At 55.4% G+C, this 236,366-nt stretch overlaps 5 protein-coding genes across 27 annotated transcripts; 4 read left to right on the top strand and 1 right to left on the bottom strand.

Moving 5' to 3' along the window:
• Nucleotides 1-543: 543 nt before the first annotated feature.
• POU2F2 (POU class 2 homeobox 2) lies at nt 544-110,261 on the top strand. Of its 20 annotated transcripts, none has more exons than XM_045077230.1 (21): nt 544-1,124; nt 1,708-2,073; nt 3,911-4,033; nt 7,469-7,609; nt 51,178-51,238; nt 54,355-54,437; nt 83,556-83,621; nt 83,724-83,758; nt 83,901-83,957; nt 86,843-87,025; nt 87,262-87,546; nt 101,920-102,025; nt 102,118-102,209; nt 103,842-104,003; nt 104,275-104,416; nt 104,505-104,653; nt 104,733-104,909; nt 106,140-106,206; nt 107,367-107,568; nt 107,707-107,780; nt 108,034-110,261. In XM_045077230.1, the coding sequence occupies exons 1-21, from the start codon at nt 824-826 to the stop codon at nt 108,363-108,365; spliced, it is 3,204 nt and encodes a 1,067-aa protein (XP_044933165.1). In that variant the 5' UTR covers nt 544-823; the 3' UTR covers nt 108,366-110,261. The 20 variants fall into 20 exon arrangements, 19 of the variants coding, with proteins under 19 accessions (XP_044933165.1, XP_044933166.1, XP_044933169.1 ...); XM_045077231.1 differs by having other exon boundaries at nt 545-1,124; nt 103,890-104,003; XM_045077234.1 differs by having other exon boundaries at nt 567-1,090.
• A 6,985-nt stretch (nt 110,262-117,246) lies between these two features.
• On the bottom strand, nt 117,247-126,145 carry ZNF574 (zinc finger protein 574). Of its 2 annotated transcripts, none has more exons than XM_004767742.3 (2): nt 122,783-126,145; nt 117,247-120,221 (listed from the first exon to the last, which is right to left on the bottom strand). In XM_004767742.3, exon 2 carries the CDS (start codon nt 120,199-120,201, stop codon nt 117,511-117,513), a length of 2,691 nt encoding a protein of 896 aa, XP_004767799.1. In that variant the 5' UTR covers nt 120,202-120,221; nt 122,783-126,145; the 3' UTR covers nt 117,247-117,510. The 2 variants fall into 2 exon arrangements, with proteins under 2 accessions (XP_004767799.1, XP_044933164.1); XM_045077229.1 differs by lacking the exon at nt 122,783-126,145 and adding an exon at nt 122,623-122,773.
• A 979-nt stretch (nt 126,146-127,124) lies between these two features.
• On the top strand, nt 127,125-178,115 carry GRIK5 (glutamate ionotropic receptor kainate type subunit 5). Of its 3 annotated transcripts, none has more exons than XM_004767740.3 (20): nt 127,126-127,407; nt 130,807-130,935; nt 131,237-131,401; nt 133,668-133,765; nt 133,887-134,052; nt 135,116-135,294; nt 136,627-136,680; nt 136,781-136,942; nt 138,448-138,600; nt 138,984-139,088; nt 139,196-139,303; nt 145,702-145,905; nt 159,345-159,461; nt 159,675-159,784; nt 160,128-160,301; nt 170,427-170,592; nt 171,366-171,591; nt 173,385-173,513; nt 173,607-173,728; nt 177,114-178,115. In XM_004767740.3, the coding sequence occupies exons 2-20, from the start codon at nt 130,857-130,859 to the stop codon at nt 177,540-177,542; spliced, it is 2,946 nt and encodes a 981-aa protein (XP_004767797.1). In that variant the 5' UTR covers nt 127,126-127,407; nt 130,807-130,856; the 3' UTR covers nt 177,543-178,115. The 3 variants fall into 3 exon arrangements, with proteins under 3 accessions (XP_012919462.1, XP_004767797.1, XP_004767798.1); XM_004767741.3 differs by having other exon boundaries at nt 127,127-127,407; nt 159,348-159,461; XM_013064008.2 differs by lacking the exon at nt 136,627-136,680 and having other exon boundaries at nt 127,125-127,407.
• A 4,149-nt stretch (nt 178,116-182,264) lies between these two features.
• Nucleotides 182,265-202,236, top strand: ATP1A3 (ATPase Na+/K+ transporting subunit alpha 3). The gene is made up of 23 exons (XM_045077228.1): nt 182,265-182,381; nt 186,453-186,542; nt 186,681-186,740; nt 187,283-187,486; nt 188,670-188,783; nt 188,901-189,035; nt 189,828-189,945; nt 190,077-190,345; nt 192,005-192,203; nt 192,281-192,390; nt 192,478-192,612; nt 194,878-195,070; nt 195,400-195,575; nt 195,674-195,810; nt 196,068-196,218; nt 196,319-196,487; nt 198,876-199,030; nt 199,107-199,230; nt 199,922-200,067; nt 200,425-200,555; nt 200,968-201,069; nt 201,551-201,642; nt 201,844-202,236. Exons 1-23 carry the CDS (start codon nt 182,376-182,378, stop codon nt 201,870-201,872), a joined length of 3,045 nt encoding a protein of 1,014 aa, XP_044933163.1. The 5' UTR covers nt 182,265-182,375; the 3' UTR covers nt 201,873-202,236.
• Nucleotides 202,237-206,153: 3,917 nt separating this feature from the next.
• RABAC1 (Rab acceptor 1) lies at nt 206,154-209,080 on the top strand. Its single transcript, XM_004767734.3, has 5 exons — nt 206,154-206,329; nt 206,633-206,845; nt 207,120-207,217; nt 208,350-208,451; nt 208,547-209,080. The coding sequence occupies exons 1-5, from the start codon at nt 206,274-206,276 to the stop codon at nt 208,633-208,635; spliced, it is 558 nt and encodes a 185-aa protein (XP_004767791.1). The 5' UTR covers nt 206,154-206,273; the 3' UTR covers nt 208,636-209,080.
• Nucleotides 209,081-236,366: the final 27,286 nt, after the last annotated feature.

The following is a 236,366-nucleotide window of genomic DNA, read 5'->3' as shown; positions in this document are numbered from 1 at the left end:
GATAATTCCAGGGGTGGGAACCACTCCGGGGAGGGGACTTGTTTCAAGGTACATGTGAGCCTTGACTTAGAGTCACCTAAGTGTATGTGGGGGGTGGGGGGTGGGGGCTGGCTATAGTGCCCAAGGCCTCACCTCAGGGTAGCTGCTCAGACAGGCAACCTGGACTCTTCTCTTGATAGGGATCTACCCTCGCCAAAGTGCAACTTGTAGGTGCAGGTTAGAGACAGGGTATTAGGAAGCCCCTAACCTTGGAAGTCAGAGATTGGAAAGGGTTGTTGTGGGCGGGGGGGGGGGCAAGAGGAGGGTTGGGCTTGAGACAGGAAGAGGGTGTCTGACTGTAATAGGGGACCAGTCCGTGATGGATGCCATCAAGAAGTGAACAGTCAGGATGGAGGGGACTATTGCAATCGGGAGGAAGGTACTGGTTCCTAATATGAGATGGAGGAGATTTCTGGTCTTTATCAGGGGAATAACATCGGAGATGGGGGCTTCTGTTGGATGAAAGGAGATTCCAGTTGGGGTCATGAGATGGCACAGTTGTGACGTAGGTTCCTGGTCGTCATTAGGAGTAAGGGGCAGTCTGATGGAGCGGCCAAGTCCAGATCATAAGGGGTCCGGGAGCTATTTGAAGCCAGGACGGTCGCTATTGTGGTCCTTTGCCATGGGCAGCCGGGAGCAGTGGTAATGTGTGCGTCTAGATCGTGTTTAGGATGGGACTGTAGTCCATGAGATGAATAGTTCCAACAGGGCTTGACGTGGGGCAACAAGCACCCAGCGGCGTAAGTCACTTGCGGACAGGAACAACCCTGCAACCAGGAGTCAGATGCAACTCAAACGCGGAAACCAATCTCGCTTTGCGCAAGCGCGACACTGCCGGGCAGGACGCTACGGTTGGAGGCGGGCCCTGAGGGGTGGGGCTTGGAAGCTTCACTCTGCGCTTGCGCCTAAGGGGCGTGGCGGTCGCACCTGCGCGAGTTGGGGGAAGGAGGAGGGGCGAGGTGACGCAGGCGTAATAATAGAGAAGGTGCCAGAAAGATCCAAAACAAGTGGCTGCGGCCGTCGCCCGGGAGTCGTCAGACGCCAGAGTCCGGTGAGGATCCAGAGAGGCCTGAGGGCGGCTGGTGGTGGGTAGACGGAACCTCTTGGGTGTTGGGGGGAGAGCGGTACCGCCCTAACAGGGCAAGGGGGTCGGGATCGGACAGCTCCACCTGTGCGGGGCGATGGGCTGCTTTGGTCGGTTCCACTTGTGGGGAGCAGAGGGTTACTTTCGGACGCTACCATTGGGTTGGAGCCGCGGCGCTGATCGGACAGTACCACTGGACGAAGCCAAGGGGCACGTCCGGACAGTGCTGCCCAGAGTCAGAGAGCAGTTGGCAGGGTTCTCTGGGATGGGGCCCCACGCTTGTTCGGACCCAGTCCACTTGGTCGGGTCCGGAGGTTGGTTCGGGACATACCACCTGGGGAGGAGCGTTCGGGCTGGGCAGGCCCGACTGGTGGGAGGACGACCGGGGTCTGGCGTCTCGACCTGTTACTAGGGGACGTCGGGCGATACCATTCCTTTCTGGGGGAAGGGGAGCGGCAAAGAAGACTGGGGTGCGAAGGTGGCCCTGCAGGGCAGGACGGGGCGGGAGAGACGCGCCGGCGGGGACGGGGTCCGGGTCCTTGCGTCGCTGACCATTGTCCCCTCCCCCGCTGTGTGGGTTCTAGGCCCTGGTTCAGAGCTTGTGCTGCCCCCTCCCCCGGGTATGGCGCTGTCCGGGTTGACCCCAGCTCCGAGCTGGGAGGAGGACGAATGCCTGGACTACTACGGGATGCTGTCGCTTCACCGTATGTTCGAGGTGGTGGGCGGACAGCTGACCGAGTGCGAGCTGGAGCTGCTGGCCTTCCTGCTCGATGAGGCCCCCGGCGCGGCCGGCGGTCTGGCCCGCGCCCGAAGCGGCCTGGAGCTGCTGTTGGAGCTGGAGCGCCGCGGGCAGTGCGACGAGAGCAACCTTCGGCTGTTGGGGCAACTCCTGCGCGTGCTGGCTCGCCACGACCTGCTGCCACACCTGGCGCGCAAGAGGCGCCGTCCAGGTATGGTTGATTGGCAGGGTGACAGACTTCCGGTGGTGTGCCCTGGCTGCGCCTCCAGGGTGCTCGCTCCTACCCTTTGCTCAGACTATCAATGAGGAACACAGGCAGGGAGGAGGCATGGGTTTGGGAGAGGTGAGCTTGTGGAATTTGGCCACAGCAATGACGTTTGTGGCCACTGTTTATGGAGGGCTTATTTCTTGCTAAGCACAGTGGTAAGCCCTTTCTGTCGCCTTATATCCTCCCAGTAATCCCATGAGGAAGTCCTGTTCGTGTCCCTATCTTACAGGAGAAAGAACAGGGTTAAGAGAAGTTAAGCAGCTTGCCCACATGTAAGAACTGAATCCTGTGTGCTTGAGCACAGGAAGTACAAGGTGTTGGGACTGACAAAGTGTTTGTTCCATAAAGCTTATGTTTGGTGGGGGGACGCAGCCATTAAGGCAGATAGCTTATTTTTAGACATGGTTATAGAAAAGCAAAGTTAAGAGAATGCAGAGAATAGGGAGTGTTTCACAGTGAAGGGAGTCCCCTCCTGCCCCCCCAGATTGGGTAACCACTTAAAACCTCTCTGAGAAAGGGATGTTTATTTATTATTATTTTTAAAAGATCACAAGTAGGCAGAGAGGCAGGCAGAGAGAGAGAGGGAAGCAGGCTCCCTGCTGAGCAGGGAGCCCTATGCAGGGCTCCATCCCAGGACCCTGGGACCATGACCTGGGCCGAAGGCAGACACCAAACAACTGAGCCACCCAGGAGCCCCCCAAAAAGAATTTACTTACTTGACAGAGAGTGAGAGAAGGAGAGAAAGCACAAGCAGGGGGAGCAGCAGAGGGAGAGTGGGGAGCAGGCTCTCTGCTCAGCAGGGACTCAGTCCCAGGACCCTGAGATCATGACCTGAGCCGAAGGCAGAGGCTTAACCCACTGAGCCACCCAGGCGCCCTGGAGAAAGCAATGTTTAGGTGGCGGCTCTACCCCTGCTGTGTGGAGGAGAAAATGCCAGGCAGAGGGAAAGGGAAGCTTTCAAGCCCTGAGTCAGTACTGAGTTTGGTACCGTCAGAGACCAGTGTGGTAGGAGCAGGGGGTACTGACAGAGCAAGAGCAGAGAGGGAGGGAGGAAGCCACTTCACATAGGGGCTTGCAGGTGACACAGGTAGAAAGTGTGGGAGTCAGGATTCATACCTGACTGGCTCGGCTCTGAGATGATGCCCTGCATCCTGTGAGGGAAGTACTCCTGGAGGAGCAGTTCTGAGAAGGTGAGGAACCCAAGGGTTTAAGGGTCAGGAGTCCTGTTGTGCATAGGCCTGGAGCTATTGAGCTCTCAGCTGGGTCATTAGAGGTGAGGTGGTGAGTCACGGAGGGGGATCACGAACTTCCTTGGCCAGAGGAAGCCCATGGGCATTGGGTAACCAGGAGAAGGGCACCACTAGAGAAGAACTGACCGTGTTTTTGGAAAAAAGATACGTGGAGGATAGGCTGTGGAAGAGAGGATTTGGAGAGCCTGCTACTCCTTGGGGCCTCAAGGAGTGTTGGGGGCAGTTCGAGGTGGCGGGGGTGGGGGGCGACATTGCAGGGATCCTGACCATGACTCAGTTTACAGAATCCAGCCTTGGCCATTGGAGCTGCTGTAGACACGAGTTGGACAGCCCCAGGAGTTCCTGAGCCCCTTCTGTAGGCATATAGTGACCACTGGGCAGGAAGCGTTTGGGAGGGAGCTGCTGTCTGGGTTCCAAGCTCTGGGGAGCTCAGCACCTAGTGGGGCAGGAGTCCATCTCCAGGTGGGAATTGGAGGCTGGGCTGGGGAGGGGCTAGAGGCCCTGAATACTTTGTTTTTCATTTTGTGAAGTGTCTCCGGAACGCTACAACTATGGCACCTCCAGCTCTTCTTCCAAAAGGACCGAAGGCAGCCGCCGACGCCATCGCCAATCAAGTGGTACTTCAGACGCCCAGCAGGGTCAGTGGGAGACAGGTGAGCCTCTCACCTGGTGGGGTGGGCATGATGGCAGCGTGCCTTTTTCCTCCTGAACCCTGATGAACCTCTCCATCCCAGCCCGCCAAGGAAGGGACTCAAGGGGTCATTCTGTGTCCACATTGCATTGTGTGTGGTGTTTATCCTACAAAAGCATGTGTCCGGAAGCAATGTATGGAATTGTTTGTGGTAGTTTTATAGGGCATCTGAATGACATCACATGGTGGGCAGTCTTCACGTGGCTGGCTTTGCTGGACACATGTTCGAGATTTATTCATGTCAGGGATCTTTAATTCGTTTGTTTTAATTGCCCTGCCAATTCATTTAGGGCGTCTCCTCTTTCCTAGTTCTTAAATTATTCAAACATAATTTGAAACATACAGAGAAGCTGAAAAATGAGTGCAGTGAGCTTGTTCCTATTTTTCATCTCCATTCAGTAATTTTAACATTTTGCCACTTTTGCCTTATGTGTGTGTTTGTGTGTAAGGTGGATTTGTGGTTGAATGCTTTAGAATGAGTTGCAGCCATCAGGATACTTTATCCCTAAATCAGCAGGCATTTTCTGACAATGAGGAGATTCTCCTAGGTCATTTACAGACCATTATTATGTCTAAGAAAATAAATATTGATCCTCCGATATTCTAATGTTTCATTTTCATGTCTCCCACCGATGGTCTCTACTCTCGGGACCCACTCATAGTTGAGTTTCTGTGTGTGTGTCTGTGTGTGTGTGTGTTTGTTTTAAGATTTTATTTATTGATTAGAGAAAGAGCACAAGCAGGGGAAGCAGCAGGCAAAGGGAGAGGGAGAAGCAGGCTCCCCGCTGAGCAGGGATTCCCGATGCCAGGCTCCATCCCAGGACCCTGGGGTCATAACCTGAGCCAAAGGCAGACGCCTACCCCAGTGAGTTACCCAGGCGCCCCTGCATTAATTTATTTTGTCTTCTTAATCTCTTACTTGAGAAACCAGACTCCTTCCCTGCCCCAGATTTGTTTCTTTTCTTGCTATGACTTTGACTTACTGACTCTGTCTGCTTGTTTTGTAGAATGTCACAATTGTTTTAAAGTGTCCTATCATTTCCTCGTGGGGTGCTGGAGCTGGTATAGCTCCTGTGAAGTGGGGAGCCCCATCACCCTCACCCCAGGAGATAAGCACGGCAGCAGCCACTGGGCGTTGTTTCTGGTTCATGACTTGAAACTCGAAAACCCTGTAAATGTGTGGTCAGAGTAGTAGAGAGTGGTTTTCAGGACGGAGAATCGAGTGAAGTAAAGTAAGGTGCAGTAAAAAGTGGGTCAGGAGGCTCGATGAGATTCAGGTTACATGTTTTGGCAGGACTGTTCCTTAGTTGATGCTGTGGGCTTTACGTTGGAGCCCATCAGGAGGCTGACATTCTGGTTTTCTTGCTGTGAGTTGGCAGGTTTGAGCACTTGGTTAAGGTGGGGTCTGCCATGTTTGTCCTTTGTAAAGGGACATTTCCCCCTTTGACTTACAGTCTGTGGGGGGACACCTTGGCACGTCCTGATACCAGAAGCATCCCTGGTGGGTTTAGTAGGCATCGATGATCTCTGCTCAAACCAGTGCTGACACTGGTGTTAATAAAATGGTGGTTTTCTTACTCTTTTCCAGTGGTCTGTTAGCTGGCACTCTTTTGAGACTTTTCCTTTTTTCTCTCTTTTTTCTTGGGAGGAGGGGGAGCAGTGCTGTGGATTCCTGTATAATTGTTTATTTACTGTGTTAAAATCCATTAGTCATTTTTCCTGAGGTTCAAATTGATTAGCTCCTACTGTCTTTTTGATGGGGCTCCATCATTCTTTGGGCTTCCTGCTCTGGGGGACTGCAAGATTTTTGGACTCACCTGTCTTTTTTCTTCCCTAGCCCTGGAATCAGCTGTTACCAGAAGAAGCCTCATTTCTTCTAGAGGGACTGTCATTTAGAGACCTAGACCTGGGTGCTGAGTGTGTGTATTGTTTCTGGCCTCTTTTAGTGAACAGAGCTAGAAATTACTTTAAGAAAATTCATATTAGTATTTTGGGGCACCTGGGTGGCTCGGTCGGTTTAGTGTCCAACTCTTGATTTCGGCTCAGGTCATGATCTCAGTGTGTCCCATCTTTCTCATTTCATGACCTCAGATCAAGCCCCAGGTCCATCTCTGTGCTGGACGGGGTGCCTACTTGGGATGCTGTCTCTCCCTCTCCCCTTCTTGGCTCTTGCCTGCATACACACTCTATCCCCACCCCCAAACAAAAAAAATTTGTCTTATCGTTTTTGAAATTAACGTTATAAATATTTGTTTCTTGTACACTAAAAATTCTGGTTATTAATAGCTTTGAGATAGAAAATCTATTTGGTTCATTTTATGACAATCATAGCTTTGAAAGTACATCAGTGCCGCTGCTGACTGCCTCTCCTGAATGAAGCAGACCAGTTAGTTACTTGTGGTTCTTCCTGCCCTAGGAGTGTGTCCCACCAAGAGTTTACAGTCAGAACATTCTTCCAAGTTACTTGAAATAATTCTTCAGTTGGTGTTACCAGTTACATATGCAGCTAGGTTTGTTTCTGTTAATTTTATGGTTGGTGTTTTTGTCTATCTAATTTTTTGAGTATGTGAACCACTTTAATGACTCAGAAGTCAGGGGCGCCTGGGTGGCTCAGTGGGTTAAAGCCTCTGCCTTCGGCTCAGGTCATGATCTCAGGGTCTGGGATCGAGCCCCGCATCGGGCTCTCTACTCAGCGGGGAGCATGCTTCTCCCTCTCTCTCTGCCTGCCTCTCTGCCTACTTATGATCTTTTTCTGTCTATCAAATAAATAAAAATCTTTTAAAAAAAGAAAAAAGACTCAGAAGTCAAAACTAATAGAATCGGGAGAAGGATGTTCTCAGGAGGATTGTTTCTACTGGCCCCCAACCCCTAGTGAGTAGGTAACTAATTTCATTCATTTTCTGTTTGCCTATACAGTGTTTTGTCTTGGAAAAATAGCAAGTTTGTATGCTTATTTTCTTTTTCTTTTAAGGCAAGATGTAGTAAGTTGTAGACACTTGTTCTGTACCTCGCTTTTACTTTACTGAGGAGTCAGCACCCTGGTAATTAACCTAGTGTACTGCTCACCATATGTTTACATTGTGTTTGCATTGAGACAGGAACAATGCCGCAGTGGTCTGTCTGTTGTCATGCCTGTTTGCTGACGAGGTTGTGCAGGGCTTTCTTCAGGGTCAGACCTGGAAGTGGGGCTGCTGGATGGTGGGGTGTGCTCTTCTGGGTGAAGCTAGGTTCTACTTACTGCTCGTCTTATGGACCCAGCCACTGAGGCCCAGGAAGCAGAGGGGCTCACCCAGGGTCTCACAGCACGGAGACCAGCCTTGAGCCCTTGTGCAGGCCCTTGCCACCATGCTCTACCTGTTATCCTGATCCTCAGTGTGCCCCATCTTTCTCTCCTCAGGCTCCCCACCAACCAAGCGGCAGCGGCGGAGTCGGGGCAGGCCCAGTGGTGGTGCCAGGCGGCGGCGGAGAGGGACTGCCGCCGCCCCCCAGCAGCCACAGGAGACATCCAGACCTGCCTCAGAAGGCAAAGTGACCTGTGGTAGGTGTCTGTGGGCCGTGGTGAATGCATGGCCGGTGCTTGTGGCCGGCTGCTGATCCCAGGGCTGGCAGAGGCAGGCGCCTGTGCAGAGTGTGGCCCACCAGTGGGGAGGTGGTGGCTTCTGTTTGTCCTTTTCCTCTTGCATGTCTCCATCCTGCCTATTGTGGAAGGCTCACATGTGTGACCTCCTCCAGGAAGCATTTCCTCACGACCTCTTGCTCTCAATTTTATTTGTTTTTTTCAGTAACCATTTTTATAGGTTTACTTAGTCTGCAGTAGAACAATGCGCGTGTGAGAAATGAGGATCCTGGAGCCGGCTGCTAGGGTCACTTAGCCTTGGCGTTTAGCTAGGTTGTCTGACCTTGGGCGGGTGACTGAACCCTTCTGTGTAAAATGAGGCTGATAGGGTGCTCCCCAACTGGGCTCGTTGAGAGAGAAGATGAATTAACCCGGTAAAATATTCCCCCAGTGCCTGGCCGGGGGCCCACGCCACGTGCTCCGTACCGGTTTGTGTGTCTTGCTGTCACTGTGCATGCAGTGTGCTTGGGACAGGAATAGCAGTGAGGGCCCTTTGGTTGGGGAGGCGACCTTCTCATAGGGTGACAGATCAGTGAAACTGCAATTGGCTTTAGATAGTGCTGTGAGCAGAGGGTGGGGAGTGGGTGGAGGATCCTGGCAGGAGCCAAGCCACTGGGCCTGGCAGACCTTGGAGTGTGGGTTTTATTCCATACAGCAAGTGTTACAGTGGATTTTCAGCAGGGAGTGAGGTGATCTGATGCCTGTTTTCTTTTTTTGTTTTTGTTTTGTTTTGTTTTTAAAGATTTTATTTATTTATTTGACAGACAGAGATCACAAGTAGGCAGAGAAGCAGGCAGAGGAGAGAAAGAGGAGGAAGCAGGCTCCCGGCTGAGCAGAGAGCCCCATGCGGAGCTTGATCCCAGGACCCTGGGATCATGACCTGAGCGGAAGGCAGAGGCTTTAACCCACTGAGCCACCCAGGTGCCCCTGATACCTGTTTTCGATGGAACTCTGACTCCATCTGGAAAATCAGTTAGTGAATGATGACGTATAAAGTGCTTAGAAGCGGGCCAGGTACAGATAGGTATAGCATGTGCCGTGACAGGTACTTGTTGAAGTAAATTAAACAAAAAGGAAGCAGGGAATGGAGGGAAGAGGCTGGACAGCCCAAGCGGGAGAGGTGGAAGGTCTGGCCCAGAGACGTTCTGTTGGGGAGGGGAGGGTGCCAATAGGGCTGCCTGGGCCTGCGGGTGTGTTAGGCTAGGTGTCTTGTGGGCTCTGCTGTAGAGATTTGTGCTTGGGCCTTGCCTTTGAGAACTGTGGCCCTGAGGGGCATGGTTGGGCGTGGGCTCATCAGCCCACACGTCTCTGGTTCCCTCTCTTCCAAGTGTCCCATCCACTCCTCCGATGAGGCTGCGGAGACCTGTGCTGGGTGCTGCCAGGAGGAACAGACACTGGTGTCCTCTGACAACCCTCAGCTGGACAGTGTCCTCTGACAACCCTCTGCTGGATTCGGTGGCTGCCCCGGGGTGACTCTCTCCTGAGGCAGGCGGTCCTGAGCAGAAATACTGACCTGGCTGGGCAGCAGGGGGCCTGCTGAGCCAAGGTGGGGAGGGGACTTGTTGCCCCAGAGGCTCCAGGTCTCTTCAGGTGGGCTGGGCCATGGCGGGCCTTGGCGGGGATGTTGTTAACCCAGGGTGTGGCTGGGTCTTGCGGTGAGAACTGTGAGCAGGTCTGGCTGCTGACTCACTGGGCAGGGTGGGGCTGGAGGGAGGCCCTCCCTTGTAGGCTGCTGATGGTTCCCTCTGGAAGCTAGGATGCTTCACCTTTAATGAGGCTCAAGACCAGGGGTGGAAAGAGGCTCCTTCAGACTAGAGTGACCCGACTTCCTTGCCCCCATGTGTGTGTGACAACTGTGGGGCTTAACCCCTAGTCAACTGCCCTCCTGAGAGGGCCGGAACTGGACCAAACTCCGGGTTTCTTAAGGGGAAGGGTGTCTGGAGTAGCCGGGGTTTGGACACAGGGGCTCTGAGTTTCCACATCCCTTTTCAGGGCCATCCACTGGGCACTGTGCTGAGCGTGCTGTTTGCTCGGCCCTGAGTTTTCAAGACAGCCCTGAGGTAGGGGTGACAGCCCCCATCTGCAGAGTGGCAGGCTCCGATCATACTCCACGCGTATGCTCATACTCCACGCGTATTCTCAGAGCACTCACTATGTGCTGGGCACAGCAGGGGGGCGGCGCTTGTCCTCCCATTGGTTTTGATAGGAGGAGAAAGCCAAAAGAAACCAGATGGCGCCTGAGAAGAGAGGGCAGGGCAGGGGGGTAGGGAGTGATGGAAAATGCCATTTCAGGTGTATTTTCAAGATAGGGTGGTCTCAGAAGACCCCTTGGAAGAGACAGAGCGAGTGTGTGGATGCCTGGGGAAGAATGTTCTGGATCTGAGGATTGCAGGTGCTAAGGTCCAAGTAGGACTGAACCTGTGGTGGTGAAGGGCTGGTAAGGAAGCTGGCCAGGCTGGAGCCCGGGGAACAAGGGGGCTGCTGGGAGGTAAGTACAGGTTAGGTAGGGGAGCCCGTCCTGCAGGGCCGGGGGCCGGGGCTTTCACTGCCTTATGTGACAGAAAGCAGCCAGAGGATTTGAATGACAGGAGGAGCTTTGCTCTTTTCCCTGTTTTCTGTGGAGAAGGTACAGAGGCAGGCACACCAGCATGATGACCGCATCCCCCCTTCACTGCCCTCAGCCCTTGTCGGCTCGTGGGCAGTCCTCTTGGACCATCCACAGTGTTTTGCAGTCGTTTTCAGGAGTTTTGTTATTTGCTCTGTGGATTTTCTACTGTGTACTTCTAAAAGATCAGAATTCTCGAAAAATTACTGCCCCGAAAATGTCAAGTTTCTGTCAGATGTCTAGTCAGTCCTCTGATGTCCAGTTGTCTCAGAAGTGCTGGTTCTGTTTTTTTTAATTTAATTTATTTGAGAGAGAGTGCGAGCGTGTGCGTGCGGGGTTTAGGGGGCAGAGGAACACGCAGACCCTCCACTGAGCAGGGAGCCCGATGTGGGGCTCAGTCCAGGACCCTGGGATCATGATGTGAGCGCAAGTCTGGCACTCAACCGACTGAGCCGCTCAGGCGCCCTCATGCTGGCTTTCGGAAGTCTCTTCTGATTGCGGAGATCCCCCTACCATGTCCGTTCTCTCTCCCCCATCCCCTGAGCTCTGTGTTTGTTGGAGGTAGTTGTCCTGTTTCCTGAAGACTGGATTTTGCCAACTGCATCCTGCAGTGGAGTAGATCGATAGGGTCCCCTGTTGTCTGTGTTTCCTGGAAATCGGTGGTTGGCCTGGAGAGACTTGATCAGACTCTGGTGCGATGTTTTGTTCTCAAGCTCACTTCCCAGGTGGTGCTGTGGCCTTCCATCGGGAAGTGGGGAGTGAGTGGCTGCTTATCTTTCTCTGACGTTAGTGGCAGCGTCTCCTCGTTGCTTTGATCTGCTCGTTCCCGAAAACCTTACATTTGATATGACACGGTGTCCCTGGGGGAAGACTAAAGCAAGGTTGGGCACCAGTATTGTCCAGAGGAGGGGGGGTGCGGGCCCTGGAGTGGCAGTGGAGGGGTAGGGGTCTTTCCATTCGAGCACTCTGGCTGCCCTTCTCCCCCTTGTGTCTGTCCCTGTCCTTTCCTGAGCAGCCCCTGGGCATCCCTGCCCATTTCCCTCCGCATCTTATTCTGCGCTCGAGGAGAGAGGGATGAGGTTTGGGGTTGGGGGACAAGAGGATGCTGGGGCCCACCTGAGTGCAGGAGCAAGAGCAGCTTTCCTCAGTAGGAAGGTAGCACCACCCCCTCTGCCCTGGGGACAGGGAGCCTTGCTGCACAGCTGCCCAAGGGGAGAGGGACCATTGCTAAATGTTTGGCGTTCTTGGCCGGAGGAAGCAATTCAGCCGGCTCCAAGCCCAGGTCACACAGGGGCCAGAAGCTCTTTGCGCCTTGCTCCTCAAAGACACCCTGGACCAACCTGTCCACTTCTGTCCGTGTCTGCTGCATCTGTCCTGGCCCTTTGGCCTTCCCCGGCCCCTACCCTGGCTCTGTTCCTGCCGCCTCGCTGCCTCTGCAGTGCGGCCCAAGTCGTCTCGTCGTAAGTTCATGTCCTTCCCTAGGCCCTCGGAGGGCTCGTTTTGTACCAGGCACTGGCCTCTGCTCTGTACTCGCAGCCAGCTGTGTAATCCCCAAAGCGACCCCACGAGAGCCAGTGCAGGGGTGAGGCTTTACCAAGGAGGCCCCTGAGCTGCTGAGGTGTGTGTGTGCCTCGCGAGGCCCTGGACTCCCTGCCCCTCCGGGTTGGGTCCTGTCCCTCCAGTCATCCCCTGGTGCCCTTCTCCTCTGCATGGTCCATCCACCCTGGCCCCAGCCTCTGAACGCGTAGTTCATTTTTTGCTTCTGGACTTCGATGGGGGCCGTTCTCTCTCCTGGGAATGCTGCTCTTCCTTCTCCGCGTTTTTCTCTCTTGACCTACTTGTTCTTTACATTTTACTTCCAGTGTCATTTCCTAGAGAGGTTCCATCTGATTGTTGAAATCTAAATTACACCTCGCTCTCTCTCATTTTCTCTTGTGGCCCTCGGGATGTCTTTTAATGATAGCTTACCGTGTATCATTGTGCGAGAGGCCGCAACAGGACAGGGTAGTTCAGAGCTTGGGCTGTGGGGCCAGGCTCTGCCAGGCTGGAATTCCAGCTCTGCCATTTCCTGCCTCTCTGCCCTGGGGCAGGTGACTCATCCTCTGTGCCTCAGTTTCCCCATTTGCAAAAAGGAGGTAATAGCACTGCTTTTGAAGGTTACAGGGAGAATCAAAGGGTCAGTAAGTGACCTGTGTGCCAGTCTGCAGTAAATCCTCTGTGCGTGTCACCTGTTGCCCTTTTGGTCATTTGGGCGAGGACTAAAGGGGTGATGGCGCTTGGTGCCCCTGATCCTTGGCCAGGGGTGGTAAAACAGGTCTTCTCCTTTGCCTTTGTGGAGTCTCCTTGGCCCCTTTCTCTGAGTGCCACACTGTTGTGTTCCAGACCTGATGTTGGCCTCTGGTCTGGGGAGGGATTTCATTTGTCAGTGGGGATAAGGAAAATGCTGTGAGGATTCAGAGCCAGAGATCGGGAACGCCCTTGGGGAGGGCCTGGCCCATGGGAGACGTTCCCTAACTGGGGTTCTGTATCTTGCCAGCCCACTGGTGGTGGGGCATGTGTGTCACCCCACATTCCTGGGGCTTTGTAAATTGATTCATGGGATAAAAGAACAGATGGGACACACAGTAGTCCATCCTGGTTTTGCTTTCTTTCCACCCGCCGTGTTGGGGGCAGGATTTGAACAGTTTCTGCCACAGGTTGAGTACGGAGCTGTGCTGAGGAGAAGGGTGATGTGGGAGGGCTTCACTGGCTTGGGATGTGTGGTCCTGTGACCTGGGCCTTGGTGGGTGAGTGGGTCTGTTCTGCGCAGAGGTGGTGGACCAGTGATCGTGCGAGTGAGTAAGGCTTGTGATGGGGGCCCTGGCCTTGTGACTAGGTAGGGCAGGGGAGAACGCAGCTGGAACTGAAGGAGAAGGTAAGGGGGAGGTTCACTTGGGCCCAAGCGAGAGAGGACCAGGCCTGGGCAGGGGCCGTGGGGTAGAGAGGTGGGTGTCGAAATCACAGTTCCTGTTTTTGGGGGCCTCTTATGTCGTAGGACCCGGGGCAACTGCTTCATGAGTTGCTTTTTTGAATCCTCGTGACTGCACCATGCAGCAGGGACCTCTTGTTTGTCTGTTTATGTTTTTCAGATGGGGAAACTGAGGCTCAGAGAGGTGAGGTCACATGCCCAAGGCCCCAAAGCTAGAGAGTGGCAGAGCCGGGACTCGCCTCAAGGTCTGTCGGACTCCGCCACCTGGCTTTGTGCCTCTGCCACTAAGCTGCCCCGTGTGGCCTTGGACAGGTGCTGCTTCTCCCAGTCCCCTGCTCCCCGGCCCACACCAACTGAGGGTGTGGTCAGGCACTCGGGGGAGTCTAGGCTATAGGCCTGGCAGTCTCATGTGGTTCTTAAGATGGAGGGAATTGGGCCTGAGGGCCGTGGGAAGTCCTAGGCGCCAAGGCCAGGTGCGGTTCCCTGGGCTTTGAGCGGAGAGGATGAGGTTCCCTCACAGAAGGAGGAAGGGTAGGGGTGGGAGGAGGAAGTGGGTGGTGCTGAGAAGTCATCTGGGGGAGCAGAGACCTGCCTTCCACCTTGTGCCCTGCAGCTGACACCATGTGTGGAAGGCGCAGGGAGTTGGGCACATGGTAGTTCCCCTTCCAGAGCTTCAGTTTCCTCATCCATCAGATGGGTGGCATGTGGCCCGTACCCCGTGGGGCTGGTCCGGCGGAAGGCTGAGGGTGAAGCGTTTGGCACATCAGAGCTGTCGGCGGCGCCGTGCTTGGAGCACCCCTTGGGCACCGTTGGCAGTGCTAGTCACTTCTTTTCCATCCACTGTTTTCTTTCTAGTCCTTTCAACGGTCTTTTTGAGTTGGAATTCCCGGGTTCGTCAAGAGCCTGGGCTCAGAGAGGTGCTGACTTGTGCCAGGTTACACAGCGGCATCTAAAGGCTCTGGGTTGTACTCATCTTCACGGACCCGAAGCTGCCCTCTGGGGCATGAGCAGCCCAGTGACCTCTGTGGAGCACTGCCACACCGTGGCTGCGTGACCTTGGGCAAATCCCTTCTCTTCTCTTTGCCTCGGTTTGCTCACCTGTAAATTGGGGTGATTATAGAGCCTGTCTCATGGGGGTGTTCGTGGATTAAATGAGTTCCTGTGTGGGTGGTGCCTGTTGTCATTTCCAGCTCATACCTGACTCTCTCACAGCTGGGGTTGTGTGGAGAGGAGGTTCTGTTAGTAGCCTGAGTTACAAGTGGGGTTTTATTATTTTTAAAAAAATATTTTTATTTATTCATTTGACAGGCAGAGATCACAAGTAGGCAGAGAGGCAGGCAGAGAGAGAGGGGGAAGCAGGCTCCCCGCTGAGCAGAGAGCCCAATGCGGGGCTCGATCCCAGGATCCCGAGATCATGACCTGAGCCAAAGGCAGAGGCTTAACCCACAAGGGGGGCTTTAGTAATCCCACAGGGAGGTGATCTGCTAGAGGTCACATTTATAGGGACAGTCTAGGAAATCTTGGGTGCTGTGCCCTGCGCAGAGCTGCCCCCTCATTTGGGCAGATGGGGTCAGGGTCGTAAAGAACAGAAACTAAGCTCTGACTGGCCTGAGCAAAAAGGGAATGGATCGTAGCAGAGAATCATGCTCTTTCCTCCTGGTGGCCAAGTGCCCCCGGCAGCTCCAGGCTTTGGGCCCACCATCTTACCAGCCTCTGAGGAAAGAGGGTACCTGCTACCAGCAAAGCCATCCCCGTCCCAGCCTTGAGACCCCTGTGTGGCGCTCTCCTGTTGGGTATGGTGGCCCCACAGGAGTCTCACTGAGTGCAGGATAGGGCGAGGCCCGTTACTGCAAGGCAGGTCTTTCAGCCTGCACATTGGTTCTTTCACAAGTATCTGTCGAGTGTCTGCTGGGTGCCACAGGGCTACACCCGTGAATAAAATAGACAGTCTCTTCCTTCCGGGGGGCTCACAGGGGGCCCAGCCAGGGGTGACAGGTGAAAAACCTGACAGCATAAGGGAAACCTCCGAGGTTAGGTGGTAAGTGCCTTGGGAAGAAAGGGAGCAGGATCTGGGGGACTGGGAGGGTCGGGGGCTGGGGTCCCTGGTGGTGGTGAAGTTTTAAATGGGGAGCTTAGGGGAGATGTCATTGGGAAGGTGGCATTTGAAGGAATTGAGGGAGCAAGTGATACTGGGCCGGCCAGAGCATCCCCAGCGGGAGGAGAGGCAGGGCTGGGTAGAGCCTGCCTAGTGGGTGGGGGTGCAGCAAGGTGCTGCGGCTGGAGTGGAGAGAGGACAGCGCCGGGTCAGGAGGTAACAGAGGCCAGGCAGCAGGAGAGAAGCCATGGGAGGGCGTCTCCATACTTGGGTGTGGTTACCAGAAGGGGGAAGGATGTGGGCAGGGGCCGTGCAACCCATAGGGCAGTGGGAGGAGCCTGTGGGAGGAGGCTGGGGCAGGAGGAAGGAGTTGTGGGCTCCTGGTCCCACTGTGGTGTGCGTGCGCGTGCATGTGCATTTGCGTGTGTGTGTGTGTGTCTGTCTGTCTGTCTGTTGTGTTGGCCCCTCCCTGACCAGTCCCTCCTTCTCCACAGACATCCGGCTCAGGGTACGAGCAGAGTACTGTGAGCACGGGCCCGCCTTGGAGCAGGGTGTGGCCTCCCGGCGGCCGCAGGCACTGGCCCGGCAGCTGGACGTGTTTGGGCAGGCCACAGCCGTGCTGCGCTCCCGGGACCTGGGCTCCGTGGTGTGTGACATCAAGTTCTCTGAGCTCTCCTATCTGGACGCCTTCTGGGGCGACTACCTGAGTGGCGCCCTGCTGCAGGCCCTTCGGGGCGTGTTCCTGACTGAGGCCCTTCGCGAGGCCGTAGGCCGGGAGGCTGTCCGCCTGCTGGTCAGTGTGGACGAGGCCGACTATGAGGCTGGCCGGCGCCGCCTGCTGCTGATGGAGGAGGAGGGAGGACGGCGCCCGACTGAGGCCTCCTGATTCTGGACATGGCAGGACTGAACCCACCTCCTAGCCTCCGGGCCACTCTCTTCCCTGGAGGACATCCATCTCTGCCCCTAGAGGACTGTCAACTTCAGCAGCCCCGAGGACTGGGACAGATGGCCTGGCCCCTTGGCAGACTCTCCCACAGGATGTGGGCTCTGAGGCCTAAACCACTTCCACCTGAGTTTCCTTCCCAGCCTCCTCCCAACCCTACCCTCTGGTGTGTTCCCTCAGCTTCAGGAGGCCAGGGACTCAGGCATGCAGATCAGAACGGGCAGGAGGCATAGCTACACATTCACCAAAGGCCCCCTGCACACCGTGTCCTTGACTTCAGTGAACTGTGTGTGCACATGCACACTGCTCCCTCTGGAATCTTCCCTGGGCTCCTGCCCTGGCCTGCTCCACACATGTCTTTGGCCTAAGGGCTTCTCTCTCAGGATATCTGATTTTACTGTCCCCAAGCCTGGACCTCAGCCGCGCTGGGCACTGGGGCTAGGGTGCACACGGGGCCTGCTCCTCTTGCCCAGACATCTCTCTAGCCAGCTGGGGCTCAGCCTGACTTCCAGACACAGACCTGGATCTCCACATTCTCCTGCTCCCCACAGTTGGATGCAGACTTGAACAAGGACCTGCACCCGGAGTGTCACACGTGCATTGCAGTAGCATCAGACCAAGTGTGTCGTTGCCCATGGGGCCAGGATCAGAAACCAACTTCCTTCTCCAAAAGGGAAGGCAAAGGCTTGGGGCTGATGGGAAAGGCCTTTTACAAATGGCGCCAATAAAACTGCCCTAGATTGGGGCTTAGGGTGGGCATCAAGGCTCTCTAGGACTCTTTCTTTATGGGCTGGAGGAAGGAGCTAATGAGGACCTGGGCCCAGTTCCAGCCCTGGGGTTCCTGGCCCAGTTATCTGGCTAGAGGAAGGGCAGGATGCTGGAGCGTCATCAGCTGCTGCTACCCCAGGCCTGCTCTCCTCTCGGCCTCAGTTTCCTCATCTGTCAAAGGAATTAACTGCTTTGGGAGTCATAACCTGTCCCAACCCCACTGGCACATGCTTTGCTCTTGTTAGGTTCTTGGAAATACTAGTGTTTTTACTTTATTCACTGAGGTGCCAGCTATCTAGCCCAGCACTATAGCCCCAAGCTTTGGAAACCAAACGGGTCACAAGCCACAGTTCGCTGGCTGGAATCCCTCCCCAGATGGCTCCTCATGCCTTCTGGACAGTCACCTCTTAAATCTGGACCTGCATTCTTCCTCCTGGGGCCCAGCACTGCTTTCTGCTGCCTTGTGGCTACTGGAGGTTGTGGCCTCTTTCCCCGCCCCTTGTTTAAGGGCTTAGGAACTCAGGTTTCTTACACAATAACCAAGGTTTTCCTTCCTGTGGGGGAAGAGAATCAGGCTGGGGAATGGGGGTGGGTGGGAGGAGGTAGGCAGGGACTGCTGGCCTTTCCTGGGGGAAGAGGTACTTCTGCCCACACTTGGGAACCTGGACCGCTGGCCTGTGTTGGTGGGGAGGAACATTGTGGCAAGTCTAAGGGTTGAGACCTGTCCTGGAATGAAGACCTGGTCTAGCACCATACCCTTTCTGGGCAGGAGCTAGGGTCTGCTGGGCACCTCAAGATTTATTTAATGCTTAGCTTGTGCGAAGTAGGGATTCTGCCCCCATATTTGACAGGAAATGGGTTTCAGAGAGGGGAGGTGGCTTGCCTGGGGGATAGAGAAGCCCTGAGCTCAAGAGCCTCTCTCCCCGAGTGGATGCAGGTTGGGGAGGCGGGTGGGGGGGGTTTCCACGCCCCTTCTTCCCTCCAGTTGTGGGAACTGCCTTTGGTCTGGGCGGGAGTAGGTTTCCTTCTCAAGGTTTGGGGGATTTTTATACTTGGGGGCGGGAACTGCTGCTGGTTGTGGCTCTGCTGGCCAGCATTGCGGAGCTGGCCTCCTCACCCGGCTTTGAGGGGGGTCTTTCCGCTTCTGCACGAGGGTCCCTGCCCCCTTGTGGGGAGAGAGTCAGGCGCTGCCCACCCATCAGTTCCGGGGTGTGGGCCCCACCTATGGCCCACCCCTCCCCGTTCTCCGAAGCCCCGCCCGCCCCACCCTCTCCAGCCCGGCGTTCTCCTACCTCGCTGGTCAGCGCGTGCTAGACGTGGAGATGCCTAGCTGCGAGGCCACAGGAGCCCGCGCAGGCGCAGTGCGGGGCAGGTGCCGGCGGTGGCGGGAACATGGAGATGTGGGTCGCCTCCAGAGCGCCGTTGAGCGCGTCTGCGGTGGAGCTGGCCTGGACTTGCCAGAGACCGCGCGGTACCCCAGGGGGTGACCGACACACCACCGAGGCCAAGAAGTGGGTCACAGAAGGCCGTGAGGACAAGCTGGGGAGATCAAAGAGCTTCAGGAGTCAAGAAAGTCCGTGGGGCATGGCCTGGGCAGACCGCGGGCAGGCGAACTAGGGGCCTGTGAGAGCCCAGAGAAAGGCTTCACAGAGGAGAGGAGCCCGGAGCTGGCTCTTGAGGGATGAGTAGGAGTTCAACAGAATGACGGAGAGCGGCCTTACAGCAGAGAGGGCAGACCGGGGAAGGTCTTAGGAAAGGTGCCCAAACCGGGTGCAGGGAGAGGGACAGATCAGCAGAGTCAGAGGTAAGTGGCGGCGCCTAGTCAGCCCTCGTCTGCACAGTGGCCATGTGCTCCCGCGGGCTGGCCATGACGACAGCCACAGCACGGTTGCGCTAGAAGGTGGTAGTGTGAGGTGGGCTCACGAGGCCCCACGTGTGGGGGTCCCGGCTGTGCGCCTGTCCCGGGGCCTCCGCTGGGGCTCCGGCATTGCTCTGGCTGGGGCGCCGCTGGCTCCGCAGGCCCTGTGCTGGTGGGCGAGCCACGCCGGGCCACCGCGGGCCACAGCCCAGGGTGGGTAGTGACTGAATAAGCCGCAGAGGCCGGGGGAGCCCAGGGGACACTGATTGGAGGGTCCCAGGAAGGCCTCGTGGATCGGACCCCCATTCATTCTGTTCAAAATCAACACCACCACCCTACGTTTCAACTGTGAACTAGAACATTCTGAAAAGTAGGGACAACGGATATATGGTGTTAGTACGTTGTAAAACACATGTGCCTCCCACATTAAGAAACACCTTACCACACCCCAGAAGCCCCTCACCCCCCAGCCTGTCATGTGCTCCCTCCTGAACATCCCTACCCCCTCGCCATTTCTCCTAGCTGGGAACACTACCTTGCCTTTTACGTAATAATTCCTCTTTTTATTTTTTTTGCCCCGCAATGATGTAGATAATCTTCTCTCATCTTGCACTTGATATAAATGGAACCATACAATAAGTCTCCCGTTGTGTCTGTTTTCTTTTGCTCAGTGTTGTTTGTACGTTTCTTCCACATGTCCCTCAGTAGCTGACTCTCTGTTATAAACATCCCACAAGTACTTCATGCATGGCACTGTTGATGGACATTGAGGTTGTTTCCAGTGTGGGACCGTTACGAATAGTGTTGCTGCGAACATTGTAGTGCATGGTTTTTGGTGAACAAATGCTTACATTTCTGTTGGGATATACCCGCAAGTGGAACTGCTGGACCTGGGTATGTTCAGGTCTGGTAGATACTGCCTGTGTTAGTTTCCTATGGCTGGTGTAATAAATTAGCACAAATTTGATGCTTAATACAACAGAAATGTATTCTCTGTAGTTCTGGAAGTGAGAAGTCTAAAATTTTCACTGGGCCAGAATCAAGATGTCAGCAGACCCATACTCCTTCCAGAGGCTCTAGGGAAGAATTTGCTTTTTGCCTCTTCCAACTTTTGGTGGCTGCTAACATCCCTTGGCTTGTGGCCACATCCCTCCAGTCTCTGCTTCTGTGATCACATTGCCTCTTCTTCTCTCTATGTCACATCTCCCTCAACCTCCCTGTCATGAGGACACATGGGAAGGCACTTAGGGACCAACCGAATAATCAGGACAATCTCATCTCAAAATCCATACTTTAACCACATCTGCTGTCCTTTTGCCATCCGTGGTTACCTTCCTTCACAGATTCCAGGAATTAAGCCATAGACACCTTTTGGGGGACATTTTGCAGCCTACCACATTGCCAAACAACTTTTCTAAAGTGTTTGTACCAGGTTACTCTCCTTCCCACCCTGATGAGAGTTCTCTTTTCATCTTCTCTTTACATACTGTCATCAGCTTGGGATTGTCGGACACTTTAATTTTACCAGTCCAATGAACATGCGGTGTCCTTGTGGTTTATTTTTCTTCTCCCTGATTAATTTCTGCTCATTCTTGAATGCAGAATAGGAAGTCTTTGGGTGGATAAAATGGACAAGGATATTCCAGATAGGTGGAATAGAATGTATTCCATGAGATCTCAGGGAACATTTGTCTTTTTTTTTTTTTTTTAAGAGAAAGTGAGTGAGGAGTCGGGGCAAAGGGAAAGGAGAGCATGCCCAGTGTGGAGCCTGATGTAGGGCTTGATCCCGCCACCCTGAGATGAGGACTTGAGCTGAAATCAAGAGTCGGCTCAACCGACTGAGCCACCCAGGTGCCCCTCAGGGAACATTTGTTTTGAATTGAATAAGAGATCTTTTTTAAGGCACTAGGTTATTAAAAGAGAAGGCAGGGGGACCTGGGTAGCTTAGTTGAGCGACTCCCTTTGGCTCAGGTCATGATCGTGGAGTCCCAGGATCAAGTCCCGCATCAGCCTCCCTGCTCGGCAGGGAGTCTGCTTCTCCCTCTGACCCTCCCCCTTCTCATCATCTCTTTCTCTGTCTCTCATTCTCTCTCTCAAATAAATAAATAAAATATATATTTAAAAACATTTTATTTATTTATTTGAGAGAGAGAGAGCACAAGTAAGCAGAGCAGCAGGCAGAGGGAGAGAGAGAAGCAGGCTCTCTGGTAAGCAGGGAGCCTGATGCGGGGCTCGATCCCAGGACCCTGGAATCATGACCTGAGCTGAAGGCAGCTGCTTAACCAACTGAGCCACCCAGGCGCCCCTAAATGAAATATTTTTTAAAAAGAGAGAGAATGCAGAGAGAGAGAGGTGGGACAAAGTGAAACTTAAATAAGATGGTCCAATATGAGGCTCTGGCTGGGCAGGGAAGGGAGAGAAGCCAGGAGGGGTCTGGCCAACCAGCTCCGAACAGAGGGACCAGGGGAGTGGAGCTCTCCATGAGTTAATCTACAGGTGTGATGGCTGTGGGGTCCTAGGGGCCTGGAAGGCAGGTGCTGGGATCAGAGCATGAGACAGCACATTTCTAGCATGCAAAACAGTAATAGGTTGTGGTTAAAACCAGGGATTTTAAGTTTGGGCCTCAGAGTCCTGCACTAGCATGCTGGCCCTGCCACTTTACTAAATGTCACCCAGAACTGTGCTCCTTTCCTGACCCCCCAAGTCATTCAACAATCATTTGCCAAAGGATATTTCTGTTCTAGCTACTACAGGATGGGTCAGATCCAGTCCCTCCTTTGACAAGCTCTGGCTTAGTGGGGGACATGGTCACTGGGGGCATCTCAAAGGGACATGCAAGGAGCTGTGGAGGCTCAGAAGAGGCACACTGACTCTATTTTTGGCTTCATGGACCTCGGGCTTCCTAGAGGCTTATGTCTTCAGGTTCTCCCACCCTCTTTGTCACTTCCTTATTGACATCTGTTGACTCTGGTCACTTGCCCTCCTCATTCCTGAGGACTCTAGAACCTCCTCACAGACTGTATCTCTACCCCATGCCACGATCCTGCTGGAATACTTAACCTCCCTGGTTGGAGGGAGATTGTTGACTCAACCCTCCAATTATCTAGCCTCTTGGTCTCTTTCCACCTCATCTCTGCTGACCTTCATCCCGCTGTAACCATTCATTCCCGTGACCACACCTTGGATTTAGTCATTGCTTGGAAGTGCAGTGCACATAGCGAACATTTGCTGAGCATTCATACCACATGTCAGGCCTGGTGCCAAGTGGTTTACATGTGTTTACCCCTCACAAAACCTGCAAGGTTGGTATTAGTAGCCTCATTTTAAAGTGAGCATGCACACTAAGGAAGGTGAAGTCACTTCCCTGGCTGACGCATAGTAAAGTGGCAGAGCTAGAATGCTAACTCAGAATAGGGGCACCTGGCTTGCTCAGTTGGTTGAATACGTGACTCTTGATCTTGAGTTTGTATGTTCAAGCCCCACATTGGGTGTGGAGATTACTTAAAAACAAATAAAATATTTAAAACAAAACAAAAAAAGCCCTGGTTTTAATTATAACCTATTACTGTTTTGTGTGCTTGAAATCCAGCATCTTGTGCTCTGATCCCAGCACCTGCTTTCCAGGCCCTCAGGCCCCCACTGCCATCACACCTGTAGATTAATTTACAGAGAGCTCCACTGCCCTGGTCCCTCTGTTTAGGGCTAGTTGGTCAGACTCCTCCTGGCTTCTCTCTCTTCCCTGCCCAGCCAGAGCCTCATATTAGACTATATGATGTTTCTCGCTAGCTCTCTAATAGTCAGGATCCCAGCAGGAAACAGAGGGCATCACAACTGGGATTTTGAAGATAATTTAATGAAGGAATTATTTGCAGAGGTGTGGGCAGGGTTGAGGGAACCAACAAGGGAGGTGAAAGCAGCAGGAAGCTGTGACCACTCTTTGGTCTGCAGGGGTGGGGAAAGGAAATGGTACCACTGGAGCTCAGTGAGAGCCATGGGACATGCCTGAGAGGCGCTGAAGTTGTGAAAGATACAGCCATGGCCAGAACCACTGACACAGAGCTGGGATTAAGAGAAGAAATATCTAGGATGGTACTTTCTTCTCCCGCTCTAATATCCTGCTGGCGCCTTTGTGGAGGTCCCAGCTAGATGTCAGAGGGCAAAGGAGCCCAGGGGATGTTGTCCACCTGGGTAGAGAAGGGTGGAGAGTAGACCTGGAAGAGCAAAGGGAAAGTGACCAGCACACTCTTGATTGCTTTACGTGGAGACCTTCTGCCTCATCTCTCAGCATATCCCTAGCCTCGGTCCAGGTGCTTGTGACCGGTTCAGAGAAGGATGGTGGCAAAGTAGTTCTACTTCTTGGCCAGCTTCTCTCTGCCGCCGCTCTCCCACAAGTTTCCCCCAACACTACTCTTTCATGTTCAACAAATACAGTTATGGTGAATCAGTTGTGATTTCCTTCAGCTTCCTATTCAAACCTGTGAGTATCCACACCCGGATTTACTTCACCTCTCCAGGCTGTGTTCCAGGCCAGCCTCTCCTCCCATGCGTCCCCCAGCCCATCATGACTCCCAGAGCATCACTCTATCATTCTTCCCTTTTTGACAGTCCTTTCTTCTCTCTCTTCCCTCTTAGCCTAGAAATATGTCCAAGTTTCTACTGCCTTAAAAACTAACAAAGAGCCTCTACCTCCTTCTACCTCTAGTGCTTGTCCTTTTTCTCCTCCTCATTCCATCCAAAATTCTTGAAAGAATATGTATGAGTTAGGGTTCTTTGGCTGTAAGCAACAGAGACTGAATTGCAAGCATAAGCAAGAGAAAATTGATTAGAAGGAAATGACGGTGGCACACAAGATGGAGGGAGAGACTGAAGAGCCCCACTTCTAAAAAGAATTGAACCAGGGCAGTGGCAGGGATGGAGAGAGCAGGAAGGAATAACCGTTTCCTCAGGGCCCTGGCTGGCCGCATGAATCAGCTCTAAACAGGTTCCAGCGGCAGGTCACGTAAGCTCACGATTCAAATTCCAGGGAGAGCCTCTAATTGGTGCGGCTTGAGTCACATGGCCTCCCCTTGGCCTGTGGACAGCTGGGCATCCTGACGGACAGTCTTACGGAGTCGTATCTGGTAGGCCAAGGTGGTTACTCAGAGAAAAATCAGAGAGCTGTCACAGACGAGGGTGAAATGGCTGCTGGACAGGCAGAAACAATGGATGTCTGCAACGCAGAGCACTCCTGCTCACCAACCCCAGCTCTCCTCTCTCAACTGAGCCTCAACTCACTGAAACCACTTGCACTGAGCTTGTGGGTGACTTTCTCTTGCCAAATCCAAGGACATTTTCCAGTCTTTACCTGCAGTTTTTGACTCCATTGACCAGTACTCTCTCTTGAAAATCTTTCCTCCCTTGGCTTCTGGGTAACAGATCAATCTGCAAAACTTAGCATTTCAGGGGCGCCTGGGTGGCTCAGTGGGTTAATGCCTCTGCCTTAGGCTCAGGTCATGATCCCAGGGTCCTGGGATCGAGCCCCGTATCAGGCTCTCTGCTCAGCCGGGAGCCTGCTTCCTCCTCTCTCTCTGCCTGCCTCTCTGCCTCCTTGTGATCTCTGTCTGTCAAATAAATAAATAAAGTCTTAAAAAAACAAAAAACTTAGCATTTCAGAACGACATACGTTTATTATCTCATAATTTCTGCAAGCCCGGAATCCATGAGTGGCTTAGTGGGGGTTGTGATCTCGTATGAAGCTCGGGTTGTATGGGGGATATAGCATGCCATAGTTTCCCCAAGGTGGGTGATCCAACAGAGGGATCAGGGAAGGGAAGGAGAGAGAGAAAGAGAGAAGGGAAAAAGACGTGCAGGAATGAACAGAATTTGTGGTCTTTTTATAACCTAATCTTGGAAGTTACGCCCCATTACCTGTGCCATAGTCTGTCCATGAGAAGCGAGTCACTAGGCCCAGCCCACACTTATGGGGAGGGGATCACACAAGACAGGGTCCCTGGGTGCCTCTTAGAGGCTGCCTGCCACAGCTCCCATGACCTAGCGCATTCATGGTTCTTCTTCCTCCCTGACCGCTTCTTCTCTGGTCCACACAGGGACTCCTCTGCATAGCTTTGAAATGTGGGTCTTCCCCAGGCTCCTCTCTCAGCCTATAGTGCTTCTCATTCTGCATGGTCTTCCTGGGAGACGTTGTTCACCCATGTGATTTTAGCTATCACCAGTATACTGATGGTGTCCAGACCTTCAACCCAGAGTCTCTCCATGATACTGCATGTAAATATACCCTAATACTGACTTCAGAACCAGTATAGACTGCTGGATCCAGTGCGTGTCCCATGGGCACCTCAGACATCGGAGGTTTTGAAAAGAACGTCTTGGGAGAAGCTCTGGGCCTCCTCGTATTTTCTTTGTCTCAGTGAATGGCACCTCCATCCACCTGGTCATCCAGGGGAGAAACATGGCCATCACCCTTGATGCCACCCTCTCCCTCCCCCTCACATCCAAACATAAAGCCTTGCTGACTTGGTTTACCTCAAGGTTTTTCAAACTAGGCACCTGCTCTGCATTGCTAATAATAATGTCACAATATCAGCCTATAGCTTGTCTTGCTTGGGTTATTGCAACAGCTTCCTGTTTTATCTGGCCCCTACTGTTGCCCTCTCAGAAACATAGAGTTTCCCTTGATGAAAACCCTTGTGGCCTCTGAAATCAAAAGATACTTAATGATAGGGCCCCATCAGGCCCTTCCAGCAGTATCTTTCCATCACAGTTTATATGTTAGCAACTCCACTGCCCGCCGGCCTACAACCTGCTCTTCCTCACATGCATGCTTTTGTTTATTCTGTCCTCTCTGATTTTCTTTTCTTTTATTTTTTTTAAGGTTTTGTTTATTTATTTGGCAGAGATCACAAGTAGGCAGAGAGGCAGGCAGAGAGAGGGGGAAGCAGGCTCCCTGCTGAGCAGAGAGCCCGATGTGGGGCTCCCAGGACCCTGAGATCATGACCTGAGCTGAAGGCAGAGGCTTAACCCACTGAGCCACCCAGGCGCCCCTGTCCTCTCTGATTTCAGTGTTCCTCCAACGTCAGGAGAAGTTATATCTCAGGCTGGTGTTATGTCCCAGCACACAACATTGTTTTGGTTTCTGGATGTGCTTGTCTGTCCTACTGGACCATAAGCTCTTGAGTACGGGAACTGTATTCTCCCCCTCTTGGCATCCCTAGCACTTTCCATGGAGGTCACACTTTTATGGCTACTCCAGCTGTGTGAATTAAATGCATGGATGTATAAATAGGAGATTTCTGATAGCCTAGGATATATGAAACGCCTTTTTTTTTTTTTTAAGTAATCTGTACACCCAATGTGAGACTTGAACTCCAAACTCAAGAGTCAACATACTCTAATGACTGAGCCAGCCAGGCTCCCGCTATGAAATGGTTCTTGAAGTCGAATGGAAATTAGCCAGGGAGAAGAAAGGGGAAAGGATATTCCAGTTACAGAGAATTGGATGTGTAACTAGGAGGAAGTTGGAGGAAGCCAGCTCAAGGAAGTGGGGCTGGTCTGGTTTGGTTGGAGTATACAATGCGTAGTCGGTGCTGACTTGAGCCGGAGGGGAGCCAGATACTGGGAAGGGCCTGAAAAACTGACTAAGGAAGGTTTTGGCTTTCATTCTGTTGGCAACAGGGAGCCCTGAAAGAGTTTGAAGCAGGGAATGATTTCATCAAAGCCATGTTGTAGAAAGCTCGCCCCAGTGGCCAGTTGTGGAGGATGGACTAGAAAGGGCAGGACTGGAGGTTAGGAGGCTGGATGGGAGGCCCGTACATCAGGCTGAGCAGGAGGCATGGAGGTCTGAATGAGGACCTGGAGGTGGGGCGTCACTGGAAGAGAAGAGGGGACAGATTTGAGAAATAGGTTGAAACCTATGAAATTGCTGTTTTGTAAGAAAAAGCCCGTGTTGACTCTTGGCCATTTTTATATGGCCCATCTTAATATTAAGAAAGTAAATGAACTGGATGGGACTTTGAGTCTGACTTGGAGGTGAATGTGAGGCTGTTAAGGCTGGGGGCCATTTTTCTGACTTGATTGCTGGATCGGATGGAAGTGCCAGTATGGGAAGAGGAAACCCACGTCGGTGTGGGGGTGGGGCATAGTGGGGAAGACAGTGTGTTCAGGTTGAACATTTTGATTTGGAGATGCCTCTGAGACTTCTAGGAGGTGGCTGGATATCTGGGTCTGAAGCTTAGGCGAGAGGGATAAGATGGAGAAATATTTGGGTATATCAGCTTAGAGAAGGCAGTTGTGGGAGGGAAAATTTCACTCTGAGACAGCAGCTGAGACAGAGCAGGAGAACCAAGAGAGTGAGCTTTCTCAGATGCAAAGAGGATTTTTAAAAGACGGTTGGGCCCCTGTGCGGTCGACAAGACAAGTCACATAAGACCAAGACAAGTCACATAAGGCCGAGAAGCACCTGTTGGATTTAGCAAGAAGCAGGAAGGGGACAGTGATGGGAGCGGCCTTCATGGGCCCTGGAGGAGCAGAGACTAGGCCTGGCTTTGGGACTGTCCCTTTATTCTTAGTAATGCATGGCTCTAGCCACCAGGGGGCAGTGGCCACACGGAATCCAGGTTAGAGGGATTTACTGTGACCAGCAAACTGGTGGGGGTTGATGTGGGCTGTGGCTGGGATTAGGGGGTTGTCCCTTGTAGAGGCTATTTCCTAGGGGGAGGGATGTCCTGATGTGAAAGGAGTAGGGAAGAAGTTCTGGAAGGGCAGAGGAAGGAAGTTCTTTTTGTGAGGCAGACAGGGGCAGATTCACAATCCCCAGTTCTGTGTTGCAGTTTCCCTCTTGTGGGCCTGAGGGGCTGCAGGGTGGGGGGACTTATTCAACAAGGTACTCCCAGCAATCGTGGGGTTTGTATTATGGACCTCGCTTTTCTCTACTCTCATTAGTTCCATTTTGCATTCTGGCCTCAAGACATAATGAAATTTTGGGGTGCCTGGATGGCTCAGTCAGTGAAGCATGTGACGCTTGATTGCCAAACCTGAGTTCAAGCCCCACCTTGGGTACAGAGATTACTTAAAAATAAAATCTTAAAAAAAAAAAACATACTGAACTTTTTCTAGTTTTCACATGCTTCCATGTGAAAGTCCCTCCCCCAAGGAAATGTCTCAACTTTCACTGCTGTCCTTCAGGTCTTATCTCAGGCATCACCTCCTCCTGGAAGCCCTCTCTCACTGCCCCCTCTCCCTTCTCTTGGGTCCTGCAGAGTACTGAGTGTTTACTGAGTGTTCCCTATCTTGAGCCTTAACATTCTGCCTTATGGTTGCTTGTTTATTTACTTATTTTTGGTCAGCTTTATTGCAATATAATTTAAGTATAGCATTCACCAGTTCTGATTGTATGATAAGTCCCCCCCTTCCCACCCAACACACATACACACAGTTGTGTAACCACCACCACAATCATGATGCAAAACATGCCCATTACCCCATAAGTCCCCTCCTGCTCGCAGCACTTCCAACCACTGATCTGCTTTCTGGTTGCTATAGTTTTGTTTTTTTTTTTAAAGATTTTATTTATATATTTGACAGACAGAGATCACAAGTAGGCAGAGAGGCAGGCAGAGAGAGAGAGAGAGAGAGGAAAGCAGGCTCCCCGCTGAGCAGAGAGCCCGATGCGGGGCTCGATCCTAGGACCCCGGGACCATGACCCGAGCCGAAGGCAGAGGCTTTAACCCACTGAGCCACCCAGGTGCCCCTCTGGTTGCTATAGTTTTGCTTTGCATAGAATTTCATGTAAATGGGATCCTAAAGTATGTAGTCTTCTGTGTCCAGCTTCTCTCCCTTTGCTCTGGGGTTCCTCTGTGTTGCTTTCCCTCAGTAACTGCACATGTATTGTCTGTCTCCCCCCAGACCAGGTCTCTGTGAGGGCAGAGTTGTGCCTCAGTCCCCTTTGTGTCTTAAGCTCACAGCATAGTATTGGCACACACTAGCACTTGGTAGATGTTTTCTTTCTTTCTTTTTTTTAAGATTTTATTTATTTATTTGACAGAGAGATCACAAGTAGGCAGAGCAGCAGTCAGAGAGAGGGGGAAGCAGGCTCCCCACTGAACAGAGAGCCCGATGCCGGGCTTGACCCCAGGACCCCAGGATCATGACCTGAGCCGAAGACAGAGGCCTTAATGCACTGAGCCACCCAGGTGCCCCTGGTAGATGTTTTCTTAAATGGAACTGAATCAGATGTTCTGGGAGAGACCACCTGGGAGAGCCTCTGGACCTTGGATGTACGTAAGGCAGGGCTCATCTGCCAGGTGCCCGTGGCCTTCACGTTGCCCCCCAGCTCCTCTTCCACTTGCCCTGGCCATTTCTAGTCTAGAAGTCCTCACTCCTCTGCCCCCTTGCTAAGCTTCATGCCTCTACCTGGTCCTCTGTCCCCCTCTCCTGCTCAGCCCAGCTTTCTTCTGGCCTTAGTAAGTCTCCACCATTGAGCCCTGGTCTCCCTGAATCTGCCAGTCCCTCAGCTCTCCTCCCACCTCCTGCAGGACCCACCTCCTTCAGATGCCTCTATGCTGAGGCCTGGCGTGTTCTGTGGACTTTTTTCTCTGGGACTCAGGGGCCCCTCTCTCCTGAGCTTCTTTTTGGATGCTGGTGGCAGCAGGCTGTCCCATTCTGGGGAGCCACATTATGGTTTCTCTCCCCTTTTCTTCTCTGTTTCCTGCCATTCCCCTTCATACTCCACTCAGACCCCATCCCAAGGGAGGCCCTTGGGGGAATCTCTAAATTTTGTATGGACCAGAAAAACCTCCCTTTCTCTTATTTCTTTCCCTTGCCTCCCTGGACACACCTTCCTCCGTATTCTTCTTTCTCCAGCGGGACCCACTCACCTCCCGTTCTCCTTCTGCAAGCCTCCTCTGTCTCCCAACCCATTCTCCTCCTTCCTCACCTACCCTTTCCCACTGCTTCCGTCCTTAGATCCCCTTTCCTCCTGCCCTAGGCCCCATTCCAGTGCTGTGTCTTTTCCTCTTCCTGTCCACTTCCCTCCTCCTTTCCCCAGTGAGCTCCTCCCCCTCTGTGGGCCTCAGTTTCCCTTACCTTACCCCCTTTATCCTCAGGTTGTAAGGGAGATGCAAGACTGGGGACACAAACACAAAGATGTCCTCACATGCACACTCACATAGAGAGGTGGCCACAGATGGACAGACAGAAACATGGCATAAGGAAACGTGTGTGTCCATCCAGACGTGCATTCAGATGTACACACGCGATTAAGAGTAGCCATAACTTACAATCTATTTTTTAAGATTTTATTTATCTGAGAGGCACCTGGGTGGCTCAGTGGGTTAAGCCTCTGCCCTGGGCTCAGGATCATCTCAGGGTCCTGGGATCGAGCCCCACATCGGGCTCTCTTCTCAGCGGGGATCCTGCTTCCTCCTCTCTCTTTCTCTGCCTGCCTCTCTGCCTACTTGTGATTTCTCTCTTTGTCAAATAAATAAAATCTTTAAAAAATATATTTTATTTATTTGAGAGAAAGTGAGGAGAGAAAGAGCGAAAGAAGGTGCATGGGGAGGGGCAGAGGGAGAGGGAGAAGCAGACTCCCTGCTCCGCATGGGGCTCGATCCCAGGACCCCGGGATCATGACCTGAGCCAAAGGCAGAGGCTTTACCAACTGAGCCCCCCCAGGCCCCCTGATAGCTTACAATATACTGCACTTAGTATATACCAGCTACTGTTATTCATACACACGTTTCCGGAATGCGAATGGGTAGAAGGAGGAGGGAGCAAGAGCTAAGCGTGCAGGTCCCTGGCATGGGCGCTGCACAGCCAGCCCCAGACACCACCTCACTCGGACTGCGCGCCCAAACACTTCCCACAGGAATCCAATACTGCGGAAATCGGGGCTGCTTCAGAAGCGGGGGCATGCACGTTCTCCCTGTGTTGTGGGCCGCGTGCGTGTACATCTGTGTGTGTGCTTGGTGGCTGCCTCAAGCCTTGTGAGCTCTGGACTCAGGGCTGTGCATGGAGCCCTTGAGAGCAGTTAGGGCCCCTGTCCCCACAGCTTGCTCAAGGCTCCTTCTGGATCTGCCCGTGGTGTGTGAAGTCTTCCTCGGGGTGTCCTGGGTAATTAAACGGCGCCTTTCATACACTGGCCGCGGAGCACCCCCACTCTACATACTGTCCAGTGTGTGTCTGAGGAGGACTTGGCATGTACCTGGTAATAGTTTGGGATTGTGAACATTGGTACCTGCGTGTTCAGTGTGAACTCACCATATATGAAATTTTTAAAAAAGATTTGATTTATTTGACAAAGAGAGAGATCACAAATAGGCAGAGAGGCAGGCAGAGAGAGGGGAGGGAGAGCAGGATCCCTGCTGAGCAGAGAACCTGATGCAGGTCGATCCTAGGACCCTGAGATCATGACCTGAGCTGAAGGCAGAGGCTTAACCCACTGAGCCACCCAGGAGCCCCACCATATATGTAATTATTGCCTATTTGCTCCTTCATGCTCCCACCATGTGCGGGTTCTTTGAGTGCTGCTGGGGGTGAGCTAGAGAACGGGATCTCCTTGGCCCTGGTCCTGGCCCGGAGCTTCCCTTCTAACAGGCTTCGGGGTGCGTGTGCACAAGCAGTGGGCTGCTCCAGACTCTGTTGGGTACACTCACCACCTGCTCCCTGTTCCTTCTTGGTCCTTCCAGAGTCCTTCCAGGTTCCAATGTTGTCATGACACACACCTTTTTTGAGTCCCCTCCTTATTAGCGGGATCCTGTGCCTCTGTAGGCAAACAGCATGGGTACTGGGTATATTTACTTGTGTACTATGTGCTCTCTGGGGCTCCAGAACCTGCTCATGGGTGTCTGTCACATGCCCACCAGGGAGGTCCTCATATTACGGGTGTGCCTACTTTAGAGGCACGAGGCATAAGGGTACTTCCTGTGTTTATTTACATGGTGAGCGCAGTATGGGTCCCGGGCAGCTGCTTGTCATGTGGCTCCATGTCCCTAATGTTATGCCCTCTAGGTCCTGTGTGCCTGGTTTGTGTGCAGGCGTTTCCCATCCTGATTTGCGTTGTACAAAAGGGAGTGCGGGGCCCTGCTCTATGCAGGGGGCGGATGTTACTAAGGGGCTCCACCGCTCCATCATCATGTGCTGCCTCAGTCCCCCGTACCTACTTGGTATGCACACAGGATAGGTCTTTCTTGCATTGACCTGTGTTGTGCACACAGTGTGGGTCCCAAGAGGCTGCCGAATACAGGGGTTAGGAGGTAGTTGCGAGTTTGTTACGCACCGCACATGTCCCGTGTACTTACTTTGTACGCCCGCGGGGTAGGTGTTTCCTCTATTTATTTCTGTTCCGCGCTTGCAGCGTAGGTCCCTGGAGCCTTCTCTGTACATGTGGGCAGTCGGTGATTCTCGTGTTTCTCTCACACACATGTCACCAGGGTCCCGTGTGTGCCCACACAGTCTGCACGGGGCAGCAGCTGGGTGGGTAACAAAGCGTCGTTGGGCAGCCGCTCGGCCCACTGAGCTGAGACTCCACGATGCTCCTCCTCCTCCTTCCCCCAAATCCAGTCAGGTCTGGGTACCACTCACAGCCCCAGCCTCCTCCCTGCAGTGCAACTCAGCTCCCGGAGCTTCCCTTCTGACTTGGGGCAGGAGCCACTTGCCCTCCCCAGACCCGAGCCCACCTTCCCCCTCAGTCCCTCTTTCCTTCCTCTCCCTCTCAGCTTTACTCTGCCTGGTACAGGGGAAGTGCTCACTGAGCGGACACTGCCTTCTTCCCTCCCTTCCCCTTCTCAACTCCACTGTTCTCATTTTCCCCAGCTGCTCTCTCCCGCTGGTGCTCCCCTAGACCCACTTGTCACTCTCCTGGTCTCTGCTCTCCCCCCAGGCTGCCTCGGTCTACCTTCCCTAGGCTCTCTTTGTCCCCCTTCCTCTTCTTAGTTTCAATTTCTGATTCTTCATTTGTCTCTTGCTGTCTCCGTCTTGTATCTCCCCATGGATCTCTGTCCACCAGAAAGCCTCTTCTGGTGTCTCCATCTCACCATCTCTCTGTCTCTTTCAGTGTCTCCTACCCTGTCTCCTGCAGTCTCTGTCCCTGTCACTCGTGTTTCTCTGCTCAGCACTTTGACTCTCAAAATCTGTTTTTGCTGTCTCTCACTCTCTGTTTATCTTGGCCTCTGTGTCTCTCTTTGCACATTTCTTTCTTTCTTCTTTCTGTTTTTTAAGTTGTCTTTCAGAATTCCTGTTTCTCTGTGTTTCTGTCTACCTCTCACTCATCTGTCTCCTTGTCTGCCTCTGTCTCTCTGTCTCTCTCTCTGTGCCTTCTTCCCTGCTTCTGTCTCCATATCTTTTGGTCTCTGACTGTGTCTTTCTGGCTTTGCTCCCGCCCCACCAACAATGGCTCTTTCTTCATACTCCCTGATTCTGCATGTCTCTTTTATCTCCGCATCTATCTCTCTGTGCCTGTCTCTCTGTCTCTGTCTTCCTGTCTCTGTATCTCTCCCACTCTGTCTGAGTGTAGCTCTTTCTCCTATCTCTGATTCTTGTATATCTATGTCTCTTATCTCTGCATGTCTCTTTGAGTCTCTCTCTCTCTCTGTCTGTATCTGTATCTATAGATACAGACATAAAACTCTATTTCCTGTCTGTGTGTCTGCTCTGTGGCTGTCTTTCTGGTCCTTCATCTCTTTTCTCTGTGCATGGACCTCCTCTCCTTATCTCTTTGTCTCTGAGTGTCTCTGTGATTCTTAGTGCCTCTCTGCTTTAGTGCCTCTGTTAGCCATTCTCCACCTCCCTTTATCACTCCCTGCACTGAGCCTGTGTTTATGTTTCCGTGTATCTCTGATATCTCTCTGTCTCTTAGTCTCCCTGCTTCCATACCGCTGTCTCTCCTTTCTCCCTTTCCTCCCTGTCTCTGTGTCTCTAGTGTCTCTTTGAGGCCTCTCCCTGCCTTGAGTCTCTCCCTGCTCCCCAACCCTCTCTTTCTGTCCCTGGGTCTGTATGTTTCTGTTTATCTCTGTGTGTATCTCTGGGTCTCTGTCTCTGGACATCTCTTTGTCTCTATGAGTTTTTCCCTGCCTCTGTGTCCTCTGTGCTCCTGTCCCTCTCCCTTCCCTCTTTTCTCCCTGTCTCTGCACGTCTCTCTGTTTGTGGGTGTCTCTGTCCCTCAGGGTCTCTCTCTGCCTTTGAGTCCCCCCCCCATCCCCACCCTCTCCCTTTCCCCTCTGTCTCTTTCTGTGTCTCTGTGTCTCTTTGTGTCTCTGTGTATCTCGGTGCATCTCTGGGCTTCTCCTTGTCTCAGTGTCCCCCTCTACTCCCCGCCCATCTCCCCTCTCTCTGTCACTGCGTCTCTGTTTCAGCCTATCTCTGCATATCTCTGACTCGCTCCATCTCTGCGTGTCTCTGTGTCTCTGTGGGTCTCGGGCCTCTCCCTGCCTCCGTGTCCCCTGCGCTCCCCGCCCTCTCCCTCTCTCCCCCCTCGCTCTCTCGCTCGCGCTCTCTCTCTGAGCATCCTTGGGCCCGGGGTTGCCATGGGGACAAGGTGGGAGCCGGGGATGGCGCGCGCCTGGGCTCGCGCCGGCAGCTCAGGCGAGGAGCAGCGGCCAGAGCAGCGCCAGCAGCAGGCAGCGAGCGGGCGCGGGAGCGGGAGCGGGAGCGGGGGTAGCGTTGTCGGCGGCGGCTCCTCCTCGGCCATCCCCTCGGAGCCGTGCAGCTGACGCGCATGGCGAAGACAGCGGCGCCTACCGATGGGAGCAGCGGTAAGGCAAGGCGGCGCGGCGCAGCCGGGCGGGCGGGCGGCGGGCAGCCTCCTCCTCTCCCCAGCTCGCCTGCGCGCCCGCCCGCCCGCCCGCCCTCCCTTCCTCCCTCTCCCCTCGCAGCCCCTGCCCGCCCGCCCGCGCCGCGCTCGCCCTTCCATTTAAAAATCTTTAAAACTTTGCATATTAATATCTGCGCTTTGCATAATCTGACCCGCGCTTTATTGATTGCAAGAAGCTTAATGCAGCCGGCTCGGCCTATTGCAGAGAGCTCTCCGGGCGGGAGCCGGGCGGCCGCCGCGCGCTCCGCGCCGCGCTCGGGCTGCCGCCGCCGCCGCGGCCCCGGCCCTCTCGCCTCCCTCCTGGCGCCCGGCGTCGGGGCTTTGCCCCTGGCCGGATATTTTTATTATTTGGGGGCGAAAGGGGGGTGGCTTGCTGTCGGTGGCGGCGAGGGAACCGAAGGAGATGTGCGCGGTCGGTGGCGGTGGGGGAGGGACGGGAAGACATGGGGACGGAGAGGGGGTGCAGCGGGAGAGAAAAAGGGGAGAAGGGGCAAGCGGGACGGGGAAGGAGAGGCGTGGGGCGGGAGGCCGCGGAGAGGACAGAGCGCGGTGGCTGAGGACGGAGCCGAGAGGACGGAGCCGCAGAGGCAGCCGAGAGAAAGGAGGGAGGCGAGAGCCGCGCGGAGAGAAAGAGCCGACGGCCGGGAGCCGGCGACCGAGAGGCCAGGCGGTGGGCGCTTCGTCGCGGCCGCCCCCAGGCAAAAAATAAAGAGAAAGAGAAAAACAATAATACCAATAAAAAGCCGGTGAAAATAAAAACACCTCGCAGCCGGGGCCGTCGTACACAAAAAGGAGCGAGCGCAGAGAAGAGAGGAGAGGCGGCATCCGCTCCCGGCTGGCTCCGGCGCCCTGGGAGAGGCTCCCCGGGCTGGGCGGGATCCCCGTTTGTGACCCTGCATTTGGGGAAGGGGCGACTGTGGAGAAAATGAGGCGAGAGGGGGGTCAGGGCTGGTGGTGGTGCCGCCTGCTTTTTTTCCCCCCCTTTCCTGGGGGTGTGGGGGCCGGTTTAGTGTGATGATGGTGAGGATGTTGGCTGCTGATGCTGTCTGAAGCTCCCGGAGCAAGCAGGGTGCATGGGGGGGGGAGAGGTAAGAGGGCATGGGGGACCAGAACGGGGTGCGGATGGAAATGAGGGGCGAGAGAAAGACACGGGGTGCTCGGGACTGCCGGCAGGGTGGGAGGTGGGAGAGGGAGCAGCTGGGATGGGGCGCAGAGAGGCGGTGGCATTTCTGGTAGGAGGAGAGGTGGGAGCGGAGCTCCAAGGCCGGGGAGTGATGTTGGGGAGCTAGGGTGCACCCCTCAGCTCTCTGGGCAAACTCTGTAACTTGGGGAACCCCTCTGGTGGCCTCCTCCTGCCTCTATGCTCCCTTATCTTTTCTTCCTTTCCTGTCCTCTCTCGCCTGCTTTTCCTCCATCCCCTTGCTGGTTCTCTCTCTCCCTGTTTTCCAGTTTGTCTCTTCCTCCTCTCAATAAAAGCTTTCTCCTCCCCACTCAGTTTTTCTTTTTTTTCCCCTATCTTCTTCCTCTCCACCCCTTCCTTTCTTTTTCCTCTTTTTTCCCTCCCCCCTTCCCCTTTTCTTTCATTCGTCCTCCTGGCCACTCATTTTCCCTGTTTCCCTGTCCTTTCTATCCCCTCCCTCACTTTCATTTATTCATCACTTTGGTAGCATTGGCCTTGAGCAGGGTGCCAGGGAGAGGGGCTCTTTGCACAGACAAAATCCCCCGAGTTCCCACCTAACCCCTATTCCATACCCCCAAGTATTTCTACAGTCTTTTTTCCCTGCTGGGGGCCTGGGTCTGCCCTGGGGTTCTAGCGCCACCCCCTATTTCCTCTGGCTTCCTAGAGAAGTCCCGCTAGATGCTCACTGGGGCCATCAGAGGGGGAAGGGAATGCCTTAAGTGAGGGTTCAAGGCTGTGGACTCAGCCCCACTGAGAGAGAAGGGTGTGGACACAGAAGAAAATGACAAGGATGGCTAGTGGGAAGTGAAAAGGGGAGAAGATGGGGGGGGTCCATCCGAGAGGGTCCTTAGAGCTTCTGAGTCCCAGGTAAAAGGTCCTAAGAGAAAGCCTCTGGCCTGCTGACCACTCCCTGCTTTCTCCCTAGCTCCTGGGGCCTGCAGAGTTGGGGAGCAGGTCCTGGATGTAGAGAAAGACCCAATGAGCTGCCTAACTCTGTAGATTTTAGTCTCTTGCTGTCTCTTCTGGTGAATTTGGTGACTTTGCCCTCCTCCCCCAGGGTATGAGAATATAGCGTCATTGCGCAGGGTGGGGGGGCTGGTGTCCAGACTCAGACCATGCGGATGTGTGTGTGTGTGTGTGTGTGTGTGTGTGTGTGTGTATAGGCCCGTGTGGCCCATGTGTTTTGCAAGAGGTGTTCAGGATGGACTGACTGTGTGCAGGGCTCAGGAGCCTGGGCAGAGCGAGGAGCCAAAGGTGTGGAATCACATGTGTGTTCTGCAGGGGGCTGGGTACTGGGGGCCCCATTGTGGGAAGTACACGCATTTATCCTGGTTCTTCCCTTGTCTGGACGTTCAGGAGCCCCTCGCTAAGTGTGCACTTGGGAGGCTCTCGCTCGGTCTGTGCGTGGCAGCCATCCACGCGTGTGCAGCTCTGTGTGCCAAGCCTGGCATCGGCAGTGGGTTCGTCAGGGCGAACGTGCAGCGTGGTTGGAGTAGAGGTTCTGCGTTTGTGTACTAGGTCCAAACGTGGTGCGGGCACATGAGGATTTGTGTTAAATAAAGTCACATGTGAAAGCACTGTTGCCGCACAGAGCTATTATTATTGTTGTTATTACTGTTGTTTTTGTTAAGGTCTTGGTGGGCCCTGGGTCAGGGCGAGGGTGGGTTTATGGAGCAGGGTCTGGGTGCAGTGATGGAAGACTGCACACAGAGGTCATCGGCGTACTGGTGGGCTTGGCACGTTTGCACAGCAACCTTGAATCTGGGTTCAAGAAAACAAAACAAGAAAAGATGCCCCCTCCCTGAGTCAGCCAGGCCACAGAAACCTTTCCTGGCTCTTCCCTGGTAACAAAGCGTCCCATGTCAGGGGGGTGGCAGGCCGGGCAGGAGGGAAGCAGATCAGGGCTGCAGTCTGCATCTCTAGTCGCTGCTAACGCAGTTTTGTGTCTACTTCCTGATTTCTGGGTGATGCTGGACAGAGGCCCATTTGTGCCCATTGAGAGGTCCAGATCCCCATCCCCATTTCCCTTAAGCTACTGACCAACCCTCTGGCGAGTTGCAGTGTTGTTCTTGGGGGCCCTGGTTACCCTTACTTCCCCCTCTGTCAGTCTTTGCGGGGAAAATGGAGGGTGTCTGAGATAGGGACCGTTGTAGGGAAAGAACTTGGCCACTGTGTGTGTGTGTGTGTGTGTGTGAGTGCATGCCCATACCCATACTGTGTGTGTCATAGAGATTAGCCTATATATCCTAGACAGCATGCTGGACAGATCTTTTTTTCCAGCAGATCCATCAGTGGCCACCTCAGGCCACCTCCTTCTGGGCTCGTACACACTAGCTCTTTATATGTAGGGGTGACAGGCCAGAATCCCTTCTCCCACTAGTGTGACAGCAAGGGGCCTCAATCTCAGCCCCCCACTGGGTAGGGCTTGTCAGATCTCTGGCTCATAATCCTAATGTGGGGGGCGTGATGCAGTCCTGGGGCACAGATGGCCACACCAGGGGCTGCTTGGACGCTGATGGGGGAAAGGGAGCAGTTTCCATGTTTGATGTGAGCTGGTTAATTTCCAGGATTTGTTTTCAGCATTGAAATGCTTGAGAAACCTGGATATGGAGAATTGTTCGAGGAGAAAGTGAGTGTCAGGTCTCTTCAGCCTGGGCTCTGTTCTTTCTTCTAAATATGTATCATTCATCATTTTCCCCTTGGGCCCAATAGCTCCTGAGCTAATAATAATGATGATGATGATAAGCATCTTACACCCACCTAGCTCTAGAGAGCAGCCCTGGTGGTGCCCCTTTCACAGGTGAGAGTTTGAGGTCCATACCATCCTCCTGGTCTCTAAGCTATTGAGTCATGATAGCACTGAGGCCTTTGGACTCCTGCTACCAAGCTTGGTCTATCCTTAGAGGTCTGTCCCCTTCCCTTTAGTGTCCTTTCTCAGGCTTGGCTCCTTCCCTGCTTACTCCCTGCCCTCTGAGACGTCCATCTACAAACCTGTCTCCCAGGACCTGCCAGGTGGATGGATGACTTCCGTGACTCAGTGAGGGCTTCAAGGACCTGGGTCTCGCTTTGTATCTCGAAGGGAAAGTTGGCAACGGAGTGAGGTTAAGACCCATTCTGTTGGTGGCAGTTTGGGGCTGGGCCTGCTCAAAGACAGGGGTACAGATGAGCTTACCTGCCCCCCCAACACCTGCTGGTGAGCCCCAGGCTGTGTACAGCAGCCTTCCCGACACACATGGTGGCCTCACAAGGCAGACGCACTTCCGTCACTTGCCTACAGCCTTGCTTTCAGCAAAGGCTCGGAGCAGGCAGCTTTTCCAGCAACGACGGTCAGAAGGAGCCTGGAGGTGTTGCCCCCACATACTAGGTGCCCTCATTCGATGGGTATTTATTGAGCAGAGTGAGTCACTGAGAAAATGAAGTACAGTTCCCTGGGGTATTCAGGTGGTCACTCCTTCCCGGCAAACAATTATTGGACACCAACCACAGACTCTGGAGTGGATCCCGTCCCAACCTTAGACAAAATTCTAGTGCCTGGCGTGTGAGCCCGAGGGAGTTTCCAGGTCACTGGGAATCTGGACAAGGAGGGAGGTGTGGGTTTGGTCTCTGAGGATGCTCAGGCACGAAGGAAGTAGGAGAGCCAGGAGGGCAGAACGCTGGCGGAAGGGACCTGGGGAGGACACAGCCCAAGTTGGGGGTGTGGCCCGAAGAGCAGAGGTTTGCCCGAATGGCGCAGGGCCCTGTGTGGAGGCTTCGGGAAGCTTGGATGTAATCTGGCCGGCCATGAGGAGCTAGCACTAATGCGGTCACGTGCACACGTGTGTCTTGCGACAGTGTGCCTCGGACAACGTGGACTAGTATGTGAGCATGAGTGTGGCATCTGTGCACACACGCAGAGCCCTTTGCCCTGGCATCCATCCAGACACAGCCTCCCTGGCAGGGGAGGGAACCAACTTTAGCCCCTGTCCTTAGGATCTTATACTATCCAGGGCTGTGGCCACACATTTTGCACGGAAGAGCAGGCCGGGACCCTCCCCCACTGGGGTGCGGACTCATGTGGCATTCACGGACTTAATCCGCCGCAGTGAGGCTAGGGAGCAGCATCTGTCACTTTCACAAACACAGTGACGGGGTCTGGGAGAGACCTACTCCACTTGCTCCCAGGCGCTTGAGAACCAGACCCCTGTGCTGTGCTGCTCCCCGTGTCCAGGACGGCTGCTCCTGGCCCCCAGGCCAAGACTAGCCCTATACACCGAGTCGCTCCCTGCATTAAAGCACATATACCCGTGCACACACGCATGTACATACATGTGAAGCCCGGCCCCCGACATCCCAACGCCCCATATGCAAACCACACTCAGATACTCCTTGACTTTAAGCCCAGCTGCTGAGATCCTAACCCCTCACTCACACACTCACACACACACGCGCACACGCACGCATGCACGCACACACACTCCTTTTGACTTAAAGCACAGCTGTAGCTATCCCATCACCCATGCACATGCCTGCAAGCGGGCTCACACACACACACTCCAACACACAGCCTCCCGATCCACCAGAACCACCGTGGCCAGCGGTCATTGAAGAATGACAGCATGAGCCGTGTGCCGAGGGGGGGGTCGCGCCGAGGCATGGGCTGTGGGTCACACAACAGGGACCTCAGGCTCTCTTGAGGAGAGGGTCAGGGAGACCACCCTGGAAGGGCTCCATTGGTCTGGACGGTTCTGCCAGGTAAGGGAGATTCAACAAATTCAGGCCAGAGGCGGGAGTCAGCTAATGGCCGAGGCCGCTGATGGCCGCGATGGCTGGTCAGCGAGGAGGGGAGGCTCGACAATTGATGTGGTCGGGGCTGGACAAATGACGGCACATTTGGCTGGAGCTGGCGAGGGGGCCAGAGACCAGGCAGCCATTCTCGCCTCGGTGGGGAAAGGGCCAGGGCGGGCTGTGCCGCAGTAGGGTGGCTTTCCCAGCCTGACTTCGCCTTGCGTCCTGCCTGGCGTGTGGGTTTTGGGGTCTTTGTACATGTGTGCTCACTTGCTGGCTCGTGGATGTGTGTCTGTACACGCGCGTTTATCTGCGACGGTCAGGGCGCGTCTACCTCCGTGGGACTTTGCATCTCCGGGACTCATGGTGTGCGCCTGTGTGTGCGCCTCTGTGTGTACACCCACTCGCACGTGTACGTGCGCACCTGCAAAGTGTCCAGGCCCCTTTCTTGTTGGACCCTGTGCGCCTTTGTGTTCAAGGGCGCGTGCATTGGTTGAGTGTGTCGGGACCTCTCATTGTGCGATGCTCTGCAGTCTTGTGGGCTTGTATTTTTTGGCTTTGGGGTGAAGGGTAGGTGAGGAAGAAAGGCTGTGGGTCTGGCTCTGGGCTTCCAGCTATCTGTGCATCTGGTGGCTCACGAGGCCGTCTTTGTGCATCCGTTTGAGCCTCTCTCTGGGTCTGGGCGGGCGTGGGCTTGTGTGCTTGCCTGCTTCAGAGTTGGAATATCTGTGTCCATGACAGCGTCTCCCATTGAGCATGGCTGTGGGTGGGGTGGGCCAGATCAGGGTGAGGGGGGCATCTCCCTGAATCTCATCCTCCCTCTGGAGGTGATCACACACGACCCACCCTGGGCCTGGACTGGGACCCAGCAGCACGGCACAGTGCGGACCACCCCTACTCCTCCCTCTCCCCCCCCATGACCTTTGAGCACAGCAGCCCCAAATACATATTTATCAGAGGGGCTGTGGGGACCAGCCCCTCCCCCACCACTCCCCTCAGGGCCCAGCCTGCCTGGCTGCGGAGAAATTAACCTTGTGACACAGGAGCTCTCCAACACCCCGGCCCCCTCCCCATCCACACAGCACACATGAGCGTGGATGAGTGTGAGGGAGAGAGATAGAGGCAGCAGCTGCCAGGGGAAGAGAAACACACAGGTATTCAAACGTCCATGTCAACCCCGACACACACACACACAACACGCATACACACACATTCTCTCTCCAAACCACAGAGGCTACAGAAGTCTTGAATGGACACACACGCAAATTTTGAAGTCGCTGCACATGCAGACAGAGGCGGTGGTGCTGAGACGGCACATGCAGAGATCCTCAGACACGTGCTGGCCGTGTACACCTGTGGGTCCCAAGACTCCAGGTGTGGAGACCCTTGGCCAGAGATTCTCTTAGAAAACACATAGGTACTAAAGCCTGCAGATCCACGCAGAAATCTCTGCGTCTTTCTCTGGAGACACTGAAATGGACACGCTTGATTGGAAAAGGGGAGGCACACACATGCAGGTAGGAGAGCCCAGACGTCCATGCAGGCACGTATGTACCAAGACACCACAGGGCGAGACATACCCAAACACCAGGGTACCTCCCCTAGAGAGGGTTTGTTTTTTTTTTTCCAACATGAATACCAGAACATCCCAGCCCTCATGCCCATGGGTGCCTGTAGGCCATGTTCAGAAGTGCCACGGGGAAGACAGTCACGGTGAGTGGAAGGGTCGTGTTCTTCTGAGTTCTAGGAATAAACATCCCCCACTTTAGGCTCATCCCCTTCGAGCTAAATGAAAATGGGTAGAGGCTAAGGTCCAAAAATATTCATGGAGGGGATCCACTCATCACGTAGGAACTGAGCCTTCCATGAGCCAGTCCCTGTCTTAGGAGCTGGGAAACAATGATTTACAAGACAGACGTGGGCCTTGCTCTTCAAGAGCTCTAAGCCAACAGGATGGGCACTGATCGGACCTCAGTGTATAGTTAGTTATAAATGGTGATGACATCTGGGAAGGAAAGAAACAAGAGGCTATGGGAGGGGTCATGGGAGAGCCTGGTTTAGATTGGTGGGTCAGGGGGAACACCTCTGAGGAAGTGACATTTAAGCTGAGCTTTGGACACAACACACAGATTCTAAATGTACCCACGCATCCCTTCTGAAACTCTCCAAGACCATGCAGCGATAAACAATGCAGGACACAGATCCTGCCCCACGTCCCCACACACACTCCACTGTGCCTCATTCCTCCTCTAGAAAACTTCTCTGGTGGGAAATGGGCTCTGCCCTAGTGGTTAGGGCCCCAGATGTCTGGGCTCAGAGAGAGGTACAGAGAACGTGCTGGGGCCATGCTGAGTGGGAGGCCAAGCTGTCTGGGAGCGTCCAGAGGCTTTGCAGGAAGAGGTGACATGGTGAAGGGTGGGTAGGGTCTAGAGGAAAAGGGGAGGCAGAGGGCTTTCCAAATGGAGGCATTCCCTGGCACTAACACAGAGGCGTGAGCCAGCGTGGGGAGTGGCTGGATTAGCAGGGGTGTGCAGGAGGGGAGCGGTGACGAGGCTTGATATCACTAGGAAGGTCTGTAGGAAAGACTACAGGATGTGAGATGGGAACTAAGTCAGGGATCCCTTGGAGGAGCCTCTGCTGTGGGGGAGGGGTGGGAGAAGGATAACAAGACCTGGAGGGAGGGACCTCCGGCCCTTCCTAACCACTCTGGGATCCCTAGACAAGGACTGGCCAGGGAAGGGACACAGACATCTTCCCCTTGCTCCCAGCCCCATCTTTTGACCTCAGGGCAGAGTTGAATGGCCTACAACTTCTCCCACATGGAGATCAGAGATCGGCTGGGGGTTGGAGGTCAGGGGTTGCATTCCCCTTTAGTGACTGCCCAGAGGCTGCTGTTTTTTGAGGCTTCCTGTGGCCAGGCCTGAGCTGCATGCCAGGACACGTGGCTGAGCCAGACCCTTCCCTGCTCCAGGGGAGTCCCCAGTCCCCTGACAGAGCCCTGTCAGGAGACCACAGGTTTACTGAATGCTTCTTGAGCTTGTTCTTATAGAGTGAATGGGTTAGAAGGCCCCAAAGGGTATATGGCCAAAGGGTGAGGATGGAGCTTGGTCTTTGAAAATGAGACCAACCCTCACCTGCCACATCGAGAAAGCTTGGTGTCCCCTCTCCCCACTTGGAACATCTTCCTAGATGTTCCTAGCCTAGAAGTCCCATGCGAGCTGGTGCCCACCTGCCTATTCAATTTCCACTCCTTTCTTTTTTCTTTTTACCCCCCACATTATAATCATTCTTTTTCTTTATTTGCTCATTTATTTGAGAAAGCAAGAGTGAGAGAGGAAGAGAGAGCACAAGCGGGGGACAGGGGCAAAGGAAGAGGTGAGCAGGGAGCCTGACACAGGGCTTAATCCCAGGACCCTGAGATCATGACCTGAGCTGAAGGCAGATGTTTAACTGACTGAGCCACCCAGGCACCCATCTACTCCTTTCTTCTTGCCTCAGGGAGCTCAGGCCACTCTGGCCTTCTTGGTGTTCCTCAAACATACCAACACTGGTCCTGCCTCAAGGCCTTTGCACCTGCTATTTCCCTTGCCAGGAGAGCTCCGATTCCACACTTTATCTGGGCGGTTACTCAAAACCTGCCTTCCTGCCCAGGCCTTTCTTGACCTCTCAGTCCACAGAAGCATTCTCTTGTAATCTGCGCCTTCACCTGCTTTATTTTCCTTTTTAGCTCTTAGGGATGAATTCTTGTCTATTGTGTCTTCCCCCCACTAGAAGGTCAGTGCTGTGAGGGCGGGACTTTGTCTTGTTCGAAAGTGTATCCCCAGTCCTAGAATGGTGCCTAGCTCAGTGGATGCTTGTCGGAAGAGAAGGAGCAAGTCCCCTGTCATCCTAGTCGCCCCGTATTATGCATGGTAGAGGTGGACGTCTGCTGTGCTGGGGAGGGTGAAAGGGGCTCACCTTCCTGGGGCGGGGGTGGGGTAGGTACTGCCCCGGCCTGCCTGAACCCCAAAGCAGCCAGGCTCTAGACCTGCCCCCCTCCCCAGGGCCTGTACTCTCAACTCTCTCTCCCTCCCCATGTTCTGCACACCCCAGCCAACTCATCCTCATCTGCTCACCCCCACCCCCCAGCTGCTTCCCTTCTTCCTCTCCACCCAGCACTCACCCAGGGGCCCCACCTCATAGCCATGGGGGAGGGGACTCCAGACTGGGGGTGGGTGTCCACACACCCTGCTTCTAGCCCCATCCCGGCTGGGCCAGGCCGAGGGCAAATCACATCACACTTTTTAAGCCTCGACTTTCCTCCTCGGCAAAATAAGGTTTTTGTAGGGATGAAGAGTGAGTGAGCGCGTGTGATGATGGTACTAATAATAGCTGCTATTTATCGAGTACCTGCCAGGTGTTAGGCATTGTGCTAGGTGCTTTGAACTTTTTTTTCATTAGAAAAAACGGAGGGGAAAAAAAAAACCCTGAGCGTGGTGTGTCCCCAGAGTGTCAGGCCCCGTGCACTGTGCTGGGATTCACAAAGGTGAACAGAACCCAGTGTGCACACCCCCCCCAACACACACACATGCCCGAAGTGCCACACTGGTCAGGCAGTGGGGGCTTGTGCTCCTGGAACTCGGGCCTCTCGAAGCAGAAGCCCCCCCATGGATAATCCGGAGGCCACTGAGGCAGCAAGTCTCAGAAGCTCTCTTCTGTCTTCTCCAGCCCCAGCCATCCCTAATTCCCCTTTCCTAACCTAGTGGGAGCTCCCATTGTTCCGATCTGGACTGCAGGGCCTCGCATGGGGTCTGGCCTGGAACTGGCCACGAGAAATGCTTACTGAATGAATGAGTGAATGAACAAAGGAACGTATTTAGGCAGGTGCCTTCACTGAATTTTCTCACCCCAAGAGACGGTGCCAGGACACACCTTTTCCTTTCCCCTCCTCCCTCCCATCCCCTTCCACCCCCTGCACCCCGCTCTGCACATGTCAATTGTGGCTGGTGACCAGTGTCATTTCCACCACTCCCTTGCCCCCTGCTGAGTTGGATATAAGCCTGGTCTTGACTTCTCACACCAACATCGTGAGACAGATGTCATTATTACTGTTATTGTTGGAGGGAACCAAGGCTCAGAGAGGTGAAGTGACTTGCCTAGGGTCACAAAGCGAGGCAGGGCCCGAGCTCTTCTGCCGCATAGAAGACAATGGTCTCTTGAGAGCCCTCTGGTCTGCATGAACATTTGCTCTTTGGTTCCAGCTCCGTGACTTTGGGAAAGTTCTTTCCCCACTCTGGGCTGCAGCTTCGCCTCCAGCTCGCCCTCCTGTCTATAAGTCCTCGACTAGTTTCCTGAAGAGGGCACAGGGCACAGAATTTGGCTTGGGCCTACCCTGCCTTCTCTGATAGAGGAGAAAGTTAGAGGAACAAGTGCTTCTGTGCTCAGGAGGCTTTAGATTCATTCACCTTTCGGGGGATGCTGGACTCCGTTGGGCCTGGACACAGTGGGGACATAAGAACACCTGGCCAGGAGAAGGAAGAAGGCCAGAGAAACAGCGCTCACTATGAACACATCAAGCACCGGGCTTCAGTCCTGCCAATGCAGGGTTCATTAGCCCCACTTTTTTTTTTTTTTTTTAAGATTTTATTTATTTGACAGACCAAGATCACAAGTAGGCAGAGAGAAAGAGAGGAAAGCAGGCTCTCTCAGCAGAGTGCCTTATGCGGGCCTCGATCCCAGGACCCTGGGATTATGACCTGAGCCGAAGGCAGAGGCTTTAACCCACTGAGCCACCCAGGCACCACCCACCCCCACATTTAAAAAAATAAATCTTTTTCTTTTTTTTTTCTTTAAAGATTTAATTTAATTTATTTGTTTGAGAGAGAGAGAGATATCGAGAGAGGGAACGATCACAAGCAGGGGGAGTGGGAGAGGGAGAAGCAGGCTCCCCGCTGAGCAGGGAGACTGATGCCAGGCTCTATCTTAGGACCCTGGGACCACGACCTGAGCTGAAGGCAGACACTTAACCGACTGAGCCACCCAGGCACCCAACCCCACTTTTTGCAATTATAGATGTTAACTGGTGTGATACATGCTCATTGTAGAAAAAAGAGAAAATGCAGTTATTCAGAGAGTGGAAGGGAAAATCCACCATGATAATCAAGTCATAAGAGAAAAAATTAACTTCTCAGTGCCTGTCTTTCTGGATTGCTTTTTCCTCAAACAGGGGTATCCCTATGAGTTTACCCAAAGAACTTATTAAAATTCAGGTGCCTGGGCTCAAACTCAGAATTCTGACTTCTAAACCTTTTACTTTGGGGGAGGGGGAGAGCGTATGTGTATTTGTTTCATACAAATAAGATCGCAGGCGACATACCAGTTTATAACTTGCCTTTCTCTTCCTAACAATGGGCTATGAGCCTCAATCCCTTATCAGTGGATTTATTTTGAGCATGTTTTCTACAAGCCTGGGGTCCTCTGCCCTGTGGCAGCTGTATTGGGGTTTATTGTTCCAGTCCCCAATCACAGGACATCTGGGTTGTTTCCTGGCATTCCCTATTATAATTATCCCGTTAACAGGTGGGGACATCGAGGCTTGGAGAAATCCCTCCCATGGATGAAAAGCTAAGGCACCATCCAAGCAGAGCTGAGGGTGGCCTGGGTGCTGGGGATGGTTTTCAGCCTCACTCTGGGCGGGGCTGAGGGGCCCTGAGTGAAGGAAGACACTCCGATGGAAGCCCCCAGACAGAAGACATGGGAGCCGTCAGAGGGGAGGTGGTGGGGGCAGTTGGGGAGGAGACCACCCTCTTCCAAGCCCCTAGACCCAGCACGCTGCAGGCCTGAGCCCTGCCCTCTCGGGCTCCCCCCAGCCCTCGCACTGCCTCCCACCCTCAGCCCACTTGCTGTCTCCTCCATCTTTGCCAGCTTATCAATAGGTTAAGTGGTCAGGTCAGCGATATTGACCATTTGATTAGGACCTTGTCAGATCAATCCCTGGCTCATCTCATGGGCCTCCTCCCCTGCCCACATGCCCCCGCCCTGTTCCTCCACGCCAGGGAGCAGGTGGCGGCAGAAGCTTCTGCCCTCCCCTACGCAGCGCCCCAGGACCGGGAGCCCTTTTGCAAGTTCAGAGAAGGTGAGAGCCAGCCTTGGCCTTGCCACCTCCCATTGTGGTCCTGCCAGGACCAGAGCCCAGAGTGCCATCTCTGGTTCTGCCTCTGCCTTGCTTCTCCCACCCCGTGGGGGCCCCTCCAGGTCCTCGGTCTCAGTGCTTGGCTCCTGCACCCTCTCCTTACATCAAATTCTCTTGTCAGCCATCGCGAGATCTTGTTTGCTTTGTGCCCCGTGTCTCTCAGAGTCCAGGCAGATGGAGCTGCTCCTTCCTGGCTGTGTGACCTTGGGCAAGGCACTTCACCTCTCTGAACCTCCACCTCCTCGTGTGTTATCTTGGAGATGATCATCACCCAACGGGTTGTGAGGATTCTGTGAGATCACGTCCACAGAGCAGCTGAGCATGCCCGGCGGGCTGGCCTGTAGCTAGCACTCTGGGAACACCAGCCGTCCTCCCTGAGGGCCACCCAGCTGAGCCCATGCAGCTGCTGTGTTTGTGGGGGCCAGTGACCCTGCCCGTCAGTCCCTTGGTGGGAGTGTAGGTAGGACAGTGTGTGTGTGTGGGCCACACCCTGTACTGGGTGATGCTGGGGAGCCCCGAGGAGCCAGGCCCAAGCCTACCCTTCCAGAGCTCACGGCTTCCAGAGCTGTGGCAGCCCAGCTTGGCACCAGGACACACAAACTTTGATACTGTTTTTGAGGAGAGCTGGGCACTTTCTCTCCTTCTCTGGGCCAATAGCAGAACCCTCCCCTTCTCTGTGGCCTGGCTAGCTGCAAGCAATACAGGAGTCAGAGAATTCGGGATTCAAGGCCCAGTTCATCCGCAAGGCAGGCCAGCTGCTTCCCCTCCGGCCCCTCAGAGTCCCCATCTGTGAAATGGGGAGAAGGCATCCTTTAAAGGGCTTCTGCCGTCCTCCAGTCCCCAGGCACTGCTGGGCAGGTGGCTGCCAGCTCCCACAGAGCCATCCGCCTGCTGCATAGGGGAGATGATATTGACTGGGGAGAGAGGTCTGTCAGAGGACATATGGGGGCATGGGGGCTGGGAGATGAGATGAGGATGGGCCAGGGCTAGTGCTCCCCACAAGCCTTGGGGATTGCTGCCGAGGGTGGCAGTGTGTGGCGGGGAGAGCCGGCGTGGGGCGCTGCCCTGGGGAAGACCCCAGCCCTCAGGCACTGTCTGACTCGGGGCTCCTCAGAGGCCCAGGGATTCCCCCTCCCGCCCGCCATCACTTACACCAATATTGACGGTTAATGCCGTGTCGCCACCGTGTTCAACACTCAGCGCGGCTAATTGTTTTGACTGGGAATCGGCAAGGCGATTAAACGCCATCGATTTTGCCCTGCGCGCTGCATCGATTTTTAAATTTCCTATTGATCCCGGCCCTAAATCTCCTTAACCAAGACCTCACCGTGGAGATGACAGCCGCTGATTAGCTCTGGGCAGGGGTGGGGGGTGGGGGGGTTGCGGGGGAGCAGCTCTTGAATGGGGAGAAACTCCAGCTCCTCCCCCCACCCCAGCAGGGAACAGGGGTACTACTGGTCCCCTCCCAACCCTGAAGATGGAGGCCCCGGTAGAGTGAAGAGGAGTGAGGGGGTGTAGTGGGAAGGACCCCTTTTTTTATTCCTCCTTTGGGCTTTTCTCTGGTCTCTGCCTGTGACTCCCTCCACACCTCGCTGTCTGTCTATGTCTCCCCATTTGTTCTCTTCTCTTTCCTGTCCATCTCTCTGTCTGTCTATCCGTCCATAATCTGTCTACTGTCTCAGTCCATCTTTTTCTCTTTCTCTTCTGTCCTTCTCAACTCCTATCCAGCCTCCGCTAATTCTTTGTGTCCTTGGCTGGTCCTGGGCCTCAGTCTCCTCATCTGTGCCAACATATTTGCCACTAGATAGGAAAGTCATGTGCCAAACTTCTAGGTCTCTGGCCATCCTGCTGTCGCCCTGTGGTCTCCCCTCTTGGGAGACCACCCACAGGGCACCCAAGGTGTGAGACAGCTGTGGCCTCCCCAGCTTCGTTAGCTCCTTTCACAGGGGTGCTTGTCACTGTGAACTTATCAGTACCTTCCTGGTGTGAGGGTCTCCCTGACATCCTGTCTCCTCTGGGACGTCTCTCCCTAGCCTACCGTCCCTGCTCCTTCTCTGAGAGCCCAACAAACAGGGGCAAAGGTGATCTCTGTGTGGGATCCTTTTCCAGGAAGACCATATTCCCAGAAGTCAGGAAGCCAGGTTTCAGGAGGAGGCATACAGTCTTAACTCTAACCAGCTCCACAGGACCCCAGGGAAGTTAGATCTCCTCTGAGCCTCGTCTGCCGCATCTATAAAGTGGGGCTGATACCAGCTGTCACTCTGCCACCCTGCACGGGGAGGGACTCTCTGGGAACAGGTGTCCCCATGTCCTCCCTGTCCTCTCCATCTTCTGCACAGCACCCAGAGGGAGCTCCCTAAAGACGAAGTGGAGTGTGTCCCTCCGCCTAGCTGCTTGGCCCAGGGCCTGTGGGCTATGGTCCCTGCTGTCTCGTCTTTCCCACTTCCTCCTTGTTCCCTGGGCAGGCGGAGGCCTGACATGCTCTTCCTTTCTACCCTCTGCCTGACTAAAGTTTATTTGTCTGCTGGGCTTGGCTTGGGGGTGGCACCCTCCTTAGGTCTTCTGACCTCCTCTGAGAGTTCTGCAGCACCCTCTGCTCACCTCAATGTGTTGATGTTGGGTTCTTTATTTTGCTTCCCCCCACAAATCTGTCCTTGGGCAGACAGGGCAGGGGCCTTGTCCAATGTACCTCTGTACCCCCACACTTGGTCCAGAGCTCAGGTCAGACACACTTCAGTATCTGCTGATTAACCCAGCAAATAAACAAATGAACAAATATACAAGTCAGAAAAAATATCATCTTTTCTGGACATTTATCTTTATCTCCTTGCAGCACACAGGTACCCAATAATGAGTAACTCTTTCAGATGTCTTTCTCATCTGCTCCTCCCAGACGTCTCTTGAGATACAGAGTTTGTGAGTTAGTTAATCCCTCCATCCATCCACCCCTTCACTCACCCATCATTGACTTTGGAGCTCCCTGCGTTTTGCAGGGCCCTCTGCCAAGGGCTAATGCTGTAAGAGATAGTCCCTGCCCTTCAAGAAGACACTGTGAGACACAGTCCCTGCCCTCCACCTGACTGGAGAAACAGATGTTCAACAAGGCAGGCGGCAGGATGCCCATTTATGAGATGGGTACACTAAGGCTCAGAGCCCAGAAATGACCACTGAGGGCAACAAGCGGCTGGCACGTACTGAGTCCACATTTGCTGATCTGTGCCTCCTGATGGTGTGACAGGAGCAGAGACCCTCTTCTGGAAGACTGACTCATCCTGCCCGAGTAGATATGCTTCGCAGATCCCCTGGGAGGCTGACTCTCTTCTCCTCTCTTTCCAGGTTCTCAACTGGACCCGGTTGGTGGCCTGAATGTATTAGCTTCGCTGCGTTTGCCCAAGAGGTAAGGGCCACAGTCTCAGAGCTCTGCTTACTACTGCGCTCTGGGTCCTGTTCCCTCTCCAAAAACCCTGCTTTTCCATCCTCTTCCCGGGGCCGCACCCCAGGAGAGCTGCCCTCCCTTGCTCTACTCTGTCCTCCACAAGGTTAGTCGGCTTTGCCTCTTCAGCCTCTGTGTGCCCTGTGCCCTCTGGCCACACTGGTGGTTCTGGGTGCGGGTGACCGTGAGGGTTTCTACAGACAAGGTCATGCTCAGTTGGAGAGAGGCGGGTGACTTGGTGGCTCAGATCACGGGCCGGGGGCAGACACACCTGTGTCTGAACCGTTTTCCTTTCCCTTCTTCGCTCTGAGTGACTTGGGAGAGTTGGAGCCTCTGTTTTCCTCCTCCATGACGGGAACAATGACAGAACCTGCCTAAGCACCTCCCGAGGCTGGAAGGCTAGGGAGGCAGTTGGTAACAGCTCCAGAGCCAGATGGCACGAGCCCTGCCGTGTGCCAGGGGTGTGATCCTCAGTTTCCCCACCTATCAAAGGAGGGTGATAACAGCGCCCACCACACAGGATGGGAGGATGAAAGAAGGTGCTCCACGGCAGCATGTGCCTCCGGAAGCAGGAGCTTCACAGACAGCTGGAAGACTCCCCTGAGCCAGTGAGGATTGGTGAGCCCCCTCCTCGGAGGCCACTGAGACTCCTGAACGGAAGCAGGAGTTCTCCAGCTGCTCAGCTCAGAAGGAAATAGGGGCTCCGGGCATGGGCTCCGGTGTTTGCTGCACTCAGCTCGCTGAGCCCCTGGCAGTGAGGCTCTGAAAAGGGCTGCTCTGGGGCGGGGCCCCCACCCCCACTCTGTGATGCCACCTCTGGTCCTCCCAGAGCAGCTTAACCCACAGGCCTCAGGACTGTTCTAGTTCAGGACAGTTCTGGCTCCCCGGAGAAGGCATACTTCCTGTACTCAGATCCCTCCATTCCTCATGAGTTAGAACAGCAGCCCCAGATGGGTGTCAGGGAGTCTGCGGAGGCCTCTGGCTGCCCTCATAGGCATCCCGCCTGGGTATCCTCGCTGTAGCAGGGGTCCCTGACGCACTTTAAGACACAGATGGAAGTCGTAGCTCAGGCTTTACGGTCTGCTGCAGTGGGGACCGAGGTGGGCTACACAGTGCTTTGGGGTAGAAGCCTGCTTTTCGGCTCACTGTCTCCTGCAGAGATGCAGACGCCCCTTGCCAGGTTTTTCCAGTTTTCCGAAAGAAACCAGAAAGCCAGAATTTCGTGTGAAATCTCCCAATCTTTAAACTTCGGCTACTTAACAAAATTTCAAAAATGTCCTTGTGGTCCAAACCACAGAGTTTCGAGTAATCTTTGGCTCACAGATTTCTAGACGTGCAGGAATTAGTATAGACTTCCTCCCGGGAAAACACATCCCTACATCTCCCCAGTTGTATTGCTACTCCGGATCTCCACGGACTCCTGCTGCCCATCCATGGACCTGGTTCTGAATGGAACGAAATGGAAGGGTCTGAATACAAGCTCTGTGCCTTCTCTGGGGAGCCAGAATTGCAGCTTTCCCAGGAACACTCGCGTCCCATGATGCTCTTGACATTGAAAAGAGGGTCAAGGAGGGGCTGAGTCGGTAGAACACGTGACCCTTAATCTCAGGGTCATGAGTACAAGCCCCACATTGGCCATGGAGCCTACTTAGAATAAAATGAAAATAAAAACAAGAGGGTCAAGGAGCTTCCTGGTTGCAGAATTTGTTTGGGGGCTAGAGGCTGACTTTGAGGAACGCCCGAAAGTCCGGTTAAAATAAGAGGCTGTTAAAGGAATTACGTTTCAGAGTTGGTGGAGATTGCAGTCAAGCCTCTGGTATTAGCTCTTTGTTCAAACAGATATTTGTTAAGTATCCAAGGTCTCATGGACACATGCCTGACAGAATTGGTGACAGGTGCCAAGAGCTGTTGCATCCTCATAAGGAAACTGAGACTTACTGGGCCACCTCCATGCCAGGGCTTACCTAGTCTGGGCATTTGGCATTAATCCTCAGTGCAAACCTGTGAGGCGAATGGTAGCCCCCTGTTGCCAGAAAAGGAAACTGAGGCACAGAGAGGGGCAGCGGCCAAGTGGCCTCAGGCAAGTGAGCGGTAGAGGTAGATTTTGCGTTCAGGTCTGCCTGACCTGCGAGCCCTCTTTGACCTCACAGAACCCACCACAGTGACTGGAATCTCCTCAGGGTGGCCATTTCTGGGATCCTTGTTGCTTGGTTGGGCAGGTGGGGAGGGACATGCTTTGGGAATAACCCCTGAAATCTTACTAGGTACCAGCTCTGATAAATTTAGCAACGGTGGGGCTGGATAACACTGGGGCTACCTGTGTTTTTTTTTGATAGAACCTAGAGACAGATGTAATAACAGGAGATGTTTGGCTGATGGGAGTCTGTGAGTGGGCCCTGAAGGCTGCCACCAAAATATCTGTGGGGTTCACATGAAAGTTCGTGCCGCCCCTCCCCCCAGGGAGACATGTTTGTAGGAGGCCACGCTCTCTTAGGTATATAATTTTGTCACAAAACAACTACAACAAACATTGGCCCCACCCCCACTGTCCTTCCCTTAGAGCCGCACCTGGAAGATGAGTGTTTCTGCATGGGTGCCTGGAGGCGTCCTCAGTGCAGGGACCTCCTCCAGTCCTGGAGGTGCTGGTCATCCCCTGCGCCCACGGGGCTCCTTCCCCTCCCCTCTGCCTCCCTCAGTTCTCCATCTAAGGCTCCCTGACCACCCCCTCCCCACCACAAGCCTTCATTGGCCCCCATTCCTGCCCCTGAGTGCTGTTACCTCTGTTACCATATCTGATCATATATTGTGTGTGTAACTCCCCCCTCCCCTGGCCATAGGCTGTGGACACCCAGTCCCTGGCATAGTGCAAATGCTCAATAAGGATTTGCTGAAAGAATAAATAAGTGAGCACACGGACACATAAACCCACATCCATCCATTTATTCCTGCAGCCAACATTTTTTGGAGGTTTCTATTGTGCCAGGCCTTGTGACTCGGGGCAGGGGGCAGACCCCTCTAGCCTCTGAGGGGCCCCAGGCTGGTGGGCAGTTGGAATAAACACTACTACCCCAAACCCACAGGTCTGCCAGGCGCTGGGTCGGGAGAGAGCATCATGTGACTGACCTGCTCCGGGGCCTCAGGCAGTCTTTGAGAGGAGGAGGCGGTGAGTGGGCTCCTGAAGGGTTAGGAGAAGCTGAGGTGTAAGTTACTGTTCCAGTGGATGGATCAGTATTGGGGACCGTGGATTCTGGCCTGGCCAGCTACTGTCCATTGGGCATCTGAGGCCCTCCCAGTGCTGGGCAGGAAGCAGGTCTATCCGCACCTTGTCTCCTTCCATCCTTCCACAAAACGACATGGTGGCTTTGGGTGTGGATGAGGCCTTGGAGTCTCACAGGTGGCTCAGACACCAGCACTCAGGGGTGCCTGGGCCCCTCCCCCCGCACACCCTAAGGGGGAGTCTGGATTACCTCAGACACACCAGCTCAGCTGGGGGTGACAGGCTTCTCTTGCCGGGTCTAGTGAGGGGTCTTGAGAGAACCCAGGGCTGCTTAAGAGGCGGGGACATGGAGCCACAAGGTGGTTGCCTCCTCCTGGGGGTGACATTATGAGTACGGCAGCAGGATGCCCCAGGATCCGAAATGCAGGCCTGGGTGGCATTGCAGGTGTTCTGCAGACCAGAACCAAGAAGTCAGTAGGTGGGGTCGGGGGTTTCCTTGATGCCCCAGGCCCAGTTAGCCACTGTTCCGCTGTGGAGGGGCCTTGCCAGTTGCAGGAATTGGGTGGGTGCTGGGTGGGCAGGAAGGAAGTGCAGTATGGGGGCGGTTCCCTGGACATGGGCCGGCCCCACGGTGGGGGCGGGGCTCGTGGTCCTGAGGGCAGCAGTGAGCTCCTCAGCGGGTGTATGCCTTAGGCTTCGGCCTGTGTGCTTGTACAAGTGCGAGTGCGTACTGGTAGCATGCTCCTAGGTGTTACAAAATCACTTAATCCCTTTGGCTGCCTTTGCTGTCACTAGGTGGGTGGAGAGACCTGTCACCCACCCAGGACTGGGAGTGTCTGTCAGCCTCGGGGCGGGGCGAATGGTTGTGGAGGAGATGCAAATGGCCATTGACTGGAGGCAGCTTCAGGGACTGCTGGGTCCCAGGCATCCCAGGCCCCGAGCAAGTGAAGGCCCAAGTCCCCACTGTTCTGGCTGGCTTGGAGCCCCAGGGGCCGAGGGCAGGCACTCGGCTCTAACTCCAAATAGGGGGCTGGTAGACAGAGGGCGGTCCACAGTCTGACCCTATGTGGCTTTAGCAAAGTTCCTTGCAAGTCACCCCCTGGCATTGTCCAGCTTCTGGCTTCCTTCCTCTCGTCTTCCTCATCCTGGCGCTCCACCCTGTCCCCTTCTTTTTTCCTTTGCTTGATTTCATCCGGGTATCTGCTTCTCCATGGTGCCCCGCTCCCTCCTTATTCTGAGCTTGGGTCTCTTTCCAGTCTTGCGAGTAGGGTTTGTACAAGTCCACATCTAGCTTTTTGTCTCCAGAGAGAGCCACACAGAGATGTAGACCTGGCGGGGATGGCGGGGGCAGGGTGGGCGGTGAGGAAGAGAGAAGGAAAAACAGTGCTTGAGGAAAAAACAAGAAAGGAGGTGCCCCCCTCTTGCCCAGCCTCACACCCCAGGACAGCTTCTGAGAACTGGCATATGGCCATCTGCCCACCTCTGGGGGCATGTGTGGACAGGAGGGCCAGAGGGGTCACCTGAGAAAGGGAGAGAGAGACCGGGAGTCTCAGGGAGCACCCTGCAACAGAGACATGCCTGGAGAGGGGAGCAGCTGAGAAGAGCAGACCAAGAGACCAGGAAATAGCAAAAAGTCAGCTGGGAGAGCAGAGCAAGGGGCTCAGAGACAGTCAGAAAGAATGTGCAGATGAGGGCGCAAAAGTGAGCTGCCAGGGGTGAGGGCCCCTGGCCTGGGGGCACATCAGGGGGATAGTGGGAGGCACATCCTACACCTGGTGCCTGGGGCCCCACCTCTCACCAGGCCGAGAAGGGACAGAGTATAAGCAACTTGCACCCTTGCCAGGGTCCCTGGTGGCCCCTGGTGTGCATGTCTTGTAGGTGGGAGGAGAGACTGCAGGGACTGTAGGAGGGAGGTACTTCAGCACCACCACTGACCACCCCCTTCCCGCCCCGCCTTCTGACCAGGAGCCTAGTCTGCTCCTACCACTCCCTATCTGTCCATCCAGCCCCCTGCCTTGGCTCACAGGGGCTTGGAGGACCGTGGGCCCCTAGGGCTTGGGCACCCCTGATGGGTCCGGGCCGGGGTGGGGTGGTGCGCAGAGCCCGGGAAGAAAGCTGCAAGAGAGAGAGAGTGTGTGTGTGCATGTGTGAGTGTGTGTGTGTGTGTGTGTGAGAGAGAGAGAGAGAGAGAGAGAGAGAGCAGCACACACGCACGCAAAAGGAGAAACCAGTTTGCACTAGGCCTCCCTTAGCTCCTGTTTAGCGTCACGGCCTCAGTGTCTCCCGTGTTCCCAACTTGCCTCCACCTCCAGCTGCCCGGCTCTCGGTCTCTCCTCTCTGGGCAGCTGTCTCTGCCTTTTCTGTCTCACTCTCCCCGTCTGTTCCTCTCTCCTATGGCAATCTTTCTGTGTCCCTCTGTGCATCGCTCCTGTCCCCCCAGCCCTTCAGTCCTCTGCGTCTCTGGTCCCCATCCTTGCTTAAACAGCACGGTTCCATCTGTGCCTTGCCCGTGCTCTCTCTGTCTGTCTGGTCCCCGTGTCTGTGTGTCTCCCCACCGCCCCATCCGCCCTTCCTCTGCTCCTTTTCTCCTCTGTTGCCTCCTGTGTCTGGGTCTCTTCCAGTCTCTTTCATCCTCCGTCTCTCCCGTCCCCGTCTCTCTGGGTCTCTGGCTGTCCATCCCTGCCTCTGTGTGTGTGTCTCTCACTCCCCCTCCCTCCCCCCTTTTTTCTGTTTCTAACACCCACACTCACATCCTACCTCAGGAGTAATTGCTTTTGTCTGGGTTGGACTGGACTTGTGGTGGGGGGAAGGCGGGGGGAGCGCGTGGCGCTGGGGGGGTTGGGAGGGACGGAGGTCGCTTGGTGGAGTCGAGGTGGCATCCACCAGAGCAGGGGTTGCTGAGGAGCAGAGGTCCAATGCCCAAGTGGGGAGGGGGCGGGGGCCCTGGGCCTGTCCTGGCAGGGATCGAGGGCCTCCAGCAGGGAAGGGGAGGCAGCTGGCCCTCACATGTGGATTTGGAGGCGAGGTAGCTGTAGCGATAGATGGGCCAGCCAGCCGTCTCTGCTGCCTCGCCACCCTCCTCCACTTGGAGACCACCCCCAACACTGTCAGATGCACCGAGTCACCATGACACACACAGGACACACCAGAGCCTCCAGCCCACTCGTGGACAAACACCCGGCCCTCGGCACAGGGGCACACGTGGCATCACGTAGACACACAGAAAGCACACCGGGTCTCCGGCTCTCAGAAAGAAAGAGGCTCCCATCCCATGCGGAGGTGACCACACCTACCACCACCCACAGACACAGGCACAGGAGCCACACACACGTGGACACCTGGGGACTCGCTCCACGGTCCCCCCGCTCTCACAGAAACATCCCCGCTCAGACACACGCGGGCGGTGGCTCACACACGCAGATTTCCAGGAACGTCAGAACACACAACCAGCACGTTCCGTGGGCACAGGAGGTCACTGAGGGGCTCCTGGGAACACACGCACAGCCTCCCGAGGGTTTAGACAGTTTTGCGTACACGCATTCCGACCTTCGAGGATGCCCAGGGTTGGGGAAGCACACACATGTTCACAGAGCCCCGCGTCCACGGGTACACACCCACATACTCGTGGTCACACAGACATGTCTCAGTAGCTGAGACACGCGGGAACACACAGTCCTGGAGTTCCACAGCAGAGCTTCAGGACTCAAAGACACGAGGCCACCCAGGTTCATAGGAGATGCACGCACACCCTAGGCATACGGCAACTCGGACACTGCAGCGTGTCCCTGGAGCCTCCTGCTGGAAGCTTTACAACACCATCCCCCACCACCCCCACTACACACACACAGACACACATACACGTGCGGGCCAGGCCCTGGGGCGAGGCCAGGACAGTGTCTGCCCACAGAGACCCAAGGATGGGGCAGCCAGGGGCTCTGTGGTTGGGCAGCAGGCTGCCTGGGGTGGCCCCAGTGCTCTGGGCACCCACTCACCGTACCTTCCTCTGCACATCCCTGGGCCTTCCCCCGCTCCCCTCCAGGTACCCCTGTCCACCTCCCAAAGGCTCATCCCTCTCATACCCTCAAAGGGCCCCATCTCCCCGAGCTGCTCCCAACTGAGGGGATGCCTGCTTTCTTCCAGGGGGACTGTCCCTCAGTTTGTCCTACCCCCTTACCTTATCAGTGTGACCCCCATCCCCATCTGCTTCCCTGCCCACTCCCATACTCACCCCCTCTCCTGGCTGTCCAAACTCTCAGCCTCCCTAAACTCTCCTGCTGGGGGGGAGGTTGGCGGTGGGGGGGGGGGTGGCCCCTCAGAGGCCTGGGTAAGGGGGACATGGGGGGTGGGGGACCTGGGTGCGGCTCTGAGAAAGGGAAGGAAGGCAAGCAGGGAGAGAGGGAGAGGCAGAGGCAGAGGCAGGCAGCCAGCCAGCCGGCTTTATATCCCTGCCGTATTGATCTACCATGTCACAGCCCCGGTCGATAGCCAGCCGAGAAAGAGAGGGAGAGAAGGGAGGGGAGGTTTGGGGGAGGGCAGCGGGACCCCTATAGTCCTTGGCCCATCTGGGGCCTCCTTGGCAGGCTGTGGAGCCAGGTTCCAGCCAGCCCACCCCCCCAAAAAGAGGCCTGCCGAATCCTTCCGCACCTCCCCTTGGCTGCGGCCCTCTCCCTGGGAACCACCTTGTAGAAGGATTTAAGCACTAAGAATTTAAGCACTAATCTTTCTGCCTGGGGCAGCTCTTCCTCTCTTGTGGGCATGGGGTTTTGGGGGAGTGGAGGGGTAGGTGGGGGTGCTCAGAGGTGTTCACTGCCTTGCCCTCCACACTCGGGCTGGGCAGCTGGGAGGCTTTGAGGCAGTGTTGGGTTGGGCCAGGGATGGACAGGAATTTGAATCAACCTCCTTTGCTGTGTGTTGGTGGGCAGGAGAAAGAACCTCTCTGAATGTCCTCTTCCCCAGCCACTGATAGCTGGGCACTTAGGAAGGCCCCATCCATGTTGGTTTCCTGCCCTTTCTGACTTGAAGTTCCACCTCAGAGTTGTGTCAGGCCAGTGCTGGAAACACACCATGCCTAAAATTTCTTTCTCCTCACCCCCCTTCTTTCTCAGAAGAAAACTCAGCCTCTTCCCCTTCTCCCTCTTTCTTCTTTCCTCTTGGTAGAACTTTCTACGACCTGCCCCCAACCTACATCTCCTCAGAGCTGGGCAGTGAAGGGAGGGAAGTCTCCCTAGGTAGGACCAGAGAAAATGGAGAGGCTCCAGACAGCACTGAGAGCCCTGGGGCTGTGTGTCCATCCTCCATCCCTGTCCTGCCTCGATCTCCCCTCTCTGGGCCTGAGTCGTCCCTCCCCCCCACCCCATCTAACCCTGCCCAAGCTCAAGGGTGGCTCTGGCATCTGCAGGGATTCATACAGAAGGGAGGCAGGGCCATCCGGAGGGTGAGACCAAGGCCAGAAGGGTGTGGGCCTCCCCTCCCTCACCGGGGCTGCCTGGGTCCCAGGTGCTTCCCCCCAGCCCCCAACTCCCCGGGGCTCCAGTTCTTTGTCTGTCCAGATCCTCCTCCCCTCCCAGCCCAGCCCAGCCTCCCCCAGAGGTTGAGGAATCACCTTAGCCTTGACCCGAGGGGGAGGGCAGAGGAGGGGCAGGGAAGCCCCACCCCCACCTCCTGCCCGTGGCCATCCCCACAGTCCTTCTCCTCCCTGCTTCCCTGAGTACCGGGCTGCCCCCACCCAGCATCAGCCGCTGTTCCCTTTGTTAGGAAGGGGGAGGGGAGAGAGCTGAGCCGAGGGGACGTGGCCTGACCCCCGACCTCTCCCCTTCCCTCCTCCCATCTGGGTCCCCAGGGGCTCAGAGCCCCCTTGACGGACAGTTCTGACCATCAGCCAAATGGCTCTGGGAGTGAGCAGGGGGCCAGGTAGGGGGGAGGGGAGGAAGGCCCAGCTAGGGTCCTGCGCCCACCAGAGGGAGGGGTGTTTCAATGGGTGGAGGGGAGACCCTTTAGATGAATGGCAGGGGAGATAGGCACCCACGGAGGCAGGCTCTGGGGGGAGACTGATTGAACTGGGGGATGTGGAGGCAAAGTGGGGCTCAGCTCAGAGCCAACAGCTCTGGGTGCCCTGTGGGTAGGGGCCTGGCCTGGGCAGACACCCCACCCTGCCCCCACTCGGCCTTCGGCATCGGGAGTACAGCGAGTTTTTAAAAAAATTAAAAGAAAAAAATAACAGGAGCAGGAGAAGCTGGGGGAAAAATATATATAAGAAAAAATATAATAAGAACTAAGCGGTGGCTGCAGGAGAGAGAAAGGGCAGGAGGCGGGGAGGGGGTGCAGGGGGGAGGGCAGCTCGGGCCCTGGTCGCTGCGGAGGCCCGGCCGCCGGCCTCTGCGCCGAGCCCTCCGCGTCCCCCCTGCCGGCCCCCTCCAGCCCCGATCGATCCAGTTTCTTGGCAATAAAGCATTTTTATTGTCAGCTGCCCTGAATGCCAAATGTGAGCCTGGTCCTGCTCCCCCCTCAACCTGCTTCCTTACCACCCCTCCCCCAACCCTTCTCCACCCCTCCCCGCTGCCCCCCACTGCAGAACCAGCATCGTCCATCACCAAGACCCCCTCCTCTTCCTCCTCATCTGTGTCAGCCGCAGTCCAGTACATCCTGGATAATCCACCGGCCCCCTCCCCATCTAGGCTGCTGGGCTCCCCGCCTGAACCCCAAACCTGCTGGGGAGCAGAAAGGTGGGCTGTGGATGAGTTGTCTGGGGGGGCCGGGGACAGACAGGACAGTGTCAGGGGTGGGCAGGCAGGGAGATGATGGCCACAGGTTGAGGGAGGTGTGGACCGAAGTCAGGAGAGCAGCGCAGGGGATAAGAACAGGTGGGGAAAGGCAGACCCCAGCCCTGTGCTGGCTGGGCGCAGTCCTCCAGGGGCTGCGCCTCCCCCTCCCACATAGCACTTGGGCCCCTGGGGTGGGGAACAGGGGCTTGGACACCCCTCACACACGAGCCCCATTATGCGCGGGTGTCGGGGAAGCATTTTACAGATGGCCCCTAGAGCCCCACCCTGACTTGCTTTTGCTCCCCACTTTCTGTTTTCACTTCCTCTTTGTCTCTCTTTGCTTCTCTCTGTCTCTGTGTGACTCTGGCGGTCTCCGGGCATGCCAGCACCCCCATATCCTTGTCCGTTTTCCTTGCAGCGTTCCTGGTCGTTCTTACCCTGTGCCCTGTTTCTGGGCCCCACCATCTGCATTTCCCTCCCCTCTCTCCTACCCTGCCTGCCCCACGTCCCTCATCTCACTACCCATCTTCCTTGGTTTGTCCCCACCACCCTCTCTGTTCCCTCAAAGTGAAAATAAACAGAGGCCCAGGCCCTTGGAACGTCAGGTCAGCAGGAAGTACAGAGAGAAGATCTCACACCTCACTTCTCTTCTCCTGGGGGTGTCAGGGTCTGGAGTTAGACTGAGCTGGCACCTGCAGAGACAGAGCTGGAGAACTAGGGGTTGGGTCCCACAGATGTGCCATGGGGCTTTGCTCCTGTCATTGCCTGCCCTGCCCCTCAGCTTTTCCACTCCTGTGGGGATGGGCATGATTGGGGCCTTGAGAATCTGGAGTTCTCACGGACTCCCGGGGAGGCTGCGGGGCAGGGTCACGCTGACGACAGGCATGGTCACTTCTCCACCCAGATGTCCTGATCCATGCAGCCGACCTGCCCTCTCACCTTCTCCTGGCAGCTGGGAAGGGGAAGCGGGAGAAAAGCCCAGGATGCCAAGACTTCTCTTCTGGGTTGTGTGAACGAATCTGAGTTGTGCTTTAGGGAGCCGTGCAGGGCATGGGTTCGGGACCCCAGATTCCACTCCCATCGTCAGCTCCGAGGACCATGTCCCTTGTTCCAAGCTCAGTGTCTGCAGTATGCACGGGGTTCAAGAGGTATGTGTGGGGTGGGTAAGCAACCAAGGAAGGGAGGAGGGACCTGAGCAATGGCTGGGGGTGGGGAGTGGGAGGAGAAAGAGGGGGGCTGCGATGGAGCTGGGCTGGGGCCAGGGCTGGTGATGGAGCAGGGAAGAGCAGAGGGATTCAGACATCTCTAGGTTGCACTGACGGGAAGTTGACAGACAGAGATGCGAAATCAGAAATTGTGAGAAATTACTCCAAAAAAGAATCCTCCTCAGAAAGGGAGGATTCCAGGATGAAACCCAGTCTTCTTTCCAAGCTGCCGTCCTTCCTCTAGGGACTCAGTGACCCCGCAGGCAACAAATCCATATGTTGGTGCAGCATTCCCGACTCCTCCCCCTCAGGCCTCATGCTCCCTGGCTTGTGAAGGGGGGAAGAAGCTGTATATCTGTGACCCCTCTGGCAGGTGGGAAGAGGCAGTTTGTATTAGAAATGTGGTGCATAGACACACATACCGACTCACATGTCCCATGCTAGCTTGCACCTAAAACATCCCTTACTTTTCACTGTTGGGAAATGTTTTGTATGGTCTTCAGATGATAAATTTCTATTAGTAAAAGGCCCTCCGAGCAAGAAAAAGACCCCTGTGGGCTGTGTGTGTGTGTGTGTGGCCAGGGGCAGGGAGTGGCCTGAGCTGGGGCTGGGCTGGACCCTGGCATGGAGAGGAGGTTGGCAGGCGATTGAGATGTGTGAGATTCTGGTGGGGGCCCTGGAGACCTGGAAGGAGGGGAGGGGTGTGGAAGCAGGGAGGTGGAGAGAAGAGCCAGATTTGGAGTATCCCTTACTGGTGGCTATCTCTCCCCCTCCCCAGCTGGTTGGAGACGATCCCCCGATCCCCCCACCCCCGGACAGGGGCCACTCTTCAGAGTACAAGATGTGTCAAGGCTTTCCAATGCCCCCCTTAATGGCTGGGGGCAGACCTGGGAGTCCCCGATCTCTCTGGCTTCAGGGGCCCCTCCTTTGAGAGTTCCTCTCTGATGGGGCCTCTTTCCACGGCCTTCTCATCATTCCCCCAACCTGCCTCCAAGACTTCACTCATGTTGCTCCCTCGTGTCCAAGAATAACGTCCTACAGCTGCTCATAGCTCCTTACTTTGGGCTAAGGCTCTGGTGGCGGGCACACTCATCATTCCTGCTTTGCAGATGGGATAGTGAGGCTTAGGGAAGGGTCTAAGGTCACCAGCCAGGGAGTGGCAGAACTCAGGTGGGACAGCCATTCAGGCCCAAGCGACTCTGGTTGGCCCTTTCCACTGCAGAGCCCACTGCAAGAGGTCAAGTTCTGCGGGAGATGCACAGGAGACGAGACTGCCTCTGTGTGCTGGATTCAAATCCAAGCTCTTCCACGGACTTACTGAATGGGCAGGTGGTTTCCCTTCTTTTCTCCTCTGGGCCATAACCACCATCTCATAGAAGTCAGTGAACGAGGAAATGTAAAATGTCTGGCAGTTAAGGTTATTTGACAAATGGCCGTGCCCTTCTCTCTTGCTCTTCTCTGAATGTGGCCAGTCTAGGTCCCAGCTCTTTCAAACTTTTATATTTGAAGAACATCTTTTTTTTCCCCAAAGCACCGTCAATATTCATTGTCTGTTTGGAGCCTCCCCACTGCCCTAGAAGGGAGGAATTATGATCTGGATTTTATAGAACTGGAAACTGAGGCTCAGAAGACTCAAGTCCTCAAGACTCAGCTGCTTGTCCCCATAAAGGATCCATGTGACTGACTCTCAAGCCCTTTCTATGTGCTAGGCCCTGTGTTGGGCACCGGAGATAAAGCAGTGAACAAAACTGACACAGTCTACTTTCATGGAGCTGACAAACCAAAGTGGATGTGGATCTTTAAGCATAAATATCAATGAGATGCAAAATCAGAAATTGTGATAAATTACTCCAAAAAACAGACAATTATAGGGAGCCAGCAGAGACCAGGCAAGACATTTAAGCAGAGCCTTGAAAGAAGAATAGGACTTAACTAGACAAAGGATCTTCCAGGCAGAGGGAATAAATAGCGCATGCAAAGGGCCTGGGGTGCAAAAAGTTTGGTCTGAGGAACAAAAGGAGGCAGTGTGACTTGGAGTGCGGTGGGAAAAGGGGAGAGTGGTAGGGGAAGAGATGGGAGGTGTAGGCAGGAACCAGATCACACAGGACCTTGTGGCCTGGGTTAAGGGGTTTGGGTTCTAATGCAGGAAAGTCTCTAAAGTCTTAAGCAAGGGAGAGATGGCCTGATTAAGTTTTAGAAAGAATCTCTGGGGGTGCCAGGGCAAGAGGAGACTATGGGAGTCATGCATGGCAGCAGGAAGACCTGCAGGGAGGAAGCTGGAAGTGGTGCCAGGCTGTGTTTATAGAGGAATCCAAGGGTGCTTTGGGGACGGCGCTCATAACGAGGCTTCAAGTAGCGGAGCCGGTGATTCCAGGCCACACGGCTGGTCAGGCAGAGTGAGGGTCTGGCCCTGCACACACCCATGCCTTTCCTCTTACCAGGACAGAGGCTGCTTTTTCTCTAGGAGGCCAGGGGCAACTTCTGGGAGGTAAAATCCTGGGTTGCATATTTATAATGTTTTCTACACAAACCTCAAAGTGGCTGCTGTTTTTGGCACAGAGGAGAAGTTCACTGCTGGACAGAGGTCCTGCATGGAGGCGACCGAGAGGCCTTCCTTAGGCTACTTCACGGAAGAGGCGAGCTCTGAGCAAGCAGGTGCACGAGGCGAGTCGGTCTGTAGGTGTGTGCTCTCCTCACAGCTGGCCTTGCTGTGTGAGCTTGGAGAATGTACCAGGGCCCCCTGGACACTGTTCAGGGTGCACGCCAGTGTCGCTGTGACTCGGGGAGCCAACTGACATGGAAGCTCTTAGTGAATGGCTCCTATTGGCAGGAGGCCATAGCCGGGACAGGGACAGAGGCACGTGGATGTCTCAGACGTCATACCCAGGCCCAAGCCAATGGGAAGAGGTTGGCAAGGGCCTGGGGGGAGAATCCTGGGGAGAGGAAGAGCAGGTGGACGGCGACACGGACTTAAGAGTCCAGCTGCCTGGACATCGACCCTGGTTCCATCTGTGTCAGCCCAGGCAAATGATTCGACCTTGCAGAGCATCAGTCTCATCACCTGTAAAATGGGCTTGTTCATAATGGTTGTCTTATAGAACCACTCAGCAAGAATATTTAATGAGAAAATGCGTGGAAAATGTTTCTAACCAGTGGGTGCAGGGTGCCTCCTTTAATCGTCTGAAGCAGAGCTCTGGATTCCTTGTCCCTGAGCTCTTCTAGGAACTCATCCCATCTCAGTAAATGGTTGTCACACCAAAACCCTACACATGTCCCTTGATCCTTCACTTTCCTTCAAGTGTCCAGAGCTTACGGTTTGTTTCCACTGTGGCAGGGACTGTCCCATATGATGGTGGCCAACCTCATTCCATCAGGCTTAATGCCTCCAAAAAAAAATGTCTATGGGGCACCTCCTGCAGGCAGGGCCCTCTGTGATTGCTGTTCAGAGGCCACACAGTTCTGGGAGAGGCTCAGAGAGGTTGGGTGGCTTGCTTGAAGTCACACAGCAAGGAAGCAAGGACTCAGCAAGCTTCATAGCAGCTGAGAAAACCCTGGGACCACTTCTACTTTTTGAGCTTCCCAGTATGCTGAGAATAAAAGAACAGCAAAATGGACTTATCAGCTTGTGCTCTCAACAACAACAAAATGCCAAATAACTAACATTTGCCAGGTCATGTATTAAGCTATCTGATTTAGTAAAACAGGACTCTTAGTGTCCCCCAGGTGGTGTGGTCTGGCAGGGGCACCCAACTGTAAAGTCAAAAAAGGGAGTTCTTGTTCAATGAGACCCTTCGTGACTGGTATTGCTGGGCCAAGGGACACCCCTGCCCATGCCTCACTGAACGCCGCCACTGGGACCTGACCTTACCATCTATTATGGGACTCCAAAGTGGACACATTTTACGCTATGCTAGTTGCTTTGGCAGAAATGCAGGGGGCATGCCCCAGGGTAAGGCAAGCTGGGCTCTCAAATTGCCCTGCCCTGTCCTGGTCTGGGCAAGTCCCTGCCCACTGTGGCCCATCTCAGCCTGCTCCTCTGGAAAGAGGGGAAAGGAACAGCACCTGCTTTATTGGCTTACTGGGAAGATGCCAAGAAATGATGCAAGGAGAGCACGGAGCACATGCCTGCATGAGCAGGCGCTGGCTGGCTGTTCTTATGGCTCAGGGTAGCAGCGGACAGCCAGGGGGCCCGAGGCCTGGTGCTTTGAGAACCACTGAGGATGTGCTCAGTATCCTCAGCTCCTGGCACAGGGTCTGGCACCGTGGGCCCTACGTGAAGGTGTAGAGTTGAATTGCACAGAAGAGGCTTTGGGCCAGGCAGAGCAGAGCCTGGGGGCACCAGGGAGGACAGGGGAGATCATTGGAGGACCTGGCCTTTGATTTCTTCTCCACCCCCATCTGCTTCCTTGGGGGGCCAGCCAGGCACTCCCATGAGCTCCCTTTTGCATGTGTGGTGGTCAGTGTCCCTTAGCTTATTCTAAGTAAATAGCTTCCGAGTGCCTCTTACATAGCAGACGCTGGGGATATAGCGTGAACAAGTCAGGCAGGAGTAAGAGCGATTATTTTCATGGTTTCAATCTGAATGTTGAGTGGCAGGTTCACGTGAACACATTATTTAAAATGAATAAAATAAGCAAATAAATAATGGCAGGGGGTTTGCCCAGGCAACAATGGGAGTATGTAGTGAACTGAGGTTTATGATTAATGCAATTTTGGGCAGCAGAGGCTCTTTTAAAAAGCAAGATAAAACCGAGCAGGACAGACAGGCTCCCTGTCCTCCTGACATGGACATTCTGGTGTGGGGAAGCAGATTGTAAACAAGCACATAACCTGTGAAAACTTGAACGTTAGGCAGTGAGACATGCTGGAGAGGATAGAAAGGAGGAGAGGAAAGGCTCACATGAGGCGGGATGACCAAGACCTCTCTGTGTCGAGGACATGTAAGTGGAATCCAGGAATGAGTGAGGGAAGGTACCAGGGAACATCTGGGGAAAGGTGGCACCAGGCAGGGGGAGAACACAGGCAAAGATCCGGAGGCATGGCAGAGGCATGATGGGAGGTGATGTGGTAGAGGCAGCCTAGGGTTGGGTCACATGGCAGGGTTGAACAGTAACTGGTTAGGATAAGGAGTCTAGAAGCTGGCCTAGTTATCTGGTCAGCTCTCAGGCTTGGGCCCTTAGTACCCTGGACAGCGGCTCTTCCCTGGGAGCACTGGCAGGTATGGGGCGCACCCTACTGAACAAGGACTTGTGTGAATGTCTGCTTCTGTGCAGTGAATTAGGGCTGGGTGGGGAGCAGATGATACTACATCTATATGAGCTGGCCCTGCCCACAGGAAGCATGGTCATGTGGATGCGCCATAAATGTACAGCTTAATCAGTCTTTATTAACCGAATATCTGCGCAGTCACCACTTGTTCGGGATCAAGAGGGCCCCCAGCTTTCAGCAGCCTTCACCTCTATGTGGCCCTTCTCCAACAACACCCCCCACCTCTCCTAGAAGCAACCACTGTCCTCATTTGGGGAATAACAGTTTCTTCACTATTCCTTTGTAGTTAGCCACCATGTCTCATTTAATGTATTCTTAATTTTTAAAAAAGATTTTATTTATTTGGCAGACTTGCAGAGAAAGCACAAGTAGGCAGGGAGGCAGGCAGAGGGAGAGGGAGAAGCAGGATCTCCGCTGAGCAGGGAGCCCAATGTGGGGTTCGAACCCAGGACCCTGGGATTATGACCCAAGCCAAAGGCAGCCATTTAACTAACTGAGTGACCCAGGCACCCCTAATGTATTCTGATTTTAATTAAAAAAATGAATATAGTCAGATTATAAAGACCAAAACCATAACAGAAAAGGTTGAAAACCCTCTGCTTCCCCAGTCTGGTCCCCTCACCAAAGGTAGTTGTCAGTAGTCAGTGACCCTCAGACTTTTTTCTCTGCATTTGTGGCTACCTGTGCACCCACAGAAAATGTATGGCAATGTTTGTAGATGTTTAACGTAAATGATATTAAATTGTATAAGTCCTTCTGCAGCTTGCTTTCTCACTCAGCAGAGGCTTGGAGAACTTTCCGGGTCTACATCTAGGTCTTTCTCATTGTCTTTCACAACCACATGCCGAGGAGGAATATACTACAATTTACTCAGCCTCTGTCCTGTTGGTGGCGTCCGGGTTGTTGCTGATATTCCTCTTTCAAACCTTGATGTGACGAACACTTTATGAACTTGCTGAAGTCCTCGTGCATGGTTGCTAGTATTACATTTAAGATTGATGATGTTCCTGTCAGCCCATGATAGTGCCCCCATTTCACAGAGGTGGAGCCTGAGGCTCAGAGAGGTGAATTCACTTGCCCAGGGTCACACAGCAAGTGAATGGAGGAACCAGTTTGCAAATCCTCATACAGCTGACTCCTAAACCAGTGCTTATCTACACTCTACAGATAATTACAGTCTGCAGGGTGGGTGCCCTAATACAACAAACATTCCTGGAGCCCTGACTGCCTGCCTGAAGGCCCAGTGCTGGGCTCTGATGCCACAGTAACAGATCGGATCGGTCTCTGCCCTGCCCTCAAGCCCTGCTCTGTGTGGCGGCCTCAATGGGGAACAACTGCAATGCAGGGCTATTGGTACTAAAGCCCAGAATGCTGCCTGGGCATGGGAAGACGGGTCATTTACTATTCATCGGACCTCTGGTGGAGGGGTCAGGGAAGGGTTGTAGGGCGGGGGGAGATTTGAGCTGAGACTGACAAAGGAGGCAGGAAGGTCAGGCACATAGAGGAATCCAAAGTGTTGACCAGAGGAAGCAGGGGAGCTCTGGGAGCAAAATGGCTGCACAGGTCGGCAGAGATCCTGTGGACTTGGACTTCATTGTATTAGGGCACCCGCCCTGCAGACCGTAATTATCTGTACAGCGTAGATGAGCACTGGTTTATTTTTTTTTATTTTTTTTAAAGATTTTATTTATTTATTTGACAGACAGAGATCACTAGTAGGCAGAGAGGCAGGCAGAGAGAGAGAGAGAGAGAGAGAGAGAGAGGGAAGCAGGCTTCCTGCGGAGCAGAGAGCCCGATGCGGGGCTCGATCCCAGGACCCCGAGATCATGACCCGAGCCGAAGGCAGCAGCCCAAACCACTGAGCCACCCAGGCGCCCCAAGAGCACTGGTTTAGAAGTCAGCCAGCCTTGGACTTCATTCTGTGGGCTCTGGGAGCCCAGAAGGGTTTATTCATTCAGCAGAGAGGGCTGGAACACCTGCTGTGTGCCAGGTACTATTTTAGGGGCTGGGAACACCACAGTGGACAAGATAAAAAAAAAAAAAAAAAAAAGACACCTGCTTTCAGAGAGCTTCCATTTCAGAGGGGGAACCAGATAAGCTGCCAATAGTTGAATTCCAGAGAGCACTACAAGGAAAATGAAACCGGGTGATGGCGTGGAGAGTCTAAGGGAGGGCCTCTTGGAGGAGGCAGCCTTTGACAGGAGTTCTCAAGGACCAGAGGAATGTGAAGAGATGGGAACAGCATTCTGAGGGAGGGCTCAGCAAGGTCAAAGGCCCCGCGGTGAGGACAGACTTCCTCCATTGTGGCTGGTGTGTGGTGCTCTCCGTGGGGAAAGGTGAAGCCCTGCAGGGCCCAGGAGGCTGTGATGGTGCAGGGACTGAGTTTGTCCCAGAGGCCGATCAAGGTTACCGGAGAGCCTCTGAACCAAGGACGGTGGCCCTTGTGCTTCAGCCTTTGGACAGCTCCCTACCTGCTTGTGGGAGGCAGCCTCGAGCCAACAGTCTTGCTGGAAGAGTGGGAATTCTGGCCTGAATTGTTGCGGACAGCTAAGGACTGGGTGCGGACTCCCTGGCCAAGGGCGGTGCCTTGTCAGGGGAAGGCCCACAGCCAGGCACCTGGTGCTTTTGCTTCCTTGGAGGCCCTGGTGGGTGTGGATTGATAGATGCCAAGGGCCCTATTCTCAGAGGACCTACAATGGGAGAGACGCGTACAAGCCAGGAGGAGGAACAGTGAGCTCAGCATGGCAGTTTGGGCACAGGCTTTGGGGTCAGAGAGCCTGTGGGTGTGCCCCAGACTAGCTATGACCGTGGCCCTCACTCGCCCTCATTTCTTTAAAATGGGGATAACAAAAGTCCTTAATAAAAGGTGAGGAGTCAGTGGAGCCCTGAGTACCCACAGTCAGGTCCTCCTGAGTGTAGGTCTGCAATACAGGCCTCTCTCTCCCTGTGTTTATCCTATAGCTCGTGGATCCCTCAGACTGTCTTTTTTTTTTTTTTAAGATTTTATTTATTTATTTGAGAGAGAGACAGTGAGAGAGAACATGAGCGAGGAGGTCAGAGAGAGAAGCAGACTCCCCGTGGAGCTGGGAGCCCGATGCGGGACTCGATCGCGGGACTCCGGGATCATGACCTGAGCCGAAGGCAGTCGTCCAACCAACTGAGCCACCCAGGCGTCCCATCCCTCAGACTGTCTTGCCCATTCTTGTTTCATTCAAGTACATACTGTTAGAGCTGGAAGAAGCTCTAACTTCCTAGAGATGGGGAAACTGAGGCCCAGAGCAGGCAAGGGGCTGCCCTAGGTCACCAAATGGCGAGTTCAAGAATGGGGATCTGCTTGGTCTCATGACTTTTGTCTTCCCGAAGTCCTATCACAGTGCTTCTTGATCTCTTCTTACTTGAGGTGAACTCTTGGGAATTCTGGCAGGTTTTGGGGAAATGGTGTCACGGGCTTGAGGGTGGTACAGCGAGGAAAGCTGTGTCCATGTGAATTTATTAAGCATCTCCTGGCTTCCTGGTCCATAGAGCTTGCTGCTTCTGATACACCTCTTCCTGATCTTGCCCCCAGCACTGACCTGGGCATCTGCTTTCCTTCCCACTGTCCATCGGTAATGGTCTCAGTATTTACCCAGCCATGTGCCCCAGTCATCCACCTGCAGGCCCACTAGAGTCCTGTAGAATCTGGTGTGAAGGCAGACTCTCATGGCCCCAAACTCCCTGTCATCTCAGCCATTGTCCCAGTCTTCTCTGTGCTCATCCTGCCTCCAGATTTCACCCACCAGCCTGTCCTCACACCATGGATCTCTCTTACACGTACTGTCCAAGCTCAAAAGTCTTCTACCTGCAATGTCAAATCCAGCCTCAAGGCAACCCTGCCCAGATCTTTCTCATTCCAGCCTGAGGTCTCCCTTATCTTCAACCTTTCAAAGGCGGAAAAGGTACTTCTGCTTTCCTGGCTTCATTCTTGATTCGTCCCCCAACTCCCACCCCACCTCCAGCAAATCACACAATCCTATTGGGTCTACTCTGGAAATTGCTTCTAGGGACACCTGTTTGCGACACCACCACTGCCAGCATGCTGGTCCCAGCCATCATCCCCTCCATCTCACATGGACACCACCCATTTCCTCCCGGCTGACCTCCATCACACTCTGGCCCTTCAGTCTAGCCTCCCACAGCAGCCTGAGTCATCCACAGAAACATGTCACTTCTCTGCTGAAGACCCTCTGGGTGGCATCTCACTGTGCTTGCAGTAAAATCCAAAATGCTTGCCAGCCTGCAAGACCCTGGGGCCTGGCTCGGCTTCTCCACCTTGTCTCCTCTATCTGCCTTGACTGCCCTGTACCAAGCCATACGTGCTTCCCTTCCCACCTCTTCCGTTCCTGTTGTTGGCAGTGGGCTCCCCCACATTCTCTGCCTCTTGTAAATGCCACCTCTTCACAAGCCTTCTGTACCACACCAGCCTCTGTCTTCCATCAGATTCTCAGGCATGTTTCAGCCCAGCTCATCTCTAGGTCCTCAGCCTCCAGCCCAGGGTTTGGCACCAAGGGACTCGCAGGAAACACTTGAATTGAAGGACATGGAAGGGTTGACCTACCTTTAGCCAGGAGCTGATGAGTCAGAGGGAGTCGACTGCATTGTTGAAAATCAGGACTAAGGGCTGTGGGAGTGGGGTTGCGGGCCGTGAAGGGATTTGGTGTTCCTGGGTGGGCTTCCTGCTGTCCACTGGAGGATGGGGAACATTCTAAAGCTCGAAGGAGGCCCATGGTGTGGGAGAGAGAGAGCAAGCTATGCAGAGGACACGTCTGGGTTTGATTCCTGACTCTACCATTCACATGCTGTGTGACATGGGGCAAGTGACTTCACCTCTCTGAGCTCCAATTCATCAGTAAAATGGGGGATGATCATAGACCTTGCTTTCTCAGATTGTCGTGAGAACTAGAAATACTGTATTGGCTCAACTAACACGGAGCAGACTGTGTGGTGTTGGTGGTGGTGATGATGATGGTGAAGAAGAAATATATTTTTAAGTCCCTGGATGCTGGGTGCTCCGAAGCAGATCATGGGGTGGTTGCAGTTTGACCTTGACTTAGGGCCACTGGAGAAGCGTTTTGAGGGCAGGGCAGAGGGTGAAGCAGGTGTGTAAACAGGAAGTGAAGGCTCAAGCCCAGAAACTGGGCAGGTGAGGGAAAAGGTGGGCAAGCAGTCCCCAGGGCAGGCCAAGGCTAGGTTTGGTTTGAGAGTATCTAAGGCCCACAGGAGGATCGCCTTGCAGTAGGACTAGCCAGACCCCTCTCTGTCTCTGTGTCTGTCTGCCACTCCTCATTCTGTTTTCCAATATGTTTGGGTCCCTTAGCCAGTTTCCCTGACCCCCTCTCCCCTCCAGAGCCTTCTCAGTCTGTTCTCTTCTAAAGGCCCACAAGTTGAGAGGAAGAGGAAGGTTGGTATCGGTGAATCACCAGTTCTCCTACTGGGCCGCCTGTTGACTCAGTGTGGCCTGTATCCCTGTCTCCAGTCAAGCTGGGGGTTGAGGGGCCTCTCTGAGCTTGCACACACACAGCTCTACAGATGAGGAAGCACTTGCGGAGAAAGACCCCTTGAGTCCCCACGCAGAGCAGGGACATGTTGGGGGGGCTGAATGGAGAGGTTGCCAGAGACAGCGGGAATCCCGAAAGAAGTCAGGGAACCAAGCCAGAGAGGGTCCCCAGGGGCAACAGAGAGGAAGAGGCCATGGCTGGGGGCCCTGAGGGGTGAAGAATCCCACTCTGCTGTCCCCGGTGGGCTGGCTGCTCCCCCCCACCACTCCCCGCCGGGCCCCCGGGGGACCTCGCTCTAATAATGTATTTGATCGACTCGCCGGCCGCGTACAAGCGATTATTGTCTTGTCGGGAGTCAAACGTATCGATCCGGTGAGAAATATGAGCAGAGCAATGGGGCCCGCGTGTCAGTTACCAGCCCCGCTGGCCCTGGGGAGCCCCCTACGTCTCCTTTAATTACCGCTCAGCCCTGAGCCCAGCCTGGCCTCCCCTGTACTGCCTCCCTCCCAGGCTCCCCACACCTGAGAGGCCCCCCACTGCTCCCCAGCTCCCATGTCCTACCTGCCTTGCTCAACATGGCTTGAGGCCTCTTCTCTGGCTGAGAGGGCACTATCTGCCCTGCCTGGGCCTTCCATTCCTTGCTGCCAGGCCTTCCCCACCCAGAGGCCCCAAAGTCTGGCCCTCTGTTCTTTCCCAGCAGGCAGACACCTCAGACCCATTCTTCTTCCGCTCCCTGACTCCAGCTCAGGGACTCCGTCAGCCCTGGGAAGCAAGAGGTACGGGGTGATTTTATCCCTTGGGGGAGCACTTGAGGCCTTCCCTGCCTGGCTCCCCTCACTCAGCTACAGACCTGGGAGGGCAGTGCCAGAAATGGGTGGCACTTCCCTTCGTTCTCATCCTAAGGGACTGACACCCAGTCATGTCCAAAAGCAGGAACCTGACATGGTTGACATTGACTATGTCCATGGTGGATCACGATGGTGGCTTGGTAGGGTTCTGGCCCCCCCGTGATGTCCTTATGACCCTCATTTCCATGCCCCTCAAGATGTAAATCCTAAATCAGAACAGAGCCTACAGCATCAGGACAAGACTCCAGTACTCACGGCCACCAGCCAGACTGCCATTTGGAAGGCCCTCATGTACAGAAACCCTGCATCTGAAAGAGAGATGGGGTTGGGCCAGGAGGGGGGAGGTCTGAGTTGAAGCTGTGGTGGGTGGCTTGATGCTGTGTGGTCTCTGGATCTCCTGGGTGAAATAGCTGTTGGGATATGGGGTGCTGTGGAGTGTAGGTGGCTGGGAACTGTCCCCTCTGTGTGCAGATGTAAAAGCCCTTGGCCATCCCCAGTGAGTGGGTGGGCTGGCCTGCCTGCCTGGGTGTGTCTGGGTGCACTGGGTCCAGAAGGAAGGACACTCATGAAGTGAGCAGAGGCCTCACTTCATGCCTGTGTGTTCTGTCCTGCCCGAGTGTGCACGGGTGGGCACACATGCATGGCCAGGAGGTGTGCCTGGGCACACACGTGTGGATGTGCCCTTGTGCCCACGTGAGGGAGCAGAGGGGTTTCTGTACACAGGAGTCTCAGATGGTGGGTGGAGAAGGCTGGCATTGGACCCTGGGCTCCTAGACGAGGGTTCTCTTGTGTCTGCGTGTGCACACGTGTGTGTGAAGTGCTGGGGCCCATGTGTGTAAATGCTTGAGTGTATGTGTCTGTCTGGGTGAGTCCAGGAGTCTGTGTGCGCGCGTGTGGTTTGGGTGTCCCTCATTGTGGGCGCGGCGAGTCCTGCGGGACCTAGTGCGGGCGGGCAGGCTGTGTGGACGCGCCAGGTGGCCTTGCAGCCTCGACCGAGCGCGGGCAGGAGGAAGAAGGCAGAGGATTCCGCCGCGCCTTTGTCTACACCGCGGTGCACTGGGAGTCCTGCGCCTTTGTGTGACCCTCGCAGGTGTGCGCGCGGGGGCGGGGGGGGGGGTCGGGGAGGGGAGCGGAGGGAGGGGCTTCCTCCTCCGCAGCCGGCCCCGCCCTCCGGCTTATTGGCTGAGCGCTGCCGCCCTCTGGCGGGCACGGTGGGAAATGCTAGGCCGGGAGCGCAGTTCTGAGAATGGCCGGCAGGCAGACTGGGGACGCGGGGCTCCCCTCTCCCGAACCGGCTCCGCCGCCCGCATTTGCCCCCGGCAGACGTCTTGCCATTGTGGGTCAAGGCCCTGCCCCGTCGCCCTCACTGCCACCGCCCACGGGCACCGATTCCTCTTAATGGATGGATGCCACACCTGCAGACAGGTGCGCGGCTGGGTACCTCCCCCCTCACTGCCTTGCAGGACACCCAGCGCAAACGTCTCCCTGCGCTGTGCTTCTTGGCTTCATCGCTTCTTGGCTCTGGGCCCTCGGGAAGGCACCTCAACTCTATTGGCCCTCAGTCTTTTGGTCTGTAAAATGGCACAAATAGTGATCAGTATAAGAGATGGTGCCTGTCAAGCCTGGCGTTGGGAAAGCCCCCCCCAAAACTTCCAGCCAGTGTTTAGTGTTGTTGTTGTTGTTAGAGGCCCACCCTCTTTCCCAGGCCCACATGCCCTGTTCCAGATGTGTCGGCCTTTGTGGAGGCAGCTGGAGGGAGGGCTGGGGCAGCTGGGGCAGGAGTGTCCCAGACACTCAGTTGGAGGACTCAGCCTCTCCAGCCTGGGGACCCTGCGCCCCCACTTCCCCAACACACACATAATTTGGGGTCCGCAGCCTCCTGAGGTGGGCCTTTGGGCCAGAGTATTTTCCCTTTTGAAGGGGGCGGACCCTGTGGTTTCCTCCCTGGGTGACTTCCGGCTGAGAGGGCTTGGCCCCCAGAGAGGGCGGGGAGATGACACAGTTGTTCCCCCAGCCCTGCGGGGCGGGCAGCATGGTTCACTCCAGCATGGGGGCTCCAGGTAAGGGGCCTGGGGCCAGCGCCCGCTGCCTGCCCTGCCCTTCCTCCTTAGCTGTCTCCTCTTGTTTTCTTTTGCTCTGTACCTCACCAGCTCCCCCTTTCCCACCCTGGGTCCCCACCCTCAGCTCCTCTTTCCTCTTCCCTTCCACTCCAAACACCTGGGGGCTTCTGATCTCCCTCCTCATCTGTGCTACCATGTTCTGAGGGCTGGGGGGGGGGGGGCGGACGATGGAGCCCCGTGTTGGTAGCAGGCTCTTATATGGAGGATCAGTGAGTGGGCTTCTTGGTTGGGGGGTTGCTAAGGAGTGGGAACACTAAGTTGCAGGACTTTTCAGTGCGTGTGAGCTTCTGTGTGTGTGTAGGTGACTGGTAGTTCTGAGTCCTCCGAGTATGCCTGTAGTGTCTGTGCGTGCGGGGCTCTTGTGTGTGGCATTGTGGGCTCGCCTTGGCAATGATCTCTTGGCTCACTGCCTCACTTCATTTGTCTCCAATGTCACCTCCTCAGGGAGGCCTTCCCTGACCTCCTTGTCTCAAGGAGGTGGGCAGGAGGTGGGCAACCAGTCCAACCATTCTCAGTCCCCTTGCCCCTGCTTTGTCTTTCCTTTATGGCATTTATCACCACCTGGAAATTTATTATATGTCATCGGACCAAGTGGATGTTGGGTGCCAGGCACCATACAACATGATTTGTATTTGTTGGCTCATTTGATAAAATGTGTCTCTCTCTGCATGATGATAGTCATCTCCCAGCAGTGCTGATGGGACAGTTAAATGAGGTAATGTGTGTAGATGCTTAACACAGTGCCTGGAACACAGCAAGCGTCAGCACTGTGCGATTGTTTCGTTTGTGGCTGAACAGGCGTGCATGTCGGTGTGTGTCCCATTTGCGAGCATCTGCAGGATGAGTCCTGGTTTGGCATGTGCTATCCTCTCTGCACCTGTGTGTGTAGGCATCCCTGGGATCCTTCAACCACATATATTTATTGAGCAGTTCCATGCTGGGTGATGGAAATATAACTGAAAAAGGGAGCTTGGAGCCCGTCCTCCCGGAGTTCCCAGTTGGGACACACAGACCTGTTGGCTAGACAGCAGAGGAGTCAGGGCTGGGATGCTGGAGACACAGGGAGCCGTGGGAGCCCAGAAGACTGGCCTGGTTGAGCCAGTGGGGTGTCATAGAGGGCTTCCTGGAGGAGGGCTGAGATGTGAAGGATGAGTGGGTATGAGCAAGACAAAGGAGGTGAAGGAGGGGGTTGAGATGGAGGGAAGAGTACTTACAGGATAGCACATGGTTATTTATTGAGGTGACTGTGCAACTATGTATGTGTGTGCACACATACAGTGTAGACCCAGAGATCCGGGGCATTGCACACGCATGCCCTCTGCTCCACCCCAGACTCATGCCCATCTGAGGTTGAATGGGGGCCTCGTATGTGCTGGAAGTATTTATTTAGACCCCTGACTGGGGATTTCTCACAGAGCTGCCCTGCCCTGGAAGCCCACCTGACTTCCCTGCCTGGACGTGAATGAATACACTGCATGGTCTTGGGCAGATCACTTGTCCCACCTGGGCTTGAGCTCCACACCTGTGAACTGGGTTCAGGGGTCCACCCTGGCCATCTCCCAAGATGAGCTGATTCTGGATGTGTGAGTGTGCACTCGTGTGTGTGTGTGTGTCTGTCTGTCTGTGTCAGTCCGTGTGTCTGTCTGTGAGTGACTCTGAGTATGTATGCACATTTGTGTGTTTCCAAGTAACTGTGTGTGTGTGTGTATGCACACATGCGTGTGCGTGTCTCCGTGTGTACCTGTATGTGTGGCTCTGGGCATATGTGTGCGTCTATCTGAGCAACCAGAGTGCATGTGTGTATGCACGTCTGTCTGTCTGTCTGTGAGTGACTCAGGTGTGAGTGTGTGTGTTTGTCTGAGTGACCTCTGTGTGTGTGTGTGTGTACACATGCATGTCTGTTTGTATGTCTCTTTGTGACTCCAGGGTGCGATTCGGTGTATGTGGGCATATGTATGTGTTGTCTGTCTGAGTGACCTGGGTGTGTGAGTGTGTGTGTAAGTGCAGGTGTGCTTGCACATGTCTAGGTGTGTGTTTTGCATATGTACCCATGTCATTTTGTCTGGGTGTGTGTCTTCTCCTGCCTGGGCTCTGTGCGCACCTGTCCCTGTGTGTGTCTGCATGGTCTGTCCTCGTCTGGGCCCTGCCCAGCTGAGGCTATGGTGTGTGTGCGACGTAGCAGCTCTAGCCTCTTGTCGGCACAGCTGCAGGGGCCACCCTCTCTTGTTGTGTCTGCTGCCTCTCTCGCCATCCCTCCCTCCTGACAGCTCAGAAGTGTTCACTCCCTTGAGGCCACCCAGGGACAGATGTGGGGTGGTGGGGGTGTGAGGTGCTGCTCCTAGGGAGGCAAGGACCAGGCCAGCTGGGCCCACAGAGGTTCCTGGCAGCGTGAACCCTGCCCACAGGGGCTCCCAAGCCACAGCCTTGATTGAAGCCATCTCTGAAGGCAGGAGACCCAGGGGACAGGCCAAGAGGGGCCAAGAGGGGTGAGGGGCAGCCCTTGGGCCCTCTATATTTAGCCCCATTTTCGGTAAGTGCTAACGAGAAGCTGGCCGAAGTCTGCTAAAACCGGCTGGGGGAAATGCAGAGGAGAAGTGAAAGTCCGGGGAGGGAGGGGCTAAGGAGGGGTGGGGAGGGCGGAGGGGACCCAGAGTCCCAGGCCTGAGGCAGTGGGGCAAGCGAGTGTGACCCCAAGGGTGTGGGTAGCCCTGGGTGTGTCTGACTCCAGGATGGTGGGATTGAAGGGGCCTGGCAGAATTCTGCATTGCTTTTTCCTGCCTGGCCCTCTAAAGAGTTACATACTGCCTGGGATGGGAGAAGGGAGGGATGACTACAGTCACATGACCAAGCAGCCTTTCTGTGTGAACGAGGCCTTGAGATGAGCTTTGGAAGGCACCAGGGAACCGGACCATATTTGATGGCCTGGTGGGGGTGGGGGATTTTTCAAAGTCCAGATGTCCAGGTCTCCCCTTGTCCCTATGAAAGCAGAGAGTCTGGGTGGGAATAGGTGTCAGTGTTTCTCTAGAGTCAAGAGACCAGGGCCTGGGCCGACAGCCTGCAGGACGGATGCCTCAGCATGCCTCTTAAGGGGATTGTCAGTGCCCTCCAGTGTTAAGGCATCATTTGGCTTTGGGTCTGTGGTAGAAACGGAGTCTCCTCTTCATCCTTGGTGAGGATGATTCGATGAGTCCCTTTTCGTGGATTGTGGGAAGGAGGAAGAAAAGAAAGATGGGCTTGGGCAAAGGGCAACACTGGCCATTTTGCCGGCAGCCCAGCCAAATGCTGCAGGGTGCCTGGGCTGTATGCGAATCGGGGTGGGGGAAGAATTAGGGAGAACAAGGGAAACGGAGTGGTGGAGATTTCCTCTCATGCCACCTTTGCCTCCATGGCCACTATCCCTGCAGAGGTTACTTCAAAGGTTTAGGTTGGAGTTGCTTGGAGATTGGGGCTCAAGGTCAAGGTGGCAGGTGGCGGCAGGGAGAGAGGCTTGTCTGGGACAAGATTGGGTCCTGATCTGTCAGAGATTCTTGCACGCATTCATTCATTCCAAAGACACAGTCCCAGCCAAGACTGCTGGGCTCTTAGGAGATCATAGTCTGGGGCAAGGGGAGGCCATTGCCCAGCGGGTCAGAGTGTGTTAGGGAGGGGGAGGCAGGGGGTTTCCAGATAAGAAAGACACTAACCACTTGAGGAGTCAGGGAGGACCTCACAGAGGAGGTGATGTGTGAGCTGGGACCTTAAAGAGGAGCTGGAGTTTGCTAGTAGGGAAGAAAAGGTCACCAGCTAGGGGAAGAGAAAGATCAGGGCCTCGGGGGCACCCGTGTGCACTCGGCCCAGATGTCCTGGGCTGGGCAGTGTTGTGGACCCCAAGATGAGTCAGACCTGCCCTTAAGGGGATCCTGGTCTGACAGGGGAGATGGACTGGGGCCCAGATGGGTGCAGCCTCTAGGACAGTCACCAGGGGAGGAGGTGGAGGGAGCTACCACCATAAGGGACAGAGCCTGTGCTGGGGCCTGAAGGATGAGTAGGAGCTCGCCAGGTGGACAGAGTGGGGGCAGCCTTCCTGGTGGGGGGAGTAGCCCATACCGAGGCCTCAGGAAACATGTGTTAAATGGCAGAGAGACAGCAGGACAGAGGCAGGAACAGGTAGAGAGAGCCAACACTTAGCACCTACTCTTATGCCCTGGGGGTGCTGGGGAGCCAACAGTGAGTCAGAGCAGGTCTGGTGGGAGAGGATGGGGACACAGAAGGCCACAGGCCATCGGGCCTGTGGGCTCAGGGCTAGGACAGTGGGAGGGCACTGCCGTGGGAGGCTGTATTATTTTCCCAGGGCTGTCATCTTGAAGTGCTGTATGCTGGGTGGCTTAAACAACAGAAATTAACTTCCCCAAAATCTGGAAGCTAGAAGTCCAAGGTCAAGGTGGCAGTGGGTTGGTTCCTTCCGAGGCCTCTCTCCTTGGCTTGGGAGGACCGACTTCTCCCTGAGCCTTCATGCTGGCTTCTTTCCGTGTGTCTGTGTCCCAATTTCCTCCTCTTATGAGGACACTAGTCATATTGGATTAAGGCCCACCGTAATGGTCTCATTTAACTTGATTACCTCTTTGAAAACCCTATCTGGGTTTTTCTTGGGGAGACAGGGAGCTGTGGAAAGGTTCACAGCCAGGTTGTGGGGAGATCCTCCCTGGGGCCTGATGGACACTGGCTGGGAGGAGGGGCCAGGGAGGAGGTTGGAGCAGGAGTCTCAGAGATACTAGGAGGTCTGGGATGTAGGGCCACAGTAGCACCAGCCATCACTGCAAGCTGGACCAAGTTCTGGGACGTGTAGAGGCAGGATTAGGGTGGGGTCTCTCACCTGGGACCAGCACCTGGGGCCTCCTCTGTGTCTCTCAAGCTCATGAGCCACTCACCACCACCCACGGCCTAGAAGCAGGGCCTGAGCTCCCGTAGCATCCTGGGCACCCACACTGCCCTCACCAGCCTCTGCCTTAGTAGTGCTGTGTATCTTTTCTTTTCTTTTTTTAAAAATAAAGATATTTATTTATTTATGTGGCAGAGAGAGATCACAAGTAGGCAGAGAGGCAGGCAGAGAGAGAGAGAGGGAAGCAGGCTCCCTGCTGAGCAGAGAGCCCGATGCGGGGCTTGATCCCAGGACCCGGGGATCATGACCTGAGCCGAAGGCAGAGGCTTAACCCACTGAGCCACCCAGGCGCCCTTCTTTTAGCTTTTAATTTTCTTCTTTTTTTGGTGAAAACGTACTTATAGTAAAGTGCTTGAATTTTAAGGTGCAGCTTGATGCATTTTCCCTATGTATGGAACTACATAACCACCCAACAGATGACGGTACGGAACATTCCCAACCCCCTGCAGGCCTCCTCATGCCCATTCCCCATCAGCAAGCCCCAAATGGTACCCAGAGTCTGACCTTGGCCATCTGGTATCATCTTGCCTGTCTGTGAGCTTCCTGTAATTGGAATCCTACTGTCTGTCCGCTTTTGTGTCTGCTGTCTTTCCCTCGGTGTCGGGCCTGCCAGACTCAGGGGTGCATGTGATGCAGGAGTTTGGTCCTTTTCCTGTAGTGGGGCATTTCACTCCATGGACAAACCACATTGTATCCATCTGCTGAGAGGCCCTTGACTTGTTTCCGGTTTGGGGCCATTTGGAAGGGGCTGCTGTGTGCCTGCGGGCTCAGGGGGCCGGGTGTTTCTCTGTCTCAGGAGGTTGCCCGGGAGTGGATGTGCGGGGTCTTAGGGAGGGGGCACCTCTTCAGTTTTCCTGAATTGTGTTTGTATCGATTTACACTCCCACGAGCAGTATGTGACCTGGCTTTTTAATCAGTAATTTTAAACCCGAGCAGCGTTTCATGTCAAGTAACCCTCAGTTGCAAAATTCCTGGACATTTTTTCCCCCCAGTTGCTGAGAATGTCCTAGCTCTCGTTAGTGGACCTTCTTTAAATATCTTGGGCACGGAACACTCTTGGATCGGACACCCCCTTTGATAGGGCATCGTGGTTTAGGCAGGGATGTAGAGTGAGTGGTGGGGGAGACCTTTGGGTCAGAGTCAGGGTCACGAGTGAGGTCTGGGGCCACACTGGGAGTCAAGGTCAGATGAAGGGCTTGTACCACCTGGATGGGAGTTGGGATTCAGGGTGGGTAAGGGGACTGAGAATGGGTAGGGCAGAAGCCTAGGTTTGTGTGGGGTCTAGGACGAGAAAGGGTTGGATTTGAGATGGCATCAGTCAGGGTACACTCCAGTAGGGGTGACAGCTGGAAATGAGGCCGGCAGAAATCACAGCAGGGGTCCACTAGACCATAGCAGTCCTGATTAAAAGTGGGAACTCTGGAGTCATGAAGACTGGTGTCCAATTGGGGCACCTCTACTGTCATATCTCTACTATGCTCTCGGGCCCTCAGTTTCCTCCTCTGTAAAATGGGGGTCATATTAGCACCAACTGCTACTGTGAGCTCTGAATCGTACTTAATGCTGTGCTCAGCACTGGTAATTGCTTGCCTTCCCATTCTCAGCATCGGAGTGTTGTGAGGGCAGAGCATTGCTTTGTGTCCCCCGTGCCAGCTGGCTGTTTGCTCCCTCCCCTCGTGTCCTGGGTTTACGGGACGATTGTGTGGCACTGCGTTTGTATGCTGGGGTACCCGGGTTGGATCTGGGATGCAGTCAGGATTCAAGGCTGGAGTCCTGGGGAAGCCTAGGAGTAAGGCTGAGGACCTGGTCAGGGGCAGAGCTGGATAGTGTTGGAGTCGGGGTTCCGAGGTCCCGTGGGGCTGCCGGGCCTGTGTGCTGAACGTGAGAAGGGAGGCCAGGAGGCCAGGTGGGGGTCAGGTGTGGACAGGAACATTGTGGGCTGAGGGAGGGGCAGAGGGCGCCGAATCCCACGCAGAGTTCAGAAGACTCACTCCTTTGGGGATGCTACAGCCCTTCACACCCCCAGGCCCCACTCAGAGTGGAAAACATGTCTCATCCGAAACCTGGTGAGGCAGGACGGGTGTGCCTTGGGAGGAGGCCCAAGGCTGACTCGCTCCTGTGGAACATCACCCACATTCTCCCGGGCACCAAAGCCTTCCTGCGACCACCAGCCGCCTCCCACCCTGTCCCAGGGCCTCACGGGAGCTGGCCCTCCCTGTGCCACCTTCTGCAGGGGTGAAAAGGATCCCGTTCTTGTCCTGACAGAGGAGGGCAGAGGCCCAGTAAGGAGGGCATGTCTCCTGGAAAGAGGAATCTGCAAGGTGGCAAGGGGTGCGGGAGGTTTGGAGAGAGGCCGGTGAGGGTGCCCCTGGCTTCCCTCACCCCACTTATATCCCTCTTCTGTCCCCAGAAATAAGAATGTCTAAGCCCCTGGAGGCCGAGAAGCAAGGTCTGGACTCCCCGTCAGAGCACACAGGTGGGTGGGGAGGGGAGCAGGGAAGGCAGGGTGCCTGTGGGGTGGGGGAGCTGCAGGGCTGTGGGGGGCACAGGTGACAACTCACTTTCCCTCTCGTTGCAGACACTGAAAGAAATGGACCAGACACTAACCATCAGGTCAGGAGGGAGTAGATGAGCTGGAGGAGTGGGAAGGGGGAGAAAGGAACAGAGGGGGCCCCTGTGGGGGAGGGGCAGGGTGTCAGAGCTGAGCTGCTTCACCTCACTCTTCCGATTCCCCACCCCAATTTTTTCTTCCTAGAACCCCCAGAATAAAACCTCCCCGTTCTCCGTGTCCCCAACCGGCCCCAGCACCAAGGTAAGCAGCTATCCGAACAGCCACAGCAGAGGAAAGAGGAGGGTGTCCTGTGATGGGTTGGTGTCTGGGAGAGGGTCCCGCACACCTCTGTGGGCCCAGGGCCTGACGGGGGGACGACATGGAGCCCTGATACCTTGATGACAAGGCTCCTCCCGCCCCTTCTCACACTTGGGCTCCCGCCCCAGGCCTGTGACTCACCCAGGCTCCTTCCCCTTCCCTGGGGGGTGGGGGTGGCCAGGGAAATCCCCCCCAGAGCCCCAGGGCGATGAACAACAGGAAGCTGAGGGCCCCGCCCCCATCCCAACTTCCCTGACAGAGGCCTGCCCTACCCCCCAGCCCCCCAACACACACACTCAGGGGCCAGCCAATAGAGGGGGATAAGGACTGGGGGCAGACCCAGTAAGGATGTCTGAGGTTGATGGGGAAGCTGGAAGTGGCCAGACAGAACAAATCCCTAATCCAGATGGGACCCAGGCCTCCACGCTCCAGTCTGTCGAGGTTGAAGGCAGCATGGGCGGCAGGGACAGAGGGGTCCTTAGCAAGGCATGGGGTTGGGAGCCAGGAACTACTCTGTGACCTTGGGAAAATCACGGTCCTGCCCCGCCCCCTACTGCTGCTGGGCTGCTCAGTTTCCTCTTCTCTAACAGGGGGGGCTGTCAGATCCCATGGCCTCTGAGGTACCCTGAAGCATTTTAGCGGGTGGGTATCTTGTGCTGAGTGAGTTGGCTGGGGCCCAGGGGAGAAGGGCTCTGGCTCTGGCCTCCTTCTCTCTCATCTCAGGCGCAGTTCTGGCCTTAGCCCTTGGAGCGGAGCGCATACGCATTGCCCTGACCCTCTCCCTCCTCAGCTCTATCTTTGCAGCCTCTCCCAGCCCCACAGCAGCCTTGCTTCTGTGTGGGGAAACCAGGGGACCCTGGGAAAGAAGGGTTCTCGCTGCCCTTCCCTTGCCTGGACCCTGGTTCCTCGGGAAAGCCCGAGGCAGACCAAGGCAGAGAGGGCATTGACCTCTGACTCTGGGCCTCTGTCCACACCTCGTCCTGTTTGCCTCTGTTTTCCCCAACTACAGTGATTCATGTGCTCCCATCATGATTTCAGATACATCCACACACTGCCGTGTACAACTATGTACGTTACAATCGTGTTAATTGGCTTCAATTTTAAAAACATTTTATTATGGAAAATGTGAAGCTGGTACAAAAGGAGAAAAAAAGAGTCTCATGAAAGTAAGCCCCCAGGTACCCATCAGTCAGCTACAGCAATTCTCAGCTTATGAACTGGCTTGCTTTTTCAACAGCTCAAATAAATGTTTTTTAAATGGAAATTTCATGAATGGAAAACCAGAATCTCTTACCGTGGAAATAAATGCAATGATTTTTTTTTTTTTTTTTTAAGTAATCTCCACGCTCCACGTGGGGCTCGATCTCGTGACCCTGAGATCAAGTGTCAGTGCTGTACCAGCCAGGCAGCCTCCACACAATGATTATTAAAATGTACCCAGAGACTCCCGCCTGCTGATGGGTCTAAGCCTGAGGCCTTCCCTTCATTTGTTAGAAAGGGAGGTGAGCAGTGCTGGGGGTGAGGCGCTAGACCCAGCCCAGCCTCTAAGGGAGGCTTTCTCAAGAGAACCAGAAAGAAGGAGAGAAATCCGAAAGACTCACCATGTTGGTTGTTTTTATTTTGTTTTTGTTTTTTTTTTAACTTTTAATTGAAATGTGACAGTACAGAGATCCTCAGTAGATTTTCACAAACTGAACACCTATGTTGCCTGCACCAGGTTAAGAGGCAGAATACGGCCAGACTTCCGGAGGCCTCCGATTTCCCACCAGGGGATGCGGCATCCCTGGACCCTTCAGACTTCCTGACATTTGTCTCCATCCCCTGGGGCATGCCACTCATGCTCTGGGATCTGCTGGGTCACCTTGCACAAGTTGTTTGCCCTCTCTGGAACCCCTCTTGTAAAACAGAGCTGGGACATTGGGCTGAGGGATTAGGGATCGTTCTTCAGCCCAGCGTCCCCTCTGGGCTCGAGAGCGTGATTCTCCAAGCCTTGCCCACCCCACCCACACATGTCCTTTACCCGCTGACCTCTCAGGCAAGCCTACCGTGGCCTGGCCTTTCTGTCTAGGAGAGGAGGAAGACCATGACTGCTCTATGCCAGTCTGTCCTATGCGTTTGATGCAAGACGTGGCTACATAGTGTGCCAAGAGACAAGGCGGGGGGGCGAAAAGCGGGCAGCAGCTGGGCCACATCTTGCCTATGTAGGTGTTTGGCTGGTCCTGCCAGTGGATTTTGTTTTTTTTTTTTTTTTTTTTAGGTTGCTTCTGGGTTTTGCTTTAGATTTTGAAATGAGTGGTTGGTGAGAGCAGGGGGGCCGAGTAAGCTCCCCCCAGGAGGCCCACCTGCACCACCGGCCCACCCCTCCTCACCTGCCCGTGCCATCCGTTCACACTGTCTGCCTCTCTCCATACTTACTCGAATTCCAGATCCGTGTTCCAAGGGGGTGATTTTTTTTTTTTTTCATTCTTCCAATGAAGTCTCACTTCATTAATGGGAGATGCATCTCTGGCTAAAGCCTATGAGGGCTTGGTGGCTGGAACTCTACTCTTTGATGCCCCGAGCCCCCTGCTGGCACATTCCCCATTTTATAGATGGAGAAACCGACCCCCACCCCCCAGAGAGGAAAACTGCTCTCCAAAGGTGCCCCCTCCTGTTTGGTGCAGGGGGGTGTGCTAGCCCTACTGAATGATGAGCAGCCTGAGGCCAGAGGGGTGGCCTGAGATCACCGGCCAGTCAGCACAGGGCCCTGCCTCCATGCCTCAATACACCCCTCCTTTACCAGCCCGAGGCTGCTGTTACCACACACATGCCCTCTCTTTGGTTCACAGGTGGGCATTCTCTCTGGCCTCCACTTAACATTCTGGGGTCCCGGACCCTGCCTCTCTCCCCTCCAGATCAAGGCTGAAGACCCCAGTGGCGACTCAGCCCCAGCAGCACCCCCGCCCCCCCCGGCGGCTCAGCCACATCTGCCCCAGGCCCAACTCATGTTGACGGGCAGCCAGCTAGCCGGGGTAAGTACTTGGGGAAGGATGGGGAACGTGGGCCACCCATCTGTTACAGGACCCGTGGCAGGGGGTGTCCTACCAGGCCGCGGCCACGCTCTCATGCCTGCCTCCCGCCCTCCTCAGGCCTCCTGGAAGACTTGCCCCCTAACCTGCTTGGCTCAGGCACTAACCCCTCTCTGCCTTCTCTGCTCCTCCCGCCCCCCCTTCACCCCTCCTTTGGCCCTGCCACCCGTGCCCCACAGCTCACGGCGCTGATGCCAACTCAGCAGCAGCTCCTCCTGCAGCAAGCCCAGGCCCAGCTCCTGGCCGCCGCCGTGCAGCAATCCAGTGCCGCCGCCGCCGCCGCCGCTGCTGCCTCCTCCACCTCCTCCTCCTCTTCCTCCTCCTCCTCCTCCTCTGCCTCTTCCTCGACCTCACAGCCCCCAGCCTCCTCTGGGGGGGGCGACCTGCCACCACCACAGCCTGCCAGCCAGCCCCCTGGGACCCCGCAGCTCACCCTCTCCCAGCCCATCCAACTCACAGCACAGGTAAGGGCAGCCCTGGGGGGCAGGCGCCCTCCAGTGGAGGGCCCGCTGAAGCCCGGTGTGTAGGCGGCTGACCGGTCCATGTGGACGCTTCTGACCGCTGGTCACATGCCAGGCAGCTCCCAGCAACCCAAGGAAGCCTTTGGGGAAGCCGCCCCCCGCCCCCATGTCTCAGTGGGGTACAGCGAGGCTCGGGGGGAGGGCCTCCTCCATGTGGTGGTACCCCCGGCTGAGCGCTTTCTGTGTATCTCACCGAGGTCTCCCAGACACCTGGGAGGTTGGCCCATTATTCTCAGTTTATGGCTGAGGAAATGAGGAGTCACCTCCGTGGAATGGTGCCCATGTGGGCTCAGAAGGAAAGGCCGAGGCTCTGAGCCAGCGCCCTATAATGTGTGCTGAGGCATATCCAGTGAGAGATGCTCTTTCAGAAAAGAGGCCTGTGGCCGCTGGGTCAGGGAATGCCGCAGCTGCTCTGGCTATTCTGGACACTTCCAGCTACACTGAATCATGAGTCAGTAACTGTATTCGTTTCCCAGGGCTGCCGTGACACAGCCCCGCAAACTGGGTAGCTCTAGGGAGAATCTCTCTCTGCTTCCTCTAGCTTCTTCTAGCTTCTGGTAGTGCCGGAAATCCTTGGCATTCTTGTAGTTGGATCGCTCCAATCTCTGCCTCTTTGGTCATAAAGCCATCTTCTCTCTGTGCGTGTCTGTCTCTGCATTCACCTTTCCCCTTCTTAGTTAAGGACACCAGTCATTGCATTAGGGCCTACCCTAATGACCTCATTTAACTTGATTACATCTGCAAAGACCATGTTTCCAAATACAGTCATATTTATAGGCACCAGGGGTTAAGACTTCCAACAAATCTTTTTGGGAGACCCAATTCAACCCAAGATAGTGACCCACAAATTTCCTGTGAGGATAGGTGGTGGAACCGAGTAGGTAGAACAAAGCCTCCCGTCCTGATGGGCTGCTCTCTCCATCCACACTTATTACCTCCATCCACACCTATTACCCATTGGTGCTATCTGCCTGGGTTCTCTAAGCATTTCAATCTGTGGCCTGTGTTCCAGGGCAGTGAAGGTCCTGAGAAGTCCTGTAGCAAGGAGCCTTGTTTAACTTCCCTTCGCCCCGAGTTTCTCAAGATGACTGTTCTTTGGATCGCTTTTCTTTCTATCCACTGCCTTTCGTGGAACCCTGGGGGCCAGACACTGTCTACACAGAGAAGGTGTCCGGTGCCCACAAGGTTGTCCCTTGACAGAGTTCAGCTTCTGATGGGCCCATTCCACCACTGACCAGCACTTTCATTGAGACAGTCTTTAATGCTGAGCTGGTTTCTGCCTCCTTAGAGCTTCGTGCCTCTGGGCCTCGTTCTGCAGAGACTCATAGAGCAATCTGTGTCACTGCCCTGTGGCAGCTCTTCCAGACTCAGCCCCATGGTGCCTGGCTTGCCACGGCAACTGTAACTGGAGTCTGGCAAGTGCTGCCTTGGTAGCAGGTACTGTGCTAACTGTGACCTCCTTGAATCCACAAATACTCATCCCCGGCAAGGGCACCCCAAGGAACAGAGCAGCCTGGGAGTCCGGGGCTCAAACCACATGATCTGGGGCTGCTGCCTGTAGCCATCCTTTCCATCTCCCCCTCCCCACACCAGAGATCTCAGAAGCTGGTGAGGGGGGGTTCCTCTTAGCACACTCAGCTCTTCACAGAGCATCCCCAATACTCAGGGCTCCTCCCTCCCCCAGGCCTCAAGTGTCTGTGCCCTGGCTCCCGTTCTCCTGTCTGCCTGGAAGTCGGCTCCCTCCCTTTACCTGGATGGCTTCTCTTTAGCCTTTAAACTTCATCTTGGGAGTCCACACCTCCAGGAAGTCTTCCAAGACTTCACTCCCTCCAGCTGCTTTGATTTCCTGCCTCCTGCTTCCTCCAGAGGCCCCCAGCTCCTTTCCTTTGCTTCTGGCTCTAATCACCAGTACTGGGTCTGAATATGCCCAAGGAAGCATCTGTGGAAGGGACAAAGACTCCAGTGGGGGAAGAGGGACGGAGCAGCCCCGTGCAGGTCAGCCAGGCATCCTCCCTTGGGAGCGGCAGGCATTCCTTCTGTGCATACACTCCTAAAACCACCTCCTCCAAGCTCCCTGCCACCTACTGTCTGGCCTCCTCCAACCCCTTCCTCTCGCTCCTCTCTCCCCAGCCCCGATCTGCTGGGGTCTGCCTGATCTGCTTAGGTCGGCCTTCTGCAACTATGAAGCTGGGCCAAGTTTCTTTCCTGGGAGTTCTGTCACCCTGTGACCTCATTTCCATAACAGACAAATGTTTATCCCATAACAACAAGGGCTCTAGGCACCGTGCCAACCAGTTGCAGTGGGTACCACAGTCCTCCCCCCTTAGCTGTCCCCTGCAGCCCCCGCCCCCCCGTTGTCTTGCCGCTGGGCTTGACCACTTTTCTTCAGCCTGTGTCCCATGCCTGCCCATTCTGCTTCCTGTGCCCGCTCCGCTCTGTCCTGTGGTCATTTCACAGACACTTCCCGGCCTCCAGTGTGTCAGGCCCAGGCGGGAAGCTAAAGGCTTAGGAATGACTCAGACCCTTCCTTGCCCCCTCAGGGCTCCCAGTCTTCTAGGGAAACAGACCCACCAGCGAACCACTAAGAAATGTTTTACTTGAACAATACTAAGAAAGTAAAAAACACCCTTAGCCCTATCATTTTAAAATTACATGAAGTGCTAAGGGAAAGTCCCCCGTCTGTCCCCCAAATGCCAGCTTCCAGAGTAATGTCAATTCAGCCGTTTGGCAGGAACCTTCCCTGCATTTTCCCAGCTCATACAGAGAAAGGGACGATTATAACACACTTCTATAATTTGTGTGTCCAGCTCTCAGCACAATGCTTTCCACCAAGGGGGACACGTGGATGTTTACTGAATCAATGAGGGATGTTTTGCTGCAACTTTTCAATCAAGGGTAGGGAAGACATCTCTCCAGGGGGGTAATTCAGAATGTCTGGGGTAGGGGTAGGCATTGATTGAAAATTTACATTAACCGTTAAAACATTATCTTGTATTTGGAGAAGGAAAAAAATCCCTATTTTCATAACATGACTGTGGCAAATAAAGCTTAACAAAATCTTTTAGGCGGGCAGGACCTAGTGAGTACAGGTTTCCCAGAGAAACCCATTGGATGTGGTGGGAGTGTGAGAGAAGACAGGTGAACTGTGTCTGAGGGAATCAGAGGCGGCTTCCTGGAGGAGGTGGAATCTCGCCTGAGCAGGGACAAGTAGGAGTTTACCAGGTATATGAAGGGGAGAAAGCTGTTCCAGGCCTGGAGTGTAACGTAAGAGAGTGCAGTGTGCTTTGGGAGTGGGGGGTCGGGGGCCAGCAGTGGAAGACTGCGCAGGATGGGCGAGCAGGGGTGGCTGTGGGACGAAACACCATGCCAGGTGGCTGAAGAAGGAAAGGGGATATTTGGCTCAGATCACTGAAGAGGCCCAGCCTGCAACGTGGGGCCTGGCCCCAGGGGTCTGCCTCTGTTTTCATTCTGAGCCAGGCAAAATGGGCGCCTGCCCATTTCGACTTGCAGCCTCAGTGCCTAGAGAGATAAAAGAGCCAGCCAGGGTTGAATTAGTGTCCTCAACCCCTGTGGCAGTAGGGTCAGCCCACCTGGACTGTGTGACCTGAGAATGGGGGAGGGCAAGTCCCCAAGAGGAAGAGATGGATCCTGTTGCTCAGGGAAGGGGCAGTGGGTGCTGGGTCATCCAGACCTGGATACATGGGGTCAGTGTACCTTCGAGTCCAGGAGCCAGGCCAGGGTGTATCAGTCACCCCACAGCTGCGGGGTTGGGGTCTGCTGTTACTCACCTATCCTGGCATTTTTACACGAGGGAGTAGCAGGGGGTATAACACAGAATGTGCAGAAGGCGTTTTTGCTCCCTGTTGGGTGGGTTGCAGCTTGGCTGTGTTCTGCCCCAATCACTGGGTCGTCCTGGGCTCTGTGCGGCAGGGCCACCTCTGGGGGAGGGAGCACAGAGAAGAGTCCTTGCTCTATAGAGCCACACCTCTCTCAGAGGTGTGGGCCACCTCTGCCCACACCTTCGCCCCCCCCCCAAACTTCAGGGCTTCTTCTAGTGAAGTGACTAGAATAAATAGTTGCTTATTCATTTATCCAGGACTTCGGAGCACCTTGTACATGCCAGGTGCTCATTCATGGCCCTGAGGGAACAGCTATGAACGAGGTGGAGGTGGCTGCCCTTGAGGGCATTATGGTCTAGTGGGGAGACAGTAAACAAGTAAACAAATGAACAAAACAAGAATGTTTTAGAGTGGGTGTCCTGAAGAAAATGAAACAGGCTGGTGTCTTTGAGGGTGGTGGACAGGAGAAGTTTCACTGAGGAGGTGGCCTTTGAATGCTGAGGCCTGAATGAGTCAGTCACGAAGAAGTGAGGAAAAAGTAACAGCAAGTGCAAAGGTCCTGAGGTGGAAGGCAGCTTGACATCAGGGCATGGAGGAGAGTGGTTATGTCTGAAGTTGAGCAAGTGAGTGGGACACAAGTAAGAGGTGAGGGATCTTCTAGGCCAGATAAGTGGGTTTGGAACGTCTGCCAGGTGTGAGGGAAGCTGTAGAACCCAGCTCAAACAGGCAAGTGGCATGAGCCAACTGACTCTTTACAAAGCTCCCTCTAGTTGCCATGGGGAGAATGGACTGTGGGGGCCCAGAGTAGAAGTAAGGGGCCCAGTGAGAAATGCTGGCAGGCATCCAGGTGGGAGGTGAGTGTAATGGTGGGGGTCTGGGGTGCAATTTTGTGTAGATAGGGTAGATCAAGGATGACTCCTAGAATTTTGGCTTCAGCAACTGGAGGGTAGTGAGGTGATTTCCTGAGTTGGGGAAGACAGGGAGTGGGCACAGGGTATTTTGGAGGGCAGGAGTAGGGAACCAGGAGTTTCCCTTTAGACATGGCAGGGGATAAAGAGTGTATTCATCATCCAAGTGGAGACATCAAAGAGGCAGACGGGCATTTGAGGCTGGAGCTCAGTGGAGAGGCTGAGAGGGGGGAGGGGACTGACAGTTATGAGTTGTCAGGCAGAGGACAGGGCTCCTGCCCTTGAGAGCTTATGGTCGAGGGGGGTGACAGCAGGGGAGTGACAGGGGGTACAGAGGTAGCAGATGCTTGTGCTAGGGGAGTCTGTTGTGATTTCCCAAACACCTTGCAGATACTAATATTACTCAGGCCTCAGTACAATCCAGTAAAGAGTCAGACATTCTTATTCCCATTTTGTAGATGAGAACACCAAGGCCCCGAGAGAGCTATGACTCAGTGGTAATGACTACCATTTATGCAGGACCACTCGAGTGAACAGAGACCAGACTAAACATGCTACATGTGTTGTTCCATTTAATTCCTGTCCTAGCCCCAGGAGGTAAGAATTATTGTGGCATCACTGGAAGAAATGGAGGTGTAAATGGGGTAAGGGATGCCCACATTCCCCCACTGTGGGGAGGACAGCCGGGTGTCTGGCCGTCTCCAGGACACCGTGCACTGTCACCCTATAGAGCTGGGGAGGCCAAGGCCCAGAAGCGAGCTGGCTTCCCCGGAGTCACACAGGAAGAGGCAAGCAACAGAGCCTGGGCTCAGACCCCCAAGGCTCCAGCAGGCAGGGACCCTTGCGCTCCTCCGACTGGGCTCAGACCCCCAAGGCTCCAGCAGGCAGGGACCCTTGCGCTCCTCCGACTGCCCTCCCACCTATCTCCCTCCACACAGTTCTGGGCAAGTCCGGGTGCCGCTTCTCCCAGGTGGCTCTCAGGACAGGTGCTCCCTGCCTTCCTGGGCAGCCTTCTCCACCAACAGGGTGACCTGACATGGCTCAGAGGGTCAGGAAGCCCATCCTCATTCTGAACACAACTGATGACAGTGTCGTTTACATGGTCCTGCCCTTCTCGCTCTGGACTTAATTCTAAACTGTCCATATCTTGGAATGTGGTGTCCAGAACTGGCTAGAGATTGCCGTATCAGGGTTGGCCGGTGAGTGTTACGCAGACACCAGCTCAGTCTGTGTGGCTGCCGGAGCGTGTGTGGGGGCCTGCGGTTTGGGGGGTGGTGTCTGCTCTGTGCGCTGGAGTGAGGCGCTGCACCTGGACCCCGAGCGGCCGCAGCAGGGGCCAGGCCTCCTTTAGTTCCTTTTAAAGGCCTTTTTTCCACCCCACCCCCCACCCCCAGGTGGAGCCAAGCCCAGATGGGAAAATGGACATTTATACTCCGATTCACCCGTGTGTCATGTAAATTGAGCGTCAGTCTTTCTGCCCAGCTGTGGCCAAGATCCCAGTTGTGGCAAAGGACAGCCTGAAACACCACCAGTCAGTCCTAGGTTTTACTCATTCATTGGAAATTCATTGATGCCTGCTGGGTGCCCACTCTGGGGTGGGGGTGATCAGAATACAGCCATGAATGAGAACCTGAGAACCGGTCTCTTCTCTTCTCACCTTCCCTTGAGAGCTTATGGTCTTAAGTGGGGTGTGCTAAGCCCTCTGTGCTCATATTTCTCACAGGTCAGGAACAGAGCAGATGATCCACTAAATATCCTGGCCAGGGGACCTTCCCCAGTGTCTCCACTTCCTCTAACTTCCCCATCATCTTGACTTGGTCTTAACACGCCCCCAAGTGGCTTCAAATTGCTCATGGCCTGTAGATTATGGAGAAATGGGGCCTCCTACTGGTTAACCCCAGTCCTGAGCCAGCACAGCACCCAGAATCTTCTTTTTCTCATGCTGTAATTTCTTTAGTCATTTAGTGAACATCCAGCATGCCCCAGCACCTTTTGCTGGAATAAGGCAGACAAATCTGTGCCCTCCCAGAGCTGGCATCTCCCCATAGCAGAAAACTGCCATGAAGAAAGTAAAAGAGTATAATGTAATAGAGAGAGATTGAGGAAAGGAAGACTCCTGATCAGAGTGGGTAGCCAAGGGAGGCCTCTTTCCTCATTTTAGAGAGACTTGCATGATGGGATGGGTCCAGTTGTGTACAGATCAAGAAGAGGGAGGGCAACAGCATTTGCAAAGGCCCTGAGGTGGGGACCTTTCTGGGTTCAGTAATAGGAAGGAGACCAGTGTGACTGGCTCTGAGTCAGGGAATGAGAGTCCTTGTTGATGAGGAAGGCCAGGTCAGCCAGGGCCATGGCAAGGAGCTGAATTGTCTTACAAGTGTGATGAAAACCAGTGGAGGCTTTATGGTTAGATTAACATTTCAAAACAGGAACCCTCTGGAGGGGTCTGTGGATAGAATTCAGGGGGGTCCATGAACTTGGATGGGAAAAAATTATGTCTCAACTTTTACTATCCTCTAACTGAAAATGTTGCATTTCCTTCTATTATGAATATAGGGAACATTAGCATTAGTGGGACTCTGTTACCAATGGAATCACAGATAATTCTATATGATACACACAGACCTCAAAGTATTTTTACTCATCATTGCTTTGAAATTACAGTAGTCTTCAGATGTATTATTTGATCTTATTATATAACAGGCTAATAAAGAAACCCATAGATTATTACTCATAATTCAAGATGTTGGATGCTTTTTTTCATATATAGTTGATTTCATATGAAATCCTGCACATTTTACTTTATACATTTTTAACTATATATTTTTTAAAAGATTTTATTTATTTATTTGACAGACAGAGATCACAACGAGGCAGAGAGAGAGAAGGGAGACCGAGCCAAAGGCAGAGGCTTTAACCTACTGAGCCACCCAGGCATCCCTATACATTTTTTTTAAACTCTGAGAAGGGGGCAGTAAGTCTTGTCAGACATGGAGTAATTCTGAGCCCAGAAAAAAATTTAAAACTTTTTTTGTTAGGACTTGCAGATGTGTTGGATGGGGGAGAGGAAGGGATGGAGGGTATCAGGACTGACCTCTAAGTTTCTGGTCTGAGTGGCCGTGCATGGAGTGGGGTTGGGTTTTTCATTTGGACTTCTCCCTATGAGGCCCCCTGCAAACTGGGATGCATTTTCCCCATCCTTTTCCTCTCCCTGCTGATTCAGAAAGAAATCTGTGGACACTCCTCTTTTAGGCTTCTGGGGAGAAAGGTGAGTTTTCACTGAGAGTCACACTAGGGTAGAGACAGTAGTTAACAGATATTTTAATCAGCAAACTAGTCAGGAAAACACTGGTGATAAGTCTTTATTTCTGGCTTTATTCTTTGATTCAGCTCAGGGGGCATTTAATGGGGGCTGACCAGACTGTGTTGAGAGGTAGGGATATAAGAAGAGTAAAACCTGGCCTCTGCCTTCTAGAGTTACAGTAGAGCAGAGGAAAACTGTATATAAACAAATGCGTTGCATTGTGAGAAATGCATTGTAGAGGAGGGTGGGTTCAGTTTTGTGGGGCCTCATCTTTATACAATGTACAGATCCTTTTAGAGAAAAGGAAGACAAAATTATGAGACCAAAATTAGGTTTGGGGACCTGGAAGGGTCTCTTGTAATGGGGTGGGGGTCCTCAATTCCAGGCTTCACTCATATCAGACTAGGCCTCACATGGAAGGGATGCCACCCCGTGAGTGACCAGGAGGAGAGACTCAGAAGACAAGGCAGAATGGAGTGTTGGGACTTCAAACCCCTTAAGCTTTGTTTTAGATGAGCAGCTAGAAGGAAGAAGTGAGAAGTCAGGAGCAGCTGGGGACTCCGTCCACTTTCTGAGGCACAGAGAGGAAGCAGAAGCCTTTACCGTGGACAGAAAATAAGCAATTGGGAAACAGGGATGTCGGGCAGAAGCGAGTGTTCGGTTGGGTAGGGTGGGGTGGTACATCTTTATTTCTTTATTCGGGTTAGGTAAATGTTCAAAACTCAAGAGATATGGGAAGACTTACAGCACTGCTAGTTTCTGGAATAGTCTTCCAGGTATAGTCTATGCATACCCAGGAAATACATAGATATACTTAAAAAAGCAAAAACAAAAACAAGCGCCACAAACAGAAGCACCTCATACCCACTGTTGTGTCTCTTGAGCTCTTCACTCAACAGGACATCTTGGCGATTGTTCCATATCAGGACACGAAGAGTGTCCTTGCTCTTTTTGACGAATGTATAGTATTCCGCCAGAAAGATCCACTCTCCCTCATTTACCTGCTCCCCTGCTGTGTGGTCAGCTTACTTCCCCTCTTGCGGAACACTGCGCGCTGCTAGGAATGCCCTTCTAGGGAGGGCGTTTTGCACAAGTGTGAACGTATCTCTAAGACAAATTCCTAGAAACGAAATGGCTGAGTCAAAGGGTATAGGCCTTTGTCATTCATTTTTCGTTTTAAAAATTTTATTTTATGGGGTGCCTGGGTGGCTCAGGGGGTTAAGCCTCTGACTTTGGCTTGGGTCACGGTCCCAGGGTCCTGGGATCAAGCCCCATGTCGGACTCTCTGCTCGGCAGGGAGCCTGCTTCCTTCTCTCTGCCTGCCTCTCTGCCTACTTGTCAACTCTGTATGTCGGATGGATAAATAAAATCTTAAAAAAAAAAATTTTATTTTATTTAAATTCAGTCAATTAACATATAATGTATTACTGGTTTCAGAGGTAGAGGTCAGTGATTCATCAGTCTTATGTGGTACCCAGTTCTCATTACATCATGTGCCCTCCTTAATGTCTACCAGTTATTACCCCATCCTCCTCCCTCCTCCCCTCTAGCAACTCTCAGTTTCCTATGATGAAGAGTCTGTTATGCTTTGTCTCCCTCTCTGATTTCATCTTGTTTTATTTTTTCCTCTTTTCCCCTATGATCCTCTGTTTTGTTTCTTAAATTCCACATATGAGACCATATGATAATCGTCTTTCTCTGATCGACATAGCCCTAGCATAATACTCTCTGGTTCCATCCACGTCATTGCAAATGGCAAGATTTCATTTTTTTTAAGAGATTTTATTTACTTATGTGACAGAGAGAGATCACAAGTAGGCAGAGAGGCAGGCAGAGGGGGGGGGGGAAGCAGGCCCCCTGCTGAGCAGAGAACCCGATATGCAGCTCCATCCCAGGACCCTGAGATCATGACCTGAGCCAAAGGCAGGGGCTTAACCCACTGAGCCACCCAGGTGCCCCAATATTTCAGCTTTGATGACTGCACTATATCTATCTATATCTATATCTATATCTATATCTATATCTATATCTATACACCACATCTTCTTTATCTATTCATCTCTCGGTGGACATGTGGGCTCATTCCATAGTTTGGCTGTCTTGGGCATTGCTGCTATAAATATTGGGGTGCTGTGCCCCTTCAGATCACTACATTTTTATCTTTGGGGTAAATACCCAGTAGTGCAATTGCTGGGTTGTAGGGTAGCTCTATTTTCAAATTTTTTTTAAAGATTCTATTTATTTGACAGAGATCACAAGTAGGCAGAGAGGCGGGCAGCAAGAGCAGGGGAAATAGGTTCCCTGCCGAGCAGAGAGCCCAATGTGGGGCTCAATCCCAGGACCCTGAGACCATGACCTGAGCCATAGGCAGAGGCTCTAACCCACTGAGACACCTAGGTGCCCCTATTTTCAGATTTTTTGAGAAACCTCCATGCTGTTTTCTGGAGTGGCTGCACCAGCTTGCATTCCCACCAACAGTGTAGGAGGGTTCCCCTTCCTCCGCATCCTCGCCAACATTTGTTGTTTCCTGACTTGTTAATTTTAGTCATTCTCACTGGTGTGAGGTGGTATCTCATTGTGGTTTTGTTTTGTGTTTCCCTGATGCCAAGTGATACTGAGCAGCATTTCATGTGTCTGTTGTCCATTTATACATCTTCTTTGGAGAAATGTGTGTTCTTGTCTTCTGCCCTGCTTCTGACAGATGTTGCCAAATTATCTTCTCCCCAGTGATGTGCAAGAGTGTATGTTTCCCGATATGCCCCAACACAGCGTGTTCTGTACTGCTGTTATCTGCCCATCAGATAGGTAAAAATAGTATCTCTGTGCAGTTGTGGCTGTGTTTATCTTACTGTGAATGAGTCTGAATGTTTTTTCATTCAGAGCTGTTTGTATTTCCTTTGCTGGGCAGTCACCAGACCTGTGTTGGCCAGATTACTACTGGATTGTTCGTTTTTCTCTTATTGATCTGTAATGACTCTTTATATGTTAAAGAAATGAACACTTTGTTTCAACTTGCTTGTTTCCCCTCAGCTTGTTTACGTCCTAGGACATCAAATTGGTCTTTGGGATAATGATAGCATTGGGAAGAATTGAGGGGCATGTGTCATCCCCCTCAACTTCCCAGAAGGAAAAAGAATGTTACTCTAAGTAACATAACTTTCAACTGTATACATAAAAGTTGCTGGGTAAAAATCGTCAAGATTTTGTGACAGAGAGAGTGGGTCCATTCAACAAATATATGTGGAGCACTTACTGGGTACCAGATCCTATTCTAGATGCTGGGATTATAATAATGACCAGAACCATCAAGACTGCATACTTGTGGAGCTGACATACCAGTGAGGGAGATGCACTGTGAAAGGCTAAACAGAATGAGAGACACCTTGAGATAGCAATAAGTCTTAAAGAGAAGGTGAAGGGAAAATAACAAAGGGAGGGGTAGGGGTGACTGGGTGGCTCAGTTGTTGAGCATCTGCCTTCAGCTCAGGTCATGATCCCAGGGTCCTGGGATCGAGCCCCACATCGGGCTCCCTGCCCGGCGAGAAGCCTGCTTCTCCCTTTCCCACTCCCCCTGCTTTCGTTCCCTCTCTTGCTGTCCCTCTCCCTCTCTGTCAAATAAATTTTAAAAATAATATTTTAAAAAACAAAAGGAGGGGTGGTAGTGGCTGCTTTAGATTAGATGGTCAAGGAGAGCATCTCTGAAGAGGTGATTTTTTTTTTTCCCGAGAGAGAGCGTGAGTCCCTGAGGAGTGGGGATAGAGAGAGAGAGAGAGAATCTTTTTTAAAGGATTTATTTATTATTTATTTATTCTCTATTTTTAAAAAATGTTTTACTTATTTATTTGAGAGAAAGAGAGAGAGAGAGAACACAGAGAGAAAGAGGGAGAGAGAGAAGCAGACTCCCCACGGAGCAGGGAAGCCGATGTGGAGCTCGATCTCAGGACCTTGAGATTGTGACCTGAGCTGAAAGCAGATGCTTAACTGGCTGAGCCACCCATGCACTCCTATTCATTTATTTTAGAGAGAGAGAGAGTGAGAGCACAAGTGGAAGGCACAGGAGAGGGAGAGAATCTTAAGCAGGTTCCATGCCTAGCCTGACGCAGGTCTCAATTTCATGACTCTGAGATCATGACTTGAACTGAAATCAAGAGTTGGACACTTGGGGTGCCTATATGTCTCAGTTGTTGGGTGTCTGCCTTTGGCTCAGGTACTGGGATCAAGCCCCACATCTGGTTCCCTGCTCAGTGGGAAGCCTGCTTCTCCCACTCCCAGTACTTTTGTTCCCTCTCTCGCTGTGTCTCTCTGTCAAATAAATAAAAATTTTAAAAATTAAAAAAAAAAAGAGAGACACTTAACTGACTGAGCCACCCAGGGGCCCCTAAAGAGGTGATTTTATGTGAAGACCTGAGTGATAAGAAGGGATTAGGCAGGAGTATAAGAACTAGAACTGGTTTGGCTGAGGGAACAGCATGTGCAAAGGCCCTGAGGTAGGAGTTGAGGTCAGGAAGACTAGCACGGGCTTTGGTATAAAGGACATTAGAGACCAGGTGAGGAGTTTTGATTGTATTATTGTGACCACAAGAAGCCACTGGAGTGTGTGTGTGTGTGTGTGTGTGTGTGTGTGTGTTTTACTTTTTCTTTTGGAAATGTTCAAAGCTAAAAGTGGAGAGTATGATATAAGGAACCATACATGCCTTCACCCAGTTCAACAGATTCCAACCTTTTGCCAATCCTGTTTCCTTTATATCCCTCATTTTTTGGTAGAGAGGCTAGATTGTTCTTTTTTCTCTCCCTCTGTCCCTGCCTCATTTTCTTAAAAAAAAAAAAATCTTTCAGGGCACCTGGGTGGCTCATTCGTTAAGCATCTGCCTTTGGCTAAGGTCCCAGGGTTCTGGGATTGAGCCCCACATCCCTGCTGAACAGGGAACCCACTTCTCCCTCTCCAACTCCCCCTGTTTGTGTTCCTTCCCTTGCTGTCTCTCTCTGTCAAATAAATAAATAAAATATTTTTTAAAAAGATCTTTTCATTGAAGTTGTAACAAATACTGAAAAGTGCACCAATCATAAATATACAGACCAACGACCCTTGCAAATTGAGCGTACCCCTGTAACTGGCAGCCAGATCCAGAAGTGAATATGGCCAGCTCCCCAGGTGCCCTGTGATGCCTTCTTGCCTCTCCCTCCCCACATGCGAATGGAACCAGAGAGGACACTCTCTACCATGTCTAGCTCCTTCTATGTATCATGTCTGGGAAGTTTATTTTGCTGTGCGTCATTATAGGTTGTAGACTGCCCCTTCTCATTGCTGTAGTAGCCCACTGAATCAGTTTACTCACCCATTTCTATGCTTGATGGGTACCTGGGCTATCTTTGGGTTTGGGCTATTACAAATGGTTCTGCCGTGAACATTCGGGTACGTGTCTCTTGGTGAACACAAAAACGCACTGACAGTGGCTTACCCCCAGGCGTGGAACTGCTGGGTGGTGAAGCAGGCATACATTCAGCTTTAGTAAGTAGTGCTTCTACTTGTTTTCTAGGGCTGCTGTAATAAGCAGCCACCAGTGGCTGTCTCAAACAACAGAAATGTCTTCTTTCACAGTTCTGGAGGCTCTCCGTCCAAAGCCAGGGTGTTGGCAGGGTTGGGTATCTTCTCTCTGCTTTCTCTTCACAGCGCCTCCCCTCTGTACATTTCTGCCTCTGTGTCCAAATTCCCCCTTACTAAATGGGCACCCATCATATTGGATTGGGACCCCGTCTCCAAATAAGGTCACCCTCTGGGGTTCGGGTGGGGGCGGTGAGGATTCCTACATATTTTTTGAGGGCTGGACACAGTTTAAACCATAACAATGCCAAAGAGTTTTCCAAAGTGGTTGAACCAATTTACTGTGCTGGAGTATTTTAAAGCTAATTCCAGACTTGGTATCATTTGCCTCGAGTGTTTTAAGAGAAAGGAAGACTTGGTCTGATTTACATTTTTAAACGATCCTATTTGTTCTGCGGGAATGTAAGACAAGGCAAATATTTCTTTAAGAAAGAGCAGGTAAATCAAGAGTGAGCCCTCCTGGGATGGCCCAGATAGGATGCTCTGGTAGCCAGGGTTGGGAGAAACCTCCTGGGGGTGCTTCGCTCCAGGACATATGGGACACCATTCAGAGCCAGTGCTCTGTCCCTCCCTGCCCACCCTGTGGAGTCCCTCAAGGCTCAAGCAATGCAGAGGGAGCTGGGCCAGGACTCAGGCTGTCTTTCTATCTGTCCCCATTCCTGCCAGGACATACAGCAGCTCCTCCAGCTTCAGCAGCTGGTGCTTGTCCCCGGCCACCACCTCCAGCCACCTGCTCAGTTCCTGCTGCCACAGGCCCAGCAGAGTCAGCCAGGTAAGGTCCCACTCCAAAGGCCTCCCCTCCCCAGGATGCTTCCACAGAACTCTCCCCCCCCCTCACCCCGTGCAATCCCCTTGTCTCCCCAGGCCTGCTACCGACGCCAAATCTCTTCCAGCTACCTCAGCAAACCCAGGGAGCTCTTCTGACCTCCCAGCCCCGGGCCGGGCTGCCCACACAGGTGAGAATGTGTGCCAGGCTGGGTGAATGGGGGTGGGAGGGTGAGGGTCTCCTCTCCCTTTGACCCTTCTCATGACCACAGAAGCCAGGTCAGGAGTCAGAAGACCTGGGGACCAGCCTTGCTCTGCCACTGATTTGCTGTGGGACCTTAGACAGGCCGTGCTCCGTGTCTGGGTCAGCTTCTTCCTCTGTAGAAGGAGGGGAATCAGCCATGCCAGCAGCTCTTAACCCTTTCAGACACATGGACTCCTTTGAGAATCTGATGAATGATTTTGATCTGACCCCCACTGTCCCAAAATGCACACGTGCATAAGCACAAAACAACAACAACAACAAAAACTATAGATTGTGGCATGGCCTTTCTTTCAGTGTGCTGACTGGGTTCTAGGCTTTAATAATCTTTCATGATTCTTTATGGATTTTAGTGTTACCTCCTAGCCATTTTTTTTTAAGATTTTATTTATTCATTTGACAGAGAGAGATCACAAGTAGGCAGAGAGGCAGGCAGAGAGAGAGAGGGGAGAAAGCAGGCTCCCCGCTAAGCAGAGAGCCCAATGTGGGACTCGATCCCAGGAACCCGAGATCATGACCTGAGCCGAAGGCAGTGGCTTAACCCACTGAGCCACCCAGGTGCCCCAACCACTTTTTTTTTTTAAACAGCCCTTTCAAAAAATATGAACTATTTCAGAAAACCCCAAAAGTTTAGAGACTAATACAGGGCTGGGCTGAATTCTGAAACCCAAAATGCTTGGAAAACCAAGTTGTTTTTGTAATGTGAGACCAGAAGTCATCTGGCTGCAAAACCCACCTTGACCTATGGCAGGGAGTCTGATTTCCTTTTCTCCCTCCTGTGTGATATTTGTGCTTTGCTAAGAGCTGTTAATGTGTTCAGTGATGGGGCAATGCCTTGACCCTGATGGGGAGGGGGTCACATTATTTATATGTGCCTGTGTAGGCTTTCTAAAATCTGTAAAATTTCTGGGTTACAAAACACATCTGGCTCCAGCGTTTGGATAATGGATGGAGGACTTGTGTGACCAACGTGGTTGCACTTAACGCCTGTTTCAGATATTTTTAGGGAAATGAAGCAATCCAGAGAGAGTTGTTGCTTCTTTGTAAATCCCCCAGTCACCCTCCCCATCTACTTTTTAAAACATTTTCACTTTATTTGCCATCTTAAAGGGGGTTCCCCCATCCCTCAACCCCACTGGGTCGCAGAGCAGCCATGATTGTTTCCATTGTACAGAGGCCCAGGGAGATTCAGAAATCCGGTAACAGAGCCAGTTGTTGATTCCCTGCCTGAGAGAAGGATAAAACCATGGGCCCCAGCTCCAGGGAAGAAGCAGTTGGTTGAAAGGAGCTGGCTACTCCTTTTGGGAGTTTGCATGCTGGGAGGGAATGTGCTGAGAGAGCGTTGGGGCAGCGAGAGGTCCCTACAGAGAGCCGCAGAGTGTCTCCTCGGCGGGGACTGACAGTGAGAGCGCACCAGCCTCCTGGGGACCAGTGGAAGAGAGCCTGCAGGAAGAGGCGGGAGGGCAGGGAGGGAAGGAGGGAGGGGGAACTGTGCAGCCATCGCTGAGCCCCATCCTGGTCCTCGGTCCTGCACCCCACCCACCCCTGCCCACCCTACCAGGCCGTGACCCGCCCCACGCTGCCCGACCCGCACCTCTCACACCCGCAGCCCCCCAAATGCTTGGAGCCACCATCCCACCCCGAGGAGCCCAGTGACCTGGAGGAGCTGGAGCAGTTCGCCCGCACCTTCAAGCAACGCCGCATCAAACTGGGCTTCACACAGGTCTGGGGCCACCCGGCAGCGGGGCGGGGGGGGGGTGTTTGTGGGGGGAGGTGCGGTGGGCGTGAGGCTGAAGCGGCCTGGCCAGGTGGTGGGCGGGAGGCGGGCTTGCTCTCCCTGACACTTGGGCAGTAGGTGTGGTCAGGTAGTAGGGCGGGGCGATGCCGCAGCAGGCTGGTGGGCGGGGCAGGGGTGTGGCCAGCTTGTGCCGCGGTGAGCCCTAACCCGCAGGCCAGGCCCTGACCACTGCCCATTTCCCATCTCACTCGGCCAGGGTGACGTGGGCCTGGCCATGGGCAAGCTCTACGGCAACGACTTTAGCCAGACCACCATCTCCCGTTTCGAGGCCCTCAACCTGAGCTTCAAGAACATGTGCAAACTCAAGCCCCTTCTGGAAAAGTGGCTCAACGACGCAGGTGGGACTGGGTTGGGGCTCCCAGGGCACACGGCGGGTGCTGGGCCCAGGAGGCGCCCTCTCATGCCCCCGTTTCCGCCCGGGCACAGAGACTATGTCTGTGGACTCAAGCCTGCCCAGCCCCAACCAGCTGAGCAGCCCCAGCCTGGGCTTTGACGGGCTACCCGGCCGGAGACGCAAGAAGAGGACCAGCATCGAGACAAACGTCCGCTTCGCCTTAGAGAAGAGTTTTCTAGCGGTGAGGCCTTCTGTGCGGCCCTGAGGGTTGGGGTGGGGGGTCGGGGTGGACCTGGGGTTCACCAGCCCTCTGCCCGCAGAACCAGAAGCCTACCTCAGAGGAGATCCTGCTGATCGCAGAGCAGCTGCACATGGAGAAGGAAGTGATCCGCGTCTGGTTCTGCAACCGGCGCCAGAAGGAAAAACGCATCAACCCCTGCAGTGCAGCCCCCATGTTGCCCAGCCCGGGGAAACCGGCCAGCTACAGCCCCCATCTGGTACAAGGAGCCCCCGGGGGGTGGGGGGCATAGAGCTCTGGCAACACCCCGCCCCTGGGCAGGCGCATCTGTGAAGCACAGTCTACCTGCTTGTTCTCAGTGCCTGGCACAGGGGCAGGGAGACTGACTTTTAGGGACAGGCTGTCACATGGGTAGAGCACAGTCACCCAGGTACAGTTTCCAGGAAACTGTGGTCTTATGTGGGGCATACAAGCACCCATAGACACACACCATCAGAGCCAAAAAACAGGGCCCAGTTCTCACAGGGCATGGCCACACGGGGAGGGATCCCAGGTAAGGGATGGAGGTACCCCTCCCTCCACACACACAGCCACAGGCAGGGACAGCATTTTGTCCCTGGGTGTACATTCAGGCTCACCGCTGCACACAGACCCACTCAGGATCAGACACACTGGGACACCTTTTTATTGCATCTTATGTGGAAAGGGACTGTGACGTGACAGAGAGGAGCCCCCTGCCCCCCAGGTATGGAGGAAGAAGAGACCACCTGAGCTGAGTTCTAAAGGATGAGGGGGAGGTTGCCAGCCATTTGAAGACTGCTGTGCACAGAGGCCTAGAAGCCAGAGTGTGCTGACCACAACTGGAGGAACTCCAGCGCAATTTAATGTGGTTGGAGCAGGAATGTATATGAATGAGTGTGAAGGTAGGGGCTGGGCAGGGGCCAGACTCTCAAGTAACATGCTGAGGAGCTTGAATGTGAACACGGGCAGTGAGGAGCTAATGTGGACTTTTGAGCTGGGAAGGGACAGGGTCACATTAAGAATGAGGCTATTGGAGATGATAGAAGGACAAGACTGGAGGCAGGGAGGCCAAGGAGGCTGGTGGGTGGTCCCAGAAAATCAAGCAGTAGGACACCCCAACACTTTGATGCAGAGACACCCCTTATGATCATAACAGTCGCCCCCCCCCCACACACACACGCTTTAGACTTGCAGCTGGATGGTGTCAGAGGAAACACTGATGGTGTCAGTGGGGGAACACTCTTAACTGGGAATGCTTTCTTCCCACCTGTGGCTCAGGATCATATTGGGTAAATGTTAAGTTAGATAAGATGGAAAGAACCTAGCATAATATAAGCATAGCATTGTGCCCAGAGCCCCTTCTCCCCTCAGCCTGAGGTCAGATGAATGGGGGTTTTCCCCACAGGGAGCATCATGGGGGCTGCTGGGAAACAGTGGCCTCACCATGCCTTCTTTCGTCTCTCCCCAGGTCACACCCCAGGGGGGCGCCGGGACCTTGCCATTGTCCCAAGCTTCCAGCAGTCTGAGCACAACAGGTCAGGGCAGGCAAGAGCCCCCCGGTGAGGGGGCATTGGGAGGACCCAGTGCAGGCCTGGGGTTCTCTAGTGGCTCTGGGTGTCTGTGGGCCTCAAGGTTGAGCCTGGGGATGAGGAAGGCATGGGGCACGGACGGGAGAGGGCAGCCTCACCCCTCCCTGCCAGAGCAGCTCGGCTCTCCTCTGCTCTGTGATTTCCTATGAGAAAAGCACGGGCATTGTTAAAAGTTGATGTCCTCAGGTCTGTTCCTGCCTTTTATAAACTGTGAGCTCCAGAAGTGACTTTACCTCTCTGAGCCTCGGGTTTTATAAAACTATTGTGAATGTATACTACATACAGAAGCTTTATACATGAATATGTACATATAAGAGTGTGTGTCTGCGTACAGACCCACATACACACACATATATACTCTTTTGTACCCAAAGCCCTCCTTGCTCCCTTCCTGGGACAGGGCTTGTGTATATGAGAATAATATATGTAAGGATTTATAAGAATATATATATAAGAATAATAAAACTGGAGCCTGGCTGGCTCAGTCCGTGGAGTATGCGGCTCCGGATCTTAGCGTTGTGAGTTCGAGCACTACACTGAGCGTGGAGATTACTTAAATAAATAAGCTAGACAAAGAAAAAAAAAATCATCCTCACACCCATTTTATGAAGTCGGTCCTGTTATTAACCCCATTTTCCAAGTTAGGGAACTGAAGGCCAGAGAGGTGAAGGCATTCTCCCAAGGATACAGATGGGAGGGAAAGCTTGGAAATTGCTGCCCTTGGCTGTCTGGCTATGTGGCCCCAGCCGGCTCCGAGCCCGGTCCACCGTGGGGCGCACAGCTGCAACTGCGGGCCTGGCCCCTAGAGGGAGCCCCAGGGCGTAGTCCTCTGGGTCCCCGACGCCGAGGCTCTGGGAAGGGTTCGTGCTGGCTGAGCGCTCCCGGGCACCGGGCTCGGCTCGGTGGGTGGCGGCTCACACTGCGATTATTGCGATCGCTGTCACCGCGGCTGTGGGAAGAGCGGGCGGGAGGCCTAAATCTGTTCCTCCGGGGGAGAGGCTGCAGGGCGCGCGCCGGGCGGGAAGGCGAGCGGGGGTGGACCCCGAGCTCCCCGGTGGAGGACGAGTGGAAGCTGAAGCCTCCGTCTCTCTGTCTCTCTCTGGCAGTTACTACCTTATCCTCAGCTGTGGGGACGCTTCACCCCAGCCGGACAGCCGGAGGGGGTGGGGGCGGGGGCGGGGCCGCGCCCCCCCTCAATTCCATCCCCTCTGTCACTCCCCCACCCCCGGCCACCACCAACAGCACAAATCCCAGCCCTCAAGGCAGCCACTCGGCTATCGGCTTGTCGGGCCTGAACCCCAGCACGGGGTAAGTGGACAGCTGCGGTTTGGGAGGCTGTGGGGAGAGAAGCTGGCTGGCTGCTGCTTCCCGGGGTGGGAGCTGCGCCCCAGTTCTGCCGCCGGCGGGTCCCTGCCCCTGCTAACGCCTCTGCTTTGCCTCTTGCAGAAGCACAATGGTGGGGTTGAGCTCCGGGCTGAGTCCAGCCCTCATGAGCAACAACCCTTTGGCCACTATCCAAGGTGCGTTCTGCCTCATGTCACTCCCATCACCACCAGCCTGGCCCCTTGGGGCCTCGAGCCTCCCCCCATTGCTGCTCCAGCCATGCCATCCTGTCCCTGCTCACTGCATCGCTCGCCTCTTCATACCCATCTCACCTTTGGGGAAGGTGTGAGGGGTGCTGATGGGGGTCAGTGGGGCAGATGGGAAGACAGGGGGCACCATGGGAAGGATGTTGGAAGGCGCCCCAGCCCAGCCTCTCTCTCTCCCCACCAGCCCTGGCCTCTGGTGGAACCCTGCCCCTTACCAGCCTTGACGGCAGCGGGAACCTGGTGCTGGGGGCGGCTGGCGCGGCCCCGGGGAGCCCCGGCCTGGTGACCTCGCCGCTCTTCTTGAACCACGCTGGGCTGCCCCTGCTCAGCGCCTCGCCTGGCGTGGGCCTGGTCTCGGCAGCCGCTGCGGCCGTGGCGGCCTCCATCTCCAGCAAGTCTCCGGGCCTCTCCTCATCCTCCTCCTCATCCTCATCCTCGTCCTCCACTTGCAGTGAGGCGGCAGCACAGACCCCTGGAGGCCCTGGGGGGCCCGAGGCAGGGTCCAAGCCCGAGTGAGGATCCACCTTGCCTCCCCTCCTACTCCTCTGATCCCCACCTCATTCCCCCCGCCTGGGAAGAGGGCAAGGAGGTCAGCGGTGGTGGCGCAGAGGGTCCTTGGAGCTGGAGTGACAAGGGAGGAAAGACCAAAAGAAAACAAAAAACAAAAAACAAAAAAAACCCAACTAACCAAAAAAACAAAACAAAACAAAAGGAAGAAAGAAGGAAAGAAAGAAAATGAAAGAAACCAACCAACAAAAAGAAACCAAAAATAATCTCAACAGAAACCAGCTGCCCCAAAGGAACCAGAGGTGAAAAACAAACCAAAACCAAAAACAAAAAAAATGCCCCACAAAACCAAACCAAAAACCAGTTGCGAGCCAGACCTCAGTGTGCTCACCCTCACCGCTACGACACCAAATAAGAACCCCAGCCAGGGGCAGAGAAGCCTCGGCAGGGTGGACCTCTCGCCGAGCCCCTGGCTGGGGGGCCAACCCCCAATCTTGCCTCCCTTGGTGGGGGCCAGAGAAGGCAAAAGAGAATGTGCCAGCCTCCAGCCCCAGCCCCCAGCCCTGGGCCAGCGAAGACAGGGCACAGCCTGGGGCTGACGGGTTGGGCTCAGAACCACCTGCCAAATGTTCTTTTCCAGAAGGTGAAAGAGAAGGGGCCTAAACAACCTTACACCAAATATTCAGTAGCTTCATCCAAAGGATGTACAGAATTTTTAGCGTTGCGCTCAACAGAATGTGTCCCTACCATGTGTCCCCCTCTCCCTTGGTCCCCAGCTCTCCCCACCTGGGCAGGGGGTCTCGCTTTAACCTCCTCCCTCCCCCAGCCAGGGGAGAGCGCAGGGGCAGGCCTGGGATGATTTTTCACCCCTCATACCTCCCCCTTTTCCCTTTGAAGGGTGGGCTAGGCTGTTTTGTGAAGTTCTAGCTCTCACATGTGCCCCCTCAACCCCATCACTGTCCTCTGCTCTGGAATCCACCCACCGCCCCGGCCCAAGGGAAGGTGGACGTTTCGGGCAAGAGGGATGAGGTGAGGGCATTTGAGTTGTCTCTTTTCCCATCCTTGTCTGTCAGTTTCCCTGAAAAAAAAAAAAATTCATATTCCAGTGCCTATCCGTGGGATCCTTCACGTTCTTTGACATTGACCAGAAACCAAAAAGAGAACTCACCTCACTCTTCCCACCCTGTGCCCCTCTGATACTGGCAGATGCCTCTTCCTCCCCCCCCACACATGTATACACGCACGCACCCCAGTGGTGGGGTTCCTCAAGGTGGCATCCCCATCAGGGTCCATGTGGCGGGGACAGTGCCATGACCTGTGGTCCCCATCCAAGAGGGCGCTGTGGTGGCCACCACTCCCACGAGACCTCCCTCAAGTCTTGGCTGGACCCCATGTTTACCCAGCCCCGGACCCGTCTCAACGGACAGAGGAGAGACGCCGCTGGGAGCCACTTTGCCCTCCTGCTATGTGGAGGCCAACAAAGTTTTGAACCAAAAACAAAACACACACACAAAAAAACAAAAAAACCAAACAAACAATAAATTAAAACTAGAAAAAAAAAGAATTTATAGATATATATATATTTAAGGGAAAGAAGACGAGGACTTTTCAAGAATAAGAAGGAGCCGCGAGGTGGAGCCAAGCCCCTGCACCAGTGGTCCAGGCCCTTGGTTCCCAAGGCGGATGGAAGGACAGACGCTTCTTTCTCTTCACAAATACCTCATGGACCGTCGTCTTCGGGAAAGCCGGAGGGGGAGGCTGGGGCTGGGCCTGTCCCTCAGCCAGGGCAGATGGAAGCGGGCGGGCAGGGCTGGGAGGGGGGCTCAGGGACAGGGGTCAAGAGCCCCAAGCTCCCTGCCCCCCAATCCATTGAAAAAGCTTTAAAAAAAAAAAAAAGAAACAAGGAATAAGCAAGCAAAAAGAATGGACAAAGGAAAACGAACAAACTTTCGGGTGGTTTGATTCCTCCTCTGATTTCTTTCTCTGTTCTCTTCAGTCCGTTCTCTCTCTGCTTCTCTCTCTCCCTCATCCTTCACTCTTCTCTCGCCCCTCTCAGTCTCCTCTTTCTGTGTCTCTCCTCAAACCAAAGTGTTGCTGTGAAGGACGCGAGCCATTGAAATCAGAGGCCTGGACCCCGCTGGGCAGAGCAGCGGGGAGCCCAGAGCCCCGAGCCCCCAGCAGTGCCACTGGACACTCCAAGGAGAGGCGGCCGCTGCCCTGGGTCCCCCAAGTTCTCAGCGTCCTTTCTTTCTTGTCTCCTTTCTCCCACCCGGGAAACGAAACTGTTGGGCTGGGCCACGGAGACAGCAGAGACTCGGCTGTTTTGGGGGTCTCGGGGTGCCTTGTCTGGGCAGCAGTGGAACGGCTGCCCCTCCCGCCCTGGCACTGATGGGGCCTGGCATGCCGTTGAACCATCCTTGCCGGAATGTAAGCATCTCCGCTGAACCGACTCCCTGCCCTTACCCTACCTCTGAGTTTGTCCATGTTTATTTCCTGAAGAGAAGGGACTGGCGAGAGGGCCTGGGCCCCAGCCCAAGGGTGGAGAGGGGGCCAAGGGCTCCTGAACAGATAGGAAGGACATTTGAGCAGAGCAAAATGAAAGGAATTACGACCAAATACCCCTCCGAGAAGACAGGCAGCATGGAAGGCATGGTGGAGATGACTCAAAAACTATGATTCTAGACCAAAAAAAAAAACAAAAAACAAAAAACAAAACAAAAAAAAACACAAAAAACCCAAAAAACAAACAAACAAAAAAAACCACCAAAAAACCCCACAAAAAAACAAGAAAAAGAAAAAAAAAACAAAAACAAAAAAAAAAAACAAAAAAAAAGGAAAAAAGAAGAAAAAAAGGAAAGAAAGTCCAGGACTCACCACCACCCACTTCATCCTGCTTCCTCCCCATCAAGTCCGGCCACACGGGACCTCTCCCACACCCCCTACCCCCCAGTGTGGGGGGAGTGGGGCAGAGAGGAGAGGAGGAAGCAGGGGCAGGGATGGGGCCAATGCCCTGACATTGGTGGAGGGACCCCCGTGCAGCGGGGGGCGGGGGGTACCCTCCCCATCCAACCCCCATAACTGGGAAAAGAAAAACAAGAAAAAAAAAGAAAATTCCTGGGAGGGGAAAAATAACCAAATCCCAAGCTTTAACTACAGCTGTGAAACCAAATATTGGGAAGGGGGTGGGAGGGAGGGAGGGGCAAGTGTGCCCCAGGTCTCCTCCCTGGGCCCCCCTCCCCCGAGGACTCTAGATAAGGCACCAAATACCTCATAGAACTTTAATGTTATAAAAAGGAAACCAAATATCGTTGGCTGGGGGCCAGCCAGGGCAAGGGGCTGGGGGGCTTGGGGGGAGCCAGGGTTGGGAAGGTGATGGGGGAATTCATGCCCCCCACCCCGCTCTGCCCCTTCCACTCCAGTACCCCCTGTCTCGACTCCGGGAAACAAAACTATCTCATCGTTTTTATTTTGTGGTCTGTACAGAGCCTGTGTCCGTGTGTCTGTGTGAGCGAGAGAGTTGGGGGGCTGGGGGACTTTATGTGGGAGATGGGGAGGGAGACCCCAAGCTAGGCTCTGGGCTAGGTGAGATGTCTGAAGTGGGGGGCCAGCGGCCTGGGCTGGAAAGAGAGGAAGATGAGTGGATTGGAGGAAGGGGGAACCTTCTGAAATTCTCTTCTCCCCAACCCTGACCTCCTATTTGAGGGAGGGACAGAGAATGGGTCTACCCTAATGGTGGGCCTTTTGTGCCAAAAAAAAAAAAAAATGCCAGTAACTGAAACATCTCTCTGTTCTCTTCTGGGAGGGTGGGGGCTGGAATTGGGAGGGAGGGGGTGGGGGTATAAGTAGGGTTGGGTGGAGATGGGGAACCCAAGCCCTATAAGAGTTGGGGCTATGATCAGGAGGGGAGGGAAGGATATGAGTCTTGTTCTGTTCCCCCAACCCCCTTCCCGCCCCCAGCACATCTCTGCCCTGGGGAAGCCCAAGAGAGGGTCTCCAAGCCCCGAACCCTGGGCAGACAGGCTAAGGGATTAGCCTCTTAGGTGATGACCTGACTAATTTCCTTGCCCACCCAAATCCCAGGGTGCCTCTCTCTCCCTTTAGCCCAGGGTAGGGGGAACTGAGTGAGAGAGAGAGTGAGACCGACTGAGCAAGACTGAGACACGCGGGCCCCCACTGGCCTCCAAGTGGGAAAGGCAAGTGAGAGAGATAAAGGCCTCCAAGAGAAAAAAAAAAAAAACAAACCAAAGATTTAACCATTAAAAAGAAAAACCCACAGACAACTCCGCTACCTTTTTATACGTTGGAAAAAAAAGTGAAAAAAATTAAAAAAGAAAAATTTAAAAAAATACACAAAAACTCCAAGCCGCAGTTCCTTAATGCGGTTTGAACTTTGACCTCAGCAGTCTCCAAAGCAAGATGACGATGACAAAGGCGAAAAAGAAGAAAAAAAATAATGTATATTTTTAAGTATTTGTCCTTGAAATGTTAGCTCCTTGTTAAACAAACACAAAAAGGAGAGAAAAATCTAGAGAGAAGTGTTGCTGGGATGGAGACAACTATTTACTATGTCTGTGACCCCTCCCTTCTGCCTCCCTTTCCTCTCCTCTATCCCTGCTGCCCCTCCCCCAGCCTGTCCTCCAAGTCCAGGGGCTCAGTATTTGTTTATTTGCATATCTGCAGGGGGACGGGCTTCTCTGCGCGTGTAGAGAGGGCCTTTGGATCCTGGTGGGGTGGGAAAGGGGCAAGGAGTCTGGGGGAAAAGCAGGGGCCTGATCTTGGATCAACTCCTCTCTGCTAGCTCCTTTCTGGCCTCCTGTCCTTCCTGCTGCCACTGCCACCTCCCAAATCCAAGCTTGTGCTAGGGCAAGATGAGCACCCACCTTGTAAAGATCTTAGTGGCTCAGCCCTTTCTGGGGTGGGTGTCTCCCACCCATTCATTTAGATGATCAGGTTGGAATGGGGAGGGAGGAGGTGGCAAGTAGAGGGCAAGGGAGACCATGAAATGGTGTCTGGAAATTGAGTAGGCCTGGAGGAGACCTGCCTTTCATCTGTTCTCAGAAGTTAGCCCCACTTTCAGTTCTGTCTGACCCCTGTGTTGGTAGCCCCTCCCTGCCCATCCTGTACCCCTCCCTGTCTCTTCTCGTGGTAGCGGGTTAGCGTTTCACTGTTCTTAACTCCAATCTGCTTGTTCATTGTACAATGTGCTTCTTTTAAGGCCCCATTTTTGTAACTTGAGTGTGTCATTCATCTGAACAACATCAAAAAATAAAAAAGTAAAAACTGTACAGAGAGAAATGCTGCCTGCTCTCCTGTGTTCTCTCTGTTCTGGCAAGGGTGGTGGGTACGTGTGTGCTGTGGAGGGGGTTGGCTTTGCTTCTGTTCAAACAGTATATGTTCAGAAATGAGGCCTGAGCCATATTTTCACCCATCAGAACCAAGTCTCAGAATTTAGGATGAATTCAAAGTTCTGAATTCACATCTCAGTTCTGCCATTTTATAGCTGTGTGACTTTTGATAGCCGACCTTCAATGTCCTCATCCATAACATATGGGCGATACCAAACCTACCGGGTTGAAGAATTAAAGGAGATGACGAGGTAAGTGCTTAGAACAGATCTCTAGCAACACTGCCTTCGGTAAATGAGAACTATGGGAAAGCCGGGAAGCCAGTGAATCCTTCCCCACTTCCATGCCCAGAGGACTAACAAGACTCTTGAAAAACAGTTGACTTTGAAGTTGTCTGGTGGTACAAGGTACACTCTTTCTCAGAGTGACATGAACACTCATTCAAATTTTTGTGCCCAGCTTGACTAGGTCATTTGGCAAGAACAGTCGCTTTACAGGCCAGGCTATGGGCTGATCCCCATGACCTCACTACTGAAAATCAGAAATGCTGTCAACAACTAGGTTTTCTCACTGGCATCATGTCTCCTTGTCACTGTTCCACCCCTCTGATGTATGCTTGGCACACAGATGCTGGGATTCTGCAAATTCAACAGGAGTGGGTGGGAGAGATAGGAGAAAGGAAAAGAACAGAAGAGGGGTTGGATCACTGAGGTACGAAGTAGTGGCATTGCATCATTTTGGCAAGATTGAAAGAAAAAAAGCACCTTTTCTTCTCCTTATGCAGCTCCCATATCCAACTAAAAATAGGCACTGCAAGGCTCCTTAGAGGGATCAGCAAGTCACCTGCATCAGAAATGGTGTTTGTTTATTGATTGGAGGTGGGGTGGGGTGGGGAGAGAGGCAGGGACAATCTTAAGCAGATTCCACCCCCAGCCTGGAACTTGACCTGGGGCTCAATCCCATGACCCCAGCCTTCCCTATTTATTTTTAAATGTTTTATTTTTAAGTAATCTCTACACATGACATGGGGCTTAAACTCACAATGCCAAGATCAAGAGTTGCACACTCTACTGACTGAAAACAGCCGGTGCCCCAGAATTGGTGTTTAAATGCAGATTTCTAGGGGCACCTGGGTGGCTCAAGTTAGTTAAGCATCCAACTCTTGATTTCCGCTCAGGTCATGATCTCAGGGTCGTGGGACTGAGCCTCAAGTCAGGCTCTGCACTGGGTATGGAACCTGCTTGGGATTCTCACTCTTAAAAAAAAAAAAGGGGGCGCCTGGGTGGCTCAGGGGGTTAAAGCCTCTGCCTTCGGCTCAGGTCATGATCCCAGAGTCCTGGGATCAAGCCCCACATCGGGCTCTCTGCTCAGTGGGGAGCCTGCTTCCTCCTCTCTCTCTGCCTGCCTCTCTGCCTACTTGTGATCTCCTTCAAATAAATAAATAAAATCTTAAAAAAAAAAAAAAAGAATGGAGATTTCTGGATCTCATCTGGACACGTTTGCTGGATCTGACTCTCTGGGGGAATCAGCCTAACAAACATTAAAGTTCAGGGGCACCTGGGTGGCTCAGGGGGTTAAGCCTCTGCCTTCAGCTCAGGTCATGGTCTCAGGGTCCTGGGATGGAGCCCCACATCCAGCTCTCTGCTCTGCTTGGCAGGGAGCCTGCTTCCCCCTCTCTGCCGGTTTATGATCTCTCTCTCTGTGTCAAATAAGTAAGTAAAATCTTTAAAAAAAAAAAAAAAAGTTCAAGAGCCTTTTGCTGTCCAAACCCCAGCATCCAATAAGGGCTTGATTTGTGCCATCTCTTTTTTTAGGACAGTGGTTCAACTGAGGACCATCAAGTTTCAGCGGGGTGATGGTGAACAATGAGTCTTGTTCAGCAGTGTTTGCACACGTCAGCTTTTCTCAGGGTAAGTCTGAAGTTTTCATTAGAGGCTCTAAAAAGGAACCTCTTTTTGAACAGCTGAGGAAGAGAGCCGTTCTTCTCTTCTGAATCTGGGAGTCAACCAGCACCCTCAGCGCTCCCCCTTCCCCTATCCTCATCCCTTTTCTTTATTCAACCTGTCTGGTTTGGCAGGGACAGACCCTCCAATTGTTCTAAGCACTTACTTGATAGGACTTTTAGGACATTGCTGCTCTTCTTGGGAACAGGCAGTTTGAGAATGACTCTGCCTGGGGACCAAAGGGGATCCGGCATGCAGGGCTGAGGTGGCCTGAGGCCTTTCTGCAGGGTATGAGGTCGTTGAAAGCTGGCGTCCATGCTCCACACACTCTGCTGGAGAACAACTGCTCAACAGGTAACTGCTCTTCATGAGGGCAATCAGGTTATCCCAGAACCCTGAGATCATGACCTGAGCCAAAGGCAGAGGCTTAACCCACGGAGTCACCCAGGCGCCCCAGAGTGTAGTCAGGTTATCAAACAGGTGACTTGTTTTCTTTAATAATAAGGCTTAGTAAAGTTTCTGTTACAGGTTAGAAGACTTGGCTTTTATAGTCTGTGGCCTGGGTAAATCTCTCCTCTTTTGAGCCCTCACTTTTCACCTGACATAAGGAGAAACCAGTGTATGTCTCCGAGTCTGGGGCCCCGAGACCCCAGGACTAGCGACAGGGCCGAGAGTAAGAGAGTCTGAGTGGGCAGCTCTCAGGCCTCCCTTTCCCTGGTTTCAATACAAACAGCTTCTCTCCACCTCTCAATTATCAGGGTTCCAAATATGAATTTTCTCCAGCAGAAAGATTGGAGTGGGGAGTAACCTTAGTGAGGACTTTTTCTGGGGCTGAGGCCCTTAGAGACAACGCAAGCAGAGCAACTGAGCGTTCCCTCCAGTCGCCATCTTCTCGACTGCCCTCCCCCTCATATGTAGAAGGCAGCAGACTGCAGGGGAAGCATATGGGTGATTAAACCAGATGAAACCAGGCTTCAATTCAAGCTCTGTCCCATGTGGGTTGAATGACCATGGGCAAATCACCTCCCTGCTTCCCTCTTCAGACTCCTGTCCTGCAGGATGTTCTCTTCACAGAGGACTCTGACAACTGTTATAAAAACCTAGGAAAGTTCTTGAGACAAACTAGGCAAATACCACTCCAACCTGCCCTCTCCCAGTCTGTTGGCTAAGTCAATTCAGTTCCAGTCGGGTGTCAAGGTAGCTCTCCTTATGAGGCTGCCTCCCCCCAGAATCTTTTCTAACCACACCATTGGGTCTGTTCCCAGGAGCTACCCTCTTCTACTGCCCTGGAGATCACACCTTTCCCAGACCTACATTTGCGGGCAGAAGCGGTGAGAAAAAAACAGGTTTCCCCAAACTTGTTCTTGCAGCCAACGGAAACAGCTCCAGGTTTTTCTATGGGGCTATGGGGACCTCTAGTGGCAAGACAGCCACACTACTTCCCATGCCGCCCCAGGGTGAAGTCCCAGATCTCTCTGGGCCTCTTGGATTCAGTAAATGTCTACTAAACTACTCCTCCTAGCCACACAGTTCTGGATGTCGACAAAGCCATTAAGGCAGCTCCCAAATTCCCCCCACACAGCTGGGCCAGACAAAAACACATAAAATGTCCAATTCAGTCTTTATTTTTCACCTTGGGGCCACCAGCACTAACAGGTGGAAGGTGGGGGTGGGATGGGGCACCTTTTATGCATATGAAGGACCCCAGAGCGACCCCCTTGGAAAAGAGAATCCAGTTACAGAACTTACACGGCGGTTAGGAAAGGTGGAGGAAGGGGCACAGTATCTACAGAGACTTAAAGGGATGCTGGAGAAGTTCTTCGGCAACAGGGCCTGGTGCTGCTGAAGAGGGAAGTGGGGGCAGGGTCAGCCACTGATCTGGACCCCCTCAGCCTCAGCCAGAGGGTAGATCTCAATGGCCTCCACCAGGGGCAGTGCCTCCACGGCAGTCTCCATGACGGCCAGACCAACGGCGGCCTCGGCCTCAGCCAGCTGCTGCCGCACAGCTGCCTGATGCTGCTGCTGGTGGGTCTTGCGGTGCTTCCAGAGGTTGGAGAAGGAGCGGTAGCTCTTGCCACAGTCAGGGCAGGAGTAAGGCCGCTCCCCCGTGTGAATGCGGCGATGTTCTGCCAAGCGCATGGAGATGGCGAAGGCCTTGCCACACACTTCGCAGGCAAAGGGCCGCTCACCTGTGTGCAGGCGCCGGTGGTCCTTCAGGTGGGTACTCTGGCGGAAGGCCTTGCCGCAGTCCGGACACGGGTATGGCCGCTCACCTGTGTGGATGCGCCGGTGCACCTGCAGCGAGGTCTCTGTGCTGAACAGCTTCTTACACTCACTACACTCCAGGCCCCGGCGCCGGGCAGGGGCCGTGGGAGCTGCGGGGGCCGCACCCCCCAGGGTGGTCGGGGAGGTGACTGGTGTGCGAGTGGCCCGGGGGACCCGGGGGGCGGGGGGCTCCTTAGCCAGGACCTCGCCCGGCCCAGCAGCTGCATGGGCCGCCTCATGCGCCTGCAACCGGGCTGCCGAGCCCACTTTCTTGCCACAGGTGCCGCACTCGAAGCGCCGGGGGGCCTGGGCTGCAGCAGCGGCGCAGCGATGCTCACGGAGCCGCAGGGAGGAAGGGAAGGCGGCCCCACAGGATGGGCAGCGGTGGGGCTGGCGCCCGGCATGGGCCACGAGCTGGTGCACCTCCAGCAGCCGGCGCAGCAGGAAGGAGCGGGGGCACTCGCGACACTTGTAGGGGTACTCGCCCGTGTGGTGGTAGCGGTGCATGAGCAGGCGGTAGGGGCGATGAAAGCGCACCCCGCATTCCTGGCAGCGGTAGGGGAAGTGCTGGGCGTGCACCAGGCGATGCTGCCGCAGTGTGGAACTCTGCGTGAAGGCCTTGCCACAGTCCCCGCACCGGTAGGGCCGCTCCCCTGTGTGCGTGAGCCGGTGGCGGGCCAGGTTGGCAGGCGAGTTGAAGGGCTTGGAGCAGTCCGGACAGGGGAAGGGCCGCTCACCGGTGTGCGTGCGCAGGTGGTTACGCACGTGAGACTTCTTCTTAAACATCTTGCCACAGATGCCACACTTGTGGCGCCGCTCCAGCCGATGAACGAAACGTTGGTGCCGGGTCAGCTGCAAGGCCTTGCCGAACTCCCGGCTGCATAGGAGGCAGCGGTAAGTGCCTGGGGCAGTCGGCCCTTCTGAGCTCTCTTCAGTTGCGGGAGGCTCTGGCGCCTCGGACTCTCCAGTCTCTGCCGGAGCTGGCTCGGGGAACCCAATGACAGGCTCCTCTGGGGGGACTGGTGTGGTAGGCAAAGGGACGCCCCCTGCCCCATGTGTACGCCGGTGATACAGGAACTTGGTGAGGTTGACGAAGGTCTTTCCACACGGACATGAATGCAGAGGATTCGGGGTATGGGCTCGCCGGTGGGCCAGGAGCAGGGCCTCTGTGCCAAAGGCCAGGCCACAGTCCACACACAGAAAGTGAGACTCACTGCTGTGGTCTCCGAGGTGCTGGTCTAGACTGGAAGGGCTGGGGAAGACACGACTGCACAGAGGGCATTTAAAGACACCCTCCCGGTGACTCCGCAGATGCTGCTGTAGTTGGTGAGGAGAGAGAAAGAGCTGGTCACATGCGGAGCAGAGGAGCTCCTGGGTGGCTGTCCCGCCTGGCTCTCCGCTGTTGTTCCTCCGGGCCTTGCGCCCCCGGCGATCCCGCCCAATGGCTTCACCGTTGCGCAACTCATAACTGTGGTCAGAGGATGGCAGGGTGTCGGGCTGGGACACAGGCACCTCTGCAGGTGACGGAGTCAGGGTCTCCGGATGCACAGCAGGCTCCTCTGACTCAGGGACTGGGGCAGGGAAGTGGGTGGCCTGGTGCTCCAGGAAGTCGGCTGGAAGCTGGAAGAGCTGGGAGCACTCTGAGCACTTGTAGAGGAGGAGCTCCACCTCAGTGACCACCTCAGTGGTGGCAGCGGCAGCAGAAGGGACAGCTGCCCCTTCCCCACCCTCCTCTGCCTTGCGGTAGGAGTGCTCCACAGCCACACGGGCCTGGCCCACAGGCGGCCCCAGGACCACCGGGGACCCCAGGACCACTGGGGCTGGAGGCTTGGTGGGAGTGCCCCGGAGGTGCGTCTGCCGGTGGTTCAGCCAGAGCTCCTGGCTGGCAAAAAGAGCCTTGCAATCCACACACTCATAGTGGATGGTACTGGAGCTCAGCGTGGGGCCCTTGGGCGGCGGCTCCGCCGGCACTGCCTCTGGGGGAGCCATCATCTTCAGGTGCAGCTCCTGGTGCTCCAGGAGCTGGCTGGGGGACATCAGCAGCTGCCCACACTCCAGGCACTGGTACTGGCTCTCTTGCACCAGGGTCTGGTAGAGGCCCGTGCCTGAAGCTGCCTCCGCTGCCACTGTGACTCCGGGGTCAGCCACACCCACCAGCTCAAAGTGCTGCTGGGGCACATGGGAGTTCTGGTGCACGAGCACCTCCTCCAGGGACCCATACAGCTGGTTGCACTCGGAGCAGACATAGCGGTGCTCGATGTACAGGACTGTCTCCTCGGACTCCTCAGTCATGGCGGCAGCAAGGCCCTGGGCTGGGAGAAGAAAGAGGTGGGGACAAAGCCCAGCTCATCTGCTATTTCCTCGGTCCTTCTCAGGGACAATTCTTTCCCTTTAGCACTCCCCGCCACGACCTTGTCTGTATTTTTTACCCTCTAACTTCTTGCTTCCGTTTCCCACTCCCCTCTCTTCCTCTCCAGAACACACAAGACTACCAAGCACAGAACCTTCCCAGCAGTCCCTTCCCAGAATCTACCCAAGTCTCACCTCTGAATCAAAGTGCATCAAACTCCACCCACCAGATCCTTACAACCTGTCCCGCCCCTCACCTCCCATGCCTCTCAGCGGGTCCATAGCCATGACCATCACACAAGAACCTATGTCCTCTGTACTTGAGCTTCTTCCGCTGAATTCCTCTCCTTACCAACTCACTACCCCATTCCTGCTTCCCGGTGCTTGGGGGAGTCCTCAGGGGCCCTAACCGCTGCTACTTCCCAGCCTTGCTCCTCCTCTGCCCCCTCCCCCAGGTTTCTGACATCTTTTCCACCTGACAACTCAAACTGCCCCAAGGCCCCGCCACTTTGCGCACCCTCACATGGTGCAACCCCTCTCCTTTATGTATGCCTGTTTATACACTGCCTCTTCCTCTGCTCCCCAGACCCCTAACATCAAACCCGCCCTTCCATCAACCAACTTGTCTGTCTCATGTTGGCCTAAGCCATCGCTATACCTACACTTTTCCCTCCTTGACCACTTCCCCATGATACTCAGATCCCTCTTTAAAGTACTTACACCTCTCTACAAATCAAAGCCCCCTCCCACAGCCCTAACTATCCCATCCAGAATACCCAGCCCCACTTCACAAAACCCTAACCCTTTCTTGATACCTATCAACCAAACTCCTGTCTCAGACCCTCTACACATTAATTACTTCTTTACACCGAGAACTCACCTACAATACTAATACCCCCCGGGGTACCCAGATCTCCTCTTCTACCCCAACCACTACAGGGATGCCCTAGGTGCTTCTTCATATCAACCTCAGCCACTCTTCTTTACAAATGACTCAGTCTAACCCATTTCAGGGATGCCGAGATACGTAACCCCTCCTTTACAAATCCATGTGCCTAACCCATGCCAAAAACATCCTGATCCCCTTTCACATTATTAAAATACCTAAGCTCTTCTTCTTTGCAAAAAGACCCTTTCCCACCCTGGCCCATTCTGGGATGCCCAGATCCCCTCTTCATATCATCATAAACCCCTCTTCTTTGCAAAAAGACCCAACCCTGCTCGAACCTATTCCAGGGATGCTCAGACCCACTCTTCATAACTTAGTCTCTCTCCATTGCAAAAAAATACCAGCACATGCTACAACCCAATCCAGGGACATCCAGACAACCCTTCACAAAGGCTTAAAGTTTCACACATACCACCCCCACCCCACAAATTCCCTTTAGTAATATCCAGACCCTGCCTTCTTCTTAGCTGAACCCCTCTACCCTGCCCCCAAGCTAGACAAAGGATACCCAGACCCCTCTCATCAGTTTATTACCCTGGGGGATACCCAGAGCCCCCAACTTCTGGTCAGACTAACAGTTCATTCTCATTCCAGCGATACCAAGACCATCCCCCACTTAGCACAGAGACCTCTCCATGACCCTAACCTCCAGGGACACCAATTCCCACTCCTCACCTTGACCTAATTCCCTATACTTTTCAAACACATTACCTCTCCCCAACCTATCCTAGGGACACCCAGACACCCTTTTCACATAACCCTTTGCACAGACACCCCTCTCAACCCATTCCGACGGTACCTGCCCCCCGCCCCGCGAACTCTTCACATAATGTAACTCCATTCTCAATGCCCTGACCTGGGTTCAGCCCCAAATCCTCCCTCCAGGGACATTCATTTGCTAGTATCTTTCCACACCAAGCCCCTCTCACTGGTCGAATTCCTCCCAGGCATAACTAGGTTTATATCTTTACGTTAACTTAATTACTTCTTTCCTCACGCCCTAACCCCCCTCCCCGGACACTCAAACCCCCTCTAACCGTCCACCCCGCTTCGGTCCTAGACGGCCCCACCACCAGGCTTTGGCCCCGATACCCCCCGGAGCCTTGGAGCCTCTCCCCGGGGGCAGCTCTAACGCCTCCCTTCCCACCCGGGTCTCTCCCAGCCCCCAGCCCGGGGCCCCGCCCCTCCTCACTCAGCCCAGCACACACGACTCTACCCCCTTCCCCACCCGCTGCCCCGGCCCAGACCCCCGCCCGGCCGCCCGCGCGCCCCGCGGGCCGTTAGTGCCGCTCCGCCCTCCCCGCCCCGAGCGCGCCCCCTCCGGCCCTCAGTGCGCAGGCGGGGTGGTGTGGGGAGGCCGGGAGCGGGGGAGGGGGGTAGTCGGGCCAGCCTGCAGCGCGCCCGCCCGCACTCACCCGCCTCGGCCGTCTCGCACGCCCCGGGCCCAGGCCCGGGCCGCCGCTCCCCCCGCGCGGCCACCCTAGCGCTGCGCCCTCTCTAGCTCCCGCCGTCGCTTCTCGTCTGCTCCGCAGCCTCGCTCTCGCCCCCAATCGCCCTCAGCAACGCCCCGCCTACCTTCCTTCTCGGCCGCTCCGGGAACGGCCGAACGCGCCCAATCAGCGTCCGTCTGGCTCCGGCCGTTCGACCAATCAATGTTCACGTCTCTGACTCTTGGGCCAATAGTGTGGAGCGTCGGGATCTGCCGCAGCGCCCAACCAATCCTCCGGCGATGTCCCCACACCTGCCAGCCCCCAGGTTGATAGTGTCCGCCCCCTTAAGCCCAATGGAGGATGCTCCTCCTCTAGCTGCTCCTGGACTCTGCCTGACGCCTGGGGGCAGCGCAGTGACGTCAGGCGGCGGAGCGAAGCTGCGGGCGCCATCTTGGGGACGCAAGGTGGCGGTCGCGTCGGTTCGAGGGGAAGTTGGAGAAACTGAGGCACACGATACCCAGAGGGTGGGGGCGGGGGCACGGTGCGCAGGAACCCCCGAGGAGCGAAGCGAGAACGTGAAGCTCCCGTCAGCGCGAAGCGGGGAGGGGGAAACAGCAGCACCAAGAACGTGGAGGGAGTAAAAAGGGAAACTGAGGCTCCAGACCCCTTTTATTAGAAAGAGGAACGAAGGCAGCAAGAAGGAAGGGGAGAAGAACCGTGGGACTCTTGAGGAAGGGGAAAGGAGAAATATCAAAGGGGAAGCAACGCGCAAACGAGGAAAACCTAAAGAAAGGAGGAAATGGGAAATGGAGGGGATAAAGAAAAAGCAAGGACAGATGCACTGGAAGAAACGGGGAGTGTGGGGGGTAGAAGACCTGAAGGACAACTAGGGTGAGAACCTTCAGGAGGTGACCCTGTAGCAGATGGAATTCTGCTCTGCTGCCTTCCAAGGTGCCTGCATTCTAAGCTGACCCAGGGCGACTCGGACGGCAGAGTTTGTAGGTGTCCACGGGGCCCTGCCCATCCTTACTCATCTGCTGTTCGGGACGTGGGCAAGGGTGGTTACTTTTCCAGAGCTACTCTCTGACTGGGGAGATGCAGAGATTCCCTTGTTCTAATTAGCCGTCCCACATCCCTCCATTTCTCAAATGAGTAAACTGAGTCTCAGGGGAGGTGAATATTTCCCTTCCTGAAGCTAAAAGCTGCTGAGGGACCCCAAATACAGAGTAGGACCTAGGCCTGACTCTTTGGTTCTCAGCTTTGCTGTGTCCTTCAATTGGTTTCTCAGTGGGTGTCCTAACTTCCCACTATTTAAAAATCCCTAATACCAAGCCAGTGTAATTGAACTAGGCTGTCTGGATTGAAATCCTGACCTGGCCACTTCCTAGCTAACGTCTTGAACAAGTTAACTCCCCTGTGCCTCGGTTTCCTCATCTGTGAAATGAGGATTAATAGCCCGTGACATGGTTGTAAGGCACAGATCAAATGCTGTTGGGAATTATTTTTATTAGGACCTCAAGGAGCCTGGTGACAACAGCGAATGTGCTGAATGTGTTATGATGTGCCAAGCATTGTGCTTAGTACGATGTGATTTAACGGTTGAATCACCTCAACAACCCTACAGGGGAGGAGCTACTGTTCTCACTTTACAAAGAGACTGGGGCCCAGAGAAGTTAAGTAGCTTGCCCATCTTCAGGAGGAGACAGAGCCAGGGTTCCAACCCAGGAGTTGACTCCAGGGTCTAGGCTCTTGGCCCACAGGCTCTGCTGCCTGACTGGTGTATGTCCTATCCCTCGTGGTGTGTTGAATGATGAATGCAAGAAGTAGAGGAAAGAACTTGGTGGGAATGCATGAGCTCTAAAGCTGGTAATCTGGGTTTGCCCTCAGTGGAATCAACTGAGGCGGGAGCCAGACGACCTGGAAGCTAGACGCAGCCTTTGATAGGCTCCATGCACTTGGGCATGTTCTCACTCCTGCTGAAGCCCCCTTTTCCACCTGAAAACCCAAGGGTCCAGCATGGCATGTCAGGCTCCTTTCTGCTCAGACCTTCTGCTTGGAGTTCCCAGTTTAGCTCTGTTCCTTCCCTTCTGATGATACAGGAGTAAGCTGAGGCCTGGATCAGTCTTTGTGGAGGTGGTGGCATGGGCTAGATTTCTGGGGTAGGTTTATTTTAGAAAGGATAGGCATTCTTTGCTGGGGTCCCTGGATTAGCAAAGGCCTAGAGGCTGATAAGAGTCTGGGCTTTCAGCCTTAGCGTGAGGTGAGGGTGAGGGTTAGGAGACTGTAGTTGTTGCCCCTGTAGGGTGAGGAGGTATATGCAAAGCTGGTGGTCCTTCAGGGTCCATTGTATGTGTCAAACATATGTCAGGGATGCTCCATGTGGATGAGGGCTTTGTGTACGAGGCTGGTGTAAGGGTTGCCATGTGCTCTGTGTGTGTGTGTGTGTGTGTGTGTGTGTGAGAGAGAGAAAGGCATATGGTCACGTGGGCTGGGGGGCTGCACGTGAGTGTGTCATTGTCTCCTCCCCATCACGAGCATTGGGGGTGGTGGTGAGTCACGGGCTCAGCCTTCAGCGCCAACTGTCATGTTCCTTCCCCCCAAATTTCACCCCCCACCCAGCCATGCACCACCCACCCCCACTCCAAGATCTGTGTCACTGCTGCTGTCTTCCATCCCCCTGTCCTGCTCAGTTCCCTCTGAGAAGCTGCAGTGGGCTCCCTGGGAGGGAGTCTCCCACTTCTGCAGGCTCTGCCCTCCAGCTTCCTGCCCTCTCCCACTGCCTCTTTGCTCAGGTAGTGGCTTGAGAAGGAGGACCTCCTCAAGCCACCTGCTCATGTCTGTGGGGCCCAAGGATTTCTCTATGCATTATAGACAATCCCCATACTCCCCACCCATCCCTTCCTCTCAGGGCTATTTCTCCTTCAGGGGGCTTCTCCCTTATCTCCAGGGGCTGGTTGCTCCTGCCTTAGTGGACCTCTTGTGTCCACACATCCTTATTTTCATGGGTTCCTGGTATCTGTTCCCCCATCCCCATTTCTGTGACCTTTTCCCACTTTGCTTGGCCCACCTCCCTGTCTCTGTGATATGCATCCTTGTTCCCATTTCTGTGGTCTTTCTCCTATCCCCATGCACCATTCCCCATATCCGAGGAGTGCTTTCTGTTCCCATGGACCTCTCTCCATCTTCCTGGGGGTGCTCTCTGTGTCCACCAGCTGCCCTCGTCTCTGAGGTCCTTTGCTGTCTCTGGTCTGCTCCCATGTTTCCATGGGCTTTTCTGTCTTTTCTCCGGGCTTTTCCCTGCTCTTGTCCTTGTGAGGTTTATGGACCTTGGCTCACCTCTGTGAGTTTTGATGGTCTTGCTATGCCTTTCCATTTTTCTTTATCTCTGTAGCACCCTGCCCCACCCCCAGCCCCAGCCCCATGGCCTTTTCCTCAGGTCTCCCTGCTCTCATCTCCATGGGCTCCTGGGCAGGGCGGTGGCTTGGTGGTGGAGGGGGTGGCCCAGGGGTGGGCCCTCTGTCCAATGCAGCGCCTTCCCCTCATCAGCATTCTCCTCGCGGGGGGGCCCCCCAGCCCCGACCAATACAGGCTCCCCCTCCCCCCTGACTCCCCTCCCTCCTCTTTCTCCGCCTGCTGCCCTCCCTTCCTCCTGCCCGCCCTCCTCCCTGCCTCCCTCCCTCAGCCCCCCCCCCCCACCCCGCGCGCGCGCTCCAGGACCCAGCGCGGGCGGGCGGCGGGCAGCAGGCGGGCGGGCAGGCAGGCGCGGCCTCGGAGGGGAGAAGGAGAGGTGGCGGCAGTGGAGGTGGTGGTGGTGGTGGTGGTGGTGGTGGTGGTGTTGGCAGCAGCGGCGGTGGCGGCAGTGGAGGTGGCAGCGGTGGCCAGCAGCAGGGAGGCAGGCCCAGCTGAGGACCCAGAGCCGGTGGCTGCGCCTCGCAGGGGACCCGAAGTCCGTGGCCAGGCCCTCCCACTGAGGCCCTGCACCGGGCGCCCCCGGGACACCCCACCCTCCTCCGCCTTCCTCTTCCACCTGCTCCTCTCCATCCTTCCCTCCTTCCTCCTCTCCCTCCTCCCTACCCTTCCACCTTTCCTGCCCCCCTCTCTGCTCTGGGTCTTCCAGCACCCCATCATCTCCAGCCCCTCCACCCTTCTGCTTCTCCCCACCCCTAGCATGTTTTTCCCTTGGGGGCTGAGGGCTTGAGGACTCCAGGCCCTCGCCTCATCCAGGGCAGGGCCAAGGCTTTGGGGGGAGGGGGGAAGGGGTGGCCCCCTCCCCCCAATCCAGTCCTCCCCTCCCCCACTCCTCCTGATGGCCGGCTTCCTGGTCTCCAGCCAGTCCTCACCCCCTGTGGCCCCCCCAGGCCGGCCCGGCTAGGGGAGGGGGCGGGGGCCCTTTCCTGGGCCGGCTTCCCCCTCCCCCGGCTTTGCCTGTGCCCCCCTCCCTTCCGTTTTCACCTTCCTCTCCTCCTTTCCTCCCTCCTTCCCCTCCATTTGCTCCTTCCCCCTCTCCTCTCTCCCCTTCTCTCCTCCATTTTCTCCTTTCCCCTTCCTCCCTGCCCCGGCCCGCCCTCTCTGCTTCCACCTGTCCTTCCTCCTTGCTCCCGGGGAGCCCCGTTTTGGACTAGTTGGGGGCCACTCTCGGTGGCGGGGGAGGGGGCCCTGTGGACTGCCCTCTCCCCCCGCCCCAGCCACACCACCACCCAGCGCCAGAGCATCTCCCCGCTGTCTTTCTCGGGCCTCGAGGGAGCCCAGCCCTCCGTCCCACCAGGATCCGTGAGTGTCTGCGGGGCGGGGGTTGGGCTGGGGCCAGCCTGGGTCTTGGAAGGCTGGGCTCATGGCTGCCTGGTGGGGCCCCCACTTTCCCCTGCTCCTCCCTGAGTAGGGGCCTGCCTCGTGTCCCCCATCTCCCAACCGCCATTCCCCTCAGCCTCTTCTCACCGTTCTTCTGGGTGCATAGCTCAGCCTCACCCCCAGCCCCGAGCCTCTGGGGTCCTGAGGGGCTGCCTGGCTCTTACTTGTGGGCGCACTCCTTGTCCGGGACTCTCAGCCAGTCTCCGCCCCTGCTTTCTCCAGCCCTGGTCCCGTGGTGACCGGCTCTGCTCTCTCTCTCTTTCCATCTCTCTTCTTTCCTCCAAGGCTCGTCCTCTCCGCCTGCCATGGGCCTATCCCTATCCCATCCGCTCTCCGTCTCCTGGAATGTCTATGTTTTACAATCTCCATTTCGTGTTCTCTTGGGCTTCTCTCTGACTCTGTCCAACTTCTCTCTTCTTTGCTGTTAGCCTAACTCTTTCTTGGTGTCTCTCTGTTGATCTCTTGCTCTCTCTCTCAAAACTCCCCTGTCTCTTGTCTGGCTCTTCTGGTGGTGCCCACACCACCAGGTGTGGCTCTCTATCCACTTCTCTCCGTCCATTCTGTGCTCTGCCTGTGGCCTTGCTCCCCTGTCCTCCTCCTCTGCCTTTGCACTTGGAGGCTGTCTTCCTGTTCACTTTTCCGCCCTCTTCCCCCAAATTCACTCTTCTATCCTTAGCCACTCTGGGGTCCACTTTGCCTTTTCCTTGGTGGTCCTACCCCCTTCCCCGCTCATTTTTGTGTCCTGGGCTGGCCTTCGGTCCTCATCCCTCCCCATGCCTTGGGGTTTGTGGGCTCTGAGGATTGACCACCCCTCTTCCAGACCCCCTGGGTGGATGCACCTCAGTGTGAACCAGGCTCCCTTCCGTGGGCGCTTGCCCTGTCCCTGCCTATGCCTCTCCAGGTGACTTGCTTTTCCTCCCCACCTCATTTCCCTCCCTGGCCCTCACTGTCCCTCTTCTAGTTTGTGCCTGTCCCCCTGGTCCCTTCCTCTTTCCACCTGGCCCTCTTCCTTTTCAGAGTTTAGCGATTTTTCTCCTCCCTGTAATCCTTTGCACCTGTGGTCTGTTGTTTGGTTTAGCTTTTTTTTTTTTTTTTTTGCCCTCTTCCTCACCCCATTTGTTTCACCGATTTCCCTTCTCACCTTGGCCATGTCTCCTGCTTGCCCGCTTGTCTGTCTCCCTCCCCTGGCGGGGCCCTCACTCGGCTCCTTCTGCCCACTTGGCTGCTATGCTTCCACCTTTATTTGGCTTTGCCTGAGTGTCCGGGCCTGTGGGGCTCAGGCCTGTCTGCTTCCCTGCCTCACGCAGGCCATCTTGTCTCTGTTTCTGTTGGTGTCTCATTCCTAGGTAACATGTGTGTGTTCTTCTCTCTTACTTCCTTTTGGTCTGTCTTTCTGTCTGTGCCTTCACGTTAGGTCTTTGTCCATCCGCTCCCCTGCACTTTTTCTGCTCCCTGCCCCTGTCTGCCACCTGTGGGACCCTGCCCACCTGGCCCCAGGCTCTCCCTCGGGCTTCCCTCCCCTCCAGTGTCTGTTCCCCTATTTGCCCCCAGAAGCCCTTGGTGTCTCGGGATGACCCCCTTGGGCTCCTGTCTCTCTCTGAGCCCCACCCTCTACAGCCCTCCCCTGGAGACTTTTTTTCCTGGTCTCCAACTTGCCTTGCTCCTCCACCCTTGAAGCCTTCACCTCAGATCCAGATGACCATTTGCGGCCCCCAGTCTGTCCAAGATGCCCTTCCACCCACAGCCTGCCTTTTGCAGAGGCCCCGAGAGAGGGACCTGCTCAAGGTCAGGTGGGAGTCGGGGCACAGCAGGGACTGACGGCCTCCTGCTGCCCTGGCCTAGGTTTCCCTGGCTGCTGGGATGGTCTGAAGCATTGCTTGTTGTGCCTCCACACTCCACTGGCAGGTTTCTTTCTGCTCTCTCACCAGCTCAAGCCCCCCTTCTATGGGGATCAGGGAGGGGTGCAAGAAGACCCCTCCCTCCCCACCCCCCCACCCCCGGCTCACCTCATAGCACTCTGGGCCTCACAGTAACCCTCTACCCTGGATACCCAATATTCCTTCCATCAGGGTATGGCTCTTGGCCAGGAGAAGCTGTGCATCTAGCCCAACTCATCCCTTCCCTGGGTGGGGGTGGGGGTGGGCAGGTGCTCCTCAGAAGCCTGGGGCTTCCCTAGGGACTCCAACTGCATGGGGTTGGAGCTGTTATGGGGAGCAGAGATGCAGTGTCTCCCCCTCCTCCTCAACTCCCCAGAGCTGGCTTGGGGGTTGCAGCGCATCACCTGCTTTATCAGACAGCTTCCTACCTGCCTTCCTCACTCTTCCCTTCCAGCTGCTTCTGGTGGCATCTCAAGTGGGGTTGTGTTCTCTCTCCATTCTGTCTTCCTGTTCTATTCTGTGTCTCTCTGCTGCCTTGATTTCCCTCTCTGCTGCCTGTCCTGTGTTCCTCTCCCCATTCTGCCCTTTCTCCACCCCCATGGCTCCCTGCCTTCCTGCCTCTTCCCTAGGCCTGTCCTTACCTCCCAGAAACTCCGCTCTCTTCTCCATCTCTATCCCCCCTTTTCCTGTCTTCTGATCTTCTTGTTCTTGTATTTCTGCCTGTTTTTCTCTTTCCCCTTTTCTGAGTCTCTGTATTTTCTCTGCCTCAGCCTCTTTTCCTATTTTTGTCTCTCTGTTTCTCCCTTCTCTCTCTACTTTTTTTTTTTTTAGCCCTTGGCTGCCTTGGGTCCATCCATCTGCCTCCATCTGTGTGCCTCTGTGTGTGTCTCCATCTTTCGCCATCATTCCCTCTCTTTCCAAGTTTCCTTAACTCCCGGATACTCTCCCCTCCAGACCCCGGATGTCCAGGCCTCTCTCCCCGTGGGATTGTGGGAGCCAGGGACGTCAGGAAAGTGGCAAGTGAGGCCTGGGGTTGCCTAGCAACCACAGCATCCTCTCCAGCCAGTTTCTGTTGCTTAGTAACAGCTGCCTGCCCAGAGACACTGGGTGGGGGGGGCGGTGGCAATTCCTGGTTTTCTTTTGCAGTGGGGTTGGTCCTTGGAATTTGCTCTTACCTGAGATCCCTCCCATTTTGGTAGCTGTGAATGTCCTGCAGTGCCTGTCCCACTCAGCGCTGGGAGCTCTTCACTGATAGTGCTCTCAGAGCCTGAATTTCCTTCATAGCAATGCCCTCTGTATTGTCAGCTTCTGACAAGGGCAGGGCCCTTCAGAGCTCACCCACAATGTCCCGGGCTCTGTGGTCACCGCCCCGTCTCGAAGTCTTCCAAAGGGCTCTGAGGCCCCCCATGTCAGCAGTCTCCCCATGGGCGGGGGCTCCCTGCAGGTGGCAAGTGGGGGCCGCGGCAGCTGCGTCCCCATGAGGAGGGGAGGAAGATGCCGGCTGAGCTGCTGCTGCTGCTGATTGTTGCCTTCGCCAGCCCCAGCTGCCAGGTGCTCTCATCACTGCGCATGGGTGAGGCCCTACAGCCCCTGCCCCGCCCCCGCAGAGACCCTCCCTAGCAGGCCAGTCCCTCAGAACCCAGGAATCTGGGCTTTAGGTCTCAGCTTCCCTCAGCAACAAGGAACAGCAGTCCCCAGCTTCTTCCTCCTGGACCTAGCAGTCCAGAACCTCAGCTCTGTCCAACCCTAGATCCAGGAGCCTAGACCCCTATGTCTGCATCCCCACCCCCACCTCAGAGCCCAGGGGTGTAGGACCCCACCCTCTCCTTTCTCAGGACCCAGGAGTCTGGTCCCCAACCCCTGTGTCCCCTCAGCTGCAATCCTGGACGACCAGACAGTGTGTGGCCGCGGTGAGCGTCTGGCCCTGGCTCTGGCCCGGGAGCAGATCAACGGGATCATCGAGGTCCCAGCCAAGGCCCGGGTGGAAGTAGACATCTTTGAGCTTCAGCGGGACAGCCAGTACGAGACCACGGACACCAGTGAGCAGGGCCACAGGGGGCGTGGGGTGAGGCAGGGCAGGCTGGTAGCCCTCAGTCTGTTTCTCAGCTTGCTTGCTTGCTTTCTAGCTCCACCTGCTCCTTCCTTCCTTGTCTGCTCTGCCTTCCCCTTCCCAGAGATGGTGCTTCGGGGCATGAGGGGGTGGGGAGAGCGCCAGCCCCACCCCTACCCTATAGGAGCTGAAGACCTCATTTGAAAGATAAGCTGGCCAGGGACAAAGGCCCTAGAGCTGAGTAAGGATGGGCATGGCCACCGAGGCCAGGGGACCTCAGGGGCAGGGACAGCAAAAGGTCTGAGCTCTGAAAGTTGAGCAGGATATAGAAGGAGTGGGATTGCTCAAAGTATGCCCTGTAGCCACATAGTAGGGGTGCATAAGTATTTGCTGGATCCTAACAGATCAAGTGAATGTTAATAGGTATCTCTTGAACAGACATGCTGGCTTGGTATACCCTCAGGAGATGCTGTCTTCAGTGTGTTTTCGAGTGGCTGATTTCTTACAGGCCTTATCAGAGCCTTTGTTATATTCATGCATGTTTCAAATCAGTGAGAGGAAGAATGGGGTACAGTGTTTCTTGTACTTTTCCCGACTGGTGTGGCACAGAACACAAACTGGGAGAAGCTGGGATGGAGAGTAAGGAAGCAGATGGTGTTCCAGGCATATGCCTATACTCTGAAGCTGGAGCCGAGGAGGTGGGTATATGGAGCCAAGGAATAGGGTGTGGGGTTGCCCCGTCCCGACTACCTGGGCTTAGGACATGTTTGGAGGGATCGTGAGAGACTCTTGGGCTGAAGTGTAACGGAGCAATAGGAGGTGAGGCTGGGCTGTTGGGCAGGTCAGTTCAAGGAGGCCTACAGTGACAGGCTGAAAGGCGCCATCCTCACCTCTAGGCAGATGAGAGCCATTGATGAGTTTAGGCTAGGGACCTGGGCTTCTGGAAGGTGAATCTGGAGGCTAGATTTGGATGATTAGTGAGGAGACTGTTGCATGTGTGAGATGAGAGCCCTAAAGTAGGGCAGGGGAGGAGGGGGTCAAAGAGAAGGAAACAGATGTAAGAAAATATGAGGACAAAAAAGAGACAAGATTTGTTGACTAATTTGCCTATTGAGAGAAGGATTGAAGGCAAGGATTGTTCCAAGTATTTGCTTTGTGCATATGTGGCCTTACCAATATGGAAGGCACAGAAGAATCAAGTTTGGAAGAAGGTAAGGGATTTAGTTATGAGGCTTTTAGTTGGATGTGGCAGAAGCCCCACTCGAGCTGCTTTAAGGGAAAAAGGGAACTTATCAGCTCATGACACTAGAAGGCCTAGGGACTGATTTCAGGCATGGCTTGATCTAGGTACTGAAATGATATCCCAGGATTGTTTCAGGCATGATTAGATCCAGGTACTCCAATGATGTCCCAGGGTTGTTTCAGGCATGGCTTGATCCAGGAACTTTAATGATGTCCCAGGAATCTCTGTGTCTTTGTGGGCCCTAATTTCTTCTAAGTTGGTTTCATTTTCAGGAACACTTTCACTAATATCCCGGCCAAATAGCTCAAAGCTTCTATCTTACCAGGATAGCACACTTAGTCATAATTGTAGCAGAAACCTGGGGAAGGCTCTTGATGGCCTGGTTTGAGCCTGTCCCTATCTCTGCACTGATCACTGTGGCCAGGACAGCATGGTTCTGGTACTGGACTGGGTGCCGGCCAATCCTGGGAAACCTATGGTTCCCTGAGGAAAATTAGGGTTCTGCCATGGGAAGGGGCACCAGGCAGACAAAAGGAACAACTCCTACTTCCTAGTGTTGAGAAGTGTATGTATTTAAGGGGAAAGAAATCAGAAGAAAGAGAAGTGAGTGAATGCAAGAGAAGAACCATGTTTGGGATGTGGGGCAGAGAAGGGGCCTTGGCTGTGGGTTTGGGGTAGAGGGGCTGTGGGACATACCCCAGGTTGCAGCATGGTTAGAAAGGGGGAGTAAGAGAGAGGCTGGGGAAGCAGGCACCAGCTTTGCTGCCAGGAGGCCCCTGCTCTTTTCTCTTTGTCCTTCCGTTGTTTCTCTCTTGGTCTGACCCACTGCTCTTGCCATTTCTCCCCATCTCTCTATTTGTTCAATGCAGTGGGTGGGGTCAGGGATTGGGCCTCGGGGTCTGGGGTGGCCAAGGGGGATCGGGCTGCTCCAAGCATCAGAGGTGCTTCTGGGCCAGGTGAGGACGGAGAGGAGGGCCCCTGATCGCCATCTGTCTCTCCCCACCCCTTGCAGTGTGTCAGATCCTTCCCAAGGGAGTCGTGTCTGTCCTGGGGCCCTCCTCCAGCCCTGCATCTGCCTCCACCGTGAGCCATATCTGTGGGGAGAAGGAGGTAAGCCGAACGTGGGGCAGGGCAGGGGTGGGTCCCTGGGAGGCGAGGCTGGACGGGGGCAGGGGGCAACAGGACAGGCAGGGGGCAACAGGGCAGAAGCAAAGGCTCCTTCTTTGTCCAGATCCCCCACATCAAAGTGGGTCCTGAGGAGACGCCCCGCCTACAGTACCTGCGCTTCGCATCTGTCAGCCTGTACCCCAGTAATGAGGACGTCAGCCTGGCGGTCTCCCGCATCCTCAAGTCCTTCAACTACCCCTCGGCCAGCCTCATCTGCGCCAAGGCCGAGTGTGAGGGAGAGCTGGATGTTTTGTTTTTTATTCCCCCCAGTTCCCCTGCCCAAGAGCACTGGTTTCCCACACAGCACAAGCTCCCCTAGTCCCCTACCATCCTTCCCCTTCAGAGATCATCTGGTCCTCAGCTACTGATGGGCACCCACGTGCAAGACCCCTGCTAGGCCCTGGTGGGTGCACACTGGGTGTGGTCCCTGAGATCACTCCAGGGCCAGCAGGGGACCATGGCAGCCGAGCACCATCAGTGGTCCTGTGGGGTGCTGTTGGAGCACAGAGAAGGGAATCCCACCTGGGTCCAGAAGGCTCAGAGCCCGGGTCACGGAAAAAGGGGCCTCTGAGTGGGACCTGAAGGTTGGGGAGATGTTGGGGGTCAGGGAGAGGTAGGGTGTGTGGCCGGGCAGAGGCCAAGGGCCCAGGGGCGTGTGGCCCCTGTGAGAGGCTCGAGAAACCTCCCAGTGAGCCCATGCCCGTGTGTGGGAGCCATGAAGCAGCACGTACAGGAGCCACGATCACGTGGGGCCTTGTGTCAGTCTGGAAGGTTCCCACATGGGGCGGGGTAGTTTGCACAGGAGGAGGCACACCTTGGCTTCACTCGCTTGTGGCTGCCCTTTCAGGGATAGCCTTGGGGGCAGGTGTGGCTGTTGGAAGGGCTGAGAGAAGGCTGTGGTTCAGGTGCCCCCTTCCTCCACCCCTGCACGGTGGGCTCTGCCTTGTTCTGCAGGTGGAGCCTGGCATGTTGGGTGTGGGTGGGAGATAGCGGAAGCAGGGAGGCTGGGTTGCCATCAGGGTTCAGGTCTGAGCCCCAGGCAGGCTGGTGGTGGCTTGCATGACAGGAGTGGAATGTGGCTTGCACAAGCGAACTGTGAAATCCCTGTCACACATCCCAGAAGGCAGAAAGTAGGCAGGAGACCGTCGCCTGGAGGTTGAGCTCGGGGTCCCGGGGCCCAGTACCCCCAAGAGAGCCACCATGCTCTGGGCAGTGAAGCCCTCGTCCCCTTTCAGGCTCCCCTACACCGGGCACTTGCCGTGGACTCTGACCCGGGCCCTCTGGCTTCCCCAGGCCTGTTGCGGTTGGAGGAGCTGGTGCGTGGCTTCCTCATCTCCAAGGAGACGCTGTCGGTGAGGATGCTGGACGATAGCCGGGACCCCACACCGCTGCTCAAGGAGATCCGCGACGACAAGGTGTCCACCATCATCATTGATGCCAACGCGTCCATCTCCCACCTCATCCTCCGTAAGGTGGGTCCCCCCATCCCTGATTCCCTGCAGAGTTGGGGTAGAAACGTGGCATCACAGAGCAAGTCACCCCATGCCCACATGCCTCAGTGATCCCATGGGGCGTGGAGACCCACTTCCTAAACACAAATGATTAGCTTGCTGCTTCCTGGTTGCACCCCTCTTTGGGCCCTGGAGAGTCACCTCCCCTCTCTGCACACTGGCTGCCTCAGTGGATGGCTGCTGTGGAAGCTCCCTGTGATCTTCACTAAGTGCTTGTCCTGCCACGTAGGGGCCCTTGAATTTGGCTCCCACCCACCCTACTGGGTGGGTGTGATAATCATTTTGTAGCCAAAGGAGCTGGGGTTCTGGGGCGGGGGGAGGAAATGGGCTGGCTCAGGGGTACCCAGGCAGGGTATAGTGCTGGGACCTGCCCCCAGAGGCCCGCCTCATGCCCGCCAGTGGTGACCTATGTTCATTCATCACCCATTGCTTCCTTGCTCTTAATTCATTCTCCTAATCCAATCTGGATTATTTATTTTTCTCTAGTTTTTTTTTTTTTTTAAATTAAAACCATATGTTACTGCTGATCATAGCACACAGGAAGATGTGTGGACAGAATCCATAGGGCCTTCGAGGCAGGAAGGCTTAGAGAAAGGATTTCAGGCTTCGGAGGGAGGCAGGCAGGCCTGGGCTGGGGTCCCATAGCCGAGTGACCAGTGGTCACTTTGCTCTCGAGCCTGCACGTCCCCAGCCCTCAGGAGGACAGTACCTGCCACTCCGGCAATGCAGGCTGATGCCGTTTACTGTTCTAATGACCATAGCAGGGACAGGGTTCCCACACCCCTGGTAGGGAGAGGCCTTCTCATTTTGTTCTTCTTGAGGACTGTGAAGAAGGGGGGTGACTTACCTGGCCCGTGAGCAGGCTGAGCCCCACATGGGAGCAGCCCACACTCGACTTTGGGGCAGTGCGGGGAGAAGGCTAAGGTTCAGGGTACCCTCCCAGCCTGCCCCGTTTCTAAGGCATCCCTGTGCCTGCCTGTCTCCAGAAGGCAGTCTTATAAGTGCCCTAAAGAGAGGTGTGGGCATCCGAGGGTGCCCTTTTCTCCTCTGCGGAGACCTCCATCTCACCTGGGGCACCAGTCCACACAGTGCGACAGTAGGGACCGAGATCTCCCTCTGCCCCCACACGTCTTCTTCTCCCTGTCTCTGTCTCGGGGTGTCTCTTACTGCGTCTCCCACGGGTGTCTTCGCTATGCCTGTCTCTATATCTCTCTCCCTCTCTCGGCGTCTCCTCTGCTCGGCCCATGGCTCTTCATTTCTCCCACTGCGTCCGCACCGCCCTGTGTTCTCCAGGCCTCAGAGCTGGGAATGACCTCAGCGTTTTACAAGTACATCCTCACCACCATGGTGCGTACCCCATTGAGCTCCTCTGGTCCCCCGCCCCTCCCGTGGTGTCTGGCCTGCCCAAGGCCCGGCCCCAGTCCTCACGCCTTCCTCTGGGTCCCAGGACTTCCCCATCCTGCACCTGGACGGGATTGTGGAGGACACCTCCAACATCCTGGGCTTCTCCATGTTCAACACCTCACATCCCTTCTACCCGGAGTTTGTGCGCAGCCTCAACATGTCCTGGAGGGAGAACTGTGAAGCCAGCACCTACCCGGGTCCTGCGGTGAGCACTCGCCTTCCCCCCCAGGCACACAAACATCTATGTGGGTCCCTTCAGACCTCGAGCAGATGGTGCTCAGAACCCTCTGGCACCCCCACTCACTTTCTGAGTACATGCTATGAGCCCTCCCATGCCATCTCTCATGCTTCCCAGCCACACTGGCCTCTTCCAGGTGCCTGTGTGGCCCCAGCACATACCCACCCCAGGGCCTTTGCACTCGGTCCTCCTGCTACTTTGTACTTCCCCAGAGAACTAGCGACTTTCCCTCATTGCCAAGTCAGCACTCCAACGTTCCCTCAGTTATAAGACCTTCCTTGGTCCCCCATCTGAAAAAAAAAAAAAAACTGCCCAGTGTTTTAGCTCCCTTCCCTACTGAATTTTTCTCCCTAGCTCCTGTCCTTGCATATCTAATCACCACAGGGGTTGTTCTATATTTTGCTTAGGCATAGATGCAAGTAAATAGATTGTCCCAGGATGACAGGGGTTTCTTCTTTGTTCACCATTGTATTCCCAGCACCAAAATCAGTCTGGTTTAGGGTAGGCATCCAATAACACATGTTGAATAAATACAAGCATACCAAAGACGCATACCTATGTGTGTTTGTTCCCAGACACGTAGTTACCCGCCAAGGCCCCGAGACGCTGTTCCTGCATACACACACATATACATACACACACGGAGCCAGGCCATCGGACATCAGGGACCTACCTGGACAGAGGTGCATTTGTGTACACCTATCTCCACAACACAGCCGTTCAGACCCTCCCACCGACCCGGCAGAGACGCATTCTCTTGCACACACACACACACACACCACGGGTCGTCAGCCACAGCGCGGTGTCTGGTGGGTATCACTCACTGGGTGCCGGGCGGTATTGAGCCCGTGTGCACGTTATCCTGTTTGATCCCCATGCTAGAACGTGGTGGAGGCAGAGGACAATCATCCCCATTCTACAGGGAAGGAGACTGAGGTGGACATAGGAGAGTCAGGCCCCCAGCTCAGAGCTTTCCGCTGCACAGGCCCAGACTCCCTCCCATGCCTGCCTCCTAGATGCCACAGCCATGCTGTGTGTGGACAGACAGGCGTGTGTGTCCTACCTGCGTGTGTGAGCATCAGGCTGTGGCCCTCTTCCCGTGTCCGCATCAGCCATGTGGACACAAATGGCAGGACGTGCCCTCAGGCCCGCGGACATCTCCCTGTGGAGGTGACCCGGCTGGCCATCTAGGCCAACCCTCTTTGACTTCCCCTTTCCCCAAACAGACGCGTGGCTGCATGACTCGGGGAGAGAGGCTGCATGACTCCCCCAGACACACGGGCAGCATGCACTTTTTCCCCATAGCCATCTGATTCCCTGGGAAAGGCACCCCCGCCACCGCCCCGAGACCCGTCCTCACTGCCTGCCTGCCTGGTTCCACATTCCTAGAGGGACGGGCCTTGTCTGAGGCTGTGGGGTGCCCGGCTGAGCTGCCTCTCTGCCATCCTGCCCCCCCTCCGCCCTCCCTCCAGCTGTCGGCAGCCCTGATGTTTGACGCCGTGCATGTGGTGGTGAGCGCCGTCCGGGAGCTGAACCGCAGCCAGGAGATAGGCGTGAAGCCGCTGGCCTGTACGTCGGCCAACATTTGGCCCCACGGGACCAGCCTCATGAACTACCTGCGCATGGTGAGCCGGGAGCGGGGAGGGCCGAGGGAGCAGGGCCGCCCGCCTCAGGCTGGGACGCTCACTGTGTCCACCCTGTGGCCCCTCTGCCCTCTCCCCTGCTACCAACCCCACCCACCGCCTGCTTTCTCTGGGCCTCTTCCTCCTCCTTTCTGTGGTCTCTCCTCCTGGCCTTCCTCTGCCCGTCTGCGCCGCCCTCTCCCGGCTTCTTTGTCCCACCTTCTTTCTTTTGCTGGGAGTCGTCTTTCTCTTTTAACTGTGGTCTTCCCTGGTCCATCTCCCTCTCTTGTCTGTCTCTTCCTTCTCCATCTCCTCCCCTCTGGGCCTCTCCCGCTTGTACTTCCGGGCCCCTGCCACCCCCCTCTGCCCGCCTCCCGCCCTGCTAGGTAGAGTATGACGGGCTGACTGGGCGGGTCGAGTTCAACAGCAAAGGGCAGAGGACCAACTATACCCTGCGCATCCTTGAGAAGTCCCGGCAGGGCCACCGCGAGGTGAGCAGGCCAGGGGGACCTCCGGAGTCCCAGTGGGGTGGGGGCAGCCCAGGGGGCTGAGGCATCTTCAGGCCGGCCTCATGCTCACGGCAGCTTCTCTGCCCCAGATTGGGGTATGGTACTCTAACCGGACCCTGGCCATGAACGCCACCACCCTGGATATCAACCTGTCGCAGACGCTGGCCAACAAGACGCTGGTGGTCACAACCATTCTGGTGAGTGGCCCTCGGCAGGGACGGCCCTTTCCTGAGTGACGCCCCAACCCAGTCCCAGTGAGGGGGATGCCTTGGCTCAGGCGGCACGCGGACCAGCAGGGAGTGTGACCCATGCACCCAGCAACTCCTGACTGTGGCCAGGGTGTCCCCAGCTTTGTGGCCCCTGCAAGAGGGGAGGGCACAGGCTTTGGCAGCTGGCTGTCACATGGTGGGTGTCATGGGGAGTCCATGGGGCCACACAATGTGCGGCTGGGTGCCACCCCCCGTGTCCGGCCCAGAGTAGGCCCCCGAAAATCACCATTGCTGGCATGGTTATTTTGCCACACTGGCCGCGTGAGGGAGTTGACATGTAACAACTTCATGTCCGTCTTAAAGTTGTGGAAAGCAGGGCTCTAAGAGGCAAGGTGTCTTGCCAGCGGTCCCACAGCGAGGACATGGCAGAGCCAGGGCAGGGGTCATGTCCCTGAGGCTCCAGAGCCTGAGCTGAAGCCGTGGTGCTCTGCACCTGCAGTCCTTTGTACTTGAACTTGAGCACCAACTAGGGACATGGTCCAGGAACCCCTGTGCATGCTGTTCCTGTGGTCAGCAGACCAGAGACCAAGGGGCCTTTGTAGGTCAGCGAGTGTGCATGGAGTGCCCCACCCTGCACCATCCCCTGTGCCAGGCGCTGCTTTACAGACCTGTCAGCCATTCCAAGAGTCTTGTCTTACTTTCCTCATTTTGAAGGTGAGGAAACAGGTCACAAGGCGAATCCTGGTTGGAATCAGGGGATGTGCTCAGAGACTGTGGCCTCTCCCCCTGCACACTGCTGCCTCACACCAGACACAGCAGGCCACCAGGAGGTCAGGACAAGGGGTGACACACAGGCCCCAGTGAGCAGGAGGCAGCCCAGAGCTGCTGGGCCTGGAGGCTGGGGTGCCAGGCAGCCGTGCCCTGTAGAGCAGCCAAGTGCCTGGCATGCTGGCCTCCGCTGTCTGTGCAAGGCCCTCAGCGAGTGTGTAAGCTGCTCCCAGCTGCCAGGGCTGAGTTCAAGAGGGTTGCCACAGGTGCCACAGGATCCCAGCGGCCCCCTCAAGCCATGTGGCGCGGAGCTGTTCTCTCCGTCCCCAGGGAACTCCCAGTCTAATGAGGACCTCGTGTCCCTCTGGAGAAGGGCCAGTGAGCCTGCTGGGGAGGCCCAGATGGCCTGCAGACGGGAAGCCAGACGCCTCATAACAGCCTCCCCAGCGGGCCGGGCTGGGCTGGCTGGGAGAAGTCACGCCTCTGCGCCTGTGGCAGTATGGCCAGACCCAGAAGCTTCCAGGGGCCAAGAGAGCTGAGGTCCTTGGTGGGAAGCAGGGACAGAGGTCAGGGACAGGATGTCAGGGGAGTTGAGCCATGATCCTGGAGGCTTCATCCCCTCCTCATACCTGTCTCCCCTTTGCCCTAAAGCCCATAAGCCAGTGTGGTTCTCTTCCTGAGATTCATTGCTCTTTGGATGGATGGATGGATGGATGGATGGACTCATTCATTCCACTAAATTTACTGAAGCCGCTGTGCACCAGGCCTAACATAAATGCTGGATGTACGTGAATAGTCAGACACTCTGTGGTTTCCTTATTCTTGAGTGGCACTGGGAGAGGGGATGCCATTCTGATGCAGGAGATCGACCTGGACACAACCATTCCAACACAGGTAATGAGGGAACCCCTCCCCACCTAGAAAGGAGGGACTGACTCAGCTTTAGAAGAGTTCGAAGAGGCCTTCGCAAAGGAGGTAGCATTAGACAGGTTTTTAGAAGCTGTGTAGGAGTTGGGTGCATGGAGAAGGAAGGACTGGACATGCCGAGAAGCATGAGCTTTGAGAACAGGGGCTTAGGAGATGTTTGTCAGACCAGATGTGGAAGCAGTGGCTTTGTCTGCACAGCTGGACATACCCATTCGTTCGCTGATGTTTTCTGACATCAGAAAACTGGGCTGGGCCTGCGTTGGACATGGGGGGATTCTGGCGTAAGACTAACTGGGTGCCTGGGACAAGAGCCGGTCAGACTCTGCCTTTTTCCCCCCGCTCTATCCCTGGGGCCTAGAACAGTGCCTGGCACCTAGCAAGCACAGAGAGTGGTAAGTGCTGTGACGGGGGTGGCCCGCTGGCTGTGGGGCTGTTGGAGGGGGTCTCTGGAGGGTATACTTATCCTTTCCCTGAGCCCTTGGAGGGCGTTGAGCTGGAAGGGGCAGGGTCCTCTCTAGATGTGAGAAGAGCTCCGGAGAGGTGCTCCAGGTCGGGAAGTGAGGCCTGAGCTTGCTGGGGTTGTAGGAGGAGGGAGGGGAAGCTCATGTGGGTGTTGAGGCTGGCAGAGAGGCTGGGAGTGAGGATGCAGGGAGAGGCCCGAGATGGAGGAAGGGTGAGGCTGTCTCTGCGGTAGAGCTCACTGGTCTGGAGCCGAAAGGGTGGCTGGGCACAAGATTGACAGAGGCCCCACAAGGAAGCTAAGGTCCAAGAAGGCCCATGGAGGTAAGGCTGTGTGGGGCCTTCCCTCAACCTCCAGCCTTGCTCCTGCCTGTAAAGGTTTCTCAGAACGCTCCGTGGTCCCTATGATTGTTTTCCCCATGCTGGGATGTCTCATCCTCCTCTTGGGTGAACCTGTGGCTGGTTGGACGTCGCTCTCCTTTTGACTTTGCCCTCTGCCACTTCAGCTGGCCTAAACCTTCACCTGTAATATGGGTCTCCTGATCCTACCTCGAAGGGCTGTGGGAGGATCACATGAGGTAGAAAAGCCACCTGGCCTCCCAGCACTAAAGGCATACCTTCCCGAGCTCGCATCCCGGATAAACCAGAACCCACTGTGGCCGGCGTCTCAGTGCCCGGCCAGGCCCTCTGCTCCTGCCGTCCGGTCCTCCTGGCCCCCCCAAGCTTGGTACCCGGATGACGCCCAGACCAACCACATTGTGGTCCTCATTTGTATTTCCCTAACAAGGACGTCAACCACCTTTTCTACATTATTGGCCATTTGATACTCTTCTTTTGGAAATCCCCTGTTTGAGACTTTTTTTTTAATTAAACAAAAATTGGGACATGGGATCTTTTTACCGATTTAGGAGTTATTTATATATTCTGGATTTAACTTCTCACTGGATGTTTGTCCTGCAAATACCTTGTGCCTTGCTTCTGAACCCTCAGTCTTTCAATGAAAAGATTTCTAATTTTACTAAAGTCCATTTTATCTGTGATTTTTTTCCTTTTTGATTAATGCTTTTAGAATTTAAAAATCCTTTGCCTACCCCAAGGTCGCAAAGACAGACTTCTATTTGTTTTTGAAAAATTTAATCGTTTTACCTTTTACAGTGAGATCTACCATCTTCCTGATGTACCATGTGAGGTAGGGGGACAGGACACATTTATGTCATGGTTTTTGTTTTGTTTGAGATTTTATTTTTAATAATCTCTATGCCCAGTGTGGGACTTGAATTTATGACCCTGAGATCAAGAGTCACAGACTCTTCCGACTGAGCCAGCCAGGCGCTCCCCCAACCCCCGCCAAGCTCTGTTCTGTTGTCGGTTTGTCTGTCCTTGCACTAACACCACATTGTCTCAAATACCGTAGCTTTAAATTGAGTAGTAATACCCCAGAGGCTCAGTCCTCCAATTTCTTCTTTAGGATTGCTCTGACTCTTCCTGACCATCCACATTTCTATACACACTTAAATATCCTGCTTCAAATTTTAAAAATATTTTCATAATTAATATTAAAATTTTTAATTAAAAGAATTTATCACATTGGAGGAGGCACTGAAGTTAATACAAACCTACATAAAACAGATTTCAAAGAGCACATGGGGTGAGGAGTGGAAAGCTAGGCTCCTTCCGCTCCACGCACCCCCTTTTTTTCCTCGGAGACCACATCCTTCCAGAAACGTCAACGCACATACAATCTGTAGCTAGGTTTTTTTTTCCTTTTCCTCTTAATATATCCGATAGAACTTGTTATTTTAGGAGTTGCCTAGGAGTCTTCGATGACATCAATAATCTTTTTAACCTGTCCCAAATTAGGCAGTTTCAGTCTTTGTTCCCACTGGGAGCAGTGCTGCCATGCTGCCGTTGGGCGTACATTTTGTGTACAGATGCACAGCCATTTGTGGGATGGATTCTCAGAATCAGACTTAGCACCAGCCCACTGTCTGTCTGCGGCGCTTCCGCAGAAAACTGAAGGAGTCAGAAAACCCTGCGTGAGAGGCTCCGTCAGACCCTTGGTTCTGGTGGTCTGGGGCTCTGTGTTGAGTCCCACATCAGTGGTCTCTAATCTCAAGTTCTGTTCATAGGCCCCAGTCCCTATTTCTGCCTTTATAAGTTCAGACCCCAATGCTGAGGCCTTGATCCCAAACCCACAACACAGGTGTCTCAGCCTTGGGTCTGGAGATCAGCTGGGCCTTGGCGGAAGGACCGAGGACTTCACAGTGCAAAGCAACTGGGTTTGGAGGCCCAGCTTTGTCCCATCTCCCCTCCCCACTGCCCTGCTTCTGCTCTGTGGCCTCAGTTGAGACGCTGGGCCTCCCTGAGCTTCAGTTCCCTGCTCCATATGTCCAGAGAGCTTGGGGGACGGAGGAAGCCTTCCAGCTCCAGTGCTGGTGCCTGCCTAGAGAAGTCTTGATTTCTGATTCTCTAGCTTTGACACTGGGACCACGTCCCGGGTCTACCTGGCTTCTCCCACGTCCCCCTCGGATTCTGTCCACTTGGCTTCCGTCTAGCACAGGGCCTCAGAGGCCTCAGAGCTGAGTTTTGGAGTCAGCCTGGCTTGTCCATTTCAGCCACTTACAGCTCCACTTCTCGGGACCTTGGTGTCCTCATCTCTGAAACGGGGGTATTAATACCGACCTCCCACGCTGACGGAGTAGCTGTCACACAGCAAGCCTACAAGAAATTCTAGCTACTGATGCTATTATTAGCAGCATCTCACATTCCTACTCCCCGTTCCACAGTTTGGGTCTTGGAAAGGCGGCGTGGCGGAAAGAGAGCAGCACTGACTTCCCTCCGTCCCACTACCCCTCAGCTGTGGGGCTTGGAGTGGTCCGAGAACCCAGAGTCTATACTAGATTCGGCCTCATTGTGCCGGTAGCTGGGGAACAAATCCCCTCGCTGGACCTCCGTGAGCCTCAGTTTTCCACATGTGTAAATCGAGTCTGATAATGCCTCTGGTGTAAGGTCACTGCCAGGAGTTAAAGGGATCTGTTCGAGGCTGGGGGTGGGGGACTGGCACTTAGCTGGTACTCGGTATGCGGCCACCATCCTGGATATTCTTGCCAGAGCCCTCCCCGCTGTGTCCAAAGCCCTAACTTCCTTTGTTCCTCTGTCCAGAGAGACACTATACACATACCCTTTCAGACATAACTGTGTCAAGATTAAGATTCCCTTTGGTCGACATCATCTTCTTAATGCCTCATCTTACTAGCCTTTGGCACATTTTCTCTACTTTTATGCTCATTTGGTGCATGGGGGGGTGGTCAGTAAAGTTTACTGGAACCCCTCAGAAATAAGCTTCAGGGTAGCAAACCTGTGCAAAGTCTGAGGTGTTTGGTTAGCTTGCAAAGCATTGCCAGAATCGGTATTAGAATGTGAATTGCTGTTAACCTTTATAATCAGGACATTTTGCAAAACAGCCGAGGATTCCAGAATTCTTGACGTCAGGCCATCTGGCATCTCGGGCCTGCTTCCCTCACAGTGATGTCGGCTGGCTCTTGATCCTGGTGGGGCAGACCCTGTGATCCCTTGCTAGTTCATCAAGTTAGTTCAGGGGGTCGGTACTGATCGTGTGGACAAGAGGGGCACCTGGCTGGCTCGGTCAGTAGAATATGTGACTCTTGATCCCGGGGTTGTGAGTTCAAGCCCCGTGTTGGGTATATTGATATCTTAAAAAAGAAAAAAAAAGAAAAGTGAAGTGGAGCAGAAGGGAAAATAATCAGGGTCTGCTGCCTTTTGGTCCCTAAGGGTAAGGGCTCTTTTGAGGAACAAAGTCTATTTAAATACACATATGCGTGCGTAGGACTTGCGTTGCAAAGTAAAATGTATCTCTTACTATGATCATGGTCAGAAATTTGAAAGCCCCTCTTCCAGTTTGGCATAATCTCCTTCCAGTGTGATTCACTCTTGGGTTACTCGCCTCCCTGGTAAGCATTTGAGCATCAAGTTGGCCGGCAGAGCTGAACACCGCTCCCTGTGATCTGCAGGGAGGGGCGGCGTCCCGAGACAACAGCCGGCAGCTTCCAGGCCTAACCCCGCTTTGAGCATCTTCAGGCCAGGAACAGGTGCCCTGACTCTGTCCCTCTCGGAGGCAGATTCCTGATATGGCGGCCCCTGCCAGGGCTCCAGGCTCTTTAAGCAGTCCCTAGCTGCTCAGTCTCTGACCTCTCTTCTCTGCTGCTTCCCAGGAGAACCCATACGTCATGCGCCGGCCGAACTTCCAGGCCCTGTCTGGGAATGAGCGTTTCGAGGGCTTCTGTGTGGACATGCTGCGTGAGCTAGCTGAGCTCCTGCGCTTCCGTTACCGCCTGCGGCTGGTGGAGGATGGGCTGTACGGGGCGCCTGAGCCCAACGGCTCCTGGACAGGCATGGTCGGCGAGCTCATCAACCGGGTACGGCTGGGCCAGGTCTGGGCAAGGGGCTGTGGCCTGGGTGGGTGAGGGGAGGCCGGCCGGCAAGCAGCCAGTGGCGAATCCACCAGCCGGGCCTAGGACAGCAGGTACTCTGTGTTCCTCTGCCTGGTGAATGCCACGGGGCCAGCATGGCCAGGCAGAGGGTGGAGAGGCCTCATCTCCTGGGTCCTGCTTTGCCACATGCTCCCCTAGCATCCCTTGGCTCCACTGGTGCTCAGGCATTGTCTGGGTGAACGAAAAAGACACGGAGTTAGAATCAGACAGAGACTGTAGAGGTGGAAAGAGGCTTCTTGCCGGAGGGAGGCCTGGATGGGGAAGATAGGGACGGCGCCCTATGGCTGGTGCCCGCCACTTGGACCTGGCCTGTTGCAGATGCATCGAGGCTGCCTGTTGTACTCACAAGTCCACTCACTCAGAAAGTGTTTATTGAGCACTGTCTGTGTGCCTTGCACCATGCTGGGCCTAGGATAGAGTGGTGAGCACAGGGGATCCGGACCGTGCTCTCGAAAGGTTAGGTTGTCTTTAGGAAGCCGGAGAGCAAATGACCACGAGATAACCCTCAGGGCTGTGATGGGGGAGACTGCGAGGGGGGACCCAGAGGAGGCTCCTGACCCAGCTGGTCCAGGGAGGACTTCCCAGGAGAGGACACCCCAAACAGATTCCCAAAGGGTATGAAGGAGTCAGCAAAGTGAATGGGGTATGGGAGCAGGGGAATATGTTCAGAGCAGAGGAAATGGCATTTATAGAAGGGGAGTCAGGGTGAGACAGAGTGGGGTGCCCTGGAAGGGCCCTGAGTGTGGGTGGGATTTGGATGAAGGGGAGGAGGGAGAGAGGCAGGGGTGTGGGAGGTGGGAGGTGAGGGTGGTGTGGAAAACGTATTTTGGAATCAGACCAGTCTGGGTTTGAATGCTCAGGTGAGTTGTTTCTCTTTCCTTCACTTGTCTTTTTCCCTCCCTGGGATGGGGATAATGATGCCTCTCAGGTCTGTCCTGAGGGTTTCAGGGAATGAGGACAGCACCACCCATGCTGCTTGTCAGAGGCAGGAGATCTCAATGTGTAATCCCTCTTTTTATTCCAGGCAGGAGAAACCATGTGGGTGAGGGCCTGGAGCCAGGGCTGTGCCGGGGAGACATGCCGGCCCCAGCCAGCCAGGGAAGGTGTGCAGAGTAGGGACGGATGGCCATGAACAGTCAGGGAAGCCTGGACATTGGACTTGGCTGAGGGCATGAGGGATCCTCACCCTCATGTCTCTTCCAACCCAGAATTCAGTGCATCCAAGTCCTTAAATGTCACTGGGGTAGACTTGAGAAGGCCACTTTACGTGACAAGGGCATTTATTCCTTAGGGCACTGATTTTCAAGAGCTATTTTGACTGCAGAACCATCCCCCCCCCCAGTTGAAGGCACCCTCAGAAGCCGGGACAAAGCAGAATAGCTGTGGTGGGGGCAGGGCTGGGAGGGTGTCCCTGGGGTCCTGGTGGCTAGGCCCTCTCCCCCCCCCCCCCCCCCCAGCAGGCCCGAGGCACTGCCTTGCCGCTGCTGGCCTGTTTGGAAGCTTCTGTCCCGGGTGGGTTCTCGAAGGGCCCGCAGCCAGAATCCAAGAAGGCAGACAGCATGCAGAGCTGGCGGCCCAGCACCCCCACCCCCCGACTTCCATTTCTACATCCTGGTCCTCAGCCATGTGGGCTCAGAGCGTTCTTCAGGGTCCCCAGAAATAGGCAGGCGGCAGGAGAGTAGCCCCCAGCCCGAGTCCCTGTAGTTTCTTCATCAACAAATAAGTAGGTAATAGTCCTCTTTGCAGCTGCATGACCTTGGGGAAGCGCCTCAGGCCTGCCCTGCAGTAGGGGCGGGAGATTTGGAAGATTCCAAGTGGTGTCTGAGGGTGGTGTCTGGGGCTAGAACAGCACAGAGGCCCTGAGCTTTCCGGATGCGCGGGCTTGTCCTTGTGATCCTGAGCCCTGTTGGTATCTTGGCTCTGCTGCCTACTAGCTGTGTGACCTTCGGCGTGTTCCTTAACCTCTCTTCGATGTTTCTTCAACAGTAAAATTGGAGAGATAATGGTAACTAGTACACACCACGGTCTTGAGCGTGAAACGAGTTCTTCCCAGGGCTTAGAACAGGTGCCTGGCGGGTTGTGGGAGCTGCAAGCATGTACTCCACTCACGTTCTTATTAATGTTATTTTGACTGGCTCGGCCAGCACCCGCATACATTCGTGGTTCTGTGTGTTCTCCAGCCGGCTAGCATTCACTGAGGGCCTACTGTATACTAGGCGCTGTGCTACTCCCTGGGAGATACAATAGCCAGGCCTGGCCTTGCTCTAAACGAGCCTGGCTGTCAGCAGGGGGCTCATGGCTAGCCGCCAAAGGTCTCAAGCTGGCTTGTGAGGAAACAATCACTCGGGGTGGGGGTGGGGGTGGGGGTCAGGATGACCTGCAGGGAGGTAGGGGGATGACAAGGATGGAGACGGGGGAGGCTGAGAGTGCCAGGTCTTGGTGACGGCCTGGGGCGGGGAACTCTAGAGAAAGGACAGAGCCTCTCCGTTGCTCGGGCAGCTGGCTGATGGCGATGACATTTAGGGAGAGAACACTGGAGGAGGAGTGATCTGGGAGCGCGAAGGATGGGTGGGGCTTGGCCCTGCAGAGGCTCAGCTGCTGCCTGCCGAGGGATGGCCATGGACCATGGACACGGAGCTTTCTGCAGGTCCTGGCTGTGACCTCCTGGGTGGCTGCAGCAGCAGCTGCCTTTGTCATCACCACCCCCCATGCCAGAGGCTTTTCAAGTGTTACTTAAAGGACCTCCCACTGCTGCCCTGGGGCTCAGAGGCAGAGGGACTTGCCCCCCTCACCATGGGTCTACAGCCAGGGGGTCTGACCCAGGGCCTTTCCCAGACCCCCAGCAGGGACTCAGGGAGCCTGGGGTAGACAGGAGGATGCGTTCACCCCATGCCAGGGCCGTGCCCAAGCGTTTTGAACCATGTGAACGCCGCCCCACAAAGAGGGCCTGGTTTTAGCCCAGTTTTCTCTAATGGTGAGTGAGACACCAAGGCATCATGTCCAGGCCACACTGCTAGCGACCAGCAGAGCCAGGGCCGGCCCCATCAGGCTGGTCCAGAGCTGACGAGTGACTCCAGATGGAAGCCAGCCCAGGGCGCCAGAGTCTCCCCAGTCACCCCCCCAGTTCCCAGGCCAGTCTCTAATCATCATCCATTTAGTCCACCCAGTGGCCGCTGCAGGAATTGGCCTGCTCTCTGTCCTGTCTGTGTGACTTCAGGCTCCCGCCCCTCTCCCAGCCTCCTCACTGGCCTCTTGGCCTCACGACTTTCTCCATTATGCTGGGTCCTCCAGTAGGATCCTCTACATTGCAAGTCTGACCTGTCATTCATGGGCTGTCGCCAGAGTGCCTCCCCTCCACCCCTCACCTCCCCGCCCCCAGGATAAAAATCTGTGCCCTCCGGCCCTGCCCTCAAGGACAAAGCAGCTGTCTTGGGGTGTTCTGGGGAAGCAGACTCTGAGTGCAGATTAGCAGGCAGGAGGCCTCCTTGGAAACCAGCCCTGGGAGGGCAGGAAGAAGTGGGCCGGGCAGAGGAAGGAGCAGTGTTGCTATGTAGCTCTGATTGAGCCTCAGCTATCCCCCAGGCATCTCTGGGGCTGAGGTTGGGGGGGGGCAGGACTTTATATGCCCCCCAACCTGTGATTGGTGGGGGGCGTCCTTAGGGAGGCTCTTCTGCCCACCGAACTGAGAGCTGAGGGCCCTGAGCCACCAGCACGCTCGGCAGCCGGGGCCATCAGTGCCGGATCCCGAGGGAGAGTCTAAGCGGCCTGTGCCATGGTCTGATAGTCACTAGCTCATTCGGGATCAGGCAGGGCTGGCTTCAGCTGCCTGCATTACCATGTGGTCCCCACAGACCAGGTCCCCTCTCTGGACTGGGGGTCCCCTCTTGAAGTGGAGATGATATTACCTCCATCACAGAGCTTTGGGGCGAGGGGTAGGTGAGGGAGAGTACGAGGTCCTAGAGTGGAGCCTGTTTCACAGGGGACCTTGCGGGGTAAAGAGCTGGGATATTCTTTTCTTTTATTTTCTTTTTTGTTACGACTTTATTTATTTATTTGACAGAGATCACAAGTAGGCAAAGAGGCAGGCAGAGAGAGAGGAGGAAGCAGGCGCTCTGCTGAGCAGAGAGCCCGATGCGGGGCTCGTTCCCAGGACCCTGAGATCATGACCTGAGCTGAAGGCAGAGGCTTTAACCCACTGAGCCACCCAGGCGCCCCTGGGATGTTGTTTTCACTGTGTGTGAAGCCAGTGGGAGGGTTTAGGCAGGGAATGTGCCATGAGCTAATTGGCTTTCTCTCTTTTTTAATTGAGGTCAAGTTCATATAACATAAAACGAATCATTTTAAAGTGTATATCTCAGGGTCAGGCAGCCTATTCATGGTCACCTCTACCTCATGCTAAAAACATTTTCGTGAGCCCCAGAGAAATCCCCATACCCGTGCAGCAGTCAGCTCCCATTCCCCTATACCCCGGCCCCTGGCAACCACCAGACTCCTATCTGCCACCACCAGTCTCTCCATCTCCATGGATTTACTTATTCTAGGTATTTCTTATAAATGGCATCACCTGCTATGTGGCTGCTTTTACTTGGCATCACATGTCCATGTGGAAGCGTGGATCAGTTACCACCTTTTCTAGGGCTGAATAATGTTCCACGGTATGGAAGTATGACCTTGATTAATTTTTAATTCATTTAAAAGTGATTACTCTGGCTGCTCTCTTGAGAAATCACCGTAGTGAGGCAAAAGCAGAAACAGGATTCTCCGTTTAGAAGTCTGTCGGAAGGTCCAGGAGACAGAAGACAGGGGCTGATACTCTGGCGGTGGCTGTGTCAGAGGTGCTCAAGAGGGAGATAGGAATCAGGGGTGACTGCGGTGTGTGGCCTGAGCAGCTGGGTGGGTGGCAAGGCCAGCTCCCGCCCTGGGGAGGACGTGGGAGGTGCACTTTGGGGGGCTTGGGGAAAGAGGGGTTGTCTCTGGGCAGGGATTGCTTGAGGTGATGATCCAAAACTCCAGAGGAGAAATATGGATTTCATCGTGCAGCTGAGGATGAATTATTATTATTTTTTAAATATTTTTTTATTTATTTGACATACAGAGATCACAAGTAGGCAGAGAGGTGGGCAGAGAGGGGGACCCTGGGATCATGACCTGAGCCGAAGGCAGAGGCTTTAACCCACTGAGCCACCCAGGTGCCCCGAGGATGAATTATTTAACACATCCCCTATCTGGGTGGTTTCCTGTGTTTGCCAGTGTAGACACGGTCACCGTGCCCTGGGCCTGTGGATTGGCGGGCATGTTCCCGAAGGAGAAACTCCTAACCGCAAAAGCCCCGGGTCAGAGAACGTGAATGTTTTTTAAGCAGAGAGAGACTGCCACATGGACGCTCAGAAAGGTTCCACCAATTTATATTCCCACCAAAAGTGCACGAGAATGTCACATTTCCCACACTCTTGCCAACAAGAGGTATTATCAATCTTTAAACAAACAAACAAACAAACAAACAAACAAAAAAACACCTCTGCCCAAAGGCCAAAAATAAGAGCTTATCGTTCCCACCTAAATAGAACGTTACCTGGCTGTGGATACTCCTCCCCGAGCAGTCAGACTGTTATTCACGGACGCATGGTTTTGTACTTTGTTGTTTCCAGGCATTTTTTATTTGTTTGTGCCGTTATAAACAACCATAAGCAGACATCTTTGTGCACTAAAGCTTTGCCTGCGCTGTAGCTGATTGGACCGATTCTGCAGATAGAGTAACGAGGTCAAGGAGGAGGACCCTCTATGACTTTTGTTATACGGCCTCAAACAACTTTCCAGAAAACTTGCAGTGGGTCCTGTGCAGGCTCCTTCTCACACAGAAGGTTTTTGGTTGGCTTTTATTTATTTTTTTAAATTTTTAAAAATTTTATTTGTTTATTTGACAGAGAGAGAGATCACAAGTAGGCAGAGAGGCAGGCAGAGAGAGAGGAGGAAGCAGGCTCCCTGCTGAGCAGAGAGCCTGATGTGGGGCTCCATCCCAGGACCCTGACACCATGACCCAAGCCAAAGGCAGAGGCTTAACCCACTGAGCCACCCAGGCACCCCTTGGTTAGCTTTTAGAAATTGAGATACCTGTCCCCCGCCCCCCAGTCATTTTTACAGATGGCAGAGCACTTTGATTTTTTCTGTTCTGCCTAGTGGACCACAGTGGGCCTGGTCAGGTGATGGACAGAGTCTGAGTCCGAGTTCAGCTTGGAATGGCCCTGACAGGTCCACAGACCCACCCTGAGTTTTCCCATGTCCCACTTGTATACTTGGAAGAGACCTTCATGGCCCACAAATCAGGGCCCTTATGGTCAAAGAACCAAGCGGAAGCTCCTAGAATTGCCCCTCTTTCTCAGGATAGGAACCCCAAAGCAGTTCTACATCCTTTGGGGGAATCACAGAGATCGGTGCTGTCATGCACGGCTTGAAGGAAGCAGAGGTAATGACTTCATCCCTAGTCAGCTGGCCGGTTCGGCCCGTGCAGAAGGCAGATGGATTTTGGCCGATGACTGGGGATTATTGTCAACGGAGTCCAGGCGGTGACTCCAACTGCAGTTGCTGGCCCAAATGAAGTGTCTCTCCTGGAGCACGTCAACACAACCTTGGCAGCTGGCATGAGCTGTTGACCTGGCAGACGTGGTTCTCTCCAGCCTGCTTTCTGAGGTCTACCAGAAGCCTTCCGTCTCGCCTCGGGGTGACTTCCATTTCCTCGCCTTCCGTCGTCCTCTAGGCTGTGGAGGGCTTGATCTGGACAGTGTCACTGATCGGATCTTGTGAGCAGGAAGTCACATTTAAGGGGTTTGGCAATAAAGCCGCCCACTTTCCGCCGGTCAGGGTCCAAGTGGACATGAAAACAACACGAGCTACCAGAACGGAATCACATCAGCTACGTGGACAGAGCGCATTTGACACAAAGAACTGTTACCTAGAGGTCGAGTGGTTAAATACGGGACTGAAAGCGCAGAAAGCAAAGGAAGGGACCCTGGAGTAAGGGGTGCAGGAAACAGCCACCTTCCTGAGGCCTTGGGACGGGGAAAGAGCTGGAAAGGTGAAAACTCAGAAACCCAGACAAGAGGCCTCACGGAGCTGAAACTCAGGCGTCTGAGGAGGGGCCGCTGCGTGTGTGGTACCGGAGACGTGTGGTGGGGCTCAGGGATTTGGAAGTAAGTTGTGTGCCTGCTTCAGGCCACTTACCAAACTCCCCACATGGCTTTTCACTCTGAGGGAGGCCCGGAGCACACCAAGGCGCTGTGACAGATCACAGCCGATCTGCCTCCTGGGCCCGATGACCCAGCAGATCCTGGGATACACAGAGTGCAGGTGGCAAACAGAGACAGAGGCACCCGGGGGGTGACTCACGGCGCAGACCTCTGGGGTTTGAGAGCAGATGGTGCGGTCTTCTGAGGCTCACTGTTTTCCTGAGAAAATGCTCATTGCCGGGTCCTCCCGGAGACTGAGCAGTGAGGGCCGCTGTGGCCTGAGCGCTCCTGCAGCCTGGCTGTTGTCCTCTCTGTGTGAGTCAGGGTCCTGTCGGGAGACAAGGCATGCGGTATGTTTGAATGAAGAGCTGTTACCATTACCATGGTAACGAAGAGGGTAAAAGTTGAACTCCAACGCAGGGATCAGCGAACTTTTTCTGGAAAGGGCCTGATGTTGTTTTCGACCTTTGGGCCATACTGTCACCACGCTGCAACTTTGTTGTTGGATGGAAAACAGTCGTAGGTGATACCTAAACAAGAAGCCAAGAGTGTGTTCCAATAAAACTTTATTCACAAAATCGGGCACTGGACTTGGCCCGAGGGTCGTAGTTTCCACACTCTCACTCCCAGCTCTCACGGAGGTGGCAAGGCAGGAACTGAACTGGAGGCTTCCCTAGTTCTAAAGGAACAGAGAGAGGAGCAGAAACCACTGGAAACTGGCTTCTGGAAGCTGGGGGGCACGGGTTTCCCTGGGTGGGGTGGGGGTGGGACTCGGACTCGGTGAGGCCGGTTCTGCAAGTGCAGGGAAGCCACAAACTGGATTCATCTGCTGCCCCAGGACAAAGGCTGCAGCAGGGCAAGCCTTCACCTTCCTGCCGCCTTGCAGCGACCCGCTGGCACCCCCTACTGGCAGAATCTGACGGAGCTCGTGGCAAAGCAGAACCAGGGTTTGCACAGAGCTGGGGTAGAGTTTGGGGCCAGGGGAGACTCGCGAGCACGTTGGCTGACTTTTCGGGATTGAGACAGCCTCCCCGCCCCCTCGTTTCTGTTTGTTTGTTTTTTTAAAGATTTTATTTATTTATTTGACAGAGATCACAAGTAGGCAGAGGCAGGCAGAGAGAGGAGGAAGCCGGCTCCCACGGAGCAGAGAGCCCGATGGCAGGGCTCGATCCCAGGACCCTGGAAACATGACCTGTGCCCAAAGCAGAGGCTTTAACCCACTGAGCCACCCAGGTGCCCCTCCACCCCATCTTTTCTACAGATGGCTCAGCATTTGGATTTTTCCTGATTTCATTCCAGAGATTAGATGTCAGCGTCCCCTTGTGGAGGGAAATCTTCTGTAAGAAATAGGGGACTCCATTAGGAAATTTAGGGTGTGGAGGGGGAGGTGGAAGGAGAGTTCCAAAGGCTCTAAGAGGACCTTACCAGAGTTTGCAGGGTTTAAGGATGTGTTTGTCCTCTTCGGAACAAAGTCCAAATCTGACCACTTCTTTTCACCATTACCCAGCTGCCCCCCCTCCCAAGTACTTCCATGGACTTCATTTGGTCCCCAAGACCCCTGCTTTCACTCTTGCCCCTGTGGTGTGTTCTCATGGTGGCCAGATCATCTCACCCCCTACTCACACCTTGCGATGTGGTGTCCTGTGTTGTCCTGGGAGTAGAACCCAGCCGCCTTCCCTTCCTTCACGTTTGGCCCCCAGACCTCCCTGCAGCAGGGAGTGTGTCCAAACTAGCGTCTTCCAGCAATCTCGAGTCCTTTGCCCTGCTTTATTTTTCTTCATAGCGCTTGTTGCCACCCACCATTTCATGTTCATCTTCACTGCTGGATCCAAAGCTAGAACCGTGCTTGGTCGGGGGTCGGTATTCCCAAGTATTTGTTAAGTAGGAGGGGATGCAGGGCAAGGTGGTGGGTGTTTTAGCCTGTTCGTGCTTCTGTAACAGAATGCCGCAGACTGGGTGGGGGGCCTGCTGAACCACAGAAATCTATTTCTCACTGTTCTGGAGACGGAGGACGTCCAAGATCAAGGTGCCGGCAGATTTGGTGTCTGGTGAGGGGCCTCTTCCTGGTTCACAGACAGCCGTCTTGCTGTGCTGAATGTGGTGGAGGATGGTTCTGCTTTCTGGATGGAATGGGACAAGCGCACTAAATCCGTTCATGAGCTTATGTCCTCATGACCTCCTTCTCACCTCCCAAGGCCGGCCTCCTAACACCATCACATTGGGGGAGCAGACACGTTCGTGATGTGGCAGGCGGTGGACGCTGGGCGGCATGGGCCTCAAGGGGCTGGGGGAGGAGTACGGGGACAGCGGAAGGAGAGTGGGCGTTGTTGCCAGCTTTAAGCAGGGCTGCTGTGACCCAGGCTGTAGTTTCTGGGGCCCCTTGGGTGGCTGGCTGAGCTTTCCAGTCCTGAGACATGGTGATAGGGACAGGAGCAGGGCTGTGAAGTTGGAGGAAGCGATGGATTCCAGAAGTGTTTGGGGGAAGAATCAGGAGAGCGCGTGGATAGAAGCGGTGAGGGGTGGAGAGATGTCAAGGACGATATTGGGGGGAGGGGGGGCTTCTGCCTGCGATGAGCCCGGGGACAGGGTGGGGGCTGAGTTTCCTGGCTGTATGTTGACGAGAATTTCAAGGACCCATTGTTCCCTCTAGTCACATGCAAAGCACCTGGGACCTGGACCCTGTCCTCCAATGCCGTTGCCGCTGGCCTGGGTAGGGACAGTGGACTGGTGAAACCCTGAGAGGGGGACCAGTTCTGAACCACAGGGTCAGCTATAAGCCAGGAGCTTATCTCCACTCTGCTTCCGTTTCTTCACGTGCGAAATGGGAAGAATGGTTCCCTGACAGGGCTGCTCTGGGGACAACGTGAGCTACTCTGGGTGGAGGGAGCCCTGAAACAGTGGCCACAGGGTGCGTGCTGTGTGAGGGTGAGCCTCTGGGCCCAGGCGTTTCCGTGAAGCATGGGGAAGGAGAGCGTTGTCTGTCTGGGTCACTCTGGAGGCCCCTGGAGGAGGGGGGCACGTTCCTCATTCCCTGGGGCAGACACGGTGCCTCCAGCCTGCCCTGCTTCTGCGGGTTCCACTGTGGAGGCAGAGATGCAAACAGATGTTTTCCAAACTGAGCTAAAGGCTGTGGTAGATCCAAGGGCATTGAGCCTGGGAAGGTCTAGAGAAGGTGCCACAGAGGAGGGAGGGTTCAGGGGACCCTGTCGGGGTGGGTGGGATCCAGTTCTGTGCAGAGTGGGGGGCTCCATGCAAAGGCAGTGTTCACTGAGGTGGAGGGTGGAAAGCAGCTGAGTGAGACGGGGTGAGAGGCTCAGGAGTATGGTGGGGAATGGTGGCAGCCCTGGGGGCTGCTCAGAGAGGCCAGGCTTGGTCAAAATCCAGCAGTGTTTGTTGGGAACCCCTGTGTAGGTTCTGGGGTGCACCTCTAACCAGATGGACAAGGAACTGGTAGTTTAGTAGGAAAGCTAGTCCATGAATAAGCAAACTGGCAGGGTCATCTCCAGTAGTGCAAAGCAGGATATAAAATGGGGTAATGGGTCATATGAGAGAGAGGACCCTGTAAGTGGGATCTGGAGGCTGCTGTGGAGAGGGCTGAAGGAGGGAAATGTGAGCTATATCTTGAATGGTGAGGCAGAGCTCTGGAGGAGCACATGCAAAGGCCCTGAGGTAAGGAATGAGCCTTCTGTATCAAAGAACAAAAGGCAGCCACTGTGGCTGGAGCCGAGTGGGTGAGGGGAAAGGCATGAGGCGAGGCCAGCAGGTGGTGGGTCTCAGATCACCAGGGCCTCTTGGCCATGAAAGGGATTTGTTGCAGGTGGTAGTGCAAAGCCACCCAGGGCTTTCAAGCAGGGGACCTTCCATTTGGACTATGGGGTTCTGAGTGATGGTTGGGGGGCTGGTGAGGTAGCTGGTGTGGTTGTGAGGAGAGCAACTCTGATGGTCAGGGCCTGGACGGGGTGGGGGGATGGACAGGAGTGGACAGATCTGAGGTGCATTTTAGCAGTAGAGTCTCTGCTCTTGCTGCTGGAGGAGAGGTAGAGAATTTGGGAAAGGGAAGAAGTGGGTTTGGCCTAGATATTGGCCTGAGACGAGCTGCCCAGAGTGGGTGAGGAGGCCAGGGAGCAGAGCAAGAGATGGAGAAGAAGGGTACTGGGAGCGCTTTGGGGAGGAAGAGGGCCCCTGGAGCCTGACCTAGGGACAAACAGCCCCCTCCTGACCCCCATCTGCAAAGCTGCTGCCTCCTGTTTTCTGAAGGGGAGACTCGGGCCCCTAGGAAGGGCCTTCCCGGGGTGCACCTCCTGTGGGTGCATCAAAGTCATAGTGCATCAATACAAAGTCATGTATTAGCTGACATCATTCCTGGCAGTTCACATATTAGTCATAAGAGTGGTGAGTGTGTAAGAGGCAAGAAGCTCCTTATTCTCACTCTCCAGGAATTCCAAAGGGTGTGCCTCCCCCACCCTGATCCAGCTGTGTTTTGGGCCCCTGACACAGTTTGCCACCTCTGCATTCTGCCCTGGGACTGGAGCCATGTCCCTCACCCCATGGTAGCTGTTTGACCTGGGCCCCACTTGCGTCCACACCCATGTTACCTCGTATGCTCTGTGTGTCAGCCGCTTCTGTGAGTGTGTGTCCCCCCTGGGCTGGTGAGCTGGGCCCTCTATTCTTATTTCAGCCCTATGGGTCTCTGCTTGAATTTGGAGTCAATTCTGGGGTCCAGTGGAGGTGTGGGGGATAGTCTATATGCCTGGAAGGGGTGTCCTGGGAGCCGGGTCCCAACGCCGGGGAAGTGCTGTGTGAGACATCTCACCCAACCCGGTCCCCATTTTGCAGATGAGCAAACTGAGGCCCAGAGACATGGAAGTCCCTGCCCGAGGTCACCTAGAGAACCCAGGGCAGAGCCGGGGCTCCTCATTCCCACACCGGGCCCTTTCTAGTGCCCTGCCCGCTTTGTCATGTATGTACACATTGAGGGCCATGTGTGCCTTGAGGGAACACCCCTCCCCTGTGTGTCTCCACTGCTCCCTACGCTGTGTCGAGGGCACAACTCTGCCTCTGCCCATGCTGCTAGTATATCACCGGGCCAGCCTGTATCTCAGCCCGTGTGTGTGGATGTGGCGTGGTGTGCACACATCAGTCGTGGCATATGCGCGACCCGACGCTGCTCACGTGTGCCAAGTGCAGTGGGAAGGGTGTGCGAAGTGCTGGCTTTTTCCCAGTCCACAGCTAAAGGCCGGCTAAGTCCCCTCGAGCTAGAGTGAAATGATCCTTCTGGATAAGGGATTCTGGGTATGTCCACCAGACACTAATGTGAGCCATTCTCTCTGTTCCACCCCTCCGGCTCCCCACCCTTGCCACCTCAGACCAGGACCCCAGGCACTCCTCTCCGCCTTGAGACCATTTGCAGCTCCCCCTGAGGTCATTCTGTTGGTTGAGCTGGGCGCCGGTCCGGTCTTGGGGGTGCCTTGATGCACACATGTAGGTCACCTGTGCTAGCCGATGGCGGGAGAGTCGAGGTCCCATCTCTGTGTTAAGGGCCCCCAGCTGCTGCCTTTGCTGACCAGTGTCTTTGCCTCTCTGAGATTCAGTTTCTCCATCTGTAAAACGGGGCTAATAGTGGCCTTCCCGGAGATGTTGGAAGGAGGACTCAAGGTAATCCATAGAAAGTGTTACCTAGCATGGACCCTGGCGCAAAGTCAGCACGTAGTGAATGTTCCATGTCATGAGCCGTAGAGACAGAAGAGGAAACCAAGGCCTGAAGAGAAACCTGAGTGGGTCAGTGTCCTGGGATCTCAGTGCCCATGTCACATTCTCCCCAGGACCTGGTGATGGGGATGTGGGAGCTAAGAGGGTCTATGGTGGTTTTTTAAGGCAGGGCCTTCACAGTGAACTTGACAGGATGAAGAGGAGCGGCTGGGCAGGGAAGGGGCCGCAAGAGCCTGTCCCAGAGACGTGAGATAACAGGGGTCCAATTCTGGGCCCCAGATGCCGTTCTGGAGCGAGTGCGTGCTCCTGGCCCCTTCGGTCCCTCTCCTTTCTCTTTGCTGGCCTCTCGGGAACTCTCTCTGTGCATATCTCCCTAACTGCCTGTCTGTCTCCCTGGCCCACCCCTCTGCCCCCACCTTGCTTCCCCTCCAGCAGAAGGCAGACCTGGCTGTGGCTGCATTCACCATCACAGCGGAGCGGGAGAAGGTCATCGACTTCTCCAAACCCTTCATGACCCTGGGGATCAGCATCCTCTACCGAGTGCACATGGTACGGCTCCCTGGACAGGTGGAGGCTGTGGGACAGGGGGCTGGCAGTGGGGCAGGGGGCTGGCGGTGGGGCCGACGCCTGTGCCCCCAAGGGAAGCAGAGGCTGAGGGCTGGACCCTGAGGGGCCACTTGGGCTCATGGACACCTGGCAGGGCTGGGGCAGGGGACGCACGCGGGTCGGGGAGGCTCTGGGCCTCATGCCCTCTCCCTGCAGGGCCGCAAGCCTGGCTATTTCTCCTTCCTGGACCCCTTCTCCCCTGCTGTGTGGCTCTTCATGCTTCTTGCCTACCTGGCGGTCAGCTGCGTCCTGTTCCTGGCCGCCCGGTGAGTCCACCGCCTACTACCTAGGAAGAGCCCTGGGCTGGGGTGTCTGTGACTGACCCGGATATTCCGTGCCGGGCCTCAGACTCCTGGGCCCTCCTTTCTCCCTCTCTGTCTGCGTGCCCTGTCCCACCTTGTGGCTCTGATTTTGTTCTGCTGTTCTCTCTCTGGGCCTATCCCCTTCCCATTCTCTCTCTTTCTTCTCTGTTTCTCTCTGCATCTCTCTGTGCATCTCTTGCTGCCTCTTCTGTGTGTCTGTGTGCCTCTGTGTTTCTTTCTACTTCTCTGTGTGTATTTCCTTTCTACCTTGGCTCCATCCATCCCTCACTCCCATGTCTCTCCACAGGCTGAGTCCCTACGAGTGGTATAACCCCCACCCGTGCCTGCGGGCGCGTCCTCACATCCTGGAGAACCAGTACACACTGGGCAACAGCCTCTGGTTCCCCGTGGGGGGCTTCATGCAGCAGGGCTCGGAGATCATGCCTCGGGCGCTGTCCACACGCTGTGTCAGTGGAGTCTGGTGAGCAGCCTTCTGTCTGTCCTGCCCTGGGTGGGGAGGGTCCCTTCTGAGGCCTGGGTGGATTCCGGTACCCCTCCACCAGCTGTGTGACAGGGAATGGGGTGGGGAGAGCTGAGTCCCAGCTCTGCCCCCGCTAGCTGTGTGACCTTGGGATGTGAGGTCACATCCCCTCTCCACGCCTCAGTGTCCTCATCTGAAAAATGGGGATAGAAATGCCCACATGTCAGGTTGTAAGGACTCAGCTGGGATGCTACACAGAAGTGCTTCTTCCGACATGAGGATTATAATTGGAACCACATAAGCCTGGCTGTCGCTGGCCCAACTGTTGCTGGCTCACCCCCGTGCCCTGGTGGTCACGGAGACCTGGGGCAGCCTTCACTATCCAGGGGTGCCTGTGCCCTCAAAGTCCCTTGGGGACTCCAGTAATGTGAACAGAGCTTACTTTATCCCTGTGATGAGCTCCAAGAAGCCACATGTTGGAGAGCAGACATGGTCAACTCATGTCAGTGTGGCCCACCACTTTTTAAATATTTGAATTAGCATTTAAAAATGGGGCAGATTCACTCAGGAATCCAGATTTCTCCCTCTTGTTGAAAATTCAGGGGCTGTGGTCGTGCTAGATGAGGCGGCATTCTCCCGGGTTCATGCATCTGAGCCCTGAGACCAGGCACTCCCCAGGGCCACTCGCTCCAGCGCCACCCACGCCTTGCCCTGCTCCCCAGGCCCCTTCTTGCTGAACATTTCTTCCTCATCTCCTCCCCATCCCCAAGAATTCATGCCTTGACAGCCAGGCAGCAGATGCTTCAAGAGGCCCTCCTGGTGCCAAGCACTCAGGTGAGGAATCCGGCCTCAGAGGCAGAGGAGCAGAGAAGAAGGAGTTAAACAAATAAACCCAGGAACGTCCTGTTTGACCCCAGGACTAAACAAAGCCCTGAGACAGCATCTCATTCAAAGCTCACTCAAGGCTAACGTTGAGTGAGTGCCAGGCAGTTCAACCTCCTACCCCACTAGGACTTACTGCCATAGAGCAAGCCATTGGCAGGTCGCTTGGCCCACTGGCTTTGCACCTTTGGAGTCTCGATGACATTTTTTTTTTAACAACTTGGGACTGGCATCCTTCCAAGCGTCATGGACCCTGTGCTAGTTTCCTATTGCTGCTGCAACAAGTAAGACAGGTTTAGTGGCGTAAAGCCATATAAATGTATTTTCTTATGGGTCTGGAGGTCAGAAAGCAGAAATCTCACTAGGCTCGAGTCCAGGTGTGGGCAGCCCTCGCTCCTCCTGGAGGCTCTAGGGGAGGTTCTGTTTGCCTGACTCTTCTAGCATCCAGAAGCCACCTGCATTCCTCGGTTTGTAGCCACTTTCTCTGGCTCTCACCTCCTCCTTGCATACATAAGGAGGCCTGAGATACCACTGGGCCCACCCGAATAATCCGGGATAATCGCCCCATCTCAAATTCCCTAACTTCATCATATCTGCAAAGGCCCTTTGGCGGGACATACTCACAAGTTGCAGGCTTTGGATGGACACATCTCTGGGGGTGGGGGTCCTCCTGCCAACCACCTACCATGGCTGCAGCTTACTGAGGTCGTCAAGTATAACGATGTGTCAGATGCACACAGACCTTGCTGTTAAAGCAAAGGGCACATGCAACAACAGTAGGGTATGTGGGTGCTCAGGGAAGCCTCCTTGAGGAGGTCCCATCTCGGCTGAGTCCTAAAGGTGAAAACAGAGGCATCCATGCCCAGGAGAGAGGGATGAGCATTGTAGACAGGCTAGAGGAGGCGCACGGCAGCTGGGACAAATCTGGCCGAGGCCTGGGGTCAGTGGCCGACCGGTGACCTCCTCTCTGCAGGACGTTCCTTCTGCCCCTCGTTCAGGGGCCCCTTCCCCAGCCAGGTGTTCTCTGCCTGTACCATCACCATTAACAAGTAATGGAGATGGAGACCTGGACCCGGAGATCACTCCCGTCTTCACTCCCAGTCCTTCCACACATATGCTCAGTCACTGGGTCAGCGGATGTCTCAACAGATGTTTCTTAATCTCTGACTGGGACCCCAGCACCATGATGCGGCAGTCCAATGCCTAGGGGGCTTGGCGGCCAGTGGGCCGCTAACCTGCCTCCCGGGCCCTCCATCTTCGGGGTCCGTTGGGGCCACAACCTCCTACAGCCGGCCGCTTCATTCGGGATGGCCCCTTTCCAAGCTCCAAGTCAGTGCCTCTGAGGTTCTGCCTGACCGGCCGCAGCCCCACCCTCCCTGGGCGCCCCCCCGCCCCCCATTCTTGCGACATGGTCCTTGCACCTCCCTCTTTTCTGCTCTGTGAGCCCTGCCTGCCCTCTGGTCCGTCCACCTCAGGTAGGTTCCTAGGCCACCACACTTTGATCATTGTCCTCAACTTCTCCTCAGGGCGTCCTGTCCTCCGAGCCCTCCCAGCAACCTCAGATTTGGTCCACAGCCTGGCTCCTTACCCCCGGTTCCACCAGGGCCACACAGGACCCTTTTATGGATGCGTCCAGTATACGCGATTAGCTACCCGCCTTCTAGAAACTCCTCACCTCCAGGCTCTTGTGGCCTTATGGACCCTTTGTTTCATTGCACCAGGGGGCTACTGCCCTTTGCCCTCACTCATGCGAGCTCCTCCCTCCACACTGGTGATGTGGCAGCACCTGCAGACCCAGTGCCTTCATTTTATGACAAATATTTTCTAACATCTGCTTTCCCACCCTGATGAAATTCGAGGGTAATATATGTACTTACGCACCTGTCTACACGGTTTTTTTTTTTTTTTAAAGATTTTATTTATTTGACAGACAGAGATCACAAGTATGCAGAGAGGCAGGCAGAGAGAGGGGGAAGCAGGCGCCCTGCTGAGCAGAGAGCCCAATGCGGGGCTTGATCCCAGGACCCTGAGATCATGACCTGAGCCAAAGGCAGAGGCTTTACCCACTGAGCCACCCAGGTGCCCCTACACATGATATAAAACAAATCCATAACTCGTCCTGACTGCAATACAAGGAAGAGAGAGGGACGTGATCTGTGGTAGGATAGCACGACAGCAGTGCATCAGTGTTCCGGCGGGGCCTCTCCAGGGAGAAAGCAGGAGTCAGGCGGCAACACCGACTTCCAACGGGTACCTTAGGAATGAGGAGAAGTGAGACCGTTTAATAGAGTTGTATCAACACCTGAGACTTGACACTTTAAAGTAGTTGGTCAGTGAGTATGTTTGTACTAATACAAACCACCCTGAGCATGGTGATTTCCCAGTCCAGCTTCTCCAAGAGTCTTGGTTTGGTGCTGCAGAAACCGTGAGCTGGCCGCTGCCAGAGACCCGAGTTCCGAACGGTGAAGGGTTCTTGGCAAAGTTTCAAACACAACATCCAGTTGTTCCTCAGTCTGAACAACAGATGCATTTCTAGAAACTTTGGTTTCTGTTAGAACCATGCAAAACCATGGTTGGCTTGTATGTGCCAAGGAGATAGGCTCAGGGAGTGATGGACTGGATTTTCCCTGTTATTTAGACTGGGCTGCATCGCCAGACACCTGCCCCCACCCACCAACACCAGGAGCTACCAGGGTGGCCCCCATCTGTGTCCCCTTGCTCTGTCCCTGTGAGTGTCCTCACCCCACCCCCACAGTCACCACCACCAGTCAGCCACCTTGTACCCTTGGGGTCAAGGTGGTCCCTGCTATGGACCCGGCACTGAGTAGTTTTGTCTTGACTCAGTGAGATCAGCACTTGGGGTAGCTTTGAAGAGACTTGGTTTCCAGAGAGCTGTGTCAGACCCTGCGTCTTTGTGAGTCGGGTTCACTGGGGGGCTGTGTTCGACATCCCTCTGTCCTCCACTCCACCGCCGTCCCAGGGCCTAACTCGGCACCGTGCTTGTGAGCTCAGCGAAGGGTAGCTGCCGTCTTCATGAGTAAATGCTGGGGGAGGGGCTGGTCTGGGAGGCCCTCCCAGCTTCGCCCCTGTCTTCCTGCCCCACAGATCTGTACCGTCTCAGGCAGCCTGGCCATTCTCACCTGCCAGGCAGGAGAACAGACAGGTTCAGGGTAGGACAAGTGGGCTCCGTGGTGAGGTCAGCAGGTGCCTCTTCTCCCCTCCCACGGCTCCCTGCCGTGCCCCAAGCGGCCCATCCTCTGACAACAGCCCTGTTAGGGGCAGCCTGCTCTTGTCCTTGCTCGGCAGAGGAGTCCAAGGTCACATGACGAGCCAGTGAGAGAGCCAGGATTTGGGGATTTTCCAGAGATCTTTGTATTATTGATTTCTTGTTTAGTTCCACTGTGGTCAGAACATTCTCTGTAGGATTTTCTTCCTTTGAAATACATGGAGACTTGTTCTGTAGCTCAGCGTAGGGTCTGTCCTGGTAACCGCTGTCTGTGACGTGGGTGGTTGCCATGGGCTATAAACAGCAATTAGGGCCTGGAGGCTGCTAGTGTTACTTTAGGCTTCTCTCTCCCCACCGATCTTCTGTCTACTCGCTCTGTCAGTTATTGAGAGAGGGGCGTTGAAATAGCCACCTGTAATTGTGCAGGAATCTTTTCAGTTCTAACATGAAGTTTTTGCTTCATGAATTTTGAAGCTCTGTAATTAGGGGCATAAATGTTTAGAGTTTTTATGTTGTCTTGATGAATTGATCCCTTCGTCATTATATAATGCCTCTCTTTATTCCTGGTAACATGTCTGCTCTGAAGTTACCTTTATTTGATATTAATATAGCTACTCCAGCTTTCTTTCTTTCCTTTTTAAGATGTATTTATGTACTGGAGAGAGGAGAGGGGAAGAATGTGAGTCAGGATAGGGGCAGAGAGAGAATCTCAAGCAGAGCCCACACTGAATGCAGAGCCCGACTCGGGACTTGATCCCAGGACCCTGAGATCATGAGCCCAGTGGAAGCCAGACACTTAACCAACGGAGCCACCAAGGTCTCCTAACCACCCTAGCCTTCTCATGCTTAGTGTCGGTATAGCATATCTTTTCTTACCCCTCTGCTTCTGACCTACCTGGACCATTATCTTTAAAGTGGGCTTCTTGGGGTGCCTGGGTGGCTCAGTGGGTTAAGCCTCTGCCTTTGGCTCAGGTCATGATCTCACGATCATGGGATCGAGCCCCACGTCGGGATCTCTGCTCATCAGGGAAACTGCTCCCTCTTTTCTCTCTCTGCCTGCCTCTCTGCCTACTGTGATCTCTGTCTGTCAAATAAATAAATCTTTAAAAAAAAAAAAAAAAAGAAAGAAAAAGAAAAAGCTAAGTGGGTTTCTTTCTTTTTTTTTTTTTTAAAGATTTTATTTATTCATTTGACAGACAGATCACAGGCAGGCAGAGAGAGAGGAAGGGAAGCAGGCTCCCTGCTGAGCAGAGAGCCCGATGCACGGCTCCATCCCAGGACCCTGGGATCATGACCCGAGCCAAAGGCAGAGGCTTTAACCCACTGAATCACCCAGGCGCCCCCAAAGTGGGTTTCTTATAGGCAGCATAGATAGGCCTTGGAGCAGGGGTTGGCAAACTTTTTCAATATTGGGCCAGATAGTAAACATTTTAGGCTATGCTGGCCATCCGGTCTCTGTCACAGCTATTCTGCTCTGCCCTGTACTGTGAGAGGGGCCAGAGAGGACACACTGGTGAATGAGTGTGGCTGTGTTCCAATAAAACTTTATGGACACTGACACCGAAATTTGACTTTTCTATGTCATGTGTCATGAAGTGTATGCCTCTTCTTTCATTCTCTTTTGAGACATTTAAAAATGTGAAAGCCATTCTTAGCCTGGGGGTTGTGCAAAAAGAGCAAGACAGATTTGGCCCGTGGGCCATCCTTTGCCAACCCCTGGTTGAGATCACTTATGTTAAATGCAATTGCTGTTACAGCTGGGCTTAAATCTGTCACCTTGCTACTTGTTTTTAATATGTCCCATCTCTTTGGGCTCCCTTTTCCCTCTTTTCCTGTCTTCCTTTGGATTTGAGATTTTTAGGATTCTGTTTCATGTCCACTATTGACTTTATTAAGCATACTTTTTTTTTTTTTTTAAGATTTTATTTGTTTGACAGAGAGAGAGACAGTGAGAGAGGGAACACAAGCAGGGGGAGTGGGAGAGGGAGAAGCAAGCTCCCCGTTGAGCAGGGAGCCCAATACGGGGTTCGATCCCAGGACCCTGGGATTGTGACCTGAGCCAAAGGCAGCTGCTTAACAACTGAACCACCCAGGCAGCCGTATGAAGCATATTTTTACAAATTTTTTCCTCAGTAGTTGCTTGCTTTGGGTTTACAATATGCCTTTTTAATTGATTACAAAATAATTTCAAGTAACATTCCCCTACTTCACATAAGATGGAGATCCTTACGGCAGCATTCCCATTTGTATTACTTCTGTTTATCTTATGAACCTTACAACATATGAGGTGTGTGTGTGTGTTTAAACAGTAAATGTTTTTTATTTTTATTTTTGAAAACATTTTATTTATTTATTTGAGAGAGACAGAGCATGAGTTGGGGGTTGCTGGGTAGGAGAGGGAGAAACAGGCTCACCACAGAACAGGGAGCCCAATGCAGGATTTGATCCTAGGACCCTGGGATCGTCACCTGAGCCAAAGGCAGACACTTAACCGACTGAGTCACCCAGGCACCCGAAAGAGATTTTATTTTTAAGTAATTTCTACATCCAGTGTGAGGCTATAACCTCTGCCTTCGGTTCAGGTCGTGATCCCAGGATCCTGGGATCGAGCCCCACATCAGTTCCCTGTTCAGCTGAGAGCCTGCCTCTCCCTCTCCTACTCCCCCTGCTTATGTTCCCACTCTCCATCTCTCTCTGTCAAATAAATAAATAAAATCTTTAAAAATATATTAATTCTCCCAGTTTTTGTTTGTATGAAAAATTAGCTAGTGTGTTTCCTTCTTTGAAGGATCTTTTTGACTGATACAGAATATAAGATTGACAGGTTGTTTTTCCCTTTCAGCACATTGTTGCATGGTCTCCTGATTCTGATAAGAAGTGTGTTGTCACTCTAATTTTTGATTCTTCATGTATGCTTTCATCCCTTCTGGCTGCTTTTTAAAAATATATATATATTTTCTTTATAAGATTTTATTTATTTATTTGACAGATAGAGGCACAAGTAGGCAGAGAGGCAGGCAGAGGGAGAGGGAGAAGCAGAGTCCCTTCTGAGCAGAGAGTCTGATGCGGAGCTCGATCCCAGAAACTTGGGTTATGACCTGAGCCGAAGGTAGATGCTTAACTGACAGCCACTCAGGCACCCCACTTCTTTTCTTAAAGATTTCTTTATTTGAGGGGCACCTGGGTGGCTCAGTCATTAACCGTCTGCCTTTAGCTCAGGTCATGATCTCAGGGCCCTGGGATGGAGCCCCGCATCAGGCTCCCGGCTCAGTGGGAAGCCTGCTTCTCTCTCTCCCACTTCCCCTGCTTTAATTCCCTCTCTCGCTGTCTCTCTCTGTGTTAAATAAATAACTAAAACCTTTTTAAAACATTTTATTTTTTTAAAAGATTATTTATTTATTTATTTGACAGACAGAGATCGCAAGTAGGCAGAGAGGCAGGCAGAGAGAGAGGAGGAAGCAGGCTCCCCACTAAGCAGAGAGCCCGATACGGGGTTCGATCCCAGGATCCTGGGGTCATGACCTGAGCCAAAGGCAGAGGCTTTAAACCACTGAGACACCCAGGCACCCCTAAAACCTTTTTTTTTTTTAAAGATTTATTTATTTGAGAGAGAGAACAAGAGAGCACAGGAGGGAGGGGCAGAAGAAGAGAATCCTAAGTAGAGTCTGCACTGAGGAAGCCTGACGGGCTCGATCTCATGACCCTGAGATCACAACGTGAGCCACAATCAAATCAGATGCTTACAAGACTGAGCCACCCAGGCGCCCACTATATACTTTTTTTTTTTTTTTTTTTTTTTAAGATTTCTGTGTTAGAGAGAGAAAGAGAGTTCTGGCTGCTTTTAAGATATTCTTTAGGGAATCCTGAGTGGCTCAGTTGGTTAAGCATCTGACTCTTGATTTTGACTTAGGTCAGGATCTCAGGGTTGTAAGACTGCCCTGCGTCAGTCTCCGCGCTGAGCATAGAGCCTGCTCCCTCAGCCCACCCCAGCCCCTGGCACATATTCTCTCTCTAAAAAAGAAAAAAATGTATATTCTCCTTATCGCTGGTTTTCAGTGATTGATTGTAACGTGATTCGATGGGTTTTATGTGTATGTGTGTTTATCCTACTTTGGTTTCATTGAGTTTCTTGTGTCGGCCAGTTTATAATTTTTATCAGATTTGAAAAAGCTTCGACCAGTACTTCTTCAAATACTTTTTCCTCTTATCCTCTTCCTTTTCTCTCCTTATGGGATTCCAATCACATAGGTAAAGACCACTTGGTACTATTCAACAGGCCACTCAAGCTTCGTGCTCATTGTCAGTCACTTTTCCTCCTCTCTGACTTCAATTTGAATAGATTCTATTGCTGTCTTCTAATTCTCTGTTCTTTTCTGTGCAGTGTCTGATCTGTGTAATCCCTTCCAGTAACATTTCCCACTCAGATGTCATATATTTAATCCCTGGACATTCCATTTGCTCCTTTTCTAAATATTTCTCTCTAGTTACATTCCAGTTTTTCTTTATATCCTTGAGAATTCTGAATATACCCATAATAGCTTTTTAATACCCTCATCTGCTAATTCCATCATTCTGCCAGTTCTGGTTCTGTTTCAATTGAGTGACTTGTCTCTCACTGTTTCCTGCACCTTTGTTTGTTTCCTTTTTTTAAAGATTTATTTATTTATTTGAGAGCGAGGGAGGAGGGCCAAAGGGAGAGGGAGAGAGACACTTTAGTAGACTCCAAGGTGAGCCCAGAGCCCGATGTGAGCCTTGATCTGACAACCCTGAGCTCAGACCTGAAGTGAAACCGAGAGTCAGATGCTTAACCCACTGCACCACCCAGGGGCACCCTTCCCTGCACATTTACATATCTGATAATTTTTTTACTGAATGACAGACATTGTGAATTTTACATTGTTTACATTGTTGAATATATTACTTTAGAGAGTCTCCAACTTTCTCTGGCAGGCAGTTAAGTTCCTTGTGGATAATTTTGATCCTTTCCAGGCCTATTTTTCAGTTCTTTGAGGGCAGTTCTGGCATGGCCTTTATATTCTCGGGCTGACTTAACTCTGTTTGTAATGTGTTGTCCTTTGGGGTCTTTGCTGAATGTCTCATGTATTCAGTGAGATCTCATTACTCTGACTAGAGAGAGCTCAAAGGATTCCCAGCCCTGTGTGAACCCTGGGAATTGTTGTCTGTCTTTTTTCTTTCTTTTTTTTTTTTTAAAGAATTTATTTGGCAGAGAGAGAAAGAGAGTGAGAGCACAAGCAGGGTGAGTGGAAGAGGGAGAAGCAGGCTCACCACTGAGCAGGGAGCCCTACGTGGGTCTCCATCCCAAGACTTGGAGATCATGACCTGAACTGAAGGCAGACACTTAACCGACTGAGCCACCCGGGCGTGCCTGATTGTTGTCTTTGAAAGCATTTCTCTGGTTCTTGGAGTTTTACCCTAAGTGTACACAGATTGGTAATCAGCCAAAGATTCAAGGGGACTCTGAGCAGATTTCTGGAACCTTCTCTCCCTGTGCATCTCCCTCTTCTTGGATTCTCTGTCCCACAAATTCTAGCCATGTTGGTCTCTCTGATCTCCAGTCTGCAACTCAGTGAGATTGCCAGACTGGGTTTCCCTTCCTGGCACCGCAGCCTGTAAATCAAATTCAGCCAGATGGCCTGGGCGATGATACGTCTCACTTCATTGTTTTCTTTTATTTCCTCAGGGATTACAGTCTTGTGATGCCTATTGTCCTAGGTCTTTAAATAGTTCTCTATAGTCTGTCCAGTTTTCTAGTTACTCACAGTGGAAGGGTTTTTTCTGGGTACCTTATTCTCTTATTTCTGGAAATGGAACTCTCTGGAAGCAACATTAAACCCAGAGAGTCAGGCCCCAGCATCTGTTCTCCCAGCCTTCCCACGAGTCAGCAGTTGCGGAGCCTTCTAGATGCCAAGGTCACTGAGGGGCTCTGCTGACAGGGCACATGGCCACAGTGGGAGGGTGGCAGGCACGGCTCCAGACTGGCTCACTCTACCCCTCAGGTGGGCTTTCACCTTGATCATCATCTCCTCCTACACGGCCAACCTGGCCGCCTTCCTCACCGTGCAGCGCATGGAGGTGCCGGTGGAGTCAGCCGATGACCTGGCCGATCAGACCAACATTGAGTACGGCACGATCCATGCTGGGTCCACCATGACCTTCTTTCAGGTAGGGCCTTTGAGACACCCGGGCTTGCTGCCCCTGCCACGCATAGCCACCCGGGGTGGGGCTGGGCAGGGCCTCCTGGGTCAGACGTACGTTCGCTACAGTTTGGGAGGCTGGGGAGCAGCTGCGAGACCAGAGAAGTAGGTCTGGGAAATTGCTGAGCCCTGGGGAGAGCCTGTGGGGCACAAAGGTAGAGCAGTGTCTGGACCTCAGATCAAAGAAGGAGGACAGGTGTCGGGAGTCGTGGCAGGGGTGGGCATCCCCAGCCTGGCCTCTGCATGCCCCCCACCCCAGGCTTGTGAAGCTTTGGGGCTGTAACTGGGGCAGGGTGAGACATTTCCCAGAAGGTTCCTGCAGGGCCTGAAGGAAGTAAACTGTCCTATTTGGCAGGGACACAGGTCTTCCCGACTCAGGCTGGGCCGTGGGTAAATTTGGAATTGAGCTTCTGCATGTAAGGCCTGGGAATGCTGAGAAGACAGGGCTGGGTGTCAGGCCAAGCCAGACCCAGGAGTGGAAGAGAGAAGACAGGCTGGAGAACAGACTGTGGCCCCTTCTTCCCAAGCCTTTGGTCCTCAGGTCCTCACTGGGCTGGTGGGTGTGTGGATAACTTGGACCTGGCCTTGAACGGTCTCATCACTCTGCTCTCCCTTTGGCTCTTTCTGCTCCCTCTGGTCTCCTCGCTCACTCTCTGGTTGAGAGAAGCCTCCTAGAGGGCAGGGGACAGGGCTGAGGGGACAGACCCACCCCTGACATCCCCTTGTGCCCCCTCTGGCCAGAACTCACGGTACCAGACGTACCAGCGCATGTGGAACTACATGCAGTCCAAGCAGCCCAGTGTGTTCGTCAAGAGCACAGAGGAAGGCATTGCCCGTGTCCTCAACTCCCGCTACGCCTTCCTGCTCGAGTCCACCATGAACGAGTACCACCGGCGGCTCAACTGCAACCTCACCCAGATCGGGGGCCTCCTCGACACCAAGGGCTACGGCATCGGCATGCCGCTGGGTAGGGAGCCGGAGGGCCGGACGAGCGGGGGGCGGGGCGGGGGGCGTCTGGGACCATGCCCTCCCTGCAGCGGTCTGGGTGCATCGTGCATGTCTTGCATGGCCTCCTGGCTATGCCACCATCCCGAACCTCCACACTTGGGCTGCAAACACGGGTCTAGCAATAGTCAGTTCCAGCCTTGCATGGCCTCTGGGAGAGCCCAGTGAGACTGGGTGCAGCCCCAGTGCTTATGGGCCGTGACACCTGCCACCTTCCCTTGTGGCCTGAGGACTCCTTGAGGGTGAAGACCTGGTTTTATGGGCCATGTTCTCTGCCTGGAACCGACAGCCTGGCTCACGGGGTACTGAGAATACAGACGATGGATGGAGGAGGGAGGGAGGGAGGGAAGGTGGGGGAGGAAGTGGGGGTGTCTGAGGGAGGGATGGGTGGATCTGCCAGAGAAACCTGAACCTGCTTTTCCAGGGCCCAGTGCTGGAAACCCACCAATTTTGTCAGCAAACTTTGACATCTTGGCTTTTAAATCCATCTCTCTGCCACTGACTGCCGTTAGTTCTCTATTGCTGTATAACCAATGACCTCAAATCTTAGCTGCTCTGTGCTTCTTGAAGTGCTGGGCCAGGGAAGCAGGCTAGCCCAGTGCTTTGGGGGGCAGGCTCTGGAGTCACACTGACCTGGATTCAAATCCCACCTCCCTCCCTGACTCTGTGCGTGACCTTGGGCAAGAATGTCACGTGCCCCATCCAGAAGAAGGGGTGATAACACCTGATAATAACCAGGATCAGGAGGGCTTCAAATTAATGCCTCTAAACCGAGGATCCGGCTTGTAGAGGGTGCCTGATAAATAGTAATCCCTCCACTCACCCACGGCCCTTGTTCCTGGCCCCTGGCAGGGGCTTGAGAATTGCTGTAGCAAATGAAGAAATGAGTCCAGGGTAGGAAATGTGTCAGGTGTTTGGGACCTAAAAGTGGCTTAAGGCGAGGCTCTGAGGGTAGGGAGGAGAGAAGGGGTCTGGGGCTGAAGCCATGCAGCAGAGAATCATTCACGAGCGGACTGTTGGATGCCCTGCTGTGTGCTGGGCATGCGCTGCATGCTGGGATCCCAGACCAGGGAGCTGCCGAGCCCCCCACCTCCTGCTGGGGGTGCGCAGACAGCAGGCAGATAGTAAACACCTGGCTTTATAAAGCCATATCGGGTGGTCACAACTGATGGGGAGGGATGTGCTTGGAAGTTGACCAGAGATCTCTTGAGGTACCATGTGAGTAGAGCCCTGGGTGACGTGAAGGAAGGAACATTCCAGGCAGAAGTGCTAAGGTGGGATTGTGTCTGAAGGACTCAAGGAACAGCCTGGAGGCTGGTGTGGCCAGAGTTGCAAGCCCAGAGGATGGGGGCGGGGGCAGGGTGAGTAAACGCAGGATCTCTAGGCTGAGGGGAGGACCGGGTTCTCTCTGCATCGGGACCACTGGAGAATTTTGAGCACCAGAAAGGCAAGTTCTAGGACTCAGTTTCCAAAGTTGTCCCTCTGGCTGCTGTGTTAGGAAGAGCCTGGGTGGGAGGTGAGGAGAGCTGCAGGGAGGGGACCGTCACAAATGTGACATGCGGTGTATTGGGGGCATGGCCCAGGGTGGTTGCAGGGGAGGTCAAGGCAAGCAGTGGTCAGACTCAAAGGTGGACAGAGGACCCGGGGGTGTGGTGGAGGCAGGAGGAAGGGCCGTGCTAAGGGCATGATAGGGATTTGGGTAGGCAGCATTTCAGGGCCCCAATGGCCAGTCACCCCCTTGTGTGTCTGGTCCAGGCTCCCCATTCCGGGATGAGATCACCTTGGCCATCCTGCAGCTTCAGGAGAACAACCGGCTGGAGATCCTGAAGCGCAAGTGGTGGGAGGGGGGCCGGTGCCCCAAGGAGGAGGATCATCGAGCTAAAGGTCAGCGGCCCCACATACCGTGCCATTCCCCAAGCCCTGTGGCCCCCGTTCCCGCACAGCCCCGACTCCGTGGCTTTCCCCCTCCACCCCCAGGTCTGGGCATGGAGAACATTGGTGGCATTTTTGTTGTGCTCATCTGTGGTCTCATCATTGCTGTCTTCGTGGCGGTCATGGAATTCATATGGTCCACAAGGAGGTCAGCAGAGTCTGAAGAGGTGAGGGGGTTGGCAAAGAGGGTCGGGGTGGGGGGGGTGTGCCCGGGGTGGAGGGGCGTGGAGATTGTGGCCTTCCTGGAGGAATGTCAGAGGCAGTAAGGGACTGGGAGGGGGGTGGGGGACATGACCTGAGAGACCCCTGGGGCAGAGGGGGTTCAAAAGAGGTGGGGGCAGACAGAAGGGAGAGGGGAGCCAGGTGGAGAAAGGCCAGAGACGGGAAAGCTGCAGGGACAGAGCTGAGGATGAGGGGGGAAGGAGGGAGAAGGGTGTGGAGAGGGGCAGGGGGTGAAGCCAGGAGAAAGGAGAGGTGGGTGGGGCCAGAAGATGGCAGGCTGGTTTCAGCTGCTGCCCAGTGACACTCCATCTCCTGCCCCTGCCCCTGGCCCTGCATGCTCCTGTGGCCTTCCACCTCCCCTCCCAGCCCCTCCCCCTCCTCACCTGGGCTGACCTCACTTCCATTTCTCTGAGAAATGCGGAAGGAGCCCAAGGAAAGCATGCAGACTTCACATCTGGTCACCTGCCTGCTTTCCCCACGACCTGGTTAGTTACTCCGAGGCAATGTGCATACTCCCACTAAGTCGCCCTCCCCTGGGCCCCCATCTCCTCTCTCGCCAAGGACATTCCTCTGTGGTTCTCTGCACCCTCCCCCCATCGTCAGTTTCCTCCTTTCTGTTGGATCAAGGCTACCTGCATACAAACGTGCTGTCTTCTCTCCCATGTTCCAGAAATTTCTCTTGACCCCACTTCCCCTCCCAGACACCACCCCACTTCTCCCCTAACCTCCTAACCTTACAACCTTGAAAGAGTGCATCTGTCTGCTACTTCAGTCCCCCTCCTGCATTCTCTCTTGAACATGCTCCCATCCAGCTGTTGTCCCCACCTCCGCACTGAAGCCACTCATCACCACTCGTCATCCCACGACTGGGATCCACTGCCGGAGTTTCAGGCCTCACCATACGTGAAGTAGTGATAGGCTTCAGCATAGCTGATCGCAGTCCTAAAACCCTCTCCTCTGGGCTCATGCCTCACTTTTCTCCTTCTTCTGTGACCAGTCCTTTGTCAGGGCCCCTAGGGCTCCTTCCTGGACTCTTCTCTGGCTTTCTCCTGCCCCTTGGTGATCCCACCCAGCAAAATGGTTTGTGAGGCCACCGCTGCGCTGATGACATGTATTAGTTACTTATTACCATAGCTCACACTAAGACATAGCAGCTTCGAGAAGCACGCTTAACATCAGTTTACAGTTTCTATGGGTCAGAAGTCTGGGAGCAGGTTGGCTGAGTGATTCTAGCTGCCAGGGTCTCTAGTGAGGTCATGGTCATGCTGTTGGCCGAAGGCTTGCCTGGAGCCAGAGGGTGCACTTCCAAGGTGGCCTACTGTCTCCCGATGCACTTGCAGGATTTTGATTTAGGGAGGTGACTAAGTGATGACACAGAGAGGCCAATGCCATTGAAAGAAGATTCTTATTTACTTATATTTCCCAGGAGGGGTCATGCCATACCCCACTGGGCCACAGGGGTAGGTCAGGGGCTGGAGCTGGTTTGGTCAGGGCTGGAGCTGGGGGACAGCCTGGGCCACAGGCTTCACTGGGGTTTCTGCACAAAAGGCAAGGCCGGCAGGGAAAGCAGCTTAGAACTGGCTGATGTTGATAATGTCAGTAGGCTCTGGGCTAGAGGGGTGGTCTCTAGTGGTGTGTACCTGGTCCTGGGTGATTTAGGGCAGCTGGGTATGAGAATTAGGTTAAGTGGGTGGGGGGCTGGGGTGGGGGCTGCAGAGGTATTGGGATTGCTTGGTTTGCATATAAAAGGTGGGCTCCCAGCCCTTTGCCCTAAGAATTGTCTAGCCAGTCTCCCTGGCCAGCAAGGTTTTTAAGATGTCAGAACATTCTGAGACAGAGCAACGAACAGGAGGAACACACACTCCCCTGGCAGGGGCAGGAGGCCTCAGTCCCTCCCACGGGGACCTCTCTGTAGGGCTGCTGGGGTGTCCTCACACCGTGGCAGCAGACTTCCCCCAGAGCGAGTGATCCAAGGGCGAACCCAGCAGAGGCCAAAATGTCAGCTGACTAGTCAGCTGACCAGCTGTAGTCTGCTGGTCACACAGCAACCCTAATCCAAAGGCAGAGGGGATTCCGGAGGGTGGGAACACTGGGGGACAGGACTCTAGAAGCTACCTGCCTTAAACCCCCCATGTACCCCCCCCCCGGGGGGGCCTATCCCTGGACCCAGGCTTTGTGCACTCGGCCCCATACTCCACATCTCCCTGTGGATGTCTGACAGAGAGCCCACAGAGCGTCACGTGGCCAGTGCAGGGCTCCTGCCCACGCACCAGACACCGCCGACATTCCGCCTGCTCAGGCCGCAGTGTGATTACCCTTCAGCCTCCTCTTGATCTCAGCCAGTTCTGTTGGCTCCACCCTCAAAAATATACCCAGAATCCAGCCCCTTCTCACCTCCTTGGCCACTGCCCCTTGGCTTGCCCTTGGCCTTCCTAGTCTGTTCTCAACATAGTGAAAGTACCACAGTCCTCAAAGCTCCCCAGTGCCTCCCACCTCACTGGGAAAAAGCCAAACCCTCACAGCAGCCCAGGGGCCCCATTGCTCTTCTGACCTCCTCTTCTCCCTCTGTCCCCCTGCGTCCCCAGTCCAGCCACCCTGGTGGTTCTCCTCCACCTCCCAGCACCTCTGTCCTTGCTGAGGTACCTGCTTGCCCTCCTCCCAGGCTCCAGGGCTCACTCCACACTGCCTTTCAGTCTCACTGAAGCTCCTCTTTGCCATGAGTGTTCCTGAACGTCCCTACTCCAGATATGGCATGACCTCCCACCTCTCTTCCCTCTCTTATTGTTCCCCAAAGCAGTCATCACCACCTAACCTGCTACCTCGATTTACAGCTTTGTTGTTGTTTGGGGGGGGGGTTGTTTTGTTTTATTTTTTTGGTTTTGGGTCTTTTGTTTGGTTGGGTTTTTTGGTCTCTGCATGCTGGAAATCACCTTCCAGGAGGGCAGGGACTTCCATCTGTTTTGTTTTGTTTTTTCTTTTCTCTGCATACAGCTGGGGCTCAGTAAATGTCTTGCAGTAATGGTAGCATGAATGAGAGGCAGAAGATGGAAAACAAGCAGGAGGTGGTCAGAGACTCAGCAGTGATAAGAAAGGGAAAGAGAGGAGCCGAGATAGGAGGCGAGGGCGGACTCCCTGAGAATAGAAGGGGCTAGGGAAGCGGAGAGACTGGGTGGAGAGGCGGAGAGGGAGAGGTGAGGGGAACGGTGAAGAGGAATGGAGCTGGGGGTGGGGGGGGGGGGAGAAGACGAGGAGGCCGGTCCAGGAGTGGCGGTCGGACCAGGAGTGGCGGTCGGACGGTGACCCACGCGCCCCGCCCTGCGCCGCCCACAGGTGTCGGTGTGCCAGGAGATGCTGCAGGAGCTGCGGCACGCGGTGTCTTGCCGCAAGACTTCGCGTTCCCGCCGGCGCCGGCGCCCGGGCGGCCCGAGCCGGGCCCTGCTGTCGCTGCGAGCGGTCCGCGAGATGCGCCTCAGCAACGGCAAGCTCTACTCGGCCGGCGCGGGCGGGGATGGGGGCGGCGCGCACGGCGGCCCCCAGCGCCTCCTGGACGACCCGGGGCCGCCTGGCGGGGCCCGGCCCCTAGCGCCCACGCCCTGCACCCATGTGCGCGTCTGCCAGGAGTGTCGGCGCATCCAGGCGCTGCGGGCGTCTGGGGCCGGCGCGCCCCCGCGTGGCCTAGGTGCCCCCGCCGAAGCCACCAGCCCGCCCCGGCCGCGGCCAGGCCCCACCGGCCCCCGAGAGCTGGCTGAGCACGAGTGACCACGGGCGGAGCCGGGCTGGCGGCCGGACTGATTGCAGGGACGGGGCCCGCCCTAGGCCCGGGCCGCCCCCGTTTCCCCAGTGGACAAGGGACGGGACTTGTGCCCCCGGTACTCCGTACGCCGCGATTTTGCCTTCGGCTCGCGGTGAAGTCCAAGGCCCGCCTCCGGAGCCTGCCTGCGCCCCCTAGTGGACTCGCCGGAGGGTGCCGCGGACCCTGCATTCCGCCCCCGACTGCGGACAGGAGCGCAGAAACCGAGGACTTCAGGGGCCGGGGACTGCGGGGCCATTCCAGAAGCGGAAAGCAGTCCGCGAGGAGAGCCCCATCCTGGGACTGCTCAGGCTCCCCAAGACTTGACACAGCCCTCCCTACTTCTGGAGGAAGGGAGGGCTTCTGGGCAGATGGGTGTCCCCTGGCGCCCCTCAACTCTTCTCTTTCTCTCTTTTTTTTGGGGAGAAACCTCGGAATTTCTATGAGACACCCCCCAGGGAGGAGGTCAGTTGGGCCCCCATCCCTCCCCCTGCCACACACCCGGTCCCTGTTGGAATAAAAAAAAGAACAAAACCCCAAAACTGGGGATACCTGGGTCTCATTTCCTGGGGATGTGAGGGCATTAAAGGCTTGGGCTCTCCAGGGAGTCTGCTGAGAACTACACACTGGGTGGTCACTCCTGGACTCTCTTCACCCTTGGGCCCTGCCCTCAGGCAGCAGGTCAGCCTAGGTCCTGGCAGCTGGCCCCTCTCCACTGACCTTCTCTCAGGACAGAAGGAGGCTGTGACAGAGACCCTGAGACAGATGGAAAAAGATGCAGGGATCTGGAGAGGCGGAGACACCAGGGAACAGAGACACAGAAAGAAACCAGATGGGGTTGGGGGGTGGGGAGGGTTAGAGAACTGCTTAGTGTGGCGGTGCCTGGTGTGACCACACGGTGACAAGTGTGTGCTGGGGCCAGGGTGATCTGGTGACTTTTAAATTGTGAACATGTGTGTGTATGTACGCCCGTGAGGCCGTCTTCAACTGTCTATGGCTGTGACCCCGTGTTTCTGCTGAAAGTGTGCCTTCCCAACCCCCAAGAGAGGAAGTGAGAAATCCCAGTGATAGGGGTGGGGGGTGGCTGAAGGGCTGGTTGCGCAGGGAGAGGGGCAGGGAGGGGGTGGGTCTGCTTTCTGTCCCCGCCTTCCCTCCTTCCTTCCCCCTCTACCCCCCCCCCCACCCCCGTGCTCTGCTGGAGGTTTCCACTGGAAACTGCAGCTGAGAGAGGACGAGTGAAGGTCACACAGCAAGAGCCATAACGAGGCCGAGTAGAAGGGGGAGAGGTGGAGAGGTGGAGAGCGAGGAAGAGATGGGGCAGGGGTGGGGGAGAGAGAGATGGGGAGAGACTAGGAGGGGGCCAAGAGGGAGGGGGAGAGGCAGAGGGAGACACCGTGATTAGGTGAGATAGAATGGAGAAGGGGACAAGAGACTGAGACAGGCAGGGAGATAGATGAAGCAAGGAAGTTAGACCCCAGGGAACTGGTGCTGAGAGAAGCAGAGCTTGAGGTGAGGCAGAAGCTGGCTAGCGATGGGAAGCCGAAGACTAGATGGAGAGGGGAGGGGGCCGGAGCGGTGAGCAAAGCCAGAGGGAGTGAGACTGGGCTGGGAGTGGAGAGGCTGAGCCCTCCTCTCGGGCAGGCTGCCAGAATAGGGAACTGTCCGTTCAGCACCGGCATGGTGGGGACTGGTGCACACTGCCGTCTCCCTTGCGGGGCTTAGGCAGGCCACATCCAGGAGACCTCCTCATCTGGTACATAGCACCCCCAGTCTCCACTCAGCCCCTTCTGCGTCTCCGGCCCTTGCTGTGTGTGCCCCTTGGGGACAGGTGTGGGGGCGAGCTTGTCTCAGGGACTCTTTGGCCCCACATCTATTGGTCAGACTTTAATCAATGTCTCTGCCCTTGGGATAGACGCTCAGTCTGTTGAGGTGACTAGAATATGATTGCAGACGTTTTTGGTCTCTCTAGCTTTCTGTCCCCATACCATGCAGCTGATCTATGAGGTCTCTCCCCATTTCCGAGTCTCCCCACCCCTCCCTGTTTCTGCTCCATGTATCTCACTGGTCTTTATCTCTGAGTCTCCCCAGTTTGCCAAATGTGTCTCTTCCTGGCTCTCCATGTCCCTGTGGCTCTCTGTCACCTTCACGGAGTAATTCTATTGCTCTTATTTCCCTCCGTTTGTTTTTTTAATCTGTCTTTGCCAGTCTCCCTGCCTTTGTCCATTTGTATCTGCTTCTACCTGGTTCTGAACGGTGTCCATTTCTCCTCTTAAGTCTCTCCTTATGTCTCCCTCACCAAGCTCCCCTGTCCCTGTCCATCCCTGTGACCTTCCTAAGTCTTCCCTCCTCCCCACCCCAACTTCCGCAGAGCCTCGCGCTGGGAGCACGGTGCACAGTCATCAGTCTCACCAGGCTTGTGTCTGAGGTGGGAGTGCATAAAGGCGGACACAAGCCTGTATCTGGGGTGTCGCATGGTGGGACCGAGGTCTCCCTCAGCCGAACTGGAGAACAGGGAGAGAGAGAACCTAGAATCTCCTGGGATCCAAACATCTTTAGGCATCTCTGTCCCCCCAACTCCCTTGCCTGTGGTCCAGGCCCATCCCTGCCAGAAACAGACAAGGTGTAAGTGGGGGGTAGGGAGAGACAATATGTTGACAGATCCTCCCCCCACCACACACACTCCCAGGAAGGGGGCAGAATTGCAGAGGGGACCTGGGGGCCAATCACCTGGGCTAGAAGATATGGCTCCCCCCCTTCCCCAGTCTCCATGGAGACGGGCCAGGTCTGCAGGCCCAGCCTTCTTTGCTGCATATTCAGCCTCCCTATTACCATGGCAACAAGGGACAGCAGGGAGGGATGGGGATGGGTCAGAGTACAGGATTGGGCCGAGGCTCTGGGTGCTGGGGAAAGCCAGGGAAGCTGACTTCCTGTCCCCCTTTACTCCCAGGCCCTGTCTCCTTGTCCGTGTCTGTCTCTCTTCAGCCTCAAATCTGTCTCTCTGTTTCTCTTTATCTTTTTTTGTGCCTCATTCTGGTTTTTAGCCTTTCACATATTTCCCTGATCAGACCCTTAACCTTCACCCCCCAAAACACACATCAGGCCTACTCTGTGCCCCTTGCCTGTGTCCCCCATGCCTCCACTCCCACAGGTGGGGAGAATACCCACATTCTGAGGAAGCTACAGGGACAGACTTTCACTTGCTCTCTGCCCCTTCTATAATCCCCAGGGCAAGTCTGAGGTGTTCCTCAGAGAGCAAAGAGTGGGGGTGAGAGGCTGTGACTGCTGGGGCTATGACGAGTGGCTGATGGGGTGTTGTGTGTATGTGGCAGGCCTGGGTGTGTGTGTGCATACACACGCTGAGCTGGGACATGTGTGGCGTGTGGGTGGGGGCACTGGGGGGAGTGTTTGTAAGTGCAGCAAAGGTGTCTGTGCAGTGTGGGAAGTGGGGACGGTGTCATGAGATCTGTCTCTGGGAATTACTGTCCTGTGTGTGAGTCTGTGTGCACCTTTTCGTCTGTCATTCACAATCAGCGACACTTTGGCAATTGTGCCCTGTGGACTTCTGCCCCCTGGAGAGGAGTGTGGGTGGCTATGTGTGTGCTGTTGTGTGACTGCAGCAGGGACCACAAAGGCTCCTGGGGTGCATGGGGGGGTGCGAGGCCTATAAGCGGGTGATGGTACCGAGTGTGGGTACGTGTGGGTCTGTGGTTGATGGGCTGCATGGTTGTGGGTCTCTGTGTGAAATGATTCGAGGCCAGGTGCGGTGGTGGAGTGTGTGATGTGCACGTCTGTGAAGTAGTGTTCGCAGGGTGTGAGTCAGTCTACACGGCCATTTATGACCATGGTTGTAATTCCACTGTGATGTGAGGGGGGTGCATTTTATTTCCACATGTTGGTGAATCTCTGGGGTTGTGTGATGGGGTGTTGTGGTATGTGTGTGAGCATCTGCGCTGGTGTGTTTTGGAATGTGATGGTGAAACTGTGCCGGTGTTGGTGCTGAACGTGTGTGTCCTCCCCATCTGGGCTATCTGGGTGATGCTTGGGCGTGAGTGTGAGGCTTGATGGGGTCTTCTGGCTGCGATGGTTCTCCCTGCAGAATTCTGCCATTGTGTGTGTGGGGGGCACACTACTGAGAGGGCCTCAAGGCTCATTTCCCTTCTGGAGCAACCCTCCTCACTGTAGGGTCTTCCTTGCCTCGTAGGCGCCCTGCAGCTCCCCCTCCTGAACAACACCTCCACAAGGTCTCCAGCCCCCCTTCCAGTCCACTGTGTCCCTGGCCTTACTGTGGTGGTTTAAAGGAGTTCCACCCAAACCGGTGTCCACCTCCCCCAGCGCACCCTTCTCTCGCTGTGGCAACACCCCCACAGTGAGGGAATTTTCGGGGCCCTATCTTCCTCAGCGCCCCATTGCGGGGGTCTCCACGTTCTTCATTGCGGGGTCTCCGGGATCCCCCTTTCTGCGGCGCTCCCCCTTCTGGGAGGTGCCAACACTTTGCGGAGGCTGGGGGGCGGGGAGGACAGCTGCAGTACCGGGGGCGGGGCCGCGGACCATCCGTCAGGGCGGCGGCGCCCCTGATTGGCCGGCGCCGGCCCCCCCGCGGGCGCGGGCATATGAGGAGGAGGAGGCGGCAGCAGCCGCAGACTCTGTGCGGGAGGGCTGCCGGCTGGACGGACCCGCCGACCGAGGCGCGGGCGCTGCAGAGCCCCCCCCCCCCCAGCCCGAGCCCACGCCTGAGCCCGCCCTGAGGCCTCTGCCCCGGCTCCCGTCCCGCCCGCCCACCCCTCTCCCCCGGAGCCGCCAAGATGGGGGTAGGTGCTGGGGCCGGCCGGGCCGTGCGTGTGTGCGACATGTGGGTCCAGTGACATTGGGTATCTGCGGGGGGCGGGGGCTCCGGGACCCCTGCGCTCCGGGGACAGGTCCGCGGGTCCCGGCCCGTCGGTTTGGTTGTGCCGCTGGTTGAGCGTGTGCGCGGGGCCGCCTGGGGCCGTGGGGTCTGTGGCGTATGTTGGCGTGTCTTTGTGTGCGGGGTTCGTGGGGCACCGACCAGCCCTGCCTGACCTGGTGCGGTTGCACGCTCCACCGTATGTGTGCGTGTGCATGTGTGCGCGCGTGAGCTCCTGGCTCTGTCCGGTCCTGCCAGCACCGTCTGCCAGCGATCGTGTGGCCCAGGTTGTGTCTGGGTGTGTCTGAGAGCTGGTGTTTGTGTTTGGGGGTGTTGAAACCCCCTCTGCTTCCCCGGCCGGGTGGGGACAGGTCTGGGCTATGGAGTGAACACCAAATGACCTCTCTTTCTCCTTCCAGGCCTGGATGGGGGGGCTCCGCAGTGCGGCAGGTGGCCTGGGGATGTGTGTGTGTCCAGCCCCTAATCTGAGGAAGCTGATGGGGGGGGGGCGCTGGGAGAAGTAGGAGAGCAGTGGCAGGGAGATTTCGTGCCTGGCTGAGGGCGCATGTGTGCACATGTGGGGGGTAGGGGGTGGAGGGAGTGTATCATGCATGTCTGGCTATGCCCTTGCCTCTGTGTCCGTGTGTCCTTGTCTGTCTGTGAGTCTCTCCAGCAGATGCCGCCTCCTTCCCTGGCTGACCACCTGATCACCTCTGCAGCTCTGGATTCCTCCCTGCGTGTCTGGGGCGGGGCCATAGGGGGAGAGTGGGAGAAGGAGGTGGGGGGCTGGGCAGGAGGAAGACAGAGTCCGGATGGGAAAGGCTAATGGAGAGGGAATATGAGGGATGGGGAGAAAGATGGCGGATGAACACTGATAGGCCCAGGGATGGAGATGGGGGATGGGGCTGCAGATCTTTGGCTTGGGGTGGGTGAGGGGGGATGGGGAGAAGAAATGGGTGGGAGAGGACCCGGAGAGAGAAGTGGGGGGAGATGAAAGTTAGTGATGGCTTCCAGGTAAGTGGAATGGAGGGAGGTGTGGGCACATTGGAGGAGACTGAGACCGTACCCTGCAGGGAAGGAAGGGGATCATAAGGAAAAGAAGAGGGGACAGGAGAAGAGAGGCCTTTTAGACATGGGTGGCAGACAGAGAGACAGAACCCTATGGAAAGAGCAAAGGAAATCGGCAGGGCCAGACAGAGATGTTCTGAAAGAGAAAGAGAGAAAGGGACATTGATGCAGAGACAAAGACACACGGTCAGAGAGATATGCAGAGACGTGGGTGAGACAAAGACATGGAGAGACATACAGAAACAAAGAGAGAAGCGGAGTCTGAGATTAGGAGACCCAAGGACAGACATTTCCTATCCAGAAACCACCAAAGTCAGCCTGAAGGGTGGGAGGAGGAGGCAGAGAGCAAAAGGGGAGGTGGAGAGAGAGAGATGCTCAGAGAAGGCCCCAGACACTCTCAGAGGGGGAGGGAGAGGCTGGCCAAGGTGCAGAAGCTGCACGAGCTGGCGGATGTCAGGGGGAGGCGGATAGTCGAAAATGGTGAGGAGACGCAGAGACTGGCTGCAGCGAGACAGGCGTGTCCCCCACCCTCAGAGGTGCTCCCGCCCCACAGTGCGTCCATCTGGGCCTCCCGCCTTGACTGGGAAAGCCTCGGCTCCCCCTCCAACAGATGGAAGCCCGCCCCCAAGGGAGTCTGGTCATAGCAAGGGCAAGCAGGAGCCAAGGCTTGCCTGCCAGGGACTGGGGTGTCCCGGTCCCCTCCTCCCTCAGACCCAGGGGTCCAGGCCCCCAGCCCCTCCTCCCTCAGACTCAGAAATCCAGGCCACCAGCCCCTCCTCCCTCAGACCTAGGAGTCCAGACCCCCAACCCCCTCCTCCCTCATACCCAAGAGTCAGGCCCCCAGTCCCTCCTCCCTCAGACCCACGAGTCCAGGCCCCTAGCCCCCTCCTTTTTCAGACCAGGAGTCCAAGGATCCCAGCTCCTCCTCCCTCCAAGCATCAGCTTCCAACCTTCCCTAAGGTTCCTGGGGGGCGGGGGCTGCTGGTTTCCTTCCCAACTCCTGCCAGGCCCCCATCTCTCTCCTCTCCTGCTTTGTCCCTCATTTCTCTACCTTGACCCCATGACCTTCTATCTCCACATCTCTCCATCCGGGGGGCCACCCCTGTGGGGAGGTAAGGGCCCTCCTGGCCCAGGCAGTGGAGACGTGTCGTGCCTGTCCCCCAGGCCTCCGTGCTTTGGAGTCAGACGCAGTGCTGCCGCAGGGCTGGTCCGGGGCCAAGCCAACCCCCCACCCTCTGACACCTTCATAGAGACTGCTGGGCCTCCAGGCTGTGGTAACCCCCAGGCTCAGCCTCGGGGTCTGGGGGCAGACCGCAGGCAGCTCAGGCCTCTACAAGGTCATGAGGGGATTAGCCCTGAGCTGCCTGAGCCCGGGATCCCAGCTTGGCTCTGGGCCCACAGGATCTGTCAGCAGCCCTCTCCCAGCACCTGGCCTCACCCCACCCCTCCTGCCAGCCTCCAGGGACACTGTCTTCCCCAGCTGCCCAAGCCCCCCAGACTGGCACCTCCCTCCCACCCCTCATACTGCATCCAGGGCAAGCCAGGCCTGGGGCTTCTGTACCCCAAATCCCAGCCAGCTCCTAGTCTGTCCTCCAGAGACCTGACCTTGCCCATCCCTTGTTCAAAGCTGTCCATGGCTGCCGCCAACCCCCAAGGCAGAGGCCCACAGCTCGTCAGTCAGGGTCCCCAGGTCTGGCTGTGTCACCATGCACATAGGAGGCTGGCTCCCAGGCTCTTGTCCCAGCTGTGACCAACTGCTGCGGTACCCTCTCCTCCATCCCCACCGGGCCTGTGGGGCCTCCCAGGATTAGCTGGGTCCTCCGAGAGACAGAGACTGAGACACCCATGGGGTTGAGGACGGGGCCCAGGAAAAGTGTTGGGTAGAGAAGACTGGAAGACAGGGAGAGTGACAGAGGCAGGGAGACCTGGAGCTAGAAGGACAGAGATGCCGAGATAGACCCGAGAGAGACAGACAGATGGATGGACAGGAAGGTCGCAGAGTGAGACAGCCAGAGATAGACAAGGTGATTGAAACAGAGAGGTGGAGAGGGACAGACACACCAAGCATTCCAGGGAAGACATAGCTCGAAAGTTAAAGACAGAGACTCGTGGCAGAGAGAGGCGGAGAGAAGGACAGGGAAAGACACCGAGGGGATCCTCAGGATCTGAGATCCCACAACATGGCAACTTGGAGAGAGACACGAACCCAGAGAGAATCCGGAGAGAGACTCAGCCAGTCATGGGGAGAGATCGTTCGGGAGATGCAGACAGACATTGTATGAGACAGAGAGACATACAGAGCTGGAGATCAGACAGACGGACAGAATTATACAGAGACCCATGCTGAGAGGCTCAGATAGACAGACAGATGACATAAAGAGATGGAGACAGAGCAGGGAGAGAAATAGCCACAGAGAGACAGAGATGGAAAGATACAGAGGTAGGAGACAGAGAGACAAAATAGAACAGTAAGAGAAGGGAACAGAGACCTGGAGAGACAGATCCAGAGACAGAGAAAGACAGACATAGCAAGGGGAGGACACTCTAGGATCTGGGACAGGCCCAGGGAGGGGAAGAATGAGACACAGAGATAAAGAAACACCAAGTGACTGAAGGAGAGAGAGCCACAGAGATCGGCACAGAAACAGAGAGACAGAAGCGCAGACAGACCCAACAGAGACCCAGAGATAACATGGCACCAGAGGCGAGACCCACACATTCTGAGAGACAACCACCCAGAGACACGGGGTAGAGACGGGGGGTGCGGACGAGCCTGACAGACTGTGACCCCCAGAGCCAGCCCTGCCCAAGGCACACAGAAGCAGGCCAGGGTGAAGGTGGGCCCGCAGGGAGGGCAGGTGTCCCCCTTGTAACCCCTTCTCGCCCGCAGTCTGGTGGCTCTGACAGCTATCGTGTCGCCACCTCGCAGGACAAGAAAGATGACAAGGTCTCGCCCAAGAAGAGCAAGGGCACCAAAGAGCGCAGGGACCTGGATGACCTCAAGAAGGAGGTGGCTATGGTAAGCCCCACACTTTGTACCCACATCGCCTCCCAGAGCCAAGATATGGCTGGGGATGGGCCTCATGCTCTCAGGTCCTGCCCCAGGCCCCCAAAGGCCTTGGCTCTCACTGCCTCCCCCCAAACTCTTGTTCCTCAGACAGAGCACAAGATGTCAGTGGAAGAGGTCTGCCGGAAATACAACACAGACTGTGTGCAGGTGCGGCTGGGCCTGAAGGAGGAGGACATCTGGGAGGGGGGCTGGGGCCTGGACCCCTGAGTCTGAGAGAGGAGGGGGCTGGGGCCTGGACCCCTGAGTCTGAGGGAGGAGGGGGCTGGGGCCTGGACCCCTGAGTCTGAGGGAGGAGGGGGCTGGGGCCTGGACCCCTGAGTCTGAGAGAGGAGGGGCTGGGGCCTGGACCCCTGAGTCTGAGGGAGGAGGGGGCTGGGGCCTGGACCCCTGAGTCTGAGAGAAAAGGGGCTGGGGACCTGGACTTCTGGGTCTGAGAGAGGAGGGGCTGGGGGACTGGACCCCTGAGTCTGAGGGAGGAAGGGGCTGAGGGCTGGACCCCTGAGTTTGAGGAATGAGGGACTGGGGGGTCTGGATCCCTGGGTCTGAGGAAGGAGGAACTGGGGGTCTGGACCTCTGGTCTGAAGGAGGAGAGGCTGGGGGCCTGAGTCCTGGGGGCCTGCAGTGCTTGTGAAGTGTTGGGGAGCCAGGGTGGCTCAAGGAGGGTCCTGTGTGAGTCCTGTGTCCCCCAGGGTCTGACCCACAGCAAAGCCCAGGAGATCCTGGCCCGGGATGGCCCCAACGCACTCACACCACCGCCTACCACCCCCGAGTGGGTCAAGTTCTGCCGCCAGCTCTTCGGGGGTTTCTCAATCCTGCTGTGGATTGGAGCCATCCTCTGCTTCCTGGCCTACGGCATCCAGGCGGGCACAGAGGACGACCCATCGGGCGACAACGTGAGTGCCCACCACCCTGCCTTGTGCCAGGGCCTCGATATTTAGGGGTGCCCACCCTGCCCTGCTTCTGGCCCCTTCTGGCTTCTCAAAGTCCACTCATGGCTGTGTGGTGATCCCTGGGTGATCCCTCAGCGAGAGAGCCGGAAGTGGTCTTAGGAGACTGAAGCTCAGTAAAGCCAGGGAACTTCTCTGCCATATAGGGGTGGCCTTGGGGACAGTTGTCACCTGAAAGACTCCCCCCGCCAAAAAACTGAGTGCCCTCGTGTAGAGAGCCAGGCACACCCTCCAACGCAGTGGATGCACAGGGGATGCTGTTGCAGCAGACCCCATGCCTGGGAACACAGACCTGCATGCTGACCCCGTGGAGATCTTTGTACACGCATATGCACAAATGTGCGGAGTCAACACCGTCACGCCTAGACACGGACTCAGACACAGCTGCCTAGTTCAGACACACAGGCAGGGACACTGACGCAGATGGACAGACACAGGAAATCAGACATACACAGAGCTGCAGGCCCAGCCTGGGGACAGATAGACTGACCTGTGACTCAGGCAGAGACCAATCGTATTCCTAGACTTTGGAACCCAGGGTGCCTGCCTGGCCCATTTGGAGGTGTGTGCGACACTTGACCTCGGAGTCCTGAGTTCGAGCCCCACATTGGGTGTAGAGATTACCCCCCAAATAAATAAGAAAATAAACAAAACTTAAAAGGAAATTTAAAATGCACACAGGCAGAAAGACAGACACGGGGTCTCAGACCCAGGCAGAGAGAGACAGAGAGACAGAGATCCACACACAGAGACCTACACACAAACAGTCCCATCAGTTTAAAGCCAGGCACGCAGCCCAGCAGAGAGACAGACACATTGACCTGAGCGCAGGACAGACATGTACATGGATAATGTATGCTCAGCTTCTCAAACACAGGCAGTAAGATGGAGCGACACACAAAATCGAGAGACTGACTGACCTAGAGACACACGCACCCACGTGCAGAAAGAGGGGCCCTAACAGGCAGATGGACACACGGACCCTCGAGTAGACACAACCTGGGGTCAGGTACACAAATATGGAGCCCCCTGCCCCCTGTTGACTCGGGGCCCCCTTCCTGGATCCCACACCTCTTGGGCTGATCCTGGGAGGGAGCAGCTCTGAGGTGTGGCCCTGTTTGCCCCACAGCTGTACCTGGGTATTGTGCTGGCTGCTGTGGTCATCATCACAGGCTGCTTCTCCTACTACCAGGAGGCCAAGAGCTCCAAGATCATGGAGTCCTTCAAGAACATGGTGCCCCAGGTGAGGGGAGCTTGGAAGGGGGCGCGTGGGAGCAAGAGGTAGGAAGGTGGTGGTGAGGTGTGCCATCCAAACCCGGGTGGAGAGCGGGGCACTGACTCTTCTCCGTTGGGCCCCCAGCAAGCCCTGGTGATCCGTGAGGGTGAGAAGATGCAGGTGAACGCTGAGGAGGTGGTGGTGGGGGACCTGGTGGAGATCAAGGGTGGAGACCGAGTCCCAGCCGACCTACGGATCATCTCAGCCCATGGTTGCAAGGTGGGACCAGGACCTGGGACCCAACTCTGTCCTTCCTGAAGTGGCTCTGGGGTCCAGGCCCCCAGCTCCTCCTCCCTCAGACCCAGGGTTCTAGGCCCCAGCCCTTCCTCCCTCAGACCCAGAGCTCCAGGCCTCCAGCCCCTCCTGCCTCAGACCTAGGGGTCCAGGCCCCCAGCCCCTCCTCCTTCAGACCCAGGAGTCCAGGCCCCCAGCCCCTCCTCCTTCAGACCCAGGAGTCCAGGCCCCCAGCCCCTCCTACCTCAGACCGTGGCATCCAGGACGCCAGGCCCTCCTCCCTCAAACCCAGGGTTCCAGGCCCCCAGTCAATATTCCCTCAGACCCAGGAGTCCAAGCCCCCAGCCCCTCCTCCCTCAGACCTGAGTCCAGGCCCCCAGACCCTCCTCTGTCAGGTTCAGGAGTCTAGACCCTTAGCCTTCCCACCCTCAAAGCTAAGAGTCCCGCCCTCAGCTTTCTCCTCCTTCAGACCCGAGAGTCCAGGCCCCCAACCCCCTCCTTCCTCAAACCCATGGGCCTGGTCCCCACCCTTCGTCCCCCAGGACCCAGGAGTCCAGGCCCCTTGTCCCTACGCCCGGACCCATCAAACCTTAGAGCTTGGCGAGCAGTCTCTGCTTCCCAGCTTTAGGAGCCTCTAGTCCCCAGACACCACTCACTCACCCAGGCGTCTAGGCTTCTAGTTACGACCTCCACAGGTACAGCCTTGGCCCCGGTGTCCTCTGGACAAGCGCCCCCTGGCCCCAGGGCTGAGCCCTTCCTCCTTTCACCCACCCTCAGGTGGACAACTCCTCCCTGACCGGCGAATCAGAACCGCAGACCCGCTCTCCTGACTGCACCCACGACAACCCCTTGGAGACCCGGAACATCACCTTCTTCTCTACCAACTGCGTGGAAGGTGCGGCAGGGGGTCCCCAGGTTGGGGCGGGGCTGATCCAGACAGAGAGCTGTGTGTCTGGGACTCGGGGTCCCTCTGAACCTCGCCCTGACCCCACCCCCAGCTCAGCCTGCTCCCCTCTGGACCCACAGGCACGGCTCGTGGCGTGGTGGTGGCCACAGGAGACCGCACTGTCATGGGCCGCATTGCTACACTGGCCTCAGGCCTGGAGGTGGGCAAGACGCCCATCGCCATTGAGATCGAGCATTTCATCCAGCTGATCACCGGTGTGGCTGTCTTCCTGGGCGTGTCCTTCTTCATCCTGTCCCTCATTCTCGGGTACACCTGGCTGGAGGCTGTCATCTTCCTCATCGGCATCATCGTGGCCAATGTCCCCGAGGGCCTGCTGGCCACCGTCACTGTAAGGCTCGGACCCCCACGTTTGAGGGAGGAGGGGGCAGGGGGGCCTGAAAGCCACGTTCCTGAGCAGGACGGCTTGTGCCCCGAGGGCTGAGCCTCCGAGGTCTTGAATGAAGCAGATGGAAATCTCGGGGCACACTGCAAGGCACAAAGGGCCAACAGCCTGCCACATTCTTTTTTCTTTTTCTTTTTTCTTTTTTGAGAAAGAGGGAGGGAGGAAGCAAGAGGGGGACGGGGGAGATCCCAAGTAGACTCCAGGCTCAGCGCAGAGCCCGACACGGGGCTTGATCCCATGACCCTGAGATGGTGACCTGAGCCGAAACCAAGAGTCAGATGCTCAACCGACTGAGCACCCCGGGCACCCCCTCAGTCCTATCACTTTCTAAGTTAAGTTACATGATTAAGAAGCCCACCCCCGTGGGGCTCTCTGCTATCTCAGTTAGGAGACACATGACTCTCAATCTCGGGCTTGGGAGTTCGAGCCCCACGTTGGGTGCAGAGATTACTTAAAAATAAAATCTTAAAAAAAAAAAAAGGAAGTCCACCCTCATGATAAAAGGTCCAAAGAATACATTAAAATAGTTTAAAAAAAATAAAATAATGCCCCCACCGGCCCTGTCCCCAGTGGTCAGCCCCACCATAGAAGTGCATTGTCTACACAGCTCCCTGGCCAGTATAGGCGTATTCTAGCCAGTGGGGCAGTGCTGACGGCACATAGACCCGACCATCCCAGGAATTCTCTTTGTCTGCTTGGTGCTTTTTTTTTTTTTTTTAAGATTTTATTTATTTGAGAGAGACAGAGAGAGAGAATGCACACAAGCAGGGGGAGGACAGAGGGAGAGGCAGGCTCCCTACTGGGCAGGGAGCCCAATGTGGGACTTGCTCCCAGGACCCTGAGATCATGACTTGAGCTGAAGGCCGACGCTTAATGACCGAGCCACGTAGGCGTCCCACCTGCTTGATTTTTTTTCACTGAATATATCCTGCAGCATTTTCCCCATTAGCATGTTCAAAGCCAGGGTAGGTCAGGGGCTCTTTACCAACGTGGGGTCACACATACAGACGCCCCGCTGTGAGTCTGGGCACGGGCAGGTGGGCGGCACGCAGACTGAGCTCCCCAAGAGCCCCCTTGAGGCCTTGTCCAGCTTCTTCCCCCCAACCCACAGGTAGCCCCCCTACCCAGGCTTCCAGCAGCATCACTGTACTGATGGCAATAGAATAATTGAGTCCAGACCCCCGTTTTGGGCTCAGTTTTGTGCCAGGCGCGATGGTATTGAACCTCATCCTCACAGCTACAGGCGGTGGGGACTTGCTTTCTCGTGTATTATTTCTTTCTTTCTCTGTATTATTCCGTACTTTTTGTCCCGTGGCTTATTCACCCTTGCTGTCATTCCCAGATGTTTGGGTTTTCTCTCGTTCGGGATGGTTCTCAAGGCTGCCGCTGTGCACAGAGCAGTGGCTGGCTTTGGGGGTGCATGTCCAAGCCTATGAGTGTTGGTCTCTGCCTCAGGGTGGAACTGCCGGACAGCACCAGGCTTCCGAACGTCTGTCTGTCCTGTTGCTGTTTGATGTTAGGGCATGTTGTGGGTGCTTGCGGTGCTGGCGCGAGCCTGCTGCCTGGCTTCCCCCATGACTGTGATTGTGACCTCCCGCCCTCTAGGTGTGTCTGACGCTGACAGCCAAACGCATGGCCCGGAAGAACTGCCTGGTGAAAAACCTGGAGGCTGTCGAGACCCTGGGCTCCACCTCCACCATCTGCTCGGACAAGACAGGGACCCTCACCCAGAACCGCATGACGGTCGCCCACATGTGGTTTGACAACCAGATCCATGAGGCTGACACCACAGAGGACCAGTCAGGTGAGGCTAGGGCCATGGCAGGGACCACGGGGGTCTGGCCCCAAGGCCCTGTGACAGGGGACACATGCCTCCTTCAGGCACCTCGTTCGACAAGAGCTCGCACACCTGGGTGGCCCTGTCCCACATTGCTGGACTCTGCAATCGAGCCGTCTTCAAGGGAGGTCAGGACAACATCCCTGTGCTCAAGGTGGGTCCAGCTGCCCCCTTGACTCGGTCCTGCCTGTGGCCGTGGCCGCTGCCGCTGCTCTGCTCTGATGGCCCTCTGTCCCCACAGAGGGATGTGGCTGGCGATGCTTCCGAATCTGCCCTGCTCAAGTGCATTGAGCTGTCCTCTGGCTCTGTGAAGCTGATGCGTGAACGTAACAAGAAAGTGGCAGAGATTCCCTTCAATTCCACCAACAAATACCAGGTACTCTGGGCTGTCTGGCCTGAGAGCCAGCCTGGACTTCCAGGTCTCGATCATGCCTGTACGCGGTCACCTCTGCCCCACTGCCCCCTTGCTTTGGACAAGTTACTAACCTTCCAGAGCCTTGGTTTTACCATCTGTGAAATGGGAATGGCAGCATCCACCTGGTTAGGTGAGGAACAGGGTGACCCAGGAGTGAGAGCAAGGTCTCTGTCAGAGTGGGAAGCTGAGGAATGGAGATCTTTCTGTAGTGAAGAGGGGCCCACCAGAGAGCTCTCATTCATTCTGCAATCTTTGGTTGAGCCATCAGCTCATGTCAGGAACACGTGCTGGGACACCTGTGACACCTGTGGCAGTGAGTGATACAGTGGAGTCCATCCCTCTAGTGCTAGAAGACAGACAAAGCATGAGGAAATATAGAATATCAGAATATGCTGGCTGTGGGTGTCTGGGGCAAGAGTGTTCTAGACAGGGGGCACAGCCTGTGCAAAGGTCCTGAGGCAGGAGTATTCTGATGTCTGAACGCTAGCCAGACAGCTAGGATGGTGGAGCAGGAAGCCAGGGAGTGTGCTAGAGGCAAGGGCACTAGGTACCTGGGCAGGACCCATCGGGTTTGTGGGCCAGGGAGAGGATTCAGGTATGACTTTTCTTTTTTATGATTTTATTTTGTTTTTAAAAATATTTTTATTAATTTATTTGACAGAGATCACAAGCAGGCAGAGAGGCAGACAGAGAGAGAGGGGGAAGCAGGCTCCCTGGTGAGCAGAGGCCCTGATGTGGGGCTCGATCCCAGGACCCTGGGATCATGACCTGAGCCGAAGGCAGAGGCTTTAACCCACTGAGCCACCCAGGTGCCCCTCAGGTGTGACTCTTAAGAGGGACGTAAGCCACGGGAGGGCTCTGTGCAGAGGAACAGTGGGGCCTGACTCACATTTTTATTTTTTATTATTTTTTAAGATTTTGTTTATTTATTTGACAGAGATAATAAGTAGGGCAAGAGGCAGGCAGAGGTGGGGGGGGAGCAGGCTCCCCACTGAGCAGAGAGCCCAATGCGGGGTTCCATCCCAGGACCCTGAGACCATAACCTGAGTCAAAGGCAGAGGCTTAACCTACTGAACCACCTAGGCACCCCTTGACTCATGTTTTTAAAAAGAGTTTCACTGAGATATCATTCATCTATCCTAGATCGCCCACATGAAGTACATAACTCAGCGTTTTGGGTTGTTCACAGATACGTGCAGTCAGCTCCACAATTATGGAACTTTCCATCACATCAAAAAGAAGCCTCGCGCTCCTTAGCGCTTGTTCCCCTCCTTCTCCATCTCTCTGATCCCCCAGCAACCACTCGTCTACTTTCTGTCTCTCTGCATTGGTCTATTCTGGACATTTTGTATAAATGGAACCCTGAGACACGTGGGGTTTTGTAGCTGGCGTCTTCCATTTCGTGTGATGTTCTCAAGGGTCACTTCCGCTATGGTGTGTGTCGGTCCCCCAGACCTCTCCGTGGCTGGGCAGTGTGGCGTAGCCCACACAGGCCCGTTCGTTGGTCCCTTTATCTGCCGATGGATGCTTGAGTCCTTCGCCCCTATGCACTACCATGTGTGATGCCACTGGAAACTTCCCACACACGTTTCCTTGTGGCCAAACTTTGGCTGTCTCTCGGGTGTGTGCTTGGGAACGGGTGTGTGCTTGGCTCACAGAGTAACTCTACCTTTTGGGGGCTGCCACACTGTTTGTCAAAGTGGCTGCCCCGTGTCCCACTGACTCACCTTTTTAAAGGCTCCTCCTGGCTGCTGTGGGGAGGAAGTACTATGGGCTGCGGAGGGCAACAGGGAGCCTCGGCATGGTAGCGGGTGGCTGGCCAGGGAGGTGGGGGGGAGGTAAGGGGAGGTCAGAAGCTGAGTGTATTGGAGAGGGGAGCTGGGCAGATTTGGTGGTGGGTCAGATGTGGGACAAGACACTGGGCAAGACAGGGAGAGAGAGATGTATCCTAAGGATGGCCGAGATTTCTGCGAGCGAGCCCCACGGGCTGAAACATCTGTGAGACAGACAGAAATGGGCAGCGGGGAGCTGCGATCTCTGGGAGAAACTCCAAGAACCAGATGGAGATCTCTTGGGTAGAGAGTTTGGGGCAGAGAGTTTTGCATTCTGGGGGAGCCCCCGCTGTGGTCTGTCCCGGCCCCCATGCTCTGGGAGGGTGGGGGCCGTCCTCTCCCCGTGCTGGGTCCCGCCAAGGCTCAGGCAAGCCGGCCCTCGGCCTCTCCACAGCTCTCCATCCATGAGACTGAGGACCCCAACGACAACCGCTACCTGCTGGTGATGAAGGGAGCTCCCGAGCGGATCCTGGACCGGTGTTCCACCATCCTGCTGCAGGGCAAGGAGCAGCCACTGGATGAGGAGATGAAGGAGGCCTTCCAGAACGCCTACCTCGAGCTCGGCGGCCTGGGCGAGCGTGTGCTGGGTACGCACCTCGGGAGGCGCTGACCTGGGGCAGGGGCTCAGCCAGCTTGCAGAGTCGGGGGTGCAGTCCTTGAGGGCATGGGGAGGGGTGTGAGGCTGCCCAGAATCTGGCTCAGAATAGGGCCTCCCAGAATGTGCTGTGAATGAATGAATGGATGAAGAGGGAGTGAGTGTATGAATGAGACAAGGCTTCTTTAGAGGGTGAATGTTGACAGCCCCACCGGCCGGGGCTCTCCTGACTGCAGGGATCCTAGCAGTGCAGAGCCATGGACCGGGAGGGCAGCTGTCTGGGGCGGGAGCCCTCATGCCCTCACCCCATCCTGCCGTCAGGTTTCTGCCATTACTACTTGCCTGAGGAGCAGTTCCCCAAGGGCTTTGCCTTTGACTGCGACGACGTGAACTTTACCACCGACAACCTCTGCTTTGTCGGCCTCATGTCCATGATCGACCCACCCCGAGCAGCCGTCCCCGACGCGGTGGGCAAGTGTCGAAGCGCTGGCATCAAGGTGTGGCCTGGGGCAGCAGGGGGTCGGGGGGGGTGGGGGCGGGCCACTCCAGGGGTCGCCAGCAGTAAGACTGGACCATCCCTGCCCAATGCCCACAGGTCATCATGGTTACGGGTGATCACCCCATCACGGCCAAGGCCATCGCCAAGGGCGTGGGCATCATCTCCGAGGGCAATGAGACAGTGGAGGACATCGCTGCCCGGCTCAACATTCCAGTCAGCCAGGTCAACCCCCGGTGAGGCCCACCCCCCCGCTTCTGGCTCTTAGCATTTGGTCCCACGCCCCCTCCACATTCGAGGATGGGCCGGGTGGGGCAGGGCTGCCTCTGAGCTTGGCTGTTCACAGCCTTGTGACCCTGAGCAAGTCACTTACACTTCCCGAGCCTTGGTTTCAGAGCCCAGTCCTCCCACCTCTCCTGTCTGTGGGCTCAGCCAGCCTGGCTGTCTGTCCATGCTTCCCCACGTGTCCTGACCGGCCCTCTGCTCTTCCCAGGGATGCCAAGGCCTGTGTGATCCATGGCACCGACCTCAAGGACTTTACCTCAGAGCAGATCGATGAGATCCTGCAGAACCACACTGAGATCGTCTTCGCCCGCACGTCCCCCCAGCAGAAGCTCATCATCGTGGAAGGCTGTCAGAGACAGGTGGGCTTGGCCTGAGGCCTCCTCAGAGGAGGGGGCTGTGACCCGGATGAGGGGCTGGAGCCAGGCCTCTGGGTGTCACCCTCACCCACTCTCCCTCCAGGGAGCCATCGTGGCTGTGACTGGGGATGGTGTGAATGACTCCCCCGCCCTGAAGAAGGCCGACATTGGCGTGGCCATGGGTATCGCCGGCTCGGATGTGTCTAAGCAGGCAGCGGACATGATTCTGCTGGATGACAATTTTGCCTCCATCGTCACAGGCGTGGAAGAGGGTGAGTTGGCCGGGGAGGTCCTGGAGACTGGGGTTCCTGCAGGAGGCCCCTAGAGGGGCAAGAGGAACCGGCCAGGGCTGTGGCGGAATGCGTAGTAGGGGGACACCAGAACCCTTCCGAGCCGCCTATGGAGCCTGAAACTAGTCCTTTCCGTCCTTCATCCCCGAAGTGGGGCTGGGGGCTCCCTGGGGACAGGGCTGAGCTGACGCATTTCTGGGGCCCAGTCTGGTGAGCAAGGCAGACACAGAAGCATTTTTAAAACCTGTAAGTGCAACCATGGGGAAGACCAGGGTCCTTTGGGAGCCTCATGGAGGTCCCTCGCCAAGCCTGGGGTCGGGGTGAGGAAGCTTCTAGAGTAGACAGGAATCAGCATACGGAGTCCCAGGAGCCAAGCTGGAACGTTCAAGAAGAGTAGTGCAGGGGGAGGGAGCTGTTGGCTGAGGGACAGAGCGCACACAGGCGAGGCGCTGGGAGGTTGCCCGTGTGCTGGGCGGGACCTGGCGTCTGGGGCTTGGGATACCGAGCCCAGGCTGCAGAGCCCATGGCCACCACCGCCTCCTGACAGGCTTTAATGAGGCCCCAGATGGAGCTGGTTCACATTTAATTTTATTCTGATCATCAAAGCAATTCCTGATAATTATAGGAAATGTAGACAAGCATTAGGAAGAAAATTGGAATTACCCCTAACCTCACCATCCAGAAATAATCACTACTCCTGCTCTGTACATTCTCCTCCCGCTCCTCTCTCCCTTTGGCAGTGTCCCCAGGGTAAAAAAAGAATGCATGATAAAAGAGAATGCCAGCAGTAAAGCTGAGCCTAAAGTGACAAATGAGATGACCTTATCCCTTGCCTCCTGGTCCTGGAAGACACCGTGGGTAAACCTTTCTTCCTCCCCAAGATGTCTGTGTGTATGAAAGGCATGACCTTGTGGGATCACCGGTCACACCTTCCACACTTATACTGGGCTCCCACCTTGTGCCTCCTGCCTGGTGTGGGACAGACAGCTGTGAGCAGAGCAGACACAGTCCCTCCCCTGCAGGAGCCAGGAGGGGCAGCTTTAGACAAATTAACACACGGATCGTGACATAACACACATAGATGTAAATTGCAGCAAGTGCCGAGAAACTCACAAGTGGGACGCCATGGCAGGTAACAGCCGTGGCCCTATCCACATCGGGCAGGCAAGGCAGGCCTCTCAGAGGTGGGAAACACAAAGAAACCCACAAAGTTTAACTTCCAGTAGGGGAAATTCAGGTATACCGCAGAGCAAAGAGCATAGGGAACCCCCATGTTCCCATCCCCCAGCTCCCTCACCACTCACGACCCCTCTTGTCTCAACACACACACTGGATTACGTTGAAGCACACTTCAGTCCTCATTGCCTCCATCAATACCAGCCGTTTGTGGAAGGCCGAGCACAGCAGGAACAGGAAAGAGCGGGTCTTACTTTTACACAAAGGTGATCCGACCATTTGTACCACTAGGCAGCCTGCCTTTCTTTTTCCATGTGAATGACATACCTTGTTACTCATGCCTCTCAGGGCACCCTGGAGGATACGAGGAGGTGCTGGCTGCGTTAGTCTTTACCTTTTATTTACTTTTTAAATTTTAAATATTTTTTTATTTATTGGGGGGGAGGGGCAGAGGGAGAAGCAGGCTCCCCACTGAGCAGGGATTCCCAAGACGGGACTCGATCCCTTGACTTCGGGATTGTGACCTGAGCTGAAGGCAGATGCTTAACCTGCTGAGCCACCCAGCCGCCCCAGCTTCTTTTTACTTTATACACACTGGACTGATTGAGTTTGTATCGAGAGAGGACATACGTCCAGTAAGCTGGGCAGTTTGCTGAATTTTTACACATGTACACACCCAGGCAACCACCAGACCCCGACCAAGATAAGGAACATTTCCAGCTCCATCAGGTTCCCTCCGGCCCATAGCTCCCTGCCCAGAAATAGGCTGTACCTTGACTTTGAGCCCCATGCAATAGTCTTGAACCTCGTGTGTCAGTAACTTGTTCCTTTTCCTTGCTGGGCAGTATTCTGTTGTAGGGAGGGACAGTAGGCCGTTCATTCATCCACTCCCATGCTGGTGGCCATTGGGGTCGGTTCTGGGTTTTGGTGATGGGGACTAACGCTATGGTGAACCTTCTCATACTTGTTTTTTGGTGGGCATAAACACTCCTTTAAACCTGGGAGTAGGATTTCCAGGTCAGTAGAGTGGGGGAGGGGTGTTAATTTTAATACAAGCCGCCCAACAGCCTTCCCAAGTGGCTATTTCTCAGGGCATCGCAGTGGGTGTTTGTGCAGGAAGGTGGGCAGGTGGGAGGGTGGATTGGAAGGAACAGGGTCCAGGGTGCCCGGGATCTGAGCCTGCCCCTGCCACAGGCCGCCTGATCTTTGACAACCTGAAGAAGTCCATCGCCTACACGCTGACCAGCAACATCCCTGAGATCACACCCTTCTTGCTGTTCATCATGGCCAACATCCCCCTGCCTCTGGGCACCATCACCATCCTCTGCATCGACCTGGGCACTGACATGGTGAGTCCCAGCCACCCTCTGGGCCCCATGAGGGGAGGGTCCCCCACTCCCAACTTACGCAGCCTCTCCTGCCCAGGTCCCTGCCATCTCATTGGCATATGAAGCTGCAGAGAGTGACATCATGAAGAGACAGCCCAGGAACCCCCGCACGGACAAACTGGTCAATGAAAGGCTCATCAGTATGGCCTATGGGCAGATTGGTGAGGACTTGGCGACCCCACCTGGTTCATGGCTGGATGCCCAGTGCCTGGCCCACAGTGGGCACTCTGGAATCTTCTGTTGGATGAGTGGGGTGAAAGCAGGATTTGCTGCTGGAGGTTTGGGAATGACTGGCAGATGCAGGCAGAGGACAGGCCTGGGGGGTGCATCCGGGGGGCAAATGGGACACCAAGGGGCAGATCAGGATTGGCCCCAGGTTGGCCACCTCAGAACCCACTGCTCCACCCTCCTCCGTGGTGGGGAAGACAAGATCTGACCATGAGTGGTCTGAGGGCAGGAGTGAGCCCCATCCCTTCCCTCCTCACTGCTGCTGGAGGTGCATGTGTAGAGCCTTGGAGATGCTGAGCTCCCCGTTGCTGGGAGTATGCCAGAAGGCAGAGGTTTCATAGTGGTGGTCAGAGGCCCGGGGAGATCATTCCAGCATTGGGGAGCCTGTCAGACTGAAATCCCGGGGGTTCTCAGGGACTCCCTGATGCTTATTAGGGGGCCTGGCTCTGGTGGGAGAGAGCCTCCCGGTGAGTCCCGCCACCAGGTGGCGCTGCCGGGGTGCCCGCTGGGAGCTGGGCATGCGTTCTGGGGTAGCTGCCCCCCCTCCCCACTGTGGAGTCTCCTTCGAAGGTTCCCTGGGCTGGCCCCGACCCGAACCTCTCCTCATCTCCTCCCCACCTCCAGGAATGATTCAGGCTCTTGGTGGCTTCTTTTCCTACTTTGTGATCCTGGCAGAAAATGGCTTCTTGCCCAGCAACCTGGTGGGCATTCGGCTGAACTGGGACGACCGCACCGTCAACGACCTGGAGGACAGTTACGGACAGCAGTGGGTGAGCGAGCGGCCCTACGGCACTGGTGAGGGGGCTGCCGTCAGCGCCCCTGCCTGCAGCAGGCAGGAGCCCCCATCCGCTGTCCCAGCCACGGGATGGGACTGCCTCCTAGGATGGTCCTTCTGCCCGGGGCTCAGGCCTCCTGGCCCTCTCAGCCCAGCCTACCAAGGTGCCCGCCACCTCTGGTCTCGCTCTCCCCCACCTGCCACAGAGGGGAGGCCCCATCGGGACAGAGCCCCTGCCCCCCACCCCAGGGCTGGTACAGGGGGTGCAGACACGGGGCACGTGGGTCCCTGGTTGGGACCTGGCTGTGGCGGTGCTGACGGCCACCCTGCCTGCTTGTCATCGCTGCTGCAGACGTACGAGCAGAGGAAGGTGGTGGAGTTCACATGCCACACTGCCTTCTTCGTGAGCATCGTGGTCGTCCAGTGGGCTGACTTGATCATCTGCAAGACCCGAAGAAACTCTGTCTTCCAGCAGGGCATGAAGTGAGGGCCGGCGGCACGAGGCTCTGTTCTGTCCCATCCATGCATCTGTCTGTCCCTCCCCACGTGTGCCACGCGTCCGTCTTTGCCCCTGAGTGATTTCCTCTGAGTGGTCCCATCTATCGTGGATTCCTTCTGTGTGTCTTTCCGTGTGTGTGTGTGTGTGTGTGTGTGTGTGTTGGGGGGGCAGGGGTGTCACTACTGGGGTCCCCTTCCCACGCCTGTCTGTGTGTTGCTGTCTCTGTCTGTCTGCCTTTCTCCTTCTGTTGCCAACTCTCTGTCTCCTGTTCGTCCCTCTGTGCGACTCCTGTGCGACTCTGGGGCTGTCTGTCTCTGTCCACCTCAGGCTGTGCCTGGCTCTGGGGGACTGGGGGCTGGCTCAGGTCCTCTGAACCAGCCCCGCCTGTGCCTCCAGGAACAAGATCTTGATCTTTGGGCTGTTCGAGGAAACGGCACTTGCTGCCTTCTTGTCCTACTGCCCTGGCATGGACGTGGCCCTCCGCATGTACCCGCTCAAGTAAGTGCCCCTCACCCTCCTGCCTCCTGCTTCCTGCCTCCCACTCCGGGAGCGTCCAAGGAGCCTTCCCCATGGGACATCCTCCTTGGCCCCACGCGGATCTCAAGCCTCACCTCTCCTACTGTCTCCTTGAACCATCCACCATCACAGTCCCTGTTCTTCTTTTTTCTCTAAGATTTTATTATCTTTAAGTCATCTCTGCACCCAACGTGGGGCTCAAACTCACAACCCCGAGTTGGAGAGCTGCCCGCCCCACCGACTGAGCTGGCCTGGTGCCTCCGAGTCTTTGTTCTGATGCCCCGGAGCCCTCCCCTATGGACATTCTCGCAGGGGGGCCCCTCCAGGCCCCAGTCAGCAGCCTCAACCAGAGGGCAAGGGAGAATTCCCACCCCCCAGGGCAGCCTTCCTGTTCTCCAGACTTGGCTTCTGTGCCCCCAGGATGGCCGCTCACCCACAACCCGCTGCTCTCCTGTCTCTGCAGGCCCAGCTGGTGGTTCTGTGCCTTCCCCTACAGTTTCCTCATCTTCGTCTATGACGAGATCCGCAAACTTATCCTGCGCAGGAACCCCGGGGGTGAGGGGGCTCCCCGGGTGTGGGGCAAGGCTGGGGGGGGCAGGGGTGCAGTTGGGGGGCGGGGGGCAGGGCGCTGTGCCAACCTCTCTGTCTCCCCCATGTCCCTCCTCCTCTCTTCCTGGCTCTACGGTCCCCCTCCTCTCGGTCTCTGTCCTGCACCCTTCTCCATGTCTCTTTCTCTTTCTCTCTCTTTGTCTCCAGGTTGGGTGGAGAAGGAAACCTACTACTGACCTCACCGCCCCCCCACATCGCCCATCTCTTCCCTGCCCCCCAAGCCCAGGACAGCCCCCACCAGTCCTCCCATTTTGTATTCTGGGGGAGGGGCCCTCTCTCCCCATGGCCCCACCTTGGCCCCTACCCCCTCAATTTATCTCCTGCCTCCCCACCGACCCCCCTCTGGCTGGCTTCTCTCTCCAACCCCTCCCGGCCCCCTTCTCCCCCCTCTCTTTTCTGTGTCACTGTTCCTCTCCCTCTCCTCTTCCTCCCCGTCCCCTCTGCACCCCCTCCCTGGGCTCTTTTTTACTCCCCCTAACCCCCAGCTGACGCCATCTCTGGTTCTGGACAATTATCAAATATATCAGTGGGGAGAGAGAAGCGTGTGTGCGTTGTGCTTGGTTTCTGACCCTGAGGGTGGGGAGCGGGTGGCTTCCCCGGTGCTGGCATCCATGGCCGGTGACCCACACAACCCCAGGAGCCACAGAATCATGGAGTCACCAAGTCATCGGGTTTTAGACCCAACCGAGGTTACAGGGAGAGCAGCTTCAAATCACTGGGCAGTGGGATTATGGGATCAGGGCAAAGGAAGAGAGGCAAACTCAAAGGGGAAGGGAGGGTGACAATGCTGGTGACAAAGATGACAGTGGTGATGATGGTGATTTCACTGAGTGCCCTGAGTTGTTCAACCTTTAAGTGCTGTGTTCTTCTGTCACTCTTTTTTTTTTTTTTTTGAGATAAACTTTAAGTGCAAAATCTTAAAGGCACAAGGCACAGCTCAATGATTTTTAAGATGACATTGTGGGGCCCCTGGGTGGCACAGTCGGTCAAGCATCAGACTTTTGAGCTCAGCTCAGGTCTTGATCTTGGGGTCATGAGTTCGAGCTCTAGCCTACTTTAAAAAAAGGGGGGGGCGCCTGGGTGGCTCAGTGGGTTAAAGCCTCTGCCTTCGGCTCAGGTCCCGATCCCAGGGTCCTGGGATCGAGCTCCGCATCGGGCTCTCTGCTCAGCAGGGAGCCTGCTTCCCGCTCTCTCTCTGCCTGCTTCTCTGCCTACTTGTGATCTCTGTCTGTCAAATAAATAAATAAAATCTTTAAAAGCAAACCTACAGTGCATAACCACCACCCAGATCAAAGTACCGAACATTTCTACCCACCCAGAAAGTTCCTTCGTGCCCCTTTCTCGCCAGCGCCCCTCCCCCACCAGAGGCTGCTCTGATTTCTGTCATCATCCTTTAGTTGCACCTGTTCTGGGACTTCGTGTAAATGAAATCCTACAAGCAAGTGGTCGTGTGTGTCCAGCTTCTTGTCCTCGGCACCCCTGTGAGAGTCACTCACACTGTCCCACGTATTGGTTGCTTTAGGACCTTTCTAACAGTGTCCTCCTACGACTTGCGTATGCGTCTCTGTTGGGCTTATGCTTAGGAGAGGGATAGCTGCGGGTGGCACAGGCTGTGTTTTCGCTTTAAGCCGGCCATACCCTTCCCAGAGCTCACATGTCATCCCGCATTCCCACAGGCTGTTGCCTGTCCCTTGACTTCCAGCCCTCCTGGCTGGGCTGCAGCGGCCCTTGGCTCCAGGTCGACTCTCTGACCAACCCCAAGACGTTGAGTGTGAGTGTGCACATGCCCACCGTACCCTACAATTACATTGACCTACATTAGTGCCCAATGGCCTTATGGCCTTTTTCAGAAAAGTGAAAGTCCTCTTGGGATTTCTTTCATTTAGCGAAAACGGGTGCTAATGTAGGTCTTTTATCAAAGCGAAGTGACATGAACTTCTGGAAAGTGGGGCTACTCTTTGCTTTACCCCATTTTGGCTTATAGCAGTTTTCCTAGGAACACTCCATTTGGGATACTGGGGGCAACCTGTACTCTCATAGACAGCCGAGGTCCAGAGAGGGCAGGGACTTCCCTGAAGTCACACAGCAGGGACACAAGCCAGGTTTCTGATTGTCTGTGCTGAGGTCCTCCTACGTTCCCAGCTCCACTTCTTCCAGGGATCCAAGAGGCAGGAAGGAGGCCTCAGACTTGAGGGAGCACAGGGCCAGAGCCTGTCTCCCACAGACTTTTCAGGGGCCCCCTTATTTCCCACCATCCCCCTAATTCAGGGCCCACCTGCCCTCTCCCTGCCATCTCCCACCATCCCCCTGCCTCAAGGACCCTCCCATCTCTCCCCCAATCCCAGTTTCAAGGGGCTCCTCCCCCACATTGTCCCTGTGCTGAGACCCCATCTCCTGAGATCCCCTGATTCAGAACTCCCCACACCCCACTCAGAGGGCTGCTCCCCACAATATCCTTGCTCTGGACACCACTGTCCAAAGCCCATACTGCTCAGCACCTCCTCTAAAGAAACCCAACCGGCTCTCCTAACAAAAGCAAACCCAGACTCCCCAAGGTTGGCTGTAGGAGGAGGCCTCCCACTCTCTGTTCCCCAAGATTCATCTCCCTCTTGGGGGCTCTTCTCACCTCTGCTGCCCCCATCACTTTGAACTCGGGTGCTGCTCCCCCATTAATGCTCTGGGCTAATTGTGCACTCACAGTCCTCCTTTGATTTCCAGAAACTAGCTAGACCCAAGTGGGAATCCTGAACAAGATTCCACTAAAGGCCTGGGGGTGACAAAGGGGAAATAAACAGGATCGAGCCAATCTGATCTTCAAACTCTGGCTCATTCAGCTTTGGCTTGTGACCTTCCCACACAGGGGGCCTCCCTGCTTACTGCTGTACCAGCCCCCATGGCAGAGGCTGCCTCCCCCGCCTCATGGGAATGCCCACCAGCAGGCCTCATAGCCCAAACCAGAAGGGAGATGGGTCTCAGAAGACAGCTGGGGTTAAGAGTCCCCTGGATATTCCACAGCAGTATTCAACTGTCCCACCCAGCCCTGAAACTTCAGTCCAGGTAAGGGAGCCCAGGCTTCCTGATACTTCCATACACCCCTTTCTTGAGGCTCTTCTGGTGCACCCTGTTAGAATTCTGGCCATTTACCCATTACTCACTCAGGGGCAGGGGCAAGAACTGAGAGGGAGCCATGGTTGTGGGAACCAGGGAAAAGAAAGGCCCATGGCTCAGACACCAGCCACGCCTTGGGACATCCAAGGGACCAGCAGTTCCTAACATTACTGTTAAATTTAGGAAGGTGAGGAGCACCTGGTTGGCTCAGCTGGCGGAACTTGGGACTCTAGATCTTGGGGTTGTGAGTCTGAGCCCCACATTGGGTATGCAGATTACTTAAAATAATTTTTTTAAGAAGGTGTAACTCTAGATATAATCAAAACATTTGTGATGTAATGGCAATAACATCAACTACCATTTATTGAAGAATATCAGGTATCAAGACCCCTCTAAGCACTATACATGGACCATTTAACCGAACCATCATAACCCATGAGTGGGGTACTATCAGGGTTTCCACGGTCCTGATGATGACACTGAGGTTCGGGGGGATCATCACAGCCTAGGTTTTCATCTCCGACTCCAGAATCCCAGTTCTTTCAGTTACAACAAGTCCCTCTTTCAAAAATTCTCAAACCTGGGGGCACCTGAGTGGCCCAGTCAGTTTAGCACCTGACTCTTGATTTTGGCTTAGGTCAGGATCCTGAGGTTCCAAGATGGAGCCCCACACTGGGCTCCGTATAGGGCGTGGAGCTTGCTAGAAATTCTCTCCCTCCCCCTCTGCCCTGCTACCCACCCCCACCCACCCCAGCTAATAAATAAATAAATTCTCAACCGTTTCCCAACTCCCCTCTTCCTATCTGAGGGGTGGGGGGTATCCCGAGGTCCCTAGTCCTAACCCCTCCATCCCTGGGAGCTCAAGGGCATGGGGGGGGGGGAAGCTTTGCTCTCCACCTCAGATACCCCTCCAGCAACCATGGCCCTGTCATTAGCTTCCGCCTCCAGAAAGGAATAGATTTCCACAAATTATCCACAGTCTCGCCATTCAAACGCGGTCCGTGGACCAGTAGCATCAGCATTACCTAGGAACTTGTTAGGAATGCAGATTGATGGGCCCCACCCCGGTGTTTTTTATGCACCCGAGTCAGGACGACAGTTCCTCACGAGCCCCACTCCGCAGGGGAGGGAGTACAGGACGACTGCTTCTGCCTTTAGATCTCCCAGGACACCCCGACTCCCAACCACCACCTGCCCCGCTTCTGGAACTACAATTCCCACAATACCCAGAGGGGTTTAGCGTTCCTTTACGCGACTGCGTCTCCCAAGGTGCTTCGCGAGCCAGACCCTCCGTAACACTACGAGGACTACAACTCCCGCAATGCTCCGCGGCAGATCCACCGCCCCCGGCGGCTCCGGAATGGCGTCGCCACGTCGGCTCCGCTGGGTGGGGCCGGGCTCGGGCGGGGCTGCCGTGGTCAGCCGGGCGCCGGGCTCGTTGTAGCAGTTTTACCCCTGAGGACGCAGACATGGCGACCGAGAAGGACCCGCAGAAGGATTCCGAGCCGGAAGGGCTGAGCGCCACGTGAGCAAGCCGGCTCTAGCCCCCCGCCCCGACCGAAACCCGGGAGCCCTGGCCCTCCGCCCCCTCCTCCTTCGAGTCCCGGGAGTCCGGGCCTCAGACACCAGAGTCTGGGCTCCTGGTCTCCAATTCGAGGACACTGGAGTCTGGGCCGCCCCCTACTCCTCCGGCATTCAGGAGGCTCGGACCCGTCCCCCTCAGGGCCCCAGAGTCCAGCCCTCACGGCCCCCTTCTTGCTCGGGGGGTGGGGAGTTGGGGGATCCAGGCTCAACCCCGGTCTACGGCTGACCCGGGGCTGCCCACCAGGACCCTGCTGCCGAAACTGATCCCGTCCGGCGCCGGCCGTGAGTGGCTGGAGCGGCGCCGCGCGACCATCCGGCCCTGGGGCTCCTTCGTGGACCAGCGGCGCTTCTCGCGGCCCCGCAACCTGGGCGAGCTGTGCCAGCGCCTGGTTCGCAACGTGGAGTACTACCAGAGCAACTACGTGTTCGTGTTCCTGGGCCTCATCCTCTACTGTGTGTGAGTGCCTCGCCCACTCGGCACTGAACCCCTTGGCCAGGGCCGGGCCGCGCCCCCACCGGAGAGCCCAGCCCGCGCGGGTCGGCCCCGCCCCCATGGCACCGCTCGGCCAGACCTTTTCACCTAAGGGTCCGGCTCGTACTGCCCCATCAGCCTGGCCGGGACACCGTGGGACCGGATGTGACCTGGTCTTGCCTGGCCTCAAAGACTTAGCCTGCTGTCCTCCGGTGTAGGTGGTCAGCCGCCTGACCAATGCTTCCCTACCCTTCTCCAGGGTGACGTCCCCCATGCTGCTGGTGGCTCTGGCAGTTTTCTTTGGCGCCTGCTACATCCTCTATCTGCGCACGTTGCAGTCCAAGTTTGTGCTTTTTGGTGAGAAAGCCCCTGTCCAGACAGTTCCCTGATCCTTCAAATCCTGGTCTTGGAACACAAGCCTTAGACCCCAGACCCCAGTCTGCCCAAGCATAGATTACACTGGTTCCCTCTAATTCCATCCTTTAAAATCTCAGACACACCAGGTGCTCACACTCAGCCTCAGAGCCCCCCCCCCCCCGGTTGGTATTCTCAAAGCTAGAGATACCCCAGAACCAACTCTTCAGCTGGCTCCTGTCCTTTAAACCTCCTTTCCCTCGCATCCATCCATCCATCCTCCCTCGCCTCTCTGCGGAAAGCATCAGTTGCAGGTACCCACATTGGACACCAGGTGGCGACCTTACGCTGGCCTAGATCTGGGCCCCAGTCCTTTACAGCTGCCTGGGGCGGGGCCAGAAAGATCTTGGGACTGTTCCAAGAGGGAAGCTGAAGTCTGTGGCTCCTGTGGTCCCAGACTGTCCCTTTGTACCACTGGGAAGAAAGAGGGGCCTGTGTCTCCACCCACGGAAAGCTCAAGGTTCAGAGTGGTGATATGGAAGAGCTGGGGTCAAACAGGAAGACCCAAGTCAGGGTCCTTCAGAGGATTGTGTGGGCTGGCACCTGAGGGCATGTCATGCAGGCACAGGGCATGGAGGGGGCGCCTGGAGCATGCAGACCCTATCCTCCAGCCTGCCCCAAGAAGCCAGAACTCTATATTCTTATGTAAATCGCTCAGTCCAGCAGCCCCAACTTGGGGAACAGTGTGCAGACTCAGAAAACACATCCACAGATCAGACTTGGTCTTTGGGTGACACGTTTGAGACTCCTGGTGTATGTGAGTTGGGATGGGAGCAGGAGAGCCGTAGTCTGGAGGAGTGGGAGGTGGGGAGCTTCCTAGCAGAGGTGGGGCTGAAGGGCAGTGAGCATGGTTGGGGTGGGCGGTTGTGGTAAGGAAGGTGCTCTGTTTGGGTGGGCAGTGGGACCATCAGAGAAATGGGTGAGACCCAGGCTGGGGGGCCTTGGCATGAGGAGCTCGGACGATCCTGAGTCTCCTGGAGCTTGTTACACCAGACTGTTGGTGGGCTGTCGGGGGTTCCTCGGGGAGAAGACATGAGTGTTGGAACAGCAGCCCCAATGCCATCTGCACCCCCAGGCCGAGAGGTGACCCCAGCCCATCAGTACGCTCTGGCTGGGGGTGTCTCCTTCCCCTTCTTCTGGCTGGCCGGCGCAGGTTCTGCCGTCTTCTGGGTCCTGGGTGAGTGAGTACAGACTCTGGGACGCCCAGGTGGGCGGGCGGGCAGTGGGGAGCAGGTGAGGGAGTGACGCCCTGAACTGCCTGTTTCCCTGCAGGAGCCACCCTCGTGGTGATTGGCTCCCACGCCGCCTTCCACCAGACTGAGGCTGTGGATGGGGAAGAGCTGCAGATGGAGCCTGTGTGAGGGGGACCCTCCAGCCTCCTGAGCCCGCTGCCTTGGCCCCACTTGCCCCTGCCCCGCACTGCCCCGTGCTCCTGGTCAAAGGCCTCCCTGCTATCCCAAGCCCCGGGGTGGGGGTGGGGTGGGGGATTCCAGCTGTGGAAATAAAACCGTTAGAGCTGTCATTCAGCAGATACTCTCCCAGGGTCTTCTGTCAGCCTGTGCAGGGGTGTGGGGGACTGCAGAGACCCAGATGGAGGGGTCCTCTGGATGGGGGGGTTTGATAAGCAAGATGAATGACTAAAAAGGAGAGGATGGGGCTTCTGCATGGCTTCATGGGTTAAGGGCCCAACTCTTGATTTCAGCTCTGGTCTTGATCTCATCATTGTGAGTTCAAGCCCCCAATTGGGCTCCACACTGGCCATGGAGCCTACTTGAAATAAACAAATAAACACTTTTTAAAATACAAGATTGGATGGCAAGTGGTGGTAAGTGCTGGGGGGGGGGAGTGAGCCAGGGGAGCCCCAGACTGCCCCCCCATGTTCAGTGAATTGCTAGAAGGACTAGATAGACAGTTGGACCTACAGCTGTAATTCATGATCATGAAAGGCTACAAAGCAAAACCAGGGAAGGGGAAAGGCCCGGGGGGCAGTCAAGAGAAAGCCAGGTGCAAGCTTCCCAGTGTCCCCCTGGGGGCCTCCCACACCCTGTGCTCTGTTCCTGCAGCGGCAGTGAGGGGGCTGCCAGGGAGGCTCAGGAGAGACTCGGTGCCTGGCCTCTGCGGGAAAGTGACCCCATAAGCACCCTCTGGCTTAGGGAAATCTCACACTCCCAGAAAGGAAGGCAGGTGTTCAGCCTAAACAGTATCTGCGTTAACAAGTGAAGACACTGAGTCATTTGTATCGAGGACACCGGGGAGCCGCCTCCTGGAATCCATGTTCCCAGACACCAGCCAGGATTCAACCACGCCAGCCCCCTTCTCTAGTACGGCCTCCTGCGTTAACTGTCCTGCACAAAGAAAGTTCTGGAGCTGAGGTGCAGGTGAAGGAAGGCCTCCCCGAGGCCCTGCAGCTGAGGGAAGGAGCAGCTAGCCGCAGATCCTCAGGAGGGAAACATTCTGGGCAGAGGGCGCTGCAAGGAGGCCCAGGCGGCTGTGGAGGACTCACGGGGGAGTGTGGAGGACGGGACCGGCTTCGGTGAGGGCTTTGGTTCTCCCCTGAGTGAGATGGAAGGGATGAGACCTGCCTTCTACCGTAATGACCAGAGTCTGCCATGTGGGACCGCGCCTGACCGGGAGAACACTGGACAGACAGGACAACAAAGCAGGGTGGCAGGCTCTCTGAGGAGATGACATTTCAGGGAACCCGCAGGCCACAGAGAGAGCGGTGGGCAGGCGGCCTCAGCCGGGCCACAGCGCCAACACCTTGCAACGCGATTCCTTCGCCTCTTTGGCCTTGCAGATCATCCCCAAAACTCATCTACTCACTGATCATGGAGCAGGCGCTTTATGGAACACCCACAGAGTCCTCGGTGTTGCTCCGAAATCCTTCTGCCTCCTGTGGCAACGGAGCCCTTGAAACGCGTTGGCCCCTACGGAGATGTGCCTCGAGGGTTAAATCCACACCAAATTCCAAACACTTAAAGGAAACAGTGGTAGTAACGGTCTCACTAATAATTTTCTGTACTAGTTATATGTTGGAAGGGTAGTACATTGAATAGGTACTAAGTAATGTTATTATTATTCTTTTTTTTTTAAAGGTTTTATTTATTTATTTGACAGACAGAGATCACAAGTAGGCAGAGAGGCAGGCAGAGAGAGAGAGGAGGAAGCAGGCTCCCCGCTGAGCAGGGAGCCCGATGCAGGACTCGATCCCGGGACCCTGAGATCATGACCTGAGCCGAAGGCAGTGGCTTAACCCACTGAGCCACCCAGGTGCCCTGTTATTATTATTCTTAAAAGATTCATTTTTTAAAGGATGTATATATTAGAGCATAGAGGGAGAAGCAGGCTCCCCATGGAGCAGGGAGCCCGACGCGGGACTGGATCCCAGGACCCTGAGATCATGACCTGAGCCGAAATCAAGAGTTGGATGCTTTGTGGACTGAGCCATCCAGGCGACCTCCAGGTAAATTTATTATTTCCACTTTTTTCTTCACTTTTGAAAATGTGATTGGGTAGAAAATATAGAGTGACATCTGTGGGTTGTATCCTGAGTCTCCAGGACGCGCCGGCTGGCACACTGGGACAAAGAGTCCCACAAACAGATGAGACCCTGCTCCTTGGAAGGCCAGGGGAAGAGTATTCCAGCCAGAGAGAACAGCAAGTGCAAAGGCCCTGAGGTGGGACCTACTCAGTGACAAGGCTGTGCTTGAGGTTGGGTGAAGGGAGTGAAGGGAACAGCTGTAGGAGATGGTGGTCGGGAGGATGTTGGAACCAGATCACACAGGACCTGCAAGCCATTGAGAAAGTCTTTGGATTTTAGCTTAAGGTAACGTGGATTATGGAAGGGTGTTGAGCAGTGGGGGGACAGGGCCAGGTGTGAATTTCAGAAATCTCCCTTTGGGATTCTGTATGGGGATGGGCTAAAGGGAATGGGGCCAGGGAGGATGAGGCAGGGACATGGAGTGGAGAGTAGGGACAGGGAAGACAAATTCAGAACAAGGAGCTTAAGGACTGATGTGCTTGGGAACTAAGTGGGAGGGAGCAGGCAAGGAGGAGCCCCAGGTACCTGGGCACTGGGACCGTGCGGGTCACCAGGGGTGTGCTTCCAGTGGCTGCCACCAGAGGGCAGAAAAGTGCTTCCTGCGGATCTTCTCCAGGGAGGGAGCGTCTGCAGCCTGACTTCTGGGAGATAAAACCTGGGAGCCCCAGGCCCAGACACGCCCCTGGGTCTACAACAAGGCCTGCTCCCAATCCCACTTCTGGGGTTGTAGAGGGTATTTCATCTACTGATGGAGATGCCGGTGCTCCCCAGGGAGACGGTCTTCGTGCCCACAAGGTGGGCAGTCACTACGTTCCATTTACACTGCTGAACCTGGGGAATGTGGTCAGGCTGCCTTGTTTGGAGGTGACAAGGCCAGGGGCCCAAGGACCAGGACTGAGGCCATGAGGCAAGTGGTCAGCAGCCTGCGGTTGTGGGGGAATGGTGGGAGGTTGAGAGACTCATCCCAGAGGCCTAATCTGGGGGTCCCTAATTCTGATGCCGGGTTATTGAGATGCCTCAAATCAGAAGTTTCTGTGGGGGTGGTCAAGACTGGAGGCCCATTCCCTGTGCCCCCCTCCTGAATGACCTTGGGTTGTGAGGTTTGGATTGGGGCAAGGAAAACAAGGGCTTGGTATCTCATCAAGGGGACAAAAGTCTGGTCGTCTGTTTTGGAGTCTTCATTACTAAAGAGCCTGTGGGTCCAGGTTTAGTGTGACAGAAACAGGGATCTAATTGTCTAGTACAGGGGCACCTGAGGGGATCAGTCGGTTAAGTATCCAACTCTTGATTTTGGCTCAGGTCATATTCTCACAGTCATGAGATTGGCCCTTGTCCAGCTCCACGCTCAGCTCAGTGGGGAATCTGCTTGAGATTTTCTCTCTCCCTCTGCCCCTCACCCAACTTAGGCTCCCTCAACCATGTCTCTCTCTCTCTCAAATAAATAAATCTTTTTTTTTTTTTAAAGATTTTATTTATTTATCAGAGAGAGAGAGGGGGAGAGAGGGAGCACAGGCAGACAGAATGGCAGGCAGAGGCAGAGGGAGAAGCAGGCTCCCTGCTGAGCAAGGAGCCCGATGTGGGACTCGATCCCAGGACGCTGGGATCATGACCTGAGCCGAAGGCAGCTGCTTAACCAACTGAGCCACCCAGGCGTCCCTAAATCTTTTTTTTAAAAGAAGTTATTGTCTAGTACAGAGTGACAGAGCCAGGGGGTGCCTACACCTCATTTTACATGTCAGGTGGGGCCTCTAGTTGTCTTATTTTGGGGTAACAGTTTCCAGTTTAGGGTAACAGAAAAACAGAGGATCTATTATCAGCTTCGAGGTGACAGAGACAAGTGGTCATTTACCCAGCTTCAGGCGATAGAAAAAGGGTGTGGGTATCTAGGTGGCAAGTTTGGGGGCATGACTTTGGGAGTCTAGGACCCTGGTTTGGGAGGACAAGGTAGGTGTCCCCTTGGCTGGAGGTGACATGCTGGGGGTCTCTCGTCTCCTTTACAGCCACAGAGAGAGGCCATGTGGTTTAGTCTAGAGACCCGGAGCCTGGGGGTCCTGCTGTGTAACTTGGGACAACACCGATGGAGAGTCTTACTGGCTAGTGTGAGGTGACCCCGACCGGGGAGTTATATTTTTAAAGTTTGGGGACTGTCTGCTTATGTAGTTTGGGGTTAGGAACCCCATTGTGTTGACAATGGGTCTAGTTCCAAATGGTAAATGACAAATTAGGGACTCTTTTGTCTGGTTGGGAGAGACCAGGACTGGGGTTGTTCTTGCTGTTAGAGATGGGGGTCCTTGTCAAGGTTGGGGTGTTGGGGGCTGGGATTTTAAGGTCTAGTTTGGGGAAACAGATGGTATCTAGTTGCTAGGACTCCAGCATTTTAAGGTTTGGGGATAAAGGGTGAACGTTCAGTGACTAGTTTGGAGCAACAGAAATTGGGGGTCTGGTGGATTCCATTGGGATGTCTGAGACTCGTGGTGATCTCATTTGGGGTGTCAGGGGCACAGACCAATTGTCCAGTTTGGGGTTAGAGAAACCAAAGTGCTGGTTATCTGTTTTGGGGTGATGATGGGTCTGGGGCTTTGGTCTGGGGTAAGAGACAATGGGGGGCCCTTTGACTAGTTTGAGGCAGCAGACACTATAGATCTGGTGGCCTTGTTGGGGTGTCAGACTGACTAGGGTCTGTTGTTTGGCTTGGAAGGCAGAGATGATGGATGTGGTTGTCATGATTGGGATGTCAGAGGACTGTGGGGTTCCTTTGTCTAATAGGCCAGATACTGGAGACCCAAATGTCTGGTTTTGGACATAAGAAGTGGGGGTTCAGGGGCACCAGGGTGGCTCAGTTTGCTGAGTGTCTGACTCTTGATTTCAGCTCAGGTCATGATCTCAAGGTCATGAGATTGAGCCCCTCATTGGGCTCTCTGCTCAGCGAGGAGTCTGCTTGAGCTTCTCTCTCTCCCTCTTCTCTGCCCCACCCCTTGTGCACATGCTCTCTCTTTCTAAACAGATAAAATATGTATTTTAAGATTTGATTTATTTGAGAGCGAGAGGGAGAGAGGGAGAGGGACAGAGGAAGAAGCAGACTCCCCGCTGAGCAGAGAGCCTGATGCGGAACTGATCCCAGGATTCCAGAGACCATGATCTGAGCCAAAGGCAGCCGCTTAACCAACTGAGCCACCCAGGTACCCTAAATAGATAAAGTCTTTAGAAAAAGAAGTAGGGGTTCATTTGTCTAGATTGGGGCGGCAGAGACTAGGATTCTGGGATTCAGGACCTGGCTTGGAGGGACAGAGACTGGGAACTCAGTTGTCTAGTTTGAGATGACAGAAATAGGGATCAGCTGGGCACTTTGGGACTGGACGACAAGGATTCCAGGGTCTAGTGTGGGGTGATGCAGAAGGGGGGTTTGGGCGTCTAGTTTGGCACGAGTGGGATGAAGTTCTCTTTGTCCAGTTTCGGGCAACGGAGGAGTATGATGGACAAGAGGGAGGCTGGAGGGGCTGTGGGTCCCTGTCATTAGTCTGAGGAGGTATTTCGTGCACGGAGCTACTCAGTGTGGAAGGACAGAGTCTTGTGCTGCTGTTGCCTTGTTTGAGGGGCAGAGTCTGGGGGTCAGGTGTCTGGAACTGTGGGACAGAGAACAGGCTCTGGGAATATTGGATGGAGACTGAAGGCTTGGTCGTTATGGGGGAGAAACTGGGGTCCACATTTGGGGTGACAGAGTCTGGAACTCTGGCCTAGTTTGGCGGGACAGAGATTAGTGTCCCTGAGGAAATTTGGGATGACACTGGGGGCTGGTTGTCTAGTGTTGAGTGACAAAGTGGAGATTCTGAGGAGCATTTGGGGCAAAGAGACTGGAGGTTTGGGTGTCTGGTCTTATAGGACAGAGACTGGGGGCCAAGGGTGTTTTGGGGGTGACAGAGAATGGGGTCTGGTTGTCAAGTTTGCTAGTACTGTGACTGAGATTTCAGAGTATATTTGGGGTGGTAGAGACCGAGGTCTGATTGTCCAGTTTTATGGAACTGAAGGTGATGTCTCCAGGATGTTTTGGATGACAAACCAGCTAAGACTAGAGGTTTGGTTGTAGAGTCTGGGGTCGCAGGAGGACGGGTGCTCAGCTTGTTAACTTGTGAAGACAGTTGGAGTGACAGAATTTATTCACCAGATGTCCCATTTGGGGTGACAGAGACTGTAGGTCTAGTTGTCTGGATAGGGTGACAAACTGCTGGTCTTGTTTTCTAGTTTAGGGTGATAGTGACTGAGGCCCTATTGTCCAGATTGGATTGACAGTGATGGGGGTTCTGTTGTCCGGCTGGGGAAGATGGTGACGGGACAGTCATCTAGGTGGGGGCAATGAAACCAGGTGAGAGGGTCCTACTTTGGGGTGACAACTATGGGGGATTCAGTTTCTCAGTTCCTGGCGACAGAGACTGCTGGTCCCTGAATCTGGGGCCAATTTGTGTGAACAACAGTTCAGTTGAGGCTCGGAGACTGTGAGCCAGGCCTCCAGCTTGGGTTGAAAAGCTGGAGCTCCCATGATCTCTCTGGGGATGATGGGACGAGGTAGTGGAGACTGGGTAGTTTGACAGAGAAGAGATGGGGGTCAGCTTGTGTCCTACGGACGACAGACAGTAGGGGGCCTTGTTGAGGTCAGAGACTGGTATCTACTTTGGGGTGACAGACTAAGAGCTCGGCTGTGTATCCTGGAGAAGCAGAGTGGGGATCTGATGGCCTGATTTGAGCTGATGCTTGGTGTCGCAGACACTGTTTTCTTTACAAGGGTCTGGCGCTGTTTGGGGCTGTATGATGGGTGTGGGAGCCCTGCTGCATATGGCCAAGATTAGGGTCTAGGGCCGTGTGTGGGGCACTAGGCCGGGAGTCCAGCTCTGTGGGATGTGGCTGCACGAGAGGCTGCTGACTGGCTTGGGGCAGAGTGTGGAGTGTGGCTGGGGGTGTGCAGACTCAGGGTGCCCATCCAGGTTGGTGGTGGCAGGAGCTGTCATTCTGGTCTCCAACTTGGGGTGCAGAGCCCAGCGCCCTGGAACCTTCCATGTCTAGCTGAGTCTGAGAATGCTCGATGCCTGATTTTCCTGTGGTGGCTGAGGCAAGGGTTTCCTGCACCCAGACGTGGGGGTCCCTGGACACATATGGACTTCAGAGTGGGCGTGGCCATGGGTGTGGAGTCCCGATTGGGGGTTACTGGAACTGGGCGTCTGGGCGTTTGGAACTTGGGAGTCCGGAGGTCAGGACCTCCGGACCCAGGATCCATGGGAGGGACCCCTGACCAGGTTTGGGTACAAAGAGTCACTGGCCCTCAAGGCTGGGGCATCTCCACACATGAGTGTGAAAGTGACAGGCCCTGGGGAAGAGATAGCCAATGTGGGGACAGTTGAGGACGGGGCCTGGATGCCAAGCTGAGGGGTCTCTGAGGTGGGGGCACCGTGCGCTGTGGGGCTTTCTGACTGGGGGGATGGGAGGGGTTTGGCTGTCTTCATTGGACACAACAGGGGCCCCAGGGTCAAAATTCAGTTTCGGGGGCAAACAGTCATGGCGGCTGAGATTCATTGTTGCAGGTAAAGAAAATGGGGATACATACCCCTCTCTGGGGAAGATGGGACACTGGGTTTCAGATACTGAATTTGGGCAGAGTCCCTCCTGCCAAGTTCTGAGTGTCTGTGAGCCCCTTCCTGATTTGGGGTGCCTAAAGCCAGGTTCTGAATCTGTAATAGGGTGGGCTTGCATGGGGACTTCAGGGGGTTCCCGAGGCTTGCCTCGGCAATGACCATGGGGTCTAGCTGCCTAGACCAGAAGGGTCTGCCCACCTGTGGAGCTTTGCCTGTCGAGATTGGAGTGAGTGAGTCTGGAGAGTCAGTGGCCCAATTAAGAGTGACAGGTTTGGGGCGCCTGGGTGGCTCAGTGGGTTGAGCCGCTGCCTTCGGCTCAGGTCATGGTCTCAGAGTCCTGGGGTCGAGTCCCGCATCGGGCTCTCTGCTCAGCGGAGAGCTTGCTTCCCTCTCTCTCTGCCTGCCTCTCCATCTGCTTGTGATTTCTCTCTGTCAAATAAATAAATAAAATCTTAAAAAAAAAAAAAAAGAGTGACAGGTTTGGGGGTGACTAAGACAAGCCATTCGAGTATCGAGTTCAGGGGTCCCCACTATAGGCTACACAGATGTTGAGGTTGGAATGACCAGTTGGGAGTCCAAGTTGTACGTGAGAGCTGGGACCCAGGTGCCAAGTTGAGTGGCGACTCCCTAGGTTCCCCTGTGGTTGACTGTGTCACCTGATGCCAACCTGGGGGGGCCTGTCATTTGGGTGTATCAGAAGATATCTCTGATATCAGAGATATCAGAAGCCTAGTTTTAGAAGGGCATTTGAGAGGGGGGGACTAGCTGCCTAGTTTGGAGGTTACTAATGAAGAGTCCTAATATTTCTATATAATTTGGGGCTACTGATCCTCAAGGTCTAGTTGCCAAAGTTTGAGGTAACTGTCACGGGGGTTCCTTGTACCTGGTTTAGGAGTGATGGAGTTTGGGGTGTTGTCTAATACGGGGGTATCTGAGGCTGATCAACCCAGGTACCTAGTTAGGGGTGATGGACATGGAGCCTCAGACCTTGCGGAGCCTAGATGCCTGGATTAGAAGTGGCTTGAAGTGGGGGTCTTGATACCTCGGTCGGGGGGAACTACCTTGGGGCCCAGATGCTGAGTTTAAGGTTAACCAACTAAAGGGGTCCTAATGCTTATTCCATTTTGGAGGTGCTGACACTGCGGGCCCAGTTGCCTCTTCAGGGGGAGCTCAATGTTAGGTGTCTGTTGAGGCTGTGGCGGTGAAGAGATTCGAGATTACTGTCTGTGGGCGATCCCGAGGGCTATTAGCTGTGATGATGGCTGAATGAGCCTTGGGATCTACTTAACAAATTTGGGGGTAACTGTGGGCCTCTGAGGTCACAATGGTGGGCAGTTGGTCTGAGATCCAGAAGCCTGGCCTGGGGAATAGAGGCTAGTTTGGGGCACTTGACTGTGGGGATCCGTAGCCTAGTTTGGGGGTCCACTGAGTCTAGAGATACAGAGGCGTGGTTTGGGAGGAGAGTGCGGGGTGTATTAGTATCCTGTGGCTTAAAACAGCAGAAGTGGATTCTCTCAGAATTCTGGAGGCCAGAAGGCCAAAATCAAGGTGTCACAGGGCCACACGCCCTCTGAGGGCTCCAGGAGAGGGTCCCTCCTTGCCTCATCCAGCTTCTGGTGGCTGCTGGCCTCCTGCCTCTGTCTCCGCACGCATTCTCCTCAGTCTCTTAACAAGGACATTCAGGCCTGCCTAGCTGGCTGTCAGTGGAGCATGCGGCTCTTGATCTTGGGGTTGTAAGTTTGTACTCCACGTTGGGTGTGGAGACTGGTTAAAAATTTAAAAAAGAAAAAAAATCTTAGGGGCGTCTGGGTAGCTCAGTGGGTTAAGCTTCTAACTTCGGCGTGGGTCATGATCTCGGGGTCCTGGGTTGGAACCTCAGCAGGGAGTCTTCTTGTCCCTCTCCCTCTGCATCCCACTCCCCATTCATGCTCTCTCTGTCTCACTCTCAAATAAAATCTTTTTTAAAAATCTTTAAACAAAAAACAAAAGGCCATTAATCTTTGGATTTAGGACCCTCCCAGGTAATCCAGAATGATCTCATCTCCAGATCCTTCATTTAATCACAACTGAAAGCCTCTTTTCTCAATAAGGTTCATGAGCAAGTTCTGGGGTTAGAACATGGCTGTATCTTTTTGGGGGGACTACCATCAATGCCCTACAGGGGTATTTGAGAGAGGCAACCCAAATTCTGAGTGTGAGTCACACTGAGGATGCGGCTCGCAGAGTTTGGGCTCCCAGAGTTCGGTTTAGGATGGAAGATCAACTTGAGGGTCAGCTCCAGATGACCAGTTTGGGGATTTTTTACTTGATTTGCCTACTTTGGAAGGGTAAGAGCCTATGAGTGAGATTCAGATGGTTAGTCTATGGGTAATTGAAGTTTGGGGACCAAAGCTGTAGTTTGGGGATCACAACCTCAGTGTCAGAGTCCTATTATTGGAGTGTCAGAGGTTGGGAGGCTAGCTGCCTAGATACTCCTGAAAAGTTTGTAACTCTTATGACTGGGGGTGAGTTCTGAGCAGGAGAGCTCAGGTGTATATTTTAAGGACAGCTGATCTGGGGTTCTAGATGCCAAGTTGGGAACCATCTGGTATTCCACGTAGTTGTTTGAATGGCTGGTTGTTCAAATGCCTAGGTCAAGGTCACCAATGAATGGGTGCAGTGCATTTGGGGTAATTGCAGGGACCCAGATGACTAATGTCAGACTGATTTGCTGAGGAGAGTGGGTGGTCCTCATCCTGGTGTAGTAGAAATGAGTCTCGGGAGCCAGAAGTCTAGTGTGGGAGTCAAGCTGGCAGCCCAGATCCCAAGTTGGGACAGATTGAATCTGGGGATCAAGATTGGGGCAGATCAAGTTGGGGTGACTGAGTTTCAGCTCCATTTCCTAGTTTGCATAGTGAATGGGGGGGTCACATGCTGAGTGGGGGTGGCTGCAGCTGAAGACCCATTTGTCTAGATCCTGATTTTTCTTGGGGTCCTAATTTTGCTTAGGGTTCAATGAGGAAGGGCTAGTTTTCTTGGGGTCCTGATTTTGCTTAGGGTTCAATGAGGAAGGGCTAGTTTAAGTGTGCCAACTTTGGGGCCTCCTGATGTCTAATTTGGGGTACTGAGTCTGGAAGAATGAATCCATATTTAAAGGGTGGCTTGTGGAGTTACTGATGCTTATTTTGGGGTGACTAAGCTAAGGCCCACTTTCTTTATCCTATCATTTTCTTGGGCTGGAAGTTTGGGGTGAATGGAGTTAGGGCCCAGAGTCCTTATTTTGGGGTGTTTGGGGCCGGGTTGGGGAGACAGCTCTTGGTGTTTCTGATTCATGAGGCCTAGTGTGACCCGTCTCAAGGCAGAAGTCTGATCTTTGGGCTCTTCAGTCTTCATGGGCATTTCTGAAGGAGGGTAGAGGTTCACATAGGCTTGTGGGTATCTAGATGCCACCTTTTGGGGAGTCTGAGATGGGCCCAGAAGTGCTAAAGTCTTGATCACTGGCTCTGGGGTCCCCACTCCAGTGCTGCCCCCAAGGCTGGCCCCTCCTGTGGGTGTTCAAGGAGACAGTCCATTTTCGGGGGTCACCAATTTGGGGGTGACATGCCCGGAATACGTGGTTCCGATGGGGGTTAAGGGGGCACGGGCATGGTGGGAGTGGGGGGCACTGCGGTGCAGAGCCTGGCTGCGGCCCCCGGGGCTGGATGCGGCGGGGGTTCCCGCGGGAAGCAGAGCGCAGCGGGGCAGCCGGCGGCGGGAGGGCGAGCGCCGGAGTGACAGGAGAGGAAGAAAAATGGGCCGAGAAATCAGAGTGGACGCGCGGGGGGCGCAAGTCCGGGAGCGGGGAGGGGTGGCAGCGGCGGGCGGGGGCGTGCCTCTGCCTCCAGGGACGCCCCCCGCTCGCCTTCCTGCGCTCCCCACCCCGGAGGCCGGGCCGGGTGATCAGACCCTCTCCCCTAATTCCAGTCCTCCCTCCCTTGCTGCAGTCCCCACCCTTCCCGCGGTCCAGGTCCCCTCCCGCGGTCCTGTGCGCCCCTGCCCTGAGTTCTGCCCTCCTCTGGGGAGTTCTATTTACTTTCTCCCCCTTCTCACCACCCCACCCAACGACGTCTGCCCCCCCCCTCCGCCTGCTTTCTAGCTGAGTCGCCTGCATTCAAAACTGCCTCTGCGACCTAACCCCCTTCCCCTCCGCGTCCTGGCCCCCACCCCATTCCCAAATCAGTCCCTACACTCCAATCCCTTTTTCTTCGGGCTCCCCTAATCCCCCCAATCCCTTCTAAAGGTTTGAGGCGGAAATGGGGCAAGCGCGGCAGCCGCGGGGGGAGGGGCGGGGTGGGGGCGGCGGCCAATGGAGCGGGAAGCAGGACAAATGAGGCCCGGCCCGCGCGGCCGACAGGCCCCTCCATCTTCCCATTAGCGCCTAATGGCCCCCCCGCCGCCGCCTGATGAAGATTTATCGGCCCCGGAGCCCCCGCCCCCTCCGCCCCCCCGCCCCCCCCCCCCCCCCCCCCCCCCCCCCGGCATCCCCTCGCCCGGCCCGGCCTCCCCGCCCCGCCGCCCAGACACCTGATGAAGCCGTCAGCGGGGTGGGAGGGGCTGCGGGAGCCCGACCCGGTATGGCGGGCCGGGGCCGGACCGCAGTGGGAGCCAGACGGCTGGAGACCTAGAGAAAGTTCCGGAGACACCGAGTCAGAGACCCGGAGAGCGAGCCAAGGGGAAGGGTCCCATCACCACCCGCAGTAGTGAATCAGCCCCCAGCTCTCTGAGGGGGAGCCCAGGAGGGAGGGGGGCTCCAGCCCGAGCCAAAGGGGTCAAGGCCTTGGTGGGTCTGAGGGGAGGATGGAGCTGGGAGGCCGGCAGCCTGGGTCCGAGAGACAAGTGGGCTGCAGACATGAACTTCTGGATCCTGAGAGAGGGGAAGGTTGGGGACCAGGACTCTTGCACCCCAGGAGGCAGAGCGGGCTGGGAGGCAGAGGGGGTTGGGAGCCCGGACTCTTGGGGGTGGGCAGGCTGGGAGCTTGGCATTGGGGGGGCTGGGTTGGGAGGCCCCTGATTGATTTCTGTTTACCGGCTGTCCCCGCGGGCGGAAGAGCGAATCGCGCCCCATCCATCAACAGGCTCGCAGCCTCCCTAATAAAAACATTTTACTCCTAAATGATCTCGAACTAATTAACTCAAAGTGTTAATTAAAGTTTGCGCAGACAGCATTGTCATCAGGGAGGGCGGTGGATCCATCTTCCTGAGAGAGAGACAGGGTTTGGGGGGGCATCTGGAGAAGGGAGAGCTCCCCATCCCCCTCCCATCTTGACTGCTGTCCACTGCCTGTCCCCACCTGTCCTGGCAGCCTCCCCTGGCTTCCCTCTGTCCATCTCTGCCTCTGTCTCTGAGTTTTTGTGTTTTTCTGTCCCTGTCTCTAGCTGGAACACTGACCCCCACGTTGATCCTACTTCCCATCCATGTGTAACCTTTATGTCTGTGTGGCCTGGGGGTCATGTGTGCAGACACGTGTCGATCAGAATTTGCATGTGGACAGGCATATGGGTCAGAGGAGACACATGTGGATGTGTGTGTCAGAGTTTGTGCGTGTGTGTTTGAGCCCAGAGGCATGTGTGCGGACACGTGAATGGTCAGATTCCTGCGGGTACAGGTATGCGCGAACCCAGGGCTGGGTGTGCACCAGGGTGTGTGTGACTAGTGCCCACAGACGGGCTGTGGGACTCTAGCAGGGAGTCCCCAAGACAGTGAGGACCTCTGTAGATCCCTGGGGACAGGGCCCGGGTTAGGAAGGAGCAGATCAGTAGTTACCTGAGGGACCAGGTGTGAACTTGACTGTGAACTCATGCCCAAGTGCAAGTGCAGCCCCTCCCTCTGTCTCTGGACAGGCCCATCCCCCATTCTGGCTCTTCCGTAGCCAGCAGCCAGCAGGGCAAGAGAGCTGGGGCCAGGACAGGCCACCAGGCCATGGGCATCCGTAGGGTGGCTGGCTGGGCGGCCCCGGTGTGAGCTCATACATCAGGGCTGACAGGCTCCGAAAGCCCCGGAATTAAAACCTAAATCGAATATTGATCACCCGCTCCGGCCGTGGCGCCCACTACGGCCCCCCTAGTTCCCCCGCGCTTGCTCCCTGCTCCCCTGCTCTCAAGCGGCACCACTGTCCTGTCTTTCTCTGTCTTTTTTTGCCTCCTCCCTCCCCTGCTTCTCCTCACCCCAGCCCTACTTCTTCTGGTGACTTGTCTCTGTCCCCAGCAGGTGCCCTCTTGACCACAGACAGAGAAAGAAATAACCAGAGACAGAGAGCAAGAGAGAGAGAGACATGTTTGCAGAGACACATAGGTGCATAAGAGACCCAGCTGTGAAACAGTTAAATGCAGATCCCAAGTCAGACCCAGAGCAAGCAGCATGTAGACACAAATCCAAGCAGACAGACAGACAGACACCAGCACACAGGCACCCACAAACAAGCACAGGAAGTCGCACACAGTCACACCCTTAAAGTCATACAAACACACCCAATACCACACACATGGTGCACACAGAGAAAGTCACACTCAGACACAGACAGGCAGACCGATGCCCATAGGCCTCTGGAGTTACAGCCACTGGCACAGGCGTGTGACACACAGATGGAGAAATAGGCAAGTTAGAGCAACAGAGCAGAACAGAGAGACAAAGTACAGACATCCACAGAAGCGGAGAGACACACGGCTCCAAGTGGCAGAGAAAACACACACACACACAAGCTCCCTGTCCTCCTGTTTCCATTCTTCCTGACACAAGAGCCATCTCCCTCTGACTCTCCTACCCCAGATGCCACCCCATTCCTGGATCTAGAATGTGCACAGAGACAAGGCTCTCAGACCTCATTCCCCCTGCCCCAAATCACACTGAGTAACCTCCTCTCCACCCCAGGGTCCTGGGCTGGTCCAGGAAGGGAGCTAGAGAAGTAGACCCCAGAGGGACAGAAAGGGCTCCCCACGATAGAGGGACAGGGACAGGTCATGCTACTCAGTCTTGTCCCGGGATCTGAGGTCCCAGTCTCAGACCACCTGTGGGATGGAGGCTGGACAAGGGCAAGAACTTCGCTGGGCCATGAGGGCTCCGGTCCCACACGGAGGGCAGGGGCACTGCCCCAGCCCCCACCCGCACCCCAAGGCTTCCTGGCTGGGGTGGGCAGCGGCAGCGGCAGTGGAGGCGGGCGGTGGTGGCTGCCGGGGAGAAGATGAATCTTTCATGAGTGATTTGCGGCCGCCTCTTCTCGTCCCGTGTTGTTTAATGTTTCAATTTGGGCGAAAGCAAAACATTCAATCAGGCGGATTAAGTGCGTAATGCGTCTCATCGCTCAATCTGTCGCCTCCGCCGGGCAGCCCGCCGGTTGGGGGGGATTAGGAGGGGGGGTGGCGAGCAAAGACCCTGGCCAGGGCAGCCCAGTCCCCAGCTTCACTCCTAAGCTGTGCCTTGAGAGCCCCCTCAGCCTGGAACCCCTACCACGCCACGGTCTCCCCAGTCCTGAGTTCAGCCCCACCCCCACCCCCACCTACCGCTTTCTGCTCCATCTCGGGGTGTCCACTTGGCTTTGGGGGCCCTGGCTTCTCTGTACTCCTCTGTCCACCTGCCTTGCTCTGACTATTTCTCTGGTATGTGTCTGCCTGTCTGTCTAGGTGCGTCAGCCTGTTTCTGTGTGTCCCTCTGTCTCTCCATGAGTGTCTGCCCGTCTCTATCTCTGCCCTTCACTCTGTGCCTGTATCTCCTTATCTCTCCACCTGTCTTCTCTCTGCCTGCTCCCGGGTTTCCTCTTCCTTATATCTCCCTTCCTTAGATCTGTCTGCCATCCCCCGTCACACCGTCCTTCTGTCTGTCTCTCATACTAGCTGTACGTGAGTCTTCACACCAGCCCAGCACCCACTGTCCCCACTCTGTCTCCTCCCCAGATTCTGCTGGTCTTCCTGCCCAGTCTCCTCTCTCAACCAGCATCTCAATCCTCTGCCTGCCTGACCCTTACCTCTCTACGTGCCTACTTCTCTGTCCCCTGTTTGTCTCTGTCCCTGTCTGTGTTCATCTCTCTCTGTCCATATCTCTCTGTCTCTGCTCCACTGTGCATCTGTCCCTCTGTCTTCCTTGACCTTGTCAGCTCCCTGTCCGCGGCCCGCTCAATTTCCACGTCCACTAGGGGGCAGCAGGTACAGGCTTTTCCGGTGGGGAGGCTGACTGGATGGCTGAGGAGCTTTCCAGCCAGCCCCCTTGCCTCTGGCCAGACCATCCCATTTAGGAGGGTGCAAGCCAACCAGCCCTGGCTCCCTCAGACTCAGAAGTCGGGGTCCGCAGCCATCTTCTCTCTCAGAATCCAGGGGTTCTATGCTCTAGCCCCCACTTTCCTCTCTTCAGGCAGCCTGTGAGCTGCAGCGGGGGTGGGGTGGGGTGGGGTGGGAGAGGGCTAGGGTTGGGGGGTTGGGATTTCAGCTGGGGGACCGGCAGGCTCACCCCTGCCTGCTGCTGAGACCCATGGGGCTGCGAGGCCTGGGACTCACAGCGCATGTAGGCACAGGGACAGGGACACACACAGGATTCCAGGAAACACACAAGTAATCAGATTAAGTCATAACCTGCAAGGGCATACACACCCTGAGGGCAGCAAACACACGCACTCCCCTGCCCGCAACCCCAGTCGGACTCCGGGAGCCTGGATCAGAGCGGTCGCCGCTAGGGAAGTTCATGGACACACAAGGCACACTCACGCTCTGCCTCAAGCAGCCCCTGCGGTTTGGGTTCCAGACTGTGACACACACACACACACACACACCCCTTCCGCATTCAGAGTGACTTTGGGGGACAGCACGGGCAGGACAGACCCCATCTCGGGATGTGCCCTCAGCCCTGGGACCTCTCTTGCCTCTGCCCCACCCCCGCTCCTCCGGTCCCCTATACTCCCAGTCCCCAGTCGCTGCCCCCCCCCACTCACTCAGTTGCTCTCCCCACAGCTTCCTAACTTCCCCTTCTCCGTCTCTCACTTTCTGTGTCTCTCCCCTCTCTGTTTTCCCGGCCTCTTTTGCCATCTCTCCCTAGCCCAGAATTTGTCTTTGTCCACGTCTTTGCCTGTGTGACAAGTCTCTAGCATCTAGGCTCATCTGGGAGACACTCTGTCTCTCTGCCATGCTGTTCTGCCCGCCCCCCAGTATCTTTGAACGTCTCTGTCAGTCTCTGTCGCCCCCACTAACTCTGGGCTTTACAGCCTCTCAATTTGTCTCTGTGTCTCTGCATGGTCTCCGCCCCAGCTCCCTGGGCCGCGCTGTCTGTCCTCTCCCTAGGTCTCTGTCTCTGTCTCTCTGTCCATCCGTCTCTCTCTTCCCGGCCCCTCCCGCCCTCCACCCCCCCACCCCCCCCCCCGTCTCCCTCTGTCTCACTCTTCGCCTCTCTCTTTTCTCTCTCAAGTGTTTTCAATTTTATTCTGAGTGGAATTAACTACCCCTGATGTCAAATTGCCGCCGAAATCGATAATAATATCTTTACAAAAGAGGATATTCTTCTCTCGGAGAACGGCCTCTGAAAAATGGAAAATTTAGTCGAAATTGATTCATTACTTGACACTTTATAGAACGGCTGCGTATTGATCGCACCTGTCATGTCCCATCTCCCCTAATCGAAGCTGAAGGCCGGCTCCGATGCCTGCTATTTTTCATAATTCCACCGCAGCCGACAGCTCCACAAACACCGCCGCTCGCCCGGCCTCCGCCTCCCCGCGCTGGCCGCCACCGCGCGCGCCCTCGGCCTGGCCCTGGCCTCGCGGGCCGCGCCTGCCGGCCCCGCACACCCGGCCCGCCTGTCCCCTGCCGTCCTCCGTCTGTCCGTCCCCCGCCCCCCCCCCCCGTCCCCTCGCCCCTCCCCCACGCCATGGCCACTCTCTTCTGCTGTCCGTCTGTCCTCTGCCCAACCCCAAGTGACAGGTCCGCCGGTCCTTCCCCTGGGACCCCTCCCCCATCTGTCCGTCAGTCTTCTCAACACCCCACTCTTGTCCATCTGTCTGACCCCCACCCCCATACCCCCAGGCCCATGCCCTGGCTGCCGGCCTCGTTCTGCTCTCCTGTCCGCCTGTGTGGTGGTCGGTCTAGCCTGCCCCATCCCCTGCCAGCCGCCCTCTGCCACCTTCCAGGGGGTGGGGGAGGGGCGAGGAGGCTGTCTGCTCCCTTCCTGCCCACACGTTTGCCTCCCCTAGCCTCTGGATTCCCTCCCACTCCCCAGCACCTTCAGTGAGTCCTGGTCCAGTTTCAGCCTCCTCCCCAGCCCTCCTCCCCACACTCCTCTCTACTGCCTTTCCCCTCCTCCCCTCACTGGGTCTCCCCAGGCCCTAAGCGGAAGGCTCTGCCCTCACTGGGGAACCACAGCAGAATCGCCCACAGTCCCTGCCCTCAGGGAGCCTCCAACCCGGGGCTGCTGAGGGGACGTCAGACTGTGTAGAGGAAATGCAGAGAGCAGGGGTAGGGTGGTGTTGGTCCCAGCCCAAGACCTGAGTCTAATCCGCGGGGGTGGGGGTGGAGGCAGCAGGGGGTCTAGCCAGCCTGGGGGGGTTCGAAAACCAGATCCCACCCCCTCCAGCCAGGCTGCGGAGGCTGGGGCCCACTTCCACTAACTAGCTGTGTGACAGCCGGCAAGGGGCTTCTGTGCCTCGGTTTCCTCATCAGTAAAATGGAGACAATCCAAAACGGCCCCTGCCTCGTGGGGTTGTCGCAGACAGGATTAGAGAAGTTCATCTCCGTGTAGGCTTTGGCCAATGCCCGGCCCCAAGCAAATACCAGTAAAGGGTTCATCGTCAGGGCTGTTAGAACTGCGCCAAGACAATGTTCAGTCCACCCCACGGCTGAGCTCCTACGGCTGCGGGAGAGCCGGGCAGGGTGAGGGTTAGCGGGGAGGCCTGCTTATGCCCATCCTGGCTTCACCCTCTGTCAACCTTAGTGGTATTCGCTGCCCCCAGACACCCCCTGCAAGGGTGTTATAAGCAATGGAAAGGGAGGCTTGTGCCCCAACAGAGGGGTCCCTTCCCTCCCTGGGGGGGGGTGGTAAAGAGAGTCTAATGGCTGTTATGGACCCCAGAAGTGTTCTCTGCTTCATGGGTAATAAATTCAGTCCATTGGGTGTTACAGGCTGGTTGAGGGTGCCCTCTCTCTCTCTCTTTTCCAGGGGGCATTAAACACCCTGAGGGTGTTCTGTCTCAGTAGGGTGTTAACTACAGCCGTCTGCTGGTGCAGCCTCCCTGGGGATGTTAAATACAGCTTAATGGCCCCCCTCCTGTGAGACCCTTCCTGCAGTCAGGTAGGTGTCAGCAATACTGCTAACGAGGGAAGCTGCCGCCTGGGTGACCACCCCGCTCCCGGAGAATGCTCGACTGTAAGAACCCTCACTTCTGTCGAGTTCCTGCGTGCTTACAGGACGTGCCATGCTCTGACATCCTCCTCACGAATCCTCCCAGCCGCCTGGGGCTCAGAGAGGGCGCACGGATTGTCCAAAGATGCACAGCCCCAGAGGTCTTACAGAAATCAGGAAGGTGTCTCCTGGAGGAGGGGTGCGGGGTGTTGGCCGGGGGGGGGGGGGGGGGGAGGGTGTGTCTGAGCAGTCAGACGGGGCTGTGTGTTCACGTGCCTATGGGCGTGGTTGTGCAGAGGATCCAACCCTGGCCACCGAGGGCATCAGAGTCCCCCTGGGGGTCCTCCACTACCTCTCATGGGGCGATGGAAGCCCCTCACACGTGTTGCCTAAAGTCTGACCCCCTCCTCTCCCAGGGATGCCCTACTCTCCCAGAGGCGGGGCTGAGAGATAAGGAGTGTGAAAGCCCTCAGGGCTGGTGCTCTTTGCTGACGTCCCAAGGATGTCCTGTTTTCCAGGAGGGTGTTGTGTGCAGCGTGATAAATGATGCCTTCCCAGAGGGCAGGCTCTTACTGGACAGCGTAGCACACAGTCCACTGGGTCCTTTCGGCTCAGGTGTGCTTCTCTCCCAGGTGTTCTGTCATGCATTGAATGGCCATTAAATACATCCCGGATGGTGTTCCTGATGGCCTGCCAGTGTTCTAGCTTTCTTGGAACACCTGGAAGCTGTTGTCTTCCTCCTGAACGGGCATCACGTGCTGATGAGGAGTCCTGTCGGGTGATAGGTACAAGTCTGCTTGGTGAGCCATCCTCAACGATGCTGTATAGGGTCGGGGGGGGGGTGATGGTTCTAGACCTCCAGAAGAGGGTGGCTCTCCTGAGGGGGTCTCAAGTATGGCCTGATGAAGGGGTAGAGACCCCCAGGGCAGGGGCTTTCCGCAGGCTGTCTGGAAGGATGATGTTCCACGTTGAAACAAGTGAGGGGATCCTTGTTTTCCAGCAGAATTTAGTACATTTTAACGAGGTTATTTTGAAGTACTGGTGCTCACGGCGAGTGCTTTGTTCAGCGCTTGACCCAATGTAGAGCCCCCCCCCCCGCTGCTGTGTGTCCCTCCCCAGGAGGGAGTGGTCATTATTGACCCATTTTGCAGCTGAGCAAACTGAGGCTTGTGCTTAGATACTCCACGTGGGTGCGGAGGAGCTAGCCCAACGGCATGCTGAGCAGGGGCTGAAGGATCTGGAGCCTGTCTGAAGTTCTCTGGGGTTCTCTACCGCCTTCGGTATCACTCCCCTGCCCCCCACCCCGCCGTCCCCTGAGGTCAGTGGGGGTTGGTGCAATCTTGCTGAGCTGCCCTCCACCCAGCATACTCATTTGGGGACAGTCGTTTTGCCCCAGGCACATTCCCTCTAGAGGCGGGTGACTCCAAGGGCTGCTGTTTCCCTGAGAAGGTGGCACTGGTGTTTGGGGGGGCAGCAGAACCTGACCCGAGAATGGGAGAAAAAAGGGGGGGACAGAAGTGCACAGGGGGAGAGAGGGAGGAGGTGAGGGGAAGGCACAAGGGAAGGAAGAGGAGGGTAGCTAGATAGTGAAGGCCAGCGTCAGGCTGGGGGGGGGGCGCTGAACCTGGGGTGGGGGGAGGGTGCTGGGGTCTCAGGGCCCTCAGGCCAGGGGTTGTTCTCTGGTTATTTCAGTGGGAGCAGATCCCGGCCCTTCCCGGTGGCTGCGGGTGTGGTGAGTTCCTGCGACCCATAGGCCCCTGCAGGGGAATGTGGCTGTGTCTGTTCCTAGGGCCCGGGCTTGTGTGTTAGGAGGTGGAGTGTAGCTGCATGTCACTGTGGTTGTGAGTGTGTGGGTCAGGGCACATCTGTGTGTCAGGTTTGTGTGTCCCAGTGCCCGCTAGGCTGTGGAGCCCTGCGTCCTGCGTGTGTGTTGGCACTGTCAGTGCCAGTGTATCCGTGCGTCCCGACGTCCTGGGCCTGTGTGTCCGGGTTCGGTTTCGCGTGTCCAGGAGGAGGTCCCAGACGCGTAATTGCTACCTCCACCTCCCGCCCGCGGGTGGGTTTGTCCGCGTGCCCTCCTCGGGAGGGGAGGGGCGGGGCGGGGCGGGGGGGGTGTCTCTCCACCTCTCCACCCACCCCGCCCCCACTCCCACTCCCTCAGTCCCGGGATCGAACCTTATTTAGAGTCGCGATTCGACATCTGTTTTCAAATTTGATCAGCTCTGAACTTTATTTTCCGAGTTTGAGGAAAATTATATTCCATCGATCGCGCTCCCGCCCCCTCCCCCGCAGCGCCCGCCGCCGCCGCCGCCTCCATATATCTGCGCGCCGAGCCGGCCCGGCGGCCGCAAGGGCGGAGGCGCGCCGCGCGCCGCGGAGGAGCAGAGGGAGGAGGAGGAGGAGGAGGAAGCGCAGGAGGCTCGGCAGGCCGGCCGCCCGCGACCCCCACGCCCCGCGCCCCCGCCCCGCGCCCGGCGGCCCGCGTTTCTCCCCGCGCCTCTCTCTCGCGGGCCCCTCTCCGCGCCTCCCGGTCCCCGCGCGGCCCCCCTCTCCGGGTCCCCGGCCGTCCCTCTGGGTCCGGGTCTCTCCTCTACTCTCGCTTCCGTTCCGTCCCCCCGGGACCCCGGGCGTCGCCCCCCCACCCCCGCCCGGCCTCGCCCCCCACCCCGGGGCCCGCTCCCCAGGACGCCGCGGGGACCATGGCCGCGGGATCCCAACTTTAAACACTTGTCGCCGGACCGGAGCGGAGGCGCAAACCCCGGAAAGTGAGTGAGCGCCGCGGACCGGCGCAGGGGCGGGGAGGGGGCGGGGCGCGGGAGGTGCTCCCGGGGGACCTTCGGAGCCTGGCCGCGGAGCCCGGGGCGGGGAAGGCGGGCGGGGTCGTCTGCCCCCGCGGAGGCGGCGGGTGGGGCAGCGCTCGGCTCTGGGGAGGTGGGAGGGGGAGAGGGCTGGAGGTGCGCGCTCGGAGCTGGGGCCCGGGACGCGGGGGCGGAGGAGCGCGTGCGAGAGTGTGAGGGGTGGGGGCCGGGAGAGCCGGGGTCGGTTTGGGAACCGGGGCTGGGGGGCACACCTGAGGGTGGGCCTGGACCTTTGGGGCTAGAATCCTGGGGCGGTGAGATGGGGGCTAGGGGCCAGGACTGAGGACTTGAAATTTGGGACCTGGGGGTTCAGAGCCAAGAGACTGCATATTTGGGGTTGAGAGTTGACTGGGGTTGTGGGTCAGCCAAGGGGAGTGGACATTTGGGGCTATGTGGTAGTATGTAGGTTTGGATGGGGGTGAGCTGGGAGGTCTGGGTTTGGAGCTGGAGCTCAAGGCTGAGGGTATGCACAGTTGGCTCTAGATATTTGGGGCGTGGATATCCGGTGTAGGGGGTTCAGCATGGCCTGTGGGAAGGACATTGGGCCAATAAATGGCTCTGCACACTTTGGGGCTGGGAGTGCAGGTCTAGCCCTGACCTTCGGGGTTTGCGGGGCGGGGGGGGGGGGGGGGGCTGAGTCCTTCTGGGGACTGGCGGCTGAGTATGCTGTGTCCCCTCTCTGTCATTCCAGCACTGTCCCAGGACCGTGCAGGGCCACCTCTGCTGTGTCTTCTCTGGCTGGGTCTCTCCTTACCGTGTCTCTCTCTCTTTGGGCACCTCCGTGTCCACCTCTAACTCCCAGGATCTCTCTCTGTCTCTTTTGGGCTCTTTATCTGTGTCTCTGGCAGCAGCATCTCTCTCTTCCTCTTGGTCCAACTCTTGGACTGTCTCAGAATCTCTGTGCGTCTCTCTCTTCGCGTCTTTCTCAGCATCTCTTTCTGTCTCTCTGTCTCTGCCTTTCTCTGTCTCTTACTATCTCTTTGTCTCTGTCTCTCCCAGCATCTCTGTCTCTGTCTCCCCCTCGCTGGTTTCCGCTCAGATTAAGCCGGGGACCTAATTCCAGGCCCAGGATCGAATTTTCTGGCAACAAAGGGAAATAGCGAATCGATCGGTCGCTCCGGAGATTAAGAGACAAGCGGCGGCGCGCGGATCTATCACGGCTAAACGGCCCCCCCGCCCGCTCCCCCTGCCCGGCCGGCCCGCCGAGGCCCAGACGCGCTCCGCATTGCCAAGCAGCCTCAGGAGCCCGGCTGCCGGGCAGGCCCTGCCGGCCTCGCTGAGCCCAGAGCTCATGAGTGGGGAGCTAACCATGTGCCCTGCCCCTGCCTGGCTCCAAAGCCCCGGGAAGAGATCCCAGGGCTAGAACGGGCCCCTGGGGAGGGGAGGGGAGGGAAGTGAGTGAAACCAAGGCCTCAGATGGCCCTGAAGAGCCACACTGCACATACCTGTGGCCTCAGGTAACACCTTTTGCTCATACCTGCCCCTCTGCACACCTGTCACCTTAACGTTTTCTCTTCAGTTCCCCACATCTGGATGGCCAGGTAACATCAGACTCCTTGTACCTGTCCCCTGCAGGTGACCTGTCCTCTTCATCTGTCCCTGTAGGTACCACCTGTTTCCTCTCAGTAGTTTTTCCAGGTTAACACTTGTCCCTTGAAACGTGCCCCAGAGATGCCCATAGTCTCTTAGGTAACACACAGCCCTTCTTACCTGCCCCTCCAGGTAACACCTGTTCTCCAGAATCTGCCCTTCCCCCTTGAATCCCTGCATCAGTCTCATTTCGTGCTGTTCTGTCCCTTTCCTACCTGCCCCTGTATCACCCCACATGTCCCCTAAAGCTTCAAACACACTTAGTTCTCACACTTTCATATTTCTTTGCTTCTGCCTCCCCTCAAGCAGTACCTGTTACCATATTTTCATGCGCGCGCGCGCCCGCACACACTAACACACCTTCCTTAGCTCAGCAGCACGGACCCGAGCCTTCTCTTAATCTGCCCTCAGGTCACACCTGCCCCCTCCCACCTCTCTGGTCACATTCTTCTCCCTCACGGTGCTCACCTGGGCCACCCCATCCTGGTCCTTCCACAGGGGCTTCCAAACACATCTGCCTCACCCCAGTGCTCTCTGCAGGTCCCTAACTCCCCCACCCCTAACTCCCCCACCCTCCCGTCTCCCACAGAGATACCTACTTCCGCCTGCCCTGCCCACACCTGTCCTCCAGGTAACTCATCCCAGACAACATGTGCACCTACCCCCTGGGTCTCCTGACCTCAGCACATCTTGACCGCTCACGCGTACAGTGGTCCCTGGGTATCTGGTGTTTCCTCCTTCCTCCTGTCCCTCTCCTACAAGCTTTCATCCTCTGAAAGTCACCTGTCTTGCCTTCATACTTGCTGCTCACCTTCTTCTCGGTGTCTCTCTGTCTCTGCTTCTCCTTCATCTCACCATCTCACACACACTGCCCCTTCTCACAGGCACAGGTTGGGGCAGGGAATCTTTGGCCACGGGGTCCTGTCTGACCTGTATACCTGTTTCCCCACACCTGTCCCTCCGGCATCGTCTGCTTCTCTTCTTTACCCACACAAGTTCCCCATTTTCTCACTTCCTCCTTCCTTGCTGTCCAAGCTCACACCAGTATGTCTGCACCTCCCTCACCTGTCTGCCCACAGGCATCACCCGCTTGGGTTCCACCCCTCCCCTCACAGATGCTGAGACTTCCCCATCTGCACCCCCTCCTTAATCCACCTTTTCCAGTGGGCCTCTGCCCTACCCCTGGCATCCGTCCCCAGACTGTCCCCAAGGGAACACCTGCTCCTGCCCCCGACATAACATCCAGACCCAACATGGAGTCTCCCTCACGTCTCCCCATGCGATGTAACTCTTGTCCTTTCATAGCTTTTTCTTTAAAAAATAAAAGTTTTTTAAATGTAAGCTCCCTGCCCAATGTGAGGCTTGAACTCAGGACCCTGAGGTCAAGAGTCACAGGCTTTACTGATTGAGCCAGCCAGGCGCCTGCCTTTGTGGCTTTTTTCAGACGTCGTGTACCTACCCCACAGCTCACAGCCACCTGTCCCAGTTGTGCTTGTCCGCACCAGTGGCTCATGCAAGCTATCACCCCCACACCTTTGGAGCCCACCCTGAGATCCCTCTCCTGTCTCCTGCCCTGCTCCTCTCCGGAGATGCCTGTCCCTTTTCACGGAAGGCGTCACCAGCCCTCTGCCTGCTCAGGGAACACCTTAATGGAAGGGCATCACCTGTGCTGTTTGTTAAACACCTGGAACACCTGCCCCCAGCTGTTCTGCACCGGCCTGCTACATCATACACACTCCCTTATGCCAGAGGTTTTCAGACTTCGGCGGGAACTGGAAACCCCTTCAGGGCCTGCCGGGACCCAGAGCTCAGGGCCTCACGCCAGAGATTCTGGTGCAGCGGGGCTGGGATGGAGCCTGAGACTCTGCCTTCCTCACAAGCTGGTCCACCAACCACCCCTGGAGTAGCACGTGCCTGCTCCTCCCAAGTTCCCAACTCCTGCTTCCCCCCCACCCCAGATTTTATTTTTAAGTCACCTCTACACCCAGGGGGCTCGAACTCACAATGCTATCAAGAGTGGAGCACTCTCCTGTTGGAGCCTGCCAGGCTCCTCCTCCAGTGGCCGCTTATTCCACCCCCGCCCCCACCGGTCTCTGTGACAGGCAGTGTTCTCGGTTCTTCCTAACCACGGTCTCCTTTCATCCTCTCCAGGCCCGTATGAGGCACGTCCTTACTCTTCTCCCCACTGTACAGAGAAGGAAACTGAGCCCAGGGAAATGCAGTCATTTCTTGGAGGTCTCAGGAGCTGGTCGATCTTGGAGGCCATCTGACTTCCGTCACCCAGGTGTCCCTAGCTCCCACACCTGCCTGTTAAGTGACCTCCTTCCTCCATGGACACATCTGCCCACCTTGTCGTTCGAGCATCGCCTGCCAGCTCTCCTGCACCCCAGCCTCCTGCCAGCCCCCCACTCCTGCCCTCCGACGCCCCTGCCTCCCTGCTGGCGCACCTGGCCTCTCGCTGAGGGGGACTCCCTCCCACCTGCAGCCAGGCCGCCTGTGTCCTGCCACCACACACCTGTCCCCTCAGACACACCTTGCTCTCCAGAACTACCCATCACTCCACAGGCTGCTTTCCCAGCTCCATCCCTCTCTGCCTGCCCTGTCTTTGTTCCCTTCCTCTCTCCCATCTCTGCCGGCCTCGTCCCTGACTGTCTCCCAAGCTGAGACTCTTTTGCTGTCTCTTCCTACCTCCTTGTCTTTTCGTTCTTTGTGTTTCTCTCTCTCTCTCTCTCTCTGTCTCTGTACCTTATCTCTTTTTATCATCTCTTTCCTTGTGTCACTCTCTCTCTCAGGCTCTCTCTGCCTCCCCCCTCCTCCTTTTTCCGGGTCCCTTGTTCTTTCTGGCAGTGCAGGTTTTGGGGGGCTTGAAGTCATGCTGACCTACATTTGAGCCAGGCCGCCCCACCCACCCCTGTGGGATTTCGGCCAAGTTACTTTCCTTATCTGAGCCTCAGTTTCCACGTCTGGGAAATGGGCATCCTGGCCATTGCTACCTCCCAGGTCTTGGCGAGGATGGGGTGGTGAGGGTGCCAGAGGTGCTGGGACAGATAGGGGCTGGTCTTCCCTCCAAGGCTCCCTTCCTCTTCCCCAGGGGTGCTGCCCCACCTGGCTGGCAGCAGCAGTGTGTGAGGTGGGGGAACGGAGGAGATGGGCAGAGGCGTCTGGGCCATGGCTTGGGCACAGGCCCGGGTGTGGGGCTGGGGACAGGGATCGATCTGCCTCGGCGGCAGAACGAGGGCCAGGATTGCATCTTGTCACAATAATTTATTGCTCTCATCCCATCTGATCGATGGAGCTGAATTAGCACCGTGCGACGCCCCTGGAGCCCCGAGCCTCCCCTAGCCTAGCCGGCCCCCGGCCCTTTGCTGGCCCTCATGGGATCCCCTGAACCCCGGGCACCCAGCTCCAGCTGACCCAGGCCGCACACCTGGCCCCAGGCTCTCAGGCCCTGCCCTCTGTTTCCTGTCTTCCTACCCACTCTCTTCCCTTTCTGAGTCTCCACTTGGCCTTCCTGGGTCTTTGACCCCATTTATCTGCTCATTTTCTCTGACCCTCAGTCACTCCCTTCTCCCCCATTTCCCCATCTGTTTCCCTGTCCCCCTGTGTTCTGTGCCTCAGTTCCCCATCTGTCCCTTTGCCTCTCTGCTCCATTCCTGTTTCCATTCCTTCGCCCTCCTGTCTCCTGTCTATAGGCCTTTAACCCCGGGTCTGGCTATCCCTTGGTCTCTGGTTTTCTGTCCCTTGATGCCCTATCTCTCTGTCTCCCTGCCTTGCTCCTTTTAATCTGAATTTCCTTTAAACAATATTTCCTGAGCACATACTTGGTGCCAAGTCCCATGAACAGGATCCATGGTGCCCCTGAGTCCCAGAGCTCCTGGGATTAGCTGGCCACGCTTGCCCTCTACCCCACCACCAGTCACAGTCATTGCTCCTGTAGCCGTCTGTCACTGTCTGTGGTGCAAGGCCTGGGGCCAAAAGGTCCAGCCCTGCCTTTGGGTGGGGCCTGGGGAGTGGGATTGAGCTGGGGGGAGGATGCTGGGACTAAGGAGCCTTGGTAGGAGGTAGGGGTTTGGGATGAGGGGGGAGTTGGGAATTGGTCTTGGCCAGGCAGAGATCTGGAGGGGAAGGAGTTGGGGTGACAGCCAGGGGCCCCC

This window comes from Mustela putorius, unplaced genomic scaffold, assembly GCF_011764305.1.
Source record: "Mustela putorius furo isolate JIRA1106 unplaced genomic scaffold, ASM1176430v1.1 tig00000196_pilon_pilon_pilon, whole genome shotgun sequence".
Classification (NCBI taxonomy): domain Eukaryota; kingdom Metazoa; phylum Chordata; class Mammalia; order Carnivora; family Mustelidae; genus Mustela; species Mustela putorius.
Note: the sequence above shows the minus strand (reverse complement) of the source record. Positions and strands in the feature narration are given on the sequence as shown.

What these genes read in the sequence shown, in the direction of transcription:
- POU2F2 (XM_045077230.1), top strand. Translation starts at nt 824, where the DNA reads ATGCAACTCAAACGCGGAAACCAATCTCGCTTTGCGCAAGCGCGACAC. An exon ending in CTCCCCGTCAGAGCACACAG is followed by an intron (nt 83,622 to 83,723) that starts GTGGGTGGGGAG and finishes CTCTCGTTGCAG; the next exon opens with ACACTGAAAGAAATGGACCA. An exon ending in CCCTTTGGCCACTATCCAAG is followed by an intron (nt 107,781 to 108,033) that starts GTGCGTTCTGCC and finishes TCTCCCCACCAG; the next exon opens with CCCTGGCCTCTGGTGGAACC.
- ZNF574 (XM_004767742.3), bottom strand. Translation starts at nt 120,201, where the DNA reads ATGACTGAGGAGTCCGAGGAGACAGTCCTGTACATCGAGCACCGCTAT.
- GRIK5 (XM_004767740.3), top strand. Translation starts at nt 130,857, where the DNA reads ATGCCGGCTGAGCTGCTGCTGCTGCTGATTGTTGCCTTCGCCAGCCCC. An exon ending in CCCGGCAGGGCCACCGCGAG is followed by an intron (nt 139,089 to 139,195) that starts GTGAGCAGGCCA and finishes TCTCTGCCCCAG; the next exon opens with ATTGGGGTATGGTACTCTAA. An exon ending in CGGCATCGGCATGCCGCTGG is followed by an intron (nt 171,592 to 173,384) that starts GTAGGGAGCCGG and finishes TGTCTGGTCCAG; the next exon opens with GCTCCCCATTCCGGGATGAG.
- ATP1A3 (XM_045077228.1), top strand. An exon ending in GTCGAAGCGCTGGCATCAAG is followed by an intron (nt 195,576 to 195,673) that starts GTGTGGCCTGGG and finishes CAATGCCCACAG; the next exon opens with GTCATCATGGTTACGGGTGA. An exon ending in ACAGTTACGGACAGCAGTGG is followed by an intron (nt 200,068 to 200,424) that starts GTGAGCGAGCGG and finishes TCGCTGCTGCAG; the next exon opens with ACGTACGAGCAGAGGAAGGT.
- RABAC1 (XM_004767734.3), top strand. Translation starts at nt 206,274, where the DNA reads ATGGCGACCGAGAAGGACCCGCAGAAGGATTCCGAGCCGGAAGGGCTG. An exon ending in GGCCTCATCCTCTACTGTGT is followed by an intron (nt 206,846 to 207,119) that starts GTGAGTGCCTCG and finishes ACCCTTCTCCAG; the next exon opens with GGTGACGTCCCCCATGCTGC. An exon ending in GTCCAAGTTTGTGCTTTTTG is followed by an intron (nt 207,218 to 208,349) that starts GTGAGAAAGCCC and finishes CTGCACCCCCAG; the next exon opens with GCCGAGAGGTGACCCCAGCC.